Below are 286,250 nucleotides of genomic sequence, written 5' to 3' on the forward strand. Positions count from 1 at the left end.
GTGTTTAGGAAATTCTTATGTATGAGTGTACACTATGTTGCTTCAACATTTGTCTTATGACATAAGCTTGGGAAATGTCTAATGATATTATTGTTACTGCTACCATTAAGTATGAGTAATTTGTTCCATCTTGATTGCCGTTTTTTTTTACTCTAAATAAGTCTTAATGTTTACTCTAAATAAGTCTTATTGTTGTTTTTCTTTCTGCTTCGTGTTTTGTTTATGATGTATTTAATAACACGTGTCTTACTTCAATGTTTACGCTAACAATGCATAACAAGGTATACAAACGTGTGTTATATAACTAGGTATATGTGCATTACATAATCATGTCATAGACTTAATCCTATTTAACGTCGTGAGTCCGTAATGCGTTGTTCATCAAGCAGTTAATAGCAAAAATAGTCTTAAAGTTTTTAAATATTTCAACAAAATAATTTTGCCAAATCTTTTTAAAAATGCATTAAAAAAATTAGACGCTAAAACTATACAGGCAGCACTTGAAGCGATTTAACACACAATTATTTCATTAAGGATCACCATTTTTTGGAATTATCATATTTATTTCAATCATACATTATCATATTTATTTCAATCATACATTATCATATTTACTTCAATCATACATTATACAACGTCAATGTAAAATAAATCAAACAACATTAGCGATTCAAACAAACGTTTCGCCGTGTACTCACACTTTGTTGCCACTTAGGTTTTCTTCTGTTCAACATATTTATTTACATATTTATTTACATATTAGCCTATATCTTTATGTTTGTCGCAAATTCTTAGCCGTATAACAAAAGATTTTATATCCGTAAGTTATTTAGCGAAAACTCGTGCCGCAAAACAAACATGTTCCTTGTCGCATTGTCCAGCAAAAATAAAAAAATGGATAATGCTTGGGGCTCAAAGATTCTATTTAATTTAAGACGAAATGCAAACATGATGCTTGTAATTATATATTTATTGCATATATTTGCAAGTGTATTTAATAAATATGTAATTATTATTTATTTGCAAATATATATAAGAAATATGTATTTATTACTTAATTATTTGTAAATAATATTGAGTAATAATCCAAGGCAAACATTTGCTTCAGGTTTTTAATTGACTTCAAAATTGTCACATTTTATTCAAATTTTATATCTTTTATCATACAATTCTACTGGCAATTACCGTCATCCATCTGGTGCCTCAAAATTCTAATCACACTACACTATTTCGCATTTATTTAGTTATAACAGTCATAAATCATCGTCCATCATTATCCATTTATCATCATTTAAAATCTTTCGCCTATAATTCATAATCATTCGTCATAATAATTACATACTTATATATAATTTATCATGCTCACAATAATCCTTTATTATACATCAATGATTGTTCAACAATTAGAAGCTGCAACTAAAGTAAATACAGAAAATAGTAAGATGGTAAATACAGAAAATAATGAGATTGTACATACAAAAAATAACAAGGTGGTACATACAAAAAATAGTAAGATAGCAATATTTAGTTAATTTTTTTTTTTTTTTTAGTTAGATGTCAAATAAAATAAATAATCTTAATAGTTTTGAACCAAAATCATTTCCGTGTGAATTATTTTACTAAGGGCAACTTAAATTCACTCATATAGCCTACTGGCATTGTGTAATACGGTAAGATACCCATCATTCTGAATTTCATTGAAGTTAGAAAAAAGCGTATAAATGAAGTACCAGATATTAACAATACAACTTAACGATCATGAAACACTGAGGAGTATTTTGAAAGTCGTTTTCTTGATTGTTCAATGGAGCGTGCATTTAGGTCAGCAGAATAGTAAATCCACAAGTTTGTTAACAAAGTGAGTTTTAATATCTTTAACAAGTTTTCTATGACAAAATAAAAAAAAAAAATCTTTTGAATTCTTCAAATTCATAGATTTTACTTTTTTAGCAATTCAATTAGTCATTTGTTTTTAACAACGACGATTTTTTCTTGGACAAATAAAAAGGAAAATAAATAAATAAGTTTATTGTAAAAGAACACGAGGAGACACACCTGTAGTTTTCCTAAAGAGCTTAGGCTCTGTTTACTTTCTCTCTCTCTTTTTGTTTTGTTTTTATTATTTAGAAATTAAAATGTTTTATGCGTAGAATCCTTTCTTGAAAAAGTTATTTTTAGGAAAAACATTAAGCTACGTTTTTGTAAAAATGTCTCCCGCTAAAACCATACCTGGTTATTTCCAGAACAAAATTTTTTGAGTACCTTTAAACTGAAACGGTTCATGACGTTTATAATTTAAACGCAAAATAAATATAACATATATGGGAAGTGATAACAATAAAGTCAGTTACACCTGCTTTGAGCAAACGCTTCAATTTTAAAGCATTGATTGGTCGCACAAATGGGATATATGCTAAAATCAACATTTAACGGGATTCCATTTACTTCAATCTGTAGTTAGAATGAAAGAAAGATTATTTTGTGAATATTATTTTTAATTTGTGACAATAATTAAAATAAGACTTTAATGTTCAGTTGTTAACACTTTCATGGTGGTAAAAATATATTTAAAATAAGTTTATTTCCGAAATTGCAGATTTTTTTCTCCATTATCAGAATATTTATTTATTCAACGCAACTGATAATTTAACATTTCTTAATATGAATATTTATCTTTTTAACGTTTTACATGAACAGCCATCAAAACAGTAAAACTTTCAACTGATTTATCAATATCGCATCATAATGCCGTATTATGGATGAACCAAGTTTTTGTATAGCTTTAATATTTATGTTGGGTTGTTGGAATACTTCACTACACGGTAAGTGTAACATTTATTCAAATTACTATAGTCATCAGTATTTTTATCATTTTTGCTACTACTACTACTACTACTGTTATTTTTATTATTATTATTATTATTATTATTATTATTATTATTATTATTATTATTATTATTATTATTATTATTATTATTATTATTATTATTATTATTATTATTATTATTATTATTATTATTATTATTATTATTATTATTATTATCATTATTATTATTGCTATCATTATTATTATTATTATTATTATTATTATTATTATTATTATTATTATTATTATTATTATTATTACTATTGCAATTATTATTATCAATATTGCTATTATTATTATTATTGCTAATATTATTATTAATATTGCTATTATTATTTTTATTCTTGCTATTATTATTAATATTGCTATTATTATTTTTATTCTTGCTATTATTGTTAATATTGCTATTATTATTTTTATTCTTGCTATTATTATTATTATTCTTAATATTATTATTATTATTATTATTATTATTATTATTATTATTATTATTATTATTTTATTTTTATTGTTATTATTATTATATTTATTATTATTACTTTTATTATTGTTTTTATTATTACTATTATATTATTATTAATATTTTCCTTATTATTATAATTATTAGTGTTAATCGAGTATCTTTATTTAACTATTACTAGGAACATATAACAAATTAATGGGCGAGCCGGGCAGCCCAAAATAATTTCATGTCAAGTGTCTTTCATAACAAAACTACATTATTTCTGATGCGGAGCGCAACAATCTGTAATGATTCCACCATTGCTTAGGCGCATACTGTTACGTCACTGTTTAAGCACAGATGTAACAGGTGATCCACATTTACACGCGCACCACTTGAAGCCTAAATTCATTTTAACGGGATATTTATGTATTATAAATCGAAGAGCTCAGTGAATTTTTTTTTTTAAGTTTATTGTTTATTTTGGAACTCTCAGAACTAATATTGATGAGTGACCTGTGCATACCTCAACAGCTTTGTTATGGACTGTTTTTGAAAAAATCGTAGATTTAACTTGTTCGGAATATTGTATTGCTCAAATACATTGTTGTTTGTATAAGGAAATGGTGGATCGGCAAAATATTTGATGATTCAAAATTTAGACAAGTAAAACTGAAACAAGGTAAAAGTAGAAGCAGAATGTGATCGGTTTGTTTTAAATCTTTATAGACCATGAATGAATGCAGAGTGACAGCGACATGCTTAGTTACCCTAATTAATCACTTACAGCATTGTTAGGAAAAATCTGGAAATAGCTTTTCGTTTTTTTCGGAGGCGGCAGGTAAGTTGAACATGATTACGCTTATCATTATCTTTGTCATAAAGAAATCTAAAAAAAATAAGGTTTTGTTACTTTTAATTAGCATTAAATTCTTCAGGTGATTGATCGGTTTCTGAAATAATACGCATTCTATATATGGGCGTGCACTACCTGAATTTTTGAGGATGCTTTGTTGTCTATTGTGGAGCAACAAGCAACAAAAGAATGATTTTTAAAAAAAATACAGTTATCTGATTTTAGTTACATTTTCACTGATATTTTAATGAGTATGAAAACTTTTCAAGTTCCCTTTTAAATATTTAGGAACTTAACAAATAGTAAACATTATTGGAGCGTGTTATGATTCAAAGTTATCTCAGAAATCACGTGCATAACTGGTCGGCAAATACGGAAACAGCTTTTTATTTTTTTCCGAATAATGTCACAACAGATTTACGTAAATTCCAAAAAGTTTACAAACTGATAAAAACATTCAATAGACAAATTTAACGATGCCGTGATCACGGTAGGATAGCTAAGTCGAAGATAGCAAATAAAGATGTGGTCGAGTTGGAGGTGGCAAGATAAATATGCCGTCAAGTCGGAAGTGGCAAGGTAGTTGTCACATGGATAACATTATCATGCCACAAACCAAGCTAAAAAGTTTTACTTTTTTAAGATATTTTAAATAAACTGTCAACGTAAAAAACCAGTCACCAGTTACCTATGAACGTAGGTGATGGTCAGGTAGCAAGAACTCGGACTATTTTATTTGTAAGTATTTATGCTTAAAGGAGATGCAGTGCGCGTACCATTTTCATGCTAAAGAATACTACACCTAACTTTTATTTTGAAACTGGCTTATATTGCTCATAAATATAGTTCAATACCCGCTGCGGTTGCTAACTCTTGCCTTAACTATCGATAATTTAGTAAGTTTATGCTCAAAGTATTAAATAAATAAAAACATATATATATATATATATATATATATATATATATATATATATATATATATATATATATATATATATATATATATATATTAATACAAAAATTGGATACAATTATTGTTGTTAAAATCATCGTTTACGCTATTGTTAATAATATTTCTATTATTATTATCAATATTTCTATTATTATTATTATTGCTGTTGTTGTTATTGCTGTTGCTGTTGTTATACCATAACCCTTTTTTGATTGTTCAGGAAAACAGCATATTTATTACACAAGTAGAGAAGGTGCTGATGAATGCAAACAAGATGGAATTATCCCATACTGGGGATTGATGAAAAAGTTGATGTGCACCGACGCACACGCAGGAAAAAAATGTGAAAACGATAAATTTTGCGATGTTAATGAAGAATGCCTTTGCGATAACTTGTGCGAAGAACAAAGATGTAAAAAAAAAGGTAGGTTTATATCACTAAGTAAGTAAGAACTTCAATGTAACGAAGCCTAAAGAAAAATTTAAAAAAAACTTTAAATAGAAAGCTGTAAGAGAAAGTTGAGAGAAAGCTACATTTTTCAAGTTTGGCTTCATCAAAAGAATATTTTTACCAGGGGGTTATTATATTAAGATTTTACAGTAATAATAACTACTACGGAACAACAACAAAAATCCTGAGTAATATTATCTATAGGTTTTCATCCATTATTCTTCGCTCAGTTCGGATAGAGAACCTTAAACATTAATTTCAGTTGATTCGAAAATTTGCTTACGCGGATTAAATACATTTTAGAAAAATACTAATTGAAAGCCTTTCTTGAAAAAAGATCAAAACACATTGCAGTTATAATCTTTTGATGTTAATTTTATCATTTTTAATTGCGTTTGTTGACAGTTTTTTTTCGGCTGCTCATTTTATTCTGCTCCTTATAAATCTTAACAAAATTAAGTAAGTTTTGTCTTTACTGAGGACATCGAGGGGAATAAAGCAGGAATAGCAAGTGTGAATTTTAATCGATGTCGGTTAACTGACACTTTAATTGCAGATGAGTTAGCAATTAAACCCTAAGAAAGTTGGTCATTTCGCGAGAGTTCAATTGACAACTGGAATAAACGCGACAGACCTTGCCTTGAAAGTGTCTTTAAAGAACTTTTAAAAGTTGTTTGAAAAAAAAAAAAGTCATTTCGTATTTAAAAAATTTTAAGACTATAAATTAATAAAACTTGACCAAGTTTTATTAAAATTATAAGTCTCGATATAATCATCTGTGAACGGTAATGAAAATTGGTTCGTTATATTGCTTTTTTTTTTTTTTTTTTAAAATAGAAAGCTTTCTTCGAGATAATCGTTTATCGAGGTTCGTTGTATCAAAAGTTCAGCTTCATAGTATTCTTAGTAATTTACAATATCTATCTCATTTTTTAAACTTTAGTTAAAAATAGAGAAAGATTACTTAATCTTATCTAATCTGAGTAAGAATTACTTGGTTTACTTTACAGGCCAAAAATAAAAACGAAATCAATCTAAGTAAAGCGAGTTGCAAATGTAAATTCGAAAAACCTATGCATTTGTCTGTGATTTAGTGTTTCAACCGTTACATGTTTTAAATCTATCAAATTTTTGTTCTTGAAAAAAGATTAACGGTTAGCTTAAACACATCACTTAAGACTTAACCACAGTTATTATTAAAACTCGTAAAAAAAAATTCAGTCAATGAAAATTCCAATCATTATTGACTTCAAAATTTTAGTTGGATTTTCTTAGATTTTACTTAGAAAAAGCTACTTCGGAAGTAATTATCTCTTCCTCTTTTATAAATATTTCATTTAGTTTAATCTCAAAGCCAAAGATTAATACTCTTTATAGAACAACGGATCAACGGTTATAATTTAAAAATCACGCTAGGTCGAGAATTTAGGTTTCATAAACTGTTTATAGAGGTACAAATATATTATCTCGTATCGTACTCCATTTTTTTCTCCTCATAAATTTGTGAAAACAATTTAGAGGAAAAAGTTTTGGGTTTTCAAAATTTTGAATAGAAAATCATGCTGTGAACAAAATAAAAAAGTTCGCGTGCAGTTTTTAAAAATACGCGAACTAATGATTAATTAGACTAATGCGATCCTAAAATAGGCTTAAATTTTGCGAAAGAATTTAAGCTACTCGGCATATTATCTTCGGCACTGACGTTGGAAAATGCGTTTAAAATCATGGAAGTTAACTCGAAATACAACTTGCTTGATAGGGGGATGTTAAGAAAAAGATTTTTTTTCATACTTAAACCATAGACTATCTTTCTTTATATTAAATTTTAAAACAAAATAATAAAAATTCATCAGAATAAAACGGAAACAATTTAAATGAATTAACTTAAATAAGCAAATAAATACTATTAATACATATAAACATTTTATTCTTCTTGTGATCAAAACCCCCTGAATTTTGTTATCAAGTATATAAGCATGAATGTACAAGTACTGACACTAATGTCAATTTACGTTTACAATGGAAGTTCGTGTCGCGTTTTTGATTCTTTTTAAACTTGTATGTAAGTAGATTGTCATTTACGGCATCTTGGTATTATTATTATATCTTTTTTAATCTATCTTATCGTAATATACATTTAAATTTAGCAAAAAGCAATATTTTTTATTTCCAACGATTATTCGGGGATAATTATTGATAAATATACAACTATACGAATAAAATTGGCATTAAGTCCTGTATAATGATTTAAAACCATTATACTGCGTTTCGGGATATTCTTTATAATTGGTCTATCTGCAAACTGAAACTAAAATGCTGTTTTCATGAAACTTAGTTGACTCAGCTGAAATTCCGAAACTACATAGGATTTATTCTGTAAAGTTTAGGCTGTTAAGAATTTCTTCTAATACCGCTGTCGCGCGGATTTAAAAACACTTTCTCCATTAAATCATTTTCAATAAAAAGAACAATTCGTATAATTTAGGAATAAGAATTGTTAGGAAAAGGAATTATTCCAGAAATTAAAAATTTTAAAAAAAGAAGAAACGAATAACGCTATCAAAGGAGTAAATACATCAAGATAATGAAATTTTTTATTTACCATTTTATGTATCGTTTGTATGATTAAGGATAATTTAACAGAGATTATGTCAAAATAAAATGATATAAAATCTAAATGTTATTTACTTTAATTTTGAATTACTTAAATGCGGAAGATGTTGATTTAATTTAAACAGTTTTATTACACAGATGTATTTATAAAACAGGTGCTGGTAAGATGCTGAAGATATTTATGCAAAATAGTTTAGTAGAATTTTTAAAGTTAAAGATGATTAAGATATATTTAGCAGTAAAAAATGTAGTTACAATTTATGTAATTAAAAATTTAATATGACTTGAGGCTTTCTATTCATATTTTTATATAGCTTAAAGTTTATCTTACTGATACTTAATTGACCTTGCCTAAGAAAATATGAAAATAGATGAGTAAGAAGGTTTATTTGCCAACAGTAATTAGTACTTGTATACTATTAGTAAAATTTATAAGTAGTTAAAAAGTAGCTTGTGAAGTTTTATTACAATATCAGTGAAAATCTAATTAAAATTAATAAAGCCAATTTGATTTTTAAAAGAATTTACTTAGTTTTAAAGTCCTTCTTTTGTTGTTTTTTTTTAGTGGTAAGTACACAATGTAACAAATGTCTAAATGGTGCAACATGCTTCAACCAAACATGCATGTAAGTTTTAACATTCAAGAGTTTCTGTATATTGTATCTGGCCCCATAAAAATAAACTATTCATAGTTTAAAGGCATACCTTAGCAACTAGTTGATGTAAGTAAGTTAGTTGATATATGCATGTTCTAACATGTTCTTGAATATGTTCTCTTAAGCATCTTTCTATGGTTATTATTATTATTATTGTTATTATTATTATTGTTGTTATTATTGTTATTATTATTACAATTATTGTTGTTATCATTATAACTATTACTCTTGCTATCATTATTGTTGTAATACCAAATACAATTCCAAATACATTACCAAGTATCATACCTTTAACCAACCCAAGTTTAGAATAGTCATAGTCAATAATAAAAAGCTTCAGCTGTTTAGGAACACAACAGCCTATTGTAGCAGAAAAACTTTACAAAACATCTTAATATGATAATGTTTTTACATAGATGTGATCAAGGTTGGGAGGGAGATAGTTGTGAAATTGCCACCAATCTTTGTAAGATCTGCTCTAATGGAGGAACTTGTTCATTTGCAAACAAAACTTCAAAATGTTATTGTGTTCAGGGATGGACTGGTACTTATTTTTGAAATAATACCAATATTGTAGTATGTAGAATAAAAATATAAAAATTTCTTGGATAAAATTATTTGTATTTTTATTCATTTTAATATTTGGCTGTCTCTCTCTACATGTTTTTTTTTTTTTTTTTTTTTTTTTTAAATAAGGAATGTGTTTGTAAAAAACTAGTACTAGAAGCCCCAAAATTTTAAGAAACTATTAGTACTAAGTTACTTTCTAATAAGAAACTTATTTCATCAAGAGTTTGAGGAATATTTTCTAATTTGTGTTCTGTTCAGGGACAAATCTGATGGTTATATTACATTGAATGATATTGATGGAATTCAAATAGTTTTAGTTGACTAACTTTAAAACATTTTATCTTACTTGTTAACATAATTTCAAATTGCATTTTATTTACTTTATCTGTCTTTTGTAAATTTGAAATTTAAGAAACTCTTAAGAAACTTTTAGTACTAAAGTTGTAAAAAAGTACCCTTAAAATAAGAAACTTTCAAGTACAAGACCATTTGTTTGTTTTCTTATAAATTTCATACATACATACATACATACATACATACATACATACATACATACATACATACATACATACATACATGTTTTTTTACACCACACACACACACTATATATATATATATATATATGTATATATATATATATATATATATATATATATATATATATATATATATATATATATATATATATATATATATATATATATATATATATATATATATATATATATATATATATATATATATATATATGGTTTGTGTAAATCTTTAAAGGTGATGATTGTACTATTAATGAGGATGATTGCTATCCCAATCCTTGTGTTCATGGAATTTGTGAAGATCAAGTAGGGCGCTACTCTTGCCACTGTTTTACTAATTTTACAGGTATTTCAAAATCATAGTTTTATTTAGATAAATTGTGAACCAAAATTTTACGCTTGTTAAGTTTGCTGATAAAAAGTTTTTTTTATTTCTTCTAGGAGATAACTGTGAGTTCAAGACTTGTAATATAAGTTGTGAATTAAAAAATGCAAATTGCACTAATAACCAATGTGCTTGTAAATCTGGCTTTCATGGTGAAAATTGTGAGGTAAAGTCCCCTTTAACTCTTCTTATACTTATGATATTCATTTGAAATGAAATTTTATTATTCTTTCTTATTGACCTCTTTAAAAAAATGAAGTATTACAATATCTTTCTGACAAATTTTTAATTTGAAAGTTATCAGTTTTAAGTTAGTTATTTTAAAATCTTATTTTAAAAGTATTTTACATAAATGTTTATTTGTTTCATGACTTTTTTTTTAACCTCATGTTCTTGTGTCATAAATTAATGAACTTTTATACAAAATTAATGTGAAAGATACTAATTTATTTTATTTTTTAAAAAAACAGTTTATAACAAGTGTAATCAAGATCTTTATGACGCCTGTAAAAAGCTTAATTTAACAGACATAATGAGGTGCACACAGTCCTGAAAAGATATTCAATCAAACTAAATTTCTTTATGGTTTAGGACATTGATGAATGTCTGAACTTTCCTTGTGGCTCGCATGGAACCTGCAACAATACAGTTGGTAGTTTTGTGTGCAATTGCCACTCTTCTTATATTGGTTAGCATAATTTTTGTTAAAAGTGCATTAACACTTAATGTTAATAATGTGAATAAATCTACTATGCCTTTCTCTCTTTCCCTCACAAAATTTATTTCACTTTTGAACTTACATTTCATTGGAATCATACATATTGCACTTATCTTGCTTTTATTTGTAATACTTTTTGCTCATGAAAGATGCTTTTAATCTTAAGAAATGTGCAATCAAAAATTTCTAATCAAAATATTGATTAATGTTTAAAAATGATAAAAATTTTTAAAAATTTTTAACAAATCTTTGTTTCACTTAAGTTTCTATTGACTTTTAACATTTAACAAAATTATTTTATGAAGTAAAGATGTTTTATGTCTTTTTTTTATCTTTTTCTTTTGAATGAAATAAAAACAAATGAATTTAGTTGTTCTTTTATCTAGATTAAGTTTTACTTTTTTCTTGCATAGGTGTCTTATGTGATAAAAAAATATATTGCACAAACACTAGCTGTGGTAACCATGGTACTTGTCAGGAAGAAAAACTAGGGTTCAGCTGTAAATGTGACAATGGTAAGAATTTGGGTAATGGTAAAAAATTACGATTGTTTGTGGGTTTTAAACTTTTAATACCTTTGGAAGCAAATTTTTTAAAAAATGTTTGTATTAGGTGTTTAACAAAAAGTTAAAAATAACTTTTGTGTTGTTTTAATATTGGTTTCTTTTTATTACTAGCATGAAAAAATGTAAAATGTTTTTTTTATATATATCAATGTGTAAAAAAAAAAAAGTTTTTTTTATTATTACTAGTTTTACTTCAATATTCAAGATGTCAGCCTAAAAAGCAGAAAAATTCACCTGTAAATTAGAAAAATGGATTTTTAAAAGCTTGATGCACAAACATGTTCTAAAAGTGCAATGGTTATTAAAAGTATGTTTTCTACATATAAATGACTGAAATTTTTGAGAAATATAAAAAGTGTTTCACTAATCAGTGAGTTTATGTTTGATGTTTAAAACCTCAGAAACTGTCCACTATGTTTAAGAATTTAAAATTAAATCATTTATCAGAAAAATTCCTTAAAATGTTTAGTTATTAGACAAAATTTAAATACTGTTGTATATATGGCAACAAAGGATTTTTTTTGACAGCTTTTATCTTTCTGTTAGTAATTTAAAAAAGGTGATATAAGTTAAACACTCTCTAAATTTAACACATCTGTATCAAATTAAATCTATCAATTTTCTGATAAAAATTAGTTATGATTCAGATGTATACTTTCTTTTAGTAATCATTACGAATGATAAGTTCTACAAATTTTTTGTTTCATATTTTGTTTATATATTATATAATGACATGTTAAATATAGAAGTATGATTCTTTTCTTGATTTTTAAAGGTTTCTTTAAATTCTTTCAATGACCTGATTTTTCCACTTACCTTAAGTCCCCACTATTCTGCTAAAATTACTAAAATAGTAAAAATTTCAGTTTTAATTTTCCTTGAAGTGTCAGTACGTTTGAAGCCCTGATTTAAAGTTCTAAAGGCAGTAAACTTGTAATAAGAATATGAAGAATGCAAACAGAATTTCACTTTTATGGCTTTTTACATAGAAAGTGTAGATTTTTCTTTGTTCATTTACTGTCTAATTTATGTGATTTGCTGAACTCTATAACAGCAATTTGTGTTAGTAAATTTTGAGATATTTAAATTTATCTTTGTAGAAAAATGGAAGTTGAAATTATTTCAAGTAATTTGGTTAACATGCTTAGTAATTAGATTGTAACTCTTGGTATTGTGACTGATATTAAAAATCTCACTCAAAAAAATCCCCCCAAAAAATTTTTTTTTTTCTTTTTTTTTTTTTTTTTTTAGAGTTTTTGCCTTTAAAATCAAACTTTAAAAAGTTTTTTTTTTTTAGGTTTAAACCAATAATACAAAAATATGGATTCTTTGAAAAAAAATTAAGTTTATAGTCTTTCAATTCATTCATTTTTATGAAATATTATGTATTACTTTCCAGCCCCCACATCTTCACCATATTGGCCTCATCTGTGAAAATGGCAAACACATCTTTTTCAAACATTATTTTTATCTCCATACTTGCTCTAGAATCAACGATGTTGTGCAAAAAACATAATGAATTTGGTAGATAACCAGTATGATTTTTTTTCTCAAGTTCCTTACAAATCTCAATTCAGAGATCTTTGTACACATCATCCAGCACCTCTTCTCTTAATTTCTTATTATTTGGTGGATCATATCCAGACCACAGATGTGAGCAAAGTCTTTGAAACTCCAGCCTCTCAACTGTGCTGAATGTTTGGTTTGAGCTGAAGTAAAAGCAAGCAACCTGTTTATCTAAAAATTCCTTCCGATATGTAGACCCTCTGACAACAGAATTGTTCAGATTAGAAGATTTCAGCTTACTTGCTTGAGTTGGGATGGAAATTGGATTTACAGAAACCAACACATTTGATATATCTGAAGCATTAAAAGCAACACTATTACTGGCCGTTGAGATTCCAATATTATACTTTGGTTAACATATTTTATCCTTCCTTGTCTTGCATTTTTCTAGATACGCATAAACATAGCCTATTTGTTACTGATCTTCAGTTTACAATGATTACACTTAACTGTGTTTTTATTATCCTTTAACATCCTCCCACTAACATCCTCTTTTTCTCCCACTGCCAAATGAGATTCTTTTCTTTACTTATGCTTTAAAGTTTTAGAATGTTTAAATTGCTGAAAAGGAACATCAGTCTCTAAAAGTTCAGTTTTTATCTAAATATAAAATCTAAAAATAAAAAACCTAAAAAAATCATTTTTAGTCTCATCATGGTTTAAGTTAGGAATAGAAATATTGCAATTTAAAAAAAACAACCAAATAAACCCAATAAAATGCAAAGAAACCCACTGGGCTAGGTTTTTTCCAACCCTGCTTAATATTGGTGTTTCTGGGGTCAGTTTATGTTTGATTTTAGTTATTAGATATTATGTTTGATATTAGCAAAAGTATATAGTCTGCCTAAGTATTAATTACATTTATTGACTTATATTTATTGACTTAATTTAGGGTACACTGGTGCACGCTGTGAAATAGTGAGTATGTTTTAAAATAGGTTTTCTTCTGTTATCTCAGTAGCTTTTTACATTGAGGCTTTTTATTTAAAAATTTTTTTTTTTTCTTTCAGCAAATTGATTTGTGCAATTCAAATCTATGCAATAACAAGGGGTGTTTTAATGATATAAAAAAAATTTGTCAGTGTGATTATGGCTGGAAAGGTATTGTTTTACTTATTAAAAAGTTTGTTTTCAAGTAACAGGTGATGCCTAAGTTAGTGGACAATATAGAAAAATTAACACCTTATTTATAAATAAAGAAAAAAACTATTGATTTTTTTCTTAAATAAAATATTTATTTTTGAATGAAAATCAATTATTTCTATTCTATTAACTCCATCATCTACAATAGATCTCAATATCATCCTTGTGCATTTCATTTACGACTGTAAAAGCTTCACATCAATTTCTTTTAGTTTTAATTTGATGCGATCAATCAAGACTTACTCCGCTGAAGCTTACCAACCTCTCTTGTAATCCTTTTGTATTAAATGTCCCCAAAAGTTTTAAGTTGGTCATGCTTGAGGCACAAATGGTGGGTTGAATTCCTTACCAATGTAATTGACATAATTGTCCATCCAATTTAGAGAATCTTTAGAGTAATGGGAACTTGCTAAATCTGGCTAAAATAAATAGTTTAAGTTGCCATGATATTTTTGTATGAATGGAAAAATTTGTTTCTTTAAACATTCATATACATAGATATTGGTTGATAGTATTGGTTGCCACAGTCTTGGATGTATGAAACAATTGCTCAGACCACAGTCAGATATAGCTATTTACGTAAATAATTTTTTTGGAAGTTTATCTTTTCCAACAAAGCAAACACTTTCTGGGCATGTCTCTTTGATGTTTGTGCAGTAACCAGAATTTCAAGGCATGTTATCACTTGGAAAACAAATTCTTTAATCATTGATGACCAAAAGTGATTTCATATTATAGAGCAGTATCAAAGTGTTTAATTTGCTAGAATAATTAAATGAAAATTTGTCTGATAATGTATGCATTACCCATTAATATTGGATGATAAGAATTATTGTAAAATTGTGCAAAATACATTATGCTATTTATATATTTCTTTAGTGATTTGATTGTATGATTGTTTAGCCACAATATTATTATTGATTGATGATGTCATTAAAATAATTGATAAGCTTTTTAAAAAAAGCTTTTTGTTTTTAGGTCAATTCTGTGAAGTTCCAAGAACTGATAACTGTTTTTCTAATCCATGCATCCATGGAAGCTGTTTTGACACAAATGATGATTTTTTTTGTAAATGTAAACCAGGGTTCACAAATAGGCTGTGCTCAGAACCCATAGATATGTGTCCTTTAGGGTTTGTTTATTTTTCTTTTTTTTTTATAAACTTCTCTAGCAACTTAGAAAATTATATTTTTAATCTAACAACTTTGAAAATTATATTTTTAGGTATTGTTTAAACAATGGAACTTGTGCACACAAGTTTAACCAGTTGTCGTGTGATTGTCTCCCACAATTTTCGGGTGATCGTTGCCAATTTTTAAAAGACTTCTGTGCCTCAAATCCTTGTACTTTGAATTCAAAATGCATTAATGAATTTAATAGCTATAAATGTGTATGCAATGCAGGGTTCTATGGAAAAAACTGTCAGCAGTCAATTAACTGGTGCACTCCTTCAAATAATCCTTGTAAAAACAAAGGAAAATGTCAATTAACTTCGGATGGTTTATACTCATGCACCTGTTCATGTAAGAAAATAATTCATTTTTTTGTAGATTATATTCTATAGTTAGCAAAATTTCAGTTATATAGCAAAAAAACTCTCTAGATTTAATGTAATATTTTAATGAAATATTTTGTGTCATTTAAAAACACAAAACAATTATTAGGATCAAGCACTTTTGTAGTATAAGTTTTTATTTTTTTAGCAAACTGGACAGGTAACACTTGTGCATACAGTAAGTCAGATTCATGTACCATTGGTAGATGCAATGATGGAAACTGTAAAAATAACCAATTTGGTGGTTATCACTGTACTTGTCCTGCAAATTATTCTGGCTCTCATTGCCAAAATCCTGTACCATTTTGCAGTCAGGTAACTTGTAAAAACAATGGGGTATGTGTTGATGGGAAGTGTTTATGCATTCCTGGATTTGAAGGTATGTAAAAGATGTTATTTATGATTAGACTTCTTCAAATTTGTTCATGTCATTTGTTTAATGAAATTTAAAAATGTGGGGGTATTTTTTTAATAAATTGCCATATTATTCAGGAACTTTATGTGAAATTGACATAAATGAATGTGCAAAATCTCCTTGCAATAATGGCAATTGCACAGATGCTGTTAATGGTTTTATTTGTTCATGTAATGTTGGATACACTGGTTTATATTGTGAAACTCATATCCCCAATTGTTTCAAAGGTGCATGTTTTAATAATGGTGATTGTCATGACTCTAACACAGGATTCTCTTGCAACTGTACTCCAGGTAATTTTTCTCCATTCTAATGAATAGTACAATCTGGCCTAAACGTGCTGGATTTTGAATAAAAATTAAAGATGGACATCAGATATCAGTCATAAAAACATGAATGTTTGTTGACATACAAATTCTGATAAAAATGTTTATTGAGTTGTAAGTGCAACTAAGGTTTATAATGAGTGTCATGCAAGCTAAGCTTGCGAGACCACTACAAATAAAAAATGTTAAATTTGGCCTTTTTGAAGAAAGAATTAAATATTTTTATAAATTTTCAAAATAAAGATTAGATAATCTTTACTTTGAAAATAAAGTTTATTTTTTAGGTTAAAGTTTAAAATTAATATTAATAGTAGAGAAAAAAACAGTTTTCTTAGAAAGTTAACTTGTATAAATATTTGTCATAATATTTATCTTTTAAGTCATATTCAATCATATCTTTGTTTCATTCATATCTGTAAATAGTTTAAGCAATTCTTCTTGCATAACTTTTAGTTGTTTAACAGGTTTTCAAGGAAGTCGATGCCAAAAACGAATTTGTCCAACTTGTGGGAAAAAGGCATGTGCAAGTGATACTTGCGTAAATGGCAAGTGTTTAGATTTAAAGAATGATCATGAATGCATTTGTGATGGTAGGTTATTTTTATTATTTGAAAACTCTACTTTGAGTTTATACTTTATTACAATGGTTATTGCATTTAATATAATGATTATTATATTTAGTTTAATGGTTGCTATGTTTGTTATGTTCAAAATAAGGATTATTATATTTTCTTTAAAATGTTTTTGTTTTTTTTTATTAAAGTAGTGTTGTTAACAGTTTGACATTAGTTGCCTTTAGAAACTTCAAATTCATATTTAGAAAACTTCATTGGTGAAAATTGTTCATTTGGAATTGGGTTTAATTCAACCCAATGCCCATATGAAGAATGTCAAGCCACATTTAATGGTGGCTTATGCAATCCAAAGTGTGATAATCCGCAATGCAATTGGGATGGAACTGACTGCACATTAGGTGTTAATCCTTGGACTCAATGTGAAAGCAAAAAAAAACAGTGTTGGCGTTATTTTGGAGATGGTATTTGTGATGTTGATTGTAATAACATGAATTGTTTGTTTGATGGGTATGACTGTCAGATAAAATCTGATAAATGCCCTGTAGTTTGTGCTGCGAAGTTTGGTAATGGTTACTGTGACAATGACTGCAACACTGTTAACTGTGGCTATGACAATAAAGAGTGTAGCAAAAATATACCAGCAAAACATGTAAGTCGGAAGTTATTTTTAGCTTATTCTTTTTTAAACAATTTTTTGATTTCTTTAAGTTTAGTTTAATTTCTGTACAATGAAAAAGTTTTTTTCAAAAAAAAATTTGTAAATTCATTTCTCATCTTGAATTACATTTAAAATTAAATATTTGCCTTTTATATTAAACATATTAAGTATATGCATTTTAAGTTGCATATGTGTGTATTTATTAGTGGTTGCACATTAAGTATTTTTTGCAGCTTGGACAAAATACTCCAGCTTTCTCTGTAACTGGATTAGTTGTGTAAGAGCTGTTCATTTCTTAGTTAAAAAATCTAACTCATTATGCTTATATACATATTTCTTTAACCACCAAAACTGGCTATCATCAAAAACAGTAAAAGGCATGAGTCATGATATTTTTGCCAAATGTTTCCATGTATTAAATAACAAAAAAAAGAAAAATTTGTGTTTGCTGCTTAAATAAAGGATTTATTAAAAAGGAAAATCCAGCAGGTCAATTTAGACTTTCCCAGAAAAGTGAACAATTTCAGGATATAGCTGTGATGGAAAAATCTTTTTAAAAGAATTATTGGCTGATAACTGCTGGTTATTGAAGAGAGAGTCCTGAAGAAGTTTATTAAAGAGAATCTATGGTTAAGAAATTTTAGAAATGTGTTTATTAGATTAATGCAATAAAAAGAATTTTTTTTTAAAAGAAAAAAAAAGGAGAGAATAGAAAAATTTAAAATAAAGGATCCAAAATAATGACATTTGAACAGCATATTTATACTTAGACAAGAGAAAATAGGGAGAAGTAAGGAGTTTTTTGCAAAAACTTCCATTAGATTTTTTTTTTTATTATTTTTTTTTAGAGGGAATGCTACATAAACTATGTATTTTTTTATGATTTTTAATTAGACCCCAGGTTTTTTGGTAATCACACTACGTACTGGGCTTAACGAGTTTGAGTTGAACAAATATCAGTTTATACGCAATTTGAGCATCATGCTTAACACTATTTTAACAATTGAACAGGTTGAAGCTCCCAATAGAATTAAACGATCTTCAACTGATAATCTGTAAGTAGAGCTAAGTCATCTTCATCTAATATTCTGTTAGAGTATGTTGTTTTCTTTTGCTCAATAAAAACATTTTTTTTTATCATTTTTTGGTGCCATTTTTAATCTGTTTTTTTTTTTTAATGTTTACACCCCTTTTCCCACATGCTAATAATAAATATTTTAACCTAAAAAAAATTCCTGATATTTTCTAAGTAAGAGAAGGCAAGTTCAAATTAAAATGGCATAAACAAGTAAGTGTTTGAAAAAATCATGATTAACTCTTAATTAAAAAAATTAAAAATAAAAATTATATTTTGCTACAAGTTATGCTTTAACAAATGAAAGATAAGGTTTTAAGTAGAAGCTGCTATTTTCAAAATATCTCACGGATGCCTTACACTAGTTGCTGCAATCTTAAATATTGAAGCTGGATTATAAAAATGCTTATTTTCTTTTTAAGTCTTACTAAAGTAACTCTTAAGATGGACAACTCACTCTGTACTGAACTGTGCTTTGACTCACCTAAAATTGTAAGTTTGAAAATAAAAGTGTGTCTTTAAACTTTTTAATAATTTTTTAAAAATTTTTTTTCAAAACAAGGTTAATGTACAAAAAATTTAGAAATATCGTTTTAGGCTGCAAGTTACTTGGGAGCACGTGCCCAAAAACAGACTCTGAATTTGAAATTTTCTGTCTATTCTGTTTCTGGTAAGTTAAGATTACATAGGTTATATTATTATATTGTATAATAGTAAGCAAGATTTCATAAACTGATTTTATTTTCTGTTTCACTTTAAATATTTACTTTAATGTGAGATATAATTATTTTTCTAGATACCAGCAAACCAAAACTTCCCACCGTTACTCACAACATTTTGATTGTTTTGTCAGTTAGCGTGGCACTAGTTGTAGTAGTAGTTGGTGCTAAAAAGATGCGCTTTCGATTATGGAAGTTTTCCCAAGACCGACCAATCTTTAGTACAAGAGGCGAAGCAGAGGGGGGAGAAGAGTTGGCGTAAGGTCTTTGTTTTTGCAACAATAATATTTTACTTTTTCAATCTTAATTTTAATGATAAAAAAATTTTATTTACAGATTGTCTCCTTCTTTATCAGCATGTGAAATGGATAGCTTTAGCGCAGCTAAAAAGTGAGAACAAAAGTTAAAGAGTTTTTAAAGACTTTTGGACTGTTTTATTTTTGTTAAGTTATTTGCAGAAAGTGTCAATCTTTAACTTGATGTTTGTCTTTATTCAGACTTAAATCAAGTGATCAGGCTGAAACAGAAGTTTTCATAGACACCAGGCGACATGTAAGAGTGTATGCAATTGAATGCCTACTGTTTTATAAATTACATTTGAATAGAAAGTGTATTATACATAAAAAATCTTCAAATTATACATTGTAAGCAAAAAGTAGTTAAAAATATCAAAAGTTCTTAGCTGAAGAAATGCATGTGTTGCTTTGTTTTTACCAAATTGTTTTATTTTCATTTTAGTTTGTTTATGAATCTATATAATTTTGCAGAGAAATCCTTGAAGCTTTTTTACTTTACACTGTAGATCAATCAAAATGAGCTTTTGCATCAAGCAATCATATTAAGCAAGATAGATGATGTTTTAGCTCTGCTTGATCGTGGAGTCGATGCAAATGGTGTGGACAACTTTGGTGTCTCACCTTTACAGAAATGTGTACTGAGAAACAATTCTGAAGCTTTCCGTTTGTTATTGAGGAGGAGTAATATTGATCACCAGTGTCATCTTGGCAAAACTGCTTTAATGATGGCATGTTACTATAAAGGTATTTAATACCTTTTTGTTTGGAATTATTTACATATAAATCATTTAAATCTAATAAAAATTGTATTTTTATTCATATCTTATATTACTATATTTTTATTTCATTACTGACCTTCTTACACAAAACTGCTGTGTTTTCTAAAAATTAAGTACTTACAACTACAACTTTTGAAAATTAAAAATACCATCATAAAGTCATTCACTTGTGTCATTTTTTGTTAAGAAATAGAAAATAGAATTAGTTTTTGCAAAGGCATTAAATATTGCTTTATGTTTGCTATGCAGTAACATGCTCGTTGGCACTCTCTGACTTAGAACTCAAGTTATACAACATAATTTGTTTCTAATGTGTTTCTTCAAGATTCCTATTGATACTATGTTTTCATTATTTGTAAAGTTTTAGTTGTAATTTTAAAAAGTTGTTTTGTGATCCTAAAGTAAGAACACAAAGATTAGAAATTCACAAATTATGAATTACTTTTGGGAATGGATATATAATTATGAACTAGTTGAAGTTTACTCCTATGCGAATAATAAACACTTTCTTATGAGTTCTTAACATATTCAAGCGTGTTGAATTAAGCTGTACATTAGCATCACTGAAACCTTAACTAAAAATTATAAATTTTTTTTTTATCAATTGCATCTGCTTAAATCAAACTTAAGCATCTTAGTATTTTTGTTCAATGAGTCTTAAATCTAACATTTGATTTTTCATCATGTGACCAATTTTTTCAAATATTAACCAATCATTTTGAAACCATGGCAGCTATGCTCTCCCCAGATTCCTCTTGTTTCACTTTTTTTTTTTTTTTTTTACACATTTTGTCCATTTTTAATGCTTCACATGAGCAATCATGACACAGTAGACCCAGCATAATTTTCACATTTATTTGATGTAACAGGCTGGATTCTTAATAGACAGACATTCAATTCAATTAAATTCCAAAGCATCAGAAGTTTTCTCAGTTATCATCAGTTTTTTTGAAGTATTTAAAAACAACTTCTTATATTATTATAGGAAGTTGTTTTTATAAATACTTCAGAAAAGCTGAATTTTCATACTTTTCACACCTGCAGTCATCAGAAACATTACCTTGCAGAAAACCTCTCAGTTTTATTATCTCAAACTTAATACTAGGTAGTCTTTTAATTGTGCATCTTTCACACACACCTTGTTTGTAAAAAGCAATTACTTCAGCATTAAGTAATGCCACCACTGATTAATTAAATTTGCCTCTAGTTAGAAAAACGATTGAAATTATCTAACTTGAAAACGCTTGGGGAAAAAAATTCTGTTGCAAAAGCTAAAAATGTTTGGCCTGATTCTTCACTGTTGAAAGTGAAAGTATAACATGTTAAAAACAGTCAACAAATAAAAAGAAGAAATGTCTTCATTTTTTGTAAATAAAAGAAAAGTCTAAGAATGAGTATGTCCCTATAAAAAACAATTGGATTTGAATAAAATCTAATTTTTTTTGCACAACTGATTAATTTAACTTTAATAATTAATTTTACTTTTCTCTCTTCTTTCTCTCTCATTTGAAATGTTTAGAAAATGTTTCATTTTTGATAAGTTGATTGTTTGAAGGTTTTTCTTTCCTCCTTTGATAATTTTTCATTATGTTTTGCCCTTTTCCTAAAGAAGTTTTTGCTTTCCTCTCCTATTTCAGCCATTAGTATTATTTATTATCATTCACTGTTATTATTATTATTATTATTACTATTATTATTATTATTATTATTATTATTATTATTATTATTATTATTATTATTATTATTATTATTATTATTATTATTATTATTATTATTATTATTATATAATTATTTATTATAGTAAAAAGAAATATAAAAATCCCCCAAAAAACTTTTTTGTGTGTTTTAATTTATGACTCCAGTGGCTTGACTTTAACAATTGTTTAGAAAAAGGTATATTCGCCATATACAGAAGATAAAATTTGGTTATAGAAATAACAACAATTTTGGATGCGGAAGGACTTTTTTGTTATTGCTCGTAAATTCTAGTTTATCAATCTATTTTTCTTTACAACTGTTTGTAATGTTACTTCATTTACAGTGAGAGGAGAAAATGGTCATTTTAAAACATGTCTGTTTAGGGCTGTAACTTTTTGTATTGAAAAGAAAGAACAAAGGATTTTCTACTAAAATCTAAATATCTCTTGCTAAAATAGACTTTTTTCAGATATAAGAAACAAAATCAAAGTATTAATTAGGTACTAAAACAGATAAAACTTTATTCTTGAGAATTATTTACCCTTTAACAGTAGTTTGTATCTGCGTTACCACCATATATCCTTTTGTGATTTTTTTATAACGTTACAGTCTGGAAAATGTTAGTTTTTCGAATCAGTCAGATATTTCTCTGGACATTATCAACTTCTTTTTTTGCATAATTGATATGTTTTATATTTGTTGTTCTGGATGACTACTTTTCAATTAAGCTCACATATTTTTATCTTAAAAGTTTAAAAAACATCACTAAGTTTCAAATCAGTTTCTTTTTTATCAACGCTCAACTAGCAATTTTTGTAAAAATGTATAAACTATGTTTTGTACGCTCTAAGGTCTGTGGCAATTGCTTCCTTTTGTAATAGGGTCATGCGATACTTTGTTTTGTGCCAGTTTGGAGTTGCCTCCATTTACCTTAAGTTTTACCCATAAACAAAGAAGCAAATATTACGAGCTGATGTAAAATAAAAATCTTCACGTTCAATAATTTAGAGCATACTTCCTTTCGCCTAAACGCGCCTGATTGTAATGACAGTATTTAATTGATATTTACATTGGTTAAATAAGAGTTATTGTAATTAAAAGTGATTGTTCATTTAAAGTTTAAAGGATATTTAGTTTATTTTAAACGAACTTTTTTCTTTTTTTACTTAAGATTGTTGTATGTTGGAGGAATTGCTCGCTGTCGGTGCTCGTGTAACTCTTACAGATATGAATGGTTACACAGCATTGCATCACGCTGCATTGGCAGCCAACAGCAGCGCAATACATATTTTGCATAAAAATAATGCAAAAGTTGATGTGCAAGATTCACTGGTATGATTACAACTAAAGAGATTTTTAAGACTACGTTTTTCTTTGTTTATGCATGTTACTATTTTACAAAAAACTTTTTTAAGGGTCAAACACCTCTCTATCTTGCTTCGGCATCATTATCAATAGATGCGGTAGGTGCTCTCCTCGCGCATTATGCAAACAGAAATCTCGCCGATAATATGGATAAAACTCCTCTTATGATAGCAAAAGAAGTAAGAAATGTTTGTTTTTAAAAAATTTTTTGATATCGATTTTGTGTTAGATAAGTTGACTTTGCGGTTTATTTAGGCCAAACATCCGCAGTTAATTAGGATGCTTTCTGATTGGGATGGTTCGCCACAATCGCCGATTTCTCCTAACAACATTCCTAAATTGGTCAGTAACGGATCGAAAAAAAGAAAGAGGAAAGATTCATGGGGCAGAGGCTTAAACAACGAAATTTGTCCTTTAACTTCAATATCATATTCAAATCCTCCTGATTTCCATTACGTTGACCCATCTATGAGTAATCACTTTACCAACCAAATTTATCCACGAACTGAAGTGACAGATGATACAATCAATCCTTTTCCTACCCCTCCCTCTAATACTATTTATTCTCCGTCATATAATGATGTCTGTTCTCCGAACTTTGGGAGAAATATATATGAGCTACCATCTCCACCAGAGTCATGGTCAACATCCTTCTCCTCTCCTTAGTATTATTTACAATAGGGATACTTTTAACCTCTTTATAGTATGGTTTATAGTTTTGTATAAAATTTCTACTTATTTAAAGCGCTTGTACCTTTTCTTAGTTCTTCGTAAGAACAGTTTCAACTGTTAGTCTAATATAGTTTTCAAGATCCACTCACGTTCCCTTATAACAAGTTGCGTTAGTATATTTGGTCTTTTAACAATAGGTCCAATCCTTTCGATGATATTTTTAAACAATGATCTTATTTTTATGAAAAAAGTGTTTTGAATATTTTATTTAATAGATTTTTTATAGCATGTAAATAGAGTTAATGGAAAATAAATTTACCTGAAGTTTGTGGTCTCTGTTTTCCCTTAATGAATCCATCTTTTAATAATATATGTTAGTGATAAATTGTAGATGTAGAATAATAGAAACACAACCGACCAAACGTGCTGACATGCCAATTAATCTTATGGTAAATTGGGATGTCAGCACGTTTGGTCGGTTGAATTATGATAAATCTGAACATAAACAACTACTTGATCTTTAATACTTTTTTTTTTTTCGTATGTGATGGTCCAAGACATGGTAAAAAAAGATATTTAGCTTTATTTTTTATTATATTTTTATAAATTATTTACGTATACAATGGGTGCTGATAAGTTCGTGATATTGCACAGTGAATCGTTTTGCATAAGCAAGGTGGAAAAACTCACTAATTGGTAATATTTTCCCAACAAAAAATCCCTCGTTGGTAACAACTTGAGGTATTACTTATAATAAATATTCTAAAGCGATGAGTCATAAATGGTTAAAGTCACGTAATTATCTAGCTGTAATTATGCAACTATGAAAAAGTTTTAGTTGCAACCTTATAGTGGTTTCAATACCATTTAACAAAATTTTAAGAAATAAATCTGTGATGGATTTCATTTTAGAGGGTAAGCACTTTTAAATTTACTTGATCGTTTTATTCATGTTAAAATATATTTTTAAAAAATTACAGTAGATATAAAATGAGCGAATTATTTCAAATCGTTTTTTTACCATAAAAACCATTTATTGAGCAAACCATAAAAGTGATAAAAATAACTATCCATAAAAAGTATATTTTATCATTTTTCTAACCGTTTTTTTAACCAGTTTCATATCACCAGTTTTAACCATAAAAAAGCTCCTAGTTTTTTTTAAATGAAAACTCAATTTTTCAAAAAATCTTTCCAAAATCATTATTTTTTTTTTTATTGCATCATCTTTCTACGTGAGTTTTGTAAAAACTTTAATATTGATTAGTTGAAGAAATCTGGATATTCAATATAATTGCTTTACCTTTCTTTAAGATTTTTTCTGTCCTGTAAATCTCTTATTCTGTTTTAAGCAACTCTTCATCGTAGAATGTTCATTCATTATTATAAGCTTTAATCTTATATGTAACTGAAGTTGTATTTTGTACCGCAGGAATTGTAAATACTTCTTCTTTACAATTAAGCAGAAAATGTCAACTGAGAATTTTGTTTAGAAAAATCGTTTATTATTTAAAATGCTGTTGGGGCAGTTTTGAATTAAATGAATGTGGTGTTGTGAATATTTCTTTGTGATCAACTGACTAAGGAAGATCGATTTAACACCTTTTTCATACCTTGTTTATATATATATTCTTATTAAGAAAACAGTGTTGTTTATGTTAAATCTGATATAATTGGCAATTATCTGCAACTAAAAATTAGATAATAATTACCAACTTCATACCATATATTAATTACTGCAATAATACTAGACGTCATCGCGTGGTTAAATAAACGTTTATGACTGCGGCACCTTTGAATTATTGTTTAAACTTCACTATCTATACTATCTAATCTTGTAATCACTCTTTTTATATAAGAGTGATTATAAGATAGTATAGAAAAAATAACTGATTTTTATTATTAGAAACTTAAATTTAATGAAATTTAAAAATAAATCATATTTTTATATTTTAATTACTAGTTATATCCATTTATCAGAGAAAACTCAAAGCTGCCTTAGGTGTGTTCAAAGCTGTCCCTGGTGCAATCAAAGCTATCCCAGGTGCGTTCAAAGCTGCCTCAGGTTGGAGCAGTTTTTTATAACTATAGAAGCGTTGTATTTTTTATATTCGTCACGGCGAAATTCCCTTTTTATGTATACAAGAAGAAAAAATATTTTGTTAAACAAGGAAAAAGTACTTTTTTAAAAGAAAATCAAACAAATTTTAAACCAGATCCTTTTTTTGACCAATTGACTTTATTTTGTCTAAAGACTTTATTCAACCCAGAGCCTTTGTTCAATGTGCGTACTAGTTTTTCAATATTTATTACTTTTGTTTTCATTCCACTGTCACATTTTAATGTATCAGTACATTAATGTCTGTTAAACCAATTTTTAATTCTAAAACCTTTTTGCATTTTTATACACAGGAAAAAATTTTAAATCATTTCATTTAATCATTTATTAAAAACAGCTCCTTGAAAATTAAACATATCAAGTTCACATCCAAACTTTCTATTGGTTAATTTACAAGTTTAATCTGTAATGACGAACATGCGTGTGGTTTTTTCTAAGCTATTTTATATAATTTCTTAAATTCTTTTATTAACATGTCATGGATTACGTAATCTAAATACATATGATTTATACTTTTTGTTTCTTGTGGAAATAGACAAATAAAATTTGAGTTCTCTCTTATTGTTTGGCATGGAAGCTTGAAATAATTCCGTGAAAGATAAATACACTCTGCATTATTGTCCACCACAAGTGTATTAAGTATATTTACCGTGCCTTTCTAGTAACACATTGTTAAATATAGCTTGTCCAGAAAATTTACGAGGGCAAATTTTTTATGATATTGATCAAGTTTATTGATGATATAATTATAAAAACAAAACAAAAAAAATTTAACTTTCTTTCAAGTAACCTTTAGTAAGCTGCAATAGAAGTTTGTAAATTTATAAAAACGATACAAAAGCAAGATATAACTACTAAATTGGCTTTTTAAAAACTGGCCATTAAGTTTAAACAAACTTAATTTATTCAAAAAACTTTATAAAAAAATGATAAACTAATATTTAATAAGTAGCCTCCTCTTGCTTTTATGTATAATTATGCATAATTGGATGCAAAGAGGCTTGCAATTCTGCCCAAATATTTAATAAATGTTGTTTAAGATTTTCAACTAAAGCTATCTTTTATTTGGCAAGTTTTCCGTTAATCCAAGCTCCATACATGCTCAATAGGATTTAAATCAGACAACCGAGCGCACCAAGGATTAACTTTGTAGCTTTTCTCATTGAACCAGTCTTGAATTGAATTCGCAAATATCCAACTTTTGTTTCTTCCATAAAACAGTGTTGCCGTTTTAAACGCTTTTTTAGAGTATCTTTGAAGCTGTATTTATTCTTCTGGTATATATATTGCTTAGGTCTTGACTTTTTTGAGAAATACATTCCCATATTCCATTCCACCTCCTTGTAACCCTGGTATGACACAGTGAGATGAATTCTTCTCATGTTTAGCATGCACCTTTCTTTTTTTTTTGCAATTTAAAAACTCAAAATTAGTCTAGTAACAAAAATTTCCTAAGACCATTCTTCAACAGACCAGTTGATCATTTCTCGGCATTATTTGGATTGTTTTATACGGTCTTTACAGCCAAAAGTGGCGATATACAATCCAATTTTTAATGGCGATATACAATCCTATGCCTTTGTTGGGTAACACTTTTATAATTGTTTCTTTAAGGAAGCATTAAATTTGCTGGTTAAATTACAAATGCTTATCCTAGGATTAGATCGAATCCTGCAAAAAAATGACATTTTTGTCTCTTTCAGTGAGCTTTGAAGGCCTCTCAGAATCTTTGGAAAATCTTTGACAATCTCAGTTTCTTTAAATTTTTTAAATCTACTTCGAACTCAGCCCTCTGAAACACCGAAAAAAATTTTATGCCAAAATTAGATTGGTTTCTCTGTTTATCAAACCGAGAATTCGCCATTTAACGCTCTCAGGGATACTTTTCTTGCCTAGTTAAAATTTTACCAGATTAGATTATGAATTGATTATTCAAAAACTATATGATACCTCGTGAAAATTGTTTTGATTGGGTATTATCTAATTATAAAACAACATCTCATTTTTAGAGGAAACGGAAGTCGGATAAGACTAAATAAATCAAAAATAACGCAATTCGTTTAAACTTAATGGGCATTTATTTCTAGGTAAAAAATCAAAAATTAATTGTTGAGTTATCCATAGAAAAGAGGGAAGTGTCGCACATGCACAAAAATGGTGCTTACAAATAGAGGAACTCTTACTCTAGTTAATAAAAAAAAAGGTTTTAAAAGAATCTTTTGCTTTGACAACTTTATCATAAAAAAAATAAACCGAATCATAAAAAATAAGTCCTTGTATAAACTTTCTGGACACACTGTAGATTAAATTTTTATTTTCTGATGACAAGTCACAAGGATCTGTAACGTCTTCTCCTGATTCAAAAAAGCTGCCTTCAATGCCCCATTTCTCTTTATTGCCATGAAAAGTATTTATATGAAAATCATTAAAAAATTGAATATATAAAATGAATTATCAAAATGTAAAGACGGTTAAATTTTTACATTAGGACAAAACTCTATCTAATATTGAATTGATAAAAGCAGCTCAAGATTTAAGAATACTAAATTTTAGACGAGTATTACGTTAGCAAAAAAGCCCAGAAAAAATGAGTGTGGACTTTTTAATTTAGACTCTAGAAATAGAAGTGTTACACACTGGGTAGCTTGGTATAAAAAAGATGACAAATAGTTTTACTTCGATAGCTATGGTTTACAACCTCCTAACGAGTTGAAAGACTGGGTTCACCAATATACTACAACACTGAGCAAGTTCAACGTGTTGATCAAGTATTGTGGTCGTTTGTCTATACATAGTTTACAAAAATTAAGTAAAATTTGGCATTCAAAAAATTACAATCAAAATGCTTTAAAAAAATATCAATACTATAATTTAAAAATAAATCTTGCATAAATAAAAATGCGAGTTCACATATTTAGGAGAGGTAATGATTTAACTCATGTTAAACATGATGTAATCTTTAGCAACATTCGCACTCATAAACAAAAAGACTTGCAAGCTGTTGATGAACGTAAAGTTATGAGTAAAAGAACATTTGATTAGAGAAAATAAAACATAAACCTGTTATAAACCTGTCATAAACCGGTTATAACAGGATATGACAAAGTTTTATGCAAGATTTAACAAATGCTAAAAATATACAAGGTGACATTCACAAAATAAAAAAAAAAAAGAGAACAGATCGATGGGTATCCTACGTTAACTTCCGGTAGAATATTAAGAATGGATTACACAGTCGATGAAAAAAAATGCAAAAAGAGTTGCTCAACTCATAGTTATTGTTGAAATATACCATGTGACTGATAAAAAGGTTAATATTTTTGACAACTCACGTCATCTTAACGAAGGCGATGTTATAACCATTAGACTACTTGGGACGCCAGAAATAGAAATTGTAAATCCACTATAACTTTTTGATAATAAAAAAGTGACTTTTATCAATTTCGGGAGCAGTCCGGTCGCATCAAATTTAAAAGAAATTGGCGTATCATTGTCATAAATAAAACATAAATATGGTGATACTATGAGTGCAGAGTTTGACATGAATAATAATAAAATAATAAACTTATATGATCCTCGTAGTGCGCGAGATGCAGCTACTAGAAATTTTGATGATATAAATTTCTTTTAAAAATTCTGGTAGCACAATGACTGGTATGTTAGATATGGGAGCTAATAAAATAAGAAGCGCAATAGATTCAACTATTAATCAAGAATGTTACGAAGGACTATGCTGATACGAGCAAATCGTTTTTGAAAAAACTGGTGGAACAATAGGTAATGAAATAAATATGGGTTGATGATAATTTCATTAAAACTTTAATCGCTCAAGCAACTGAAACGTACAAAAACGAATGCAAAAATATTTATAATAAAGAGGCGCCATTTCAAACTAAAAAGATCCAAAGATCAAGATATACAATGAAGATGGCAGATGCGATACATTTAAATGCGACACATTGTTTTCATTAAATAAGATATCACATTTTAATGCTGAATATTGTTGGATGCTAATACTAATTAGCTTGCAACCCTACAACACGTACATCTCAACTTACCATGCTCATATATACTACCTCCCCCACATTTTACACATAGTTATCTCAATTTACCGTGCTTAACTACGCCTGCGCCTACGCCTATGCCTGCGCCTGCCCCTACCCCTGTGCTTTTATATTCTTTTGCAATGATTGCGTGCTATACTGTTAACACAAATCTTTATGTATTCAAAACCCTCATCACAATCGCCCTACATTTTGTATTCTTTCCATGCACACAGTTGTTTTTCTTTCTATTACCTACATTATACTCTCTAAAAACCATACATGTCTTCAATTCATTACCATCATATATTCCGCTTACATCGAGTGAAAATCTATTTTTTATCTACGAGAAAAGCAGTGTTAATAATTTTTCAAAATTTTCATTAAACGATTTTGGAAAGTTTTTGGAAAAATTGAGTTTTTATTAAAAGAGATCTAGAAGTTTTTTTAGGTTAATAAGGGTTGGAGACTGGTTAAATCATTGATAGAAAAGTGATAAAAATATTTTTTACGGATAAAAATTTTTTAACATTTTTATGGTTGCCTTCATGAATGCCATAAAAAGGTAAAAAATGGTATGAGTTCTCATTTGATATCTACGTACTTCGTTAAAGTTGTAAAATCTTTTTTCGATTTTAATTTTTCAACATATTCTGGTTTTTGGATCACGTATCCAAGATAATTTTTTAATCTTTTATATTGAAGACCTTTAACTGTATGATGGTATATAATTTATCATCACATCAATCCACATTTTTTTTGTCTTTTTCTTTTTTTTTTTCTTTTTTTTTCAGATTGTTTGTGTTCTTCTTCAAAAATGGAGCTGTGTTTGAGGAATGGTGGAAACATAAGCAAGAAGAACAAAGCTCTCTCATATTGGATTTTATTATGCAAACGTTTTGTGTTACAGATAAATTCGAGATTCAAAGAGGTCTTTGGAGTCAAAAACATGAAGTGGTCTGCGGTCATGTGATAATGGAAAGTTTTTTTAATGAAAATAGAAGTTGGTCAGAGGATGCAGATATAGAATTTAAAACAAGTATGTATCAGCCCTTCTCTTTTTTGTTACTTAGAGGGAGCCAGGCTCAAGAGCGTGTCTAAGGGTGAAAAAAAAAGAACTTCAAAGACTCACTATTTGAAACCAAAAAGCGTATGCCTTCGTGAAATTGCAATATGATACTGTGTTGATCATAGCTGCTGAAGTAGGAAATCATTTGTTGGGTCACAGAAACCCAGCTTCTTTAATTGCAAAAAGTTTGGAATAATCAGAAAAAATAAAACCAAGTGACGTTATTTGTGGTCGCAAGAGTTGTGATGAGACATTATTACTCAACTGCTTGCGACCACAATTTTATTACATCTACAAATGTACAAGTCATTCTTGATTCTCATTAGATGCAAAAAGGCATTAAAGCAAGACATTAGGCGTTGTGAATAAAAACGAGCAATTGCTTTTGCTATGTGTTTTTGGAGCAATTACTTTACGCAAAGTGGAATAATTGCTCCGAAAACAAAAAAATTTCTTAAAAATGTTCCCTTTCCTACATCACTCACATTATTTACCAAATGGGGATGCGATGGAAACTCTTGTCACAGCACTTATAAACAGATATTTACAAACTCTAATGTTACTATTGAGTTTCTGTTTGCATGTTCATTTGTTCCATTAGGATTGAGTGACAATCAATTTACTGTTAAACACGATCCAATACTCTCCATGATGGGTGGAAAAGTATACAATGGTTTAACTGATACACCTCACCAATTAAAGTGTTATACTTGGTGCGTCTTCCAAAATGATGTATATTAAATTAAAAGAGTTAGTTGTTAAAAAAGAAAAACTACAACTTTGGCTTATTTCTTTGCTTTTTTGGATTAGTTTTTATGAGTGCTTGTTACACATTAGGCCGGGTGAATAAAATCGAGCAATTGCTTTTACTCAGTTATTGGTCAGCTTTACGTGAACAAAAACTTCAACAACTTTTCTTAAGTTTTCATTCACATAAAATTGAGCAATTACTGAGTAAATTGCTTACCTTTACGTGAATAAAAATATGAGGAAAACTGCTGAAGTTTTTATTCACGTAAAGCTGTTCAGTTACTGAGTAAAAGCAATTGCTCATTTTTATTCACCCGGCCTAATAGCTATCATTTGGATATAAAAAGTTGGCAAGTTAGAAGTGATGAAGATAAATCAAGTGTACAACAACATTTAAAAGAGATAAAGTTCATGAAGATCTGGTTTGAAAAGGTTTTGAAGAGACGAGGAAAACTGATCAGTGTCAAAACCAGACCAGTGAGGAGGTAAAGAGTTAGGGTGCTTCTTGACTTCATGAATGATTATAACATCCCTATTTTCTATTCTGATGAGAGGACGTTAACTATTCAGCCAGAACCATACAGATATAATTACAAGGTTATCTGTAAATGAAGAGAAGTAAAACCAGTTGAGATCAAAATCATTGTCATGAGACAGCATCCTGTAACAAACATGGTTTGGGGACAGAATTTGCTAACAAATTTCCAAAATACAAGCATCACATTTTTCAAAGACAATTTGATCTCCCGGGCCAAGGAAAAGTTTCAAGGCTGTTTATTGATCTTTCAGCGGGATTCAGCGCCTGTCACAAGGCTAGCCAAACTATCAATTTCTAGAAAAATTAAATTCCTTGTGTTTTAGATTCTGAAATGTAGCCCTCGCCATGGGCCTTGCCAAATGAGGCCTGAAATTTGATCATCGCCAGATCTGAATTGTTTGGACTTGAATGTTTGAAGTCATTCAAGCAAAAACCTATCCAAATGTAGGAGTCCTGAAGTCCAAAAATAGGGATTATCTGGTCACAACTTGATTAAACCAGTTGCAACGATTTTATCGTGCGCGGTCGACTTGAAGTTAGATATTGAATTGGTTTATTATGTTCTAAATTTTTAGTCCCATATTTTTGTGTATTTTTTGAGATAGTAATTTTTTTTAAATGTATAAAATTTAATGATAAAATTATAATATAACCCACATTATCATTAGATAAATGGTACATCTAATGATAATATGGGTCTCAGAGGGTTAATTTCATTAAAATTTGGCAAATGCTGACAATAAAACATCTGCAGAGCTATCGGAATTTAAAAGGAAATTGCTGGAACGAGCATGTGATTCTAGATCATCCACTTGTAATTTTTGTCAAAAAAGAATTATTTATTACCAAACAAGATACAAATCACTTCGTATATGACAAATCTGGATTTGACAACGTGGTGTGACTCAACAAAAAGTCTTTTCTTACATTAGAACTTCTTAAAGCATAGAGCTATTCGACGCTTGCCTCAAAGAAAATGAAAAAAGTAAATCAAGCCAATATATAGCATACTATTAATTCTTCTCTTTCAGAAAATTTATAGTTTTATATTGCCAGAAGCATTGGCTAATAATTATTTGAGCTAAAACAGAAGGTACAAATATGCATTTTTCCTGTTTGTTTTTTTTTAAACCGTCAAAAGTTCAATAAGACCTGTGAAAAATCAATAAATTGTGATGAGCACCATAATCAGCTTTTTGGCTTCGCTTATCATTGGTATTTAGGATAAAAAAGTGCCCATTTTCACAAGAAACCAAAAAATCAAAACATTAGCGAATCAATTTTGTCACTTAGGTCACGCTGTTACAAATATGGTACCAATAATTCTTTTTCTAATGCAACTTGCAAAACTTAAGAATCCAAATTTTCAGAGCAGTAAGAACTCCATGTACGTCTAAAACAAGATTCACAGGTTTTAAAAAAATTTCGTTATTTTTAGCTTGTTTTCATGTCACTCTGTGACGTCATAACGCAAGATCTTTTTAATAACAATCCAAAATTACAGAACTAGATCCACAAGTAAAGTTTTATCAGCTCTGAGGACGGGTATTATAATAATGGCAGATTTTCTTTTTGTTTTTCTGCATTTACAAGATTCACTTTGCATTTCTCAAGACTAAGGTATGTTTTATATGGGCAACATTTGGAGGATGAATGCCCAGCTATCCTTGAGGCTCTCCTTTTGGGGTGCATAGAACCTCTATAAGGGATATTTGTAACTCTACTGAGGCCTAGATGAGTAGCAAACCTGGTGTCTCTCCATGACATACAATATATTACGTATTAAACATGAGATGCAACAAGTGTGCTAGCTAATGTGTGCAACAGGTGTGCTAGCTAATGGTTGACGTATTTTTGTAGTATCATATTAACTTTTAAAGGTCTTGTTTATTTTTTGAATTTTTGTTAATCTTTTGTAGTTTAAGGTTAAGCATGCGACTTACTCATGCTGAACGTCAAAAGAAATTTCGCAAAAGGCAGTTGGAAAAACTTGGCGAAGAAGCAGTTAAAGAAAAAGAATCAAAGTGTCATTTGTCTATGAATGTTTGTGAAGCTTATGCACTTTTTAGATAAGAACATCCAAAAGTATCAGTGGGGAAATCAAATCATTTGTACTTGTCAACAACACCAAAATTTGATACTAATTCTTATATCAGATTTTGTAGCGCTGCATAAATTTGATTCTGTTTTTCAATTGTATTTACATGAATTTCCGGTGGGCATTATATGTGATGGTGCAAATGACGTTTGTTGGAACAACATGTGTAATAAATGCAAATTTTGTTTTAAATTTATGTTTTAAAAGAAACTGATAAGAATAAATGCTGTACTTGGTATCAATGGGAGAAAGTTGTTGATGGTAATGGAAAAGAATATCTTAAAAAGGTTGAAATAAAAGGAAGAGTTGATAACCTTTACAGCACTCTTTCAAAATCTCTTTTTTTTACCACTGTTCTTTGTATTTCAAGAACAACGGTATTATTAATTTAGACTAGAAGTGTTTAAAAAGATTTATTATTATAACATTTAATAATGCCTAATAGTTCAATATGTAATTTTCTATTAGTTAAAGTTGACTTTAAAATAATCATTTCAGCTTTTTTATGCATTGTTTTATTAAACAGAAACAGTCAAAATCAAACCATGATCATAAAGTGGTCCAGACGCCACAGTTCTTCAAATGGGTTTTGCTAAAAACTTTTCAACTTTGTGGAAAGATGAAGTGCATTCAGTACATAAGCACAAGAAACAAGTTGCTGTGTTCACTGCTGCATTATGGTATCAAGATTCATGTTCATCAGCTGTCATTTTTTCGGAAGATTTAAACCATTCTAAGGAATCAATTGTTTCATTTGTTCATAAGTTAACAACTAACCTTGCTGAAGCAAGTGTGAAAATGCTACAAGTTTGGATAGATGGTCCAAATGATCAATTTAAAAATCGATTTATTGCATTAGCAATGCCCTGGTTGGAGGAGCAGCATGGGTTAAAATTATGCTGGAACTTTTTGCTGCTTCTCACGGAAAAGGATCATTAAAAGAATAGGAACGCAAAAATTAATTCAGAGAACGGTTTTAATAACTGATGCTTTAACGTTTTATAAAGCTGTTAAAAACGAGACTCTGGTCAATATCTATTTTGTTTCAATTAAAGATATTAATAATACAATAAGTAATTTTGAAACTGATGACTTATTTAAAAAAAGCACCAAAGAAACCAGGTATATTTTCTGCAAATACAAAACAATAATGGTACAACAGAGATGTAATGCTACTTGAGTGCATTCGAGAAATTAGAAAACCATAGGATAATTCTTGTCACGCCGTGACTTTTTGGATTTTCTTACAGGAATGAAAGGTAAAACACCAACACAGTTTTTGTGCCTGTTTTTTTTTCAGTACCTATTATGAGCCTACTGAATACCAAAAAATTAGCTTTTTATTTGATATTAAGATAAAGTACCTTGCTCTTAAATTTGGTTTTTAAAAACAAATGTAGCTCCAACCTACTTTTTAAGTTTACTTTCCTCTCAAATCCGAAAGACTTTTTATCGACAATTTGCAAAACCTTCCTCAGCAATTTGTTTCAATGAAAGAGTTATATTAGTTATAGGGTCTGACTCCCTTTCACTGCTTATTGAAACTGGTTGTACAGACCATACCAGCGTATGGTCTGGAACTTATGCTTGGCTTACCTTACTTAAGCAAAATAGGTCAAATAGGCGGTTAATACCACGCGAGTTTAAACTTGATATTTTGCCTCTTAAAAATCTACTTTTTGTATGCATGATATATATATATATATATATATATATATATATATATATATATATATATATATATATATATATATATATATATATATATATATATATATATATATATATATATATATATATATATATATATATATATATATATATATATATAGATAGATAGATAGATAGATAGATGCATATATACATACATACATACATACATACATACATACATACATACATACATACATACATACATACATACATACATGCATACATACATACATACATACATACATACTACATACATACATACATACTATATCTATGTATATCTATATATATATGTATGTGTGTGTGTGTGTGTGTGTATATATATATATATATATATATATATATATATATATATATATATATATATATATATATATATATATATATATATATATATATATATATATACACTCACACACACATACATATGTATATAGATTAGAAAAAAGTTTTATGTTTTTTACTCCTGCTCTTTATCGCAAGTTTAAAAAGTCTTCTTTCAGTATGAAGGTTCAGTTAGGGGTCTTTTCTGTTGCTGCTCTTTTTGCTATTTTTGTTATCTTTCAATCTGTCAAGCAAACAGATGCTGAATTATCTCAGAAAAAAAAAGGTCCTCGTGTAACAAATAAGGTAATAATCTTTATTTTATGTAAAATATTTAAACTTAATATAGCCTTAAAAAAAAAGCTAGCAAAATAATTTCTATTAAAGAAACAATTTGGATTACAGAACTTGATAGTTGCATTTAGCAAGTAAACAATCATTCTTCCTCTATCACTTTCTTACAGTTTTTTTTTACAAGTTAATTTAACTAATCTTTATTATTGCTATTTTTATTTTAATAACAAGATTTTTTGACTTTTTATGTGTGTTCTTTTTAAAAAAGGTTGTTTAATTTCAAGATATTTATTGCCAGAATAGTATTAAGAAGATGTAATAACTAAATATTGTGTCCTGATTGTCTAAAATTTGTTATGCATTAGTTACTTTTTCTGTTTCAAAAAAAAAAAAACATTTCACACATGATGGGATGCTGTATTTCCTCAAATGTCCATTAGCCAAGCTGAGGATGATGTCCACTAGCCGAGCTGAGTTTTAAACAAGTTCTTAAATATTTTTGAGCATTTACAAAACATATTGTGCAACTTGTACTCATTTGAATAATAAAAGCCAAAGATGGTATAAATCATGTTTTTGAAGTTAGTTATGCAAATGTGGGAATATACACACTTTGCTCTCAGTCATACTCTCCTCTTTCTCAATATGATTATTCTCACCCAGGGAGGAGGAGCATGCAGCTAAGCTAAGTTTAAAAAGACTGGAAGTGTTTAAAAAGATTTATTATTATAACATTTAATAATGCCTAATACTTCAATACGTAATTTTCTGTTAGTTAAAGTTGACTTTAAAACAATCATTACAGCTTGGAAAAAAATTTTCCTGGTTTTTCATAAATCATATATCAACTTTTTTGAAAAACACTAATTTTTTTGACTAATTGATCCAAAAGATAATTCTCTGAAATTAAAAAACAAAATTTAAAATGCAATTAATGTATATTTTAAAATTTTAAACAAGTTCTAAAATTCACACTTATCGTCAGGAAAAACAGAAAATACATCTGTTGTACATCTTTTAATGCACATAACCAATATATTGATAAATCAAAGCAAAAACAATAAACTTCAACAAAGCACTATAAGTTGTATAATACAGTATAATAGTTGTAGAAAAACTAACGAAGTTAACAAACCTTAGCATACTTTTATTCTAACAGATTATTCCTTTCATCAAGAGCTTTGATGCTGGATTTTACCCATGATTTAAATACTTTGGTGTTTGACTTCAATATTTTGCATTAGGTTTTTATGTTGCATTAAGTGTTAAGCAATTAAATTTTAATCATTAAATGAATATTGAACCTGAAAAAATTTATCTTAAAAAATCCTTTCAAAGCTTGGGTTTTGATGCAATCCCAAAAATCATGTTTGCTGCAGCATCCAAAAATAACTTAAATGTATGTTAGGTTATTAATGCTTAGCATCCAAAATATTCAAAACAAATTTAGATGTATGCTTTTAAGACTTTATGTGTAAAGTTTAAACGGTATAAAATGCAGTAAAATACTGCTGTACTAAAAAATCATAAAAATAAATAAAAAAAAACATTTAAAAGTTATGATTTTATAACAAATGTGTGCTTTATTTGGTTGAAAAATATTTTAAAACTAGTTGATTTTTTCCTTGTGTGTTAATGTGTTAAGGTTACTATTGTCTACTTATAATTTTGGGCCCTCTGAAATCTTGAAAATTGGATAAAAAATAAACATGTGGATATTTATGGTATAAATTATAATAAATATACAAAGTTTTAATTGAAATAGTAAGACATTTTTAAAATTCAATAACTTTCTTCCCTGAGCTTCTAAATTAAGATTCCTCAGACTTTGAAAAAGATGACTTTGAAAGATGGCTTTGTCTGATCTTTCCCTGACAAGTTTAAAAACCCCTTCACTGCATGTTTTTATTTCTTCAGGTTTTTTTTGACATAGAAGTTGGTGGCAAGAAACTTGGTAGAATCGTAATAGGACTATTCGGAAAAACTGTTCCTAAAACTGTTGCTAATTTTGTTGAACTGTCAAAAAGACCAGTAAGTTTTGAAGATTTTAAAATATCAGCTCTTAAGAAACTTTTTAACGTAGTTTGTTTAAATAGTATCTGTTTATGTAATGCCTTAACCTCTTCTGTCCTTTTAGAAAGGAGAGGGATATAAAGGTAGCAAGTTTCATAGAGTTATCAAGGAGTTTATGATTCAAGGTGACTTCTTTTTATTACTTTTATTCTTTCTCAACTTGCACAACTTGAGTTTATCAACATAAAATATTTTAAGACTGGTTTGAAAGGATCTAAATGATACAGTTGAAGCTAAATTTATTAATTTGATGTTAAATTTCTTACAATTATGTTTTGAATAGATGAATTTTTAACAAAAAAATTACATTTGAAAATAATTATGAGCTAAAAAAAGTTAGTGTTAATGCTATATATTGATGTATATAATTGATGTTATATAGTGCTATATATATTGATGTATATGTTAATGTATATATTGATGTATATAATTATTAGGTGGAGATTTCACTAATGGAGATGGCACAGGAGGTCTGTTATGTCAGGTTTTCGTTGGAATTTCATTCTTGATATTTCTTATGTGTTTTTTACTGAGAAATTTCATTGGTAGTTAGAAAGGTTTTTATAACATTTTTTTAAACCTCTTATTTTAAAAGATTTTTTTTTTCTCTCTCAGGAAAAAGCATCTATGGTGGGAAATTTAAAGATGAAAACTTTAAATTGAAGCATGCTGGTCCTGGTTACTTGTCAATGGCAAATGCTGGTAAAGATACTAATGGGTCACAATTTTTCATTTGCACTATAAAGACAACTTGGCTCGATGGAAAACATGTTGTATTTGGAAAAGTACTTGAAGGAATGGTATGAAAAATATTAAATTAATTTATATTAATGAAAAGCCATTTTCGATTTCTTTTATCAAGTTGATGTTGATCATTTTTTAACATTGTTACAGGATGTTGTCACTGCTATCGAACATACGGCTGTAGATGGAAGCACACCTAAGCAAGATGTAGTTATAGCAGATTGTGGTGAAATAGAATTGAAAGAATCGTTCAATATTGACAAAGAATAAACCTTTTAGTGTTTTGGAGTGAACTTTAATAATATAATTGATATTTCCTTTTTAGTTTTTTTTTTGTTTTGTTCAAATTGTTAAACTTTTATTAAAATTTTATGTGAGCATTTAATCGTCTGGTGTCCACCTATGTCAGGCTTACCGCTGATTCTAGTTGGTCTTAAGGTTAAATTTTCTGATTCAAAAAAGTTTTTCTTTCGTTTTTCTAAAAAGTCTTAAAACAATTATCACATTCAAAAAAAAAAGGTAACAAAGAAGTAATTAGAGATGAAGAACAACTAAACGCTTTCTCTGCGTTGTGATGAAGCGATTCTTAATGTTCACTGAACATGTGATCAATAAAAGATCGTTACATTCAAAAACTTTTCAGTCGATTAATTTTTTTTTTTTTTTTTCAGTTTTGTAGTAAGTCTATTCATAACTACAACTAATCGAATATACACACTACAATTAGTAAAGTATACTTAATTCAATTAAAGGAACCTCCTTTAATTGAATTAAGTATACTTTACTGTCACTTACCATATAAAACTGTTGCGCAACGGTCGGTATCTTGGTTATTTTAATCGCAATTACTCGTTTATCGTGATGACGTTTATTTAACATAAAAAGCACGCTGGAAATTAATTGCTGATCTAAAGTTTAATCTTATGTTCGGTACGCTTCTTAGAGATGTTATCAAATATTTTGTCTAAAACTCCATTTGCTTTAGACGAGAATGTTGACTTACTGAGTTGAGCTTCATCAGGAGTCTTAATAATACTTAAAAATAACGTCATAATACTTAAATTACGCTGTTTCTTTTTATTAAAAAGTGTAAAAAAAATTTTAAGCCTGTATTCAAAAAATTACCTGTATTTCATCTCATCCAGTCTTGACCCTTTTACCACACCCACAAAAAAGACAATGTGATCTCAATATATAATTGGATAGTGTATACGGTAAATTTTTTGAAGCCAGTTTTGGCCTCTCAAGATGGTGGCGGAATTAAGGAACTGTTAAATAAAAAATAAGAAATTGATAATGAAGTTTTATATCTTAAGTTCGAACATTAATAAATACATAAGTTTCAAAAAAAATCAATTTTTTTTTAACATAACATTTCTTTCTAAGAAATGACGGAATATTACATATTTAACAACAAGCTGTTGTAAGAATGTTTTTTGTTTAACAAAAGTTATTCTTTCGATAATTTGTTGGATACTAACTTTTCTGTTTTTTGTTTTTTAGAATATGATACAATAAAATAAAAACTCTTTGTAAAACGAAGTATAAATTTTAATTCTAGTTTGTTTAAATTTAGTCTGTGTATTAGAGTGAAGAAAAAGTATTTTTATAAGTTGACGATTGTAAACCAACTTGACAACATAGTCAAATTGGTTGGCAATTGTCATTTTAAACCAAAGAAACAGTTATTAGGTCTAAAATTTTTAATTGCTAATCAACTTGTACCCTTTAGTTCCTAACACCCGATCCTGTGTGCTAGAAGGCTGCACAACTGCTTGTAGGCTGCTGAATTTCTCTTTAAGATAAAATATTTTGGTAACTTGGCATCGTGAGATTAAATTTTTGTATAACTGCAGCCAAAATATATAACAGTAAGCATAACAGTACAGTGTGTAATAAAGGTAAAAAAAAGTGTAGCAGATGAGATTCAAATATTCAAAAATTTATTAAACAATACACCATGAAAAAATTTTCTAAGGTCTTTTTACGTGCATTTATATTTTAAACTAACCTTTAAGGAAAAGTTTTTAGCATTTAAACATATGAATTTATGTATCATACATTTGTTAAACAAATTCTCTTATTAACTTTTTGTTAAAAGTCGTTTTGTATGAGAAATTTTAAAAAATTGACTTAATTATTGAGAGGTCGAATATTACAAAGAATAATATATAAATAAAGTAATATATAGTATAAAAAAATTTATATTCTATATTTAATATTCTTATTAAATAATAGTTAATTACATTCATATATTAACAAATGCTAGATGGAACTCCTGAGTCTTGTGTACTCACATCACTCAGCTAATTGTTAATGTAGCATGTACATATTTGGTATCTTGCTACAAAAATAGAAAATATGAAGTTTATCAAAACTGTAGGTAGACACCATAGTTATGTTACTGCATCGGGTAACTAAGAACTAAAAGGTACATAAACGTTACTTTTAATTGTAAATTGTACTTAAAAAGTATATTCAATAATCTGAAGCTAGAATTTATAAATATATAAATAAATAATTTCTTGAATTGTCTAATCTTTTAAAAAATCATTTTATTTCGTTCATTTTCTTAAAAACCTATTTCATAGTCTAGCTTTCTGTAAAGTCTTATAAAATGTTTATTGGTCACCGCTAAGAGCGCTGATCGCCGCCACCTTGAGAGACCATTTTTATGTTATAACTTTTTTTTTGTGTGAAAAAAACAATAGAATACGCACTGATCTCAAAATATAAGTTATATTTTGAAATCAGTGAGAACATGGTATTCAGTTATACATTTTAGATCAGTAATGTGAAGGCTGATCAATAAAGTAATTGGCATAAGTTACGGTGAAACGTGTTATAAAAGTTGCCTCGAAGAAACCCATTGTTAAATTTTGTTGGCAACGTATGAAAAAATTGACAACCTACTTATGCAAGATCTGATTATAGAAGTCAAATCATAAATCTTAAAGGTCCGGTGTTGTTTTACAAAATATGGCATATTTAACCTTGCCTTTAAGGTACATTGGTGTATATGCGGTATATTGATATATATATTAACACTACAGAGGTAATTTGTCATAACTCAAAAGCATTCAAAAACATTCAAAAACTCATGCTCAGACAAATCATGTTATTTTTCAAACCTCAAAAACCAAAGCTTGCATGATTTGACGGTCTACTGCCTGAATTAAACGCTTAAAAATAAAATTTTCATACAAAATAACAAATGATAGTTAGTTGCTTACATTTATTGCGAGAATACATTTAGTTCCGATTATTCAAGAGTTAAGAATTAATCATGATAATGCACTTGAGGTACTTCTTCTTGAATTTCGTAGATTGGAGAGTCTAGACTATGGAAGTATTGATGAACCTGAAATGATAAAACTCAAGAAAACTCATTTAAGAGCCTTCTCAAGAAATAGCAGAAAGAAATAACAGTTAACAGAAAAGACGTTGCTGCAGATCCAGGTAGAAAGAACAAGGACTCGGAAGATCTAAGTGAGAGAAGTAACAGATCTAAGGATGTGATAAATCAATTGAATTCAAACCAATTTAAAAAGTAGTTTACTCGCTTAAATATTAAATACTATCTTGTTTAAGGTTACCAAGTCGGTTGAACATCCTACAAAAGCATTGGAATTAGCTTCAATAAGGAAAAACTCTGGAGATCCTACTAAGAAAGATTTTTTTTTTGTCATAAAAAATGCTACAAATTCTGGCAAAGTTAAAAGCCTGGAGGTAAATTTTCCAATAAAAATGAAGATTGAAGATGCCGTAAGCTTTAATTTCAGTGCGATCTTTCCGATGAACAGTATCAGAAATTCATCGATAATACAGAATGCAGATATTTATCCTTTACTTCATAAAGTTAAGATTGAAAGACAGAAATGTTATCCTGAGGGTGTAGTTCCGGCAGAAATATCTGCTTCAACTCCTCTACAGAGTATATTTAACCATACTCTGACAAGTATACTAACTTTTACTGAACGCCAAGACTCTATGAGAGTATTTGTTGAGAGTAGGGGAAAGTTTAAAGGTATACTTCACTTTAAATGGGGTTTTGATGGTTTCTCCAAAGTGTGCATAAATAAAAATACACTGGTACAAATAATGGCAAGGTTTAAGTTAACGAGCAAAGTCTTTTTTAGACAGCTATTATTCCTCTTAAATTAACCATTATGAAGAAAACAATATGGTTGAACAAGAAGCCCCATATTACACATTATTGTAGACCCTTACATCTCCAATATCAAAAGGAAACGAAGGAGTTTATTAGAAATGAGGATGAACATCTTAAAACTGAAATGAACTGAATATGTGGTATAGATTTTATACGTGGTATTGTATAATGTTTGGGAATCGATTGTGTTTTGTATTGCAGGGTGTTGTTTGTTTAAGATAAGTTGGAATTGCTCTGCTTCCTATGTTTTTGAAAATCTAACATAACTACCATCAACGTATCTTTAAATCAAGAGAAGCATTTGATGTAATTGCTATTTTAAAAGCATTTTGTACGTAGAATTGTAGAAAAGATTCCGTCAGTATGACCACGAGCGAAAGACCTTTAGAATCGGAATTCTTCAAATCATCTCTTTATTCCATAAGAAATAATAACGATGTAAACAAAACTCTATGAGCTGTCTATTTTCTGGATTAGTAAACTTGGTCGAAAACTTATCTAGGAATCATCTTTATTTAATTGATTAAAAAAAAAAATGAAACTAGATTTTCAAACGTGTTTTGTTATTCTTTAAGACAATTTGTATTGTCTTCACTTAGTTGGTAAATATTCCATAGTTATCCTTGTCGATAGTTGATGCTGCTATTCTCCTGGAATAGAAATTTTCAGGTATGTAAGCTTTACTTAGACCATACATACGAGGTGGGGTCACTTGGATACATTCTATCGTTAAGTTGCGAGAGGTTTTAATTTAAATTGCATAACTAGAAGTAGAATCTTCATTCAGAACTCTTGTTGGACCAACTTGTTGGACCAACTTGTTGGACCAACTTGTTGGACCAACTTGTTGGACCAACTTGTTGGACCAACTTGTTGGACCAACTTGTTGGACCAACTTGTTGGACCAACTTGTTGGACCAACTTGTTGGACCAACTTGTTGGACCAACTTGTTGGACCAACTTGTTGGACCAACTTGTTGGACCAACTTGTTGGACCAACTTGTTGGACCAACTTGTTGGACCAACTTGTTGGACCAACTTGTTGGACCAACTTGTTGGACCAACTTGTTGGACCAACTTGTTGGACCAACTTGTTGGACCAACTTGTTGGACCAACTTGTTGGACCAACTTGTTGGACCAACTTGTTGGACCAACTTGTTGGACCAACTTGTTGGACCAACTTGTTGGACCAACTTGTTGGACCAACTTGTTGGACCAACTTGTTGGACCAACTTGTTGGACCAACTTGTTGGACCAACTTGTTGGACCAACTTGTTGGACCAACTTGTTGGACCAACTTGTTGGACCAACTTGTTGGACCAACTTGTTGGACCAACTTGTTGGACCAACTTGTTGGACCAACTTGTTGGACCAACTTGTTGGACCAACTTGTTGGACCAACTTGTTGGACCAACTTGTTGGACCAACTTGTTGGACCAACTTGTTGGACCAACTTGTTGGACCAACTTGTTGGACCAACTTGTTGGACCAACTTGTTGGACCAACTTGTTGGACCAACTTGTTGGACCAACTTGTTGGACTAACTTGTTGGACCAACTTGTTGGACCAACTTGTTGGACCAACTTGTTGGACCAACTTGTTTGCGAATTTTTTCTAAAGCTTTATCGTATTCTATTCTAAAATAAATTACCTTTATCAAACAGAAATATGTCGACAAATTTGTCTTCCTTTAATTCTTCAAATTCTTTTCTTTGTTCTCTCGTTAAATTTTGGCTTAATTTAATATTTATTTACATATTTATATTAATTTTTTTGCCCATTTTAAGTTCTTTTAAACATTTTTTCTCAAATCCTGCGCATTTTCTATCTTGTTGTTATATTCTAGCTTTAAATCAAAAGACTGCTGTAGCTATAATACCCATATAAGGGATATATCTCAAAGAAGGTACAACTCAGTGGGCACCAAGATGTCTATTAGACATCTCAATAGCGTCTCAGACTGGTATCTAAATGCCATCTAAAAGACATCTCGATGTTAACACCTTTTAGACGTCTAAATTCACATGTCTTTGAGACATCTCATACCAATCATCTGTAAGACATCCGGATATTAGATGTCTTCGAGAAACCTCAAATTAGTAATCTTAAAGACGGCTACTACGTTAACACCTTTTAGACGTCTGAATTCAGATTTATTTAAGGGATCTCAAAATAGTCATCAGTGAGATCACTACCAATCAGATGTTTTCGAGACACCTCATACCAGAAATTTTGAAGGTAGCAAATGTGCTGTGAAAAAATATTAAAATATTTGGACTAAAATAGTGTTATGCAAAATAAATATCAGATGAGTACTTTACATCGTAAGGATAAAAAGTATAATACTTCAAAAACATGTAGTACACATTGTGTTAGAAGGAATAATTAAAAACAAAATAAAACTTAGATATTTACTTCAATATATTATTGTTTTAGTTCAGCATTCTTGTGTGCTGGAGCACTTCTTAGTATGTCCTGATTTTCGTATCCGCAAATTTTATTTTTCTACTTGTTCCTTTACCAAGGCCCCTGCATGTTCAAATTAGCCATTACCTAATTGCTCATAACACTTTTCATGATGTTTTTGATGCAGCCTTTCCAGTCGCATCCACCTACTTGGCGAATTTGCGTCAGCGAAAAACAATTGGTTTTCTCTAAAACTTCACCTTTTTTTTTCTTTTTTTCTTTTTTTTCTTTGTAATAGAAGACCTACTCATGTATTATGGTTCAATTGAATTGGGCTTAAAACAGGGAAAGCCTAAAACTTATGTTTACACCATAAACCACCTAAACATTCCTTTGCCGTTTTTTTTTTTTTTTGTGGCATTATTTTAACAGTAATTTTATCTTTCCCTGCGTAAAACCCAGTTAAATGGAGTTTAATACATAAATAAATAGAATTTTTACATGTACTCTTAGGTGCCTAATTAACGGGAGAAGACGCTTATTAATTTTTTTTTTCCAACTCCCCGGAGTTTATTAGGCAACTTATAGCATCCATGTATCTATTAAAGAGTTTTTTTTAACATCTGAAATTTTAGGTCCACCAATGTGCAATCCGGTTTCTGAAAATCGTTTCGCTGCTGTGCAATTGGGTTGTTCGCATTTCTTACCATTTTTTTGATTGATTTCATAGATAATAGTCTCTAAAAAAGCTTATTTGAATTACGAAATATACAAATAAAAATGTGCTGATCAAGCAAATGTAGATAGTATTTTTTGAGTATGACATTTTAAAACCAATAGGCCAGTGTACAATAAGAATGACCTAAACACAGTTGCTTTCCAACGATCTAAATTAGCTAATGTACTGAGCTCTATTAATTTATAGTTAATTGCTTGAATTTGTGCACTTGACAACCGACAAATACGTGGACCTTGTTTCAGAAATGTCAATAAAATTTTTACAGCGCCAAGCATAACGAGGTGCATAGAATCCAAATTAAATTGACGTTATTATGAGAATTAATGGAGAGCAACCAATGTGATGAACACCTGATGTGATGTGATGTAAATCGGTTAAAGCCTGCTGTTGTTCAAAGATCTCTTAAATTTATACAAATAAAAACAACTCCATGTTGAACATATGTGCTAACAATTTTACACCGTCCACAAGAATTGTAGCCTGTGTGGTTTACGATGCACTTCAGGAATGAACGAGCAGGTGCATCGCAAACAAAGTTCTTCAAAGAAAGAGAAAAACGTTTTTTATTTGTAATGACTGTTCCAGCTAAATTTTGAAATTCTGCAATGAATTCACTTAGAAATTCATGCACAAAGAGATTTTAAAACGTCATGACAACCAAAATATCATAACATCGGCCAAAACTTAATTCCAGTGGATTTAAAGAGTGGTAAACCATCTACATTTTTGTGTAAATTAATGCTATCGTTATTATCAAAATACTATGGATTTTCTAGCTTATACTTTTCAATACCCTCTTGTATAACAAAATGTATAAAGATACCTCAACATTTTTCTATTTCATGGGTTGTTTTAGGAGTTTTTAGCGAAGTTCTTGACTCTTTAGGCAATGATGGGTGCCCATTCTTTTTTAATATTTTTAGCAAACCATTTATAAATACACGAAAGCAGTTATTTCCACCGATGAGTCGATTTAATTCCAATTGAAAAGCATGTGTATCTGGAATGTCACCATCAGAAGTATGTGATGAAGACGACACAGCTTCTTCATGTCCAAAGTCATTGAAAGAAAAACTGTTTAAAACTGTAACTGCTTTGACATAAATCATTTTCTTGCAGAGGAATGATTCGCCTCAATTTCAATTTTTTCAGTAGAATAATCTGCCTCAACTTCAACATTGTCACTCTCAATATTGTGACCTTTTTTTCTGTTACGATATTTTCTCATATAAGTTCTCATGTAAAGTGTCGTATAGTCTTTCCGCCTTGGCATAATTATTTTTCTAAATATTATATATTCTTGAAAAAGTGAGTTATATTGTTATTACACATGGACATTAGCATTAGAAAACCTTTTTTAATTAATGATAAATTTTTTTTTACTAAACATTTTTAAACTAATTTAATAATAGTAATATGCATAAAAATACAGTTTTAGTTTATAAATCCTTTGTGAATATTAAAAGTTGTTAAGATTTAAATCTTTATATATATTATTATTATTATTATTATTATTATTATTATTATTATTATTATTATTATTATTATTATTATTATTATTATTATTATTATTGTTATTACTATTATTATTATTGTTATTATTATTATTATTAATATTGTTGTTATTATTATTATTATTATTATTATTATTATTATTATTATTATTATTATTATTATTATTATTATTATTATTATTATTATTATTATTATTATTATTATTATTATTATTATTATTATTATTATTATTATTATTATTATTATTATTATTATTATTATTATTATTATTATTATTATTATTATTATTATTATTATTATTATTATTATTATTATTATTATTATTATTATTATTATTATTATTATTATTATTATTATTATTATTATTATTATTATTATTGTTATTACTATTATTATTATTGTTATTATTATTATTATTAATATTGTTGTTATTATTATTATTATTATTATTATTATTATTATTATTATTATTATTATTATTATTATTATTATTATTATTATTATTATTATTATTATTATTATTATTATTATTATTATACAAACTAAATAATTAGTTTGGTTTACATAACATTATTTAAAGTTTCACGCAATAGCGATCATCAGATGTTATCTAACATCCGATGTATATATAAAAATACTAACTTAAGTATTTTTTTATATATATTATATATATATAAAAAAATACTTACGTTATTTTTTTTTTTTTTTTTTTTAATTATTTAAAACATTTAAGCCATGGTGGAAAAAAAAATTCTAATAAAAAGTACTTTCTTGAATAATTTTTGAAAATGATGTGAAGGTTTCTTCTTTTACGTCAATGTCTCTTGTTTAATATCCTCTAATCATATTTTTCCTCCATACTCTTTTCTATGTAAAAGATGTTACAAATATATGTAAAGCAAAACATATCTGATAATGAAAGACAAACAACAGGGTTTTTAAAGAAGATTAATCAGTAAGCTTTCTTTAGGAAAAAGGTTTTTATAGTTGAATTGCGCGGAAGAAATTTCATAAAGCAGACATTTATTTTATATAGTGTCTCAGATGTCTTAAGATATCTGAGACACTAAATAGACATCTCATAAACGTCTTGGTGCCCACTGGGAAAGCGTGGATAAAGATTTAGAAGATCGTTTTGGTTTTTTGGAATCTCGGTACTGCGTAGATTTAAAACAGCGTTCTTTGTGCACGTGGTTAACTTGCAGCTTTTATTGTTGTGGTAAAATTTTTGAATTATCTTTCTTTTAACTTTTGAAACATTAGGCCGGGTGAATAAAAATGAGCAATTGCTTTTACTCAGTAATTGGTCAGCTTTACGTGAAAAAAAACTTCAACAACTTTTCTTAAGTTTTTATTCACGTAAAATTGAGTAATTACTGAGTAAATTGCTTACCTTTACGTGAATAAAAATATGAGGAAAACTGCTGAAGTTTTTATTCACGTAAAGCTGACCAATAACTGAGTAAAAGCAATTGCTCATTTTTATTCACCCGGCCTATTATTTCGCGAGCTTTTTCAGTGACTTGTTCAACTTTTTTGTAGTCTGTTTCAGCAAGAGGAAGTTTAAGATTTTGTTGGACGTTTTTAATTTCATTTCATACACGCTTTTTAGCATCGTTTTTTATACAAACAGGGCTGTTGATACGTAATGATTTTGGAATAAGTTTGTATTTTTCACATTTCTTGCAAAAATATTTTCTGGTTTTTAGATTTAGCTACTGACTGCTTTAACAACTGTAGCTATCATTTATGATATTTTATTTAATATTATTTTCATGCTTAACAAAACAAAACAAAACAAAAAAAAGAATTAAAGTAAAATAGTTACGAAACAAATAATTACTTGAGCAAAGAACTTTTAATCAAACTTTAAAAAAATTTAAAAAATTAGTTTAATATCTTTTTCATCGTAAATGCAATATTTCCTCAAAAAGCGTATTTCTACGAATTTCACGTTTTGTGACAGTATCAAGCTTTAGAAAATAAATTGCGACGCACCATTTGTATAAAACTTGTCTGATATAAGTGACTTAAAACTTACCAGATTCTGCTAGTTATGCCGTCTCAGTTATCTGTCAAAATTATCATGCTCTAGTTTACAACTAGTAGAGCATTTTAGAGTTTAAATCACTACTAGATAATAATTTTTACTCACTCCTATTTTCTAAGCAATTTACTTAAAAAATTTTTTTCACTGTTCATACATGAAAGTTTTTCAAAAAAAATTTGAATTAAAAGGTTTAAAACTAGTAAGAAATGTGACCCTCGCGAACATTGATGAACGATTATACGCCTTCAAATTGGAAAATTAACCACATTAACAAAACGAAAACAATTGTAATTATTAAATGCCAGAAATTCTTTTCAAGAATTGCGTTGTGGAGATTTCATTCAAGAATCGCATAGTTAAAGTTTTCAAGCAATTATATCAAGCTGGATGTGGCTTCTCCGCAGATTTTTCTGCTTTTATAATGAATAAAAGTTTTATTTAAAAATAGAAAACCTTGTGATTCTGAGGTTATTTTAAAAAAGGTTTAGTTAATTTATTTTGCCAGGCGTTGTTAAAATTCAGTCAAAGATATAAAAAAATGTTCAATATAATTTTGTGCAGGATCGGCAATCTCAGCTTGATTGATCATTTTAAAGAAAAATTTTGAAACCAATTGTATCAAAAGTTTTAAGTTTATTGCTCGTTTCCAGACATACTGTTTCTTATCGCTTTAATTGATTTGCTCTTTGAATATCATCTCCTTGATAAAGAAAAAAGCCTATAAAAAAAAGTGACGTGACGTTAGATCTGTCAGCTGCTTTCATACTTTCAGCAGAAAAGCCGATTATACTAAGAAATTTAATAACTGATATTAGGCCTCGATATGAACTTCTGCGTAGCAAGCAAATAACCTTTCGTAGTAGTTTCGATGAAACAAAATTAGATTTCGTTAGAGCTAATCACTCAATGATGTAAGGATGTATAACCTAAATAGTTATGTGAAAAAATATCTTCAAATATTAAGAAACATCCTTACCATTCATTTTATAATTTTGCCGCTCAAGAAATGTTTAGAATAATTGAATAATATTTAGTTTGGAGTTTATGTAATTGGTATTGGTTAAATAAAGATAGATTGAAAACTTTGTTGTTTTTTTTTTTTCAACTAAAAAGTACACCCAGATTAAGAGAATTGAAGATGATGTTGGTCTGATAGATATTTCATCACCTCCAGATCAATATTATTTTACAGCAAGATACATTAGTGCTATTTATCAGGAAAGTATGAATTTTATTAAAAGCACACAGAAGTGCAACAAATAAATCAAAGTTGATGAGTGGTAAAAATGTGATCAAGCAAGAAAAGTAAATAAATGTGATATTGCAGAATAGATCTTGATGTGAATCTATCACATCATATTCAAATTACATTGTACAATAGATGAGAGTTGTGTATAACTAATGCAATAAGGTGTATATATTTATTTGTGACATGCATAAATATATTGCCTAAAATATAGATGTATAAAAATGAAATTTGTATAGTTTTTTCTTTTAGTTATTATTTTATAAATAAAGTACAAAAAAAATCTTTCTTTGTATGTATGGGTCAAGACATTTCTAAAGAGATTTGTGCAAAAATACCCCAGCGAATAAAAGATGACCTGAGATATGTTCAAGTTGAATTAAAACGTGATATATCACATTTTTCTAGAGAAGCTGTTGCAGTTAAAGATGTTGCATTGATAAGCTATCCTGAAGTTAGAGGTATATATATTACATATAGTACAACTAGTAGTCATGTACATTTACATTTATGTAAAAATTTATTTTAGTTTTAATATTTTGATATGATAAACAGGAAGTTTATCATATTAAAATATTAAATAAGTAGGTTTTATGTCCTTATTCTGTCATTATTTTATAAGATGTACTCAGTCAAGCTTAAGTTAATATAATATTATTTTTAGTTATGAAAATCAAAAACTAATAATTACAATTTTATTTCTAATTATGAAAATAAAAAACTAATACTTATTTTAGAAATGATTGCCACTCTGAATTCAATGTAAGTAGAATTATTCACTGAAAATTTTTAATGATTTGAGCTGCATTTTGTTAACATTTTTTTTTTAGCTGTTTGAAAATGTTTAATTTTGAATCAATATCCATTGTCAGTTGACTTCTTTTAGTTTGAGAAACTGTTGCATTGATGGTAATGAAAGGGTTTTGTTTGGATTGCGATCAAATGAAGGGAATCTTCTTTGGAAAGCTTTTTTGAAAATATATTGTTTTAAGGTATTTTTTTATTTCTAAGATTTAAAAACTAATCTTAATGAGCTATCACTTATCAATGGCTTCATATATTTTTAATAATATTAATTATTAAAAACCAAATTGCTTCTGCAATATGCAACTGATATAATAATATAAATAAGAAAGATTAGAAAATTTTATTGATTAAAAAATTCATGCAGGTCAATGTTGAAGATGAGACAGTGAAAGTTGCACGTATTTTGAATTTGCATCAGTTCTGGAAACTCCGTGCTTCTTTACTTTGTGAAATACAACTAAAATGCAGCTTACTATGTGATGGTTTTGAAATTGTAAATCACTCTGATGTGGAGGACGAGGAGCCAGTTAATGTAATATCTCAGCGTGATATAGTAAGCATTTCTACCCAAAGTCAATTTGTTCAAAATAATATGAATTTACTAAATAAGCAATAAGAGAGAAAAAGAGGGTGTGGATTTATATAACAGTTCAGACTATGCTTATTAAGGTTTAATTTAACTTTTTTAAATTAAAATCTCTTTTTAGTTTTTATTTCATTTAGGTTTTTTTATTTATTCATTTATTTAAAATATCATGTATCTGTCACACCTTAATGAGCTTGGAAAGCAGTTTATTGTGAATTGATAAAAAATTAATTTAAAAGGCATTTAGTTTCTAATCATTGGAGGCAATTATTTTCTTTAATGAAAAATTTATGGAATGTGAAAAATGTGTTGCAGAGTCAAATATATTTAATATTTTTTATAAGTGTTAGATTGATCTGTGAAACTTTTTTTTTGTAATGTAGCTAGTAGTTTATAGTTCCAAAAATCTTTTATGAAGGAATTTATTTTTTTCTTTAAATTGTTTATCAGGCTGATTTTTAAACAACAATAATAACAGTCTGATTTATTTTAACATTAGGTTGATTTTCCAGAAAATTTTACAGTTTCTGCTGTTTTGAAAAGGTATTTTTGGGGTTCATTATTGTTAATGTTTTTCGTATTTTAAAAACAGGGTTTTGCATTACATTTATTGAATATTTCCTTTTAAAATATTTCAGAGACTTTTTAGGAAAATATAATTGAGGTTATCATTTACTGATCTATTTTTCAGAGTATCTGATGTTAGTGCAAATACTGATGAATGCCAAATTTGCATGGACAACAAGGTGGAAGTTTCCCTTAAGTGTGCACACAGCTTTTGTGCCAAATGTATTAGTAAATGGTAAAATATAATTTAATATTTTTAATATCTTTTAAAAGTGTTGGTCCTGAGTAAAATATATATTTTAGCATATTAATCAATCCAAGTCATAATGGAAACATAGATGTTTTTTTATGGATAATATATTTGCAACATCATTACCTTTTTTTTTTTTTCTTTTTTTTTTTTTTTTCTTTTTTTTTTTTCTATTTTTTTAGAACAATTTTTTAAAAAAAGGAAAATCTTTTTATGTAATAGTTAATGAAGTTTTAGTGATAGTTACTGGAAAAAAAAACAACTTTAAAGCAATTCCTAGCATAAATTTCGATCATTGGAATGCTACAATCAGAAAGTTAATTATTTTAAATGAAACCTTTTTAACAATAGCAAAACTTCAGGAGGAAATAAAATAAGCTCACAAATTATTTGTTGTTGTTTAGAAAGTTTCCAATGCACATATCTTTTAAAAGTATTTTAAAAATGCTTAAAGTTAAAGTTTACAGCGTTACTACAAATCGTTCCTTTAGTTTATCTATCAAGTGTTGTTTGGTTTATGTTCAGTCTTCTTAAATTTTATCAACATTCTTATTAAATGGCTGGATTTCCATTTTTTTGAATCTTTTTTCTAAATCTTGATCTCAGATTTTGGTTTTCTTCAAAATCTTTTATACATTTTTTTTTTTTAATGTTTTTTTTTTTTTTTTTAATAAGCTCTATAATTTTTTTAAAGGAATCAAGGTGCACAGTCTTGCCCCACATGCAGAGAGCTCATTTTTAGTGCTGATGAGTTCTGGGAATTTATTGATATTCCAAGTACCAATGAGATGAATAAAAATTTGGTTGCTTTGGCAACCGGATCCTGACATGATGGTAGAATCTATATATTTAACAAATGTTGAAAAGAAATTTAGTTTTAATAAAATTATTTAAAATAAAATTTTTTATAAAATTTTGGTTGTATACTTTTAGTAAAGGGTTCTTCTTTTTTTCCTTCTCTTGTTACTTTGTTATCTTGCTTCGCAAGAGAAAAAAAATTTCATTCGATTTTAAAATTTAAGATTTTTAGAGCATATTGACAAGAATAGGGTAATAAATAACCTATCGCTATTAAGGAGGCTGCTTTTATGTGTATATATATATATATATCAATTGCTTAAATATCTTGTTTGTAAATATTTTTTAAAAAGTTTCTTAAAAATGTGTTTATATTGAAAAGAAAAATCTCAAAGGAAAATTGTGTTTATCAGTTGACTTGTTTACTCCGTAGCAATTTTTATCAGTAACGTTGACTTTTTTACTCCGTAGCATTTCTTCTATCTGTTTGTTTTTTTAGTGCAATTTAATGGTAATGCTTTATTTAAAAAGATTTCTATCGAGTTTGCACTTGTTTTAATTGTCACGAGACCCTCACTCGTGGAACACCCCCATACTTAAGGTAAGGTGGGGGACATTTGCTTTTTCCTGGATTTCCAGAGTTTGTGTAGAAAATGTGGCGAGGAAGGTACTTGTTACAAATTTTTCACTGGAAAATTTCCATTGGTGGAAAACATCGAAAAATGAAGAAAATAAAATTGTTCCAAAATATTTCTTTTATAAATACGGTCGGTTAAACAATCGATGAAAATTTTAGAAATAGGTTTTGGATAGAAAGAAACTCGTTGGTTTGTAAAAAATGCAAATACTTTACATAAAATCGAAGTGCAAAAGAAATTTTACTTTTATATTAGCTTTTACTTAAACGGGGAAGAATTTTCATTTTTCATTTATGCATGAATACACTTTTTTCTAAATTTCTTTATTAATTTAGTTGTGGTTTTTCTGAAAGCAGTTTAATTTACAAATATTGCAACTAAGTTGACAGAAACCTCCATCCCTGTTAGGATAAATTTTCTTTGGTGTGTTTTTTTTTTTTTTTTTTTTTGCGTGTGTGTGCGGTTTTACGATCAATATTTTATCTTATAAAGTTGTTTTTTTAATGTTCCTGGTTCCATAACACACAGTGGCTTAAAACAATAAAATGGCAATAAACCCCGTCAGCTTTTTTGTGTAAATAAAATGCCCTTTTTTATAATATTAAATTACAATAATTTTTTACTTAAAAAGTAAAAACATTTTTTTCATAAAACTTATTTTCTACATTTTAAAGTTAAGAGGAGTTAAAAAAGTTAGTTATTTTCAAAGTCATTTGAAAAACAAGAGATTTTTACTTAATGAAAATGGAGACTCAAACCTAAAAGTCTGTATTTAATTTTCAGATGATCTTTCCACTCAATATATTTCAAATACATTTTAAAAAAAGAAAAGAAAATCTGATTTTTTTTTTCTAATTAAAAAATTTTTTAAAATAAAATAAAATATATACATATTTTTTTGGTTTAAATACCAGCTAAAAAAAATATTCCACCGAATTCCAAGAGGGTACGTTTTTTTTTCATTTAGTAAACATTTTTCCTTGTAGAGCAAATAGGGACTGGTGAGTTGTAGAGAGTTATTGAAGAAATACAAATGTCAATGAATCCATAAAAACCTTGTTTTCCGCCATTTTTTACCACCATTTTATTATATTAAAATAAGCATCTGCGCCTTGTTATTTTTTGATTCGAGATGAGACGAGACGATGATATACGGGACACAATTTATAAATTTCGAAAGAAAATTTATTGTCCTGGTTTATAACTTAAATTTGAGTATTTTACTTGTATATATTGTTTTAATATATCAAATATAGTTTTAAGAAAGATAATTTTATCATTACATGCACCTTAGAAGTTTTTTAAAATGTTTATTGTCAACTTTGAATTATGATTTACTACTCAATAAGTACATCATTTAAAATAGCTTTTCTTAACAACTTTAGTATTTCATGTAATATACAAGTTTCATAAATGACGATTATTGAAGAATTTACTTCACGAAATGAAAAAACCTGAAGAACTTAGCGAAGAAAACTTAAAGTAAAGGTTACTTTAACTATATTTATTTCAAAGGTGAAGAAAAAACTAACACAATGTGGTAGAATTTATGATACACTAATAGAAAAATAATATGAGTTGCTTCAAGTAGATTTTCTGACCAATTAAAGTAGCCATATTGGTTATTAAAAGTTATTAAAATGATTGCAATGTAGATTAATGCAATAAACATAAAAAATCCGAAATTAAGTTTTGTTTCTACGTATCAACATCCTTTAAAAACCATTGTTTTACAAACATCAAAATGTTCAATTTTTTGACATTTTAACATTTTATCTAAAATTATTATTTACGGTTATAATCAAACCTAACGCGTGCATGAAGGTTTTTGCGCGCAATGTACGCATCAAAGGTGCACGTAGTAAACATTTTTATTGACGAATTTGAATTCTTTGACCTAAAAAATTATTATTTCAACATATAATATGTTTATTTACGAAGTTTATCAAATTTCGTTGAGTTTTTATCGTTTTTGATCAACTGAGTCACTGTGCATCGGTGTCAGAAAAAACAAAATCCCAGACGCGCTCCCTTCTTCTTAAAGGTGTTTAAAAGCAGATCTGGTATCCAATTGCAGCATAATACCTTCAGTATCTGAGGACACTTAGTAAAAACGTGAGAATCTCAGAAAAATCTTAATTCTATGTTTAAGGCGTTGAATTTTAAAGACAATAAATGGTGGTCGTGTGTAGACTTAAAAATAATCGCAATCTTCAAGGAGGTTGAATAAAGTTTCATTGTTTTTATGTCTTTTTAGGAGATTTTAGAGCTAAGGACCAACATGTTGTTGTAAATACGTGTCCTCCCTGCGAATGATAAAATATTATGAATAATGAAACATATAGATACTGTTTTTTTGTAGTTTTCAAATTTTTTTGTCAAAAATAAATTTGTGATTCCTTTTTTCAAAAATTTAATTATGCAGCCTTTTTTCTTTTTTTTTTCTTTTTTTTTTAATAAAAAGAATGCTGCCTGAACATTTGTTTATTTATTAAGCCATTATTATTGGGCCAACGTTATTACTCCAGGTTGGCCCAACAGCTTATTCGATAGATAATCTTGGTTTCACTAACCCAAGAGGAATAAAGGTTTATTTTGCCACACATCTGTTCATCAGTGCAAAAAAAATATTAGATTCGTTAGTGTAGATTAATTTAATTGGATGTAGCCAATAATATTTGGCGTTTCAGAAAACATGCAAAGCGATAAGAACAACTCAAAGAAATATTTACAAAATAGACAAATGAATATTAATGAAAATTACGAATGAAAATTACGAAATAAGAAGCAACATTATTTAGCGCATTGTTCACTTGGAATAGTTTGTTATATTTTTCTACTTTTTTAAATAAATACTCAATTTTTTCGGCCTTTAATTAAACTCAAATAAATGTTGGTTATCAAACATTTAAATTATTCTTGTTTATTGTTTCCAATTTCAAACGACATCGTTTTTGGCGTAATGTTAATCTATTTGTTGATTAAAACTTAATGGTTCAACTATTAATGCCGTATCAAAACCTTATAAAAAACGTTTGAGCGCATTTTGATGCTGCTTCATAACTTTTACATAAAGTTTTCTGTTTACAATTTTTGGTTTTATTTATGCTTTATATTTATGCTTGCATTAAATTTAACATCAAACACCTTAATACTTAACGTTTTAAATTCTGCAAATTGCCGCAAGGCATTATGGTGAGCAAATTGATATTAAATTTGGAAAAATGACATTAACATTAAAATAACACAGAAGATAACATATATCCAATCACTTAAGTATTTGACTCAAGATTTGATTAAAAAAAAAGACAATTAAATCTTTATTTATTAGTAATTCGAAAACATTCAAAAATAATTAAAACTTTTAAGAAGTTTGTTCGTACTTTGTCATTAGTAAATACTAAATGAAGCGTAATCAATCTTTACCTTGGTGTATAAATTTAACTAATGTATAAGATATTTCGGTAATAAATATATATAACATATCCCGATAACAAAGATATATAAGAATCCCCGATAAAAATAAGATAATGAATATAAAAAAATATATAAGAACCCCCGATAAAAATAAGATAATAAATATAAAAAGATATATAAGAACCCCCGATAATAAATTTCCCGATTAAAACTCATCAAATACAACGTTCGTTTTGGAAAACTCAATAAGAATATTCTTTTAGTCAAAATAAAAACGTTTATAAGTTTAAAAATTTTCAAAATAATTAACAAAAAAATTGTACGCTGTATTATTTACAAATTAATTCAGTGCAACTAAGTATAAAAATCAGATCAAAATTGCCCTAACCCTATTTAGCTGATCCATGGCCTACTTTATACACGGCCGGATATGTTGCATAAATAGGCCGAAAATTAGAAGGCCAGTTTTTCATTGTTTTTTTTGGCAAGAACGTCGTGTTGATCAAGTTTCCAAATTAGTTGTGAGAAATATGGTAAATAAATGCGCTGTGGTTAATTGTCGAACTGGCTATAAATTTAAAAAAAGTGAACCTAGTTCTCTTTATCCAAGTAAAGCTGTTTTTAGTTTTCCCAAAGATACTAATTTAGAAGAAAAATGGATTAAATTTGTAAACAGAAAAGATTGGAAACCAAGCAAACATTCAGTTATTTGCATGGATCATTTTGAAGAAAAATATTTAAAATATGGAAAACGAGTTACTTTAAAACACGAGTTAAAACCTGTTCCATCTATTTATTCTGAAGAAACTTGTATTCCATCTTCTGTAATGCCTAAAGTTTTTAACTTTCGTAAACCACCAACTAAACGAGATTCTACTATCCCAGATGAAATTCATACATTTCAAGAAATGGATAAAATAAAAAACATTGATATGCTTCATGAATCTAACTCTCCAAATGGATTTAGTTTTCAAAGATATGAAAGTTTTGTTTTATATTATCGTTTGTTTTTTGTAGACTCCACTCCTTTTATTGAATCAATAAGTGTTGATAACAATTTGCATGTAAAACTGCATTATAAAAGTTGTCCACTTCCACTTCCTCATTGGTTTAGAACTATCAACAATTGTAAACTCACAAGTTTATCTATTTTAGATAATTTGGTGTCTTATATGCACAACCTTGTTGAAGGAAATTCCTATTATTTAGTTAATGAACTTTCAAAACTAACCTTTTTTAAATATAAAGGTTGACCTCCATATTCTTCAAAAGTGTTACGTTTTGCACTAATGCAAAGATATTCATCATCTCAGGCTTATTCGCATCTTCTGGAACAACTTCCTTTACCGTCAAAGTCACTATTAAAGAAGTTAGTATCAGGTGGAATTGATTCAATAAAATCATTAAAGTTATTGTTAAATGAGGACAAAATAAGCAATGATTGTGTTATTCTTTTTGATGAAATGTATCTGCAGCAATCTTGTGAATACCACAGTGGTAGATTAACTGGACAAGATAAAGAGGGTAATCTCTACAAAGGAGTAATTGTCTTTATGATTGTTGGCCTCAAGAAATCAATACCTTATGTAATTAAAGCCATCCCAGAGACTAATATCACTGGAGATTTCATTAAAAATGAAATAGAGGAAAGTTTAAATACATTAAGATCTGCAGGTTTTAACATTCGAGTATTGATTGCAGACAACCATCCAACAAATGTCTCAGCTTATTCAAAATTGCTTAGCATTTATGGGTCTGATAAGCCAGAAGAAAATTTCTTTATCACTTATAATGATCATAAAGTTTATCTGATGTATGATATTGTTCATTTGCTTAAAAACTTAAGAAATAATTTGATTAGTACTAAAAAGTTTATTTTCCCACCATTTCAGGTCACTGATTACAGTTTTAATATGAAAGTGTCTGCAGGGGATATCTCTTGGGCTTTGCTTCATATAGTACATGAAAAAGACAAAACTCTTTCAGCAAACTTAAGAAAGGCATATAAATTAGGGGAAAAGACTCTATATCCAGGTAACAATAAACAAGATGTCAACTTGGCATTAAATATATTCCATGAAACAACTTCAGCTGCAATTCAAAATTATTTTCCTAATGAATACTCAGCATCAAAATTTTTAAAACTCTTTAATTTATGGTGGGTAGTATCCAACTCAAAAATGAAATACTCTAATAATGTTAAAGGAAATGCAGCTGTTATGGGGGATGGTAAGCCACAATTTTTACGTGCACTTGCTCACTGGGTTCAAGAGTGGCAAAATTTACAGTACAGTTCCACTGAAAGATATTGTCTCACAACTCAGACTTCTAATGCACTAGTAATAACATTGCAAAGTACTTCTAGTCTAATTGAAGATCTTCTATTTGAAGGATATAATTATGTTCTAACCTCACGTTTCCAAAGTGATCCATTAGAGCGACATTTTTCAAAGTATCGTCAAATGAGTGGTGGCAGGTTTCTAGTTGGATTACGTGAAGTAACTACTTCTGAGAAAATTTTGCAAATGAGATCGTTATTAAAAGAGAACTTTGACTTTTGGAAACTGGATTTAAAACCTTTTCATTCAGATGTGAATCTGAATTCAATTTCAGAACTTTTTAATAATGAAATTCAGGAAAGTGAGTTAGATGAAGACAGTAAAGAGGTTACAATTTTTATTGCTGGATATATATGCAGAAAGTTACTTAAAAAATTGAAATGTGAATTGTGTACTTTATTGCTAAAAAGTGATGTCGTTGACATAGATACAGAAAATATTGACCTAGTATCCAGAGGAGGTCTCTTAACTCCCTCAAAGTTAATTGCAAGTCATGTTATTAGTTGCTTTGCTATGCTTGATGCAGTGAAACAAAGTCTACTTACATTGGAAACTCTTGAGATCAGAAAAGTTAGCGAAAATATTTTATATGAGTATAATTTGAACCAAAAATTTCTTTGTGATAGTCATTTTGAGTGGGGACTTTCTCTTGTTAATAGAACAGTAATAAATATTTTTTATAATAATGAACAAAATATTGTAAGTGGGAGTAAACACAAAGATACTGTATTATCTTTCAAAAGGAGACAAAGAGAAAAGAGAAAATAAGAAATGTAGTGAATATATATATATATATATATATATATATATATATATATATATATATATATATATATATATATTTATACAAATAAATTGTTTTAACTACAAATTTGTTTATAAATTCAATATCGTTAATATCTCAACTCCAAATGCTATTTTATAAATGCATCTGTTATATTTTAAATGTTAAAAATTATATATTTGAAATGAACTGTAAAATATAGTTTTTACTTAATATTTGATAATTTAATTTCTAATAAAATATTTAACACAGATGAATTAACCTAAAAAATTTTGAATAAGGAATACTTAATAAACTTTAAACTTAGGAAACGTTAAGCATTACTTTTAAAACTATTTTACATTTTAAAACACAAAAACTTAAAATACTGAAAAACTGGCCTTCTAATTTTCGGCCTATTTATGCAACATATCCGGCCGTGTATAAAGTAGGCCATGGCTGATCACTTCTGAATCTTTGCCATTTTGCTATGTTTGATAAATGTCAACACTTGAAGACACTAGAAATAAGACTATTTAGCCGGAAACTATTTTACCGTACGAAAAAACATTAAAGTGGTGGAGAAATGCACAATATGCTGCCTCATACTAAGAGGAATAATGATCCCCATATTGAATTGAAAACGAAGATTAGAAGATTTTTTTTCTGACCGTCAACTTTTTTTCGGTTTGTTTACTTTGTGTTTGAATTTCTGTTTACCACCAGTTGAGTTTTTGTGCTGTCGGTAAAGACCTATTGTTCTGGTTTTCTTAAAGTCGTCATCAAGCATGTTTGTTTTTCGCTGTTGTATTATGTTTTGAATAAAAATTTTGAAACGTGAAACGTCCAAAAGTTCGCACAGTATGACATAGCCAAAACTGCGTGTGTACTACAAGAGAAAATAACTTCTAAACAAAAGAAAAACTTTTGTACGCTGGGTTTTTCTGTTGCAATAAAACAATAAGATCTGCATTCTTATGAGTTGCTCTCGTTCTGATAAGTTAGCGGGAAACGCAGACGAAGTTCGATTCCAATTAAACGAACGTGGAGACGTGGAAAAACACCCCAAAGATGCATCAGATGAAGGTAAATTAGTCATATTTTCGTTGTACGGTTGTTTCAGCCCTTATATCTCTTTATTTAGTTCTTTAATTTTTAAAAAGTTTATCTAATTTAAAATGTTTTTGGTCTTCAAAAGAAAATTGAAAATGTTTTAGCTTGTTACAAAATGTATTCAAAATTCATATATAAGATTCACATCATTAAGATTCATGTCTTTAAGTATTTTATTAGAACTCAAGAACAGCAAAAGCAAAAAGGCCGTTCACACAACTTCATTATGTCAGCCTAATGTTGATAGTGAAAGAAATTCTACAATTGGAGTCGAGTTTTGCACATCTACTTCGAACTTAACAACAGATTCGGAAAATCGTATTACATCACAAAAAACATGTGACACCGAAAGGTTGTCTAATGATGACAAGGGTAAAAATGTTACAAGTTCTCTCCAATCGATGTGTCAAGCATCAAGTAATCTTTTGCAAGAAGAAGAAATTGATTATACCTCAAAACTCCAAAATAAGCGCGAAAATAAACCATTACCAACAGGCATATTTACTACCATCGCTACGTCACGTGATATAGACGCCTTCGCTTTGAAGAGGAATGTATGTGCTGAGAAAATAGAAGACAAAAAATCGAACGCGTTTGAGGAAAGTTTGAGCAGAGACCAACTTGTTACCGGTGTTATGCCAGTTTCAGAAATTGCTAATTTCAAAGAACAAGAAGCAATACAAGAGAATGGGTTTTCTATTGACTATTTCCTTGAGAGGACTCAGGAAAGTAATTTAAGACAAAATGAAGTACCAAAAACATATTTTTTACAAGAATTTCAGTCAACTAATTTTAACGGAGAAAATACTTATTCTTTTGATGAACGACGCTCCAATACGAGTGTTGTCAATATGTGCGATCAAACAAGCATGGTTGTGAATGAAAGCGAGGCATATTCTGAAAAAAATTCATCTGATAAGAGTAGAGAAAAGGTTGCAAAAAACAATGAAATTCCTGGACTTCCTCAATCTATAACGTGGAATCTACCAAGTGATGGTTTTTTGAACTCTCATGCTATTATTAGTCCACATTTTTTACGAGCACCCTTGTTTTTTTCTCCGAGTCATTTATACCCGTTTGTTCCTCTTCCAGCACCTTTACTCTCACCACAGATTGTCCCATTACCACCTGCTGTTACATTTGCTGGGAGTCAGGCTTCTTATATTTCTGAGCTAAGCCAAATTGATTACTTTAGACGTCGACCACCCCCTTGCTTTTGGATTATAAATCGATCCACCTGTTCCAAACCTGAAATAGAGGAAGTCTGTAACAGGCAATTTGAGACTATTTCTGAAATAGTTTATCACATAAGCGATATGCATTTAAACAGCTTGAACAATTCGACAGGTAATTCAAACGAGCAGTACTATTATTGTTTCTGGAAGGATTGCTTACGCAGCATGAAACCTTTTAGAGCTCGATATAAACTTGTGAATCACATTCGCGTGCATACAGGAGAAAGGCCTTTTCTTTGCCATTTTCCGTCTTGCGGAAAAAGATTTGCTCGATCAGAGAATCTGAAAATTCATAAACGCGTTCACTCAGGAGAACGCCCTTTCATATGCGAGTACTCAAGCTGTTCTCGTCGATTTACGAACTCAAGCGATCGTAAGAAACATATGCATACACATACAACGGAAAAAGAACTTGACTCCATTACTCGACCTGAAAAGTTATCGAAGCAATTAACCAAACATTCTCGCAAACGTTTAAATTCTGACGAGGATATCACCCCCCATATTTATGTGAAAAACGAGACATTAAAACAAGAAAAACCAGAAAACCTTTTACGAGAAAACTATCAAATGATGAATTCTCCGTCATGTGTAAATACCATGTTATCTATTAAATCACACGCCATCATACAAGATCTGGAAAACTCCGTAAACCATCATTTACATCAAGTGGGAGAAAAAGCACTGATAAATTGATAACAAGAATCTTAAATAAGTAGGGTTGGAATCTCACACAAGTTGATGGTTAGAAAATGAGATAGAGATAATTAGATAATATAAACCCGTTTAAATCCGTTTTTAATTGTACATTAGGATTATTAAAATGATAGAACAAAAAAAAAAACCTTTAACACAATAAAAACTAAGTTTGGACAATAGACATGATAAACAGACAGGTAATTAATAACTATAAATACGGAATTAAAAACGGCGTAAAACTTGAGGCATTTTTCGGCAATTGAACTTATAGCGTTATGTTTTAACTCATGGATTTATACACTTGTTTTGAATTAAAAATTTTTTTAGCACTAACCGTCACGGTGATCATCGTCATCTTGATAAGTAAAAACATTAAAATTAGTTATAGCTAAAAATTTTAGAGTAGATCCAAATCAACTCAGCTAATTCCAAATCATCTCAACGAGTATTTTAACCATACCTATTTTAATTTGTTGAAAATTTCTATAGTTGAAGAACTCAACGAAAAAGTTATCCTGGGCACTCATTACAAGATAATAAACTTTTGAACAGCCCTTTTAAGGCCGCTTTAAACGGTAATGAAAAAAATTAAATCATTTGATCCGTAGATCAAGTTATCCAAAATGGAATTCTCATCGTTTTCACGGGGAGTTATTCATTGTTCAAAGCCTTTAAATTAAGAAGCTGTAAGGTTATTTGTAAAACATATTCTAAGAAAATATTTACACTGCTAAAAGCAGAAAAGCAAAAATGAAAGAGAGCTTTAAAACTTTTTTTTCCTAGAGTATCATTAGTAGTTACTATTTTTCAAAAATACGATGTTGTCTATTCTTTAGGGAATACGATGATGTTATATATTCTTTAGGGAATATTCAACTTGTAGTAATAGCACTTTTCCACACGTTCACTTATAATTGAAATCTAAATATCTGTAAGTGACTTAGCAGAGAATTAGTCACTTATACCCACCAATGCATGTTTAGCAATCCCAATAAAAGACTTTGATTTAACAGCAAAAAGATTTTACAGCTTTAACGTTCATGTTTTGAATAACATCTAAAGTAACTTTTAAATATTCTTTTGTTTAAAATAAAAAATTTGAAATTTTTAAAAAGTATTTCCCAAATTGATTCTTATTTCATTTGATAAATGAATCCATGTAAAAGCGATATTACTAAAAGTCAAACAACCTCAGCTTAATTTTAAACTAACAGTTTTAGACGAAATATTTTTAAAAAAATGAATATCTTGAAAACCACTTTGAATTGGATGTCCAAATTTCAACGGAAAACTTTTTCGTTTAGTTTATAAATTGTTACAATTTTCAACAAAATCAAAGAAATAGAAACAGCTGACATTGAGTTGACATTAACAGCTGATACTGAGTTGAATTACCTTATAGTTAGTTTTATAAATCCAATCCCCCTCCCCTCAATGTTACTGCAATATACAAATTGTATATTCTCTGTTAAAATATTGATAATAATTTTTTTTATGGAAAAAACTTTCGTCCAATCTCCCAACCAACCAAATTTAGTAGAATAGGGAATGAAAAGAGTCTTAACTTAAATGCTGGGCTATTCAGTTTCTAAACAAACTTCCTAAAAACAAATCATAATATAAAAATTCTTTCTCTTTTTTTTGAAATGCTCTTCGGATTTACAAACATTTGCATCTATGCTTGATTAAACACAGTTAAAAAATAAGAGCGTTTTATACAATACATGACATTAAATTACCGAATAAAATTCATATTTGCGATAGAATTTCTAAACACTGCACTGGAGACCAGGGGCGGATTAAAATACAAAAAAATCCACACCCAAATTTTGTATCATTTCATACGTGATTTATGTTATAGTATCATTAGAGAACTTGGATTTTAACGGGCGAAAAAATGAAAACCGTGAATCCTTAGGTGAATTTATAATTACATATTACCTGTAATAAATATACAATAACTAATATAATTGCAATATCACTTATACAATTCTATTCTTAATATCGCATTTTCCAAACCGACAGAATGCTGTTGTAGTTAAACTAGAACTAAGAGCTCCGCGCATGAATAAGATGCAATCTAATATGCGTGAACAAGATACTATCTGATCCGCGTGAATATGGTACTTTGAACTCTGCCGATAAGTTACAAATTGTGTCTATCCAGGTTAAAAAAAACGAGAAAACAATTGTTAGCAGAAGATATAAAGACGTTTAACAAAATAAATTGACATCATTTTGAACACATGTCAATGTATCAAAACTCAATTCTTAACAAAAAGGTTTTACACAATTCTTTGAGTACTGTCATTCAAAGATGGTGTTAATTCAGATGAGTAGTGAAGTTGCAGGAGAAATAGCAACTATATGTCTCACTCTGCCTATGCTTTCTCCTGCTTACACAAGATGTGCACATCTTCAGGTTGCTTGAAACAAACAAATTCAAGTAGGGCCTTTATCTGAGGAAGCTCAGGAGAGCCACAGCAAATCCGTTAAAAACTTCAGTGAGTTTTTACCAAGAAAATTTCCAGAAAGATAGCAAATGAAGTTGTAATGCAACATCTTACAGCTATCTGATTCGTATATAAGCTCCCATATGAAAGATCTTATGCTGCGCGAAGAGATTATAGCTTTTTTACTGATAAAAAATCTCGGCAATTGTTTGGTGCAGATGGCCCACTCTTAACACCCTAGTACGTTAGGGTGTTATAAGGTATTTCTATCTGGATAAAACTGCTAAAGAATTACTCAAAATGATATCCAGACCCTGTCATACTTTTTATGTGTTAGTAAATTAGGCTGGTACAGCGTATACCTGTCTAATTATAACAATATCTAAAAAAATAACAGTAAAAAAACTATTTAAAAAAAAAAATGTTTCAAGAGTTGCCTAGAGCATTTCCAGAAAACTTTTAAGTAAGTTTTAAAAAAGAACGAGATATGAGCTTTTGTTTAAATTTACCAATTTCAAACTGTTCACTGATTTGTGTTTCAGCCAGAGGGTTAAAGGGACAAGTTCTCCCTCTTTCTGAAAAGTATAATTCTTTTTAATTAGTTAATCAATCGTAAATATTAGTTACCAGGCTTAATATCATAAGTAATAATTAATAACTATAATTGCAATAGCTATAATTGTAATTATATATTAATTATGTAAGCAATAGTTAATAATATTTTAATTGTGACGTCAATTTTACAACTTTTATTAAGTAAAAATCTTTTTGTTTTTTTGTTTGCTATTCAGACAAGAAATGTAAAAAATATTTGTTTCTTCAGTTTAAAAAATAAAACATAAATATTTATTATACTAAAGCTCCTATAATTCGTCTATTTTGATAAGAATAATAAAAAGTTCTCAGCTCCAGAGGTGCGCATGCTGCGACTTTTTTCCTATTAGAAGCTTTTGTTTCAAATTCTTGATATGTATTGAGAAATTTTTATTTTGGAACAAATGCTTAAAGATTTTTTTTAGTTCTTAGTTGGGAATTAAAAAAATCTTTAAGCATTTTTATCAATCTTTAAATTGTTTTCTTTTTCCTCACAAATTCATTTTTTACTACACCTTTCGTTGTGAGAACCGAGCATAACTTAATACGAATATAATTGATCCTCTTAAATTTTATGGTTGTAACAGATGAATACCTATCACTGAAATTTTATACGCTTGTGGTCAAACCTGCTTTCGTTTTGAAAACGTGCGCTAAACGTTTGAAACAGCAAAAAATTTAAGAGTTTGCTAATATAATACATGAATATAATGAATGAGTTTTTGATGAGAAGAAAATAAAAATTTGATTGCGTTATTTAATCTTCCCGACAAAATATTTTATTTACTGATCAATTGAAACGACTTCTCGTTTCTTTTATTTAAAGTTGCTTTTTTTTTTTTTTTTGCAAAATGAGGCAGACATACTTCAAAATGAGGCAGACATACTTCAAAATAAGGCAGACATATACTTCAACGTTATGAAAAGGCAAAAAGATTGTTGTTGAACAAGTTCCTCCCAGTTGCGGATTGGAAGTAAAACACGCAAATGTCATAATAAAATAATTTCAGACAATTCATTTTATTTTACCATTAAAAAAAATTACAACATGACCGCACAAAGTGATAAATTCCTTATAAGAAAGAATTCATAAAACATGGGATTTAGTTTAACAATTCATGGGTACCCTTTGGATTTTTTGAGAGGTGCTATTCCTATATGAGAAGATATAAATAAGTAATAAATAACAAGATACGTTTCATCCTAAATTATATAACTTGTCATCAAAAAAGTGCTTTTCAATAGATGGCAGGGGTCTTGCACACAACTGCACAAAAGTTTCCTTGCGAATGTTTTAAAATAAAATAAGAAATGGCAAGTCGATGGGTTCTGTGTCTGCGGAGAAGTTTGCAAGCAAAAGAGGAAAAAAGGATTACCGGATGAAACCAATTTGGTGTAACCAGCTAATTGTATTAGGAGGCATTACTTTTCCAGCTTTTGTAGGTAGAATTTGGTATAAAAGATTACAACCGTTTTTTAAGGCATTCAAAATTAACAATTTTAGAAGTTATAATCACTCAGATCCTTCTTCAAAATTTTTGCTGACTCTTTAAAGAAGGACCATGTTTAATTAAAGATTTTGTGCATGTCATAAAAATGCGTATGTACAAAATTTTTTATTATCTAGTTTTAGCATAAAGAGCACTAACTTCAAATCAGGTAGCAACCAATCAAATTGCTGAAAAAATTTCGATTCCAGGTTTGATGAAATAGCCAAAGTACTTAAAAGCGACTTTATAAAAAGCATGGGTTGAAAGTATTACATTGAATGAAAAATGTGAAGGATAGACTTGTTGTACATTGTAAAACTTTTAGGGTCTCTGTGATCAAGTTTTTGAAACCAAAAGCACTCATGATGGTTGTATTTTAAAACTGAGAAATCACGGCGGTGGAAATTAAAACTAAGTCTTGGAATGATTGAAGTTGCCCCATATTTACCGCCATCAAAAGTTCTTGTTAACAGCCTTATGGCTAAAGATTATGGAGTAGTGCGTTTTTTTCTAGTTATCAGTTCAAAAATCTTTTTAATTAGCTGCACTTCACAATTTTTCTTTTTTTTCACGAATTTTGACGCAAGTTATTTTTTCAGTCTCCAGACACATTTTCAGTCTTAAGACACATTTTCCAGACACAGACACATTTTTGGGCATTTAGATGCACATGGTATGAGGCTGAGTTAGAACTTGTTAATTATAAATATTTGAAACCTTTGGGTCAGTTCAATCAAATTTGAAAAAGTTAGAAGCTGAAGAAAGAAACCCTAAAAAATCAGCGCCTTTTAAAATATATATTTTCATTATCAAATGCTCTGATCAAACTTTGATCCAAGATGCCCTCCCACCTACGAGTTGCACCTACTTCTTAGAGTTCACGTACATAGCAGCCATATCACGGTGGGTATTTTAGTGGAAACGAGAGTAGAAAGCTACTAAAAAGCTGGTATTCTTGAAGAATGTAGAATCATTCATTCTTCCTTTTTGTCCGTGTTATTGACTCGAACCTAAATTTTTTGTTGCGAACCAAAACTTCCTTTTAAAAATTTCAGTAAGCTTACGCTATGTTTTTTGACTTTTTCTGACTTTTTTCTGACTTTTTCTGACTTTTTCTGACTTTTTCTGACTTTTTCTGACTTTTTCTGACTTTTTCTATTTTCTTTCCTTTTTTTTTTTTGATTCCTAATATTTTTATATCAAGAACAGACATCATGCGACCTCTTAGGTCTTCTCTCTGGGCCATGAGGAAATCTTTATCTTCTTGTAGCGACATAATTCCTAATTTTTCATATTAAAAAGTTAAAAATTGAGTGTAAACTCCTCTCCTTCTTTGATTTGCTCAGCTTGATTTTCTCAACTCCTCAAAACAATTTTTCATACTCCACAATTCCATCAAACTGTTTTTTATTTTTTTTAAGTTAAATGTAACGTAAAAAAATCAATTTTTAAACTTTTTTACTAATTATAATTTGTAATCTTTGAATTTAGAAACCTAAGTACTTCTTTTTCTATTTTCTCCTACAAAAACAAACTTTTAATCATCGTCGAATTATTATCTAATATAAATCTTTCGATGTTTTTTTTAGTTGCTAAGAAGATAACAACCAACTAATTTTCCAATATCGGCTCAGCCAAATGCTCCTTCTTTAACATAAAGATGTTTACTTTTTTTGTTTATTCAGGTTCTTAATATTAACGTCACTTACGTTTACAGCCCACACTTCGTTTGGTGGGAAAAAATACCCTCTGAAAAAGAACTTCATGAAAGAAAAAGCTACTGGGTCGAGTTAACTAGTCATGGAAACGAAGTTTTTATATCTTGAGAAATTACACCGGTGTGTTTACATCATAATCGCAGTTTACTTAAAACATTAAATTTCAAATAGATTACTTTCTTATGTTTTTCCTACACCTTTTGTCCTGTCAATTTAGCCTAAAGGCATAATAACTTAATGTTCAATGCTTGGTCTAGTTGAGAAAAAGGGCAAACTTGATGTTAATTGATCAAAAGTAAAGCTCCAAGATGGAAGATCCGTTTTTCGTTGTTAAAGAGTAAGTTTTTTAAATATTCTTTTCGCAAAAGTTTTAAGTAATTATGTAATGACTTACCCAATTATAGATCTTAACTATTTCATTACTTGTTATTAATTCAGTTTTATCAAGTGTCTATTAAATAAATGTACCAGAAAATATTGTAAAAAAAAAAAAAACATACAAAATTTAAAATTGATTTCCATTCTATCACCACTTTCAGTTAGTTTGACCATTTTTTATAAAAGGTTGTGTAAAATTGCTAATGATGGCCAGTTTTTTCACATTTAAAGTTTTTTTTTTTTTTTTTTGAAATTTTAAGATCTTAAAGTTAAGATTGAAAGAAATTGCTCAAAAAAAAAAAAAAGAGAAGAAAAAAAGAAAGCAAATCACCAAAGTTGCTGATAGAAGGTATAAAATATGTCTCCAGGATCAGCAACAGAGAAGTATCAAGTAGATAATTATTTTATGAAACTTGCATTAGAAACAAAAAAAACTGCTAGAATGGAATCTAGTATCATTCAGGATCTAGATGGTCAAACTAATAAATACAGAGTGCAAGAACGCTATTATATTTCACCAAGTAAGCCAATGCAATGTTATGTTATTATGAACATACAAAAACTTTAACAAAAATTGTGAAAAATCTGTTTCTACTAATACGGTTAAAACTATTTTACTTAGGAAAAACATTGATATTTATGCAAGTGTTAGAAAACCAATGATGGTAGCTCTAGTGACCATATCGGCTCATAATATTAAGGTGGTGTAAGGAGAGATTTGCCTGGCTTATAAAAAAGGGAAAGCAAGTGACTTTCAGTGATGAAAGTAACTTTGAATTAAAAAACAGGAAAATCAAAGTTCTTGTTAAATTGTATAAATCTGGAAAGTATCCACTTTGTTACATCAGTTGCAAAGTGGTCTTTGTAAAGTGGTGGAGTGTTGGTATTTGAGGCTATTTTAGTTTTAATATCTATACAGGTCAAACCAATGCACCTATATAGAAATGCTAGAGAATTGCATGGTTCCATCAGCAGACATGTTGGTTGATAAAAATGAACGGTGGCAGTTTCAACAAGATATGGGTGCTGCCAACATAGCATCCATAGGCAAAGCTTAGATTGAAAGAAAATGAAGAAAATTTAAAGCCCTGGCCAACTTGAACACCAAATTTAGATCCAGTTGCATTTATTTTTGTTTGAATGGACAAAGAGTTAAACTCTGAATAAATTCATAAATAGCCTAAAAAAGAACTAGACACTGTTTGGAGAAGAGTTGCAACCCAAATTAGCAACAATCTAGTTAAATTGATGCAAAAGAGATGGCTAGCTTGCAGAAAAGTACATTGGGGATATTTTAAATACTAGTTCTGATATTTATTTTTGTTTTGCCATTTTCAATATAACATTTTTTATAAGTTTTTTCAATATTGCGTCTGAATTTATTTAAAGATAAACTTTTAGTTTTTAATATGACACCCCGTTGCAAGATTTGTTTAAAATGAGTTTTTCTAAATAACTAAAGATAAGAATATGTTTTTTATCTTATATTTTATGGTGTTTTAAATAAGCTCTTAAAAAATTATGAAAAAACAGGAAACTATAAATCTGTGTAGTAAGAGACTTAATATGTTTAATATGATTGTTTCCTATAAAATATATAGTAGCAAGAATTTTAATTACAAAAGGTGCTGTTGATTGTGTTTGACATTTAACTGTTATTATTTTAATTTAATTATCTGAAATTTCATGATTTTTTAAATGTTGTGATGCTGTTCTATTTCTGTTGTAGTTGCTAAGAAATATGGTTGTATATACATTTAAGATTATTAATCAACTCTAGAAATAACAAGATTATAGTAGACAATAAAATACAAATCCAAAAAACATAAATGTTAATGGAATACAATTAGCTTTAAGTACTGTATTGGTTTAACAAACTAAAAATGGAGGACCCATTCAATAGTGTGAAAGGGTAAGTGAATTAAATTTGATTTTTTGAGATAAAAGAAATAATATAGGAAGTATTCATATAAAAATGAACAGACTATTATGCTATAATACTATAAATTACAACACATTGTATAGTATACTTTTATTATATATGATTTTATTTTTAACAAATAACCCAAATAATTTTTTCTTTGAACAGAGAAGTTGAGAAAGCTCTTGCCACAGTAAATCAGCTGTATGTTCGATGGAAAGAATTACAGGAAAGTTCAAACACAATGAACAAAGAAGAACACACATGGACAGCAACGGAAATAAAAAATAACATCCGCAGTATAGAATGGGATCTCGAAGACCTCACTGAAACAATTTCAATTGTTGAGTCAAATCCTTCTAAATTTAATCTTTCGTTGATAGATATTGAACAAAGACAAGATTTTATAAATAAAACAAGAAACAACATCAAAACAATAAAGGAGGTCATTAATCCACAAGTCAAAGGAAAGTTAGAGAAAGGATCAAGGAATGTGAGTCATAGTTTCTGTTATAATTGGATTTACAAACAAATAAAATAATGTAAACTGTATTAAGGTATGTTAATGCTTTCTGTTTCGGTTTATTTTATTTAGGCATTGCTCACAAAAAACACTTCAGATAATAAGTATGCTCGATTAGATAACGAAATTGTAGAATCAAATCAAAGATTCATTGATGACCAGTTTCAGCAGCAACAAGTATGTTTTTATTTGTAAAAATATTTCGTGTTTAATATATTGGGAATCGTATTTTTAATAGGCATATTTAATAAAAACAACTAATCATGCTCTTAACAAACATAATTAATAACAATACAGTTTGTAAATCCTCTATTGTAGCTGTTGTTTACACAACAAGATAGCCAACTTGAACATGTTGGGAAGAGTGTTGGAGTATTAAAAAGCATGGGTAAGCAGATTGGGAACGAACTTGAAGAACAAGCCATGTGAGATTTTTTTTTGGTCTGTTTTTAAACAAAGAGAGTGATTATAAAAGGTTGTAGAAAATTTAAAAAAAAAAAAGAAGTTTTTATAAATCAGAGGAAAACCCTTGAGTACAGGTGTTTTTTTGTTTTTTTGTTTGTCTCCTTTTTGTTTATCATAAACTTTATTTGCTTTGTTTTTATTTCTAAAGTAATTATTCATCTGGTTATCGCTTCTATATTTTATAATCACACCACAAATCTTGACATTTAATAAAAAGCTTTTTAAAAATGTTTTTAACAATTCTTTTAGAATTATTGATGAATTGAACCACGAAGTTGATCAAACTGATTCAAAGTTACAAACAGTTCTTGTACGAGTAGAAAAAATGCTAAAGTTAGCAGATGGTAGGTTGCGATATTTCGGTAACGTTGATTTATTTGAAATGTATGTTAAAGGTTTAATAACTTTTAAAAATTTCTTTACACCACCAGACAAAAAGCAGACCTACGTTTTGATCGCTTTACTTCTGATGTGTCTAGTTGTCGTCATACTTTTTGTTGCCATTTGATCGCATAAGTACCGCTGATGTTACTAAACCTATGCAATTGCCGCAAAGTCCGCACATAAATTATCTTAACCTTTACATATTTATCTGACTGGACAACACCTTTAAGTCACCTGATAACGTTAGAAGAAAACAAAGGAAAAATGGAGAGCTTCAAATAGCTTTTTAATTGTTGGTCGCCATGTGATTGCGTGTTGCTTCTCCATTAAATATCACAATTGTATATAAATAAATGTCGTGTATGAAATAAAATCTATATTGTTTTTTTAAAATTCTATCTGAAATATTTTTCAAAAGTTTCACCTTTCTTCTAATAAAGCGCCTGTGATAAATTTTGTGCGTCCCCAAATTAACATATAACTTAACAATATTCGATGGTCTATACATCTTGATTTAATTTTACCTTTTGCAGTATTCAAAACAATTTCGCCACGATAAGTTTTGAAAAAGAGAGTTGTATCTATCATAGTATCCTTTTAAATTGGACCGCTGCTCACGAACAGCAGCTGAAAGGAACGTCACTAGTTACGTGTGTTTATAACTTGGTTTCGTTTCCGGGGATCTACTGAGAGAACAACGGATTTCCACAGTTATACACGAAAAGAACAAAGAGACGAAAAAAAAAAAAGATTTACAATCTGTAATCATCAGCCTTTTTTTTTTTTTTCATTTCTAAAATATAGCAACACCTAAAATTGAAGTATCTCAGAAAAATACTAGAATTTTTAACGAACTTCAATTTTTAACATTAAAAACAAAGCTGAGCAAAACAGGTGGATAAAATGGGCTAGAGTATTATACATTTTTACTAAAAAATATTTCGAAATGCCTGTTTTCTATTTCATCTAATTGCTAATTTTGAAAATATTCCGCGTCGCTGTTCGCTTTTTAAGTTTCCTTTATTTAGAAACAGATTCTTTTCCGCAGTTCACTTAAGAATTTAACTTATTTGTTACGCTTGAGCTGAGCATTTTAGGTTTCCGTGAGCTCGGCTTTCGAACCTATTCGAACATATTTGAAAAACCGTGTAACCTTACCCTTTAGTAAACTCTAAACGATTTGGCTCTACCAAGAGTTTAGTATAAATATTTCAAATATATAAAATGAAAATATAGGAACATAAATATTTCAAATATATAAAATGAAAATATAGGAACTTTTAAGAAATGTTTTAAGAGATAATTTTTTTTTTCTTCAAAAAATCAAATCTAAAAATAAAATAAAAAATGTGCTCTTAATCTTACCGCTATTTTCTTTCCTCCGGGATGCGTTCAATACAATTTATAAATCATTTAGCAAAAGAAACGTGACAAACAACATTGTGTTAACCACTGTAATTATAACATCTGCTTTTTCCTTTTCTATCGTTCTTATCTATTTTTTCAGGAGACCTTTTTTGTAAAGGAAAAATTAAAAACAATACAAGTTCATAAACACGTGAACCTTTTAAATTTAAACTCAATTTCCTGTAAAGTAACAGTTGATTGAACCGGGGTAAAAGAGTAACAAATAAGAGCCTTAAACTTGGTGTTGTGAGATTGCCAACCCCTGCTTCATAAGAAATTGCACTTTATTTGTTCAAGCACAAAATGTTACTGAAAAAAAATAAACAAATCATTTTTATACCAAATCCATATTGTAACAGGTTTTTTTTTACACCAAATGTTTTCACTCTTTAACAATATAACAATTACTAGTATCTGAAAAAGATGGTGACAACTATGGCGATAGTCTATCCGTAACTTTTAAAACACTTTATTTAAAAGACAAAAAATGGAAATAAGTTCTGCGAATGTGTGAACTTCGAGGCAAAAATTATGCAAAATTTAAGAAACGATACTCATGGCTAGCCTCAAGACCTCAAACGAGTGGAAAATGAAAAAGTTAACAGCTTAGCTAAAAAAAGCATAAAAAAAAATCTGTAACAATCAAAATAAAAAAATATTGACATAAGAAAGCGAAAAGCACTGAAATGATTTCGATAGAACTGCTTTTAAAAATATGATGCGATGATTACTAGTGGATTTTACACTCATTTGAAGTTAGAAAACATTTTTTAGAGTATACGTTATTATAACCACAAAATTCATGGAGTAAAAATTTTGTGTTCCAAAAAAAAACCTGTGAAAAGAAAAAAACTGCTAACATGTAATGGAAAAATATTTATGACCTTGATCTTGCTTTCTCGCTTCAGTACGAACCAATCGAAATAGGTCCTGGAACCTATTTTGCTATAAAACGGAAAACTGTTCACCGGAGAATAAGTTTTCCGTTTTACAGCAAAACAGAACAAATATCCTAAGGTTTTTTTTCTTTTCTTTTTTTTCTTTACTGAAAAGTAAGATTCTTGAAACTGTGTACCTGTATTGGATTGTAAATGTGAAAAATGCAGCTAAAAAGATCATTAGCATAATTTTAAGTTATTCCACTATCAAGCAACATGCTCTAATATTATAAATGTATAGAATAATGGATTCCTATCGCTGAGTTATAAAAACTGAGGATGCTAGCAACATACTTGTGTATAAAGAACTGTAAAGAACCAGATTATCATTTAATTATCTTGGCTTTTGCCGAGACTGGAGCCAAACTTTCCATATCAATAAAAAATGTATATAACTTAAAAGAGTGTGAACACAAAGATTTGCTAACGAAAAGTAAATTTCTTCTATACCTACTAAAGATTTATTGGATTTGACTGAAAAGACCTCAGTAAATTTTCATTCCATTCCCTGTAATAAATACTCGTAAACTCAACTCTGATTGATTCAGTTTCTTTCAAGGGATTGAATACAGCATTAAAAATTATTGATGAGTCGGCAAATAAAGGAGTACCTACTTGTACCCTAATATTTTTAAAAATTGAAAAACGCGGTTAGAAAGCTAAAAAATACAGTGATTCACATCCCTATAAACCAACTGAAGGGAAGTTAAATTTATGACAAGCATAACAGAAAATCCTCTGAGGTGACGATCCAGAACAAAAAATTGTAAATGAGCACAGAGAAGATTTGTTGGCTACAATTGTTTTGAATGACAAGAAAACCGTAAAAATGATAAAACTGAAATATCTCTAACAAAGGGAAATACACCAAGTGCGAGATAAATGCGTTTAATGCTTCATTCTGTTAATGTTCCTTGCAGACTGCATAACACAACTCATCTGACATATCTGGACCATAAACAAATTATCAAGTTCTCCTTTTTTAAAAAAAATCAATTTAAAACAATTGTGTTCCACGTAATCAATTGATCGCTAGTATTCGAGATACACGATACAGCTTATTTTAAAGGTATTAAAATGCATTTACAACAAACTTTCTTCTGTTTCAAAATATTTATGGTGCTACAAATATTTAACGCTTTTCTAAAAATATATAATGAATATTTCTTATTGTCTAATAATAACTTTTATAAAATTAAATGCTCCCATTAAATCAACAAATGCAAATTTTTCGCGTCATTTTATGCAAGAAAATCGATTGTCTTAAAAATGCAATTACGAAAACTTTTACACTAAGCTACAAAAATCTATTTTTATATGTCGTTTTTAGTTTATAAAACAAAAGCCAAAATTACAGCTTTAAATAAATGCTATCTTACATGAAGAAACCAGCCAATAGCTATAAATATAAATGCTATCTACATGAAGAAACCAACCAACAGCTATTAATATTAATATAAATGCACGTTGACATTCAAATACTATTGCACTATTACAAGTAATAAAAACGCGTCACGCTGGATTTACCCAAAATATTTTAATGCAAATTTATCTATTAGAAACAAGACGAGCGCAAGAAAACAATCATAAAAAAATGGTGAGCATTTTTGGAAAAATATCACTCTTAAGTAGAACGTTTTTTAATTGTCTGTACATTAAACGGGAGTAATAATTAAAAAGCTGTCGGGTGTTGCTTAGCAACTGTGTAAACTGGTCGGAGTAAAAACTCGTGTGCGGTTAAGTTTGTCAGCGTAAGTGGAAATAAATGATTTGAAAAACAAATTTAATAAACATACGTAAAGCAAATATTTATTTACGTGCGGACAAACCTAAAATTAATAGGCGTAAATTGCTAGTTATATTTTAGTGCAATGTCGATGGTTCGTTGAATTGTTGGATGTCATTCAATGTTATTTAAGTATAATACGTAACCCGCTAACTATGTGTATATGGAATTCCTAGAAATCAATTCCGTCAACAATTATTAAACTTTAAGCATGGTTTTGGTACCGGTTGGTTTAACAGTAGGAATTTGCAAATATGGCGGTTATTTATTAACGACAAGTTAAGAGTCACCATCAGTAAAATGTAATGTCAACTCTGTTTCTAAATCCCCGGTTTGCACTAACCGTGTTTTGAACACAGATGATATATCCCCAGCATATTTAGGGCGAAAATTAAACAGGCTATTTTCAAATGAAATTAAATAATAACAATATAATAAATTTTAAAGGGATAAAAGTCAAGGGCAGATAAATTACAAAGATAAGAATGCAACTTAAGCTGAGCGTCAAGTTAAAAGCCGCTAAACCTGTCAGATTTTTTCCTCGATCATTTTTCTTAGTTTAAATAAAAAATTCTTAGTTTAGGCAACTTAAAACATGACTTAAAGTTGCTTCTTACAAACAGTGGAAACGTCACTAACCATTTTCTTGCACTTGTCACACAACTTATCAGCAAAACTTTATAGACACAAAAATTTGTTTTACTCGTAGTTAAGCGTGGTGTATAAATCTTTAGGCGCATCAGCGAACAACTAAACTTAGTTCCCATTCTCAAGAAAACAATAACTGCACAAATCGGGTTATCCTTTAAGTACTCTTCCATAAAATAGCAGTTCGGTCGGCAGACGAAGATAGAAATGCGTCATCCTTGGGATGCCAACGACATTGAATAACTTTGTCTGAGTGTTTACCGACAACATAATGCCGCGGCACAGTCATTTCGTTATATGATGAAGTCAAATGCGTAAGAGAAATATTGGCATCATATGACGAGGTTAGTAAATGTTTGCTGTTTAATGAAAAACGAACACTTCTACAGTCGGTTTGATGAAGACGAAAATTCTGAAGTGTACGACCAGCGGATATATCATATAATAGAATACTGCCATCTTCTTGACCTAAATATAATATTTTTGCTGTCTTTAATAACTATTGTTATAAACATAAACAAAGCATTGGGAAATCATCGGATTTTCCTTCGTTATTTAATGTAATAATGTAAAAATTACCTGAAGCCATATAATTGTCAGATCCGTTCAAAGCAACTGACGCTGGAACACTGTCCCCAACCATGACCACGTCAATACATCGCTGTGAACGTAAATCCCAAAGTCGAAGCGTGTTATCTGAACCTCCCGAAGCAATAACGTCACCGTCACCAGCATAAACCGTCATAACGTTGCCAGAATGGCCGCTCAATATTCCTGTGACTTGCTGCGTTAACACGTCAGTAATATTGATGTTACCGTCTCCTAGTGTCAAAAGCGTTTTCGTTACATCTCAACAAACCTTTGCCGTCATATATTTGCACACAAAGTTTAACTACTGTTACCTGCTCCTCCTGATATTAGTAGCCCCGCTCTATTGGGAACAAACGCCAACTCTCGAACTGTTCCATTGTGTATGTTCAGCTCAATGTCATCACCTGATTGCATACAATTGTAGCTATCAAACTGAAATAGCTTTATACTTTTATCATTAGAACCAGTAGCGAGAATTTTGCCGTCAGGACTCCATGCCATACAGTATATAGAGCCACGATGGTATTTTTGTCTTTTTAGTAAAACTTGTGTTGGGGGACATGCACTGAAAGAAAAGAAAAATAACTCTGTAAGAATGAAAAATTCCTTCTGAATTTTGTGGAGTTAATAAAACGCGAAATAGCGATAGTGCACATATTGACAGTAAATAGTTTTCAATTGTCAAAATCCATTCGAATGAACAGGGTACCTTTTTGAACCAGTTTCGTTCAAGTTAACCATTTTACAAATGCGCAGTATTTTAGAATTAGCTCCGACAGCGTAAAATGTGCCGTCTGGATGAAAACTAACTGAGCGAACGGCTTGGCTGTCTTCAAGAATCGAAGCTGCCCAATACTTTTTTACGTCATCTTCCAGATAGCGACCGTTATAATCCCGCTGGTTATCCACTTGATACCGATTACTCTCGTGATGATGTCTACTGGTATCATCTTGCTGCCTCTGCCGAGAATCCTTTTGGTCATTGCTGTAAATGTCGGCAGGCGTGTGTTGTTTCTTTATGTCTAAAAAGATACGAAATCCAAAACAAAAGCCACCAAAGTATTTCTTACTCCTCTTTGAAAGGAAACTCTGTCTAATTATTTATTGAAGAAACGAAAACAACGATAAGAAAAGAATTTTTAGTTAAAAAAAGAAACGAACGATTGCCAATCAAATTTTGTAGTTCACAACACCTCCTTTAAGTTTAGGCATAGCAATACTGATCAAAGCAACACGCACCTTCTTTATTAGGTTTTATAAGTTCGATTAAATGCACCGCGCTACCATCTTTTGTTTTGATTTTCGGTCCAGCTCCTTTCAACTTCAAAGAAGTCGCTTGGGGAATTCGCTCTTTCATCGGTGCTTCGTCGGCTAAATTGAAAGTTTATAATTCTTTTTTAAACCTTAAAATATTGAATTATTTTACATTTCAAATGATAAACAAACTAATCAAAACGCGAAATGAAAATTTTTTAAAACTAAAGTGATAAAAACACTTTTAATAACAATTAGGCCCATTGCTTAAATTATTAAATTAATCATATAAATACTTTTACAAATTTTTAAATGATAAAAGATATCAACACAGAAAAAACTTACGTATACTTTGAGTGTCTGACTGCGATATTGAACTCAAGTGATTAGCAGAAATAGGGCGCCTTACTCCGTTTATTACCGGACCTAAAACAACTCCGTCGATTCCTGGATTATTTTCTTTACCCTGATGAAAAAAAAAAAAAAAAAAAAAATGTTGTAACAAAAGAAATATTTTCAAGGTAATTAAATTAAAAAGCGTCGCAAAACAGGATTGGAAGAAAAATATCAACTAATTACCATCACGAACGCATATCAATTTAACAAGCTAACTACCTAACTAACTAAATTAAAAACAATTAAACAAAAAATAAGGATTGGAAAGTGCACGCACGAGGTTAGAAACATTCTCAACCGTACGTTTGTGCTGCCTTCTGAAAAGAAACAGCCAAAACAACTTTGTTCCACAATATTACAGCCGCCAAAGTTATTCAAACAAAGAGATACGAAACGCTTATCACTTATAACGATAAAAACTCAATGTTAAAAACGCACTAACTATTCAACCTTAACATGACATCGCGTTCGCTCAACAAGCGCGAATATTGAAAGTTCACTGAACATAGTTATCTAGGGATAATTCAATTACCTTAGTTTTTAGATTTGCTGCTGCTCCGTATCGAATCATAATGCGTGCGAAAAGTGAAAGTACAAAAATGACCAAGCGTAAGATAGGGATGCCTAAAAGTGCATCTAGTGAACGTGGAGTATGAAGCTGAATCAAACGGATTGGAGCATAGCTAACTTAAGATTTACTTTAAAACGTTCGTGTAAATGTTCAAGAAAGCGTGCATTCTGTTTAGAAACAGTAAGCGACGCAATCGATAGAGCGTAAAATCAATCAAAACTTTTTAAACATATTTAAAAGCAATCAACCGTACCAACTTAAATTTATCTCTTACTTTGAGAGGATAAAAAAAATTTTTTATGTCATTTGAAATATTAGGTTGTTTACGAAACCAACTTCTGCATAAAAAACGTGTTTTGAAAATTCAGATAAAATATATAAACCTAATAAATACCTCATCCTCTTTCTCAAAAACGAGTCTTCCTTCAAAACTATCATTTTCTGTTTTTTCTTTTACTGGGGAAATTAATAACGGTGGGGGCGTTTCAGCATCTGATTTGCGTTTAGATTTCGGAGTACTAAATGAAAAATGAAATGTTCAAGTTTATGCAGTAAGATTGAAAAACTTATTTCTCATACTATAAAAAATAAAAAATTTATAACAAGCAAATAAAATTCTTTTAATATTATGAATTAGTACATTACAGACATTTTGGATTGTTTTCTACCTATTAACATTATTTTTTAAGCTGAACTGATTTTGTAATAAATCATTGAATCAGATCTTTAATACTGATAAATTACTAATCACAAATAGGATCTACCTAATGTTGTTACTGTAGTACTGTATTGTAAAATAAAGATTGCTACTGTTCCCCAAATATTTATTTTTTCAATTTTTGATATATTAAGAAAATTCAGTTCTTAACACACAGAAACCAGTCAAACTTTATCCATTATGAATGGGCTACACATTTATTATTTTTGATTTACACAAATAGTGCAAGATGTTGATATTACATAGGTTGCGTGCAATTCTAAACTGTTTTTGGCATATTTGTAATTAAAAAAAACTTTATTGCTTCCTTGAATTTATTTAAAAATAAATATGGTAAAACAAAATATGCATAAAAATTCTAATGGAAAAAAATAAAGTATAATAGCAAGGTTAGTAATAAATACAAATTTTAGACTTAATAATTTCTCTATGGTCTTTACAATTGAATAAACACTTACAAAGATGAACGAGATAACAATAAACTCTTGTATAATAAGCGAGACATTCACAGTAAAAAATAATATGCACATAAAAGTTGGTCTCAATTTTTGAATAATTTATAACTCAAGGCTAAGCGTGTCCAATCAAACAAATTTTGACCTACAACTTTTAGTTTTCAAAAATCAGTATCAGCCTTCCTTTGTTTCTAGATCTAAAAGGTGCTATATATCTAAAAGATACCACATGTTAAATTTTTTCTAGAAACTTTAATATGTAGTATTTTTAATGTTTTTAACTTTAAATGTTTTAACAGCTTTGGTGAATATACAGTAGATTTAAAAAAATAGGCACATTAAGATCTGTTTATTAATTCTTTTTTCAAGACAAAAAAATAACCATATTTAATGAAAACATAATTTTTTTTGGATGAGAGGAAAAACATTTTTCTACAACTAATATTTTTAACAAGTTCACTCGTTTATTACTTTTTAATTATATTTAGTTGATAATTGCATATAAAAAATCATAATGAAAAAAATATTGCAAAGAAGCAGCACAAAATTTTTGATTTCTACTTTCTTCTCAAACCAAATACTATTTGTAAATTTTTTATTAGCTAATACAAGCTTTATTGTTTCCTATGTAAGGGTGAATAAAATATTTGTTTATCACAATAGGTGGTATACAACATTCAGGATTTGAAAGATCAAAGAACTAAAGAGCATGAGAACAGAACAAGATTAAGCTATTGTGAACCAAAGCCTTCAATGAAAACTGTGAAAAAATTATTGCTTCAAATACAGTTAGAAATATTTTTTTTAATAGGAAAAACATTGGTGTTTATGTAGACATGAGAAAAACATGATGCTGAATCTCTCATTACCCAAATCTTGTGAGTAAAAGATTTGGGTAATGAGAGAATTGGTTGGTTTATAGAAAAGAGGAAACAAGTGATTTTCAGTGATGAAAGTAACTTTGAAGTAATAAACAAGAAAAGCAAAGCTCTTGTTAAAAGATTTAAATCTGAAAAGTATAGCAGTCACTTTCTAATACTGTGATTGTAAAGTGGTGGAGTGTTGTTATTTGAAGCTGCTTTAGTTTTAATACACTAGGGTTGTATAATATCTATACAGGCCAAACCAATGCACCTACATAAAAATGCTAGAGAACCGCATGGTTCCATCAGCAGACATTTTGATTGATAAAAATGAATGGTGACAATCTCAACATGATATGGCTGCTGCCCACATAGCATGCACAGCAAAGCTTAGATTGGAAGAAAATGAACAAAACTTAAAGCCCTAGCCAGCTTGATCACATGATTTAAATCCAGCTAAATTTATTGAACAATAAAATAGTTTAAAAAATAATTTTATGTTTAAATATGATGGAAGAGTTATTTAAGAAGTTTTTTTGAAAGTGAATTTCTTAAATTTTTTACCTATCTTTACTTTTTTTTCCTAAAAAACTGTATATTAACAGAGTTATGCTTAAAATTACTATGCAACATGGCAACTTTACACAGCGGGATGACTTTATTTTCACAAATAACTTATTTTTATTATTTAACCTTCTAAACATCTATGAAAACTGTTACTAAACATTATTCAATGATATTAACATCAAATCTTGAGTGATTATTAGATTTTTGCCAGTTTTAATGTGAGCCACTTATTACCTTTGGCTTCTGTTGCCAAAAAAGTTTAGCTGAAAATCCTTTAAATCAATCACAGACTAACTATTTATGTACCTTAAACACTCATAATGTATAAACAATTATTTATATGCATATTAACTAATTAAAACACATCAAATTTCAATAAATTATAAAAACTTACTAAAGTTGGGCTGAATTTACACATAAAGTAATCTAGTTTAGTTTTACAAAACAAGTGGCAGCACTTGATCGCATTTTTACTCAAACTTTCAATTTTGAATGTGGGAAAATTTAAAGCAAGGTTATTAAACTAAAAGTAAATATAAAATTACGCTGAATGAAAGATATTTCAATTTCAATTCATTATTTGATCCATGTAATGACTACATTTTGCATTTGCAATTTGAAAAATATCAATAATTTAGCCAGAATATTATGAAATTACAAGAAGTAATTGAGATCTTGTAACTACAAAAATTATGATGAGAACCCGCTAGAGGATGTTTTAAAATAGGTAAACCCCAAGAAACTAAGTACTCGAAAGGCTGGTGTCAAGTATGGCATTCCATTTAAGACAATAGCAAACCATGTCAACAACCAAAACACAAAAAAACCTGGCAGTCAAACAACTCTGAGAGAAGAGGCCGAAAGGGAAGTTCGTGAAGTAATAAAAGTGGTGCAGATTGGGGCTATCCCATGGAGCTGTTGGAGATTCATCTGATTTGTCATTCGTCTGATTTGTCATCAGCTTATGGAAAAGTTTTGGTTGAATCAGTTGATAGCTACTTCGATTACATGGAGGGCTCAATGGAAGGTTTTCCGGCTCCTAACAAAGTGAAACCAGTGTTCCAAATGATCCAGGTAAGTTTCAATGTCATAATCATCTCTTTTAAAGTCTCTGAAACTAATCAATCTATTCTTCTAATTGAAGGAAACAACAAAGTTGTGGCACACAAAATATGATGCTAAATATGCTAACCATTTAATGGATACATCCAAATCAAGCACATCTGTGATGATTAGTGGCACAGTTAGTGGAGTTCTTTTACCCACATATGTAATTTACAAACTGGGAGGATTGTTTAGTAGTTGAATGGAGCGTGGGCTTCAAGAAGCACTGTACAACAGCAGCAAATCCAACTGGTTTGACATGACTTAGTTTAACAACTGATTTTTTAAAGTTGCTTTGAGATAATTTAAAACATTACTACCACACGAGCCGAAAGTATTAGTAGAAGATAATTTAGTATTGCATTTATCCCCGGCTGTCATCAAAGCCTGCATCAACAACAATATTTTATTTGTATTTCTTCCTCCCAATTTTACTCACCTTTGTCAGCCACTAGACGCCACTTGGTTCAACTCATTTAATGAAGAATGGAGATTGAATTTGAAAAAGTAGAAAAACAATGAAGATTGATTTTGAAAAAGTAGAAAAAAACACACCATGGAGTTTTTCCAGAGTCTTTATTCCCCAAGCTCCTTAAGAATGCAATAGATAATTTAGGCCAGAAGAAGATTAGTCAGAATCTGATTGCGAGTTTCAGAGCCACTGGGATTCACCCTCTGAACAGAAATGAAGTTATTAAAAAGCTACCAGCCATGATGGCAGAGAAACAAGAAAACTTTATAATTTGAAATTCTTTTATATCAAAAGGTTCTAATTGTTTTCAGAATTTTCTGCTTAGAAATTGAAAAGTGTATTTTCACTAGTGCAGACAGGTTGAAAATATGTAAATTTGTGCACTGAAATTATGGAATGAACAATAGAGAAAAGATTCAGATAAAAAAATTATGATACAAAATTTGTTAAGTTTTTAATTCTTAAGTTTAACTCTTAACTGTCCATGGGATCCATATGGATACGATCACTTTATATCAAATAAAAACAAATATCTACTTTGCCATTGACTGTTTTGATGTTGTTATGCAAAGTACCATAAATTATATTCAGTATTACTTTTCCAACAGCTGCTGCATTATTGTTTACAATAACATCATCATCAGATATTCTTGTAAGTCTAAGTGATGGTATCCATATGGATCCCGTGGACAATCAAAGGTTGGCAATTTAGGGATCATGGTATAAAATTTTTATTATATACTAAGGAGATAAACCTTGTGTTTAAATGTCCAGAACCATCTGGAAGATTAACAGAATAACCTCCTTTCCCTATCAAGTGATGTGCCATATTTGCTTTGTTAAGAAGTGGTGTAACAGGTTCACCTTGATTTTGATCTTTTGCTTTGGATTGAGGAACACTTATCTCATTCAAATTAAGGGGTTTAGGATACTTAACAGATTTTGGATTTGGAGTTGAAGCAGCATATGATGTATTGTATAAACTCTCTGAAGAAAATGGTTGTTCAAGAAGAGAAGGGTCTAACTTCATATTTGGCTTTGTGTAAGTACTGTTACTTAAGAAGATTTCTTCTTGCTGAGGATCACCTTGATTCGTCATTAAACCTATAAAAATCACACTTAATACAATGCACTTATACAAACATACACACATATATAGATATATATGCATGTACATACATACATACATACATACATACATACATACATACATACATACATACATACATACATACATACATACATACATACATACATACATACATACTTACATACATACATACATACATACATACATACATACATACATACATACATACATACATACATACATACATACATACATACATACATACATACATACATACATAAATAGATAAAATACATACATTTATACATACATAATTTTAGATGGATAAGTGCCAATACATAAAGTAATAGTTTAGAGTCAGTATAACAAGTATTGTAGTCATTCTGCCATGTGTGGGTAATGATGTGATAGTAATGTCATTGTGTTTAAATTGTGCATCAGTGCACATTTAAATTGTGCATCAGTGTACATAGCAATAATATATAAAAATACATAAATCTATAAACAAAAATATACAATAAAATTTGAATATATTTAAATATTCTGTTAACTAGTTGTTAAAAGAAATATATTTCTTTTAATAACTAATTAATAAAATTAAATAATTATACACAATCATAACAAATAATTGACAATGTAACATTAAATATTTCATGGGTTTTGTTTGAAGACCTATAGTAGTTAAATTTGTTACATTTTAAAGCCTTAAGCGTCTTTAATAATGATACTCACTTCTAGTTTATTCAAATTTAGAAAATATATTATAGATAATTATAAAATATATAATAGATTTGATTTTAAAAAAATTGCTGTAAATCAAGTACTGTATAAAAATTTTAAATTCAAAAATATTTTTAAAAATTTAACCCGTAAGATTGAGTATGAGTATGATTAGACTCTGTAGTTGTAAGATTGTGCTGATCATAATGCATACTACATGAAACTTATATTAGGAAATCAATAACATCAGTGGCTTTAAATTTTTTTTATTTGAGATTTTTAAGAGAAATTGATTCACAGTATGCAAAAGCTATCTTCAAAATAGCAAAAAAAAATTTAATTCTTCAAAACATAAATGTTATAGAGAGTAAACAAATTTTGATGCAGTACTGCAAAATTGTGTAGGTTTTATCATGATTTCTGAAATAGTGAGTTGATTTTATAATGATACTTAATAGCATATTTTATGCAATATAAGACTAAAGTGGACTTTTATGTTGAAAAAAGCATATATTGTAAGTATTGGCAGAGACATCTACCAATTTTAAGAACCATTTCCAAATTTTACTTAATTAAAATTTTTAATGCAAAACAAAAATATGCACATAAGCATACACACACAGATAAACCTTAAAACCACACATATTATATGTACCTGTTTCTTCATTAGTTAATACTTTCTGCATTTGAATCCTTCTTTCTTCATATGTTTGTAATTTTCTTAAAACTTCTGCTCTCCTTTGTTGCTCATCCTCTAACTGTTTAGGAGTTTTACTTTCAAAGAAATCTAACCTTACAACGCTGTCACTATCCGAAGAAACAACAAAAGGTTTTAAAATCTGTTCAGGTTTTGTCATAGGCACAGAATATTTAACATCTTGTGAACTTTTAACTTGATCAGGGGTTATATTTTTGGATAAAACTTCATTGTTGCTTAATTCTTCGCTATGAGTTTTTTTTTGTTGTAAAGAATAAACTTTAGAATCATATGTGTCACTCTTTTGTAATAATATTGTTTTTTCACTTTGGTTCTCAAATTGATCAGAACTTAAATATACAAGATTCTTAGAGTTCACAGAACTATTTAGAGATTCATTTACTCTATTATTATTATTTAGTGCATTTATGTCACGACTAAAATCTGCAGCCTTTTTATTCAAATGCAAAATTTCGCTTTTATGATTATTTGAATCAAAACTTTGTGAAAGTTTTTCATTGACTGAGTTTGTGTGAGCATATTTTGGTAAATCAACACTATGTGTAATCAAACTTTTCTTTGACAATTTAGCAAGGCAAATATCTATTTCACTCTGCTCAAAAGGTGTCTGAAATATTTCATATGGCAAACAACGAATCCAAGACAACAGTGTGGAGGGATACTCATCGCATACACTTTTTAGGACATTGGTCTTTATAGTAGGTCCATATTGCAGATCTGAAAGATTACCAGTTGCTACAGATTGACAAAAATCAATGCATGACTCATAAAACAAACCTTTTACAACAAGTTGTAGTAATCTATCCTTTGAAGCAACTTTTTTTACATTCACTTTTTTTTTAACTAATGGCATAAAAACACTTAAACACTCCAATAAGTCATCAAAACATTTTATCCGAGAAATATCAAGACTCCAGTACTTGAATTCTTCTTCAGTACTAAGATCAGGTACAGTAAGTAACCAACATAGATTACTATATTCTTCTTTGCTTGTACAATAAGGCTTAAGCTCCCCTAGTGTTTTCATAACTTCCTCAACCATTGCATTGTTTTGTTTGCTAACAACATGAGATTTCATATAAATAAGTTCAACAAACTTTTGGCGCAAAAGAATATAGTTAAAGCGACCTTGGTTAAAAGCCTTGTTTGTCGAAAAAGAATTTCCAAATTCAATCACCTCATCATAGTCTCCATCCAATACAAGTTCACGCAAAAACAAAACTTCATCAGAAAAATCACTGTTTATTACACAACTCTCTTTTTCAAGTGTTCTCATTGAAACATGGTAGTGTCTTGAAGACAAGAATTCCAGTATGATCTTTAAAATGTCTTCTTCTGAAATTGTCAGTTGAGCTATACTTTCCATATTTGCTTTAAACTTTTCAAAAGTGAGTCTGATAACATGCTCTGAAGTTCAAATAGAAAATAACTTGTTTTTAGTAAAGCCTTGAACTTTTTTTGACTTAAGCTAAAAGTTTTTAAAACTATTATATATAGAATACCTTTAAAGCAATAACTACGGCTAGAATTATTTTGGTCATATGCTGTTAGTTTTACTTAATAAACAACGCATTTGAAGTTTTTTGATACTAGCTAAAAATAATTTACACATAACACCAGTAACAAAATTTAAAAGTTAACTTGTTTATAAAAAGATGTGTAAGAAAATTTTAAAGCGATTTTAAAGCGGGTACTTTGTTTACGTCTGGTTTCCATTTTAAATTCCTGACCAACTTGACATATTTTAAAATACGGCCCGATTCGATATTCCACAACAAGTTATTTTAAGGTAAAACGTACATGTGCTGAAAATAATGCTCCCAAAAACCTATACTTTACATAAAAATCAATTATACTGCTTATTCAGTCAGCCTTTTTCTAATCGTTATTTCTCTGAAACGCACTTACAGGTTGTTTATCTATTTGATTCGATATAATTCCAATTGCGCGCGTTGTAACACGAATTAGTGAGTTATTATTTTGTTGTTTAAAATTTTTGGCGTAAACCGATAACATTTTCAATTGAAATTTTTGGTGTAAAAAGAGTTACCGAAGAGATTTTGGAGTATAAAAAACAAGCGATCCTTTTCAACTACCACCATGAAGTTTTAGTTTTTTTAACACAATTTTAATTATTTTCAGTGATGACAAGCGACTTTGAGCGAAAGATGTCACTCAAAGTGAAAAATCTGAATATTTAAAGCTTTGAAAGCCAACTTTAAGTAAAGTTGAGTAAGGAATTTTTTTTTTTTTTTTTGACAGAAAATCGATGTAATGTGATTGGAACGAATGCAGTGTTTAAGTGTCTTCGCATCTTTGAACTTAATTTTTGTTTGAATATCAGCATATTGATCAACGAGATGATTACAATTTCTCGCCGCGTTTTTGATGAACACATAAAGTAAAAGGTGTGGTTTAATATATTTTTATGGGTTAAAAATTCTCAAACGTAATAAGATAAATAGAGGAATTTCAAGAAATATTTTTACAGTCAATTGCGTAAGTGAACGGCCATTTTGGTTCAATAGAAGACTAAAACAAAAGCCAGGAAAGCTGCATCTTAAATAACATCATAAGCTTTACTTTTATTGCATTAAGTTTGTATTTAAATATTTACCTGATTTTTCTAAATCCTGAAGTGATCGTCGGTCTTTTTATCTGCTTCTGCAACCTCCAGAGACCTCTCATCAATATTTTCTTTTCCATCTCGATTATCTTTCTCTAGATGTTTGCGTCAAAACACCACAATCAATCAAACACTCAGAAAAAAAAACTCGACACAGCAAATATTTTACTTTGGTCGCAACCGTAAATGAAGCTCAACAAATCAACTTAGGAAATAAATGTATTTAAAAACACAAAGTAGAACAATTCTCTCAAAGTCATAAGCCTAAACTTTAAGTAAGTTTCAACAAAAAGATGTGAAAAACACAGGGATTCTCACCAGAAGCAGTTCTCCAAGTTCCTGACAGAAAATTTAACACATAAAATAGTTTGAGAAGACTTTTTCCGAACACACAATCGGAATGCGGAGGATAGTGTCTCTACCAGCTATGTACTCAAGAAATATTCTGTTCAATGAACAGTATAAGAAATGTTAAATAAATATTGTTTGTCTATAATGATAAATTTACTCATTTTAATAAATGTGGGGCTCTTATTTTATTAGGAAAAGTATGTTCCACATTCTTGTATTTTTAATGGGTTCGTGTGTCTTTAGGAACAGGTTTATAGCTTTTAGTTTTAATAACGTCATAAAAGCTAAAAATTATCATTGAAAAAAAGCTCGGGTTAAATACAAATTTAAGCGGAAGTCCGATGTCGATAATGAACTTTAACTAAAACCTATTTTGAAATTTTAATACCACAACGTAATAATGACATTACAGTAAATGTGTAAAAACTTGAATAGTCCTTGAATCCATTAAATCGTTAAAATAAAGAACCGGACTCTTTTAGTATGCATTTCTTCAAACACTCGATATTCATTTTTTCGCAAAACGTGATACAATTTTCGTTTGATTCTCTGGCAGTTTTAGCGTTGTCATTGTAATCTTTATATCCACGTGACTTTGTAAATGAAAGCAATGAGCTGCGCAGAAAACTCCCCTATAAAAAGAATAGAAGCTGATAATGAAGCAGAAAGAAATCAAACAAAGATTTCATTTTGTAGCTAACCTGTAAGTTGCAGCTGTTTTTGGATTTTAGGTATTTTAAATATTAGGTATATTAAATATAAAGTTATATTTCAATGAAATAAATTCTTATGGCAATATTTTCATTACTATTATCTAAAAAAGATTTGTTGTTGTTGTTTGCTTGCTTTTTCGTGAAAAATTAAAATTAATTCGTGAAGAATCAAAACTTTGAAAATAAAAGTAAACATTATCCGTCCATAACATCAACTCATCGTTACATAAACCAATCAGTTTACAGTGCTACCATTGGCTGGGAAGGGGGGGGGGGTGATCATAACAGTCCTCTAAATAAATAACAATGATTTTTTGGTCATTTTATGCTTTCAAGAAAGCAAAACAGTGATACGTTAAAGTTCAAGATTTTTTATTGTTTATTATGGTTATTATTGTAGTTATTATTTAATTGTTAAGATAATTATCGAAATTATTTCAGTCCAATAAAAAACTGCCTTTGTCGCCCTCCATAGATTTTGTACCGCAGCGCCCATTAATACTAAATTTGTTGATAAAACTCATCATCACACTTTTTAAAGATTATATACCTCGATTTCTTCATCACGTTTTCCATTTCGTCCACAACAAAAACTTTGAACAATCGGCACCAATAGAATACCGGCAACAAGAGTAAGCAAGAAGCATTTCATTTTAACGAAAATATAACATACCAATATGCAAATAAACAATACATTAATTTTTCTTAAAGTTGGTTTTATAGTTTTGAAAATCAAATAGTGAAGTTTAAGGTAAATAAAATAAATGATAAAACGTTAATAACAAAATAAACAAAACGGTTTCAACAATTCATAAAAATTCCATTTGGAAATAAAAGTGAGATTTCATTTGCAAAATTTTTTAATTTGTTTGTTGAACTAATTTCTGCTCAAGCTGAAAATGTTAAAGCATATTGAAAGATTCAAAAATTTTTCTGCAAATACTTCTTTGTAAATAGTATTTTTATTTCTTGTAAAATTATGTTTACATCTGTAGGTGGAATATTGAGAATGAGAGGAGAAAAAATGTAACTCCCTCACCTATCCTGCTCCCTTACTATCGTGCTCCCTTATCGCAACATTTTGCATGTTAATACTTCTAGCTTATCGCGAATTTCACTAAGGGCCTGCGTATCGTTTCATTTCCATATCGTTATCATACCAATATGATATCGGAAAAAAAAAGTGTCATCGGAATGATTACGACTTAATATCATTCTAAAAACTTCAACCGGTATTGTAGTTAGTTTAAATCTCGGTATATACCGGAACTCTCGTCATTCCGATAATCTTTTCTTTCCGATGTCATATCGGAATGATAACGATATGGAAATGAAACGATACGCAGACCCTTAAATTTCACTCCTGGATTGGGGAAAGGCACTCCTCCCACTGGATTTCCAAAGAATTTTTTTTTACCTCAGTCTTACTTCTACTAATAAAAAAACTTCCCCACAAAATAATTTTTACATGAATATTTTTTACGTTAAGTAATTTTTATTTTTCTATTTTTCTTAAGGGTTATTATAAGTTCATCTGCAGGTATTTTAAAGGTAAGGGGGAGTTAAAAATTACTTGCTCTAATATGTGGACGCCTATCCTTTCACGTCACAAAAAAATGCATTATATATTTAACAAGTATGCTCGGCTAATACTAATTAATTATCAAAGGATGTTTTTGTTTTGGCCCCTCCTGTCAATTTTCCTGCAGGCGCCTATAATGTCTTGTGTGCTTAAGACATTTCCTCGTACGTAATAAGTCAAATATTACTAGGACTTTCATCAAAAACCTTTTTATTCCAAAGTTTTGTATGTTACATTTAGTTTGCATCTTCATATTTTTTGTAATGATTCACCTTAAAAGAGTCCAATTAAATTTTTAAACAGAAGATCTGACTTTGTTTCTTTCGCATCTCTTGTAACACTCATCCTCATCTACATCCCAAAACACGGAACTCTCTGATCTGATGAACTCTGAGATCTCTGGATCTTTTACTGATTCTTCGGTCGTCATTAGATCCCAAGCTTTTCTTACAAAGCGCCTCTAAATACGAAAGCGTTGTGTCGTGCAGATTATCGATCTATGAAATGAAAAAATCAAGATCGTTATATAAAACAAGCAACAACCCTCTTTTTAAATATTAAATATAAAAACCACAATTTACTAATTTAAGCTTTAAAGTTTTATCACTATATCTTTTTCTTCAAATTTTTGTCTAGAAGAATGCATAAATCATTAAAAGTCCAACTTTTTTTTTTTTTTTTTTTTTGTAGTTTTTATAAAACGATTGTGAAACGTGAGTATTTGTAAATAACTTAATTGTCAAAATGCCCATAAACGCATTTTATATTATGAGCGACTTCATGTTAAATTAAAATGAGATGAGAAAACAAATAGAAGAATAACGAATCGTGAATCTGCATATCATGGCGAATAGAAAAGACTACAACTTAGATAAATTGCATAAAGTGTATTTAGTTCCCATGCACCGATATTTAATCTTTATACTTTCGTTTCTTTATCATGTTCTCCAATTCTTCATCACCGGTTTTTTTTTTAACAACTAGCATGAAGAGAATTTTGACAAAACATGTACCCCCCACCCCTCTTCCTCAGCCCCCCTGCCTTCCAGCAAGTAAAGTCGACATTTCGTTAACAAAGTCCTTTTAATTTTAAGAGGAGGACCAGAAAAAACGCCATTTTGTTGTTAAATTTTTTCAAATGGCTTGTGGAGGCCTTTTTTACATGTAGTTTTTACTTTCACTAGTAAAGAAAGTAATGTAATTCAAAGCAAAAGAAAAATAAAATAAAAAAACAAAACAAAAAACTTATTTTCTAATTATTTTAATTGTGTACAAAAAAAAAACAACCAAAAAATCATTTAATATTTAGATATTATTATATTTTATAAATATATGTTTTTAGTATACTCGGATATATACTAAAAATATAAATTATTCAATTAATTTCTTAAAGTGACTTACATCAGTTTTTTGATCTCTTCCGTGAGCTCGTCCTCCAGAAAAACATTCGATTGTTGGAACCAGGATGATACAAGCAACTAGAAGATGCAACAAGAAACTCATTTTCTTTTTATATATATATATTTTTATTGACCACTACTCTCGTTTAATATATTTTGATCAAAGCAAGATGACGATAGATTATAAACTTTTTCAAAACAAACAGACCAATTAAAATAAAAATTTAACTAATCACTAAATAAACAAAACGGTGTGTTAAATTTCTTTGGAAAACTTACCGAGAAATGATTGGTTTATTTCACCTGCCGAACTGAAGCAACTTTCGGTTTCGTTTAATTAGTTCTAGTGTTATTCTTCAATTTTTGCGTTTTCGCTAAACCTGTGCTTCTATTTCACGACTATTGATCCGCCGTTTTCGCAACTGATATTGCCATTCACCGATGTGAAATTGTGTGTTTGTTCAAAGATTTGCACTTTATTTGATTACAGAATGTAAAGCGTTTAATTGCTTTGAACACGTTTTGGCTTTTGAACCTGTCGTACCTTTGAACACGTTTAAAAATCAGGTGTTTCTTATCTTGGCTAGTGAATTACAATCTCTTACATCTCGCATAAAAATTTATTTTTGATTAATTAACAAGAAATATCTGTTTTAAACTTTTTAATAAAAGTTGATAAGAGGTTAATGATACATGTACGTTGTTCTTTTGACCATAATTTTATGAATGGGAAAACAAAAAATTATATAGTCTAAGAATGTTCAAATTATTTGTTGCTACGTTTTTTTCTTGATAGATTATTATACATTTAAAAAAATTTCATTTTCCCTCATTAATAAGATCTCGTTTTTACCCTGTTTTTTCAACCAGGTTTTAAGTAGTCATGTGAGATATCACTAAGGGTTCATGGAAATTATCTCAAAAAATCTAAAACATTGAAACTTAATACCTCGTGTCAAGGTGTCATGGTAACCTCCACCCATCTGTGGTGTTACTTTTGTTCCTCCTACAACCGCACCTCACTTTTCTTTTAAGCTTGAGTTCTTAAAGATGTTAGTAACTTAACGTTACTAATCGCTTTTTTTTTACTTATAAAATGTTTAATTTACACACACACCCCAACCCTACCGGTATTTACTACCTCAGAACAACTTAAATTGGCTCATAATCCTCTCCTCTCAGGGGGAGGGTTATGAGTAAATTTTAAATTGTTTTATACATTAATAAAATTCTTGCCAAGAGGGGGAGAGTTAACTAACAACAGAGCTTAAACAGGCAGGTAATGAAGTTCACCAAATTAAAAGTACATAATGAAATAAGTTTATTATTCTATAATATAAGATGTTAATTTATTATCAAATGAGATGACGCTTTCTAGATGATACAACAGCAGTACTTGATGGTGGAAGACATCTTTTCATTAAATATCATAAGAGTTTCAATTATACATCGTAAGTGTCTTTTCCAGTAAAATTATTGATATTGTCCCCTAATCTATTTAGGTATTTATTTTTTTATTCTAGACCATTATCTTTAACAGCTTCGGCTATATAAAACTGTGAGTCTTTACTCCCATTCCACAAGACATGAAATTTCTAAAAGCAATATTTGTGTTTTCAAAGCCTTTTTTCTTTTAATTTAAAAAGTTCGTAATTTAAAATCGATTCTTTCTAATAACAGGATTTCTTTGGAGCTTCAAAGCTTGTTTCACACATTAGATTAAAAATAATACTTTTTAAAATGCACTTCGTTTGACACGTTCTTTACAATTGGATTTTACATTTAAAAACACTTCTGTTTCAGGTATATTGCTTAAAATGCGTGATTTTCACAAATAACTTTTAGTAACAGCCATTCATATAAAGTCTATTGGTGAAACAATAAATGATGTTAATGGTTAAGCCTCAGAATTTAATAACTTAACATTAAAATTATTGTTCAAAGCGTGTGACTTTGTCCCTGCCAATTTTCTGTCATAACATCTGCAGCCAGGAAGTCAATTTTAGTAAAAATGTTTTCATAAAAGGGAACAAAACCTGATCATCTAAAGTTGTTGATGATTTTGCTTGGGACAAAAGCACGAGAATAATTGACCAATTATTAGACAATTAGTTTATGCAGCACTTTGTTATTACATCTTTTGTGAAAATCTAACTTGTTAGTTTGTTAATTTGGACCGAACTGTTTTATCTAAAAATCCGAGCTCACTTTTTCAAGAAACAGGAATTTCTGTTTTATAAGTTGCTGTTCCTTATAATCAATTTTTGATAAATGAAATTAATAAATTATACGCACAGAATCTCAAGATTTAGAAATAATCCAATCTACTCATCAGACATAGTATTGCTCTCCAAACTCTTTAGGAAACATCTCAAATAAATTTTTCTCGGTTCTTGGATTTCAGTAATGGTCTTTTTTGCTATTTCTTAGATATATCAAATGCGCTAAAAATATAAGTTTTAATGAAACTGTGGTAGATATTTAGAAAATTACATTGAAAATTAATAATTGACTATTATAAATAATCCTAAAATAATTACAAATAATCAGATATAAATCACATATATTACATATAAATAAAATACATAATATAATAAATTTGCATATAATAAATTTACATATAATAAATCACATATATTACCATATAAATTATTTGTAATGTTTTGGGATCATTTATTATAATTTTTAGATCATTTACAATATTTTGAGATTTTGTATAACATTACGTACTGCATGCCATCTTGAACTTTCTTAATAATGGCATAAAAAATCGTAAAATCAATCAACGGCATGTCAGACTAATCAGTCAATCGGCAAATAGCCCTAATCTAAATCAATGTGACAGATGGATGTTTAAAGATTTGAAGAAGTCTTTCCGACAACACAATTTTACGTGTGCAGAAGAAATTAAGGAGGCCACGCTGCAGTGGTTCAGGCCACTATCAGCTGATCGGTTTGAAATAGAACTAAAACGTTTGTATGACTATTGTAAAGATGTCATAAGGTATTATGGAGACAACGTTACATGGAAATAACACGTAGTTCTTAAGCATTCTGTTTCATTCTGATTCAAATCTAAAAGTGGGGGCCCTAAGTGGTAAAAGTAACTGGGCCTTAAAATCAAATTAAATAAAAAGTAAAAAGATAATCCTGAATTAAAGAGAATATATGGGTGTTAAAGATTTGTTATCATATATTTAAAAACTTCAAAAAACTGTAAAAAAAAAAAAAAAATTATTCTCCTTGTTTTTACAACACAAGTTAAACGAGGTTTATGTAAAAAGATTTCATCTAAATATTGGTTTTTTTAAAATATATCAAAAGTTAGTTCAGCTATTAAAATTATTGAATAAATTGATAAAAAAAAAAAAAAAATCTTGATAAACTAGCTTAGTTACATCTCGTTTGATTTATGGTGGAAAACTAGCATTAGAGAGTTCAAGTAAAGAGAAATAAATAAAATAAAAATTTTTGAGAGGTGAATAAAATAAAAATTTTTTAAACTTTGCTTTAGCTTTTGCAAGTTCATCTTTTACTGTATCTCTATTAGTTTGATAAAAAAATATCTTTCTCTACATATAAAATCGTCACAAGGCACAATTAAGTACATTTTTAAATAATTTAAGCTTTTTTAGAAAAATTTTTTTTCTTTTCTTTTTTTCTTATTTTTCAAAACTTATGTTTTTAAAATTGAATTGAATTAAAATGTTCAGTAAATAAAAATTATTACTCGTAATTAAAAGAACTAAACAGTATTTATAAATATATCGTTTGTTTGTAAAGATAAGTAAAAAATATGGATTATTTGTAACAAATATGGAGTATTTTATGGCTTCTGATGCTGATAATCCGATACCAATAGTATTGGAGCTAAATCACCAAATGGAGGAAGAAACTCCTGGATATGTAGTGGAAGACCCTACTAATTCATCTTTTTCTTCTCCTATCATTTGTACCAGCAATGAAAAGTAAATATAAAATACTTAAGTACAAAGATTTCATTACAATACGTCTTGTGCTCAAATAATTTTAAAGAAATCATTATTCTTACATTCTAAATAAGTTCTTGAAATCTTTTTTATTATCATTACCTTTTATTTATTTTTACATCAACTGTTTTTATGCATTGTTTTTTTATAATACTCTAAACTACAGTTTTAATAACATTAATTTTTCTCTTTTTATATTTAAGCAGTTTGATAAATAGTTTCCAATAAAATAAATTTATTGTTAAAAATTTGAAAATTGAAAATTGAAAATTGAACTGCTATAACTTCACAGCCCACTGTTCATTGAATGACAAAACTTATTTTGAACTTTGGAATGAATCTATGGCTGGTAGAGGTGCAAATGAATTTGCAAGCTGTCTGTATAAACTATTACAGTTAATTATTCAAGACTGTTCTAATACATCAATTAATCAAATTATTTTGTGGTCTAACTCTTGTGTTTCCCAGAATAAGAACTCAAAATGAAAGCGGAATACCACTCATTGAACAGAAGTATAGTGAACCTGGTCATATTTCAGTACTGAATATTTGAGATTTACAGCCCTCCTACCTAATTCAAGTTACTGTCATCTATTTAAAAAACTTCTGGAATAAAATTGAAAGTCATACAAATATACAAATGTATAAACTTAAAGTTCTGAAAGAATTTCCCCCATTAAAAAATGATTCAACACGTTTTTTGCTCTCAGATAAAAAAATTAATGACCTTGAGTCAAAGGTAAAATACTTTGTTAGTGATGATCTTGAATTACTCTTTTTAAGTCACAAAGCCTGAACAATTAAATATATCACTTCGTAAAATGTTTTAATAAACATTGTATATATTTATTTCTTTATTATAAAAAAAAGGTACAAAAATGGAAATGGTTGTTTTTATATTTAAGGTTTAACTTATTTATATCATTTTTCACAGACAAATTAAAAGATATGTGTGATAAATTCGTTATTTTATTTTTAATTATTCAAAAATAAATAATATTGATAAAAACTGCTTAATGTAAAAAAAGAAAAAATTGTGAATATTTAGTTATTTAAAATTGAGTAAGTAAAAATTGAGTAAGTAAAACATCATACTCAATTTAATAATAAGTATATTTGTATAAGAAGCTTATTAATTTTTATATAAGAAGCTTGAAGATTAAAAACTGTATATTTCTGAATATAATGCTGATAAGTAAGTTACCGGGAATGAATTAAAGAAAAAAAATGCGAAGGACAGTCAAACTAAAATTATATTAATGCTATAAGTCATTGTTAGTTACAACATAAGTAAATTTAACCCTAATTCATCTACTATCAAATTAATTGCATCTATGACAATTTTATTCCGACAAAATGTTCTAATTTCGAAATACATTTGTCATATTTGAAAAATCGCGCTCAAAGTCACAGGGGAATTTTTTTTTTTTTGTTTCTTTTTTAACAATTTGAACAAAAACTTATATTGATTTTAGTCAACTTTGTTAAATTTCAACATGTAATTAAATTTACATAAAGAGATTTTATACTTTAAACTCTGAATGCAAATTTCTCAATTTAAACCAATGATATATTATATATACTAGATGTCTAACTTGCGGGATTTTATTAGACGAAAAGTGAAGCCGCTTTTTTGTTTAGAAATTGAATCCGCCATTTGTAATAAGGGCAAAAGCTATATCCGACGTGCGAAATAAAAGTTAAAAATGCATGTTTTTGCCCGAATTAGAAATGGCTTCCACGGCTTCACTTTTCGGATCGAAGTTAGACCCCCCCCCCCCCCCCCCGTATAAAAAAAAAAAATCTTATTAAGCACATTCGTGGTGAACTTTCAATATTTATTTACAATTTAACCTTTCTTGCTTTTACAATAGCGAAGGATTTAATCATATCTTCTAAGTCCAATTCTTTTGCAACTACTTGTTCTATTGATAACATTGCCAGATCATCCATTCTATCCTGTGTCATCACAGGATCAATTTTGGCAAGCAGTTCCACTACTTTCAAAAAGCAACCATTATTGTCATCATAAAGTTTATCAGAAGTCCCTCGCAAAGCTATATTTTGGGACCCATGAAATTTTATAATGGAAAAGAGTCGCTCTAAGGTATGCCGCCAGTGTTTTGTAGTTTCGTCCACTTGTCTCTGCTGAACTGCATCAATTGTAGATGATCCTTTGAACCTTTTAATAAGATCATGCCAGGTCATGTAACAATTCAAATGATCTAAACTTGTCTCGTGAGTATTCAATCAGTTATTTAAGTTTTTCCATTTTGATACGCCTTCACCAGAAACCTCAGTAATCTTTTTAGAAAAGAGCTTGCAACAGAAGCAAAAGGCAGCGTCTTTTGTTTTATAAACTAGCCACTCATCTTTATACTTTTCCCCATTTGGTAGCTTCCGAAAATAATGACTTGTATTAAATATTTGTTTTCTTCCTTCTTGACTAGTGAAAGGAAAGTCAAAATCCATTATTTGAATTGGACCAATTTTGACCAGTAATTCTGTCGATGACACAGTATTTTTAGGCCAGCTTCCAACATCCAAGTAATTATCGGAGATTTCTGGTTCAACTGGGCATGTTGTAGACTCAATGACGGCGTCCATTCGGTTGCTTGCTTCAGAATGATTACAGTTGAGATCATTTTGGCTAGTTGATGGCTCACACTGTAAACAAATTTTTAAATATTACTCAAATTTTTAATGATATTCTAGTCAAATTTAACATATGATGAATTGTTAAATGTTTGATTTTCTTACATGAATGTTTTGAATACTTTTGGAATTAGTAGATGGTACTGACACAACTTCTGAGCCAGGTTTTAAATACTTCTCCAAACTTCCCTTATACTTTGACAGGGAAACATCTTTTTCTTGTTTTCTTTTTAGGTTTTGAGCTCCTAATAATTTTTTCTTTCCAAACATGATGGTTGTTTTTATATCCTCTTTTGAAACATTTTTTTGTTCACTTAAATTTGCAAAGAGTAAAAAATGTAACATGCATTGAATTGAGTTAGCTTCATGAGCAAAAACTTTTTCAATGTGGATTAAATCCATAGTACTGTATAAACTGGTTTTTTAGAGTTCCCACAATTTTATTTATTTTATGGAAACTTTTCTTTAAAAAAAATTTTTATAAAACTGAAATCTTAATCTAAAAACTATTTTATTTTTAATTTATGTTTATTTTTAATTTTTGTTTTTGAATTTTCTATTTTTTTGGCGCCCCCTTTGAAGCGGCGCTTGTGGCCAAGTGGTGCTTTGCCACGCTGTTGAGCCGACCCTGGTAACAACATAAATTACAATTAATATTTGGTGTAGGTTTGGCTAATAAAACGAAATAGAGAAGATTCAATGGTTTATTATATAAAGCTCGGGCCTACCAACTGACTAAATAACAATCATATTTAAAAATTTTTCCTAGCTTTAGTTTTCGCAAAAGTATCAATGACTTCGTTTAAATCCAGGCTTGATGCGGTTTTGTTTTCAATTGCTATTAGCGATAAATGTCGAAGTCGAGTTTGGCTCATCTTATTTCTTAAATAATTTTTAATTTGCGAAATGACCTTTCAGCTGTTGCAGAAGTGACAGGAATTGTTAAGTATTTTAAAATTGCTGTAAATACTTCCGTTAGGTCGTATTCTAGCACTCTATATTTGCTCAGTATTTCCTTAAAAAATTGGTGAACAGTCCATGCTTGAGTTAGTTGAGGTAAAACTAGATGGTAAATATTAATAAATTGAAGTGAAAAACTAGGCCCTAATATATCTGAACATTTTCTTTGGAATTCATCACACTTTTGTAATAAAGTTGCTTTATCAACATGTAATAAAAATATTGGTGTTAGAAAATCGAATATATGACAGACTGCACTAATACCAATAAAACGTGTATCTAATTGAGATATTACTGTGTCCAGTGGCGTATCTAGGGTAGGGCAGGCAGGGCACGTGCCATGGGCGCCAGACTAAAAGGGGCGCAAAAGAGGCTTGGTTGCTATACAATAAGCAAGAATTACATAAAATATCATATAAAAATCAAAATATAAAAATTACATAAAATATCATATAAAAATATTATATAAAATAAAATTTGTGTCATCATTTGTTAAAAAGTTGTAATTAAGCACTTTATGTGGGGGAAGAAGGGCGCGAGATCGGTGTTTGCCCCAGGCGCTATTTACCCTAGGTACGCCACTGACTGTGTCTAGTACATTATTGAAAATCTCAATTTTAAATATTTTTTCTCGGTTTGGAAATCGGTGATCAGCAGCTAATTCATCAAAATGTTTTTTAACTTTTCTTTGCCTTTTTTCTTGAAATGGGTATCAATACCATACTTTCTCGCAGTTTCACTGGCTTTGCACTTGAATAGTTCGAAATAATTTCTATAAATTTGCAACTTTGCTTTAGTCTGTGCTAAAACTTTACTCGCCTCGCCCAAATTGATGTCGCATTTTTGTAAAGTTTTGGATGCATAATAGATGCCGTTCAATACGCTGTGCATGAATTCGCAAGGGAACACGAACTCGAAGATTAGCATTTTTGTTTTAATTATCTCCGCTTCACTACGCTCATCTTTATTAGGACTCTTTAGAACTATTTCTGATAATCCTTTGATGATATCAAAACAACGAAGTTTTGTTGCAGATATCGTATTGACCCTACTGGACCATCTAGTCAGATTTAGTTTGTTTTTTTTCAGAAAGAATTTAGGGGAATTCCCTAGACATAACTTTTGAATTTCTCTCAACTGAATTGTCATGATTAAAGTGGTGTTGCAAGTTGCAACCTGTCATATTTATTTTGAAAACGGAAGAAATCTCCAAAAGTTCAGTTCGATCGAGATTTCTGGTAAGGAATCGAGGGCCCCCTAAGCTTGAGGGCCCCGGAGCACTGCCCCTTTTAGCTCCTAGGTTGCTACGCTGCTGATTATGATATCTTGTGTACTTTTTACTCTATCAAACCAAATAAAAAATATTACTAGCACTTTCATCAAAAACCCCTTTTTAAAAAAAAGTTTTATACGTTACAACTAGTTTAGAATATTTATACATTTATAATGTGTGTGTGTGTGTATATATATATATATATATATATATATATATATATATATATATATATATATATATATATATATATATATATATATATATATATATATATATATATATATATAGAATTTAATTTCACAAAATAAATTATAGTTTCACAAAATATTTCGAATTCTAATTTTACAAAATAAATAGAATGAAAAGAAGCATATTATTTTAAAAACTCGTATATTTTTTGTTTTTAAGATTTTTTGGAAGTGAGAAATAACACAATATATATATATATATATATATATATATATATATATATATATATATAAAAAGTTTTATTTCTCGCTTCCAAAAAATCTTAAAAACAAAAAATATACGAGTTTTTAAAATAATATGCTTCTTTTCATTCTATTTATTTTGTAAAATTAGAATTCGAATTCTTCAAGTAAATTTTTACAATCGAATTTCAATCGAAATAAAAGTTCGAGTTTTTTCAATCGACGTTAACATTTCAATCGATCGTTAACTTTTTTCTTGTTAATTTTCTTTTTAAAACTTTAACAGTTGTAAAGATCAGTGTTGTAAAAAATTTAAAATACAAATACAAAATACTTTAAAAGTATTTAAATTACGTATTTAAAATACTAGTATTTTAACTGCTTTCCAACACTGGTAAAGATTGCAAGACTTAATTTCTCATTAATGCTGCATTTTAAAATTTTGGCTTTGGAGACAAATTGTTGTTGTTTTTTGTAGGCGTATATTTTTATTTTTAATTTTAGTTTGTAATTTGTAAATAACAAATACTTGTTAAATTAAAACTTTTAATAAATATTACAATTACGATAATTACAAAATATTATTATTCAAATATTAATATTGTTAAAAATACGTTATTATTCGTAAACTTTAATTTGTATTATTTATTTACAAATTCTGTATAAATAGATAATAACAGAGCTACGGTCTAATTTCTGAAATACATAATATGAGTTCTCGGCATAAACCAGGATACGATTACCGAAAAGAGCGACAAAAAAAGAGATGAAGAAAATTCTAGAGGTATGAGAACAATAGAAAGTTTGGGGTTTAGAATTTCTTCAAAAACACTGAACAATCACTATTGCGATAATGGAAACATCAATGCAAAGAACATCCAGTATTTTTTTAAAATATTTCCCATCTTTGTGAGCTTCTACTAAATATATTGTATAATTTTTGTATAGTGCCAAAAAATCTTACAACTTGAATACAAAATTCTGCTGCATGAACACCACATAAATTTATTTTACCACTCCAATATCGATGTTGATACAGTCTGTATACAAAGAAAGTGCCGAAATATCAGATTGCATTTCGAGTGCTGAAGTTCCAACAATTATTTTTTTCCGTTTCATTTCTTGCGCTTAACGGGTCTGCACACAATGTTGAATACAGGCTGGTCTGCAAGAATTGAAAGTGTTAAACCATTTGCTGAAAAAATAATGAAATTAAAATAGCAATAGACTCTGTTTTGGAATTTAACTTAATGTCGGAAACTCGACCAAATCTTAACGGAATAAAAAAAGTATATGGAATCTTTTGAATGCTTAGTAGTGGTAAAAATATGGCACAAAGTTCTTGCAGCTATAAATTACAGAAGTACTGTTTTACAAGCCCTAAATACAACAATTGATGTGGAAATAACCAACTTGTCAAGTCTTCTTGTTGAATTAAATACAATAAGAGATAGTTGGGATACTATTTCAAATGAATGTAGATTGTTGGGCACACATCTTTATAGATAAACGCAGAGTTTTCTCGAAAAAAAATATACCAAAAGGAAAAAAAACAGCACAGGAGTTAAAGCGATGAAAATTAATGACTATGAAAACTAATTTTGAAAAAGTTATTGAAAGGCTCGCAAAGGTCTATTTATGAAACAGTGTTTAACATTTTTTTTCACACTTTAACTTTTAGCTTTAGCTTTTAAAAGATTTAAATAGTTTTGACTTTTAAAAGATTTAATCAATTTTCATTTTTAATTTTCAATGGCCAGAGCTCGCTTCTAACGGTCCTGGGTATATGATTGATCATAATGAGGGCCGTTAAGAAAACTTACCCAGAGCCCGAAGTTTCTCTCGGCGGCTATGTATGTATGTGTGTGTGTGTGTGTATATATATACATATATATATATATATATATATATATATATATATATATATATATATATATATATATATATATATATATATATATATATATATATATATATACACACACACACACACATATATTCGCATTTCTTATAACACTCATCCTCATCTATATTCCAAAACGAGGAGCAGATTTTTCTATTATCATAAGATCTCGGGTTTCCATTACAGAGCTTCTCCAATTTTGAAAGCGTTGAAAATAAAGAAACACGATCGTTATCATATAAACGCGCAAGTAACAGCAAGGGAACAACAAACGTTCTTCTTAACGACAATTTATCACTCTATGCTCAAAAGTTTCATTACTAAATCTTTTTCTTTAAATTATTATCTAAAAGTATGCATAAATTATGTAATCGTTCGACAATTTTTTTTTTTTTTGGTTCTTACAAATCGCGAATCTAAGAGTCATCGAGAAATACACGATTATAAGTCGCATTTATCAAACTTAAGCGAATCGCTGACGATCTTAACTGCGTACGATTTATTCATAATAAATGTATATAAACCCATAAATGTGACGAATTAATATTTACAATAATTCCTAAAATTAATAGTTGTTATTGCCGACTTTTTCTTGCTTTAATAAATTTTATTTGCTTTGAATTGTAATTTTTCATCAACTCCATACTTCCAAATTTTTTTAAACTAAAGCACAAGCACGAATATTGTTCCGTTGCGTGTACACAAGCACTAATGTTTACATGAGCACACGTGCACAAATGTATGTGCACGAATGTATAAAAAAAAAAGTATTTATTTACTTATTAAAGTGACATTCCGTGGTGTGACCTAACAAAGCCCAATGCTTTAAAAAAGTCCTAATTTAATAAATGACAAATTTCATATATAAGATATACATTTGTGGAAAATAATTTAGTTATTTCAACTAACTAAATATATTGTTAAAATAACTAAGTTATTTTTCACAAATGTTTATTTTATATATATGAAATTTGTCATTTATTAAATTAGAACTTTCTTAAAGCATAGGGCTTTGTTAGGTCTCACCTCGGTACCTCTATCTCTTCATCACTTCCGGTACCTTGTCTTACACCAAAACTTTCGATTGTTGGAAGCAGGAGGATACAAACAACAAGAAGATGCAACAAGAGACTCATTTTCTTTTTTTTTTCTTCTTTTTTTTTGTTGACCAGTATTATTGTTTAATAATTTTTGATTAACGTAAGATTATGATGGATTATATACTTTTTCAAAGCAAACAGACCAATTAAAAGAAGTGTTCAACTAATTGCTGAATAAACAAAACGGTGTTTTAGAGCTCTTTGGAAAGCCTACCGATAAATAATAGGTGCGTTTCACCTGCCGTAACGTTGCTAATTTAGCTCTCGTTTGAATGGCTCAATTACAGTTCTTTTATTTATGTGTCTTTGTTCATAAATCAATTTTATTTGTTCAAAGAAGCAAACTTTCTTTATTTGAATATAAAATGTTTTTTTTTTTTCTTTTTTGCTTTCCACATTTGTTTTATTAAAACTTTACAGTTTTTACAAGTATGTTGTATTTTTGACTGGGTTTAAAATCCAATCTGTTCTTGCCTAGGCTAGTTAACCTATTTTTTATCTTTCATACCTTGCTTAAAAGTTGCAGTTTTGAATTTTGCCTAATTCGACCATGAAATATCTCTTTAAAACTTTTAAATTAAAAATGAAAAGTGAACCATAGTACAACATGTGTGTTGTACCTTTGACTAAGGGTTATGGTTCTTGGACTACAATGTTAGGAATAGGAAAGTAAAGCATTATGTGGCTTAAGAATATTCAAGCTATTTGCTTTTATGTCTTTTTCTTGTTCAATTATTATATATTTATAAAACAAGATCTCCCCGCCCCTCTGATAAGCACTCTGATCACTTATTAACGTAAAGTGGCCTTCTCTCTAACAATAACGTAAATGCCTCTTTCTCACGAACGCAAAATGACCCCCTCTCCCCTCACCTGAGTATTACTTTTACTTTTCCTACAAACTCACTTTCCTACCAAATTGAAGAATAAAGATGTCACATTAAAAAAAAAAATGAAGTTATATTGTTCTTGGAATGACTTTATATAGGGCTCAGAACTATGACCAGTGAAACTATCGAAGCTTAAAGCATTGTAAGTACTGAGATGTAGAAGTTTTTTAAAAAAGTTGACTGAAAAAGCACTGCAAGTTCTTAATATGAGACTATTTACAAACAAAAAATCATTTAAGTCCATGAATCACATCTTTTTTTTCCCCATGACTTGATAAACTAATCACCATTCATTAATCAAGTAGATCAGTATCAAAATAGATAACTTGTAACCACTAAACCCCAAAAAAAAGCTAGTAAAAGCCGTTTAAAAAGACATAGAGGATTAATTACAAAGCAGAAAAAGATTGATTTTCTAAAACGATAAGTTTTAAAAATATAGTGACAAAAAAACTTGATTTTGTCAGCAACTTTAATTCAAGGTACAACAAGTTACAACAAAGTACAACAAGGTACAACAAGGTACAACAAATCCAAAATTACAACAAGTTTCCCTAATATTTTCTACATGACTTTTTACTGAGTTTGTGAAAAAAATGGCATTAATGATTTATCTTTGTTGTTATAATCTTGAGTTAAATTTCACTTCCGGATTTTAGATTCCAAAGTACTCTTCAATTCATTTACAGCTTTTTTTTCGCCAATTTAAATGCAGCGTTCTTTTTGACTAAAAACGCTTTTGCAACATGTAACCCATCCCACCCAATATTATCTCGTGTCCTCCTTTATCTACAAATTATTCATCACCAAACTTTCTTTGATCGAAAAGGTTTTGATTAACTTTGAGAATGTGAAATTATAAACAGGCTTCCAAAAAACTGTAAGAGCAAAAGAAGATAGTAAAAAGAAGTAGTAAAAAGAATCCGAAGAAGAAAAGAATTTAATTAAACTTCGTTTTGCGTTTTCATGGAAAAAAAAAAAAATAGTAATAATAAAAATATCTGAGAATAATTATCAAAATAAAAATAAAATTTTGGTTCATATAGAAAAAAAAAGGATATAGTGCATTTTGAAGAAAATATAGTGCAGAAAACTGACAAACTTTGACGAGTTAAAGATAAAGATATATCATTCTTCATGATTAAATCTGCGCCCTGCTTGTACTCACCTCCTTAATTTTCTTTTTTTTTTTAATTCAGTTTTTTCTCTCCAAATAGAAAACTTTTCAACGGAAATGATTTTATTCCAGGAAAATATTTTCCGTGAATTATTCGTATTAATTGTAAATACCTCTAGAAAGTGCATGCACTTTCTAGAATGCATGCATCAAAGGGAAAATTACCGCTTAGAGAGAACAAAAGACTTCTCTGGTTGCCTGTGTGCCGACGTATATGCTTTTACATGTCATACTCCGGCTTTTTATGAGCATACTGCTTAATCATGTAATATATTTTCTACTTTGCTCCCTCGTGCGTCTATGATGTTTACATAAGGCGTCTACTCGTGTATTGTTTAAGTCCGTAAAAAAATCAAATAATACTAACATTTTCATCAAGAACCTTTTTATTTCCAAAATTGTTATACGTTAAATTTAGTTTACATCTTTATACTTTTAGAGTAACTTAAATACTGTCCAATTATATCTTTAAACAGAAGATCTGTCTTTATTTCTTTCGCATTTCTTGTAACACTCATCCTCATCTATATTCCGAAACAAGGAGCAGATTTTTCTATGTTCATAAGATCTCGGGTTTCCATTACAGAGTTTTTCCAATTTTGAAAGTGTTGTGTCGTAAAGTTTATCGATCTACAAAAATAAAGAAATCATGTAAACAAGCAAGTAACAACAAGGGAACAACAAAAGTTCTTCTTAACAACAATTTATTATTTGATGCTTAAAAGTTTCATAGCTATATCTTTTTCTCCAATTTTTTGTCTAAAAGTATGCTTAGTTTGTGTAATAGTCCGATTTATTTCTTTTGTCATTTTCAAAACTCGATCACAATTATGCGAATCATGAAGAAGACACATCATTACATTTTAGAAAAATCGCATAAAGCGCATTTTGTTAAAACTAAGCCATTCAGTTGCCGATCTCAATCGTCGATCATTATTCCTGTTAAAAACTTTTTTATTAGCTTTAGTGTGACGATTTAAAATTTATATAATAACTTACTAGGTTTTTGTTCATAACAGTAATTTTTAACCAACTTCATTTTTGTATGTTAAAATTTTTTCCGTTGCGTGGACACATGAATATTTTACCTTGCCATAAATTTCAATGTTTACCAGGGCACTAATTTATAATCTGGGCACATACACTAATTTTTAATCTTAATATCTCCGTTACCTCATCCTACCATTCAATTTCGTACCCATCAAAATTTTTAACAGCTGTTATAAATTGAAAATTGAATTTCTTTTTAGCGAAAAGATCTCTGTTAAAAACAATGATCGTTTTACTTGCTTGTGAACAAGTGTATCACATATTATTTTGCTTTCGGCTTTGCAGAGAACACTGTCTTTTATTGATAATTTGACAGTTTTTCCAAATGACTAATAATGGCTTTTTCATATGCAGTTTCTACTTTCACAAGAAAACCCCCCTTGAACTTTAATGAAAGCAATGTTCTTCAAATAAAAAAGGTGAAGTAAAAAAAAAGAAGTAATAAAAGAAAAAAACTTGTTCAGTGATTATTTTATTTATGTACAAAAAAGAAAATACCGAAAAATCAAATAAATTCAGATTTAAAAATATATTTTGTTATTTGATAAAAATATCAATTAATCGATCCATTTGTTAATGCAACGTACCTCTATTTCTTGATCTCTTCCGGTACCTCGTCCTGCACCAAAACTTTCGATTGTTGGAAGCAGGAGGATACAAACTACAAGAAGATGCAACAAGAAACTCATTTTCATTTTTTTTTTTTTCTTTTTTTTTTGTTGACCAGTATTATTTTTTAATAATTTTTGACCAACGTAAGATTATGATGGATTATATACTTTTTCAAAGCAAACAGACCAATTAAAAGTAGTATTCAACTAATTGCTGAATAAACAAAACGGTGTGTTAGAGTTCTTTGGAAAGCCTACCGATAAAATAATAGGTGCATTTCACCTGCCGAAATGAAGCAAATTTCGCTCTCCTTTGAATAGTTCTAGTGTTATTCTTCCATTTAAAAATCTTGTCCTTCTATTGCACAACTTTTGATCTACCGTTTTCGCAATAGATAATGCTATTCACTGATGTAATTTTGTTTGTTCAAAGATTGACACTTTGCTCTATCTAATTGTCGGATATGAAGTTTTGCTTTGATTGCATACATGTTTTGTTAAATTCCTGCCGCTTTTAAAAGTATATCTTTTATATTACCGGATTTACATTACCGATTTTACATTACCGGTTTTGTGAAAAAAAAACGTCATTATGATGTCATATACTTTTTATATTTTCCGTTTTCTATATTTTCTTTCATTCTAATAATAAAACTTTAATAATAGTTTTTTAATGTAAAATACCATTTTTTAAGGTAAATTTTTTTTTTTGAAGCAAAATTTTATTTTTTGAGGTAAAATTTTATTTTTTAAGGTAAAATTTTATTTTTTAAGGTAAAATTTTATTTTTTAAGGTAAAATTTTATTTTTTAAGGTAAAATTTTATTTTTAAGGTAAAATATTATACTGTATTTTACTGTTAGTATGAGGAGGGTTGTTAAAGGTGTAATCTTTACTCAACAGCATCAACCAGTATTGTCTGCAGTATTTAGATGTATTGATTTGTTCAATCTTCTCATAGGAGAACAAATTATTGTGCCTACTGTCATGTTAACTTAATTCAAACCTTAATTTTTAGTCCAAATCTTTCCAACTTAGAGCATGTTCTGAAACTTTATACTAATGTATCTTTAACAATTTAGAAGCTTTATTTTCTTCATCTTCGTTTTTTTCGTCTCCGTTTCCTCATATTCGTGTCGCTTCTCATAATTTACAGGGACATTTTATGAGAGCTTTTATGTAATTCTCTCAAGTTCTACAGGAAAACAAAAAAGAGTAAAGAATAGAAGAAGAGCAGAAAAATCTTTATTACTTTTGCATTTTCTACATTTTTCTATATGAAGAAATATTTCAAATTTTAAGTAGCTTTTTGATAACGCAATAACTTAGTGTCAATATATATATATTTTTCTTTAGTTTTATTACTTGTATATTTTTTTAACTGCAAAATGTAAAAAAATCTGCGTGACAGATTTTCGGAAACACTATTTCAAAGCAGAAAACGTTTTGGCCGTAATGCTTGTAACATTCTCATGTCAAAAAATTCTCATGTCAAGTTTCAAAAACTTTTTTTTTTCAATAATGATTCGAGTAACTAATTATCAATTGACACGCTACATTTTTACATTAAAAACTCAGCATATTTCGTGCACAATTTTTTATGCACGCTTTGTTGTCTTTTTCGCAACTTTCAGAGCATTTGTCGACAATTACCCGGCGAAAGTTTGAATTCTCATCTAGGATTCTATTACCACGCAATTGTAGGTATGGTAGTGTCGCATCAAATATTTTAGAGATCTGTAAAAAGAAGCGAAAGTTTTTTGCATTTAACGAGTTTTTTTAAAAGTAATACAAGCCTAATGAAGCACGAAGTTGTTTGGTTACCGTCAGGTTAGTACTTAATGCGGTTTTGCAAATGTCTCTTGTAAAATTGTGTTTTGAAAAAAAATGAAAACAAACGATTCGTTTAAAAATTCTTTCAACTGCAATTAAGTTTTTAATGGGAAAAGCAAAGTTTTGTTTTTATTATAAAACGACATAAATTTTCAAAGGCTTAACCTCTATTTCACCATTTTGTTTTTTGAAACGCCTTCCAAGACCAAAATTTTCGATAGATTTCACCAACAAGATGGCGGCAACAATGACCAAGATTTTCATTTCTTTTCCTCAGAGAAAACCGGGAACTATCAGCTTTTAAGACAGTTTGTAGTAGTTTATATATTGGTTGAATGATTGAATTTAATTGGATCAATTCAGTTGGTTAAATTTAATTGGTTTTCAACCAATTAAATATAAAATTAGCCCCCATAGTAAAAAAAACAAAACGGTCTGCTTAAAGGTTTATAAGAAAAGCTGCGGGGAAAGAAGCGTTGTTACACCTGCCATTAAAAGGATCAATAGTTTTTTATTATCCCCCGTTAATTTCATGTCTCCTCTCAAATCTAAACATTGATTTACTGTTCTCTAAAGCCAATAGTTTGGTCATTCAAGCAACGTGTGTTTTGGGTCTTGCACAAGGAATGAAGCTTTTTAATAGTTTTCAAAATTTTATGCCAGTTTTCAGTTTCTTAGTTTGTTAGTTTATGATAACTTTATTCTTCGTCTTTGATTTTGACGCTCCATTTTGTTGTCTATTCCTTCAGAAACACTTCCACACGCACTAATTAACCCACCCACATAACACTTCATTATACCACATAATGTCTGCCCCCGCAAAATGCGTCCGCAAAATTCCCATCATTCACACCACTGTTATTTTGAAAATTTTAACTTGGAAAAATTTCCAAAGATTCTTAAACAGAAAGTTTAGATTTCTGTGCCAGCTCTCAGACAGAAATCGTTTATTAAAGTTTTATGTTGACTAATTTTTTAAAAATAGTTTGAGTTCTTTACGGAAATCTTTATGATCATTTGCTCGCGATCTTCAAATGGATTGCTTTATTACTGAACAATACTGAACAAAAATAAGTTCAGGGGGGATGCTTATTAAAGTCGAAGCTTCATGTAAAACACCTATTAAAATGGGGACTATTAAAATCCATATTATAATGCATATTAAAAATATCGACGGGGAGGGAAAATATCTTTGAACAAATTTTTCATGAGGTGTCATAGATGACACCTCATCTTTTTCATCTCTTTTTGTTCATCTCTCGCGGAAGATTAAAAAATCACTATTTTACATTCAAATAGATCTAAACAAATAATAAACAAATATACGAAGATTCGCTATAAATAGGAATTTGAGTTTAGATAAATATTTAGTTGCTTGTATTGGACGAATATTTTCAAACTAATAAAAATAAAGAAACATCAAAATAAAGAAAATCTTTTTTTCTTTCTTTCTTTCTTTTTTTTTTTTTAAAGTACGTTGCTTTACCTGAGATGAAAAATACATGTTTAGATCTTACAGCGGATGCAAGAGATGTTTTTGTCTAATTTTTTTAAGATTTCTTTTTTTTGCTCCGCCTATTTTTGTTTGAAAAATCTGCTGCTCCACCTGCTTAATTGTTCTTAAACATTCTGATGCTGAGAGTTATCAATTCTATTTTTTGTTACTTTTGTTGTTAAATATACCCCCTCAGTTTCTCAAACTAGACGTTATTGTTATTGGATTTTTGTTTATAGAAATAAATTTCAATTCTGAGCTTAATATTATCTCAAGGGACTTAAAACAATAGGTATAACAAATAGAAGAATTAAAAAATCTGAAATAATTTTCAAAAGAAGGCGTAAACAATTAAATATCCAAGCTTTCTTTTTCTGTCTCTGGAATGAAAAGAATGAGGTTTATTTTCTTAAATAAGAATGAGGTTTGTTTTCTATACTTTTAAGAAGGTTAAACTTTTTTTTTAAGAATATTTTTTGATTTTTCTAAGAAAATTTAAGTTACCCAAAAAACATGCAGAAAGGTTCAACTTTTTACATACACAACTTTTGTGTATGTAAAAAGTTGAACCTTACTCTGACCGAATAAAAAAATGTTTCTTATATGAAAATTTTTTTATTCGGTCAGAGTAAATTCAGGGGCTGATCCAGGAATTAAGAAGGTTGTTTGACTGAGACAGGAGTATTAATAAAAGCATAGCCGGTTTGGGACCTCACGAAATCTAACCGGTGGAAACCGCTTATAACATAATTTTTACGTTAAAAACGTGTGCCATGTTTCACAGTATTATAACAATCTGAACCTACCGAATGATAGTCTAGAATAAAACAAATGCTACCGAAGGATAGTCTAGAATGAAACAAATAACTCAAACCAGTGGAGAATTTTATGGAAATAAAAAAGAAAAAGATTCTGTTCATACTCAGAATAATCTAAAAAATGCAGGACAATCTTTGATGTGAATAACAAAGCTATTTATCATAGAAATATTAGAATTAAGATATTAGATTTAATTTTTAGAAGAATTTTCCCCAACTCAAAAATATACCCAAATCTGTTAATAATTATAATAAACATGCTAACTCTTAATAATTATAATAAACATGCTAAAAAGACTAATGAAGTTAAAAAAGATTTTGCCCATTATTATAATTGTAACAACAAAGTAATAAGCTTGAAAAGTACTTCTACGGTAACCGAATAATAATGAAAATTTACAGAACCAATTAGGAAAGTATCCGTAAATTAAACTTTGCGTACTTTCCAATTTGACATTTAAATCGACTTTTATGACTGCTTGAAAGTGCCACATTTAAATATGGATAACTTTGAAAGTCTAATCTTTATGAAACTTTAAAACCGCAAAACTTTTGATCTTTTGAACCACATAAAGTTTTAGCGTCGAACTTCAAGGGTTTTTATTCTGGCAATTTAAAACGCCGGAAATTTAAAGAACCCAACTATTTCAAGTTACTGCTTTTGCCTTATTCTTATAGAAAGTGGTTCTCAAACGCAATTTACGGCACAATTTTGACGGTGTAAATTTGTTATTTTAGCAAACGAAGCTATTTTAGCGTAACTATGACAAAAGTTACCGGTTTGAATACTTTTGTCATATTTGCTGCTAAACTGTTTTTATTAGCATTCCTGATAGGTATTTCTCGTTTTAAAGAATAAAGACTATCTTCCTCAAATGAGACACCTGCTGCTATAAATTCGAAAATTTTAAGATGCGACTTAAAAATATGAAATACTAAACAGAGCAAAATATATCTCAACAAGTTTGCAACAAACTCATTTTAACTTATTTCAACTCGAATAGTTTTTACAGAAATATAAGCAAAATAAAATTATTATGGCACTGACTGATATTAATTCGCACGATTCAATGATGCCAAAAGATTTTACTTTTTGCCATATTAAAATACAATTGAAGTAAAATTGCCTTGATTTGAACGAGATACTTTAAAGGCTTGAAATGAACACGTCACGAAACTGGTTTCCCTGCACTTTTAAAAAAGGCCTTTCAACAAAGTTACAAACTTTAAAGTAGGAAATCTTACGGAGGCTGCAGCAGCCTATAGATGCGCCTCATGTAGATAATTTCCATGGAATATTCGTTTAAAACTTCTTATCAAAGGGATATTAATATTTTTTGTGTGGGTTGTAAAGTAAAATTTCAAAAATGTTGCAAATAACAATACAACAAATATAAGATTCGTTTCAGTTTCTTCAGCCTGTATCGGACCCTTGTCGAAAAAATTTTAAAGAAGTTTTAAGTAGAATTCTCAATTTGAATGATTTATTTATTATCCATTGGAAAGATAGATAACTAACTAAAAATTACATTTAAGATTAAGACTTCACAATTTATAATTATATTTCCACAGGACGAATCGTGCTTCTCCAAACTCCGATCATAGTCCATTCAATTAGACCGCGATGAAGTGAAACAGATTTTTATAGATTAGAACTCCGCACCTGAGGATCAACGAGGATACACCTGATGAGGACTAACTCACGTGCATAAGAGCCGTTCAAATATATTTAACATCACTCATGCTTTAAACCGGCGAAAACCTTTGCATTAATACATTAAGCAATATACTGAAACAACGCATCACAGCAAATACCAGGAAAATCCACCATTCTAGGCTATACTCGAGCCCGTAATACCCATATTATGGACCACTAACTACTTTGGACGCTGATGTCGCTTTTGCTCTTGAAGAAGCTGCTCCAACGGAGAAAGCGCACCTTGACCCATCGCAAAGTTGGAACTCCAAATACTCTTTAAAATAAAAAAAAGCGTAAATAACGAATTGTTTTTATTCAATTCAATAAAATTATTATTTAAAAAATTTTAGTTATGAAAATTTTATTAAATAAAAAAAAAAAAAAAATTTAATACGTCAACCTGATATTTTGTTTTATGTTAAAATTTTTTGTAAAATTCAAGCTAAAACATTTAGTACCCGGCTGTTTGAAGTACCAGGGATACTAGCAGCACTAACCCAGTGACTGTCTCCAGAAACTGATGATGCTCCTGATGTAACTTGATGGCTATTTTTTACAGGAGAAGGCAGCGGATTCAAACTGATACCTGGGGGTGCTCTCACAGCAGTCTGGCCAATTACACCAAAATTAGGACTTGATGAGCCAGCTGATTGATTAACAAATGAGTTTGGATGCATGTGACTATTTATAAAACCAGGTGGTACTTGTTGATTATACGAGTACTGAGAACTTACGATGGATCTCGGCATTGAAGAGACATTTTGTTGCTGTTGCTGAACAAATGAAAGTGAATGTTGATTAATGGGACTCATAGGAGATTGGACTACAGAGCTGGGAACAGATGAACTAAGATGAAGGGATTTTAACTGAGTAGGTAACTGATCAGAATGATCTTGAGTGTATAGAGAAGAGTGTCTAGCAAGAGGTTGAGTTTGTGGGAAAAGTTGTTGAGGTGATGATGCGGGTTGGTGTTGATGATCCGTAGATCTTCCAACTGGTAGCTGTGCTGAACTCATGAAATTTTGACCAGAAACAGGAAACAAACTACTTAAAGGTATTAAAGGAGATGTTTCTTTCGGATCTATAGAAAGAATAAAATTTACAAGATATCAATAAATAAATATATTAAACCAAATGTTGATAATCAGTATTCTATTAGAAGGTTAGTTCTTACGCTCTCCAGGAGATGCATTCTGTAAATTCGCACTCCACATAGTGTCAAATAGTGAATATGAGTTAACTGGACCTCGTACAGAAGACAAATCCCGAATGCCACATTCTTCCGAATCAGTTCGGAATAAAGACCTAAGTAAAAGTTTTAAAATAGAATATTTAAACTTTAACAACAGTAAATGCTTTTCTGTTAAATATCGAAAGTACCTGTTTTCAGAGAAGGGCGACTTGCTTCGTGAATCGTTATTCCTTCGCTAAATTAATATATATATATAAATTTAAATATGAACATAAATATACAGTGGTGATCATAGAATTAGCACATCCCAGAATATTTTCTTTTAACTGCATTTTATAGCATGTTTCTACATTTTAATTTGATAATAAGCTGCAACTTGCGTTACGTTTGGACGTAAATATGACGACAATGAAAACTTTTGTCAAACTTTGTTGTGTGGATGTGCTCAATGAAATAGCATATGCTAATGGAGAATTCCATTTATTAATAAAAACTGGAGTTTTTTAAATTCTTTAGTAAATTCTGAAACAAGGCATTGTAAATATTATTTGTAATGTACTTTAAATTTTCTTGTAGTAATTAAACATGGGGGCGAAACAAAAATTGCTCTGTTGAAAAAAGAAAAATAATTTTAAAGATCTTATCAAAAGGATTTAATATTTCTCAAGTTCCGTGTCAACTAGGATATTCGAGAAAATTGGTTCAAAACTGTCGTAAACATTGATGATAAAATTCGAAAGCAACCGCCAAGAAAAACTTCAACCAATCAGATCGCCAAATTATTAGGATGTCTAAAAAAGATCTTTTTTTAACTTCTTTTGAAATAAAAACTAAAATTGAATGGAATGATGAATGGAATGATGAATCCAAGTTTAATCGCTTCCTGCCTGATGGAAAATTATACATTAGACGCCTTATGAAGCAAGAAAACAACCAATTAAGTACAGTAAATAAGCATGGTGGGGGCAATATTAAGGTTTGGGGAGCTATATCCTGGCATGGTATCAGTCCATTAAACAAATTTGATGGAAACTTGGATCAATACAAATATAAAAGATGTATTACAAAACGTATTTAGAGCAATGTACTGATGATATCCTACCTGTTACTTGGATTTTAATCCACGACAGTGACCCAAAGCATATTGCGAGATCTGTAAAATCTTGACTTTAGGAAAATAAAATTAATATTCTTGAATGGCCATCCTATAGTCCTGATTTGATTCCGATTGAGAACTTATGGAAAGATATCAGGGTGGCTTTACAAGATAAAGAAAGGATTAACTTTAATGGGGGAAAATTCAAAAAGCCTGGAATGCCACTATTGTCAAAGGCTTCCTAACAGTATACCATCAAGATCTGCTGAAGTAATAAAGAATAAGGGCTACTCAACAGAATATTACTGTTAGCTTTAACATTTTGAGTTAATAGATTAACTATTTTTTTATTTGGTGAGCTGTTTCTATGATCACAACTTTTCATAATATTTTGTAAACTTCCCAATAATTAAAGTCATACTTCTGTTAAAAATATTTTTTTTTTCTTATGATTTAAAGCTAATAAATGGAAATTAATATTAGTTTTTTAAATTTCCCTAATAAAGAAAGAAATTATGTTAACTTTAGTGAAGAAAACATTAAGTGTGCTATTTCTGTGATCACCAATGTCTTTTTGTTCTCTATAGGAGATACCATATAGCAAAAACAGTGCAACAAATTAGATTCTTGGGACCAATGTCTGCAAATTTAAATCTTGTTAAGACTTTTCTGTGTATAATTTATTTTCTAAAACAATACAGAATAATATTTATAATACAAGGTAAGAATCATGAATTTTATTTCTTGCTTATATCATATTTTAAAGTGAATGCTTCTGTTAAAGCTATGGCAAGCTGACTAACTTCAGATGGAAAATGAGCAATTGAAACTTTCACATAAATAATGCACTCCAGTGATTCCAAATCTGTTGTTTATTTTTTGAAAATTTGTCAACACATTTTAATTCTTTTGAATTTTGTAAACAGAAAAGTTTGTTAAGCTTTCTCTATCATTTAAAATCACTTTTCTTAAAATTTGAATGAAAAGCAAATACTACATCAGTAATATTCCAACTACTAGACAATGTGTGACTGAGATTTGGTATGTTGGACAGCCAGAACCATGAAGAAATTAGTTCAAGAAAGTCTTATAGCAACTGTTGAAGAATTACTGCAAATGTGGAACACCTAAGCTGTTGAGTGGGAGGCTCTGACTACAGAGAATTCATTAAACTCTGTTAATTCTGGGGATTTCTACTGGTCAGAAAAAATATTATTTAAAAAAACCTCATTCTTAGTATGGAAAGATGGATAGCCAAAATTATCTATTGCTTAAAAATTTATCTTTAAACGAACTTCCTAAGAAAATAAAAACTTTGCTGAATTCTGACTGTTTGCATGCTTTGTGTACATAAAGGCATAGATTCCTTGTCCAAACACAACTGATGAACCTGTTAACAACTTGTATCTATGTCGACAAATCAAGCAATATTCAAGTTTGAGCAAGGGTGTTTCTGAAATGGCAACAAAAATATATTAGGGTCATCTATGGTTAAAACATACAATCCTTGAAAAATATTTGAAACCAAAGGACATCCTAATAACTCGTCTTATAATTATCAGCCTTTGATAACAAGATAACCAGTATTTTCTTTTACTTTTTTCAATCAAAAGTTAATTGCTTAAACTTTGAGCAATCATTCAAACAGCTCTTTTTTTGCCATAGTTCTCATATTCAAGTTGTAACTTATTACATTTTATCTCAAATATTTGACTACATTTTAATCTCAAATATTTTCCTGATTTGATCTAAATAAATCAAACTTTCAAGTAGTTTGATTGCAAAGATATTTTGCACACTTAATTACTATGGTAAAAGGCACAAAAAACACTATTCATTGATATATATATATATATAGAATATAAATACCTGATGCATGGCAGGAAGAGCATCGAACAGTCCTTTGACTGCCATATCAAAAGCATCTGAATTTACAGTAACCTTGTCTTCAAGTGGACACTGGAATAAAAAGTGTAAAGCTGTTTTTAACAATGTATTAAGAAGTGAAAAAAAATCTTTCTTCTTTTAGTGAACTATCTAAAGTTTTTAGACATCGAACTACTTTAAGCAAAAGAAATCTCCATAAAACAATCATACCTGAGCTAGACAGATGAAATCACCAGTGTTTTCGTCTTTTGAAATATACCTTTAGTAAAGTATACATGTATTGCATAAAATAACTGAAAAACAATTAAGTTGAGAAAACCAGAAAAATTAAAAAATTTACCTGGAAGGAAGATGCTGTTGTATTAACCATTCCAAAAACTGTAGGATTCTGGTAACACGAACTGAATAATGCTCTTCAATGCTGACTTTATTCAGTTGAACTTTAAAATCATAACGCCTAAATAAGTTCAGATTTTGAAAAATTTACAAATAAAAAACCTATACTTGCATTTTTGTAATTCAAAGTATTTCTTTTATCACATAAATTCAAAGATTTTTACTTGTGCACTTTTCTTAGGCTGAGAATACCAAAAAGCTGCCAATCTTCCATCAGAGGCATAGCTAGAAACACATATAAGATAGAAATAACGAACAGCCTATCTGATCAAAAAGTATGCGTGTGTGTGTGTGTGTGTGTGTGTGTGTGTGTGTGTGTGTGTGTGTGTGTGTGTGTGTGTGTGTGTGTGTGTGTGTGTGTGTGTGTGTATATATATATATATATATATATATATATATATGAATGAATAAAGTTCAAAAAATAGATATTTTACAAGATTTTTCTTTTTCTGGATACATCTCTTGAAGTTGATTTCCAAGTCGCGTTAGACTACGGAATAATCTGAACAAAAAAATTACTCGCTATAAAATTGAGTCAGCTTAAAGAGAAGATAAAACAGCTCTATAACACAAAATATCAGAGCTAAATTTTTAAAATCATTTTTTTTAAATATAAAAAATGCAACAAAGAGTTGAACATCTTACTCAGGATTTTCTTGAAACTGCTTTTCTTCAAATAAGTTCACGCTGTTACAAATTATCCAGTCACAAAGAACTTTCACTCCTGGTAAAAATTTCATTTGCTCATAAGATAAATCTTGTGCACTAAGCATGTCAACAGACGATGTAACCAGTATTTGTAAGATTCCAATACTCAATGAAAGTATAAGATGCCATACATCTGACTCATCATCTGATATGCTCTCAATTGTGCGGTCATTATGAAGTTTATTTTTTGAAAGAATGAAAATACAGATACCAGCAATAAGGACTACTTGTACTTCAGATAAGTCATGAACCACTTCCTGCAAAGGTTTGAGTTATATATTATGGGCTGTATATAGCTATTACATTTTATATAAAGAAACATTGTTATATACAGAAATAACCAAAAATTTTGAGATTAAAAAAATACAAAGTCATTTGAATTATTGGTTTGATCTACTAAATGGTAATTACAAAATGATCCTCATTTTCTTTATATGAAATTCATTATTTTCTTCTACTTTTGATCATTAGGGTGGATACTGGGACAGGTTATTGTACTATCCCAACCCCACTTATCAAATTACACCCCCATTCTCACCCTGTTACTGCAAAGGTAGTCCCCATCCCCACCTCATTCCTGTCATTTTTTTAGAACTCCCCTTAATGTTTCTGCATGCAAATATTTCAGAGATTTGTATTTCAACGTAATAACTAAATTATAAAGTGTCACTTTATGGTAGAAAATAAAACAACCAACGAATGCTATGCGTACATGTAATAGTGATTTTTATGATTTTGATTATTTGATAGTTGATCATTTACCTGATTAAAACTATCTTTAGTAAGAGGTGAAAAAAAATGAAATAAAAAATGCAACAAAGAATACTTTTTGTTTATTCCTTATTGATGGACAAACAACAAATGCGAAGAAAAATATATGGTTTCTGTAGAAGGTATGTAACTAATCCTTTGTTTGCCTATACACATTGTCACCTCTAACAAAAGTGTTTTAATGCTTTTTTTAATTTAAAAGAACAGCTTAAATGAAAATCATGTATATAAAAATCATTTTCAATAAACTGTTTCAGCTTGATTTTAAGAAAATACAGTCACTTTCTTTGTGAAGCATAGATTTTATTAACTTCACTTTCACTTGCACTACTAGATACAAAGGTGGGTGATTGGCCAGGAAAGTACTTAGTAGCAGTGCCAAAATATTATTTGTTCTGCTTCAAAATTTTGTAAAATTTATTAACCGCAATTTTAACATTTTTTGCAGTTTTTCTTTTTCTTCTTTTACTCTGGTGGTTAGAGTTCTTATGTATGGTTCATATAAAAACTTGTAGTGAACAGTTTCTGCAATATATGAAGTATTTGTAGATTCACATATTAGCAGCAACAGCTAATCTTTTAACAATCTTTTTCAGATATTTATAGATTTCTGCTAATAATTATAACAATTAATGTACATTTAAACAAGACCAGATAATGTTTTTTTTGTTTACAGGGCATGTGGTTTCTTCAGCAAGACATTTAGAACACATGGACTAAATAAGATGATCAATCTGTTTTTGTGAGATATTTTCCCATTCCTCTATAAAAACAACTTTGAGCTCTTGAAGTGATGCTGGCACAAGCAAAGCAGCAATACATTTACCCAAAGCTTCCCATGCATGCTCTATTGGATTTCATTTGTCATCTTCTTTCTCAAACCACTATTCTACACCACATTTTAGTGATTATTGTTATCCATAAAGATAAATTTGGGGCCTATTGTAGCAAAATACCTACAAAAAAATAGGTTTTAAAATTTCATCACAAAACCTTTGTTGAGGAACCATATCTGATAAAATAGATAGCAGTATGGCCATCAATATTTATTCCATTAACTCCCACCTTGATATTGGGATCTTTCAAGAACTAAGTCTTGTGCTAATCATACACCATATCAATAAACATTCATTTTCTAGTTGCAGACTAAATCTGGATTCATTGCTAAAAAGTACACAGCCCCAATTCTCATTGCTCCAATTTCCGTGTTCTTGTGCATAAACTCTTTGTGCTCCTCTCTGATTTGCAGTATGAGGAACATAAATCATTAGTCTTCAAACATTTGAACCCATTTCATCAAGGCATTCTTTTACTGTAGATCAGTACTAGACTTTCTGTCCTTAGTGCAAGTTCTTTTCTAAGTTAAGTTGTGTTATATCTTTCATCAGTTCTGGAAATTACAGACAATTATCAATTACCTCTAGCAGTTGTTGATGATGGGCAACATTGGCCTTTATCCTGTCTCCAGAAAGAGATTTAAAATATGCAAAGTGTTTTGAGCAGTGTATATGAAAACTAATGATATTTTATGGGAACATTATCAAATGTAATTACATACTGAATATCTCTTGTACACATTTCTACCATGGTTTGATTGAGTTCAGTTTTATCTGTGATAAAATTTTTTCCCTATTTAATGTTTAGTAAAAAATCCAGACATATTTGTAAAACTTTTAGTCTTATCAACTTAATGTTTAATACATGCTTTCATGTGAGTTTTTATACTACTAGTGTCATCATGAGGTTTCCACTTTAAAAAACCATTACATTTTATAGATTTAACATATGAAACAAAGACAACATCAACTTTATGTTTAATACATGCTTTCATGTAAGCTTTTAAACCACTAATGTCATCATGAGATTTCCACTTTAAAAAAGCGTTGCATTTTGTAAATTTAACAGATGGAACAGACAGAAACTACTTCCCATATTTACTAAACAAGATACCTTTAAGTCTTGCAAAACTTTTTCTCTTAAAACTGATAACTTTGCTGCATCTAGGATTACAATAAAACAAAAATGCGCAATTCAAAAATAGTGAAGACCATCCTGATAGATTTCTTATGTTACACAACAGAAAAAGGAGTGCAGTTAAAAAAGCATTTAAGTTTTTAACAATAAAAAAGTTAAAAAAAAAAAATGTGTGAAATGTGTGAAATACAATGAATTATTTGCTGATGATGATGACATTTTAAATGAAAACTGAAGGTCAGTTTTTTTACAAGCTGATTCAATATTTAAACATCAAAGCATTTTTCATGTTCTGTGGAATTTTTTTTTCCTCTCTGTTGAAATTCAAGAGAAGAATGCAAGTACATAAAATTGATAAAAAGTAACCTTGTTGCAAATGAATACAACCAATGAGCTGTAAGAATAAATCTGAAAACTCGTTAACTGTCATTCCAATTGATTTACCTAAGATACTATAACAAAAAGTTCTTTAAAAGTTTTAAAAATAAAACTTGTTATGCAGAAATCAATAAACTTAATATTTAATATTTAACCTATGATTAGGCTTGCTACAAATTTGACTGAATGTCTTCAACAAATTAGAGGAAGCTGCAGGAAAAGGATTAGGTACTGAAATGCTGAAAAAAATTAATAAAAAAAAAAATTACAAAAATAAACTAATATAAAAAACATATATCATTTCTTTTAATTCAGAAAAGAAAAAAAAAATTCAGATTTAAAAAGCACACTTCACTTAATAAACATTTGAATACAAAATAAAAAGAGATGATATAACAAATCATGTACTAAACAGTTACTTTTAATTTTTACTTTTACTGTTATCAATTTAAAGCAACAAACCTTTTTAAGTAGTAAAATACAACAAGGAGGGAGTTGTTTCTAGCACTTGCCAAGATTGCCAATTGGTTATATGGCTGACCTGTAACAAATTATACTACTTTTTTAAGCTGAAAAGCCTTTCCAGCATGCAAGCCCTACATGAAATTACTGAAACTCTGCACAGCATTTTAAAAAGTCATTAGGTTTTTAAAACACAAATATATTTTTTCAAATACATACCATTCCCAGGCAAAATCTTTGCAGCCAATTCATAAAAAGCATTTGCATGTTGAAGATCGTTACGGTAACGAGCTGTAGTAAAAGATTTCATAAAAGAATAAGCAAATACTTTTACAAAAATTTGTTTAAGATAGGTATAAGTATAACATAAGATATAACAGTAGGCAAGAGCTAAAACTCCTTTTAGTATTAATTCTTTTAAACATGTTTACTTTATAAGAATTCAAAATATATCTTATAAAAATATATTTAACTTTTAAGATTTTTTAATACAATTTTTGAAATACTTGTTCTTGAATATAAATTTGAGTACTACTTTTAAATTCATATTACAAAAAAAAAAAATTAGGCTCAATTGTGATCTAATTAGATGTTAAAACAATTGATTAGTCATTAAGAATGAAGTGTTTTAATCACATTACTCTTAAAGGTGAAACAAAAGTGATTTTTTGTTGTTAAAAGCATGTTTAGTTAACATGCAAAATTTAGCAAAATGCAAAAGAAATTTTTCCAAAGGGCACTCTTTGCCAAAAATCTTTAAACTTTCAAACTCAATAACATTTGTTATAAAATTTAATTTAAAAAAGAAAACCAAACCCAGATCTCCAAGATGAACCAAGCAATCCTGACAAATATACAGACATGAGTTCATCTTTGGCTTTGTTCCCTGATATAACTTCTTATTGGCTATAAATAATTGGAATATTAAACTGCTAAATATTAAATCAAAAGAATTAAAAATGTGAATAGGTCATACAATCATGATTAAAAACATTTTACAATGCACACAAAAGCCTTTCTTTAAATATAACTTAAAACAATGTATAATATTCTACATTCTGTACCAAATCCTTTAAAATTATACAAGATCATTTATGTAAAATCCACAGGATCAATACATAATATTTAACACAAAATTTTATGAATTTTCTCTGATTTAAGTAAAAATTGTTATATTTTTCTTTGATCAGACTTATCAGTGTCTAACCACTAATTATTCAAATAAGCTTTTTATTACTGTTAAGTATTTTAACTTGAATGTAAAATATACCTTTAAACATGAAAATATGTATGTATATGTATATGTACGTACGTACGTATGTATGTAAATATATATATATATATATATATATATATATATATATATATATATATATATATATATATATATATATATATATATATATATATATATATATATATCACTATGCTTCAGAGTAACCACCAGGTTTTATTTTTCCCTACATCAAATTTTAATTTATATATATTCAATTATATATATGCAAAGATATTAATGTAAATGCTTCTGAATTGAATCAAGAAAAAAATGATGTGCTTTAAGGATGAACTTAAAATGTTATGGAGTTGTTACTTCAGGAATAGTTCACCTTTGTTGGAAAATTCAAACTGTAAAAAATTTAGTCGATGCAGCTTAAGGTTTGGGATCAGCAAGTGCAGAATTTGTTCCTTCAAGTATCTTAAAAACCAAAATGAAATAGGAAAATATTTTAGAGGTGAAAAATTTACAACTGCTACACTGGGAAACTAGTAGCTGGGAAAAATTAGTCTTTAAAAGCTGAATTGTTTCTCTTAATTACAGTAAGTATACTGAAGTAGGAAAACTGAAATCAAAGATGGCTGATTATAAAAATGTAATTAACCAAAGAGTATTTTATCTTGAGGAGAAAATTTAGTTTCAGTACCTGAGCTGCATAGAATGATTATATTCCAGTACCTGAGTTATATAGTTACCATTCTTAGAAAACTATTTTTAAAACAGTGGCCAGGTTTTGAACAATGGTTATGGATTTGATGGCAACAATGCCAACAGATGCTTAGATAAGATAGACATCCTTGCTCTGATCAAGGAAAACTTGAGTTATTTCCAATAATTGAATGTTTAAGAAAGTTTCAGGCGATTAAGCAATTTACCTTTGATGTAAAAATAAATGCCAATAATTAGATAGTAGTTATGGAATTCAAGACATTTTATGCCAATTTGATAGAATATGTGAATAACTACTATGAAAATGTTTCTTTAAATATTCCCGGGAAAGTTCATATTGCAGTGAACCATATTACACCATTCTTAAAAAGTACCAATACTGATAATGGACCTTAAATTTACTCAGAACAAGCTGGCTATTCATCATGAATTCAAAAAAAACATGGATTAGGTATGAGAGACAACAAAACTACTTAGAATATGTTAAAAGGTTGAAGTTGGTGAATTTGTAGCATTAAATAACAAAGCCAATGTTTGTCATTGGAATTAGTATACTGTTGACCAAGCGCATAATTGTACTATGAATTATTGTCCGTTTTGAGTAAATTTTATATTTAGGAAAATATTTTAAAAACAAAAAAGCTTGTTAATTTTTAGTATAACATCTCATTATTTGTGCATTATAAGGTGCAGCCTTATAAATGCATACCACTTTTAACAGATTTTTTGTATAGGAAGACACATAATACAGAGTAAAATTAGTTAAAGACATATACATTAATTATCTTAAAAATATATGAAATATCTTAATTTCAACATAGCTAACCAAGTACTCCCCCACTTATTTTCATTCAAAACTTAAATGTTTCTTTTTTCATTTAATTTTTTTCTATTGAGGTACTTTATACCCTTAGTTTATTTAACTAAAACATCATTTCTTGAAAATTAATAAAAATAGATGTGGTTTTAAACCTGGTGGTTGTTCACGGCAATATATATATATATATATATATATATATATATATATATATATATATATATATATATATATATATATATATATATATATATATATATATATATATATATATATATATATATTGTTGTGGAGTGGAATAATAATTCTTGATTTTAACATAGACAGTTTAAAAAATTTTCCAAATTTTTCCCACATCATAAAATATTTTTAAGAGATATCTTGATCATTCCAGGTTTCTCTGACTTTTCCAGACCCAGTATGAACCCTGATATTTATACAACAGATTTTACCATTCAAAATTCCAAGTTGACTAGCCTTCCCATGATAAGGTAAATCCAAATCATAGCGATCACAAAATTCTTGCAATAACTAAAACAAAAATAAGTAAAAAAAATTAGAACTAAATTTTATAACTTAAGACAAAGCAATTTTGTCTTTAGTATCAAAACTTTGATATAAAGATACTTTATTGATGTTCTAAGTTCTGTAACAAGCTTTTTACAATTTTTTTAAAAAAAACTTTTTCTGCTTTTAACTCAAGTTTAATTTTGTGTTTTGACCAAATATAAACATTTTAAAACTTGATCAAAAACATAAGTTACTATATTAGTTTTACAATCAAACAAAATTGTTTTTTTTTTTTATGTAGTTAACAAGATCAATGAGAAAATAGGGGTAGTTAATTATTTTATAAAGCTTTTTATAAAATTGCTGGCTTTACTTTGCTAAAATTCTAATTTTTAATTAAAAGCTAGTTAGAGTGCTTAAACAATTGCTAAACCAAAGTATGCAGTGAGAATAGCTTGGGATTTTTCACCACACACTTTGGTTTATCTTAACACAAAAAGACAAAACTATAACCACAAATAGATAACTAAAAATCTAAAAAAATGACATACTTGAAAATAAAAACCACTGGATGCATCAATGAATAACGAAAGTTTAGCCTGTAATTCATTCTTCTCGCTGTTCTAATATATGATAACATAATATTTTATATGTAACACAATCAATCATTATAGACATAAATCACATAAATCATCACATAAATCATCATCATCATCATCATCATCATCATCATCATCATCATCATCATCATCATCATCATCATCATCATCATCATCATCATCATCATCATCATCATCATCATCATCATCATCATCATCATCATCACAAAATCTGTTAAACTTTGATCTTTTGCTCTTTGATAGGTTGTATATGTAAGTAAGTTTAAATACTAACAAACTAAAGAAACAAATGATACCAGTTTCTTTTCTTTTGTTTTTTGCCTTAAAATATCAATGTGCCCTTTAAAAGCATGATTCCATCTAAAATATAAATTCCATATTTGTTTTCAATCTGCAGAAGTATATATATATATATATATATATATATATATTTAAAAAAATCTAAGTACTTTTCACAATGTCAGAAACTAACTCTCAATAAATGATTTTTCATAAAAGCAAAAAGAAAAAAACACATACAATTCAAGTTCAACTTTATTATCAAGAGCAAACTGAATATCCATCAAAAGAAGATTTTTATAAATCGTTTCCAATCTGAGATAGAAAAAAAGAAAAAATTATTACATGCAATATGTAATATTACAGCATTAAACTAACAACCAGCATTACAAAAGTAATTTTGATATTCACACATATTTAATAAGTATTTAGAAGTATGACTCAAAACTCTCCAGAAGTATATATATCTTTTAAATTTATTAAAATAAAAACACCTTGTAAGTGTACTATGTATAGCAATGGAGGGAGGTAGTCTTTACATTATTGCATACCATTTACCTATTAACTTCTAAACTACTATACAATTACTAATAAACCACACAAGTTTACACTTAGCTAAATGAAATGCCAAATCAAAACAGCAGCCATTTTTTAAAGCTATTTTTTTATATTGACACAAAACATCTTCTGAAAAAAAACCCATACTTTTTTTAAAATACAGCAGCCTGTGATATATTAACCAAATTAATAATACATCTTTACTATGTATGAGTATTATCTATATGTATAATATAAAAAATATACTGTCATTCTATATTAAAGTTATAAGCTGTCATATTACATTAAATTTATTAGTCCTACATTGAAGTTGGAGTTCCAAAGCAACCAATAATTCTACGTATTCATTTGGTTGCAAATATAAATTACAGCTGTTACTCACATGTATTTCTAGCTATTTGGATTAGATTAGAACACTATTTTAAAGATTTTGTACAAAATACATAAAGGAAAATCTATGTACCATGAAAATAATTTCTAGCCAGCCAAAAACATGTTAACATAGGACATACAAGTAAAGATGATTTCCTTTCAATTGGAAAAAATGAATATGCAAAAGACAAATTTGAAACAGACCTTTAACTAAATACTACAACTAGACCCAAAAATCCCACAAAACTAGAGAGTCTGATTTAGAAGTATTTAACAAAACAAAACTTGAATTTCTTTAAAATAAAGCTGAGTAAATTAGGTATGGCAACACAGATAATCTTTTTTTTTTTTTTTTTTAACAATCTAGATTTAACTCTTCTTTTTTTATATATACATTTGTATAATAGATTGATTTGCATTAACTCATTTAATTCTAAAGAGTTTTTTTCTCCTAGTAAAAACTTAGCTACATACTTTATATTGGTATTTTCTTGGCTTTAGTTAGAGCTAAGTAAACACTAATATAAAGATTTACATTCATACAATAGAAAAATGTCTTTTTTTCCCTTTTTTATACTTATTAATGCTTATTACATCATCTGAAGTTATAAAAAGATAATTAGTAGCTTTTCTTTAAAAAGTTGTTTTTATTAATACTTCCTAATATTATTTTTAGGTGCACAAACTTAAGCTCCCATTGCATGTCTAAAAATTTATATAAAAAAAGAGTTCAATCCTTAATTGATTTATGAAACTAAAACCAGATAAAACAAACCTTTGCCGAGAAACAAATTCATCTGATAAAATATTTGTAGCTTCATTTGATTTTCCTAAAAAAAATTATCCATAAAAAAATTATTAACTTTATAAAGGTTTCATTTAAAAATGTGTGTGTCTATATATACATATACATATACATATATATATATATATATATATATATATATATATATATATATATATATATATATATATATATATATATATATATATATATATATATATATATATATATATACAAACATTTCTCAATATGTTTGACAGGCAGCACTCAAACATTAAAGTTCTTTATAGTTCAATACTGAAAATATATCAAATTGAACCTAACCTACAAATTTAACCTAAATATGAGCACAAGATAATATTTGTATTTATGTAGAAAACATATGTACAAAAATTTACCAAGAATGGCAGCTTTCAATGCTTCACATTGTCTAAAAAAAAATAAATATTATTTTTAACTTTAATTTACAAAAAAATATCAATCTTGTAAATAAATAGTTGAATTAGTCTCCTAAAATTATTTATGTATGCATCAAAAGTGTATTTACAAAATATTATTTCCCTGTTTCTAAAGCAGGACTTTTAATTCAAAAAATCATAGGTATAGTTAGTTTTTAGAATATTTTTCATATAAATTTAATAACTAGATACCTAGACATTTTAGGCATTAAACTCATTTATATTGCCTATACATGGACTACCCGCGAAACAACTAGAATTTTTAAATAAATAATCTAGTTTGATATATTTCAAACTAAAGCTAATAAGAAACTAGATTTTATATTATCTAAAAAATCTTTTAAGAATAATACATAAATACCAGGTATACTATTACCTTAATAACTGGGAACAACTTGAAGCAGTTGTGGAAGCGGAGACCATCTTGTATTTATTTTTCGCAGTAAACAAATTCGAGAAATAAATGACATAAATACGTTTCTCGTCAAAATGCGTTAAAAGCCACGCATTTAAAAACTGAAAACCAGCAGAAAAAGTTATTATTGCCGTATTTAAACTATATAATTTCTAGAGATGATGGTGTAGGACATGTAAGTAAAGCGAATTTTTTAAATCTACAAATAAAATGACAGTTTCAAATGTCACATTAATATAAAAACAGAATCAACCTTAATTGTAACAGTTTTAATTAAGCTTTAAAGTTTTTTTATTGACATTATTTTGTTTCTTTGTTATAAAACTTCATTATGGGAAAAGTGTAGAAGTAAGATCTGATGCACATAATCGTAGCAATGGGGAACGGGGCAAAACTTTGGGTGAAGGGAGGGCTCCCTAACCTTTAAAGATTAAAAATTAACGTAATCTTTTGAGATAATAACGACGTTCATTATTTACATAATTAGAATAATAAAAATAGATAAAAAAAATAAATATTATCATTGATTTACATTTTGACTCTCTCCTGCAACCAAAAGTATGGTAATGCCTCTACTAATGTATAATTATTAAAAGATTGTAAAGATGTACTATCAAACTATCATAAGTATAAAATGTTATTTCTCGTCAAATTCCGATTCTATAAGAATACTATGACAACAAAAACTCCGACCGTGGCCTGTTTATTCACTGAACCTCGAAAGTCTGTGCGAACGATTTAAAGATCTCAACTTATATTACTCGTGATAGCTGCATACAAAAGTTAGGAGTATGGAGGGTTTTTACTTTATTTTTTTGACCATGTAAAATATTTTATGTCAAAGTTATGGAGTTTGTGCGAATGACGCGATGAGCAAATGCGACTTTTCTCTTTGCTTACCTCTTTTTCCTTTTTGCTTTTTGATTAGCGAAGTGAAGAAACTTGCAATTAAAAATTCTTAATTGTTGCAATCAGTTGATCATAGTAACTTAACAATGACAAGACAGATCGACTTTTATGACGATATTAAGAATAAGCAAATCACATAATAGATGATCACATGATAGATTGAGCGATATCATTTAGAGCCTCTTAAATCAAATGGAACAGGTTATAGGAAAAGAGAGAAAAAATACTGGAAAAATGCTTCGTTTTTTGCAAAAGTCATGCATCTTTCATTTCAATGACGAGTTTTTTCTTTTGCAAAAAAGAAAAAAGAAAGATTAAAAACCGCTAAAAGTTTTCGGTGAATAAAGGAACACGTAAAAATAAAAATGCTATACGAAAATTCTGTTCATATTTTAAAATAATTTTTTGGGTTGATAAAAACATATCTGCAATCAATATAATCGAAGAAATAAAACACGTTTTATTTTAAAGAGGTCAGTCTCAATAACCCAGACGTTCAGCGGCATATAACAAACAGAAAATATTCATTTACTAAATTAATGTTTAAAATTATGGAATATATTACATCATTATGATTATCAATAAGTTTTAAAAAATTAGTTCTGCGTTCTTTCTTGCACATTCTACCATGCATTCGTCATCGTCATCGTCGCCATTGCAATTTTTTTTACAGTATTCGAGTAATTCTCTAGGGAGCTTGTCGCTATCAAGCGAGTCAAGGTTATAATTAAAACCTCGTAAATTTAAGTATGAACGTTTCCAATCAAGAATTTTGTCTTTCTATAAGAAACACAAATAAGTATAAAAAGCGTTGATAAGGATTCCTCAGTAAGACCCTGCTTCTGGACAAACTCATAAAATAAACGAATAGAAAAAAATAAAAGATTTCGCTTAATTTTCTGCCGAAAAATTCAATGAAGTCACATACAACTAGAATATTTTGTTGCCATTTTGACAGCAATTCCCGAAAATGTACTAAAAAAAGAGTACAAAATATAACTATACCTGGACTACTTCTTCTCGCCTTCCGACATTATTAACCATTCCTCCAGCGAAGCCCTCGAGTGAACGGGCTAAAAGAACGCTAGCAACGAAAAGATTGACGAAGTAATTCATTTTTTTATAGCACAAGCTTTGGAAAAGATTGCAGTAAATTTGGAAAGGATCCACCAAATATATATTCGCTTTAAAACAAACAAGCAAATAAAAGACAATTTGAAAAAACACTATATAGCATTATAAAAACGTTTTATAAATAGAGCAATCTGTTGAACAGATATAAAAAAAAAAAAAAAAAAAACATCATTTCATGGAGTAATTATTGATTACACCTGTTAAAGTATAAAAAATTTTCGAACAAATGTATTTTAAATCTAACATTTTGTTCACTGTCTGCCGTTTTGCCCATCTGGTTCTGAATATTTTCATCCGATTCTTCTTTTTATAGGAAAAAGGCTTCTTGAAAGAACGGTTTCATAGTTACTTTGAATTCTATTTATAAAGACGCCTCGATTTAATTTAATATTTCCTAATTGTATGCGGATAATTGGATTTTTATCGCAATGGTTTTTTTTGTAATATGTTCTCAAGCGGGTTTTGTGTTGCTGATGATATTACATTTTTAGTAGATGTGTAACATATTTCTAGATGAAAGATTGCTCGGAAAAATTTTCAATTTTTATCTATAATATTATTTACGTTTTATTAAATATACGCCCTTTTTTCTATTTCAAAATTTGTAAACAAACACCCACTGTTATCAAATGCCATTTATTTTATAAATACAATATGGAAGTTTATTTTGGGTATGGAAGTTCCTTTTTTCGTTAAGTAAATATTTCAAGATCAGTTTCAAAAAAGTAAATTTTGAAGCTACCTTCGCTGTATATGGTAAGTTATGAGTAAGCGAAGATACAAACAAAAGGAAGATGAAAATCTAAGTATCAGATTTAAGTACTTTGCGAGTCTTTAGAATTCGATCAATTTAGCAAATGTATTTTAGCTAAAATTACAAACTGCATATTTATTCCTCGTTTTATAAGATTCTTAGAAAAAATTAGTTTCTTAAAAGCAAGTAACGCAAGAATCTGAGCATAAAATATTTCACCAAAAAAAATTGTTTTAAAAAACTTCAGCAAATAGAATAAAAGATTTATAAAAATAATTTATAGGAATTAATTATAGAATAATATGTAAATATGGCTGCCGAAGCCAGCTGGGTGTTTTGCTTAAAATAATGGCTAATAGAAACACTTTGGTGTCGTCTTCCTGAATATTTTTGATGAAACTATGTTGTCCAATTGAAGACGAAATAGTCTCAATATAAAAAAGCTTCTAAATGACTTTTTTTTTTAATTTTTTAGATTTTTAGATTTAGGAGTAATGATGTAGCTAGGGTTTTTGTTTTTCATTTAAATAAATAAAACGTCACCTGGTTTTATTTTCATGTCTTTTAATTTTTTGCTTCATTTGATCCTGTTTTTCATTACAAACCTTTTTCTAACCCACTTTCGATTCCATAAACTAATTACCTCTTCATAAATTAAAGCATGACTAGTTCTTAAAAATCTTTTCTGATTTTTCCATTTCTTGTTTAATTGCAGCTTTTAAGCTAGTCACACTGTGTTTAATAGCGCGGGCGGACTATCAAATTATGAATTGACTTTTATCTCATTTTATAACAGGCTATAAAAATCTGCTCCATAAAGGTCTTTAGGGGATTTGTTTCCTCCCAAAAGATCTTAGAGTTCATAAAACACCAAAGAGGTAAATCCAAGAAGAACTGAAAATTAAAAAAAACAAATAAAAGATACTGGAGTGGGCTGGACGTTAATTTCAGCATCGTAAATTAATTTAATTTGTTTCAACATTGTGGTTAGGGTTGAGTGAGTTCAACCTTTTTTTTTTTAATATTCAGGCCTAAAGTTTGGTATAGGACGGGTTGTAACTGCAGATGTTAGTTGACTCAAAGTCTGGTTATGACCTCAACCCTGACAACATAAATTTAAATGATTAGAGATAACTTAGCCCGAACCCCTGTGTTTATGCATATCAAAGGTCATCGTTGAAGTTTAACGTCATATTTTGATTGTGTGAACTTTGAAAGAGAATATCTAAAGCCTTTTTTTAAATAATATTTGTTAACAATATTCAATATTATTGCAAGTACTGAGTTCCATTTCAAATTTACAAAAGCGTGACGTATTAATGAGATTAACATTATTTTTGTAAAGGTTCGGAAAAAAATTAGTTATAAACTATCATTAACCGTCGTTAACCACTGTTAACTGCAATTAACTTTTATTATTGTCCGTCGTTAATTGTTGTCGTTATTATTTGTCAATAACTTTAACTATTGTTAACTGTTAACAATAGTTAAAGATAATTGAAACATTGTTAAACAAAAGAAAACAATAGTTCTTCATTACTAGAGTTAATCTGACAATATGTTTGCAGCTGCTTTTATTAGCAATTTATTAGAAAGACATGCTTATTTCCTACAACGTTGCAATTTAGATGTTATAAACTACAAAGAAATGATAAATGATAAAGAAGAAATGATAAACGACAAAGAAGAAATGATAAATGACAAGACAAAGATGAGATGAACTAAAGAAATTAGAAAAATGAAGTTAAAGATAAAGGGGAACTACTTTTTTTTTTCTCTAAAAATTTTCTCAAAATTTATATTTTGATGATCACAGCAGTTTTCAATAATTCATACGAGAATTAACATTCTTTCATATTGAGATATAAAATCCAACTGCGCACGAGCAGCGTACTCTACTATCAGAGAGTACTTGCCCCTTTTGAGAAGAGCAAGAAACGGCCTAACATGTTACCGTTTTTTAAAAAAAAATGAATATGTAACAAGTTTTCAAAAAAACCTTTGTAAATCTTTTAAGTGTCCAATTTAAAAAAAAATCTAAAAACTTGCAAAACTTCAAATACAAAGTCAGACAATTGTTATTTGAGATTATTGTACCAATGTAAAAAACTGCGTAAAGAATCACAGCGCCATATTGAATTAGTTCAAAATTAAATTTGAATTAATTAAATTATTACTTTTTTTTTGAAGTTCCCTTTAAATAAAAACTAATATACAGAGAAATCTTCAATTACCACTAAGAAACTCCTCAACATATGTACTTTTATTTGAATATCAATAAATGAAATGAGCGTCGATAAAGGGGGGGGGGGGGCGTTCATAAAACATTTTTAGTTTCTTTTTTGGATGATAAAGCTAAAAATTAAATAGAAAAATGGTTGTTTTCAAAAAAGAAATATTATTTCTAAACTTCATACTCATGAAACTACTTTTGTTTATGGGAAAACTAATATTCCGCATATAAAAACCTTACTAAAACAAATTATGTGTAACCTTAGGTAATTTTAACCAATTAGGTAACAAATGTTAAAAATCAAAGGTAAAGACCTGAAGTATCGAGTTATTCGATAGTATTAAAGTAGCAAAGCGATATATTTCACGTGATGTGATGAAGGAAGATTTGAACTGTACTAAAGACATTATTTTAACTATCGATTTAACTATAGATTTAAGTAAAGATTGCAGTTTGATATCGTTTCTTAATAGAGAGTGTCTATTTACTAGTTTTAAAAAGGCGTTTGTTTGCTTTCGGCTAAATAAGAAATATGGTCAATCATTTGAACCTACCTTGAACAGATTTTGATGATCAACCGAATATTGCAAAAATGTATAAAAAATTAAAACTTTAAATAAACAACGAGAATTTGGCAAAAGAGAATTTTCGAGCAATCGATTGAAAGTTAAGTCGAGATTGCTTTTCATAAGCTAAATCGATCGATATATTCAGGTCGCAATTCTTTTAAGTAATCTGATTCTTTCATTAGACAATCAGAATTCAAAAAATTTCATTCTTTGATATTGCCCCCTTTCGCATTAGATAAAACAAAAGTACAAAAAAATAATAATAATGATAAATAATAATAATAATAAATGTTGACGGTGAATACAGAGAAAAAATTGGTTGGAATTTTTATTGATCCTTTACAGGTGTGACTTGTAATTGCTTCATCAAACGGCTTTTATTTGAATCTGCTCAACAGATTGCTCTGTTTATTTAGTTACGTGTTTTTTAAGTATTTTTTATTAGCATATTTATTTTAAAGCAAATATATATTTGGTAAATCCCTTCCAATATCACTGGATTACAACTTGTCTTCAGAAATTAAAAATGAGCTGTTTTGTAATTTTTTTAGTTGCTGGTTGCTTTTTTGTTCATTCATTGGAAGGATTTGGTGGAGGAATGGTACCAAACATCGGTAGGCGCAAAGAGATGACTCCGAATGATCAGGTACCCAGTCTTTCTACATAGATAAGATAAAGGAGTTCTTGAATCCTATAGAATTTCCTAAATATCCAATTTACTATTGATTAACAGTTTTTGACTCACTTTTATTTGCTTTTTCTTTAATATTAAATATTCTTCTTTTTCTTTTTTTCGTTTTAATCAATTTGAAGTAAACAATGAGTTGAGATGATGATTTTTTCGTATTTTTTATGAAAGATTTTATATATGGAGAATGCATAATATATTTTCATAGAATGAAAAATTGATTGATTGGAATCGTTTACACTTAAACTTACGCGGTAATAGTAATCACGGGTTAATCAATAGAAACCAGTCACGTAGAAAGTTATTTGAACACTGCGCACAATATTACAAAATCGATGATGACGATTGCATCAAGGAATGTGGACGAAGAAACGCCGGGTTGTCCATTTAAAAAACACTGCTTTTACTGTAAAATGATTATAATTTTAAATTTTTTTTCACGTGCCTTTTTTATTGTTTCTTCCCACCTCACAAAAATCTAGAATCTATTTATTTTTGCTTACAAATAAAAAATAACGTAGAGAATGCAGAGAAGCAAAGGTGATGCATTTCAGATTCTGAATTTAAAATTATAAAAGTGGAGTTGATTGGAAGTTAGACAGGGGAATGATTGGTGATCAAAAAACGGTGTACGGGAGAGAAGAATTAAAAGTTCCTCAAGGATTCCCGATCCCGCATTTTTTTTTAAGGGGGATTTATTCTACCCAACTTTAATGTTTTTTTTTGTCTCCAAATGTTATGTTTTTGTGTCTTAATAAAAATTTACACCAGCTTTAAGCTATTATTTATCTACAATCTTATAACTAAGTGCTCTTGCGTTTACATACTACATAAAATTCCTTCGTGTTATTAAATCAGATTACAATGGAATTATAAAATTAACTAAACTTGCTTCAAGAATGTTTTATAATATGGATTCACAAAAAGAAGTATTTGTTAATTACCAAACATCACAATGACACTAACACATGAGAAGAGAAGAGATCTCGGATATTTTATTCATAAATTAATTAGTTACATCTAATATTTTGTATCTTTAAAAGTTGCATATTGATGGCTAACAGGCACAATATTTTAAATTATTCATGTTTTGTAGGAGAGTAAAAAATATTTTTCTTTTTCAGTTTTTGTTTGTAGTGATCTGCGGTTTATGAGCTTGTGACAGGTGGACGAAGAATCAAATTTTACATTCTTCTGCAAACTTAACACATAAACTTATTGTGGGTTACAAATTATTGAGTGCTAACCATTGATATGTGTGTGTGTGTGTGTGTGTGTTTGTGTGTGTTTGTGTGTGGGGGTTTGTGTGTGTGGGTATGTGTAGAAACCAGTTGAATTTTACTAAAGTTTTAGTAAAATTCAACTGGTTTCTATCGGCAAAAACGCCACGAACTTTTTCCCAGATTTGTTATATACAATTACTTTTTTCCCAGACCTCATATACACATACTTATATACGAACTTTATATTTTTTTATCAGTTAAGGTTGCGTTTTCCATAAAAAATCAAAATCGATTTAAGATATTGATTTTGATTTTTTATTTCTGATAGAAAAAACACTAATTTATTGGAAACATAAAAAAGATTTTTTTTTTAAGTTGATAAGCAAAAAAAAAAATGCAAAAAAAAAAAAAAAAAAATTTAGATTATAATTAAGCACCAAAAAAAACTGCATATATTTATAGACGAACGTCAAATCAGTGTTTGAAGTAGCCACTTTGGCAACATAACAGGCTTTTTGGCATCGATTTCACCCCACTCCAATTTTCTACCGTCCAATGAAGTCCTTCTTACACCCTTTTCGCCTTCTGTGACTTTGAGCAAATGCTTTCTATCTGCTTTATATGAACTGATTTTTTTTTTTTTTTTTTTTTTTAAATCTAAAATCCTTCTAACTGTTTCCTTACTAATATTAATTCTTTTAAACTTGCTATTAAACTCAAGAGAAAGTTTACTGTTGCTCATTGTAGGGTTTTTCCATACCTCTCAAAACATCAAGCGCTTTTCTTATCTCAAGTTTCGTCTACCAACTTTGACCATACCAATGATTTTTCATCGAAGCGCTTCAGATAGGCATTTTCTGGCCATTATTTCTGTAAAAATTACCAAGCTAGTATCAACTGGAATAACTTTCAAAGCAAACTATCATTTTAGACAGTTTTTTGGATTTAGGCTCTATTAAAGTAAAGTTTAGCAGATTAAAATTTCAGAAATCAATTTTTAGTGGTTTCTCAGGAATTTTTATTCTCCGTGTCCGTCTATAAATGTATACAAGATTATTAGGTCTCATACTAATTAACACTTTTGTTGAAATCCAAATATTTTTATTTAACAAAAAATTAAAAAACAAACTTATATATATATGTATGCATATATATATAAATTTTACTCTTTTACTTTATTTTTTTAAGTGATAAAAAAAACTCTTTTTAAATCAATTAAAATTATTCATTTATTTTTGTGTGTATATATATATATATATATATATACCCGAACTAATTGTTATGTAAATTTGTTTATAAGAGAAGATAAAAGTATATAAGTAAACACAATAATAACAAAATCGTTGATATAAAAATGTTTGCGTGCGTCTTTAGTTTCAGAATTGACAATGTCATCTTCATTATCTTCATTCAATAAGCAACAAAAAACTAGTATGAATGTATCTTCTGATGAGATTCAATTATCTGAGAGAGGTAATATGATAAAATATCATGTAAAAATAACCTTTACACCTGTATAGATATTAAGTATTCATGGTCTATAACAACTAATGTTCAAGAAATTAAGAAAATGTAAAAACATAGATTAGGTAACAAAGATTTCAGAGCACATTTTTAGGCTGTACTTCTGATTTACTGATCTAGTAAATGTTTTTATACATATAAGGATGCTAGTTAATGAAAAAATGTAACAGTGTAAAAAGAAAATAATACAAAAAGAGAGGCTCAAATATTACACTTCATCTCTTGAGATTATTTGTAAGATGCAACAACTTGTTTAAAAAGTTGTTGCTTTGTTTTATAAAAAATAGTTTTTTCTAGAAACATCAGACTTTGGAGTGTGTGCTTGGTTGTTAACAATATTATCTTTCCTTATTGTTTTAATCACTTTTCCACTTTCGCTTCTTTTCTGTCTCAAGGTATGCATTTGATTGGAACAATATTTTTTATGATTTGAGAACTTTTTGTATATGTCAAAAGTTCCTAATCTTTTAAATGTTGTAAAAATAGTTATTGTTAAATTCAGATAGTGCAAGAGTACGAAAGAGCTGTTATTTTTCGAGTTGGTCGCTTACTTAGAGGTGGGGCTAAAGGCCCAGGAATTTTCTTTATTCTCCCATGCATTGATAGCTACACTAAGATTGACTTGCGAGTTGTTTCTTTTGATGTGCCTCCACAGGAAATCTTGACAAGGGACAGTGTAACCGTAGCTGTAGATGCTGTAATCTATTTTCGTATTTCCAATCCAATTGCATCAGTTTGTAATGTTGAGGATGCTAGTCGCTCAACAAAGTTGCTTGCTCAAACCACACTTCGCAATGAGCTGGGCACAAAAAATCTAAGTGAAGTGCTGATGGAGAGGGAGACGATCAGCAAGAACTTACAACATATTCTTGATCATGCAACTGACCCATGGGGTGTGAAAGTAGAACGAGTAGAGATTAAAGATGCTCGTCTGCCACAGATGTTGCAGAGAGCGATGGCTGCAGAGGCAGAAGCGTCTAGGGAAGCACGTGCCAAAGTAAGCATTGATTGTGTTCTTACTTTATCTTCTTGTTGTAAAAAGATAATCTTTTTATTAAGATGTTCTTTTTACAAAAAGGAAAAAAAAAAATCTGTATGTGATAGTTTTTGTAAAAAGCTTACTATTATTCAAATAGCGTCTTCAAAAATATTTAAACATTTTTTGTTTATGACAAGACATCAAATATTTTTTTGTTACGTTACGATACGATATTGGGTTGTGCGTATCGTTTGCTTCTATATATAACGATAATATCGTTTCCAAAAAAATACTTACAATAAAGTTTCAAAAAAGGTTTTTTTACTTTTTCCGACCAAAAAAACAATTTTTTTAAAGCATGTAATAACTAATTATTGAAAAATGCACCATTTAATTTAAAAAAGAAATAAACAAAACTTTAAATGAAACTTTGATTCTTTAATTTACTCAAGATTGAAGACTTAAGATGAAGCAAAAAACAGAAACTATTTTTCACTTGATAAATTATTGACTTGACATGTTAAACATGTTGAAGGTTGTGTTTGTGATTTCTGAAGATGCTGAGGAACAAGGCACACAAGATCATTTTTAAGCAGCCTGAGCAAGGTGAAGAAACTTGCATTCATTTACTCTCTAAAAATCCAGCATGTCCACACTAACAACCCGTGGGATTTTTTGAAAAATTTCCTACTCAGTGACAATGTCCGACTTTAAAGGTGGAGCCGGACCAGAATAGGCAGTCATGGGTATATGAGCTTCTTCCATTTCAACATTTTAGAAAGGAGCATTTGATCTCATGTGTTGCTGTCTGCCAACTTGCAAATTGCAAAACAATACTTGCATTTTGCAATAACAACTCGCTCTCCATCAGGTGTATTACTGACTTCTTTTTTAAAGTGATTTCAAATTTCTATCCTTGGCATCCTTCAAATTGTTGTTCAATAACAATTTTAACACTAACTTAAACTGAAACTTTCTTCAAAAAAAAAAATTTTTCATAGCTTCATTATGTAAGTCTAAGTACATTAAAGAAGATTCAAAAACTTGCGGTATCCCAGAAAGTTTTTAAAAACGTTTTAAATACAATTAATAGCGACATTTCAACTTGACAATAATTTAACTACATAAAAATTTACTATGAGTTTAAAAAATGGTCTTACTTGAATTTTAATTGAATCAACCACAATTATAATAATTATAAAAAAAAGCTATTTCCTTTTTAACAACTGAATAATTTGTTTGAGTGTTTTTGTTTTTAATTTAAAAAATAAACAAATAGTTTGAATTGTCCTCCTTACCGGCTAAGCCGTTTTTAACAACTTAATCTTAAAAATGGTGTTAAAAAATAGGCGATTTTTAATTTTTATTAATATTTTAATCAATAGATTAAGAAAATGTTTTGGAAAATGCGTAAAAATGTCTTTAACTTAACATTTAGTTACATCTAGTGGAGAGGCGGGTTACTTAAGAATAATATTTATTTATATAATATTTGCCCCGGACACTTAAGAATAATAGAGATATTACCCATATGCAAACGGAAAATAAAGTGAAAAAAAACATTTTAATGAAAGTTGTTATTTATTGAATTAAAAGCAAATAAGCAATAATAGGTTATTTAACAAAAGCACAAAACTTGAAATAAAATAGATAAGAAAATCAACAATTTTGAAAATTTGAGGGTAGCCCCGGACACAATCTCTATTCATAATTTCAATTCCCTTTTTTTTTACTAATGGGTACATATTTCATTAGTAATTTAAATTACATAATGCCACATCCCTGTGATTATTATCTGTGGTACGGATAATTTTAACACATTTTTGTGTGCCTAACCCCTCAGGATTATGGGATTATTTTCAGGTTCAGGGTTGCGGGACGGTAAAAGTCATGAATATGCGAAACATTAAGTTTAATCTTTGTCAAACGTAACGTAATCTGTGTCCAAAATTTTAAGAATGTTTTTGACAGTTTTTGACTTTATTTCTTTTTTTTTCAAAAAATTTCCACTTAGTTCTCTGCAATATAAGGTTGGCATATTATTTGGGGATGCATCCAATAATTATTGTAAATTAAACTTGATCTCAAATTAAGAAAAAGTTAAAGGTACAAATAAAAATTAGATGCAGCAATAAGTAAATAAAAAATGATGGTACGTAGTTCTTCTGATGGTACTAAGCAATATTTCGCACTCCTAACCGATTGCTTTGGTGCATTGGGATAGATATTTTGCATGTGCTACAGCTTTATTAAACGAATGTTTTTGTGGTACTTAAGATTAAGTAACTTTCTTTTGTTTCCGCTACACGTTAAGTGTCCGGGGTTACCTGCAGTCCGGGCTAGCCGCCTCTTCCCTAATACAAAATATCGTAAAATATCGAAACTCATTATCGAAACAAATATCGATTAGTTTCAATATTTTAATAGCGATACGCAGACGCTTAAAAAATATCGTTATACATTTTTTTTACAATATTACGATATTTAAATCAATATTATCGCTAATAACGATACGATTCAACAAAAGATGTCACTAATATCAAAACCCACACAATATCTTATCGATTTCATATCGAAACGTATCGAATCATAACGAAACTGATTATCGAAACAAATATCGGTTAGTTTCGATATTTCCATAACAATACGTAGGCGCTTAAAAAAGAGCATCTTTCTGTTAAAATGATAAATTAACTTCCTTACTTATCTGCAACTATAAGGGTACCATAACGCAGCGGAAAAGAACGCAATGTTTTGGAAATATAATCATAAGTTTCGATTGAGAAATGGTTGGAATGTTATTGTTGGATTTTGGAAAGGTATTCCTTTAACTAAGCAACTACAATGAAATAAAAAAATTTAAATACTTGAATCATTCTGTGGACAGGGGGCTAATTACTATAATTGAGCATTTTATGCCATTTAGTAATTTTAGATGATGTTTGAATTAGAAAAATATTTGAATTGTTGAAAAAGTAATTTATCTTTATTGATTTGTTAGGCGTGTAAAAAAAAGCAAAATTTAAAATACTTGTGAATTAGTAATCTAGTACACAAAAATTATCTGCTGTTGAATTATTGTTAATATATAGTAAATACTTTTAGAAAGGTATTAAAAAGGGGAAATGTTTATCCTTCATGCATCTGTAAAAAATAAAAACCTAAAAATATTTGAAGCTAAAAAGTTAAAAAGCTCTACTCATCAAGTTCTCTCTTTGATTTTGAAGTTTTTTTTTAGCGCTCTAATGTTGGGATTGTGTGAAATATTTTAGGTTATTGCTGCTGAAGGTGAGATGAATGCGGCTCGTGCTTTGAAAGAAGCATCCGATGTAATAAGCGAGTCACCAAGCGCACTTCAGTTGCGTTATTTACAGACACTTCAAACAATATCTGCAGAGAAAAACTCTACAATTATTTTTCCTCTGCCCATCGATTTTTTAGGTGCTTTCACCAAAAATCATTAAATTGGCAGCTTCTATTTAATATTTGGATTTTAATGTTCTTTTAATGACTTTTTTTTTTATATCATTTATAGTCTTTGTTCTCTTTTTCTCTTGTAACTTTTTTCTTTATTTAAACTACAATAAATAACTTTCTAGAATAGAAATAGTAAAATACTCTTGGACTGGTGTCCAGAGTAAAGTTAAAGACGCACGTAGATGTAAAGCTTTTTTTATTTGATAAATATGCACCAGATTGTTACAAGACTTCTACGTTCAAATTATAAGACCGCTCAATACATATAAATAAGCGTCAGCGCTTAGGCTTTGGTTTCGAACGATGGCTTTTCAAATCAGATCCTCAGCAACATTATGTTTATCCCTGGCTTGGGTTAACCGAGTTTTAATCTTCTATATATTGGTGTAGCCAGTATCAGTTGTGAATCGATTTCACTTCAGAATGTGAATCGATTTCACTTCAGAATGTGAATCGATTTCACTTCAGAATGTGAATCGATTTCACTTCAGAATGTGAATCGATTTCACTTCAGAATGTGAATCGATTTCACTTCAGAATGTGAATCGATTTCACTTCAGAATGTGAATCGATTTCACTTCAGAATGTGAATCGATTTCACTTCAGAATGTGAATCGATTTCACTTCAGAATGTGAATCGATTTCACTTCAGAATGTGAATCGATTTCACTTCAGAATGTGAATCGATTTCACTTCAGAATGTGAATCGATTTCACTTCAGAATTTAGTTGATTTTTGAATAAAACTCTAAGCAGTGAAAATGATATTAAACCAGATAGTCATAGAGGTCGCCCGAATTTTTATGCACGTCAATAAATTTAATTCGTAGTAGCTACATTTTAATTAAAATATAGCTACTACGAATTTTTAATAAAAAGGCAAAAAAATATGAAAATCATTCAAATTTTTTCTTTTCGCCATGGTTAACTTAAAATATTCGGCCTTACGTCCTTCGCATTTTAAAAAAAAAATAGAAGGCCATTTACACGCTTTTATTTACATTTACAAAAACATCTCAATGATATTTATAATTGGGTTTAATATTTCTTGTTTATTTATAATTGGTGTTGTTTATTACACAATATAAATGACAACAGAAACAATATTTCTTTCTTTCTCCTGATCATCATAATAGTAATAATACAACAATCATAATAGTAAATACAACAGCATATTATAAAGAATAAAACTGTAAATATCATTTATATAAATATTTTCAGCAGGTCAGATTTCCCAAAATGAATTTTTTTTTTTAGAATATTTTTTTTTTTTTTTTTTTTTTAAAAAGAAAAAAAAAAGCTATATAGTCTTTATAAATTTAGCCAGTAATAATTTTTTAATTATGGTTGAAGTATATGTTGCATATAGTGTGATGAATAAGCTTCCTGTTTCACGGCAGTATTGAAAGTGGAGCTGCTTTTTCGTTTTGCAGTTTTGAGTAATTGATATCAAAAACACATTAAATTTATGCAAAATTTACGAGATTCATCATACAATATCACTTTCTCAAGTTATCTTCAGTTTTATTCTAATTTTATTCATAAACTCGAATTTTTGAAATTGTGTCCATAATTCATTTAAAACTTTATTGAAGAAAAATGTGTGGGTCTTTTTTTCTCTCTCTCTAAAATATGTAGAATGCAAGGCTGAATAATTCATATAAGACATGTTTCCGCTTAGCGATACATGATGCAGAGCTGGTATAGAACTTGGCTTACTTGAATACATGACCGAACAACTTAGGCTTTAAAGACCGTTTTTAAAAGATCTATAACTTTATACAAAAAGATTCTGCAATTTAGAAGAAAATACTTCTTTTTTATGAGCTGATAACTAGTTCAACTGAAATTAGGGTCAAAAAAAAAAAAAACGTCACATCATTAGTTTTTAAACCCGATTTTTTTATTATTTACCTTGATACATTTTTTTTTTAAATTTACACATTCGTAGAGATTTTCTCTTCTGAGATGGCAACTTTATCTAATAAGTGTAAATCTACATAAAATTAAAATTGAGTTTCTTAATTCCGAATAAAGATGGGTGACATTGCTTTTTCTAGAATTGATCTATTTATAGTGATCTGTGGTAAAAGAGGACAAAAATGTTGCATTGAATTATGCAAAATCCATTTTGAGTTTTTGTTGGTTAGGCGATATTGCCAGTTAACCATCGATATTCGTACGTAATAAAACCATTTATATTTTTAATTTCCCTTTGGAGACTCATTTGATTCAAGAGGATCTCTTTTTATGTTCAAACTTTTGATTTAACGTAAAATTTACTAATCCAAGTGCCTAATTCGAATGACCAGTTGTCATGTCCTAACAAAATTGGAAATTTTGATGAAATACTTTTTGAAGTAGTCCCCCAAATGTGGGAGAACTTAAATTTTTAACTACTGAGCAGGCAGTCACTTTCTGCTCATAACTGAGATAACTCTTAAGCGAAATCTTAAGCCTAAAAGATTGAGCAGCCCCCAAGAAGCCTGCTGAGGTTACTGAGGGCGTCAGGTTTCAAATTCAGAAAAATATTGATGCTTGGGTGTTGACAAAAAGTCACCAACTTTGGTGTCAAATTGAGCAGGTGTCTTTTGAGAAGCATTAGGCAAGAAAATAAAACGAAAAACACAAGTTCTCCTTTCTTGTACTTAACCGCAAAAAAAGTTGAGAAAGCATCAAAAAATTATTCAATAATGGAAAAGCATTCTGCCACATTAATCATTTTTCATTCGACTAAGTAACTCATTAGTCTGCAAACAATGGAGGAATACAAAAGCTTATCTTAACCATCCATCTAAAAACCAGTAAAAAGTGACTTCATATAATACATAAATACCTTAACTATCCCTCCCCTAAATACAGGCAACAACATTTTGGGGAAACTTTAGTTAAAACATTTGAGACAAAAAAGCAAGCAGACCCCTTTATAATTATGCTAACAATAACAGAATAGTTTTAGATTTTATTTCGTTGAATATCAGACTTTATAATCCCAATTTTGTTCGTCGCCAGTGACGTCTTTTAGCATTATATCTAGATAACAAAATGTAACTCCATATAAATATAAACATACTACTTTAGAGTTTTATTTTTGAAAAATAAAAAAAGTCCCTACCTTATGGTGTTACCAGTTTTCATTCTAACCCACTGTGGAACTGCTCTGTTTTGATTCATTTTTTTAGCGAGCCTCCGCTTGATTATGAATGTTTTGTGTGAACTCTATAAGAGATAAAAAGTATGCTAAAAATCTAAACTTGATAATTAAAACTTTAATGAGCATGCACTATCCATAGTAATTTTAAAATATTTAACAGATTATTGATTAGATTACCAATAGCTGAAATTTAATTTTTATTCTGGGTACATTTTTCTTTCCTTACATAACTTTTGACCTCAATTTTCTTATTGAGAAAATTTAAAAAAAATTTAAAAAAATGCTTTTGCAAAATACTAAAACATTTTTAATAACTGATGAAAATAGGGTTGAAGCAAATATTTCTATTCTGCATAATTTGAGTTATTGCGCTCAAGGTGAAAATGTCACTAGAGTTGCGCTGCAATCCTAACAAAGCTAAATACTAAAAGATTACATAGCACAGAGCTTGTGTCAACACTGTTTACCAATTTAGCTTAAACAAAAATTGAGAAAATAACTTTTCAACTTGAACAAGCTTAATTCTTACTATAAAACCAAATCTGGTTTTTGAATTTTGTTACATTTTGTCATTAAACAGTTGCTAGTCAATATATATTAACATCTTTAAGTTTCTATTGGTTAACTCCTAAAACTCTTAAAATAACCTCAAAATCATTTGCCTAGCTTTAAATTTTGTATAACTAGTTAGCAGAAAGACTGAAATAACAAAAGAAGAGCTGCCAACTAGTTTTAATATAATGGAAGATTTTAAAAATTTACAAATCTTTACAAACACCAAAGTATTCTTAGAATCTTAGTCTAATAACCAAAATAGTTAGCATATTTATATAGAGTGGCAGACATGCCATGTTGAAGCCAATAAACTGTTAATACTTAGATTTTCAGTTAAACTTTAAGACCTAATTGAGAGATGTTGACTTACCTATTTTGAAATAATCTGTATAAACTGATCATAGGCAATTAAAATAACGAAATGTATTAAGTATAATCATCCTTATACATTTTTTGTCTACTTTGCTTAAAAAAAGTAAAAAACAAACTTCTAATTTTCATTTGAACATATCAACTGAGCATATAACTAAAATTAAGAATTTAAGAGAGTAACTTTCACAACTGCCTGGAGTTGGGAAAATAGTGAGATGCGAGTTGATTATGCCATAAATATCAAATAATTATATTATTTGTTTCTGACTTTACAAATTGAATTTTTATAGTTTTCTTTTAAAGCCAAAGAGAATGTATGAAAGCTTAAACAGGCTGTGTAGTAGTCAAGAAAAAGAACTTAATGCTTCGTTTATCAAATAATCGCAAGATCATACATGATGAAAATGAAAGGTTATTGACTATAGATTAAAAAAGCACATTGAAATGCCTACATTGATTCAGTCATGAACTACAATTTTAACAAACTTAATCGACTAAGTTTATATTTTTTTAAGGATTTATTAGAAGAATCTGAAAATATCATTTTAATAAGTTACATTAGACAGATTTAGACAATCTAAAATTTTAAAATTCAGACAGAGAAACATGGAAAATTATATATTTCAGTGCAAGGTAATTATCATAGTTGGTATTTTGAAACAGTCAGCTTACCATTTTCCACAATTTCCCGACTCAGGGACAACAGAGCGTAAAGAAATGGCTCATAAGTTCAAATTATCTTGTTTAGATATGCTGCCTCGATTCCACCGAAAATACCCCTCAGCTTTTAGCGTACGGGAGAACCCCCTCCTCTTATTTTTCTTCCCTTTATAAAATTGCACGAATAAAAAAGCGAATGTAAAATTGTCATAGGCTTTTTGTGTTTTGTAAATCAGAAAATTATAATAAAAATCACAATTATTCATAAATTGTACAAACGCTGCCATTTCAGCTTCTCAAATAATCGTGTAATAAATAAACTTTCAAAATGTCTTAACGAAAGCATGGTTTATGTGCAGAAGGCGACAATTGCAAAATTAGTTCTTTCAATCGTGATAATGATTTTGAGTTGATGAATGTGTGATAAGAGCAGAGTTCCTTAACCAACATTGATTAAACATAGGGGAAAAAATGCACTTGCAAATGGATCAAAGAATCTTTTTGGCTGTTAAAATTAATTTATGAAACCCCATTCCAACCTTAGTTTACGATTACCTAAACCAACGACTACGACTACGAGTCTATACAGGTAAGATGGTATTAATTTTTCATTTACTAACAGAGCTTGTTGATAAAAATGATATTTCAGCTGATTCGATCTACAACATCGATGAGACTGGAATAAACACATTCAAGAAACAGATGGAAGTCATAGTACCGAATGGTAAACACCAGATAGGAAGTATTGAAAATGAAAAAAAAAAACCACTGAATTGTTTTTTCACTTTTAATACTTCTTGCCGGGTAATTCACCACTGAAACATTTCTAAAGGCGTCTTTGAGTTGTGTTTACAGAGTTTAGTTGACAGCCAAGACAGCTTTTATACAAATTGATTTGTAATTTTGATTTCATACAAAAATGCTGTTTAGCATGCAGTTGTGTTGCATTACCTTTCAACACCAAACCACAAAGTAATTAATATATATCAGATACATAAAGTTTAAAAGGAAAAACAAACAAAAAAAAAAATTTAAGGAAATAAAAAGATGGTGAGAAAAAAAACAGCTTAAGAAACGACTTTTTAATGGATTATAGAGCAAGTTACGTTTTAATAATAATGGTATTGAAGCTTATAATAACTGGGTTCCTAAATTGTACCTCGATAATCTGACACACCGTAAACGATTTTTATAGGCAAATCAGTCATTTCGAAGTTTTTTTAGGATTATCCCGTAATCTACTTTGAGAAATTTCGCGGCAAGTATTTTAGCGGAATTTATTTTCACGATTAAGATCCTATTTTGCAAAAATAAATTCTGCGCAAGTAGAAAGTATGAGCGTGAAAATAAGTTCTGCGAAAATAGCTTTAATCTTCATTAATTTCTAATCCCTCGCACTGTGCCTTCTGCAAGTCAAACGTGCAATAAAGAAACCAACTAAAACTTCTTCCCTTAAATTGTTGTTCACAGTACAACGACTTAACCAGTTCTTAGATATTTATCATTTGGTTTAATATAGTGGCAGGCAACTAAGGGGTTTCTTCTTTAAAAGACGATGTAAGTGCATTTTTTAATGAAAGGTTTAACATAGTTATCACCACAATTTATTCCAGTGCTAAGTTATTTAATAATGCCAAAGCATATATTAAGTTGGCTGCTCATACTTTTCAAGGCTTTATGTATGAAGATCAAGAAGCTAAAAGGGTCCAACTTTCTGAATGGGCCACTGCATGTTAAACGAACCAAATTTTTATGTCCCACATGGACTACCTTAGACTTTGATGAAACCTGTTGGGGTATTATATTCCTTAGGTAAGAAAACCCTGAAAACCTAATCTCAATATTTTATGTGGTCCTTGAAATGGCTGTATAAAAAGGGCCATTTTAATGAAATCTACCTCCTCGAGTAAAAACTGTTTTTCCCTTTCCTTTTAAACTTTGTGGATATTTTTAGAAGAGTAAAAAACATAAAAACTGACTTTTAACATATTTTTATTATAGCAGACTAAACTTGAAATTTTCCTCATTAAACTGTAGATTTTTTAAAATTAAATTTTAAAATGCTACAACTCAAATTGAATGATGAACTAATCATGCTAGATCGACATTTTGAATAAGTTTAGCTGCTAAGAGCTCTAAAATCAAAAGTTAAAATCATTCTCTTAGATTTAAAAAAGTTGTGTCTTTGATTCAAATGGTTCGCTAACTATAATCGCATCGATTTTTTACTTAATTAAAATGGTCCACTACCTATAATTGCACCAATTTTATACTTGAAATTTTTTGTACACATCAACCGAAGTGTGTTTTTATCAGAAAATGAAAAAAATTAGTGTAGCCTCATTCATAGCCCCTTCAAATTTCTCAGGTTTTAAAAAAATAGAGAAAAAGTACTATGTGCAAATTTTTGAAACTATTGAAAATGTCAATTCAAAAAAGATACACCCAGACCAGTAAGTTGACCAGGAAATTAAAATTAATTAAAAATGAGGCGCCTATTATTTTTATGATATTATCACTAACATACTTTCTTGTAAAACATTTATTATAAATAATATTAAATTATCAATAATAAGATTGATAATATTTTATTTTCAGAGAAAGGAAAAGATCTTATGCTATCTGAGTTCCTAACTCTCGATGCTATTCTTCTTAAAGTTATATTAATCAATAGACCATTGCAAAAAAAATTACATGATGCACCCCTTCTATCTTGTTTCTTTTGGTAAAATATGAATGTATACAAAATTTTAGATCACTTGATGATGTTTTGACCCGCTTCCCAGCCCAAATAACTGATTTACTTAAGGAATCTTTATCTTTCCACACTAAAATTACGAAAAAATATTTGTAATGCGGTACGGTTTAATAAAAAGTGAAGATTAAGTACATAGTAACTGAAAGGTACAGTTACATAATGTAAATAATAATAAAAGTTCGCAAAACTATAAAATTGCATTGTAAATTGCATTTAAGTCAATTAATCTAAAGCTAAATAAAAACCAGGCAGTGGAAATCTTGTTAAGTGGTGGTGAACAGGATAACCACTCAGTTATTTGGGTTGGGAGGAGATTAAAACACCATCAAATGATCTAAAATTTTGTACACATTCTATTTTTGCCAAAACAAACAAGATAGGAGGGGTGCATCATGCAATTTATAAAAAAAAGATTTTTTGCAATGGTCTATTGATCAAAGAGTTATTAGAAATAAAAATCTATCATGATCAATAAAAATCTATGGATGATTTGGTTTAGAAGACAAGATTGGAGTTAGTTAAACTCTGGCGATTTGAAGTTGTTGAACAATAGCAAAAAGCAAACTTAGACTCTTCATCTTCTGTAATTTTTACAGTCCATTGAAAAAAAGATCAAAAAGTGGTATGATGTACATGTGATGTATATGTGATGTATATGTGATGTACAAGACGTTTGCAGAAAAAGATTAACCAAGAAGGATGAAATTGACAACAAAGAAAAGTCTAAGCTTCGATTGTTTGATATAACTAACTGCAAATGACTCATTCTTTTTTGTTATGAACCAAATTGTCTGGGATGTGAAGCAAAAGTTTACATCAACTTTACATGTGAAAAATTAGTAAAGATTCCCTTGATGGTTTAGAATTTATTCAAGCGCAAAGAATAAAAGAAGGGGAGAAAGCTCAAACTGTAATAGGACCAAAAGATTATAAAGAGATTACAAGGAAGCGAAAGTCAATGAAACAAGTCACTAAATATTTAGTGATGTTTTCATGTTCAAAAGCGATAGTGACAAAACTTAACATTATTTTTGTTTAAGAACGTCTATATGATTATGTATATGAACGTCTACATGATTGATATTATCAATGATTTAAAATCTACTGCTCGCGTTAAAATTTGATACTCAACTTTAATGAGGCTTTGTGATCGTACCAGGATTTCGATCATTTTAAAGACATAAAAAATACAAATAAACCGTTAAACAGAAGAATCCGAACCAACCCAGCTTAGACAATGGTCCAACATCTTTGGGTAAGTAAAAAGCTGTGGAGGAAGCTGGGGCACGGTTTTTACCTAGGACAAAAAGATTTATGCTCATTGAAAAGCTAAAGACCTGCAGACATCAATTATTCTCTTCTCGGATTTCTACCTTCTGAAGTAAAAACGAGTGCTTAAGACAAAAATGAAAGAGTTTTGAAGCATTCCTTCGGTTCAAGCCAATTATCTTAAACCTGATAATTATTTTTGGAGCTTCGTGTTACAAAGCAAATATTACCCAGCATATGCTTGCTGATTACCTAAAATTCTGGCCCAAAAATATCTAGCCACCTAACTCTCTTGAGCTTAATCCTTTAGACTTCAGCATCTAAACTAAATTTCAAACACAACCCGGTAAAAAACAGAACACTAAGGCTGGTTAACTCATAAGCTCAATATATATATATATTAGTGTTGCTACAATTTTGAAATTATTCTGTAGACTAAATCGACTAATGTACCTTTCAAAGTCGATCAAAATTGACTAATACATTTTTAGAATCGACTAAGTCGATTTAGTCGAAATATTTGAACAAAATTTTATCATAATCATATACTTTAATGTTGCTTGACAATTTATTGTTTAGATGCTATGAAACAAATAAAGCTCTAAGAGAGTAAACAAAAAAATCCACGTGGTATGTAATACTGTTATAATGACACGTGCTGCTGTTATATCAAGAGCATTTTCTTTGTTCAATTTTGTTTCATCTCATCTATTAGATGAATTAAAATTGAATAAACAAACAAAATAAAACGGAGGTTACTATCAAAAAGTAAAGAAAAAAAAAATACAGATGGGCATTTTATATCATTTTTCACAACAACTGAAGCAAAAAATTAACAGAAAATTTAATTAGTAAAAAATGGTAGCGTAGATAGGTGGGTGCAAAACTTTTTTTGGGGTTGCAGATTTATAAAACATTTTCGCATCCTTACTGAGTACCATAACACATTACTTGACATTTTTGTTTAAAAAGCATCAACTGGTTACTATAATGAGAAAAAGGAATTATTAATGAAGTGGTGATACATACAGTAAGCTAAGAGTTAAATCTATGTGATAAAGCAAGTTAGGTTCAATGTTCAGATATTTTGGCTGAATTAAAAAAACCGCTATGAATGATATTTTTACGCATGGCTCAATAATTATAAATAATTTATCTTTACAAGATAAACTACTTATAAACATATCTCTTTACTCATTGGTCAGTATCATAACAATATTAAAGATTGATAAAATTAAATCAAGTAAAAAAATTGAAATAAGGATATTAAGATGATAACCCGACTAAATCGACTTTTAATCGATTAGAAGGAGATCCATAGTCGATAAAATCGACTACTCGACTTTTCGAATAGTTCGACTAAAGCTTGACTAGTCGACTTTTAGTTGATTTACTCGAAGTCGATAACAACACTAACATATATATATATATATATATATATATATATATATATATATATATATATATATATATATATATATATATATATATATATATATATGTATATATATATATATATATATATATTTACAGCATTACCAGCCTAAATAATGATAGTTTGTAATACTATTTATTTTAGCATCATTAAATATTTATTGATAATTTAATAAAAGACATAAAAAAATATAATAATAGTAATAATAATAATAATAATAATAATAATAATAATAATAATAATAATAGTAATAATAATAATAATAATAATAATAATAATAATAATAATAATAATAATAATAATAATAATAATGATAATAATAATAATAATAATAATAATAATAATAATAATAATAATAATAATAATAATAATAATGATAATAATAATAATAATAATAATAATAATAATAATAATAATAATAATAATAATAATAATAATAATAATAATAATAATAATAATGATAATAATAATAATAATAATAATAATAATAATAATAATAATGATAATAATAATAATAATAATAATAATAATAATAATAATAATTGAAGAAACATTTAATAAGTAAGTGCTTGAAATACGTTCTTAATTGGCACACATATACCTGATAGTATCATGGGAATAATCAACTTAAAAAAAAAAAGTAGTGATTTTAATTAGCTTGTTTTTTACCGTTTTAAAACTCTGTTAAGTCATTCCATGGTATGGGGTGACTTAACACTGTTGTTTTATATCTAAAATTAGTAAGATATAAACACAAGATTTTTTGAAAATAAACAGAAGCACACTAAACTTTCCATATAAATTAATTTGAAAAGCCTTCTAACTATGCAATAGCCAAATGTTATTAGTCAATAACATTTGGCTATTACGTAGTTAGAAAAATATGTTTTCAGCATGAGAATCATAAAGAAATTTTACAACATGTAAACATTTCCCTTTTAAAGACTTTCGAAATCGTTTGCTAATGATCTCTAATTTTCTACTAAATATTAACGACTCATAAACCAATGATGGAAAAAAATTCAAAAAAATTTCTATGAAAACACCATATAACGTTTCTGCGAAAATCTCCTCACTGTGTAAAGTCATTCGAATTTATGGTACTAACATAATAATAATAGCATAAATACAGAAAAATTTTATAATAAACAAGATATTTTATATTATTAATATGCTTAATATTTTTTTTTTCAAAATCAATTTATGATATCATAAAATATAGAAGAATTCGTTATTGCAAATTTTTCACCAGCATATACAAATTGTTCAGTGTTAGAAAATGCCAACAGTTGTTAACGTCGACACAAACTTTTACAGTACCGAAGCAATTTTATAGAGAAAATTTTTCTTTAAATGGTGCTCCATATTTCATTACTGAGCGTAGTTAAAAGATTTTAACTTTTTTTCCGGATCTAAAACGAGAAAGTTCCCCTGCACTTTTGACCAAAGACTAAAGGCAAAATCTATCATTAGGTGATGATTCAAATGAAAAGTTCAGACCAAAGTAAATTACGTAGCAAATACTGACATTAATCAATCAAATCAAGTGTTTTTGCATGTCACATAAACTGAGTATTTTTCTTCCACAAAAATTTAAGCATGAAACAATTATTTCAACTTCAATTTATACACAGGATATTTAGAGTAAATGTAAAAAAACTATTTAAGAAAATATTTAAAGATAAATTAAGAAACATTAGTTATAAAAACAAAAAACCTAGAAAATGGACATTTATAGTTTCTTTGCTATATATTATTAAAGTTCACCCCACTTTGCCCAAAGTGTGGATGGAGAGGCACCAACATCAGATTTTTTAAAAAGAGAGCCATTTTATTACAACATTTGAGAAGGGCTGACTTCTATTGTTTATAACTATATTTATTTTTACTGTAAAAAAGACAAAAAATTACTTTTTCTTAAAAAAAAACCTTCATTAAAAAAAAAGAGGTTTTTTCTTCCGACATCTTCCTCATCTAGAAACTCATACATAATTTAACGAACCTATACGGTGTTATCTTCGTAAATTTGTTAGGAGAAATTCGGTTTTTGCAAAAAATTTTCCAACTTTATTTTATCAAAAAAAATAAAAAAAATAAAAATATTGTATAAATGATCCTTTGTTTTAAATCACAACTTAAGTCTTAGAATTTTTTTAACTGATGAGAAAAGTTATAATCTAAAACTGACATCACTTTGTGCTTCGATCATTTATAACAAAATAAATAGAACGTGTACCCACTTTTACAGTATATTATATATCAACCATTTTACAAATAAATTTGTCAAAAATCACTTTTCAAAAGACCAGTAATACTTTTACAAGATTGTGGTAAAATATGTGCTTGCCTGTTTGTCCACTGTAAGAACAACACCAATATAATGCTTAAGTAAAAATTAATTTAAATCTGAATAAAAAGAATAAAATTAAATAATTATTATATTAAGAAAAGAAAAGAAATCTTTTATAATTCCAGCACAAATAATATCACTAATAAACAAAATAAAAAGAGAAAAAAGAAAACAAAAACTACAGTACAAAGACAAAATATAAAAGATAACATTATAACAAAATGTCTTTAAAAAGAACATTAAAATCCAAATATTAAATAGAAGCTGCCAATTTAATGATTTTTGGTGAAAGCACCTAAAAAATCGATGGGCAGAGGAAAAATAATTGTAGAGTTTTTCTCTGCAGATATTGTTTGAAGTGTCTGTAAATAACGTAACTGAAGTGCGCTTGGTGACTCGCTTATTACATCGGATGCTTCTTTCAAAGCACGAGCCGCATTCATCTCACCTTCAGCAGCAATAACCTAAAATAATTCATACAATCCCACATCATTTACATCAAAACATCTCTTCACATTTAACAATTTTTTGTAAAAAAATTTATAACATCCTTAAATGAGAAACCAGAATAATATAATAAAGAAGTAAAGCACCTTTTGCATTTCAAATCATGAACTAAAAATGTTTTAATATTTTTGAAGATATTACTTGAGTAGTAGTAAACTTTTTACAAAAACTATCACATAGAGATTTTTTTTTCCTTTTCGTAAAAAGAACATCTTAACAAAAAGATTTTTACAACAATCTTTTTACAACAAGAAGATAAAGTAAGAACACAATGAATTCTTACTTTGGCACGTGCTTCCCTAGACGCTTCTGCCTCTGCAGCCATTGCTCTCTGCAACATCTGTGGCAGACGAACATCTTTAATCTCTACTCGTTCTACTTTCACACCCCATGGGTCAGTTGCATGATCAAGAGTATGTTGTAAGTTCTTACTAATGGTCTCCCTCTCCATCAGCACTTCACTTAGATTTTTTGTGCCCAGCTCGTTGCGAAGTGTGGTTTGAGCAAGCAACTTTGTTGAGCGACTAGCATCCTCAACATTACAAACAGATGCGATTGGATTGGAAACACGAAAGTAGATTACAGCATCTACAGCTACGGTTACACTGTCCCTTGTCAAGATTTCCTGCGGAGGCACATCAAAAGAAATGACTCGCAGGTCAATCTTAGTGTAGCTATCAATGCATGGGAGAATAAAGAAAATTCCTGGGCCTTTAGCCCCACCTTTAAGTAAACGACCAACTCGAAAAATAACAGCTCTTTCATACTCTTGCACTATCTGAATTTAACAATAACTATTTTTACAACATTTAAAAGATTAGGAACTTTTGACATATACAAAAAGTTCTCAAATCATAAAAAATATTGCTCCAATCAAATGCATACCTTGAGACAGAAAAGAAGCGAAAATGGTAAAGTGATTAAAACAATAAGGAAAGATAATATTGTTAACAACCAAGCACACACTCCAAAGTCTGATGTTTCTAGAGAAAGACTGCTTTTTATAAACAACATTGTTGCATCTTACAAATAATCTCTCAAGAGATAAGTGTAATACTTAAACAACATTGTTGCATCTTACAAATAATCTCTCAAGAGATGAGTGAAATACTTGAGCTTCTCTTCTTGTATTATTTTCTTTTTACAATGTTGCACTTTTTCATTAACTAGCATCCTTACATGTATAAAAACATTTACTAGATCAGTATATCAGAACTACAGCCTAAAACTGTGCTCTGAAATCTTTGTTACCTAATCTATGTTTTTACATTTTCTCAATTTCTTGAACATTAGTTATTATAGGTCATGAATATTTAGATCTATATAGGTGTAAAGGTTATTTTTATATGATATTTTGTCAATTTACCTCTCCCAGATAATTGAAACTTACCAGACTCAGAAGATATATTCATATTAGAATATTCTTGCTTATTGGATGAAGATGCCATTGTTTATTCTGAAACTAAAGACAAGTAAAAATATTGTTACACCAACAATCTTTTTTTTTTTAATTATATTTACTTATATGATTTTAACTTCTTTAATTTTTAAAAATTGTTTCCTTTAAAATTGTTTCCTTTCTTAATTACTCTATTGGCTGTACTATTTGTACTAATGTTTAACAGTCAATACCTCGTGAATAGCAAAAAAAAATTTAATGAGTTAAGCATGCAGAAGTATGTAAAATTAGTTTCTTCATTTACCTCCCAAAACCTCATAAGCCACAGATCGCTATAAATGGGTAAAATCGCGTTTTTTTGGTCTAATCTAAAATATTGTCAAAGTGGGATCATATATTGCCTGTTAACCACCAATATGCAATTTTCACTCACATAGCACTAAACCTAACTTATTTATGATCAAATAATGAGAAATCCATTCTGTTCTCAAGTGCCAACTACACGAATTGGAATTTCACCATTACGCAATGGTAACAATTGATTTCAAAATATAACTGGATAGCGAAAAAACATATTAAGATAGCGAAATACGGCAAATTTTTTGAAGCCACTTTTGGCTTCAAAAAATTTGCCGTGTTTCGCTCTCAAGATGGCGGCGGAATTAACGAACGGTTAAATGAAAATTCAAGAAACTAGTAATGAAGTTTTAAAAAAATCTTTCCCAAATTTTCATTTAAACTAAGTATAAATTTTAATTCTAGCTTGTTTAAATTTAGTATGTCTATTAGTTTTGAAGAAAAAGTACTTGTATAAGTTGACAATTACTAACCAGCTTGACAATGTTGTAAAGTTGGTTAGCGATTGTCATTTTAGACCGAAGAAACATAGTTATTACTAATAATAACAACTTATTAGGTTTAAAATTTTTGATTGCTAACCAACTTGCAATTTTTGGCAGCTGCTAATATAGTAATTTATTAATTGCTTGTGCAAAAATCTCTAAACTCAAATAATTAGCATTTGTTATATAATTTATGTACCTTCTAGTTTTTAACTACCCAAACCTGTGCGCTAGAAGGCTGCACAACTGCATGTTGGGCTGCTGAGTTTCTTTTTAAGATTAAATATTTTGGCAACTTGACAACGTGATATTTAATTTCTGTATAACTGGGGCCATAATATATAACAGTAAGTATAACAATATAGTATATAATATAAGTAAAAAATTTTAATTGATGATTTAAATATTTCTATATTCCAAAATTTATTAAACAATACGTTAGAAATTTTACTGTAGGGTGTTTTTACTATATACTTATTATAATTATTGATGTTTAAAGTTATAAATTTATATTTATCATGCATTTTTTGATAACATACATAATGTTGTTTGAATAATAAATCAGGAAAATTGACTCATTTATTAAGAGCTGGAATATTACAAAGAATAATATATAAATAAAATATTATATTGTTTAAAGAGATTTTGTATTTAATATTCTTATTAAATAATTTATCCATTAATTACCTTCATGTATTAAAATAATCCTAGAAGGAACACCCCCCCCCCCACCCCCCCACCTTGAGTTGTGTGTACTCACAGCACTCAGCTAATAGTTCATGAAGCATGTACATATTTAGTATCTTGCTTCAAAAATAGAAAATAGAAAATTTATCAAAATTTTAGATGAACACAATTGCCTCTTACCATGCAGTTATATTTTTAACCTTCTAGCACCCTGCATTGGGTAACTAAGAACTAAAAGGTGCATAAATTACATTTAATGTTACTTTTAATCGTAAATTGCACTTAAAATGTTTATCGAATATTTTGAACTTTAATATTTAAATAAAAAATTTCTTTAATTGTCTAATTTTCTTTCAATTTTTTCAAAAATTTATTTCATAGTTTAGTTTTTCTTTCATAGATAACTCTGTTTAATTATTTTCTTTTGCATTTCTGTAAAGTCGCATAAATGTACATCGGTCACCGCTAAGATTGCCGCCATCTTGAGAGGTCAATTTTGTTTTCAATTTCTTTTGAAAAAAAAAATAGAACACACTATCCAGTTATATTTTGCGATCAGTCTTTGTAACCCAAAGAAAAACTTTTTTTTTATCAAAACAACAGATTTTTTTACTATGGCAGCAGAAGTTTATTCGGAATGTCAGGTGACTTTCTGAAACTATAAATTTTCAAACACAAAGTTATAAAAGTTAGTAGATATATTATTCTACATTGTGGAGGAATTAGGAATTTAAATTATAGCTCACTAAAATTCTCATCATGGGTAAGATCAAATAGAGGAGGCTAAAGGCGGTCATAACCGGGGTCGTACCTACAGCCCTCTAAACGGTTCGGCCTAGGCGTGCTTCGAAGGGAAAAAGGAGAGTTTTTAAAAAACATTTTACCTTAAGTTATTTGATAAATGTATGATCTCTATGAACTTATAAAATTTAAGATCTGTGTGCCTTTTTACATTAAATCAGTCAAACTTATGACTTTATTGTTTTATAGTATGGGGTCTAAATAACACTGTATGGATGAGAAAGGGTGGGGAGGAGTACCTGTAGTCTGGTACGGCACCTTGATATTTTAAGTGCTAAAAACGGTATAAATAATAACATTACTGTATAATTTTAATATTTTTTTATGTTAAAGCAGTTTATAGCAGATTATTAATATTAATATGTTTTTTGATTTAAAATATGTTTAAACTTAAAAAAATTGTGTACACTTGGTCAGATCACCCTGTAAAAATTGATATTTTTAAAAACTTTAAATATAAAAATACCAGTTTAAAAAGTTTAAAGTTAAAAAAAAATTATTATAAATTTTAAACAATATTTTAAAATAACTTTTAAAATCCATAATAAATTTTGAAACTACTTTTTTATTTGAATGTGAAATGTTTGGTAATAATCATATTTATACCAGAGTAAAAACCAGGTTTAAATTGGGTCCCTTGAAAAAAAGCTTTTTTTATGCAGAGTTATCAGACCAATTGTTGACAAACTTTTATTTAAGAACTTCGCAAAAATAAGTAATCACGATGAACATGAGAGGATAAACATGGGTTGCTTTCCAAAACACTTCAAATGGCAAAATCCATTGGATTTAAACCTGGTGAAGAGGGAGGCCACAAATGTTTTCCTCAGAATTCTGGCATATTACCTTTGCACCAATCCTGAACAATGTTTGCGGTATGAGATGCGGCTAATTGTTGTTGGAGAGTGAAGCCAGCCTCTATAAACGTCCTATCGATCCAAGACATCAATTGCTCCATCAAGAAGTTCAAGTCAACATGTTGGTTTGTTTTTAGTCACTCTTCAATAAAGATAAAGGAGTGTTTTTTCATCTGTTGAGGTTACACCTGCCCAAACCATTACAAAAGCTGGTTTTTAGCGCTGATAAGTTATTCATATCACTAAGTGTTCTTCATTTCGCTGTGCGTTAATCCGGTCGTTCTGATTGTTGTGTATTGCTTGCACTGTAAATTAATTCTAATCTATCTATAGGACTAGAGGCTGCGTGCCATTCTTAAGTTTTTGTTCAAAAGAAGCTTCGCTCTACTCAATCGTTTTGCTTTGGTGGTTTGTGACAGCGTTGAGTTTGCGCTTTTTGAATACTGTAAATTTTTTGATCAACTTGTAATATGATTTGCATCGTACCATACATAGCTGACATTTCGCGAGGTTAGAATTATTTTGTTCTATCTCCAAGTTTAAACGTTGGGAGAAAGTTTTTGATTTTTTCTAAAAGTAAAAATTGTTTAAATCTTTAGCTTTAATTTTTAAAGAAATAATAGCTTATACTTTAAATAATTTATGTTCAAGCAAATTATTTAGAAAAAAATTTATAAAATAATGCGTATTTTAAAAGTTATTATTACTAACTAAAGTTATTAAATCATTTTCTCCCAACTTTTAAAATGGGAGATAGAACAAAATAATTCTAACCTCGCGATTTGCTGGTGAAGCCAATTTTCTTGTACTTCTCTTCAGATTTCTCCTGATTTTTTCTCTAGTGTTCCTGATTTGCAGGATGTTCTGGTTTTTCAATTCGGGTAGGCTCTTACATTTGGGAAGAGCAGATCTAGTTTCTCTAAGACGTTATAAGACTTTATAGACACCAGATCGGCAAACACGAGGCTTCAAAATCTTAAAAATCTCACTAGGCTTTTTTCCAGTTGGAAAACAAGAGCTCAGCTCAGCTCAGCTCAGCTCAGCTCAGCTCAGCTCAGCTCAGCTCAGCTCAGCTCAGCTCAGCTCAGCTCAGCTCAGCTCAGCTCAGCTCAGCTCAGCTCAGCTCAGCTCAGCTCAGCTCAGCTCAGCTCAGCTCAGCTCAGCTCAGCTCAGCTCAGCTCAGCTCAAGCTCAGCTCGAGCTCGAGCTGCAGCTCGAGCTCGAGCTCGAGCTGCAGCTCGAGCTCGAGCTGCAGCTCGAGCTGCAGCTGCAGCTCGAGCTCGAGCTGCAGCTCGAGCTCGAGCTCGAGCTGCAGCTGCAGCTGCAGCTGCAGCTGCAGCTCGAGCTCGAGCTCGAGCTGCAGCTGCAGCTGCAGCTGCAGCTGCAGCTGCAGCTCGAGCTCAGCTCAGCTCAAAACTTTCGAATTTATTCTTCCCATAGTGAACTGCTTTTTATAAATTAGATCTGAAAAATTATTAAACAAGAGTATGAAGTTTTATTTAAACACAAAATTGCAGATAAAAACTCTATTAGAGTTAACTAAACAACTTTTTAAAAATGTCCATACTTAGACTGGTCACCCTGTAAAAATTGATAATTTTACAAGCTTTAAATATAAAAATACCTTCGCTCCAAACTCAATAACTGCTGATAGCATTCTTTACGATCTGGACGCTCCTCCTAAACTACACCCACGTCGGTTTAAACTTTGCATGAATGATTTCTCCGCATGTTCAGCAAAGTTGTCCGATCCTCATTTACGGTGTTCTATTTATGACCGTGTATGGCACGGTAAAATTTGAGTTTTTTAAATTCTATTACTTTTTTTAATCCGTATTTTAAAGCAACCTCTTGTGCTAAAACAAAAGAACTTCTTAAATTTGCTGTTTTATGTTATTTTTTATAGAGGCAAAACACTGAACAATTGGAGGGTTAAGCTTATTCAGGTACGTGTGTACACAGCTGTGTACATAAAATAGTAGTTTAGTTAGTAAAGTTAATATTGATAATGATTTTATTTAAGCTTAAATAGAAAGTAACAATTTTAGGTGTAATAGCGCTGCAAAGACTGAATAATGAAACGTAAGTAAAAAGAAAATTAGTACCACTGTTCAAGTTACTGTGGGAAAATAATAAATTTTACATTTGAAAATATTTAGGTTAGTTCGTTAAAATAACGTATCTGCAGTTTGTTATCTATTTATCTATTATAGCCTTTTTTTAAATTTGGTTTTATTGAAAATTAAAAGGTAGTTTAAATGTTAATGTAATGAAATGGACAAAGTAAACAAATTTTTTTGTAAACAGAATATGGACAAATAATTATCAAATTAAAACAAAAAACCCATTTATTCAAGAGTTATCATGTGGTTCTTCTTGATGACCAGAAATGCTTGTAAATGTAAAAATGGTGAAATAAGAGGCCGAAAAAAAAAGAACGTGCTGCTGTTTCTGATCCTTTTGTAACTTCCCATCATACTAAGGAAGATTTAAAGTGAAGTGATTTTCTCGAAAAGTTCACTGGGATCAAGTAAAAAGTAAACTAGTCGCCAGAAACCGAAGGAAACTAAAAAAGTTTTAAAAAAAACCACGTGGTAGTAAAAACTTCTTTTTGCAAAAAAACTGAAGATTAACTTGCTTTCAAATGCCGTAATATTTTGTGATCTGCTGAAAGCAAAATTATTTTATTTGGGTCGATTGGACGGTTACGTAGTGTTTCTTACAGTATTCAGTGCCAATTGGTGAGTAATCTAACTGTTTCTACAAACTACTATTTACTATAAAAGCTGTTAAACTTAGTAGGTCCGAAAATGAATATTTGGACTTGCTTTTCTTACTGTAGCGTAGGATCTCTTTGTAAGATTTGTGGAATCACGGATCAAAAATTTAACTCGAAATATTACAAAACACCATGTTGTCCTATGCGGAGGAAGTAATGTTGCTAAGATAAGTTTAAATGCAGGACAATGACCCTAAACATGCCAGTTTCAAAGTGAAAAATTGGTTCGTGGAGAAGAGAATTGAAGTTATGGTATAGCCTTGACAGTCGCTTGATCTCACTCCAATTGAAAACATTTGGGGAGATGTAAACGAAGCGGTTTATAGCTAAAAACCAAAAAGTTAAGGAATGTTGTCCAGAATGATTGCTAGAATAGAACATTGTCAAGGCTTTAATAAAGAACGGAAAATATGCAACATTTTATAAATCTACGGGACTTGTTCGGATCATAAATAAACAATGCAATCAGTAGTTTTCTTAATAAGTAATAATGCTATATACAAAGCTAGACATATAATGTCAACACACACACACAGATATATATATATATATATATATATATATATATATATATATATATATATATATATATATATATATATATATATATATATATATATATATATATATATATATATATATATATATATATATATATATATATATATATATATATATATATATATATAATATACTATAATATAATATAATATAATATAATATATATATATTATATTATATTATATTATATTATATTATATTATATTATATTATATTATATTATATTATATTATATTATATTATATTATATTATATTATATTATATTATATTATATTATATTATATTATATTACATTATATACTATGCCAAGTTATAAGGCAGTTTATACATTATGAATAAAAAATGGAACCGGATAATTTTTTTAGCAATCTGCTTTGATCAAATTTAACACGGTCGAAGGTCATTACAAATTTTTTAAATAATAAACTTAAAGGACTCTTTTAGGATTTTCGTCTACTGGGAATCATTTAGACTAAGTCTCTTTTTCAAAAACACTTTAACTGTGCAAAAAAATGAGAGCAGGGAGGGGGTACAACTAACTAAATTAAGCACAAAAAAAAGATGGTGCAGGCTTTGTGCAGAGATTTTTGACGAGACGTTTTTCGATTTACCCCAGAGGTTCTTACACACTCGTGCACGCGTAGTCACATCAGCAGTTATATATTCTTGTTATGCAACTTTAAAGGAAAATTTGAAATGAACTTCCATAAAGTTTTTTCTTTTTTTTTTCCATGAAATTTTTCATTCTTATTTTTTCGTGTAAAATTAAAAGAACTTTTTTTAAACACAAAAGAAAAAAAATTGTTTAAACTTATGTTTTCATAAAATTTTTATTTTGTTTTCATCGTTTTTTAATTTAAATTTATTATGAAAGACAAGATATTTTATTTTAAACTCCATATGTCCACTTATAATTACAATGCTTTAATCAAATATTTAAAGTTTTAAAATTTTAAAATGTATGTTTAAAATATACCTACGGTTATAACAAATCCGAAAATTGTTGCTATTTTTTGTCGTAATTTGACAATGGAAACCATCCCCAGAAAAGTTCTCAATCGTAAAGCTACTCTATGTTACACTAGAATTCTTTATAGACTGAACATATTCCATCAATAATTTTCAATTTAGAAAAATACCTCGTTTCTAAAATGAAATTACTGATCTCTTTGTATTTCTTTCCATCTCAAATGACGTAAAATATCAAGAGTTTTCTTTCCTTTCTTTTCTCATGACGTCTTTTACGCGAGTATTAAAAAATGGCCCATTGTGTTCATCACAGCTAAATGTGCTCACTTGAATTGTGATCTTCATTAAGATTTGCGGAGTTAAGAGGAAAAATGTTGACTTTACAACGGCTATCGAATTAATTTTTACATCTATTTTTTGAGAGCGTGTAAAAGATTGACTATCTTTGTTGGGGGAACTTTGAAATAATTTGAGAGCAGGGGTAAGGATGCAGGAATGTGGGAATTTTCTAAAGACTAAGTTTTTTGAAAAACGTTGAAAATTTTTTATTGAACTTTGCGAAGAAGTTTTATAAACGGTTTCAAAGAACCAGATAATTTGTGGTTACCGCACAAATGAGTTCGGTTTGCAATAAACGATTCAAAAATTGGAAACAAAAGCTGCGGATCCAGAGAATTATGGCTTTTTTTCTTTCCTTTTGAAAAAAATTACGCGCACGTGGAAATAAGAAAAGGAAAGAAAAATCAATATTGGGTTATTTATTCTTTTTTGTGTAAAACATTCTCTTTTTGTTAATGAAATGATTAAGATGATAAATTATAGATGAAATGTTAACAAAGGAAATTTTGTAAAACGTTTTTTTCATTCTTGATATTATATGAGAATAACTTAAGCTGTGTGTTACAACGTCGGGATAAAAAACCTAAAATGTGCGATAAGGTAATTAGTGACGAAATTCCTTTAAACGAGTGCTGTTCAACTGATAGCGCTCCTCTTCATTATAACACAAAAGATAATATCCAACATGATGCTTTCGGGTCGTTCACTGACGTGGGTACCGATATATATGTTAAGGTGAGACTGCTTGTTCCACAAAGATATTTTCTAGAGACCTTTTTTGTTTGGTTTGTCAGTTACAAAAGCGTTGTTACCTGAATACAGCAGTACTAATATAATAGTCGTAACATTAGTAATTGTTGTTGTTGGTGATGCTGTTGCTGTTGTTGTTGTTGTTGTTGTTGTTGTTGTAATCTCAGATATTTTTGTTGTTGTTTTCATTTTTTCTTGAATTTGCTTTACAGGTTAAAAAAATTCCCGGAATAAGCATGGGATTGACTATTTTAAACGAGCAGCATGTTTATCCAAGCTGGCCTATCATTTTAAATATCGACATAAAGTCTCCTGCTGCAGCAGCTCAACCCCCTTTAGTTATAGGAGACCGGATAAAAGAAATAGATGGAATACCAACTCATCATTTACTTCACTCCGAAGTTATTGCTCTATTTCATAAGGCTTCTGATGAGATGACAATGACAGTTCGTCGAGTTTTAAAAACTAACGATAAATCATTTCAGTGGTATAGGTTTCCTTTTTCGTGTGTTAACCAACGTTGTGAGAAAGTTGTTCTAAAAAATCCACGGTATTGTCAAACAGTACTAAACGATGGTGATACTTCGTTTCTCGATCGACATTTCACCACTTTCAAAGGAGTGTCATGTAAAGAAATCAACAAAACAAACGCAGTCAATTCATTCGCTAAGTACCAATCTTTTTCTATGTATTCTATTTATAACTCTTTTCTTACAGAAGAAGAAAAGAAACTCAAAGGCGTAGACACACTGTGTACACACAAAAATTTTTCTTACGACCGCTTATATCATCGCAATTTGAACTGCTTCTCCGATCAAAGAGGAAAATTTATAGCAGACGAAATATATGATCGCTTTGTGACAGAAAAGAGCACTAATCAAGACTTCGAAGGAAGCTTATCTTCGGGATCTGTATCTTCTTTGCGATCGGTACCTGGAGAAGAAGTTTCAGAAGTAAGTGGAACCAAGAAGGATTTAATATAATCTTCTAAATAAATTGTTCATATCAAAATTAATCCATAACAATTTGACTTTATACAAATTTAAACCAATCCTTAAGCTAAACTTCTAATTATGTAGTTCTCCTAATTCTATTTTGGTTTTTAAGTAATTCAGTAGATCTCAATTATTCAAACAAAAAAGTCCAGGTTCGAATAACCGGGAAGTGAGAATGTAAGCCATTAAAACACCCGCAAGGTCGAGTAAAATATTTTGATATAACTAATTTGTTGATTGTTTAATGAGATTACGTTTTTTTTTTAAATAACTTTTGTTCATTACGAGAGGAAACACTAAGCAAATGTTCTCACGCATGATTACATTTTTTACTTTCATACTTAGAAGTACAAACAACTCAAGAAAAAAAGCGTGCCTTCATTTCCTACGTATGATATAGGAGTTAAGGAAGATCGAAAAAGTCGAAAAAACGTTCCTTTACTTTCAAATAATATGAGGAATTACATATGGCGTAGAAAAAGCAAAGAAGAGGACAGTATTTCAAATGGAAAAACAACACTTCATTACGATTCGGGAAATAATACATTTCTTCACACTATTTGGGTTGCCGATATAAAATCTTTGGGAATAAAGTTTGGGGGAGGGAGCATATCCCCGTATGGAAATACTAACATATCAGTGACGGAGTTGGTAAGTAATAGGGAGGAAGCCTGCATTTTCAAAGAAAACGATCAGATAATAGAAGTAAATGGAGTCGAAACTTGTGGCATGAATACAAAAGATATCAAAAAGTTAATAAAAAGTTTAGAAGGTAGCTTTATTGAGTTTAAAATATTTAGACCAGTGTAAATATTTAGACCTGTGTAAATAACCTGTACTTCGATTCAGACATGCGTGTTTAACTTGCAATAAACATATGAAAACGAGAAAGACACGCCTTTTCATTTTAGCAATTTTTCATAATATCTACAACACCCAATAACAGGATAACATTGCTACGTGGAAACTATATATTGTACATAAATCCACTTTGTCTAGTTAAAAAAATCTTAATATGAAAAATGTTAAAAAAATACTGCGACTAAATAACAATTTAAAAACCGACAGTAAAAAAGAAAGAAAATAAAGATTTTGCTTGGAGAATACTTTATTTAAAAAAACGAAGAGAACTAATCATAAATAAAATGAACATCGAAAATAAGAGTTACTCGTGATAGTATTTTACAAAATCCAAGCTGCAAATTTGAGAAGGAAAAAGAAACAAAGAAAAAACGCGATTTTATTTCCTTAAATAAATTTAAAATAAAAAACACATCGATAAGTTTGTAGTTATCAAGTTGTTAGTGAAGATGCTAAAATTGTAAGGTTTTGAAATTTTTTCACTCTCCGTTCATAAAGCGTTAATTAAACAAATGATAACGTGAGGCTCATCGTTTTATATTGGTAGCTATTTTAATCTCTTGAATATCAATATAGTACAGTTGTAAAATATTGCAAAAAAATTCTTCACATCATACTAATTATCAACATTATAACACAAATTGTTTAAGCAAAAAAGAAATATCTACAAATTTACATCATGCAGCTTTAAATGATGAAACGACAAATAACAGAATATTTGAAATAAAACGTAAGAAAACACTGCAACAATAAGGTAACAATAAAATACAAGATTTTTCTTCTGAGATTTAAAATTTCAAAACGCTAGTGCTAGGTGTTAGAATTTTTAACCTGAAGCAGGTTTTAATGAGATTGTTTACACTTGGACATAAGCTGATATTTTATAATCCGATGCAGGGAAGCTATTGAAGCATTTCAATACAGGTTAATGACGCAAGTGACATAAAGTTTTTTCCCATGTTATCTTGAGTACTTTTCTTCAGGTGCAACCAACCAAAAACTAATTTCTTTTTGTTTTCTATGTGCTTCCTAGATTTGGTTTTGAAATCAGTTCTCTTTTAATTGATTCAATGCGCAGGTTTTCTCCGTTTACTTCGTTACGCGCGTTACGCATAGCAATAAACTTGGCAACTTCGACTTCTGTTACAATCATTTCCATTCGCTTTATTTTTTCGAGACGATCTTCCGCATCCAGAAGAATGGCCTCATCAGTTTTTAGCTTATTTTGAGCATGCTTTAAAGCGGTATCATCGTCAATATCTGATTTTTTAGCGATTTCTGATTTCTTGGTCTCGCGTTTTATCTTCTTTAAAACCTCGTTATCTTTTTCAATGGTGTCTTTCGAGAGTTCGACGTCTTTAACTGCTGCAGTTTTTACAAAATCAACCATTTTTGCTATAGAACCCGGATCAAAACCTATTGCAGATTCAATATGCGTTAAAGCTTCACTTGCTTTTATAGTATCCTGCAACTTTTGATTTGCTTTTGCTAAGTTTTGATACTCGCGTTTTACTAAACGAGTGAAAGCAAACAAAAAATGAAAAACATGGAACGGAAAAAAGAATTGAAATTTTTGCAGCAAACAAACTGCAAACAAAACTCACGTTAAAAAAGCTTTAATCAAACTAATGATAAAAAAACCCGAAACTTACGCAATGGGCTGTTTTGTTCGGCCGTTTTCATAGCTACGAGATTTCCAGAGCCATTCGAAGCCGGAATATCTCGCATTCTATCGAGGCCGTCGCCCGCATATCTTGCCATGTTTACTGCTCCCCACTGAGGTGGAACGTTTCCAAACATTGGCGGCGGCGGTGGTGGCGGCGGCGGTGGTGGTGGTGGAGGTGGCGGAGGTGATGTAGTTGGACCTGTGATAACCATTGTTTCGTCAGGAGGTGATAGATTTAGAACTTCGCCGTTTGAGATTCGCGGTTGTTGCTGTGCGTAACTACTAACAATGCTTGCACCAGGTCTTGATTCGCCGAGTGATTTTTCGGGGAATAATGTACTTTGGAGATCATTTAGCTTATTACTTACAAAACCTGCTGCCGCAATATTGGGATTTGATGTAAGATATGGCTGGTTAACGGTTAGTGCTGCATTACTTAGATCAGAAATTCCAGTTTGCTGTGCAAACTGTTGTTTATATTGAGGTGATTGAATTGCGTTAACGATTGGAGTTTTGATCTGCGCTTGATACTGGTTAAATTCAGAAACTGGAAAAAATGATTGGGCACGGTTATGTGGTTCAATAGGTCTCTGAACAGATGCGTATAACGGACGAGCTTCTTGCCTAACAAATGGTATTGGGGGATGAGAAAGAGATTGTGGCCATCTATTAGGAATAGAGTGAGCTTGTTGAAGTGGTACATCGTATGGTAAATGTTGATCTGCTCCGCTTAAACCCTGATGTTGAAGCCATGTCGGTGGTGGAGAATAAGTAGTACCAGGAAACCACATTGCACCCCAGTCATCATCATGATTGTTATTGTTTTGAGACTTATTTTCTTTTTGTGTATCAACGTGATCCGCATTTCCAACCAGTTCGTTTGGCCGGGTGGACGTATCACGAGACTCCGCAGCCGCATGAATCTCTGGAGCAATTACCGCTGGAGCGTATTTTTGATATCCTAGCTGATTACCTGTAATGGAGCCATAAATTTGAGTATTGGGTTGCTGAAGTAGTTGCGGATAAGAGTTGAGTTGTGTTATTGGTTTAAAAAAGCTTTGGTAAGAAACTTGAGGCTTAAAGTCGATTTGGTGCTGTTGCTGTAGCTGTTGTTGAGGAAAATATTGAAGAGATGAAGGTTTTGGCAGCCGTTCTGCATTAGGAAAATTTAAATTAACAACAGGGGCATGAAACTGGTATTCTTCAGCATTCTTCGCTTGTATATATTTAGATAAGTATTCTGTTAGAGATGGTTGTACAGGTAAAGTAACAGGTCTATTTTCCGTATGCCTTTGTTCACCCTTCTGATGGTTGTCCTGGAATGGTCGAAGGTTATAACTAGAAGGAATGTTAGATGGAATAAAAGGTACTGCTCCAATAGGTTGTGGATAGAGCTGATTTTGAGGTTGAGATAATTGTACCGCTGGAGTTGGCGCGTAAAACTGTGGTCTTTGATTGTAAAATGAATCAACATGCATAAAAGTATTTTGATTCTGTGCAACTGGTTTAAGAGGCAATGCTGATTTTGCTGCTGCTGCTGCTTTAGCAACCTCAAGGTTGTGTTTTGCTCTTTCTTTTGCCAAATATTTAGCTACTTCCAACCCTGTTGCCATTAACTCAATATCTTTAAGCTGTTTAAGCTCAGTATTTATTTCTTCTATCTTACTCCTGTCCTCTTCTAACTGTCGTTTTACAGTCAACGATATTTCAGACTTTTTGCTCACTGTTTCTGCAGTGCTGCTCATTTCTATATGCTCGCGAATATCAGCATCCAGTTTAGCTTTTTGTTCTTGCAGTTCAGCAATATGCTGATGAGTGTCACTAACTAAGTGCTCAGGATCGATTCCTACCTTTATTTCAAGCGCTGTGAGTTGATCTGCTGCACGCTCTGCATTTTTTAATTTAAGTTCTGCCTCCGCAACTGTATCTGGTAATTCTACAAAAATACACCGTATAATTTTAAATATAACGGTAGTGATATCTTTTTTACCTATATCTTGATAGGTAAGTAAACGAAGATTTAGTTCTACCATTATTCGGTTATCCCTTTATGTGCAATACATTGCGATTTATTGTATATGACAAACGTAAATAGAAAAGATTTTTTCATCAATCGCCAATGAACACAACATTGGTTGCAGAATTGCAGCTGTTTGTAAACAAAAACCCTATTATAGACTGATTTGCCTTTTATTAAATTGGGGTGTCTAGCTTAGTGATAAAAATCTTTCGTTGGACCAAAGAAAATATTACTGGACTTTGGTGGACTGAACATGTAAAGAAAAAAAAAAACTAAATCGAATAATTGGCTTACTTAAAGGTTTTTCTAACTCCAAGTAAAAACAGCATGGTATCCTTTCTTATATAAAAAAAAAAAATTAGTCACGTGCAAAGACTGATTGAATAATGAATTTGTAATTCTTCGAAAGTATTTACCAGTACAAGTCACATCCGTTCTTTTTTGGATTTTCCCTTTTTTTTCGTTTGATGATAACTGAATTGATGATTTTTTTTTTTTAATAAATATTCTCATAAATATTCTTAGTATTCTCACTGTGCAAAATAAACTTAAATTAATTTAACTAAATGTACTTATTGTGCTGACACAGGGTTTTTATTCTTTTAAATAGCTGAATGTTCATGTAAGCTATTTAAAAAAAATTCAAAAACAAATATAGCACTACAATTAATGAAAGCATCTGTGTGTGCATAAAGAGTAAGGATCAACAAAAGCGTCAAAAGGAAGCGCGAAGAGGAATCATCCAGTGAAAGGACAAAGAGGAAGCATAAACTTCTTTCAAATAAAAGCAAAAAGTACAATTTAGTTTTTTCAAAACATCGTAGTTTTGATTGGAAAGAACTTTATGCTTTTTTTGGAGGTAAAAAAAAGAAAACCTTTTTTTTTTTTTTTTTAATTTATCTTAATAATAATTTACATTTTTATTTGAAAGAAAATTATGCTGTCATCAAATCATCCACAACATATACTAAAAATAAAAAAAAATCGTGAATGAAGCAAATGTGTAATGTAACAAATTTATAAAAAATAGAAGTAACAAAGTCAAAACTGCAAATAAAAAAGTGTACTGAAAAATGAATGTTTTTCTTTCTAAATGTTTTTAAAAATAAATCCTTTTTAAATTTTCCCTAAAAATCTAAAGACCTACCGTTGTTTGCTTCGCGTGTATCCATTAAATGAACCGCTTCTTCCTCTTCAAAAGGTATATCTCGAGGAACCATCTGTCTGTCAATCATTTCCTCGGCGTTTATTAACATGAGATCAACTTCTGCGTCTTCTCTGGTCTCTCTTTTACTTATGTGTTTAACTTTCTCGTTGTGAGGCGTCATCACGTCATCGCTGTTTCTTTCTTTTTCCATTAAATTGTTCGGTTCCGCTATTTCTTCCAAATTAAGGGAAAATGCATTGGCAGTATCTTGTAGTAAAGATTTTAAGTCTGAGTAAAAATGCACACCCTCTCTTCCTGGAACTCCTTCACTATCCATAGCCAGCCACTCTTGCTTCATTCTTTCTTCTTCGTCCGTTAAATGAGCTTCCTTATAATCTGAGATAGTATCTTCTGCAGAAAGCCATTTTTCTTTCATCTTTTCCTCCTGACCGGTTAAATGCACTCCTTCTTTGTCCGTTATTAAATCTTCTTCCATCGAAAGCCATGAGCGCATCAACTCCTTTTGTTCGTCAGTAAGTTCTTCTCCTTTTTCACCTGGAATATTGTTATTTGCTATGTCCAGCCACGCTTTTTTTATTGCCTCGTCACCATTTATCAAGTAAGCGCTTTCTGCATTTGGAATGTCGTTTCCGTCCGAAGTGGAAATCCATGAACGCTTCATGGCTTCTTCTTCATCTGTTAAACTTTGCTTTTCACCATATTCAGCATTTTCTGTATCGCGTTTCTTTATCGCTCCAACTAAACTTTCTTTTTTGTGCGATTCTACTTCAGTTGAATTACTTTTATTTTTGTTTCTGACTTTTTGTTTCATTCTTTTGCTTTTAATCTTTTTGTGTTTTTTTTTGTCATTTTTTCTTCCTAGTTTCGTCACACCGGTTTGGTTACTTGTCGGCGGTTTACCTTTATGCGGGATGACAGGGAACGGGATAGCGAAAGGCATTGGCAAGCCACTTTGGTTACCGCTCATTGGTCCTTTTCGCCCTCCATTGTGAACTTTATCACTGGAAACTGACTTTACCTTTTCTTTTGATTTCACTGAAAGAAGAGAAACATTAATAGATATTTACATCTTCATCATTAATAAAAAACAATTTACATAACCAATTATTGAGAATTACAAAAATGAAGGCTTTCAATACCCATGAGTTTATTACCTTCTGAAGTTGAATGATTTCCTGCTTCATTAAGATCGATTCCGTGAAGCGAATGCAAAACAACAATGACAAGAACCACGCGGAATGAATAATCTAAGTTTCGAGTCATCTAATGCGACCTGTAAAATTCCAAAGTAATACAACTTGTGATTAAAGGTTACAACTCAAAAAATAATTCTAAAATAACTTAAATTAGCTGCTGTTTTCTACAACCTAAAGGGTATCGCTGGAAAAACTCCAAAGAAGATGCACAACGTTTTTTAAGATAATAACAGATGATCATGTCCGCAAACCTTGGTTCTTCTTTGAAATAAGATTTCTTATAAATATGTCAATAACTAAACTCAATTAGACTTAATGACGCAAATTGACTTAGGATGCAGTTCTCTGAATCATTTAACTGCTGCGTTATTTAACTCGTCAACCGTTAAAGAAGCACACCGTACCTTTTATGAAAACGGGAACGAACTCCCTATAATTGCCAGTATATAACATAAAGAAATCTCATACATTGAACTTGACGCTAAATTTCATAAATTTTCCTTAAAAAACTGTTTCATTAAATTCTTCTACCTTTGAGCATAACTTTTTTGGCGTTAAACTGCTGGCCTACCAGAATCGAAATTGAATTGTTTGCGAACTGCTCAAGCGTGAGCGTTAGCTTCCAACTGGTGAGTTTTTCATAGGCGTTACCAAGAAACGCTTTAAAAACTTTCATTTTAAATGATCTTAATTGTTTAGATACCAAAATTATTTTTACGAGATATGCAGGGGGGAAGCAAAGGGGGATCAGCTATTCAATCCACTGACTCATCCCAACCGCTTAAGAGCGCAAAAAGAAAGAGAGAAAAAAAAAGTGAAAAACTTTAGTTTAAGCAATACTTCAAAACAACTTTCTTTTTCAATTGCTTTTAAGGTTGCTGCGTATTGCTTAGGATTTTCACAACAAAGAACAAGAGACAGCTGCTGTTACATCTGAAGCGCGATTAAGTATAAACAAAACATTGTGTTGTATAAAAACAAACTGACCGCTTAGTGATTTTGGGCGGCATTTCTTTATTTGATTGCCAGTTGTAAAATAACTCCTTTAAAAAAAACAACATTCTAAATGCAAAAGATTTTATTTAAAAGTATTCGTCACTCTTAAAATTTATACTTTATCGCGCCCACTATCGCGGGGTTAAAATCATGCTACAGTATCTCTTAACCGCTCTCGTTATTTTGAGGCGACACGGAAAACATGATAAACAAAAATTCTCTCTTTATAATTCGACTGATTGAATTGCGATAAATTAAAATCATTAAATAAATTTTTATAAACGCTTTTCGAAGGTGGATGGCTTTCAGTAGTGGTAAACTTTACTGTTTACATTACAAAATGTGAACTGATACAAATGAATTATGAACTGTTTTCTGGTGTTCAAATAAATTTCAAATTCTCAATTCAAATACTTTGAAAGGGGCAAACCCTCTTAAAAAAATGTAGAGATAACCGTAAGATATACATTAATCATAAGTTATACGACACAGTAAATATTGCAAAATAATGACTCACAATAATGATGCTCGAGATGTGAAAATGATAATGATGGCTATAAAAAGCGATCATAATAAATATATACTAATTGACAATAAAGATTGAGATGCTAACGGTTATTATAATTGTTACTAAATATCAACAATTATATAAAACCCTTTATTAAAAGAATGCTTAAATCATTTTAAACTAATACTTCTTCCCCCAAAGAAAGCTAGAATCAATTGCGTACAGATGAGAAAAGAATTTTTGACATATCTATCTGTACGAGTTTGTGCAAGAAGAGATTGATTACAATTAATAAAAGATAATATGTATCGCGATATATGCAATTAATAAGAGACAAGAGATTTGAAATATTTTACAACAGTAATATAATAACTTTTAGTCATTCTCCTAATTTTTTTAACTTTTTTAAAATATTTTTCATTAAATTAGTACTATATACAAAAGTTCACCTACATTATCACCTACATCACAAGCCATAGTAAAAGAATGCTTATGCATGCAAACCATCTGCATTGAACACTTTAATGTAATAAACAGCCAGTTTCTAAATGGCGCTGTAATCGGCCAAGATTTGCTCAGTAACAGCAAAACTGTCAATGAAGTCGTTCTCTGTAAGTCCGTACTTTTCATACTGATGCACGAATGCTCCAGCGTTAAACATTCGCCAAGCTTTTTCTATGCAGTCGTTAAGCGGTCGGTTGAAAGATTGGCTGTTACTGACTAAAGCGGCGCTTTTTTCATAATTGTTAAAAACGCGACTTTGGGTCCATTCGTTATAAGCAAATTTATAGGGTAGAGCTGTTGAATACCTAGAGAATTTAACTCAAAATGTGACGAAAATAAAAGTACAGAGAAAGAATATTCAAAACAAAAGAATATTCTTTTGAACATATAGAGAGACTTAAAAACTATTTTGTGGAAACATAAATCAAATCTTTATAAGAATATTATAACTCACAAATTTTCTTTTTGGAAAGAACTCGTATCTGCAGTATGCAAGTCCCTCCCCCTGAGTATTAGTAGATTAGATATAGATTTATTGAAACTATTCTGTGCAAGACGATCGCCATTTTCATTTCGCACATTAGAACTTCCGAAAGAATGCTCGGTAGTTTTAACGTCCCAATTGACGCCTAAAACGAAAAAAGCGATAAAAGTTTAACAAGACGGTAAAAGTTTTATGAAAATTTTATGCGAATTTGAGAACCTAATTTTTTAAAATACTTACTGTAGTCACAGGGAGAATTGGATATCAACATTTGTCGCAACCTTTTAAGTAAGGCTGGCCAATGATACGTAGTATAATCCATAGCTTTATCACTTACTAATGGGGTGTTTTTCACGCATACCAACTTATACGAAGGGTATAAGCACAGAGCTTGATCTAAACCTTGTAGTATGCTCACATTATGATTTGTTGATTTATCAGACGGCTGAAGTATACTCGCCAAATTGTGTGAAATCACACTGTTAATTACTTCAAATGAAACGTTCTTTATATCAAGTAGTGCAGTACATGTCTGATGCAAAAACTCATTTTGCTGTCCGATAATTATGTCTGAGGACTGCTGCAAGTGAGAGAGTGTTAACACAGCGTTATAGTTTTGAAGTATGACTTCACCAGATGAAAATGGCCAAACAACGTGGTTTGCAATTACTGATTCTGGAAATTCATCTTTTAAAGTGTTTGATAGGCGGGCACCAAGACCTGAGCCTGTACCTCCTGCTAAACTCATTAAAAGAAGAAATCCATCAAAACGATCACACTTCTCCACTTCTTGACGGCATATTTCAATAATAGATTCGCAAGCTGCACCACCATTTCTATGATAGCCTAATGCCCAGTTATTACCAGAACCTTGCTGCTGAAAGTACTCACTGGTAGACGAATAGCTCCATAAACCTACATGAAAAAGTTTCAAAATTCCATAGCAAAACAAGAAGCAATCAAAAGAAAAAAATTACATTAAAAAGTTGTTACAAAAAAAACAAAGTCATTTTCTTTTCTAACTTTTTTAACTTACAAATCACTTTGCAGTGAAGTTAGATTTAAACTAAAAATCAAAAAATATTCTTTGTACTATAAGACCATAAAACTTCGCTTAAGCCAATACATAACTCTTTAATTTTAAACAGTTATTTTTAGAATGAAAATTTTTAATATTAATTAAATTTTACAATCAAAGTTGTTAATGTTAATTAAATAGACCTAAAAGAACAATTCCACAAAGAAAAGCAGCAACAAATGATTTTTTATCTTTGACTAGAGTTTTTATTTACGAGCAAAGTGTCACTCAGTCATTTACGTTAAGCATTGAATACTATCATAACATGCAGTTAGTGAAACTTTGAAACCCTATTACAAAAAAAAAATAGAAAAAAAAATTTGTGATAGTAATAATAAGCTGGTTATTAGTTGTACACAGCAAGTATCAAAATAAAAGAGTACCAAAGTAAAATAAAAAACGAATTTGAAGAAAAACATTTTTTAAGAGCACAAATGTAATAAAAAAACAACATGCTTTCTATTTCTGTCTTAAGTTAAGTTAACTCATATTTATGGTTCTAAAACATAATATTAGTTAACATTTTTAAAGTAAATAAAAGAAACGAGTACCAGATTTTTTTGCAACATTTTTTGCTTTTTGGATAACTTTTGGTTCCATGTCAACAAGAACTGCCTTAGCTTCATGAGAATTGTTTTTTAAGGGTGTGAAGAATGTTTCCATTGTTTCTTCACTATAAAGTGTATTCTCCTTCGAACAAGGGGACGTAAACTGAGGTGGTTGATAGGCATCTTTATGGAGAAACGAAAACAAGTTTGCTCCCACCTGATTACCACATTGTCCAAGTTGAATTGTAACTACAGACATTCAAGAATATCGCATTGATGTCTAATTCACATTGATGTCTGATTCGAATTGATGTCTAATTCACATTGATGTCAAGAAACTTAATAAACAAAAGAAATATTAAATAGAAAGATAAATTCAATAATAAATATCTTGAATCTATGAAGCATCATCTTTTGGAATTAGGTTTATTGAGATCAATTTTATCATACAAATATGATTTAAGAAATACTTATCTTTTTTGCTCACTACCACAAAAAATAAAAAGTAAACTTTGATTGTATTTATTCCACGGTTAAAAAATTCTGAAAGCATTAAAACATAATTATTAAATCCTTCTCTCCATAAACCAATTATCTCTACTATCACCTATTGTCTCCCAAAAACCATACCTAGTGTGTGCTCTTAGAAAGACTTTATATTGATTAAGACACCTATATATTTTTCAATAATAAGGTTGAAAAAAAAACCCTCTATAAACTCTTTAAATACTAAAACTATTGACATCAATCTTTAACATAAAATAAAGTAATAAACCTATTAGTAATTTCTATTACAATAATTTAATAAATAAGTAAAAATAAAGAATACAAACGAATAAAAATGGTCTATGATGAAATAATTCTATAAATACTGAAAGAAAAAGAATACAGCTACATTAACAACAATTTTTGGAGATATCTTTCAGAAAGATTAAGTGAAGTAAAATGTTCAAACAGATGTTTCAAATGAGTTCACAAAGTAAAAAGTTTGTTTCCAATATTAAAAAATAAACATCTTAAGTAAAAAGGAACATGATATAAAATATTAATAGAGACAAAATCATTCCACTAAATGGTAATTTTTTAAGTTTTTATTATTTTTCTCTAATAAACTCTTAAATAATAAAATATAATTATGAATAAATAAATACAATAATTTAATTTAAAGGTTTGAATCTACATTATATAAATCAGGGAATTTTAATGAATTGCTTGCTTCTAATACTGACAATTTATAATCATTTGGTGAACTATTTTCACATACTGACAACTTACAGTCTTGCAAATACGATTTCCATGAAACATTTGTCTCTGGTTCAGACAATATATCATTACTTCTACAAGCTAATACTGGATTATTTGAATAATTTGAGTTAGTAGAGTTATTCTGGTAAGATTCAAAAGTTAGGGACTCTTCTGTGATTGGGATTTTCAATTCTTCAGGCTTTGAGTTTTTAAATGTTTCACAGTTAGAAAGATTTGCTGCAGCTGAAAAAACTAAACCCTGGTCTTCATCATCATCGTCATCATCATCATCATCATCTTCACTATCAGAATTATCATTGAAAAATTGATCCTTTGATTTATCCAAATTCTCTTCAGATATATCTGGTAAAGCACCCATATTTGGCTTCTTACTTCGCCCTTTTTTGTGCTTTTTATGAGATTTGTGGTGATGGCTATGTTTACGATGACGGGCTGTAGCAGCCATGTGTGCCAGTGAATTTCGTTTGCTAAATATTGATAATTACAAATTTAAAAAATTACCCAGAAACCACTTAACTGTTCAAAAAATTGAACTTGTATATAAATCATATAAATAGCGCACATTTTGAGATATCTGTCTGTGTGATCACATTCATCAACCTCACCCAGAGCATCCAAAGAATACTTTTGGGTTGAATAAACAGATCTTTTACGCTAAATGAAGAACAATGTTGTATATGTACTCATCATTTTTAAACAGCCAAACAATAAGTTTATTAGCATCACCAAAGTTTTAGATTTTTAGATAACTTACTTTTGGAACTAAACCAGCAACCATGTGAGGTTTCAGTAACTCAGAATCTGGTATACCTTGATATCTGTCTGCTAAGAAACATTTTTATACTAAAAGTTTGATAGCAAAAAATAAAAAGTAATGAGTAAATGTCCTGAAAGTTAAAGAAAGACTGTAAACTTACGCATAGCCATGATCTTTAAATCTAATATTCCAATATCATCATGTGAATTTGAGTCACATTGAGCTCTATTTGAAAAAATCAAGAACACCAACCTGATGCAGTTTACTTAAAAACTATAAATTACAAAAACCTTTTAAACATGTATATTACTGTTTAAAAATATATATATATATATTGCTAAGACAATAATTTTATCCGTACTTCATTGCTAGTTCAAGTGCATAAGATGCATTTCGTTTAACTTCATTTAATTTAAGTCCATCATTTTCTCTAAAAACCAAAGCATTTTGTACAATTTAATCAAGAAAACACAAAAAATGTTAGAAAAGTCACAAATATTGCGCTGAAAACATAACTACAACATTTTTCTTTGTTCGGAGGAAAAAGAACCTTCAAGAAAATAAGTGGGAAAAAATCATGATGTGACAACAAATCAATATCAAATTAAAACTTTACCTTTCAAAAATCATTGACGGGTTGTTGGCATATTCAAGTGCATGTCTGCAACAAATGAGTAAAATTTATTTACACAACACTCAGATAAAGGTTTAATAATTATTTTAATGCTAAATGTTAGATTTATAGTTAAGATGAAACAAAATACCTGCAGTGTTAAGAAAAACCTGAATTTATATTGAGTTAAACTTTAGACTACTATAACTATATATATAAACTAACTATATATATATATATATAAACTAAAATCCTACTTAAAAGCAAGCCTTCTTTCTGTTAAGAATATTTGTTCATCTAGTGCAAGGTCAGGATCCCTTTCTAACCATCTTCGAAGATATTTGCGATTGAAGTCTTCAAACAAGTCCTAAAAAAATATTTAAATCGTTAAATTTTACTGTGAAGATGAAATTTTTAACAGATTGTACACAATAAAAAATAATAATAAATTTTCCATTGTTTTAGCTGCAATATTTTACAAAATAAAAATTTTCAAAAATATTTCTCTACCCTCCAGTAGCCATGACCATGCATTCCTATTACTTCTTCAAATCCAGTTACCACATATCCAATCATCTTAAGCACAAAAACAATGAAAGAATACCACACAAACAAATGTAAGAAACAAAAGCTAAGGTTAGCTTTGTTAGTTCATTTTTAATCATATAAGTTAAATTATGCCTTAAAAGATTTTTATATGCAAACATAATTTGAGTTAAAAAAAGATACAATATGAAATACCTTGTCATTAACAGTTTCAAGCATAGATTTTTCAAAGCTTGAAGCTTTTTTTACACCAAGAAATTCCACTAAAGGTTTAATTGTTGTACCCTATCAAAGCAAACATATTTCAAAGTTTTTTTTAAGATCAAATTATTAATAAACAACTAATGCAAAACTAAAAGCACATAATAAATTAGACTATTAAATATACTATTGTATGGTTTAACATATACCATGTAATTTGAACAAAAAAGATTATGACTTAAATCAAAAAAAGAGTAACAAATTTTACCTAAAAAGTCTTATAAAGTTAGTCACAAAAAAATACCTGTAAGAAAACTGTAAATACAACAACGCTCATTGTTGTTGTAACAAGAACTTGCTTTAACTGCTTTGTTTCCTCAGTTTCCTCTATAAGAACTGCTAAACAAAATGCTACAGCCCCACGTAAACCTCCATAGCTCTAAACAAAAAACCTTCAAAAACATTTTTTAAAAGACACTATCTCTTTGTTTAAATATTTTTTTCTAGCAACATACCATGATGAACTGCTCGACAACTTTCACTTTATTGAGTCGACCACATCTGTTTGCAAATGCAGTTAACGAAGTAACTCCTAAATGTTTTATATGGAGTAGAAAAACACAAAATTAAAATAGCATAAAAGTTAATTTAGTAAATTAATTTTAAACAATCATACCTATAATTCTGTATATGGTAATGAAAAGAAGAGTAAAACCGATAAACTTCATATTGAAATTATGTTTATACAAAACTAACTCGACACCAAACAGCATGAAAATAATGGCTTCTGTTGAAGAACTAAAAGTAAATGCAAATTATCCTAAAAAATAGAAAAGGTTATTCGGATATAAATCTATATTATTTTTCTACTAAACAATAAGCAAAATTTTTTTTTATCAAATAAAACTTTCATTTATAGTATGTGCATTTTTGGAGATTAACAAATATTTAATATTTAAAAAAAAGCTACTATTACTACTTCTATGGTTACCTACTATACTTCTAACAACTTACATGATGCTACTATTATTACTATATTTTCTACTGGAATAAAACAAGTTTTCAAGAGAATAATATTTCTTTTTTATTTTGAAAATTTTATAGATAATATTTTGAAATTACTCTATTAGAATTAGAAACAAAAGTGATTTACCAACTGCTGATTTTGCATGAACTGTGAGACAATTTTAAAAAATTTAATAGTAAATTTATTTCCTTATGTCATAAAAATTACACATGATAAAGTTGAATGGAAAAACTTATGAATGATTTATAAAAAACCAAACTTTTAGTTTTATGGATACAAAAAATTCAATACAAAATCTGTAAAATATAAAATAGCCACTAAAAAAGAAGTAAATACCTGAGCAGTTTCAAAAAGTATTTTATAGTGGTGTGAGACTTCCTTGATACATTTGATTCAACATATGGCTTCATAATTAAACCACAGAACAGAATACTAAAAGAAAAAGTAGCAAAATGAAAGGAAAAAGTTTAAAAATAAACATAAATAAAAATATGAAGTGTGAAAAAATTGTATAAAGTAAGGCACAAACAATTATGTACCTCATTATTCCAGAGAAGTGAAACATTTCTGCTGTCAAGTACGACAGATATGCCATAAGAAAGACAAAAACTGGTTCGATAACTAAATATGAAGGTGCATGAAACTAAATTCTTGTAAATCATACTTACAAAAATTGAACTATTAACAAAAGATTAGATTACCTCTAACATGTTCTGTAAACCTTGTCATTAAACTAGTAACCAGTGCAAAAATTACTCCAACCAGAGTACCTCCCAAAGAGACAACAAAAAAAGAACCAAATGCAAGTCCAATCTGTAAAAAAATTGCATTTTTTTGTATACTCACATGCAGTTTCTTTTCTCAGAAGAAAGGAAACTGCATGAGTAAGCAAAAATAAAAGTAAAAATTTTTTTATGATTACACACACTTCATGCCATAAACTCTTGCCATTTTATATGTATAAAGAGATCTATTTTAATAAACTTCAAAAAATTCAACTTATTTTAAAAAACTGATACAGAAATTTGTACTTTATTTATGACATAAAAAATCGTGCATTATTTTAAATAGCTAATTGTTTTAAAATGTCATTGTAATAGTGTTATTCAAAATTTACACAAGTCTGTTATCAAAATAATTAGTTTTAATTGAAATGTTATCAAATCAAGATAAAAAACGAGAAAAATTTTGCATTTTCTTGCTGAAAATCTTGGTGTATCAAACAAAAAGTTTGTAAAGAGTTGGAGATTGCTTTGAGAATAGTATAGAGTGTTATGAAATGATTTAAGGGCACTAATACAATCAAAAGGAAATCAGGAGGTGGAAGAAAAAAAAGGTTTAGTTCAATGAGGTCTTGTCAAAAAAGTCAAAGATGCCTTAAACAGAGATCCAGAGATCTCAATTCGAACTTTAGCAAACAAATTTAAGACAAGTGTATCCACTATACAAAGAGTGAAGAGAAATTGTGGCTATAAATCTTTTAAAAGAAAAAAGTTCCTTGTCGTGAACAAAAGCAAGAAAATCTTGCAACTCATTGTTCAAAGCTGCACTATAAAAGATTATGTGCTAAAAAATCTTGTTTGATTATTGATGATGGAACTTATTGTGCTGCATATTTTCAATCTCTTCCAGAACACCAATATTATTCAGCAATTAATTTCAAGAAACTGAATTCCAAATATAAATGCATTGGAATGCAAAAAAGCCCTAAAAAAGTTTTAGTTTAGCAACCAATTAGTGAATATGGTGAGAGAAGTTCTTGTTTTATGACTATGGGAAATACTAAAACTGAAATATACATCAAAGAATGCCTCAAGAAGAGTCTTTTGTTGTTATTAGGATCTCATATGGGTAATCTGTTATATTGGTCCAATTTAACATCATGTGACTACTCTGGAACAACTTTAAACTGGCTTAGAAAACATAAAGTAGATTTCGTTGAAAAACACTTCAATCCACCAAATGTCACAAACTATGTCCTATTGAAAGATATTGGGTGTAATTCAGCACATGTCTTACTTTTTCTGGTACATGTCTTATTTGTTACTAACAAAAAAAAACCAAACAAACTTAATTTAATCAATCAATTATAATTTAGGAGCAAATATTTGGGGATGGAGAAAAATTGAAAGTAAAATAATTTAAATATTCAATGGTTTGGTGTATTGAGGTGATACAATGTATTTGAAAGAACTAAAATAACCTGTTCCGCATTAACTTTGCCTTTAGATAGACTCTCAAATGTTCTATACAACACCACAGATGCAGCATCTTAAAATTAAAACATAATAAAAAAATCAATAAATATGAAAAGATTATTTAATTATAAAAGGCAACATTACTAGAGAAAAATTTAAGCAATTAGCTTAAATTGGTATTTTATTTAAAAGGAAAATTTCCCCTTGATATAAATTACCAGGAAGCATACATAATGCCAGATAATCCCACCTTTTGCCCCATTTGTTAACCTTTGAGTAACAGACATATTTCCATATCCCATCAAACTTCAATTAAAAATACCTTGCCCAAAAATGAAATCAATAACCTGATGCAAACATCAGAGAAACATTTTTTAACAGAACTATTGATATCTCATTGTCAGTTACTAAAATATCTGGTAAAAAAACATTGCTTGTTACAGTTTTCTGATCTAACATCAGAATAAAAGCAATTGGTAAAACAATGTCATGAATTTCTATCAAAATTTTAAAAACCTGGCCATTGGGAAAGTAACCAGACACAACATGATAAGTTGTACCCACATAAATGACCTTTGCACTTTAAAACGAAGCAAAAGGTTTGTTAGCAAATCAATAGTAAATATAAAAAATAGTCAATTAATCATATCCAATTTGAATTGTTTTTTAAATAACAAAATTTTTTTTTTTATTGAAGCTATGAAATACAAAAGTTAGATGCAAAAATGAGTTCAAAATACTCTTCTCAATGAATGTTATTGAAAAAGGTTTTTTTAATAGATTAAACACTAACAACAGTTGAGCTTCCAGGATTTACATGATAAAAACCAAGTTGTGTGTTGGTTGTTATAATGAAAATCATGGAATCATTTGGTACCTAAGAGAAAAAAGCATTGCGTGTCTGGTATTTAAGTTAAATTAGCAACTACTTTGAGGCTAAATGAAATAAGATCTTTTTTAATCGATTTAACATAAGAATGAAGTAGAGCTAAAATAATGACATTTTTTCTGTGCACAAAATTGGTGTTGTAAATTGTCATGAATTATACTTATGACAACTTTTAATCAATTAAAGTTTGTCATAAATACAATTTGTAAGAATTTACAACACTCCATTTTAAACTTATTACAATTTCTTTTTTTTCTAGAGTAATCCCAGAAGTGTTATTCTAAAATCCAAACAAAAGTAACAAATAAACGAAAGATGTTTTAAAAAAAATATTGTACTAACCATTTAGCACAGATTCCCCAAAGACAAGCATGTATAATAATTCATGCACATGGACTTCCTCAAAAACAGCAAGAACCTGTTAAAAAATACTCTAGTTTAATTTGAAACAAAAGAATTTTGAATTTAAAATAATTGTTCATTTTTTTAATCTCATTTTTCAATCACTTCAAAAAGAACTATGCGTTATATTAGCAGATAGGCAGATTGTACAAAGATGTTAACAAATAAGGAGGATTAATGATCAGGGAACATCTGTTTAGATTAACTCACTGCCACAGGATCTACAGCAGCAATAAGAGAACCAAACAAACAGCCATGAAGCAATGACAATTTAACTTCACATATACTTGCAACAGCATACAAAGAAACACCTAAAATGCATTTCATATAGCAAAAACAAAAAACTTAAATGGAAATAATTTTAAAATTTTTTTAGCATAACATACATAAAGTTATTTAAAGATTTAAGTTTACAGTCATAAATTACCTGTTGCAAAAGCATTAAAGATGGTACCCTAAAAAAGAAAAAAGTTACTTAAAAAAAAAACTAAAGCTGACACTGAAGACTTTTCAAGAAAGCAAAGAGTGGTTAACAAAATTAAACTTACCAGAACAGCATAAAGCAATATTGTGCCAATATTTAAGTAAAACATGGTTGACGGCATAAAATATCCTGCATCAAGAATAATCCTATACACAAGAATATATCTTAAATATGCTTTAAATGCCTGAAATTCCTTTCAACTGCTGTTTACGCACTTAACTTCATATAATATTATTTAAAACCAAAAAACCAATTTAATTTTCCAAATAGTAATAAATGGAATATTAAAAAAATTTGTCCAGAGGATTTTACTTTCATTTTCTTTACAAAATGTTTAGTTAAAGCATTCAGGTGACTCAGAAGAAAGGAAACTGCATGTGAGTAAGCAAAAACAAGAAACTAAAATTTGTTACTTACGGGGGCAGCAAATAAAAGAAGAAAAGATCAGAAGTTAAGTAAACCGCGTCATCACCCGATCCGATGGCTCTAGAAAAATTTAAAACATTGCTTTTTTAAACACTTCTGACTTCTAATAAATAAAATTCAAATGATATTACTGGAGTTTTTAGAAAACAATCTTCTGAAAATGCATTAAACATTTAATATTGGTTGTTAACTTAACTATTGATTTCAACAAAGAATTATTTTAATCCTAATAGTAATAAGACTCAGAGTTGTTTTTGTCTGGAAGAATATATAGTATTTTAAAACATCCATATATTTTCAAAGTTACTGAACTATGATTTATTTATTTTAAACAAACAATTTATGAGGCATTCTATACAATAATTACTAGATTTCTATATCAGCTATCTAATTTTACTGTTATTTCCTTCAGATTTTTATACTCACAAACTATTATGAAGAACATGCAAACAGTTGATAATGAACTCTAAGATATTACAAAATCTGAAGGAAATATTACTAAAAATGAAAAAAAGCAGACGAAAAACCCAGTTATATATAAATACAGTACTGGTCATAAGTTTAGAGCCACCTGTTTTTTTCATCATTTTGCGGCATAAGTATGGTGAGGTTAACATTATAAGCATAACAATGCATATAGTAATTTAACAAGGTAGGAATCTATTGATATTTTTATGAATAATTGTGTATTAAACCAAATATAAATATTGATTTTCATGAGTTCTTTAATATTATAGCCAATTTTTGAACACTTTAACATACTTTGGTAACTTTATGATGTATTGGTATCAATGTTTTGGTTAATTCAGTTGTTATTTATGCTACTTTTTGGAATGTGTACACTAGTTAGATAATGTATTTAATGTTATTTTCATTTTTATTTTAGAGTTTAAATGAAAATATTTTCTGAAATGTGCAAAGCTAAAAGCCTTGATTCAACTGTTCGGGCCCAGGTGGTGGCTCTGAAGGAAATTAGTGGCTTAAATGATATAGCCAAAAAATTGAAAAAAAGTCGCCATGCTGTACAAAATACATATAAGAAACATTTGGAATCAAATACATTCATGGACAAACCCAGATGTGGCCGTCCTAGAATGTCAACTTTATGTCAAGATAGAACCTTAAAATGCCTGGCCCTAACAAATCGTTGCCTTTCTTCCAAAATTTTGTCTTGACAGTGGCATGATGTTGGTGGACCTTTAATATCTCCAAAATCTGTTCATTGTCGTTTGAATAAACAAGGTTTGAATGGTCGTGTTGCTATTAGAAAGCCTTTTATCTCCAAAATTAATCAGCAGAAGCGCCTCAAATTTGCACACAAATTTTTGCATTTTAGTGTTACTGATTGGCAAACGGTGTTGTGGTCTGATAAGTCCAAATTTAATTTAGCTGGTAATGATTCTCGACGTATTTTCGTTTGGCGTCGTCAAAATGAATCATATAAACTGGAATGTTTGCAGGGAACTGTAAAGCATGGTGGTGGTAGCATCATGGTGTGGGGTTGTATGTCATCTTTTGGGCCGGCCCAGTTGCATCAGGTGGAAGGAATCATGAATGGTGCCATGTATAGAGATATTTTGCGATAGCATTTGCTACCTTCAGCAACAGCATTGTTTCCTGCAACTTTTCCATGGATCTTTTTTAAGCAAGACAATGATCCTAAGCACACGTCCAAAGTGGCTAAAGATTTTCTAGCTGCTAATGGTGTTCAAGTCTTGCACTAGCCACCCCAGTCACCGGATTTGAACCCCATAGGGAATTTGTGGGATGAAATTGATCGCTGCTGTCCAGGCAAATGTGCTAGTAATAAACATGAACTTTATTTCTGCCGCTTGGACTAGTATTACTGCTGTTGATTGCAAGAAGCTTGTTGACACTATGCCAGCCCGGTTGGCTGAAGTAATTAAAAATAAAGGTGGACCTACTCATTATTAACATTTTAATACTCATTTTGGTACTAAAATGTTATAACAATATATTTTGCATGTTTCAGTACTATATTATTTTGCTGCACTGGGGTTATGGCTTTATAATCTGCAAAAAACTAAAAAAAATGGGGTGGCTCTAAACTTATGACCAGTACTGTATATATGTAAATTTATACTTTGATATGTATCTATATTTTAAAACCTTCATAAAAATCATGAGATTTTCTTGTTCAGCCTTTTTTTTAATAAAGAAATTTGCCTAAACCTCTTTATTACAGCCATATTAAATACAGTTAAAAGATATAACTTTCTTCTTAACTGACTTAAAGAAGAAACTTACTTCAGAGTGTAACCAATTGGTATACCTAACAAGATCAACAGGCTAAAAAAGGAATAAGATGTATAGTTAGATAAAGATAATAAATTTTTAAAATTTTTTAAGCCTACAAACAATTTATTGCTATATAAAATTTTACTGCACCTTTTAAGTTTTTACTTTAATTATTTTTACTAAAACTAATCAATTCTTGATGTATGTATGTATGTATGTATGTATGTATGTATGTATGTATGTATGTATGTATGTATGTATGTATGTATGTATGTATGTATGTATGTATGTATGTATGTATGTATGTATGTATGTATGTATGTATGTATGTATGTATGTATAAAATATAATATATATATAAACTTATTTTACTTTTACTCATATGCATGCATGAAAAAAAACTTACCAAGACTCTGGAACATGAGTTGATAGCCATGCGGAATGATGGAAACCTAAGAATGTCTACAGTATTAATAGTTATTTAACCATTTACTGACTAATTTTTCCATTAAATAGCTATAAAAATATTAAAATTGTTTTGTTTTAAAAAGCACACCAATTGTTGCTGCATAATATTAGTTATATTTATAAGATATATGTTAAGTTGATAAAAGACTTTCATATTTAAAAAAACTTACAAACTTTAGCAACACTGGCCAAGAGCACCCAAATACAAATTGTGAAAGGTTTTCGTAGATGACAAAATTCAAATTTGAAGATTACAATACCAGTAGAGGCAGTTTCATTGGAGCTTTTTTCTGTTGAGCAGTTAGCAGAACAAGCCAATGGTAAAAACATCAACATCAAAAGAACACATTTGAGCATTATTATTTTCTGTTATATAAAAAAGATATATGGAAAAAAAGTAGTAATATGATTCAGTATATATTCACATATATATTGTCACAATTTATTGGTACTGTTGTCATGTTCGGCTCTATATTAGTTTGTAAGAAATGTGGAAATTTAATAAATGCATTACAAATTTCATTACTTAAAGCATAAAGTATATATATTATAAATGTTATGCAGTAGGAAAACATTTCTATGCTTATAAAGTGTTCGTGCTTTAAAAAAAAAGTCCGTTTATGAATTTTTTTTTTTTTTTTTCCCTCAATTTTTTCGCTTGCAAAATATGTAAAAAATGAAAACAAAATGCTTTGCATGTTATTATTCTCGCTTGGCCAGCGTTAGGCAATCTTGAGCTATCGTAACAAATAAAGTCACGGCTTACGGTTAATGATGTCAAGGTAACCAATTGCCTATTACAAACCTAATATAATATATGCATTCTATTTTCGTAATTAATAAGTAATTTTCGGTAAGATTCGAGAAGTTTTATCGTCGTTTAGCCAAATTATCGTTTACATTTGTTCAAATATTTAAAATCGGTGAACTCGTTTTAGGATAAAAAGTGAGCGTTCCGCATGGTTGATTGGTTTTATTACTTTTCCGTTGACCAAAACGATTTTCAATGACCAAACTCTGAACACTTGTTTAGATTAAGAAAATAATTTTAAAAATGTTAAAGTGCTGACAGTTTTAAAAACAAGCAAAAATGAAGTTCTTCGAAAAATTACAAACCTGACAAGCCTACCGCAGCGAAAGAAATAACAAAAGCATAAAAAATTCTCTTTTTTTTTTTTTAAGTTTTTAAAATTTTCTTACATAAAGTATAAAAAATTAAAACGTAGTTTATCGTTTTAAAAAGTAACAACGTAAGATAACAAACTTTTATAATTTCTTCCACTAATCAGTGATTAAAGGAGGCGAGTTTTATATAGATCGATTATTTTGTTAAAATATGAATTTTAGTTCAAATAAACTATTTCTTTAAATAAAAATCAAATATGACAAATAAACAAAAACAAAATTCATAAGGTTGTTATACATTATATCTCTATTATAACATCAAAGCGCAATAAACTGACAACGAAAATTCTACCCAAGTTCTATTTTTCAACTTTGCCACACAAATAATCAGTTACGAAACATGGTACAAGAAAGCAATCGCAAAAACTCAATATGCCACTTTATATAAACAAGCACACATTATTTTTTTCGAATCATTAAAAATTTATTATGCTTCCAAAATGAGACGCTTCACGTGTAAAAACCGCTATATCCGTAAAGGAAACTGATTTCTCACTTTATAAAATATTTCTTTTACGGATTTAAAACCTATAATTACTTAGTTGAACCCTCCCACAGAGGAAGCCCTTAGCTACAAAACACCTTGCAAAGTATCGCTTTTAATCTGTTGAAATGTCTAATCACGGGTAAAAATAAATCACGCTTTTTTAAACCTGAGCTTTTTTAAACTTAATTATTAAGCAGTATCCAATTCTTGCAGATAAAAATATCGCCAAATGTTCGAATGCCCAATGCATGGCAACCTTTCTTGCCTTATTCATACCTCTATTGATTATTTTAAGAATAATTATCATTGCTCTCCTGCACAGATGCATTTAAAAACTTACATCCAATACGTCCAGTTTTTAAAGGATAGGAAAAAGAAATTGTTAATGAAGTTCTATGGTTGCCAAGCGACAACAAAAGCAATTGTTTAAAAGTAGCAGTTTAATGTTGTTTATAAGTAAAAAGGGCGGTCAAAGTTTTTGAAAAAACCAACAAGTTAGGTTAGTTGAAAATAAAGAACTTGGTTTAAGAGCGAATACTTCCTCATAAAAGGTTTCTAGAGATAGTTATGCAAAAATTGTAAATGAATTGAAAATTAAGATTAAAAAAAACTTTTTTTAAAAAAAATAGTTAAGGATGGTGTTACTTTGTGTTCATCTTTAGTGATAAATATCTTATAATTTAAAGACAAGTTTCGACTTTCTTTCAAAAATCTTAACTTCGACGCGGAACTCTTCTTAAAAGCTGTAGAGATGCGTTTCCTTAACAGCTAAGCAAAACACAAGAGTACAACCGCGTAGGTGTACGAGTGGACAAGAGTATAACTATACAAGTGTAAGAATGGACAGGAGTAAAACTGTTTGCGTAACGACTTGAAAAGTATACGTATAAGTGTATGAGTTGTTGTAGTTGATCCAGTAGTTGATTTTGTGAAGCGACCCGAATATTTAAATGAAGAGATTGTATCAGCTAAGTTAAGCTGTAAAATTCGGCGGCTTTTCAAAAAAAATTTCCTTTGCTACAAATATAATGGATATTATAAGATAATTTCGCAGAAAGCTTTTATATATATTACTGCTTTGCTGCATCATGAAGAATGTGAGTTCAGCGCAAGCAAATTTTCTTTATACGAAATATTTTATAACAACAACAAGAAAAAACAGCTATTCTTCTAATCCAAATTAAAGTTCATTAAAACTTCATTTACTTTGAAAAAGCTGCAGTTGTTAATATTTGAAGAATATATTTTTTATATTTTACTAAAAAGAGTTTTCGTTACCAATGTACCTAATTACAACATAATTGTTTTCCTCATACTACAATTTGGTTACCAATGCACCAAGTTATAGCATAATAGTTTTTCCTCGTATTATCATTTTTGTCAAAACATAACGGTTCCTATTTAACTATTGCACAAAGCATTTCAATCGTGCTTTAAAAATCATCACTGAACTTATGTTAACCAAACTTATGTTAACCAAACTTATTTTTTGAAAACTGAAATATGTAGAATATATTTAGCCATTCATGTAGTCCGAAAAATGATACTGGGGAACATGAGTGCTGAAAAAATCATCAGTTACATTGAGAAGCTTGATTTCAGTAGTTTTTCTTAAAATTTGAAAATATATTATAATACCAAAAAAAAGTTAATTTATTTTACTAAATTTTGTACTCTTTCATCAATGTAGTTTCTAAGCATCGACGTTTGGTTTTTCGGTTTTTAACGAATAATAACAATTAATAACGAGTAATAACCAACTTTTATCTTTTAAGACAAATCGAATTTCAAGAATTAAAAAAGCACATTTTCCTAATATATTTAGATTCATATCGAGGCATCTAGATTTGAGAGGCCCAGGTCAAGAGCAATCATACTGACTATTTGTAAATATCGTTTTAAAAAATTGCACTTTATAGTTAAAATCAAAAATACTGACTTTTTTTAATCTTTGCTTCAGTTGATTAGAATTTCAGTAATCAAAATTTAGGATGCTGCAAGGAAAATCTAAAATGAACAAACGGAAAGATAAAACTCAAGCATATGAAGAGTTACTTAACACCAGATAATTTTAACATAACAAAGTTAGAAATAAATTAAATATCTAAGTGAACGTGAATTAAATGGACGAAATATTGACAACAATGCATCGTATTGGTCACCTCAGCATATCAGTTTTAAAAAGCTATAAATCTAAAAAATGATCATAATGTTTTATTTAAGTTTTTAATCTGCAAAATCTTATTTTTTTTAGCACAAAGAAATTCTGTGCAATAAAAAAAAAAAAAGCGTTTGATGAAAAGCTATGATGTCATCATGCAAGTTTTTATAAATTATATACGTTTAGTTCTGAGTTTTCTGTTCATTTGAACATCATCGCTTTAACGTTTGAAAGACTTTTGTGAGAATGAGGGGGTAGAAAACTTGTAAAGACGAGATCACCAAGAAATTTTTGACGTTCGGACGTTATCGTCGGACGTCAGATTTCAGTTTCCTAAAGGAATTTCCTCCGTCTGACTTCTTATCAAAACTCTCCGGCGTTTTATATCATTTATTGAAAAATATTTTAATTAGTTAAGGTTGAAACTCAAATTTTACCAACTATTTGACAGCACTAAGTTTATATGATAAAAATCTTAATTAAAATATTTAATATCTTGAATTTGTTTTGATTAAATTATTTGCTATGCAATCAAATCTCTACATTTTGTCCATCTTATATCACACAGTCTTAACGATAATATTTTATCGGGTGAATAAATACTCGCATAACTACTTTTCATTTTCTCATATATTCATTTAAAAATGAAGAAGCCCATTTTACTATATCATTAAAGTTTAATCCGCTGAGTCATCTATGAGTGAAGGTGTTTTCAAAAGTGCGAGATATCCATCTCATCACACAAACACAGTTGTTATTGAGATCCCTTTCTGACAAAGTTACATAATTTTGACATTCTTTAATTCTAAATTTTTAACATTAAACTTTAACCTACAAAAAAAATGAAAGAAAAGAGAAAGAAAACCACAAAACTGTGGTCTTCTAAAGTGCTTTCGAAACGCTAGTTTTTTGAGTTAAACAATTTCAATTGATGAGTTTAACACTCAGTAGGGGAATGAAATCTGTTAATGTTTTTGTTTAGCCAATCGGATCGTGTTTTGATTTTAGTTAAAACAAAAAATTGATAAGTTAATTACTTAGGTTTGTTTCAGAAACATATACGTTGTCAGATTATCATGACATACTCTCCTAAAACTGATTCAAGTTTTTTTTTTAATGGTTTTAGAAAATAAATGCTGGGCATAAATTCCAAACAGGGCGATAACGCAATTTTATAGTTCGTTCATAACTTTGAAAACTATTATAGTGAAATTAAACTACTTAACCCTAACTGAAGGAGCCTTTGGAAAATATTAAGGTGTAAATACACTTAGAAAATTTAGTTCCCTAAAACCATGAAAAAACTTCTTATGAATATGCTATTTACAGCTCATTATTTGTACCTGTGGAACTTTGTCCTAATCTTCTGGAATTTTTTTAAAAAATTGTTTGAAGAAAAAAAGGACATTTTAAAAAGAGTATTAAAAAATGGAGTTAAAATCACGAAGCCCGAGAGGTGGAAAGATTGCTAAATGCAACCAATTAGTAATTGTGATTTTTCAGCTCGAAGAAAGTATTTGGAGCAAAGGTCAATAATAAAATAAACATTCACTTCATAGCTTAAATGAATTAAGCTTGGTATTTTTAGCATGGTTAAAGAATTACTAAGTAATATAGAGTTTGTATATTTTATTAACTTCAAAGCTGTTTACTTTTCTATGACTGCAAAGACAGCAACCTAATTTTTTTGGGTTTGTTTTGTTCTGAATTATTTTAAATATTTTGCAAATCCCAGCGTGATTTTAAAATAGTGATTGTTTTTGAATTATTTTTTTTAAGCCGACAAAGGAAATCTTGTTTCAAGTGTTTGTCTGCACGGAAGACTAAAAGACGCTCAGTTTTATTTTCACTAGAAATTCCAATACTTAAATTGTATTTTCATGCTAGTTAGTACACAGGTTTGTAATTATCAACGCGCTTAAAGAACTGTTTATGTGCGTTATTAGAATAGAAGTTTGTTTAAAAAATGTGACCTAAGAATATATATAATTTAAATTTTAAAAGACTTTTGACCAACGTTCGAATTCCTTTCGTCTTTTATGGGTTCCCTTCTGATATCTTGACAAATTATTGTTACCTTTGAGAAACGCCGAGATTTTGTCTCATTTTTAAAACGCACAAAAGCTTGAACATCTTTAATAGGCGGAAAATATTTTCTCTTTAGATTACTTGTTTTAGAAATATTGTCCTTGGAAACTTAAGATTTGTTTGGTGGAATAAAGGGTTCGGAGACTATTTATTTGAAGTGAATGCTAGTTCAATTAAAGTTACACAAAAATCTAAAACATAAATCATACATAAAATCATACATAAAATATACATAAAACATAAGTCCATTTGTTAAACAATGAAAAGTTTGTTAAAGTAACTAGAAGAAACGCATCGCTTCATTTTAAAGGAGCCTAAAGCTTAAATATGAAAATGGATGATCCTACAAACTAAAACCGGACTTGTTTAAGTAAAAAACAAAAAGAAATCCGAGATGATTAAGTGATTTCCTGAAAACGAAACATCACATTAAAAAAACAACTTTAGGTGAATTTTGACGTTTTCATCAAACTTTTTAGCATATCTCGCGTTTTTTTATGCACCTTCGTTATCGGCAACGACTGAAAGTCTTCAACTTCTCTGATTTGACTACTCATCATGTTTTTCTTTTCCAAATGTTTTTTTGATTTTTCGACCTGAAACAAAGATAAATAGAAAGTGTTTTAAACAGTTGAAAACCTGTACAATATAAATGATGTAAACGATATTGTTATTGCACATTATCGAGGGGCGTTCTTTTTGAATCTTTCATCATTCTAAAGTAAATTTACTGCAAGACTTTTATAAACATAAAAAATACTTTAAATAGCTAAGTATTTTTAACATGACACCTTTAAAACTTATATGTATAAAAGATAAAATATATGAAAAAAAGATTTAAACTATTAAAATGTTTAACATATTTAATTAAATCTTTTTTTTTTTTTTTTTATGAATATTTAATTATCAACTTATAAAATCTTACTTTATAATGTATAAAAAAAACTTAACACAAAATAAAAAAAACTGGTAAATGAAAACTATTACTAGTAAAATAGAATTATTAAAATAAATTTTACCTGCTCTTTAAAAATCTCTAATTTTTTGTTGCTTATTTTTGAATCATCTTCGATACGCATTAAAGTATTTAATGCTTCAACCATTTTTCTTCCAGTTTCAACAAGAACAGACTGTGAGGAGGACGCTTTTGTATTACGATTTTTTTTAACACGCTGTAGAGAAGAAAGAGCATTTAAATCCAATAATTTATCAAATCAAGAATACATCGAAGCAAAATATTAGGTTAACAATCCCAAGCCTAAGTTAGAAAAATACCGATGATAAACATCTGACGCAAAAGAGGATGTACATGAAAATTTTTTAATCATTAAAAGATTCAGCATTATTAGTGAAAAAGTCAGATAGGATGATAAAAGCATTTTCAAAACATTTTTAAACACAAAAATTTACAAAACCAAGTTTGATTTAAGTATTAGCTGAAGAAAACTTACGAGGTTTTTCAGCTTATGACCTCTTAAATTAAGGCAGGGTTCAGTAAGATAGGATTATGAGAAATTTATGAAACTGAATGAAACTGTGTAAAATTTATTTTTGAAAGTTTTACACAAAAGTTTTAAATTTACATTTGAAATTGCACTTTAATGGTGAATTTAATTTGAATGTTAAGCTCAAAGTAACTTCACGTTTTTTACAAAAATCAATAAAAACATTTATTATAGAATCATTTACAAATAGATACAATGAGAAAACTATATATATATATATATATATATATATATATATATATATATATATATATATATATATATATATATATATATATATATATATATATATATATATATATATATATGCACGCATGCGTACATATATCCATTAAGGCATATAAACTCACCATAGGAGCGCAGTATTTATTAATATAAATTTCGAAATTTTCCTCCAGTTTTGGTACAAGCCAATCATAGGTGTCAAACTCCATCGCTGACTTTAAAGAAACTGTTGCAGAAGACCTGTCATTAACTCTTCCAAATGCTTCAGACAATAATGCAATATATAGGTTTAAGCTGATGATGCTAACAAGAATGAAATAGGCACTGACAGCAAGTCGTGCATACAATTTGTTAACACCTGAGAGGGTATCATAGTCATAATTACCAACAAACAATAGAAGAAAAAGTTGGTAAAGCAGGTCATTAAAGTAATTGTACTCGCCACCTAAATGAAAATGGAACTATTAACATATAACTAGAGACTTTAGATAAGAAAAATAAATTTGACCAAATATATTGCACAGGGATTCTGTAGTGGATCATCAAGTACTCTGGATTATTTTGAATACTAACTTTCACAAAATCTTGTTTATTGCCATTTTGTTTTAGAACATTTTAAAATTGTTTTATTTGTTTATAACTGACATTTAAACTAATTTGTTTAAAAAAACTTATTTCACTTAAAATTTTTGAAACAAATGTTGCAAATACAGGCCTTGTGCACGAGTAGTAAGAACAGCTTCACTCAGAAAAAATATTGTATATGTTTTCCTGTAAAACTCTTTCAAGACAGATTTCATCAAAGTGGTGCTCTTAATGCCAGATATTTTGATTAGGATGTTAGCTGATGCAGATAAATTTACATGTTATTAGTGAAAAATACTTGATAAAAAGATTTTTTATGATTTCAATTAAGTAGTTTAAAAACAAAATTAATGAAAATTGATCTTGAATAAAATTTATAACAAAAAGCAGTCAGTGGCTTTTTTTTTGTTTGTAAAAACAATTTATTAATTTACTCATGCCCATTTAAAAGATCTTATGTTAGGAGCAGCTGATTTTAAAAATATGCGCTAGAGAACAAGAAGGTAAAAAAAGTTATGATTACTTCTTGGTGGAACTTATTATTTCCTAAGATGAACTGTTTCTTAAAACTGATGAATTATGATAACCACACTTTAAAAAGTTAGAAAAAGAACAAAATTTTCTATGCTTATTGTGATATACTTAAACATTTAGTTGTATCCTCTTTGGAGGGTCATCTTAGCCTGGTTGTTAATGTAAAGCTTTTACCATGGTTCATTTGGACTTAGTGTTCACTGTTGAATCAAAAAATGTCAAAGCCAAAAGTTCTTCACTGATATACCACAGATGGCCAACAAATTTTGGCTGCTTTGGAAATGGCAGGATTTTCTTTCTGATAGTAAACTAGACTTTTCAGTAAATTTAGATCATTATTAGGTGCAGATGCAGCAAGAGGAGCTGTGAACCATGCCTTTATATAGACACACACAACAAAAATACAGGTTGAACACAATCCTAGCTCCTCACATTTAATTAACTTAAACTGCTCTCTTAACATCCAAATCTTGAATGTGCACAACACTTTTACCATCCACCTGGCATGGTGCATGGCCTCAGGAGCCATAAACTTAACTCCATGAGCAGGTGTGCCACAATTTCAGAAATTTGCAACAATTATGTTTAAGCTGGTTGTTTTCAAGCTGCTGCATGGCAAATGATATAACATCATCCTTGTCATTCTGTATTGATCTAGAAACTTCTTCATTGTATATTCCAGTTTTGTAGTTTGATTGAACTACACACTTCCAGAACTGTTGATAGCATTTAAAGATGGCAATATCTGGACCAGAGGTCACAACTAACATGTTTTCATTAAACACACTAACCGAGATTAGTTCAAATATGTGAAGATAACATGCAAAATGAAGTAGGTCTTTTTCCAGCTTCTGTTCTAGCAAAACACAGGCACCGTTTCTGTGACTTGTGTTACTTGCCATTGTATCGAAGCACATGGCATTTACATGGTCTACTTCTCCTCCTTCCTCTAGCAATTTAGCAACAATGGATGCTTGTGCTTCTCTAGTGCCAGCAGAATGTAGCTTAGGAGCTCTAAGAACTTAGCTAACTCTAACACCAGATAACATGATGGGTAGAAGGTCAACCAAACCTTTACCTATCAGATCAGGAAGTAGTTTATTATCCTAGTGCACAACCAGTGTGTATATTTCTTTTAACTTCTTGGCAGCTTTTTCTCAATACTCTTCTTGCTCTCTGTGGATTGAAGCCACAATGGCCTTTTTCTCTTTGAGCATGAAGAAAGTCTTTATCCTCTTGAATTTTGTTTATGTTTAAGGCATCCACATGTGCAATTTCTAACAAATTATCAAGTCATCAACAAACTTTGTCTAACTGTTTTGCTGAGTTTCAGTCTTTTTGTTAGCATTTTTCTTCAGCTTCCATTTTTCATGACATTTTTGCAATTTTGATTTAACAAAAACAATAGTAAAAACATCTGCAGGCTGTACAAAGAAAATTATGAGATTTTGTGACAAATAAGTATTCATTGTCTGCTAATAGTAAAAACTATGAACTTCATTGAACTACCCCTAAATATTGCCTAAATGAGCTCATATCTGCCCAGAATTCTCTCATTCTCTCTCTCTCTCTATATCTATATATCTATATATCTATATATCTATATCTATATCTATATCTATATCTATATCTATATATATATGTATATATATATATATATATATATATATATATATATATATATATATATATATATATATATATATACATATATATATATATATGTATATATATATATATACATATATATATATTATTTATATATATATACATATATATATATATATGTATATATATATATATATATATATATATATGTATATATACATTTATATATATATATACATATATATATATATATATATGTATATATATATATAAACCCTTAAAATCAAGTATTAACTGTGTAAGAAATAAATATAGATGTAATATGTATTTTATTAACAATAAATGGCAAAAGATACTTTCTAAATTATAGTGAAGCACTAAACATGATCATTTTAATCATTAAGATTCTAATTTTGGCATTTTATACACATATTTTACATTTTGAACAACAGCTGACCAAGGAACCTATTAAATCAATAAAGTATTAGATTACCAAACATTGAGTGTATTATAAAGGTAAACTATAAAATAAAGACATAATTTGACAGGGTTAATGAACTATATATACAATTGGAATATCCTAGACTTTAGAGACAACGCAAGGTAAAAATAAACTTAATAACCAAATCAATTATGTCTAAAATTTTGTTAATCTTGTTTACTGTCATTTTCTATTATTACACATAACTAATCTGAAGAACAATTTTAATTATAAAGTAGTTTCTTACCACTCCTTCCAAAAATAACCCAAAACATTACAGCAAATGGTATGTAGAACTCAATATACAAAAAACCAAATCGGGCAGAAGCTATTGCACACTCTCCAAGCATGTCAATGAATGGACCTAGCCATTGCAAGGTACTCAATGCTCTATTCAATCGCAACCAAGTTATTATAATAAATATTGCTGAGAAATACATTCTCATATTAAAGGCAGTACTATTTTCTGGCTCACAATACCAATATATGGTAAAGATCATTTGAACAGTTGCCATGAGTAAACAAAAAGCTTCAATCAAATTCCACCCTTTAGAAAAAAACTTAGATGATCGACGGCCTAAAATTTCAATATTGTTCTTAAGTGATATAACCTCTAAGGGCCATGCAGGATGACAAAATGGAGCATCTAATTCAAGATCAAATAACTTTGATTTTTTGTATTTCTGATTCCATTTTAGTGACACACTGTATTCCAAATAAAACTGAAAAATAAATAATACAACTTATAATTCCTAAAAAGTAAACAACAAATAAAATAATAAACTATATCTCTTAAATAATTTTTTAGAACTATAAAACAAGTTAATATAAAAAAAAAAAAAGGTAACTTAAAACAAATTAAAAAGTTAAATCTTGCTAAATTTAAATAATAAACAAATTTAAACTTTTAATAAAATATCATGTATAACTAACCTTTGCCATAAAAAGAAAAGTGAGTAATTGAGCGAAAGCAGAAATTGTAATAATTGCTTTTGAACTTAATTCCGAAGCATCTGAATAATCTCGTGGCAATGGAATAGAAGCACTAAATGTCCACAAGATAGTAAAAAGCAAATAGCAAATTATATTCAGGTACACATAAATTTTAGAAAACTTCCATTTTACTTCCAAAAATTGTAATGTTACAGGGTGAGTTATCAAGGACAGATCTTGTTGATCTATTAAAATCTAAATTAAAAAAAAACTTTCAAAAGCATATTCATGATTAGAAAAAAAAAGATTCTTTGAACTTTTGAGTGACATACTTCATTGCTATAAAATATTTTAAGTTCAATCCAAAAAAAAGAACTCACTTGTATAAATGTAGGAGGATCATAGTTAAGCCCTCGATCAGTATTTAAATTTCTCCAACGTCGCTTTCCTAAACAGCTAATATAATAATACTGCACTAACCCATCTTTTGTGACAAATTGATCTAATGCTTGTCTTCCAATATATGATGGCAATTTTTCAACAATTAAATCTATTGTGGAGGAGCCAGTTGTGCAATATGAAGCAACAGGAAGATCTAGATCCAATAAATGCAAGCACATGTTCTCAAGTCCTAAAAAGAAATAAATAATAATCCTCTGCTTTATATTGTCTAATAATAAAAAAAAAAGTAAAATAACGTGTCATAGTAATTTTAATTAGTAAAGTCAACCAGCTCAACTTTGTCAAAAATGTTAAATAAAGTAAACAAATCTTTACAAAACTAAATAAACAAAAAATTGCAAAAATTTTGGTAAAATTTGCAACTGATAAAACTTGAAATTAGAAAATCAATACCCCTTTCTGCTGCAAGATAAAAAGGACATCTGTTTCTATCATCCTTTTCTAAAGGATTTGCACCATTTTTTACCAGTATGTTAAAAGCATCCACAGATCCAGACTTAGCTGCAAAATGTATTGGCATTTGGCCTTCTCCTTTGATACTTTTATGAAATATATTGGCTATAATGGATTTCAAAAAAATAAATATAATAAACATAACAATAATTAACAAAAAATTATCAGTACCAGAAAATATTTCATAAGTAATTACAGATTGTGGCAGAGATTTGCAGAACAATTTTTAAAAAGGTTACCTAAATTAAGATATGATTTTGTGTGATTTATTGAGGCCTAATAATGTAGTTTTGACCAAAAAGTGAACAAAAATAGTATTGATTTAAAAAGTTTGAAAATGTAAGCAAAAAGAGCTAATGTGTTAAATTTGGTCTACACAAGTTTACCTACAAGAGAAATGATCAGAATATCTGGAGCGTCTAAAAATACAACTTATAAGGAAAAAAAAAACATGATTGTATTGAAAGAGCTCAGATGGCCCAAAAAGAGCCCAACTTCTGTGAACAAAAAAGTTGACAAGAAGTTCACAAAAGAATTTACCAGTAGTATCCTTTAGAAAATTGTTCATCAAGCAACTGTAGTTATAGTTTCTTGGTTAGCAATATGAATAACAACATTTCAGAATTAAACCAGTTGATAAAAAAATTATTTTTATAATATTTCAGAATTAATGTACAATTTGTCTGTCTAAAAAAAAGGATTACATTTTCTGTAACTGTCATAGATACATTGATTAAATTTACACATAGAAGAAACAGTTATAGAAGTGTAAACAAAATAAAAATGAACTTTGACAAGTAAACATTAGAATGTTCTCCAAAAATACTGCTTTTTTATTATTACTATTTCTTTTTTGAATGTTTTATAAAAAACCATCTATAAAAAGCTGTAAATTTTCATCCTTTAAAAGTTGTTAACTAATCTGATTTTTTATGGAATTTAGGAGAATTCAATAAGTTTTTCTCAAGAGTATTTGTTATGAAAACGCATACTCAGTCAAATAATTCTATTTAAGTTTCGTTAACTCCAGATTATTTTAAAAAATGTGTTTTGGAAAAAAACAAAAAAAGGCCCTTACTGCAATAAATACTTAAAACTTAACAATGCTTTAGCCTTTTTTGTAACATGAAAAATGACTATAATATAACTACCTCCATTGCGAATAAGCCATTCCACCATCTTATGATGATTTGAACTTGCAGCAACAAACAATGGTGTACGACCCCAGTTATCAGGAATGTCAATGTTAGCTCCTTTACTTTTTAAATAAACTGCTACATCAGTATTCCATTCACGCGCTACATCATGCATTAAAGATTGCCCATATTTATCCACAACATTTACATCTAAAAAAATTTTATTTCAATTATAGAATCAAAATAGCGGACACAAAAAAAGTCTTAAAATTAAATTTTTTTTAATCTGTCAATTATTTTGAATGTTGTAGATTGATTCAAATTTTTGGAAAATTATTTCTTCAGCTGATAATATTTTCTTTTAATCTACAAATTATTTTGAACGTCATAGATTCACAGGCATAAAGAAACAGTGTGGGCTACTGCCCAATTTGATGTTGCAATCAGTAAATAGTGCTGTAAAGCAGAAAAACATTAGAAATGGATAAACTGTCATAGAAAACAAACAAACAAAAAAAAAAAAAAAGAATGTCATTTGTGAAAAATAACAATGTTGTAAATGAAAAAACTTGATAAGAATAAAATACCACTAAAAAACTATTCATAGTTTCACATTGCTGCATTTTTTTTTTTTTTTTGAAGAGCACAATTGATTTTTTTCCATTTACTGAATTATTCATATTTTCGGTACTCTAGCATTATTTACTTTTTCAAAAAGCAAAATAATTGAAAACTTCATGCTTTCAGTTTTATAATAATTTTTTTTAACTTTATGCAGCACTATTACAGCCACCTGCAGAAACACCTGATACTGACAACTAGAAGTTATAGTAAAAATCGACTGATAGCTTTTAAGACAAATTTAATTACAGAAATAAGGAGTTACTCTTTGGACATTTTTCTGAAGTTAAATATTTTACTTATCAATTCAGTGTTTTAATTTTTTTTATTCCTATGAGTGTACAACATTTTTATATACAATTTTTGTTAATTATAATTTTGTTTTTTTAGAAGGAAATTTTAAGTTGTCAAATAATTCAACAGATAAAGATAAATTATTGCACAGCTTATCTATTACATTGTTAATTTATTAGTAAAAAAAAATAATGCACTTGGAATTGCACATGACCAATTCCAAATACATTTTTGTATTTATATTCTCCAGATGATAAATAATCATATATGAAGTATAAAATAGTAATTGTCTCATTTGCAACTGCATATTAGTTAGGTGAAATGATCTATGCTGTATAAGTTAAATTAGCTTTGTGCTGTATAAAATAAATTAGCTTTGTGACTGGACTGTATTTAGTTTAATAAACAATACTTTCTTATCAATAGTAGAATTGATCTCAATTCTTTCTGATTATATTAGATTATGTATATCAAAAATTACTTCTAAATGCTTTGTTAAGTTAAAAAAAAACTGATTTCAAATAAAAATTGATACACATGATTGTTTTATAAATTTGTTAACAACTTGTATGTTATATATATAATATATATTTAAATTTGATAATACAGCTATATAAGTTAAAGTACTGCCTTATAAGTTAACAAAACTCAAAGGGGATCTCATTGCACACATCTCAGCCTAGCACTCAGTCATGCAAAACATCTAAATAAACCCAAGTGAGTGTTGAGACTGATAGTTTGTAACAAATTGCTTAGAATGTCTTTTTGCAGCTAAAAACTTTGACTACTTTTGACAAATTTTATTTGCTAATCCCCCTTAAAAGTACACCACAAGTTGTCAAGTCCCAACAGTGGTCACTTTTTCTGGATTTTGCGCAAAAACTTATTTACTTTTTAAAAACAACGCAAATTTATTTAAACTTGAACAAAATAATTAAATAACATAAATTTAAAATTAAAAAAAAATAAACAATTTTGCTGTAGTTCATAATTGATGAACTTTTTGAATGAAATTGTTCTCCAAACAGTTTTGATAGTTCCTTAAAGAGAGCAATTATTTCTGGAGAATTTCTCTATTGGCAACATTTCGCACCCTAATTTTTTGGTTGCCAGCTGTGCACCATTTACTTTCATAAATTTTTCCAAAATAGTTTTAAATTTGAATTTTTCAATAAAAGCACAATTTTGCTCAAGATTTTTAAATCTATCTTATAAAGTTTAAGTAGTTTTTCATCTCTGAAAAAAATATGAATGTATTTATAACAAAATTTGACTAACAAATTTGACTGTTTTCATGATGTAAATTTTATTTTATATTTTGTTTTTAATATTTCAGCTATTATTCAAAGCCTTGAGAGAAATAAACAGACCCCATTTTAACATATGGTTCTAAATTTGACAAAATATTGTAATTTAATGCTGCTTTTGAAGTATTTAATTAAACTTTTTTTGAAAAATGTTGACAATTTAATTTAACTATGTTTTCAAGTATCACAGATGTTTGGTTTTAATTTAGTTTTAAACATCTGGCAATTATGCTTTGTGCATGCCATTGTTGCCAAATATTTTAGTACTTGATTTAAAACCTTTTTAGAATTGTCCTTACTGGAAATTATTAAAACATTTTCAGATTTTGCATATTTGCTATAATGATGGCAAGATTTACTTCACTTTGAATTTCCCAATCTAATTTTATAATTGATCAAAATAGCACAGAAATGTTGTAATTTAGTTAAGTTTCATTTTTGTTGTTATTATTTTATTATTTTAAACATTTTTAAAATAATTAGAGATACATGAAGAATAATTTTATTCTATGATTTTTTCTAGGTTTGCACTTTAGAGGTTTTCTGACCACTGTGTTCTTTCCTCTATAACAAATTTTCCTTTTAAAAATGCTTAGTTGACATTAAAGTTGGATTTTATTATTCAAAAAGAGTATGTGTAAAACCAATATATTGAAGGTCTTTTAAGCATGGTATTTTGGGTAAAAGCAATTTAAAAGTTTACTTAACAATGAATGTCGTTGTGTATTGGAAATGATAACAACAATATGTTCTTTAAGTGCAGTTACAGGATTAATTTAGGCACAAATGAGGCAGGGTTTGAGGAATGAAGGTACATGCTAGTAAATGCAATAAATCATTGTGTTGATTATAACTAAAAAATATCTTTAAATATTTTAGGCACACTATTTCTACCAAATTTTGACTAGCATCCAGAGGCTATAGCTTCAGTTCATAAATATAACTATGGGATTAAGCTATCAATACATAATATGTATATTTTATATACCATCAATATAAAACTATACAAATTTAAAAATATAGTATGATTTTATTACCTTGCAACTTTTTAATCAAATCACTTGACATTTTTGTACTTCTAATGAAAGCATCTTTTTTCAAGAGCTGCTAATACTTAAAGAGCAATGTCACAAACAGTTTTCAGTAAAACAGATTGACCTTCTTCAATTCATGGACAACCCCTGCTTATTTGGAGACAAAGAATCTTTTAGCTGCTAAAATTGAATCAGATACCTCTTTTAGGGCTTGCCTTCAATTTCCTTCAGAATTTACAACTTTTCATCATTGAAATTTCTTTTTTTTTTTTTTCTCAAGAGATTCTTCTAGTTCAATTTTCCTCTTCTTTTTTTCCATAAGCTAAATTTCTTGGGTAAATGTTAACTGTTCACATTTTCTTTCCTTCATCAAACCAACCAAATCTCTATGTATCAAAGTAATTTATAGTTTCAATAAGTTTTTTTTTCTCAATGTACAGCTTGTAAACTTAAATATTCAGTACTTTATGTGGTAACTTAAAATTTTTTGGCTGCTAAATCATCTGTGATAAGCTTTTAATTGAATGGAGCATTCAGATAATTGTAGATAAGACTGAAGCTGATGACTAATAGTTACTTAAACCCCCTTTGGCTTTTGTTGCCTTGGAAAAATATTTGTTTCTTTCCATATAGAACTTAATCATTTGTTGACATCTTTGCTTTGACTTTGCAAGACCATTTACTTTGATAAATCAAATAATTTTTTGAACAAATTCTCTCTGTCCATTTTATATAGATTTGTTAATTAAAAAATAGATTAACTTTTTTTTAGATGTAGTCTAGGCAGCATTATATAAAATAATAATGAACAACAAACATAAAATTTTTAATAACTCAAGTTAAAGTATATCAAAGAATTAAAAATGATTTACAATTCTAAATTCTATTTTAAGTTTTTTTTTTTTTATGTTTCAATTTTTTGAAAACATACAACTGCTACTCATTCTTATACTTTTACATGTGAAGCTTTTAGTCTTAAGTTCACCTCAACTCTTGCTATGTACCAGCATTCATTTTTGTTTTTTACAGTTAGAGCAAGGTCTCTATTGTGAACTTTGTCTTGAAGGATAAAATTATTTTCAACTGAACAATAATTTACAAATGATTTCTTAATTTAAAAGTTGTTGTTAAAATTCTCATAACAAATTATCACAAAAAAGCTCCTTACCCCCCCCCCCCCTCCCTTGACACGTGAGGAAATATAAGGACAATTTTTCTTAGTATTTCATTTTTATTTTACATTTTTTATGTTAAAAAGTTATATAACAATTTTTGTGAATTCTTTTGTGTAAATGCTTTTTCATTTTTTTTTTTCTTTGGACTCTTATTTGAGGTCTTTCTTTTATTGTAGCAATTATTAAGTTTTTTAGCCCATAATTGTCCTTTTATTAGTTGATTTTATTAAGGAAGTATCTTTTGCACCTCAAACTTAATACTAATTTTAGGATGAATTAGAGGAACAGCAAAAGGAAAGAGTTAGGAAAATAAGAAATGCAAACAAAAAACAAGCAGTAATTAAGTAATAGTAGATTTATGTTTGAGTACATTTATATCTCTTTTTTTTTTTTACACTAAATATATACTTTTAAATAATATACATATTACATATATTATTTTAGTTATATATATACTGGAATATACATCTACAAAGTTAGAGAAAATAACACAACCTGAAAGAGTTTAACTTTGCTGTAAAAATATTAATTATTCAATTATTGTATAAAGATCAAGCACAGCCACCATTACCTTTTTCCAAACATTTAGTGACCTTTTAAGAATCCTTATTCAAACCTTCCATAGTTATTTTTTTGTTTTTTAAGTTCCCGATTTCTTGTTTTTTAATGATTTTATATTTTCTAACTATTCGCACAGGGCTATTTTTAATGTATTTAAATATTTCAGATAACTAAGTAAGATTTTTTATTCAATAAGTAAAAACTGTTGTTTTTAGATAACATTGTTTTTTTAAAAAGATTCAACAAACTTAGTGAGACGTTACTATAAACATATAATCAACTACAATTCTTGAAAATGTTAACTTAAAATTAAAATTAATTGAAAATGTTACTTATGAAAACTCTATTCCTCAAGTTAACATTATCACCCAATACTTAGCTTGTTAGATTAAAAAAAAAAAGTAGTTATGTTACTTTAAAGGTTTAAAAAACAGATTAAAAAACTGATAATCTATACTTTCAGCTTATCAACTTAATTTATAAACCTTCCTTAATAAGAAAAATTATTACCTCCTTGTTTAAGTACATGATCTACAAACTTGTAATCAAAATAAGCTTCCTCTTCCTCTCTTAAACAAAGATGTATAAAGTAATTGATTAAAGCTGTGTTGGCATCATCTGAGGACTTATATTCTATATCATATTGACCCAATTTAACTTCATCAAAAAATGACGATGAAACTTTAGAAATATCACTGTTTTTTCCTTCATATTCTGAAAAAATAAAGCCAATTAGCAGTAGTAAGTGAAATAAATAAAACTTTTACCATTAAAAAACTAATCAACATATATACAGCTATGTTAAATAAAATTTTAAATTTGAAAATTTTTTCCGCAGGGAAAAAAAGAAGATTTATTATACTTTATTTTACCAAGTAAAAAGAACGTGCTTTACATATTGCTATTAAATAAATTTCCTTCTGAAGCTTTTTCCAAGCACTGTTTAAGGATGATTTTACCTTTTAAATGCTAGAAAAAAATCCTGAGACATTGGAAAATAAACACTATAATTGGATCGTAGAGTAGCTAAAATAACAAATATTCAGCCATGTATTACCTTCAGAAAAATCAAATATGACTTGTAAATACCGGTAAGTATTACTACAGTCTTGATTTTCTGTCTACAATCGATAGTCTACCTTCATACCATAAATATCATTTTGTTTACAAGATTTTGTAAACACTCTGAGCATCTTCATTCACATATACATATTCATCTGTTTAGGTTTGAGTCCAATGTTGTAAGGACATTTTTCTGAAACTGGTTCAATCTGAATTAGAGATTTGTAAAGATGACCCTTTAATTTGTGTTCTGTATTTCTTGATGGAGAAAATGGTTGGATTCAAAAACCAACCAGGAGCACTTCACAAAGCAAGATATCTTGGATGGCAAAACTAATTTTTTTTTATTAAACTGTCTGTTAGAGGAACAGATTCATAATCTCTGACACAGCAATATTAAAAAAGAAGGAAATTCTGACAACCTTGCTAAGCTGACATATAGTGTCTGGTGAATGTTGTACAGTTCAAAAACAGATGCTCAGTGAAACAACCTGGATGTTACTTTGCTCTCTGCTGATGTATACAGATGGACATCATTATGTCTCAACATCATTTTTGCAAGATTTCAATTACAAATACACTAACTAATTTATAGTATGCAGCTAGACTCATATTTTCTAAGCTAGGATGTTGCAGAATGGCGTTATTCAGCTCTCTCTCAAGTCTTGATGGGAAATTTTTAAGGATTAAATGTTGTGAACAAAAGCCCTTAACCAGGGGCAAACTCCTATTTCCTAGCAATTGCAAAGAGTAAAGAACATTATCAGAATGTCTTGCAAGTTAAGTAACAGCATTGAACAACTGATAGAGACTCTTTTATAAAATGATGCATATATACCTTTTAGTGTTTTTATATATTCTACTCTGTAGTTAATTGTCATGCAGTATAATTGCAAAATAAGTACAGATTGTCTAAAATTCTACATAATGTAATTTTAAAGTTATGATTTTTTTTAACATGGTCAATATTCTAATGTACCATCGAAAATTAAATAGATTGGTGGACCACATAATTGATGTCCAATTTTATTGAAGCTTTGTTTGGTATGGTTTTTTACAAAATGAAAGGAAAAAAAAAAAAAAAAAAAAAAGGGGGGGGGGGGTAAGGTGCATGCACGCTACTATGGGCCGGAGTTAAAAATACAGTGTTTAAAGATGTTAACCCTACCTTTTTAATAGATTGAAGTATTTTTTCTTATCTTCTATAAAATTTATACAGTTTATTTGTACTACATTCATTTCTTTAATGTACTGCCATTTTTTAACACAATATGATGAATACATTTATTTCCTTTAGTTATCAAAAAGAAGATTATAGTCATGATAGTTGCTAGTATTGTTACTAGATATCACTATATGTTGGGTACTTGTAAAAAAAATTTATTTTAAAATGCAGTTTTATTAACATAGTAATTCTCATTATTCTAACAGTATACAAATTATATCTGTACGATATAAGTACTTAAAACGTTGATGCTAAATTCTGTTATTTTTTTACAAGGAAATTTTCAAGAGTTTTATTGTGTAGAGTAAAAAAATTATTTATCTCAAAATAAGACTTAGACTGAATGAACATAACTAAAACAGTTTTGAAAAGAAAGAAAAAAGAAAAATACAATTAATTGATTATACTATCTTATATAATTAAATGTATTTAGATATATCAACGAACGAATTAAATTTTTTTAAATCTATTTGTTTAAAGCAGTTAAGGAAGCGTTTTTATTGAAAATGGTTAAATTAGGCGTCGGTGTTTCTTCATTAAAAACGGTTAAACATGAATCAAGTACTGACTTCTATATTAGTCATTTGAAAAGATCAAATTTGAAATAAATTTTAAATAAATTTTAAATAAATTGACTTTATATATATAAAGACACAGTGTTATAGGATTTCATAAAAAAATTTGACAACTCACATATCTTCGATCACTTTGTTTCAACTCTTTATTACATTGCGCAATAGTGAATATTCAATTATTCATATTTAAAAATCCTGAGCACTTAACTATTTTTTATTACAAATTTATGTAGCTACTTAATACAAATTTGTAACACCAAAATCCTTTGCTGCTTTTAATGCATAAAAAGTGTTATTTTGATTGTTGACAATCTGAATAATTTTTAAAGAGTGATATTGAAGTTTTAAAAAAATTATTAATTTTTTAGTAATTTTTTTGATTTGATTTTAATTTAAAAATGTTCAAGCAAACATTTTATCACTGTATGTCGACAAGTAAGATGAAACTCAAATAACCTTGTAAAAAACAATCAAAATGTAAAATCAAATCAAAACCAGAGCCCGAACCGAGCCAAAATCTTAGCTGAGAGCAAGCAAATAACCCTTTCGAAAATATTTACGGCGTAATCGATTAATCGAACAGAGCTGTTCAAAAATTTTTGTTATCGTAGAATCAATAGAGCTTTTTTAATCAGTTTGGAATAAATTCAGTTAATCGATAACTAACGCCATATTAATCTTAAATATTTTAACGTCGACTATTAAACTCTTTAAACGAAATTCTAATTCGAAGTTTATTCTGTAAAATCAATTAATTGAGAAGTGTTGCGAAAGTAAACTTGAAGTAAACTAAAACTTGATTTTAACAAGTTAAACCACCTTTTGTCCCATAGTGCACCGGTATTGCAGAACTTTTTATTTGCGAAAAACTTTTTTAGAAAAACTTTTTGTTTGAAATACAATTTAAGAATAAGAGAGCAATTTTATAGAACTTTTAAGTCATAAATAATTTTTAAGAATTTTTTTTTTAATTTCAACTAATTTAATCAGCTTTAGAATATACTTAATTTAAAGGCAATGGTATATATAAAACACATATAGTAAAGATAAGTATAAGATGTTAGTGATATTTGCTGGATTTATATTACTCTGCAATCAAATATCTAAAGTTTATTACAATGTTAATTAAAAACGTTTAAAATTATTCAACTTAATTTAATTTTGAATGGGTGGGAGTAAAAGCTATTAAAATTAAATCAGATTAACCGGATGTTGTTACATTTACAAGTACATTAAAAGCCTGTTATTTTGAACTCACAAGGGACCAAAGATTTTACTTGAAATAACGAAGGTTCGAAATAATTGAAAGTTTACATAAAACATTTAAGTTGGGTAAAAAAAACAAGTAAAAAATGTTTTTAAAGACTTAAAATTATGTATTCTAAAACTTTTCACTATTACAATGCAGGACACTCTAATGGTATTTCTTCTAAAGCATCGCAAGCAATGATTAACCCTTCATCTTAGTCGCTAATGTTTTTGCTGTCAAAAATTCTTCAAAAGTTTTAGAATTTGTAAGTGGTGGTTTTAACCTGTTATTCTGGTCATCTTGCGAATCATATTCTTATGATATTTTGCTTTCAGTGGTTTTTTGATGCCTTGATCCAAAGGCTGCGCTGTTGATGTGGTATTTAGGCGTAAAAAAAGATAAATAATAGATAAAAATATTTTCATAATTTTAAATTTCAGATACCAGGGTGTGCGGGGCAATTATTTTAACTAATGCCGCACTTCTTAAATCAGATGCAAATTTTCGATCTAGTTCTCGCAAACTGCAGGGACTTTCCTTTACACATGTAAAAAAAAAGGATTTTCCATATTAATGAACAAATTCGTAGAATTTCAAAAAGAAAAATGAAAATAAAAAGAGCGCTTCTTCTGATTTTTATACTAGTTAAGAGTTTGTAAACCGTATACCAAATTGAATTCTCTTCGAATTTGTCGGCGATGTCTGTAGATTTTAAATTATTATTTGAAACCTTCACTCGTTTATAATTTTATTGACAATAGACAAGTGTTGTTGTAGACGGATTTAAATTTTCTCCTGATGACGTAACAGTATTACCACTTGGGACCATTTTATAAAAAATTTGAGAGCAAATAGTCCGACCGTATTAACCGCAGCGGAAAAATGTGCTACGGGCGCAATGACACCAGCGGTTTAATAAAAATAATTTTCCCGACCGTACAACTCTTTTCACTGTAACTTTTTCCGACTGTAAAGTTTAAATTTCCTTTGATATCTTTGACTAAACAAACAAAGATTCTGAAATTAAAAAAACCTTAAAAATTTTTTGTCTACATTTTAAATTATTTGTATCAAAATGGTGAACAGAAAGATGCATAAACCTGAGGCCAAAAAAATCAGATTGCTCATTTGCTTATATAAAATAATAAAGCTCATTTGCTTATATATATATAAATATATATACATATATATATATCAACAAATATATATATGTATATAGTTGTTGTTTTTTTCTTCTTTTAGGAATAACTTCTTCAGCAAAGATTTCTATATCCAGATCAGAATCTGAACTGTCAATGTCATTTTCTGTATCAAAACTGCCTTGATTATATTATAATACTATTTACTATTATTATATTATATTATAATATATTATTATTATTGTTATTATTTTTACTATTATTATTATTATTATTATTATTATTATTATTATTATTATTATTATTATTATTATTATTATTATTATTATTATTATTATATTATTATTATTAATATTATTATTATTAATATTATTGTTATTATTTTTACTATTGTAAACAATACAAAAAAACAAATCCTTCTTTTATTTGAGGCACAAATTTAATATTTAATTTACTGGCTGGTATTACAGATTCGAAGAAAATTCCGATACTTGAAGCGGAAATTTCCTTCGATTAACCCGAAGCATATTAGAAATTACGGTCGTGTTTTCCGCTCAAATTTTTTTTACAGAATTGATTTTTGGCTCCGCTCGTGATAAACGGTCGGAATTAGTTTTGTAAAAGTGACCTTAGCACTTGAAAACGTTCCGCTCGGTGCAGGTCAGTGGAAAATACAGAAACTTTCTAGTGTTAGTTTGGCAAGAACGGGAAGTATGGTTTGATTGCTTTTCCACCATTTTAACGAACTAACGTTACCATTTTTAACAGTTCGCCGCAAATCCAAGAAACCCTCTAGCTCTAATTATAATATCGCAGATGATACCAAACGCTAACGAAGTATATCCCTTTTCAATTGTCAATTGTGTGTTGCATAGTTTGCATTTTGCTACCATGTTGGCATCATTTGATTAACTTTTTCTGTGTAAATGTGAATCGAAAAAGGAGATAAATTTTTAGACATATTTCACAGGCTTTAAAACTAAATGGCTTCTTTAACAACAAAAATCCCTTTGTGAAAATTATCTGAAAAAGACTTCTCCTAAGGTGTATTGATTTTTGTTAAATTTGGAATATCATTATATAAATAGATAATCTAAAAGAACATTTATTTAAAATGTATTTGCTCATAACTTAATCATTCTAACACACACACACACACACACACACACACACACACACACACACACACACACACACACACACACACACACACACACACACAAACACACACACACACACAAACACACACACACACAATTATTCATAGATATGTACAGTAAAAATAGTGTAACAATCTATTTTGATTGGTTGATTATCAGTTTTCAAAGATTTATCGAGTTTGACAAATAGTTTTATCCACGGTGTTCAAAAGAATTTAAGAATCCACAAAGTTTAAAAGCATGTTGAAGGGGGATACTACAACTTCACCACGTTTTGGTAAAGTTGTAGTGTCCTCTAGTTGGAGGAACACTACAGCTTTACCACGTTTTTCCTTTATAAGTTTGTAACAACATTGTTTTTCTGCATGTCCTAATCAATGAGTCGATCTCGAAAAAGTACACTTAAAGATGCAGTATGTAAATCATAATTGGAATATATATTTGCATCATATGATATACTTAAAAAAAAACGAGTTTAAAAAGTTCATTTTAATCTTATTTTATGAAAAACTTTAGGCTTACCTTGTAACATAGCAATTTTTAATAACTTTGGGCTTTTCGTTTCGACGTTATCAGTCGGTGAACTTCGCTTTTTTGAAGTTTCTTTAGCCGATTTTTCTCGGTACGGGTTATAATGAAGCTCATCGTTTATAGTTTTTTTTTGGTTTAGCTTATCTAGCTCGTTTTCGATTTGCAGAATTTCTTTAATGAAATTCTGTTCGCTATTTTCAGAGATTTTATCTTCCTGCAATTTATCATACGCAGGGTTGTTGTAAAACATTTTTAAAACAGAATTTAAAACCTTACTTGTCCGCCATTTAACTAAACCATGTTACAAACTTTGCAAATCTTTAAAATATATAAATCCAATATAGCTAATCGCTTGCTTCAATCTCTTTACCTGAACAATCAAATAAAACATTTTTTTGAGCTTTGTTACGTTTTATTAGAGTATTTAATTCGAGCTCGAAGCTTTAAATGACGTTTGACTCATTTTAATACTTAAAAGCTATTACTTTATGATTTTACACAATATTTAATTGTAAGTAAATAATAGATTAATATGGCTGCATGCTTTATTTTTTAACAAAAAAAAAACTGGTTCATAAAAAAAAAAGCCCTTTAGCTATGGCTTTCATCCACTACTAGCATTAATACTTTTACTGAAGTTTTCGTTAATCAGATGATGATACTTTAAGAGAATGTCTTTTTGTGAAGTGAAAATAACTTGGCAAGTTTGCAAGCCCAACACTTAAGGTGTCCAAATTTTTATTTATCTCAAGCTCAAACATGATGAAATGTATCATGAAAATGCGAAAATTGACACAACAACAGACTTAAAAAACCCCACATAAGGTGCTAAATTTGATGAATTCAATCATCTGTAAGCAATTGAAAAAATCAGACAAAAGGCGTTTGAAACACAACAACCTTTGAGACAATTATACCTAAGTATAAATAGACACGTTCAAAAAATGATACAGACTTTTCCTAAATGTGAATAAATACTTTAATAGGAGTACGAAGAAGCCCAATCGTCCACGTTTCAAACTTATTGTAAACTCAAATTCAAAACGGTGAAGGAATAAAAGAGAACCAAGATAAAAACGTCTTCCGCAACAAAAAATATGAAGAGGGTTTTCTTCTATATCTAAAAATGCTAAACGACTTAGTTAAAAACGACTAAAGAAGTTGAGTTATTTTTGAACTAGTGAGCAAAAATTGGGTACTGTTGCTGAAAATCAGACAACAGTTAAATTAGCTAACTGCTGGATATTAATCCTGTTGTATTAAAACCACTTTGTTTAGCTAACCGGTCGGTGATAGCATCATCCAGCATTTGAACAGTTATGTAGAAAGACATTTCTACAGAACTTATTATAGAAGAAATAGTTTTAGTAGGTTTTTAGAAGAAATAAATTTAATAAGTTTTTAGGAATTCGACAAGAAATTGTCTTTCCTCACCTCCTACTGAATTTTTTGAACATGTCTAAGTTTGTTGAAATTTTAAACTAACGCCTGAAAACTATGAGGTTATACAATCAATTACGACATTTCGTATAGTGGCGAGCATGAGGTGCTTTTCTTTGGGTGTAATTACATCCGAAGAAAAACACCTGAAGAAAACAATCGCAGCTTAAATCTTTTTACTTTCAGACTGCAATAATTGATCTTTTATTTTCTTAATTTTTTTTTTTGTCTCAAGTTTAAACCAATATAGGATAAAAGTTGTCTAGACTTAAGCCCACTGTGCAACAACCAAATTACTCGATAAACAAATTAAATTTTCTATAGAGAAATTATTAAAGCGTTAGATTTTTTAACATGCTTTTTTTTAGCACTCGAGCAACTCAAGAGGGATTATAGATTAATTCCATTAGACGTTTCGTTTATGACAAAAGATGTTTTGTTAAACGAGAGAGCTTTAAACTGGCCATTTAAATTCATTAGAAACTGAAACGGCCTAACAAACACGGTTGATAAACCTTTCTATTTCGCTGTCTGATTTCTTTCTAACAAATTATGCTTAATTCTTAACATTTTTTCAAAAGCAAACTGTAATTTTTTTTATGTTATTTTTAATACGAAAAATATTAGCAAAACTTCATTACACAGATGCTATCTTAATTATTAAATGGATGTTGCTGGGTTTTTGTTTTTTTTTATAAAAAAAACTTTTGAGGGTCGCCATTTTATTCAAAGATATGAAACAAATGAGTAAAAAAGAAAAAACGAGCTTATTGATTAATCATCGTTTAGTAGAATCTTCGAAATTTCAACTTCACCTTGTTATTTATGTAAGAGGAATTATTGAAAGCCATTCTAACTTTGATTTATTGGATTATTAAATAATACTCAATTTCAGTGTAACTTGATAAATTTATCAATTGTTGTTGTATTTAATTTAAATTAAATTTTTGAGGTTTTTAATTAAAACGTCGTAAAAAAATGATCGAATTGGATCTTCGTTTGGCACGCAAAAGAAAATTTCTTTTTACAACAGGCTTTATCAAATAATTTCATGATACGTGAACAACGAAACGCCTTAATAGCGTTATTTGAGTAGCATGAACGTGTGAAACATCGAACACTTATTGCTGCTTGCATTCTTGTGGTTTATCCTGGAAGTAAAAACAGTTCGCAAGTTAACAGTTTACAAAATAAAACCAAATTTGTTTGTTCATATTAAAATAAAAAAATTTAATCTAGACAGGAAAGAAAACTTGAACATGATATGGCGAAAAGATTGTCCGTTCAAGTTAAGCACCGTCGTTCGGTTTTTCCGGTTATTAACGATTAATAACGAGTAAAGTACTTCTATACTTGTCATTTGAAAAAAATCAAATTTAAATAATTCATTAATTCATATAGTTAGAACACAAAACTATAAAATTCCGAAAAAAAAAAAAAAATTGCGGTACCTCGCATACCTAATTTTGTCTCAATCTTTCAAGACATTGCATAGAATGGCTATGAAAACTTATTTTTACAAATTTTAAATAAAAAATAACGCCGATGCTTTGTTTAGTATTGTAATGCGACGATTATTCTGTCTAGTTAATCTAAATAAAGATAATAAGATTAAACCTACCCCTGCAGCAGGTTTAAAGTCGGGATCATTTTCATCGTCGTCGTCTTCATCGTCATCGTTTTCATTCTCATCGTCACCCTAAAAAGAGTTTTAAGCGTTTAATAAACACACTATATTTAATTGATAATATCAAAACATATCATCAGTTATTTATTGACAACAAGTCAGCAGAAACAATATCATACTAACCTCTTCGTCCTCAAACTAAAAAATAAAAAGTACCATAACGTGAAAAACTTGAATTTTTTAAAACTTTTAAAAAGATTTTAATAGCTGACAATTTTTTTTTTTAAAAAATTTTAAAACAATTTATCAATACTTCATCATCACTATCTTCTTCTATAGCTTCTCCAGTAAAATACAAAACAGCCTACAAGAATTTAAAAATGAAATACAAGAAATTTAAAATAAATATAAAAACCTAATAAAACATAAATTAACAATTTAAATCAAACAATTCACCAATAATCAAAATAAACCTTATCCTGGATATTTGGTGTTAATCACTCTACATCTGGAAAAAAAATTTAACTTACTTTAGGAATCAACCTTTCTCTGAAAAAATGACCAATTTCAAAATCAGCAGCAAGGATAGCTTCAGTTTCTTCATCCTAAAACAAAAAAATAAACAAATAAAGAATATAAACAATATTACAATCTAGTAATAATTTTTTGAAAAAGTTTTTACCAGCTCATCTTCCTCTTCTTCAGGTACTAAAAACATAGAAAAAATCAATATATACCTTTAAAGCTGCTCAGACCATTATTAATATCTATATTATATCAGAGTTGATGTAATATAAATATTAATAATTTTTTAAAATAATTACTTTTACAATCAATATTAATAGTTCCGAAGATTTAAAAAAAAAAAAAAATCACAATTATACAAAAAGTGTTAAAAGTTGTGGGTGTTATAAACCAATGTCATTGAGCGTTTTTAAGAATTTGGAAATTTAAAGCACAATTTATGTTATTGGAAACTTCCTAGTAGCTTGACCTGTAAATTAACTTAAGATTTGATAACATAGCTTGAATCAAGTATTATCTATCCTGTATTTAATAAATTATATGAAATGTTTCCTTAGATTTAATTGAAGTAATCAATAACACTCAAGCAACTTTTTTTTCAATACAACAGAGCCTTTTGAAAAGTGACAAATTTGAATATCATATTTATTGTAAACAGAGATTTATTTCACCAAGTTATATTAAACTATTTTAATTAAAAATAAATAAACTACCTTCTGGAGGGTCAAAGAAGTTAAAGAATGAATCAGTTTGTACAGTTTTAGTAACAATTCGTGTTTGACCTCGCCCTTAAAAAAATAATCAACCTCAGATAGAAATCAATTGCAAAATAAAATTAAAAAAAAAATGTAAATAAATTTTTTTGTTAAAATGGGGAAAAATTCAATTTCATTGAAACATTAATGAATTACCCTTATGTTTCTGCTTCTTTTTAACCTGCTTTTGAGTAACATTTTTGCCTGGATTCCAGTCAATTTTACAACTATAAAAAAAAAAAAAAAAAAAAAAAATTCAATTATCATAAATATAAGTTAATAATGAATTAAAAGTAAATAATTTAATCATTTTAATAAATTTTAAACACTCAGTTTGATCAGGAAAGTACTACAATACAATCTCTATACATATTTTAACTAATCTTAATTTCAATTCATTAAGTATTGTCCCATAAAAGAAGCTTTTAATAACTGATGAGAACAGAATTTTTCTCTTAAGGTACCACAAAAGCTATAAACTGCCATAAAGTAAACATTACCCTGTAGAAGATACAATATCTGGTCCCTCAAATGAAAATGGATCATCTGCATCAGGCTCTGATTTCATTTTGTATGTTTTTGTTAAAACCTGAGAAAAAAATTATCCTAAATTGAATTTGTTTAAGCTGATTTGTTAAGAATTTAAAATTATTATCAACCTTAAAATATTTACAATAGCACTCATTAAGTATTTATGGATGATTCAAAATTGTGAATATTGACACATATCTTGTATCCTTTATAATGAGGACTTAATGTTCATAGAAAAATAGATCAATTAATTTGGAATAATAGCTGTAAGATCTATTTTTAAATTAATACAAACATTGATTAAAATAACTGAGTAAAAATTCAGGTTACTAACTCTTAAGGATTTTGTGTATACCATGAAGTAAAAAGGGCATAAGCCAAAAATGTCAGTGCATGTTTATTCATGTCAAGCAGCTGAGATTTATACATTTTATATAGCATTTTTTAAATCATGACTTATCAAAAAATTAATTAAATAACTTACATTATTTGTGAAATATTCATTTGGTGAAAAGACAAACTCCAGAACAAAACCCTGAAAAATACATTAAAAATACTTTTCAAATTGTGAGTTAAGTTTCTTAAATGTTGAGACCTTACATCAGTCTAAAACTTTATTTCCACATATTATTATATTGTAATATATCCTTTCACAGTTGATGCAAATTCCTGCATTTTTTTTTTTTTTTTTAATTATAAAAAGGATATGATGAAATAAACAAGCAAAAGAATACTTAACATATAGACAGGTTTTTAACAATATTTAAAGATTTAAGATATACTAGGCATGAACACTTGGCATGACAAATTCAAAAAACTTAACAACTTTTAAATATATACAATAAATATATTCACTTATATATATTACATATATATAATAATCTCCAATATTATTATATATTCCATACCATCCCTGAATCATCAGAGTCATCTTTTTTGCCAGTAAAAATAAGTCTAATATCGATGAGGTGTTTTAAAATAGGTTCATCATGCTCCTACAAAAAAATTTTTTTTCCTGATCAGAAATTACCACACCATAAAGAAAATTTCTAACACATTGAAAAATAATTTGTGGCGAAAAATACAATGGTTTATTAATCAATTGTAAGAGGTGCCATTTAAAAAAAAAAAAAGATGTAAACACAAGTCAGATGAGAACACTCATGATTAAGTGAAACCATGTTTTAATGTTAGCTTAAAAAATTTAAAACACAACACAACTCTGTGGCAATTTTACCATCCTTACAACTATGAGTGAAGTTAACAATTCTAAGAAAAAATCATACAAAAAATAGTTATAGAGCTAAACACTGATTAAGATTTTTCAAACTTAGTATTTATCCATACTTTATGAGCTCCAATACTTGAAGCCTTATTAAGCATAAATGTTTACCTGAATCATTTCACTAAGTATTTCAACATTTTTCATTGCAGTCAACCAAAATTCCGGAATTCCTTTTGTATTTTCATCTACTTTTAGGCTAGATAAAACCTTTTCAGCTAATTTTTCTTCCTCAGATTTTTCTTTTGGATTTTCTGCTACATTCTTCTCCTCTGCTTCTTCAACAACATCTTCTTCACCTGGTTCAACCCATTTAGATTCTTCTTCAGTAGGTTCATATGAAGCATTTACAATGTCCTTTCGTTTTTCATAGAGTGGCTTAAAGAGCTCAGCATACTTCATTTCTAACAAATGAGCTTCTTCATAAAACTTTCCTTCAACTTTTGCAAATTCAACCTGAATGTTTTTTAAAGCATTAATTCTCCGCTTTACACAATTTGGCAAAGTTTCTATATAGCCTGTTCCTTCTCCTACAAGTCCATTGAGTTGAGCTTGGACAGCTGCTAAGAGTTGCGGATTTTTCAATATCTCTTCAGTATTAAAGCCTGAAAAATTTAATTTAAGAGTTTAAATAAAAAAATTAAATACTTAAAAGGCAGTTTAAAGCTTGATAAATACTTTCAACATGAAAAAATGCTGTATTACAAGCTGCATTGTATTAGTAAAAATGTTGTATTACAAGCTGCATTGTATTAGTGTACTATGTATACCTTCTCCAGCATCCTGCCTCGTTTCAGAAGACATACTGTTGATGAATGTATCTAAAAAAAAAAAAAAAAGCTAAAATCAACAAAGATTAATTCGATTACTATCCAAAAATACAAAAGCAACTATGCATATAGCGAATGTGAAGTGAAGCCTATCTACTTTGCATGCGTTTTTCCCTTGAGCTTTTATATAAACTTCTAAAAATCATCAAATTAAATCTTTGAATTTATTTTCCATTTATAGAGTATTTACCTGACACCTGTAGACAAAAGTGGAGTCGATTAGCCTAACCTTCTGTCCAACTTACAGTGTTTTTAAGAGAAAGATGTGATCACGCTTCTGCTTAAGAACGCATGCGTCAATCATTCGCGCTCAGGTCAAAAACATTGCGTCGTATTGTAGACATTACTCCTCATTCTTTAAGTATTAGGATAAAAATAATGATAAAAAAGGGGAGGAAGGAGGTTGAGTTAACGGCGTAATCTTTTATTACTTGAAGTGATCTTTTATATCAATTAATTTTTAAATAATTGGTTAATAAAAATTACGTTATTGTAAACCAATTGGTTACGTTATTTTTCAATAAGGTTATTTTCGGTAGAATTTATAGTTGCTTTGTCAAAGTTTAGGATAGCACATAGGCAAAGGTTTTTCTAAACTTTTAGTCTTTTATGGAGTGAAAAGTCAAAAAATGTATGGCCTGGATTATATAGTCACTAATTTGGGACAGTAGTAAAGATTAAAAAGCGTAAATGTTAAAAGGTTAACATACATTATCATTTTACAAAAATCATTTTGTCAAACTGAATAGATTAAAAATCATCATTCTGACATCTAGAGTCTCAAGTACTAAATCACTGAAAAAAAAAAAAACAACGGTATTTTCTCACTAAAGATGTGCGGGTTTGTAAAAAGATGGTTTTAGTTCATAAAAAACGCGTGTTTACATTTTTAACGGATTTTCGTGAAAATTTGCCAAAAATGTTGATTCTCCAACAAATGCTTTGGTAAACTTTATTATGTAAATTAAATATTCTGAAGTAGGAATTATTGTTTTTAAAAAAGTCAGATTTTAATAGAAATAAAAAGCAAGATCCCTTTTAAAGTAAAAAACCGCTACAGCGTCCCTTTCCACCCGCTGACCCTGTTTTTTCCCGATCTGATTCAGACTATTAAAGTTGATGAAGTTGCAGGACCTAAGTCTAATTTTTTTTAAACCATCATTCAAGAGACTTCCAATTTCATCTGAACCTGAAAGTAATAAATGAGTTGGAGTTATACTTATTAGTTAACAATACGTAATTTAAAAAATTAACAATTAATTAAATAATTTTTTTGTGTTTTTGTTTCCTCGAACGATGTTTGCAACAAATCTGAAAATTACTAAAAATTAAGTACGAATCTTTTAACCAATTACTTCTTTACTCTGAAAAAACAGTTCCATAAGCAATTTGATAAAATTCTAACAATTCGATATTAAACTAAAAAGCAGTTTCATTTTTGGGAATAACCTTCAGTGTAAGCCATTCTTACACCATAAAACCTTTGAAATCAAAGTTTATTCTACAATAAGTTTCTTCATTACGAATGTCTTACTTCATAGAAAATAATTCTAAATAAAGTTTACTTTTTTTTAGAGAAATATTTATTTAAAAGATTTTCAGTTCTTTTCTGACAATTTCACAATCTGTCTGTTCAAGAAATTACAACATTTTAGAGAACTATCTTTTAAAAGTACCACCAGGGCATTTCATATTCGTTGCTTGGAAATCAGCATCTACATGCTGACAGATGGAGAAACCATTTTGGATGTAATATTCTCTTAGAGTTTCTACAACAACATCTATTTGCCCTATATTATATGAGGAATTTGCTATACAAAAGGATGTTGTGCTTCAAGTTCAATTGGAACCAACACCCTGCTGCTATTAAAAACATCTGCCATCTTTTTAGTTTTTTACGATGCTTTCTTTAATTTCGCATCTTTATCTTTTTTAGCTTGTAACGTATCAACTACTTTTCTTATTGAGCTTTTGTTTTTCAAATTGATTTTAAGCAGAATGCAGAAAATAAAATGGTAAAGGGTCTATTTTTTCGGAGAATATTGTATGGTTTATATGTATGTAGAACATAGTATGGTTCTGCGCAAGGGTATGAGATCTGTTTGCTTTTTGCGATTGGCGCCACTACACTATCACTGACATCAAATCCCATACCAGTCCCAGATAAATTTGTCAAATCCGCGTTATTTCTTTCAACAGATGTTTAATTGAACTTTAGAAAACTTTATTTTGCTGAGATTTCGTCAACCGTGAGATTAGTACTTATTATACTTTTAGTTAACTAAGCAACTGCAAATATGAGTATGACAATATCTACGAGATTAAACGATAGCACTGATGAGTGCATATATATATATATATATATATATATATATATATATATATATATATATATATATATATATATATATATATATATATATATATATATATATATATATATATATATATATATATATATATATATATATATATATATATATATATATATATATATATCCTCTACCTCATAAAATTGTTGATATGAATTTTTTTTTTCTCTGAGCCCAAAATTTTTGGAATGTTTTTTTTTTAATTCTGCTCTGATATTTCCGCTTTCACGGTTTTATATACGAATATAAAACCGTGAAAGCCCTAATATCAGAATATAAAATAATATGTATTTCTTTAGCTTTTATGTATACACAAGTAAAAATAAATAAATAAGATTTACATATTCATAAAGAAAAACTTATAAAGGATAAGAATAAAGTTAACTGCAACTATTTAAGTACAAATGGTGGAATGATAATATGTTAATCTGCTAAATATCTTAATCTCTCTCCTTTTCTTTTTAACTTATAAATTTCAATGAAAGTTTATGATCAATGCCTGTTTTACAAAATTTACTTTTTCTTTAATTTAGTAGTTGGTTTTCCTGTAATAGTATTTTGATTCTGCATTTCTATATTTTCAGATTTTAATAGTTTGGATAGTAAAAAAAAAGGAAACAATATACATTCATATATATATATATGTAAAATGCTTATATATATTTATATAAATGTATTAATTTGTTGTATTTGACAATGTGATGGAATTTTTGTTTGATGTTAATATAGTATTACCAAACTCAATTACTGTAATTTCAAGTTCAGATGTTACTGACTCCAGCAGTTCGCATTTCTTACCAAATAATAATAGGTATATTGTATTTGTTTTTTTAAGATAAATTTTTGATATCATTTAGTGAGCATCAAATGTGTTTTTAATGTATCATAGGAAATTTTTTTTCCAAAAAATCATTTATTTTTAAGGTTTTGAATAAATTTTTATGCTTTAAAAAGTAAATCAATTAGTTATATCAATTAAATATACAATAAACATATCATTTTGTGGGCTAAAAATAATATAAAACTTAACCTGATTTGCAGTATTTAAATTTATTTTAAACTAAAATAACTATTATGCCTTTTGTGATCAAAGCATAAAAGAAATTGTGATGAAACTTAGCAATAATATATGTGACTGTTTCATGTGGTGTTCAATAGTTTTAATAGAAATTTATTTTGTTATTCATCCTTGACTGATTCACTTAATGTTTTAATGCAATTTTACAGCAAATCTCTCTAAGGCAACTTTAAGGCTATTCCCTTCAATGCAAATTTAAGGCAAATCCTTTCTCTGCAGTGTCATCTACCAAATTAATACATGAGACAAATCAAAATAGACTTTTTTTTAAAAAAAAAATTGATATGTTAATCAAAAAAAGCCAATGCAGCATTGGTTAACAATAGATACCAAAAAATATCTCTTATTCCTTTAAATTTATCATCTTCCTACTTTAACATTGTCTTTTGCTTTCTACCTGGCATGATGAAGGACACCTGAAGGTTTAAATCTAAAATCATTTCCTTGTTTCTTAAGAGCTACTCTTGACCCCATGTTACTATATTGTAGAGTAACTGGTTTCTTGGTTTTCCTTTTTTCAGGCTTTAGTATTATTGCATCTTTTGTATGTTTGCTTTAATACTTTCATTTGTCATTATAGGTAGGTTTACCATTTCATATCCGAATATTTTGCAGTGGCAGAGTGTCTCCTTCATCTTTTTGCAATGATACATAAGTATTAATAGCATCTATTCTTTGGAGGAAAGCTGCAACTTTTGAAGTAATCAAATTTGATTTCTAGTATTCATGACATTAAGTAAAAAAAAAAAAATGATTTTAATAAATTGGTAGAAAAACTTTACCTGAAAAGATTTTTATTTTTAATGATTAGTACTTATTTCAGAATAAGTAAATAAAACATACTTACACAGTTGAATGGTAAACTAATTTTATTATTTAAGAAATAATTGTGGTCATATATAGGCTTAAAAAAATCAGTAATTTTAACAAAACAATTATTGGTTTGTTGAAATATAATGCTTTTGTATGATAAAAGCGAATGAGAGAATCAAAGTAAAACAAAGCTTAAACTTTTTGAAAAAAATATATTTGGTTTAAGTCACTCACACTCTAGATTGTACTATTTCCAGTTTCTAACCATGAGGCTTTCAGCAATTTAGTTATACATTTTTATATAATACATTTTTATGTAATAGCTAGGTAATAAATTTCTTTTTTGATATAAATGTTCCATTTTATGTATTATTTGATTTAGTTATAAATTTTTTTTTTAACTTTTTGTTTACTTTATACATACATACATTTGATGATATACTAATAAGACCTTTGATAAAAATAAATCCGTAAGTTGTTATATGACATAACTTAAAGGGATTATAACCCCCTTAAGACTCAAGGCAATATAACCCCCTGAACGCATTGGATTGGCGGATGAAATTAATCGGCTTATGATAGAGTATAAGAGCAGTGCACTAATCCATTCAGTTCAGAACCGTGTTCGACACCACTCTGCCCTGCGGAAGCCCTGCCGGATTCGAAGAAAACAAAATGGCGGATGATTCAATGACTGAAGAAGATGTCATGAAGGCTTTAGATTTTTGCTATGTTAAAGGCGGCTGTGATAAAAATAATGTAGTCGTTGTGGAAGAGACGGCCATTTTGTTTTCTTCAAATCCGGCAGGGCTTCCGCAGGGCAGAGTGGTGTCGAACACGGTTCTGAACTGAATGGATTAGTGCACTGCTCTTATACTCTATCATAAGCCGATTAATTTCATCCGCCAATCCAATGCGTTCAGGGGGTTATATTGCCTTAAGTCTTAAGGGGGTTATAATCCCTTTAAGTTATGTCATATAACAACTTACGAATTTATTTTTATCAAAGGTCTTATTAGTATATCATCATACATTTATATTTTTTATATTTATCAGACAAAACCAATATTATGAGCATTTGGGAAAGATAATTGATGAAATGGGTATTGCATCTGGAAAAGTGAGTGAGATTGATCTAAGTGCTGAAATTAAACTACTCTTTATTCTCCATATTGTATTGTATACTACATTGTAATTTTTGAAAAGCATAAATAATAATGAAATTTATTTCAGTTTGAATTGACATTTACTACGCAGTATATTATAGAGATTAGGCAAGCATGATTTAAAACATGTGGAATCTTTACTACGATGCTAAGTTTATCAAGTGAATTAATCACGAATTGTAAAATTTAATATAAATCACCCAAAATGGCAGATTTTGTGACAGACTATATAAACAAACAATGAAGAAACGGTACTAGACCAAAACATAAATATAAATGAGCAAATTATAATGCGGTACCTTAAGCACCCATTTAAAAAAGTAGCGTGATGTAGTCTAATATATTTTCAAATAGATTTAACATGAACTGGACCTCCTATTTTCTCAAAAGCCTGAGAATAATAATATTTATATCTTAAAATTGAAATAATACTTTATATATTTTAAAATTAAACAAAGTTGAGTTAAATATTTACATTGAATATGAAAGTATTAATTAATATCTTTGAGCTTTTGTCTTCCTTTTATGTATATCTTCAAGAATATCTTGATACAGCATCCAATAAAGGTCTGCTATCATCCTCTTGTTCCAAAAGCTTTGTTATCAGGTTTCTATTGTTTGGATATCCTAGTGAAAATGATCTCCTTGCTTGTTGCTAACTGTTCCAAGATTTTCTGGAAAAAAGTTAATATGAAAATGCAGGAAATGAAGTTTAAAGGACATTCCACATCCAAGATCATTAATAAGTTTCTTGACTCCATCAATGAACAAAGGGGACTTATTTTTTACCAGAAATAATTGTTTATTCTGGTGGTAGTGTTAATAATGTAACCCTTTTGTTTCTGATTCCCATTCTAATGGCATTTCTTGCAGTCTTTGGCAACTTTCGACAGATTTAAAACCTGATAACCAGATTTTTTCTTCTCAGTTTGTTAATTCAAAATCTTCATTATTAAAGCTAGGTTTTCTCTCTAACTTTATCTGTGATGTTAAATCCATGGAAGTAGTGACACTTTTGGTCTTTTTTGAAACTGTAAGTCTAGTTGTTTTGATATTTATTGAAGTGGGTCTCTGTGAAGCTACTTCAAATTAATTATTTTTCTCTCCTCCGTTTGGTCTGTAATGAAAAGCTCATCATCCAATTTGTGAGAAAGAAGTTCATGAAGTTACAATATTGTTTTAAAAACAAAAACAATATTGTAACTTGCAAATATTCACAAAAGCTTATGTGCAGTGCACAAGAGCTTTTGTAAATATTTAGTAGGTATAAGTTATATAAAACTTATGCAATAAGAACTAAAAATACCTTTTATTATATTCATATGTAAAAACAAGCATATTATTGATACAAAGAATACAAGTATTTAGAAAGTTTTTAACTATCCTGCCTTGTGCAACATATTTGAAAATGTAGATGTTTAGAGGAAATAATTAAAAATTTAAAGTTTCAAACATCTGGTAGAGGGTGATAATACAAAAAGGTTATTGTTTCCTTTTTTGCATTTTATTTTTGGGCATATATAACCATTTAAAAAAATCATTACATATTGCATTTTAGTTTTACATATTAATATTTAGTTTTGCCAAAAAATAGAAAAGTCATAGTGAATTATTTCTGGAGTTTGCTCAAAGAACAATACCAACTGATGTCCAACAAGATAGCAAAATTCAGAAATATGGTAAAAATTTGGGTTACAGAAGGTTACAGAATATTGTGAAAAAGGTTACAGAAGATTCTGAAAAAAGCTCTAAAAAAAAAACAAAAACATTTTAGCATTCAGACCACCTTCTTGGAGTAGAGAAAAAGCTGCATAATTCTTTTGGGTTTCATCTGATTTGGAAAGCATGAAAACTGAAAGTAACAAATGATGTTTTAACTATGCCAGCTGCTAAATCTGGTAAAGTTTTATCAGATGAGGTTTTAGACATGTTTAGTGACTTTTATCACGATGATGATTAAAGAGTTAAGTTTGTAACTTAACTCTTTATCATACAACCAAAAGCTCAAGCTAATCTAAATATCCTTCCAATTTTCTGTATACAATTTTAAATATGCCTTATTACACTGTATTAAGATTTAAAAGTAGAAGCTTTGTTAATCTCAGTTAATGATTACAGGATTAGTGATTAGCAATGGTAATTTTCACAAAATAGATAATTTCGTTATCACAGTTACAACTAATAATAAAATAAAGATAGAATGTCTTCTATAAACAATACATGTTTCAATTTCAAAACAGTGTTTTTTAAACTAAACATGTCTTAAAAGCAAATAGGAAGTTCTTTCTAGCCAGAGCAAACAGATTGGTTAAAGCATTATAACTGTCACACTACAAAAATTGTTTTAAAAAGGACTAGCCAAAATTCTAATTTAGATTATTTATTTTTATCTTTTTTTTTGTGCTAGGCACAGAAACTTCATGTGGCTGTTACAAGCTTTCTTAAGTTCAAATGTTCTGATCAGCATTTATATTTAATGAAAGACGGCAGCAGGTATATAAATATATATTAATTACTTTAAAAAAATGAAAGATGAAATTCTGTATGTTCTTGCTTATAGATTAATTTGTTGAACTTGAGTTTTACTGCAACTTTTTAGAAATAAATATTGTAAGGGAAGTTGGCAAGAACTGCTAGTTTTTTCAGTTGCATAGGATATCTCCCCTATCCTAGTTCTCCCAACCATTCCCTAGCTAGTTAAAAAGTTGACTGCTAGTTGTATGTTGTTGCGTGACATAATTTAAGTTTTTATTAGACTCCATAATTTTGTGACATTTTAGTGTTGCTGGTTTATTAAAAGTTGGTGTCAAGCAGCTTTTTCTTTGTGTAAGTTTTTTTTCTTTTATTCAATTTTTAAGCCATAAAAAAAGTCTTACTTCAACTTTTTTGTTTATTCTTTTTAAAAGAATATTCTTCTTTATTCAAAACCTTCATACTTGATGGAGTTCCCTTATAATATTCTAAAAATTGCAGTATGCAAAAAATTGAAAAGGAACAGATCAAATATTTTTGAATGCTTCAATAGTTGCTTTGATTACTACACTTCAAATATCTAGACAAATTATCTCCACAAATACTTTACATTAATATTTGGAGTAAAAAATCAGCTTAACACACCTTCAATATATGGTTCAAAAAATGATGCAAGTATAGTTTTAAAACCTTTTAATTTTAGGATGAAAGAGATGTGCTGCACGAATGCCGTCCACTTTGTGTTTTAGACTTTTACATTCACGAGACAAAACAGCGCAGTGGTTATGGCAAGAAATTATTTCAACAAATGCTAGAGGTATGCAACATTTAATTGTATAATATATGTACAGAATTATACACTGAAGTTTTATGCAAAATATCAATATATTGTATTCATTGTTTGCTTATATCAAATAAAAATCTTTTAAATTGAATGTGTTTTGTTTAATGGAATTAAAGCAGACCTTACCATGATTAGTGTTAAGAAAATAAGAGTTGGGTTATGTTTTAAAATAACAACCTCTCTTAATCTTGTTATCTGAGAATTCTTTTTAAACTTTCCTTTTACTTAAATTGAATTTTTATTGAATTACAAGTTTAACAATCCTGTTTGTGCTCTTCTTATGTTTGGGTTAAATTCCTTATTTTACGTGTTTTACATAGTAATAAGAACGCTATCTTTAGAATGAGAAAGTATCAGTGCATCAACTTGCAATTGATCGACCTTCACAAAAAATGCTTGCCTTTCTTGCAAAGCACTTTGGACTAAAAAATCCTATTAATCAGGTTAAATATTCTTCTATTACAAAAAAATTTCTTATCTTTTTTGATGATTTATGTCTTTTGGTTTTATTTTGTCTTTTTTTATTGTAGCATTTTATGATTTTTTTTTAATTTGAAAATATTTAAAAAAAAAAAAAAAGTCTGCGCGATGTAAAAATAATACAATTTAGAAAACTTGAAAAATTCACCTTTATGAAAATTGTGTTAAATTTATAACCAGCGTACTTAAGTTTTACCACTTCCTTTAAATTTTCTTTTTTTGTTTTACTTATTTTCTTGCCCCACATTTTTTCACTGAATCTTAATTTTTGCATTAATCTATTTTGTATTAATTTCCTACCCTAACCTTTTACGCTACATACTTTAAAATCTTTTTTTTTCTCGTTTTTTTTTTTTTATGTAAATGTCAGAATTTATCTTTTTCGTTTAGATAAACAAATTTGTTGTCTTTAGAGATTTCTTTCTAGATCTTGCAGGTTCATTTTTAGTTGTAAATGTGTATTTATGTGAATAGTATGTATATATCCAAATTTTTAGCAAAAAATAACTTTTTAGCCAACTTTAATTTAAAGCCTGAAAATTCAGTTTTCAAAGTTTTTTGCTGATTTCTCGTGTTCTCTGTTATTTTTTCTTTTTTGTTCTTTTCAGCTTTATAATACTTTTAAACATTTTCTTCGTTGTTTAATTTTTCCAAACTTTTTTTATCTATCAGTCAAGAAAGAATCAGACAAAAACAGAAGAAAAAGTGCTCCCCCGCTGGGAAATTATGGTACTCCAAAAGGTATTTAGCTGCAAATAATTATGATAATGAGTGTCAATTTAGTTTAAACAGTAAATAAGCAAATTTTTTAATCCAAGCAATAATTTTTATGTATTTTTAGCGGTTAAAAGCTTTACTTAAATAAAGTTTTATGTTTAGAAACACACCGCCAAGCTACAACGTCTTCATTCTTTCATGGTTCTAATTCACTGAACTCAGATGTTAATGCCAAGAAGTTTTGGTATCAAAATACCGAATCTGTTGTTCTTAAAAAGAATGATTTTATTCCAAACAAAAGTTATATGAATAAAGACACATTCCAGCAAAGGTGAGTTTAAATTATGTTGTATTAGAAGAAATAGTGCAGCCTATGCAATTAAACATTCTTCCACAAAAATGTTTTCACTGAAGAATATCTGTATTTATTTATTTGTTAACTACCAATATTCCATTTATCTGTCTGTTTTGACTGGATATCGGTTTATGAAATCCTGTATTACTATAGGAAATTTTTATATAGGACATATAGTCGTCATTCTTTCGGAGAGAAAGACTCAGTTGGACTTACAAAACCGAGACAAATGTTGAGCGAAAGCAGTTCTCTTCTGGAATCTAGAGTTAAGTCACATGACCTTCATGATGCTCATTCCCCTTCTGTCGGTGTGACGCCAGTAGATAGTCCTGGGACCAACCAAACGAAGAAAAACGAGTAAACTTTCTAAACTTCTTGTTCTACTTGAAAACGGGAAAAGCTCGTGTTGATCTTCCTCTGTTGTCTTCACTTATTGCCATTCTTTTTTTTTTCTCAGAGTATTTTTTCATAATCCGTTTAAAAGTCTTTGTTGTTATTGCATGATAACAGTCAAAATGTCTGTTATATATTTTGGTACTTCTTTTTAGATATGTGAATGCAGATGGGAATTACAGTATCAGTGCTATATTGAGTAACAACAAAATCAGTCAAAATGAGTTTGGTACAAGCTGGAATGTTCTTGGTGTTCCGTCCAAGAATTACGCGTATAAATCTCAGTTTAAGTGATTCTCAATGCTTGTTATCATCCACTCGTTTTATTGGCACTTTTTCTGTGCTACTTAAGCAATTCTCGTGTGAACTAATGCTTTCTCACCTTCAAAGCAAAGTGCTACTTAAGTGGTTCTCGTGTGAATGCTTTCTCACTGAAGATTTCTTTCTCACTTTCAAGGCACATGTTTGTGGTGTTTGGGATTATTGAGAATAATTGTTTTTATTTAAATCTTTTTACTGCCTGATATTTTGCATATTTATGAATTATTTTACAAGTTTTTAAATGACATTCCAAAATTTCGATATTGTAACTGGATTAAAAACGGTTTGTACAAAAGCAATAATTTGTTTTTGTTTTTTAACAATTTTCTAGTTTAAAAAGACAATTTAGGTCTGCTGTCTGAGATTAGGAGATTAGGAGATTAGTATTACTAACGTCTACTTGGCATTTCTAATGACCCTTTTGTTCGAGGGTGAGTCCCATATTATTTGGGTTTGCTTCTGCCTAACGAAAGTATAGTTAGTCATCATGCGTTATAGCTTACTGTCTGCCTTTGGAGTTATACTTACTCCGGCCAGAAATTAATCTAAGGACTGTAGTCCCAGAGTTGGCCTTTTCTTCCTTTTATTCCACTTTTAGGAAGCTTGCAAAGACTGTAGCACATAGTTTAAAGAGTATAAATATGATTATATCAAATTATTAAGAGTATGAATATGCATCATATCTAGTCATACCACATGTATAAAGCTATAACTGTAAAGGTTGCGTTGAAAATGTTTTTTTACCAGGCTCTGCTATTACACACGCTTGTCAGCTAGCCTGCAATCTCTATATGTTAATACGTAGAAACATTAACCGTACAAAGCAAATCTTTTTGTTTTATGTGGTTAAAATGTAGAAACATATTAGCACATAGAGATTTAGAGGTTAATATTTTTTACATATTAACCGTATAGAAACAAATTCGTTTCAAAAGATAAACATAGAAACGACAATTTAACTCTATTATTCATTTTTGGATAACGACAACCTTTTTTTCTTTTTGAATTTTAAAATTAATAGTAGCACGTTAATTTCTCGATTAAAAAGCAAGAGTCACAAAATTGTGTGAAATTTGACGAGTACAATTCTTTACAGAGATATTTAATTCCAAAATTAAAAGTAATTATACGTGACTACGAAATTTCGGAGAAAAATCACAATATACTTTTGGAGCTCGTTCAAATAAATTTTTTTTTTTTTTTTTTTTAAATAATTCAAAGTGACACTAAAAAATGTCTTCCAATGATCTCTACATGTTTCTTTAAATGATATGAATGTTAAGGTGCGCTCTCCGTAAAAGACCAATTTAAAGACAGACGCTGATGGTATAAAAAATAGCAAATATTTCTAATATTTCAAAAACGTATTTTAATGAAATTTTTTAATTTATTCAGGATAAAAAAAATTTGAAATTAAGCATCTATAATGGAAAATGGAATTGACAAAAATGGTCTGTTGTGAGTGTTATGCATGAAATTTAAGAGGCTCAAGACAGAAGCACACAGTAGATGAGTGTTTTAAATTTATGGAAACAAGATTCCATCTTCCATTAGAAGTATTTAACAAACTTCCAACAGAACAAACATCAACTAACATTTTTCAGCTTGCGGGATATATTGAAACCAATAAACATAAAAGAATCTGAGCGAAGTAAATGGTTTAGGTAGAAACAGAATTTGACATCATGTAGATAAGGTGAAAAAACTTATTAAAAAAGGGGTTAGGTTATACTTTATGCCTTGTTAAGTAAATACCGAATCAAGACCACTAACTTCAACGAATATTGTACTGATACTGCTAAATTACTGGTAGAATATGGTTATTTTTATGTGTCTACACTAGTTCATAAGTTGGTGCGGCCATATAATACCAATCATGGTGCCAAATTCATTGCAAATATGATCGTTCCTATTAAATAACTATCAAAGAAAACTCAGAAGGCTCAGAATAAGTACTTGAAGCAGTATCGAAAAATTTATACCAGAAAAACATCAAGACAAGACTCAAATAGGATTCACTTAAGTCTGCTTCTTTCGTCTTCAGAACCCTTTATTTCTTCCCTTCGATAATCATCAGCGGTGATCAGAAATAAACTTAGAGATGAAGCTGCTTTATAAGTAGAGGTTGCTTGCTACTTAGAAGACGATTCGGAAGATCCGGAGAAAGTGTAAACACAAGAAAAGGAATTGAATTTTTTCATAGAACAAAATTTTTTTTCACATAAAAAATATAAAGAGAGGTATGAAGCATTTAATTGCATACAGGTCCCTGAATCAAAAGATTACGAAGCCGTATTAATGCGTTAAAATTAAGATTACGAAAAAAAAGATTACGAAGCCGTATTAATGCGTTAAAATTAAGATTACGAAAAAAAAGATTACGAAGCCGTATTAATGTGTTAAAATTAAGATTACGAAAAAAAAGATTACGAAGCCGTATCAATGTGTTAAAATTAAGATTACGAAAAAAAAGATTACGAAGCCGTATCAATGCGTTAAAATTAAGATTACGAAAAAAAAGATTACGAAGCCGTATTAATGTGTTAAAATTAAGATTACGAAAAAAAAGATTACGAAGCCGTATTAATGCGTTAAAATTAAGCGTGACATTAAAAGATATCGAGCATTTGCATTTGTTTTTTTTATCTTTTCATGATTGTCCCTTAAGGTTACACCACTTTTTCAAATACCGTATGAAAAAAGTATAAAATTACAATGTTTACTGTAATATAATTAATATTCATATTAAAGTTAAAAAAAAAAAAAAATTGCATTTACATTTTTAAAAAAAGTTGCGCTTTATGTGAAACCCATGCTTCATTTTAGAAAACTTGTAATTTTTTAATCTAAATTTCAAAAATTAAACGCTTTAGAGCAACCAATAGCTAATCTCTCCTCCCAGTCAGACGACCCAGGTGATCAAAAAATCTTTTAAAAAGTTTCTACCTCCTCAAGTAACCATTTACATTTTTTCAAATCGTACTTTTAAAACATTCGTTACAAAATATACAAACGTGATATGATTTTACTCATACATTCAACTTTTATAAAGATTTTAACTTTTAAGATACAATTTTTGCAAACGTGAGAGAAATTCTAATACAATATCAAATCTCGTAGTTAAAATAATTCTAACGATAAAAATACGTAACACAAAAGTTCATTAAAGTGGTGTAAAAAAACCTTGTTTTCTCAAAACTAGAGTTGTTTAATCCAACTTCTGTCTGGACTTTCTCCCAGAAGAAGTTTTCGTGCAACAAGCTTTAAATCTACAATGCGAGCGACATTTTCTTGATACTTAGCATAGACAGGATATTTTGTTGACGATATGTCTTCAGTCAAATCGGTTGATTTCAAAAACAGGAAAATTAATAATAAACAGCCAACCACAGAGAAATTGAACAAACCTCCAACTTCGATTAGACTGAATGATCTGAAATCAATAGTAAACATGTAAAACATCACCCAAATCGCTTGCTCGCAAGTGAAATTCGGGTGACGTGAATATGAAAACAAACCAGACGTTTTAAAACCTAACTCGTAATGCTCATCAGAACCAGTTAACTTCTCGCCATTCCGTATTCTACGAAATTTTTCGACTTGAAACTGGCGTTGCTGTCTATCTGAAGCTGCTTCAAGAAATATTAAAACTACCAAGACAGTAGCTATTAAATAATCAGCTGGACTGAGTGTTCTTTTTTCTTTTAATCGGTATCTTGACATTATATCTCCGAGAACAACACCTCCGGATATCAAAAACAACAGAGTTAGTTGGTAGATAGTAATGAAGAATAGGTTAAAAATAGAAAATAGTATTCTACTACTGGCCAACAGAGGCATTTTTCTAACGTAAAACCAACGATAGTCTTCTTTACCCTCCCAAAATCTAGGAAAACTGTAGCCTCCTTTCAAATAAAACTGATGCGTGAGTCGCAATCCCCATACTGTAACTAGCAGACTTATTAGAAAGGGTTTTAAATGATAGTTACCATTTTGAATCAGTGACAATTGTAAATAGTTTTTTTCATTTGAATTACTGTAAAAAGCAAGAAACCAAGAGAACAGTATGGGAGCAATTGGCCAAACTTTATCTACTTGACTATAGTTTCCAGTCAATTCGCTTGCAATAAAGCAGTAAGCAGCCATGGGAATGTACACATAAAGAAGAACAGCTCTAAGTGCTGGAATAGTTATATTATCGCTTTTAAAAATATCTTTGGTTAAGTCAGGAATCCAAATATAGACACCAATAAAATAGAATAATAAAACTCCAATTAACAAAAAAACCACACTCACAAGCAAATTATTTGGTAGCTTTTCAACTTTTTTAGATACCATTTTATAGATATAAACTAAATGAAAATTAGATATATTTTATCCAAAAGTTGCAAATTTAAATAACAAAAATTCAAATAAACAAATTTAAAAATATATCAACATACCAACATGTAATCAACAACAAAAATGAAATAGTATGAACACATACACACACATACATACAAAATAAAAACCAATTATATTGACTAAAAGCAAAAATCATAGTATGAAAAAAGTTTTTTTTTTTTTTTTAAGACAACAGAATTTGTATTAAATAAAAGAACTATAGCATGTGCTATAGGATTTTATAAAGCAATATAAAGCAACCAAATGAATTTCATTTTGCTCAGTTAACTTTTTCATGAAAAATGTTGTATTTTAAATTAAATTTTATTTTCACCAAGTAATGTTAAGCTGACTCAGTAATCATCAGTGTATCAATGGCTTTTTGAAACATAGCAGAGTTAATTACATCACCATGATTGTAAAATGGATTCGAAACCATTGCAACATAAGCTGAATGTACCTTTCTAAACATCATTCGAATGTCATTATCTCGAAGCGTTGCATTTCCAGAATCAACCACAATTACAAATTTAATTTTTGTGTTTGTTACGTAGCCATAGACCTTGTAGTCTTCAGTTGGATATAATAGGCCCAGATATAATTCTCGAGGATCCTGTGAAGATTTTGTAAGTGAAGTGGTTTTCTCTTCAATAACATCTAAACACGTGTGAATTATATAATGAAATTTTAAATCAGTATCAGGATGACTTGTGTGAACATATAATGGTTCATTGTCCCTTCCAACTACAGCTACACTAACCGCCATAGTTCTATTATTTATGCAATGACTATTATGATTCTGCAAACAAATTGAGTATTATAAATTCTTACATAAATTTTCATAAATAACTGCAATTGTTTCAAAGTTAAATAAATATGAATCTATTTTCAAAATTACATTCAATGAAAGACCATATATCTAGCGTAAATATGCATGAAACCTACCCATTAAACTTTATGGTAGTAAAGCATGACAAAGCTAGAAAGAGTTTTGTAGTTATATTTAAATATCATTTTTTACATAACTGATATTACATTTATATTTTATTTATAACTGATATTGTTCCATTTTGACACATCCATTGAAAAACTTTCACTTAGTAATAATGGAAATAAAATAAAAATAGGTAGTTGAGTGTTACAAGGTAACTACACATGCAAATTAAACTAAACAGTCCATAATCACATTAATTTTTTTAAAAAATGATCAATTATAAATAAGAGAAGCTTTATGCATGCTTTTTATTTGAAACTGTTGACATCCGCAATATACCAATCAGGCAAAAATTTTTCTGATCCTTCTTTACAAACTTCTAATGAGATAAAATTAAAAGGCTCATTAAATTCTACCATGTATACAATATCAGGGTTATCAATTACAACAACTCTTTTTAACCAGTTTAAAATTGCATCAAGAAAATTTAAAGCAATATTTGCATCCCACTTTTTGGTGTATTGCTTGCAGATCCCAGGTATTGAGGTAGTGCTATAATTGGTAAGTCCTCTAACAATACCATGATCATCACGCATACCTACAACTATTCTTGGGATACCTACCAGAAAACTCTGGGCCCAATACTTCAAAAGTTTGTATCTTACAAAATTTTCTTGTTGTCGATAGTTCTCCATTATTCTAGTTGTCTTAAGTTCTACATAATTTGAAGGTGGTTTTGATTTATCTCCCTTAATACAGCAATCAACTTCAGCTCCACAAACAATCGAGTTTCCATTTAAACGTGTTCTCACAACAGAACAAAATTCTTCATTAGTGTTAACAACAATATTCGTACTCTTTGATTCTAGAAACATAAAATAATAAAGTAATATTGCACCCATCAATAAATACAAAACAAGTACAACTGTGTGTGGGGTCAGAGAATTGTAGTTAATAACTTAGAGATGAAAACATAAAATATTCATTAACTTACAAGCACAAAGAAGAAACAAATTAGGTGGCACCAAGTAATTTGGAAAAATTAGTTACCTTTATTTATTTCAGTTAAGTAATCTTCAAACTTGTGTCCCCAGTAACACATTTCATGATGCTTAGGAGACTGCTCAACACGATCTCTTTTTGCTTTCTCTGTTTCAACTTCACTTATGTATATAGTGCCCTTGAACCTTGTTGCAGCCATTTTCCATGGTTCACGATTTTCATAAGGAGTGCATAACATTTTTGTTAAATGACCTCTCCAGGTCACAAAGTCAGTGTGTAAACTAAAAAGCAAACTTAACTAAACGAACAAGCATATGCTTTATTACATTTTATATTATGTTTAATATGTTTCCAGCCTTATACCATCCATACAACTCAGATAAAGCATTGAATTACCTATTGTTTTCTGCAACTTGTTCTTTTTCATGACTTAGGCTAAACTTTTTCTTGTTGATTAAAACCCATGTCAACAAATGGTTTAGTCGTTCTTTAAGATCTTCATCTTTTAAAATGCAAGTATCATAGCCTTGTTTCAAATCAAAATTTAGATTATTCTCTGTTTTAGGAGGCTTGTAATATCTTAACTGCTCTGCATTGTTATGGTAACAGCGATTACCGTCTATTGAAAAGTGACCCCATTCAATCGGTTGTCTATAGAAAGGTGAGCCACCTGAGAACTGATTAATAGGAGTAACATTTAACATTTCGGAAAAGTGTCCCATTCTTTTACCCTTTTCATTATCATTTTTAACTATAATTTTGTTATTCCAATTAGAGTTTCGCTGCATCTCTACTACAATTATAAAATGTCGACAATTTAGAAAAAAGTAAATGGTATTTGAGGATGCAAATGCATTAGGAATTGAAATACTCAAAACAAAAAATTGATTTTATACGATGCACGGTGGAACAGAAATCAACCAAAAAGTAACAAAACTAAAAATATAAACATGTTATACAAGAAGTAAGGGACTTCGGATAATTTAAATTTTATGTAAAGCGTTACATTAAAACGCCTAATAAATCTATTAAGCGCGAGTGTACGTGTGAGCTCACGCATAAATGATCTTTAACTAGCTGAAAATTTGACACAACAAAGCAGCTATTTCAATATATCACATGTCATGGCTTACTTTATAACGTAGATTGATTTTTTAATAGAAAAAGTTGTTTTTAGAAATGAAAAGCTGATCTATTTCAATTGGGTCATTACAGTAAAGATTTAACTTTACATTTCTATTACAAAAGAAAAAAATTAACTGGCCTGTCTTTTAGCTTCACATTTACCCACTTAACGTTTTTATGTTTCGTTAAAAAGTTAACGCATTTAAACGTGTTGTAGTAAAAACAGAAAAATGATTTTTTACTTTAAAATAAACTTTTAACATGCACAAAAAATAAGCTTTAAAAAGATTGTTAGCGTCATGGAATTGAGTCCATTTTGTACAATTAATTCAACTGTCTGCCTTTTTTTGCTGTTAATTTGATATTTTCTTAAAGGACCCTTAGATTTCTTTGCACGATAAGTCAAGAAATTATTTTCTATAAGGCGCGAGGCAAATTTAACTCCCCAATTTTGATGCAAATAAAAATATCAGTTTCTGAAACTTTTCGAGAAAAAGAAAATTTTTTTCTTATTTACTGGAAGAATTTTTGGTTTTTGATTGAATGTACAAGAAATTTATTTTGGTACGACTTTGATCTTTCATTAGTTAGCAGTTTACGCGTTTCTTCATTCCACTCGTGCACTTTGTGAAAGTTCAACTGGAAATATTTTTGCAGTTTGAAAGGCTGTTGTTAAAGAATTTGAACGGGGGACATGTTTTTAGCAACTCGATCCCAGAGTTTTCTATGCCAAATTTTATTCGCTTTGGTGAGCCAACATTAACTTTATTAAAAATTTACTCGCACAAAATGGAACTTTGAAAAGAATTACTTTTTTAGAGTTGCTTCATAGAATGGAACTTAGAAAAGGTTGACTGTTACCTTTCACTCCGTTACGCTAAGAGAGTGAAAGATAAGGAATTTTTTTCTTTCTTTCTTTGATATCTTTAGAGTCTAACACCTTAATCCCAGTAGGCACAGAGACGTGACAAAAACGTGAATTTCACGTTAATTTGGCACGTGACATTTAGGTGACTTTTTGGTCCCCATGAAATGACCAATTCACGTGATTTATGGACGTGTTTTTCACGTTACTTTTGGCACGTAATCTTTAAGTGATTTTTCGGTCCCCATGAACTGTTCAAAAGACGTGCTTTTTACGTTAATTTTGGCACGTAATATTTAAGCAATAATTGTGCTTTATAATTACGAAATGTTTGGATTCGTGTAAAGAAAAAAAACACATCGTCGAGGAAACATCTAATACGTATTAAATTACATGATTTTATTAGTCAGTATATAAGTTCTTGACATAAATATTTTGAATTTGTAATAAAAGCTGCACTTTTGTTAAAATATCCTCCTTATTTCCAATATGTACAAAGTCATAGATCTGCAACTTACGAAGAGCAACGCTTCAATCCACTAAGAGCACACTTCAAACTTAATCTAACGAATCAGTCGATTTAATCTCCCGTAAAAGCACGCTTCAAACATAATCTAACGAATCAGTCGATATTTTCTCCTATAAGAGCACGCATCAAACTTTATCTAATGAATCAGATTTAGCTAAAAAGAAACGAATAAAATCTTAAATAATATGATTATTTAATAATTATCTTAAATCAAAAACTTTTAAAACAAATCTTACTTAGTGAGTCGCCAACTTTTGGCAACAAGATTTTCTTGTTTTCTTTTATCTAAATCATTAAATAATTTTAAGAAAACAATACTACATACAATGTAAAAAAATAAAAAAAGTCATTTGCGTTCTAATTTTATACTCTGATTGCTAAAAAAATATTGTTAATATATATATGTATGTATGTATGTATATATATATATATATATATATATATATATATATATATATATATATATATATATATATATATATATATATAAAATATCTATCTATAGATATATCTATATCTATATATAAAGTTAATAACTGATGCACATGATTAGAAAAAGACCTATACTCACCTTATGTGATAACATCTGATTAAATAATTTGTTTTCGTTGTTTTCTATCTTCTTATATTTGCATCTGTTTCTGCATTAACTTGTTCATACATTAACTCTCTAGATGCAAAGGTGACAGCCCATGAAGATGCTTTAAATGAGTAATCTACAAAGTTTTGAACAACATTAAATGTCATTTTAAGAATGTACACAGAAAAATTAAAACAATTTATAAAAACGTAATAGTTACCACATAACCACACAAGATTATTGTGTGGATTTTATATCATGTTTTTCTTTACCCATGGTGAGATTTTCACCTTGAGGCTCCTTTTGCTGTGGAAACATTCACCACGGCTAAGGAGCCTCATCTACCCCTAGTTATATATAATATATTAAGTATAAAATTAAAAGTATGTATAATGAAGTGTTGTCAAATTAGGTCACCAATAAATACCGAGTGCTGAAAATTCGACTCGGGACCAAGTTGCATTCTCCGACGAGATGTGAACTAATTTAAATTCTTGCTACAGGGTGCTTTAGTGTTTCCGCATTGTCACAAAGTTCAAACTCTAAATCAGGTATTGCAATTGACCAAAGTTGAGCGTAACTTGGTTTAAATACTGGGAGGTAATAGACATTAAAAGATAAATAAAATGGAATTTGAAATAATAATAAAATAAAAAACAGATATTCAATGTGCTCACTATGCAAAAGATAAATAAAAATATTTTCCTAGTTTAAAAAAACATGCATACATACATATATATACTCTTTCTTCATCAACTTTAAATTTTCCTAAAAGTTTAATTATTATTTTTTTAACTTGAAAGACCGCTGCCCCTAATAAAACCGCCAGTTAAAGTATGTACACTCCTTGCCTGTTCTCTCTAATCAGCCTCTGTATACATACTCTGCTGCATTTATTCTAAACCCTACACCAACACACACCATCAGTGATTTATGTACACTCCCTGCACAGGGTTGGCATTAAAAAACCCACCCAAAAAAACCCACCCAAAAATCACAGAAAAAAACCAAGCAAAGAGAATCCTTTAAATAAAATATTATTTTAAAAAAACCCAAAAAAACCCAGTTAAAAAAACCCAAAAAAACCTGGGTTTTTTTGGGTTTTTTTAAAATAATATTTTATTTAAAGGATTCTCTTTGCTTGGTTTTTTTCTGTGATTTATTTATTTCAGAAAACATTTAAACATAATTATGACTAATTAAAAGGTAATTATTATTGAAAAGAGGATATGGATATGATCAGAATATAGGATTTAATAAGAATCAAAATTTTTAAAAGACATGATTTTTTTGAAATATTTCTGAAAAAATAGTTTTAGTATTTTTTACAATATGCTTTCAGTGATCTCAGTGGCTTTCATCAACCATATCAAAGTCAGGCCTGTGTTCTATCTTACAAATTACTCAAGAAACTTTTATTCAAACAGTATTATTATTTGTGTAACATTAAGTATATTTAACTTGCATATTTCGATGCAATGTGTATTTTTCAGAAAAAATTCTTTATAAGAATGCCATTCGGAAGTGGAAGGAAGAAAGGATGGGAGTGGAAGGAGGTCAGTGAGATAGAAGGGGACAAAAATAGTGTTCAGTGTGACCATTGTTCAGAGAAGATTAGTGGAAAAATTGAAAGAGTTCGTATTCATTTGGAGAAGTGTAAAGAGAGAAAGAAGGACACTGATGAACAAGAACCAAGACCTGGAAGCTCAATGAGCAATATTAGCCTCAGCTGGGATAAAGAAAGAACTGGAAACCAAAGACACGTTGGTAATTTGTCAAGTAATCAGAATGACCCAATAATTGCTCACTCATTTTATGATGGAAAAAAGAGTTATCTGTACAATACAGTTGACTTAGGATCAGAAAAAAAAACTGCAGAATACTGCTTCAAACTCATCAATGAAGCTATAGTTAGCATAAAAAATGATTATAATAAGTTTGTATTTGCTGTCTGCACTGACAATGAAGCTAAGATGAAGAAAATGAAAGAGCTGATCAAACAAGAGTATCCTGATATGTTAACATATGGCTGTAATGCACACTATATGAATTTGCTACAGAAAGACATTTGCAATTCTTTTTCAACAATTCTAAAACAGGTTGTGGAAGTTCATAAATATTTTAGAAATGTGCATATGGCCCATGGTTTGTTAAAGGAAAAAGGTGGATGTATGCCTCAGCTGCCAAATGAAACATGCTGGAACTCTCAAGTTGCCTGCATTGAGACATACCAGAAAAATTATAACTTCTACGTGAGATCTATGCAGAGAAGATGGAAGATTTTCCAGCCAATATTGGAAGAATAATTGAGAATATAGCCATCAAACGTGAGGCAAGTCGTCTTCTTAGTGAAATGAAAAAATTGGGGATTGCCTTAGACAAGATGCAGAGTGATTCTTGTCATCTCTCTGACGCAATTCATATCTGGTATTCATTGATAAAGGATGAAGAGCTATCAATATACTATAATGCAATAAAGAAGATTTTAAGATGCTGTACAACCCTTTCATATTTTGGCCTATATAACTGACCTTGCTATGTAGATGATTACAAAAGCTTCATTGATAATGATAATTAAAACATTGCAGAACAATGGTTAGAGGACAGGAACCCTGATTTCTTGGGTTTACTATACAAGTTTAACTTGAAGGACAGGGAGGTGTTCCCCAAGCAAATGTTCTCAGAATCACTGAAGGTTATCTCTCCATCAGATAAATAAGTATTAACCTTTTTTAACAAATAAAACACGAGATCAAGATCTCATATATTACAAAAAGATAAAGTATTTGATAATAATATATACATATATCAATAATAAATAACATAACACATTTATTTATTGATATTATCTTGGATAAATTCTTTAACCTTGTTGATAAAAACCAAATAAAGGAAGAAAAACTATTTTTAGTTTTTATCTAAACGACTCTTGAGCAATTATGTATGCAGAAGTTCTACAGATATTATTATTGCTCAAGAATCAAGGATAAGTTCTGCTAGAACTTATAATTTGTCCATGTAGCTTACTTAATTTGATATTAAATTTGTTATAACATAACTTATTTTGTGTTAAATTAAGTAAGCAAAAATGGACAAACTCGCCAGTCTAAAATATTACATCATAAAGTAGAAAAAAAGTATACCTTGTATTTGAGTTTAATCTTATTTGTTTGGCAAATAGGGACGCTTGGTACTTTATTTAACTTAATTTGATATAATTTTGATGGTAGATATTACAACTTAAAATATATTGAACTTTTTAGTTCTGTTATAAATCTATTGCGTTATAAGATATTATACAGACCAATTTTTTTTTTTTAATTATAATAAAACTACAATAAAAATTAACTATATTAACATAACAGTAAAATAATTATAACTAATAAAATGAATACAAAAACTATACTATAAAAAAATATTTAATATAATAAAAAATTGGTATTTTACATTTCTTAACACAGGGTTTTATTGAGAATAAAAAAAGTTCCGAAAGACGCGATATTTTGGTACGTAACTTTCACGTAACTTTCACGTAAAAAAGTAACCTGGGGCCAATGCTATAAACATAAAAAACGAAGTTTTTTCCGTAAAACACGAAGTTTTTACCGTAAAAAGCGAAGAAAAAAAAAGTCCATTGCTATAAACATTCAAAAAATTCCGTTTTTAAGATAAAAACTTCGTTTTTAAATCCAATGCTATAAACGAACAAGGGAATCGCCTTTTCAGATAAAAAATGCGTTTTTTCGAAAAAAAACTTCAGGTAGATTTTTGATCTCAATTTTAGATATTTTCTTCGTGATTTTTGGCGGCCATTGCTGGAACAACGTTAGCGCTTCAAAATCATTGAACATTCTTTGTTTGTGTTTTTATGTTAATATTTTATAGACGAAACTGAAAAGGATTTTGGTAACTCCATAATAAAGCAATTACTTAAAATCTGCATTTAATCGATTATTCAGTTCCTTGTTGTGCTTCGTTAACAATGCATGCATGAATTTAACATTCCATGCTTATTTATGTAGGTTTTCGATAGTTATTTTGGTTAAACAAATTTTTCATAGTGTTTGACTAAAGAAAAGTATAAATAGTCGACCAATATGCCATATAATACACAAATACACAACAAAATAAAATATGCCATAATACACAAATACACAAATAAACAACAAAATAAAATGCTGTCTAAAGAACTTAAAATGTTACTAGCAATAAAGATCAGAGAAAACAAAGAGGTTCTTCTTGGGAAGCTTAGTATGTTTTAATTAGCAAACTATTTAAATAAAAGTATGTATAATTACATGTATGTATGTATATATATATATATATATATATATATATATATATATATATATATATATATATATATATATATTTACAAATGTTATAGTATAAGTATGTAATATATAGTATATATTAACATAATATAAGTATGTAATCAATCAATCATACTTTTCTAAATAAAGATTTTACATTCAAGTTTACACACAAATAGTTATAAACTAATGTGAAGTAAACTACTAATAGTGCTAATGATATATAACAAGGGTAATAATAATGGCAATTTAATCATTATATTCAAAAACAGTAGCAACAGCAGAGATATATTACAATATATAAAATTAACAATGATAAAATGATGTAATGTATAGTATATATCAATTTTATATATATGTAATATATATATATATATATATATATATATATATATATATATATATATATATATATATATATATATATATATATATATATATATATATATATATACTTTCAATAGTTTTATTAACTTAATACACTAACATTGAAAATAGCTTCTCCTACACTGTGTATAATACGATAAATTGTGTTGGTAGAGATTCCATGACAGTCTCTGAGAACATGAAAAAAAACATTTGTGCCAATAAAATGAAGAAATACCATTATCTGGAAACGTACTGAAATGCTTTTATTTCGCTTAGTATAATGTTGCAAATAATCTTTAAGCTCATTTTCTGCAACTTCGAAATCTAAGTCTTCATCCGAAAAAATTAAATCCATGTTCCTATTTTAACTTTACACAGTTTTTTCAAACACCAAATACTAGATTGTAAAAATATTTATAAAAATAGAATAGACAGCACAGCCTACTTAATAACTAATAAAGTTTATTAAGTAGGCCTACTAAATAAAAATTAAAATAAAAATTGCTATCAATGTCGTATTACGGATATAAAAAGTCCGTGAATTTTAGTGACGTATACGTTTTATGCTTTATAGCAATGGCCGAAAAAAATACAAATAGCGATAAATTCTTCGAGATTACGAACTTTTTTTCGTACGTGAAAAATTGCGTTTTTACGAAAGATTTTTTTTCTCGAAAAAAACTTCGAATTGTTTATAGCATTGGCCCCTGGGGCCAATGCTATAAACATAAAAACGAAGTTTTTTCCGTAAAACACGAAGTTTTTACCGTAAAAAGCGAAGAAAAAAAAAGTCCATTGCTATAAACATTCTAAAAACTCCGTTTTTAAGATAAAAACTTCGCTATTAAATCCAATGCTATAAACGAACCAGGGAATCGCCTTTTCAGATAAAAAATGCGTTTTTTCGAAAAAAAACTTCAGATAGATTTTTGATCTCAATTTTAGATATTTTCTTCGTGATTTTTGGCGGCCATTGTTGGAACAACGTTAGCGCTTCAAAATCATTGAACATTCTTTGTTTGTGTTTTTATGCAGATATTTTATAGATAAAGCTTAAAAGGATTTTGGTAACTTCATAATAAACTAATTACTTAAAAACTGCATTTAATCGATTATTCAGTTCCTTGTTGTGCTTCGTTAACAATGCATGCATGAATTTAAAATTCCATACTTATTTATGAAGGTTTTCGATAGTAATTCTGGTTAAACAAATTTTTCATAGTGTTTGACTAAAGAAAAGTATAAATAGTCGATAAATATGCCATATAATACACAAATACACAACAAAATAATACACAAATACACAACAAAATAAAATGCTGTCTAAAGAACTTAAAATGTTACTAGCAATATTAATCAGAGAAAACAAAGAGGTTCTTCTTGGGAAGCTTAGTATGTTTTAATTAGCAAACTATTTAAATAAAAATATGTATTGCTACATTATATTTTATATATATGTTTATATATGTATATATATATATATATATATATATATATATATATGTATATATATATATATATATATATATATATATATATATATATATATATATATATATATATATATATATATATATATATATATATATATATATATATATATTTAAATATATATATATTTAAATATATATTTACAAATGTTATAGTATAAGTATGTAATATATAGTATATATTAACATAATATAAGTATGTAATCAATCAATTATATTTCTAAATAAAGATTTTACATTCAAGTTTATATACAAATAGTTATAAACTAATGTAAAGTAAACTACTAACAGTGCTAATGATATATAACAAGGGTAATAGTAATGGCAATTTAATCATTCTATTCAAAAACAGCAGAGATATATTACAGTGTATAAAATTAACAATGATAACATGATGTAATGTATAGTATATATCAATTTTATATATATATATTAGACATGTCCAAAAAACAACTTTTTTAAAAAATGTCTGAGCACAGCTGCTAAATGTGTTCTATGTAATAAATTAATACTAAATTTAAAAAATTTTTGAATAAAAAAAATTTTTAGGGGTCGCTCAAGACCCTTAAACATCAGACGAGTCCCTAATATTTTGAAAAAAAAAGTTTTTTAAAACCATATCATGTTGGGTCTCAAAAGAAGTGAAATTTTATAAAAATTTCAAAAATAATAAAAAAAGTTTATAAAAAACACAAATTAAAAAGTTTATTAAAAAAAACTTTAAAAATATGCACTTTTTTATTTTTTGTTAAAAAACGATAGTTTTTAATTCATAAAATTTGAACTGGTAATTTTTATATAAAATAGTTAATATTTTTGAAATTTTTATAAAATTTCACTTCTTTTGAGACCCAACATAATATGGTTTTAAAAAACTTTTTTTTTCAAAATATTAGGGACTTGTCTGATGTTTAAGGGTCTTGAGCAACCCCTAAAAATTTTTTTTATTCAAAAATTTTTTAAATTTAGTATTAATTTATTACAAAGAACACATTTAGCGGCTGTGCTCAGACATTTTTAAAAAAAGTTGTTTTTTGGACATGTCTAATATATATATGTAAATATATATATACTTCCAATAGTTTTATTAACTTAATACACTAACATTGAAAATAGCTTCTCCTACACTGTACAATACTATAAATTGTGTTGGTAAAGATTCCATGACAGTCTCTGAGAACATGAAAAAAAACATTTGTGCCAATAAAATGAAGAAATACCATTATCTGGAAACGTACTGAAATGCTTTTATTTCGCTTAGTGTAATGTTGCAAATCATCTTTAAGCCTAGTTTCTAAAAAATCTAATACAGCTCTTGAGACTCGATACTGCACTCGAAAAACGTTGTCATAAACATCTTCGTTAAAAAAGCGACCATTAAACTAAAATGATATTGAAAAACAAAACAAAAATATAATTTCTGCGCCTATTTAGTATGATTTCTGATTTTGTTCGATAAAAAATCATTAAAAATATATATATATAAATAGTAATTTTAAGTAATGTTTTAAACACCAACCTCTCGAGGCAATCGGTGGCGAAGCTCATTTTCTGCAACTTCGAAATCTAAGTCTTCATCCGAAAAAATTAAATTCATGTTTCTACTTTAATTTTACACAGATTTTTTAAACACCAAATACTAGAATTTAAAAATATTCATAAAAATAGAATAGACAGCACAGGATACTTAATGACTAATTAAATTTATTAAGTAGGCCTAATAAATAAAAGTTACAATAAAAATTACTATTATATTACTACTATATATTACGGATAAAAAAAGTTCGTGAATTTTAGTGACGTTTACGTTTTATGCTTTATAGCAATGGCCGAAAAAAGTACAAACAGCGATAAATTCTTCGAGATTACGAACTTTTTTTCGTACGTGAAAAATTGCGTTTTTACGAAAGATTTTTTTTCTCGAAAAAAACTTCGAATTGTTTATAGCATTGGCCCCTGGACGAAGTCACCTAAAATACACGTAATTAAGACGTGAATAAAACGTTGCGTGCCTACTGGGATCGTTACCCTGGGATTACTGCCTTAATGGAAAAAAAAAAACTGTGGTAATAAGGGCAAACGTTGTTACTATCGCCACGAACAAATAGTTTACCGCGATTATGCGTTAGTTCGTAGTTTATCACGATAAACCGTTTGCTAGCGATATTAGTAAAAACTTTTGACATGAAAACTGTGAGACCATTTTAGTAGATAACTCGATCTTAATGTTTCTATAAAAGTTTGACATCAGCACATTAAGAATTTTTACTGTATTTTGTGAAACTTTGCGGAGCTTGACATTAATGATGCCGAAATTGTTTCAAAATATTTTCTTTTGAGAATTTTAATAAATAATAAAAATATTTACCGGACATTGCCATTTGGACTATATTGACAACCGACTAGTGCATAATTTTGATTGGTTACTAAGTGGAGAACGTAAAATGTTTTAACAGCTAAAAAAAAAAAAACCTAAAAGAAAAACTTAAAAACCAAGTTTTCTTTATTCGATTTTCTAATAATCCATAAAAAGAAAATTTTTTTTGAGTAAAGATCAATGCTTTTTTACAAATCGGAAACTTTTCGGATTAAAAAGTAGACCAGAAAAATCAACCAGAAAAAAGTAAACGAGAAATATTGTCTACAGTTTTGTTACTCTTCTTTTTGATTTCTGTTTTTCAGCTGCAAACCCATGACCTCACGCTTCACATCAGCGGATCACGTTCTGTGACATTCAGTATCGTCGCAGGCCATCATCAATTCAAAGTCTGTTAAATTAAATGTTTGGGCTTACTATCTTTTTTTTTACTTTGCATCATCTTCTTTTAATAATTAAGATAAAAAAAAGTAGAAAAAAATCCCGTTTTAATATGGTTAAGATATATATATAAAAAAATCGTTCTGTGATTTTGGTAACTTAATGGCCAACTAATGTATCGAAAAATAACTGCATCAGACGATTCTTTTTATGGTGGGTTTAAAATTTCTTCGCTCTCATTGTCAATATAAATATGAAGAAACCATGAAACCATGCATTTTTTTGCTAAAACGATTTTCAGTGAGACAAGATGACCATACCTTCTGGATTTTCCGAAAAAGGCCTAATTTTATATTTTTGCCCAAATATCACGGGTAGGGGGGGGGGGGGAATATGAAGTAATGGTGATATGCCTCTCTTTAAATATAGCTTGATTGCTAAACAAAATTCGAATTAAAAATAGTAATCTATCATAAAATATAAATTTCAAAACTTGTATAAACAAAAAAATATACAAATAGAACATTTGAGCGCAATAAACGCAGCAATAATACTTTACTTGTTGAGACAGAGACGCAACTACAACAACAACAACAACAAAAACAACAACAAAAAAATAGCTAATTTAAATTTGAAATCCTAGATTCATCTTTTAGCCATTAAGATAGTGTACCGTTGTTATTTTAAAAAAAAAACTGCAATCGTCGACTTTAACTTCAAAATAAATGCGAATAAGCTTGGTGTATCAATAAGTATCTTCAACGTGAAGTCTAAAAGATTTGATAATCTCAAATGTCTAATCTATATTGGGACCGTTGTCCCAATGTAGATTAGACATTTGAGAGAGTTTTTCTTGCGCACTGCTTTATCATGGTTTGATACTTAAAATCAACTCATTTGCTCAGCACTTACGATTTGCCAGGATTGTTATTTATGTTATAAAGGAACTAAAGTTTCTTTCATGTAGTCAAGTGCAAAAAAATGTTAAAAGTGTTCAGAGTTGTTCTCTCAATTTTTTTTTTTTTTTAACGGTAGCAGCTTTATTAGCAAATCCTTCTAACAAATTTTAAACACCACACTCTGGTCTTCTTTCAGCCAGAGTATAATCCAATATCTGTCATTTGTATTTGTCAATTTTCACTCTTATTTTTTACTTTTCCCGATTTAATATTATTTTCCCTTTACTTTTTATAGTTCCATTACCAGAATGGCGGTGTTTGCACATTATATGCACAATCCCATTTACGTCATTATTCCTGCCATTATTCTGATTTTTTCATAATTTTTTTTTTAGGAAAAGCGAACTTTTTCGCACAAGTTTGCTTTTCCCTCAAAAATCTTTTCTGATCGTTATTTATTTAAATAAAAACTATTTATTATTCATTAAACTATTCTTTAAGAATGATAACAATAAAAACATCAGCAAAATCATCGTCAGTAATAAACTATTAAAAACAAAACATCCTCAATAATATATATATATATAAAATAATAATAATAATATACAGCTGACGTTTAGTTTTCATATCTAAAATTCATTACAAAGCGGAAAATTTCAGCATTTACGTTCTTAATTAACTTACATAACGATTGTTTAAAAAAAAATCCGATTTTATTTATCACCTTCATAAATTTGGAGACTAACGATACATGAAACATCTTGTTCAACGAAGCGGCACTAAAAATAAATGCAAAAAGGAAAATGCAGGGCTTTTCCATTTCTAAAGGTAATTATGCAAGGTGTTGCTCTTCATCAAGTCTCTTTTGTAAATAAATTTAGAAAATTAAAATTCAACGTCGTTTTTAATACAATCCATAAGAGTCCAAAACCTTCCTTTGATGCTTTTCCATCGACGTTTTTGTGGAACTAAATAAACGTGGCTGTTCTCCAGATTGTTTGCCCAACGCACTTTTTTGTTAAACGGATCAATTTTGAAACCATCTGTAGGTACTAAAGCAGTCAAGCTCTCCTCGAGCGATTCGTGAACTATGTTGCTTTGCTCGCTCAACTCTGAACTCATGCTTGATACTTGCGTTTCCTTGATAGAAGATGTAGGCTCTTTCTCATCTGTTATACTTTCCTTTCCGAGAGGCATTTCTAGTTTTAAACTCACAATTCTCAGTCATTGTTTGCGCGTCATTGGGTTCTTATATTTTTTGGTTTAAAGACAACTCACCGTTTGCTTACTATTCATAAAATTTTAATAGACCTATTCAAATTTTCACATTGCTAACCTTATTTAAAAATCATTTAGCAAAATAACACGGGCTAATGTTCTTGCTTTTTTATTTGATGTTTTATCAATAATGGTCGTTATTCAGTGCTATTATATTATGTGAATAGTATTTATTTCGTGTTTTTTATGACGTTTTTGAGCATTTATTATATATTAGTCATAGTCTTTAATAGTATAGAATTTACTAACAGTTATTTTCTATTATATACATAGAATGAACTTGATAAACTTTTATTATTATTATTACTATTATTATTATTTTTATTATTATTATTATCATCATTGTTATTATTATTATTATTATTATTATTATTATTATTATTATTATTGTTATTATTATTATTATTATTATTATTATTATTATTATTATTATTATTATTATTATTATTATTATTATTATTATTATTATTATTATTATTATTATTATTATTATTATTATTATTATTATTATTATTATTATTATTACTATTGCTGCAGTTGTTGTTGTCTGGTTAAATTTGAACCTTTTGTTTATCCTGACCTATTTGTAACAAATGCAACAAATTTATAAATACAACGAAATAAATTACTTAAACGTATTTTTCTGATTTTTCGACTTCCGGATGTCAACTGTGGTACTGGAAACAAAAGCTTTACGTTCTTCTAGTTATATTTTTAGTTATATGGTATGGTCATTTAATTTTATATTATTTTTCAAAAGACTTTTGTAAAAACATTTTTACTGAAAATGACTACTTTTTTAATGAAATTGTAGTTGAGTTTTTCTGCTTGAAATTCGAATACCTCAAGGCTTCTTTTGACTCTATTGGTATTAATATTATTGGTGACATATTTTCCTTCAGACTTTCATTTCTAACACTTTCCGTTCGTTCGGTAATTTAAATTTTATTGAATTTGTATAAATTTCCGTTCTGAATGTTCCCGCACTCCAAACAGGTTTCTGTTCAATTTACGTCACAAATAATCGTCACGAATACAACTGAATAGATTTTTAGCGCAAAGAATATACAATAGAACCAAAAGCCGTTTATGGTTAAAAGAATGTTAGAAAGTCCTGTTTAACTCACAGTAGCCCACATGGGGAGACAAAACCTCTAAAATGAAGTTTTGTTTGCGATATTCAGACTTTAATAAGTAAATCTAAACATAATCGACATGTAGAAAAAAAAAAAAAAAAAAAAAATCATCGTCGATCTTGGAAGTTAAAAAAAAAAAGTAAACGTTCTATTTTTTTTTTTTTTTTAATTTTTATAAAGTTTTAATATTTTAAAATAACTTGTTTATAGTTATTTAATTAGTCATTTAATGTATTTTTTAGAACATTTACTAAAAAAAACTACCTGTTTAAAAAATTAAATGTGACGATGTTTAATCTCATGAAAAAGATAACAAAAAGGGTATTTTTTTTTGAAGGGTTCATTAACTTCATTTACTTTTATTTTGCATCAGAGTCGAACAAAGATTTTAATTCTTTTGAAAAAAAGTTTGTTACAGCAGTTGATGATTTTAAATTTAACAAGGAAAAGAAATATATATATTTTACAAGAGGATGCTATAAGTAACCCTAATGATAGAGATAATACGAAAGATATTCACGAAAGTTTAAACGATTGCAGAATTTTCAAATCTAATCTTCGGTTTTTCTTGAATAAAAATTTAACGGAAATAGATATCAAAATAAATATTTTTCCAATTTGGTAAATAGGTTATTTGTTAATAGAATAAAAAAAAAGTAGGTTTTGACTCATTACCGTTTACTCAGGAATTTCATTAAAAGGTAGGTGATACAAATTAAGAGGATTCACAAAAGTTTAAACGATTTTATTTAGGATCAATTATTTGCTAATTAATTAATAAATCCGCTGCGAATTTTTTTTCGCAGCGAATTTATCAATTAATTAGCAAATAATTGAGCAGTTTTTCAATCAAAAAATTCATCACAACATCATCATGCAGCTTTTAATTCATTAAAAATCAACTTAAAATATTGTGAATTTCAAATTAATTTCAATTGCGTGCAAATGGGTCGAAAATCAGTTTCTAGTGACATCAAATGGCAAGTTATTGGTATGGCGCGGACAAAAAATCACACAAACGTTCAAATAGGCAAAATACTTAACATTTCTGAATATTGCATTAGAAAAACCATCAAAACCTGGGAACTTACCAAGGACGTCTCCGACATGCCGCGTACTGGGAGACCATCCAAACTCAGCAACCGTGACAAAAATGGTATATTCAGAATGAGCAGAGAAAACCCCAGACTCAGCTACAAAAAGCTAGCACAAATCTTCAATGAGTCAAAAAACAATCCAAAAGTTAGCAGAGAGCTTGTGAGACGAACATTGTCGGACAAAGTTATTGGAACGTACATAGCTGTTAAAAAACCTATTCTTTCAATCACGGATAAACGTAAACGATGAGTGTGGTCCAAAGAAAGGCTGGACTGGTCTGTAGAACAGTGGGCAAAAGTTATTTGGAGTGATGAAGCTAACTTTCCAGTTGTAAACCGCAAGGGAAGAATCTATGTCAAAAGATTTGCAACTGAGAAATATTCAGACAGGTTTTTGCAACATTGTCGACAAGGCGGTGGAGGTTCGGTTGGCATCTGGGGATGTTTTTCTCACAAAGGTATAGGCTTCTGTGAGCTGTATGAAGGCCGAATTAATCAATACACCTACAAGAACACATTGGAAACGTATTAAGTTTCATCAATCAGACACTTGTATGGCAAAAGCAAGCAATTCATCTTTCAACAAGACGGAGCTTCAGCTTATACAGCACACTCAATCAAAGAATATTTTTTGAAAAAAAAGTTCAATGTGATGCCCTGGTGCCCTAGATCACCAGATCTCAACCCAATCGAAAATATTTGGTCTTGGATCGATAATCAACTGACATACCATGAAATTCAATCAAATCAGCATTTAAAGCAACTTCTGAATGAGTACTGGCTGAACGTACCTCGCGTGATGTGCTTGAAATTAGTTGAATCAATGCATAAACGAGTTTATCTTTGCTATAAAAACAAAGGAGGATACTTCAAATATTAATTTGGCTTTTTTTTTCATTTTTTGTTCGAATGTTGCAATTCGTTTAAACTTTTGTGCTTCTTATTTTTCCTATAAGATTTTTTGTAATAGCTTTTTTCTAACTAAATATTAAATTTTTTATAACATATTCATATTCATTTTAAAGCTAATTACTTTTTCTTTAATAAATAAAAAAAATCAAGTCGATATCATTTTACAGTTTTTCTTTATTAAACAAAAACCAAACATACTTGATAAAAATTCTGCAATCGTTTAAACTTTCGTGAATAGCTGTACAATAATAGAAAAGTGCCCATAAAAGCGGAAGAAGTGAAACCTTACAAATATCAAAATTCTCTTTAAACATTGTTTCTAGTACTTAAGTTCCACATTTGAAAAAAAAAATCCCAACCCAGTATTTGTTAAAGCTACTTTTAAAAAAATGTTTATATATTTTAATGTATTAATAGTTAATTTGTTAATTTAACACAAAAACAATAAACTATAGAAATAATAGTTTTTATCTTTAATAAATTGATGTTTAGACATCAAAATTAATGAAAAAAATATCTTTTTCTTCAAAATTTATGGATATAAGTATTGTTTTGAGCAGCTGGGGAGGTTGGCTGTAGTTTATTAGTTGGCTGCAGGGATAAGTTGACACACTGCGTTTAACTTTAGAATTTTCCACCAGAAGTTTCCAAAATTCACATGGAACCTTCCCACTTAACTAATTCATCTTTTAGTGTAGTATCAGGGTCATATGCGCATGCGCATGGAAGTTAAAGAGACTTGTGTTTTCTTACTAATTTTGTAACTTTGTTAACTATATTACTTTTTCAATTTTAAAAAGCAATAGCATTAGCTACAAGTAAACTCGAATAGATGTTGGTACTCTATGGTTCACTCTAACCAGTCACATTTTATGTTTCTCAATATTTCTCGTTTTTGGGGATTTATGAGCCATTTTGTGAGCAAAAAGCTTTAGGGGTTAGTTGGCACAATGATCGCGGGGCTAGTTGGCAACATGTACCAACTTACAACTTTTTGCATCAGCCGTAAATTCACTTAAATTATATAACACTACAGATCTGCAGACACGAAAAAATTATAAAAGAAAAGTAGAGAGGCCTTTAAATTCTAAAAATGTTACAAAAAATGCTGTTGATGCTTTTTTTATAGAAGAAAAGTCTATTCGATCGACTTAAAGGCAATTAAACTTAATGTCAAAAAATATTGTTGGATAAAAATTACCAAGAGTTTTCATAAAAAAGATGCGCTTGAAATACATGCTTAATGTTACTAAACTTGTCTCTTTTTATATGGTGTGCTAACTTACCCTAAGAGTATAGGCAACTTAGTAGTTCTAAATATATAAAAGCTCTCACTGAAAAACTCCATCTCAAGAAAAGTGTATTGCAAGTGAGTTTTAAAAGTTCTTCGTCGATTTTTAACTTGCAATTTTTTTAAAATCGCAAACAATTACGTATAGCAAAATTTGCATGTATTTGTTGATAGAACCTATTAAGACGAAATGACTAGTCGTTAACAGCTTTTAATCTTTTAGATTCAATTCATAAAAAGGCCTAATTATTAGAAAATGCAAAACGGTTTTATTGTATTTGAAGGTGAAAGAAAGAAAATAAGAAAGAAAGTTTCCACAAACCACTTTTTTCCTACTTTTCTGCCATGATAGTGCACAGTGGGCCAGAATTCACTTTTACTGGACAAAATTCATAACTAATTTAATATTAGGGCTATATTGACTAAAATTAGGATGAGTAATAATATGATGTCTGCGCTTCTTATGAAGGTGTTATTTTTGTAATTCGTTGCTATGGATACCTAATTTTGGGTAGCAAAAACATTTAAGTTTTTTTTTAAGATATTTTTACAAGTGCTATGTTCACCAAATTTTACATAAGTACCAATATGAGGTCACGCTTTTTAAAAAAGTAAAAATATTTTTTATTTAGTTGCTATGGATACCTAATTTTGCTTAGCGACAGCTAAATTTTATTAGTTGTATATGTTTTATTTGTGCTAAGTACACTATTTAGCACGTGTTTTATTATAAAATCCTCCCTTTGATCCTCGCTCGCAGAAAGCAAATCTTTTTTCAGTTTAATATGTGTTATTACACGTGTCATATTAACTTGTGTTATTACACGTGCTATTACTCGTTGCTAGATAAACTTGGTTTCCTGTAAAATAATTATATTCTAGCTTAGTTAATTAGTTTTTCTAATTAGCAGATTTTACAAGCGTCTACATTACTTTTCAAATTTGTATGGGTGTTATTGTACCCATGCATTCACAATCACCGAAAATCTTTGACAATGTATGCTACAAGTAGTACAAGCTTAGTAAGTGGTAGGTCTACATATTTAAAAATACAAAATAATTATGTATAACATAATTCAGGCGAAATTACAAAATAAAAGAATGGCTTTCTTTTAAGAGTTGCACAACACCATCTGGAAAATTTTCTTTTTTAGGGTGCTTAGGTGATCGTAAAGCACTGATTACTGGATCGGATGAGCACATAAAGCGCCGTAAAAGGTCTTCGTTTGTCTTTAAACGCGAACACTTCCTTGAAAAAAATTCACGGAATTTTTTAAAGTCTTTATTTCGTGCTTCTAAGGCCTCTTCACTCATCATCCCAATTGGCAACACCATCTCATCAACAACCTGCCACCCATGTATCAAGATTTTGTGCAAGCTCTGTGGCATATTGTACCAGGGATAAAGTTTTATAAAAAGCTGTGCTGTTTCTAAGCAATAGTCTTTTAATTTATTGGCATCAATCATAAAACCAGATGACAAAGTACAAAGCACAACATATATCCTTTTAATTAAATGCACATCAACATTAATAATTGCTGCTGTTTGTTCAGCATTTCTGAAGAAGCGTCGGGCAGTATTGCCATTATTTGATGATCCAGAACCACCAGACCTGGGGATATCAATCACCAGCCCAACTTCATTTCTGAACCGAGATTGAATTAAATTCTTTTTAGCTTTAACTTTTTCTTTGTCTGCATCTGACCTTGATGCCCATTTCTTCACTTCAGCTTTGTAGCCGACTTTTAACAAACACTCCATGCTACGAATCCATGCATGAAGTGTTGACAAACCATACTTCAATCCGGTTGGAGTTAATGGCAAATTGCAAACAATATTAAGTTGGTTCATTTGAGTTGGTATTGAACCACAAACTGAGCAGCACTGACTTGAATTAGTAACTGTAGATAATGCAGTGGCTACTTTTCCATCTATCATAGTAACATCAACTTTGTGAAGAACAGTTAAGTTTTCATACTTAGGCACAGCAGTTGTAGTTAGGTTTCCAATAGCATTTTCAAGAAATTGATGCTCTGCATTCATTACATCAGTTGTCTCCTTTACAAACCTAAACCGCACAATTCGGCAGTACAATGTTGATGACGGATGTGGATTTCTCCAAACAATCTTCTCCACTTCACCAGAGAATCCTGTCAATTCAAGTGGTACAAAGCAGGTAAGAAACAAACTTGCTTCTTGGACAAAGCTTCTGTTTTCCAGCTCATCAGTAACTTGTGTATAAATGTTTTGCCCAGTTGACCCATCAAAACCTACCTTTGAGCGCAGAACTAGCCTATCAAAAACAAACGAATTGATAACATCATGTTGTACTTCCAACAGCCGCAGAACAGTATGATCTACCAATGCTTGGAAATTGATGCCTGCAGAGTAATCTGTTGCTGTCCATGATTCACGACTAGGCAAACACCTCTCTTTTGCTTCACGTACATCATTGTATGGTGGATATAAATTACTTTTTTTGCTTTTCGCATTGTTTCTTAAGCGCTGATACTGAGATTTGCTCATCTCATTATCTAACAAAAGAGCCAACGCTTCTTCAGATGTATTATCAGAATGATCTAGTTCAGCATCTTTGTTATTAGCCAACTTTATTGCTATCTGAGCATCTTTTCTTCTACCTTCTTTCCACAGGTGTGTGCCACTAGCAAACAACAGCTCACAAGAATTTGAAGCTGACAAAGTTGCAACTTTTCTTTTCTTTGTTTTTGAAGACGAATCTTCAAATGGTAATGTAGGTCTGCCGAGTTGTTTATTTTTACTCTCCTTCATTAATGTGGTATTAAAATCATTTTCAAGCCAAGCTGAATTCTTCCTAATAAACTTTGCATCGGTTCGTTTACTTCGAGTCCATCTTTTACCATATTCAGAAATAAATAAATGAAATTGACTCTCAAACTTTTTGCCTTGAAACTTCAAATCATGTTCTTTAATAAAGTTGTATACAAGTATACTGTCTTCTTTTTTATGTATTGACAGACTGTTGAGTCTGATAAACTGGTGAATTTCGTTTCTTGTGACACTCATTAAGCCTAAATAAAAACAGCAGTTCAACATCTAAAATGAGTAACCCCAACCAAACCAATTAAAATAGATTATTAAATCCATTTGGTTTGACAAGCGCTAAATTAACAAGAACTAAATTTGAATTACGATATATATATATATATATATATATATATATATATATATATATATATATATATATATATATATATATATATATATATATATATATATACATATATATATATATATATTATTGTTCAGTACTACGATTAGCATGAGTAAGATCGTATTATATGTTTTCCGCGTTTTTTAAAATTTTGTGCAAATAAAAATTTTTGAGCGCAATTACAGATTTTTTGTTAGGAAAAAGATGTTCAAATGTGAAAGAAAACCAAGGTGGCACCTAGTGGCAGCCATATTTATGAAATTATTAAAGGAAACATATAGAAGCTTCAAAATATCTAAGTATAAAAGCAAGATGTAGCAATAAAAAAAAATACTTTGTCAAATAAAAACAAAAGTCATACAATAAAATATAAAATAATAAGCTTGTTTAAAGTAGCTGCAAATTTGTTAATTACATACCAATTTGAGTAAAACAACTTTTAAAATCCAGATAATATATAGAGTTATAATATAATATTTTAAAAAGCGCAATATTTTATGTAAATGTTATTTATTTCCATCGATTTTTTAAACAACATTTTTCTCTTTATAATTTTTTTTTTCTAATTTACATTTGCGTCTACTTCAACCACATCATTTGTATATCCATTAAAGTTTTAAGTGTATATAAACAGTTTTAAACTGTTTTATAATATCTATATAATTGATTAAAACCATTATGACATTAAAATTCTGACTTTGGTTTTTATACTTTTGTCCAGTCACTGGCCCACTGTGTAGTGGTCTCATGATCAGTAGCTGTCATTGGAGCTACCTGGTTTCTTTCATGTAGCTGCCTGATTTCTTTTTGATATTAAACATGGCGTTGGAGGAGATTATCCTCGAGGATGTTTTGATTCTGTTTTGAATTCAGAATAACTTTAAGAGATGAACAATTTTCAATTTTAAAAATCTACATACAAAAGTTAGAAACAATCGCTTTGGATAAAATTTTCACCTGATTCTTCAAAATTTTACGTGCTTGTATACGCAAAAAAGTTGCTTATAACAATTTTGATGACGAAATTCTTTACATAACGATTAAAGTTCATTGAAAATCAAAAATCTGATCAAAGAAAATTGATACTATTGTGTCGAAAAAACATTCAACGAAATGTGAAAAGGGTTTTAATTTAATCCATTTATGTATGTACTAAACTTAAACACAGCTGGGTATTTTCTAGCATCAGGTTTTGAGCTCTACGTGGTCACATAAACAACTTACTCAGCAGGTGGATAAAATTTCGCTGTTCTAGGAGTTTGACAACTTGAAGATCATCCTCAAGATAAAATCGTGGTTTTGATTATTTTAACGCAGCAAATGTACTTAAAATACATAATAAAATAACCTTTTATCATTTTATCTACAAATTGTAATTAGGAAGTAGTTTTTTATACCAGTTTTTAGTTTTTTTATTTCTTTTAGCCATTTAACATATGGAAAAAGATTACTACTTGCATGTGCTTTTACGTGGTACAAGTTGTTTTCCAATCAATATTCGCATCTGATTTTTATCTTAAATGCTTCGTACAGCCATTTGAGTAATTTTTGAATCATAATGGTTATGTGCATCATATTCTGTCATTTAGAATGCAAAACTTACAAAACGCATGCTTTAGGCTTGGTTCTGCAGTTTATACTTCCTATTAACTTTCGATACCCACAAAAAGCAATACTTGCTAAATCAAAACTATTCACAAGGTTGCAACCGCGAATTGCGTCATAATCAAATAAAGATTTTTTAAATAAAAATCTTTACATCAAAATAGACTAAATGCATCACTAAATACGGTGACTACCTATAATTACATAAAAAAAAAAGAGTCTTATTTGAGCAATTACGAACATTAACGCAATGGTGTATAAAGCAGTGATATTTAAGTTCTAAATATAATTTCAATTTCCATTTTTACTTAGTTCTTGTAGCATTGATCTAATTTCTAATTTTACTTGTTTTTAATCAGTTCTGATGAAATAAATTTCAGTTCAGTTCTAATGATTTCAATATTTTTACTTCTTATTTCAGTTACTAATTCAGTTTATATTTTACTTCTATCAAATTTTACAGCAATTAGTAGTCTTAACGACACAAATTTTTTTGAAAAAGTTTATAGTTAACGTAATGGCAAGCACGTGACCAGTTTTGTGGTCCAATGATACATTCTGTAATCATTCCAAATATAATCGTTATGGTCTAACATGTGCGCCAATTTTAAAGCAAGTATGTAAAATTTGTAAATTAATTTTCAAAAAAAAAAAAAAAACTATCGTATTAAAATTTTTTTAATATTCAATAATTTTCGTTCGGTAATAATTCTTAATTCTATTCCTATTTTCGTTTTTTGATGCTTACATTCAATTCTATTTCAGTTTTCGTTCTTCAGATAATTCCTAATATTAGTTTTTATTCACATTAACGAAATCAATTTTTTTACTTCTTATGTTACTTCACGTTAATGAAAATATCACTGGTATGAAGTGGTTTTTATTACATCCTTTTGTTTCAATAACAAAACGGAACGAAAAAAAAATTTTTTTTGAGAATTTTTTTATGAGAATTTTTTTTTGTTTTTAAAATTTTTTGTTGTTACGGAGGGATCAGAACAGCTAACTTAGTGTTGGTCAGTAAAATGTGCAGCAAATTTTTACTGTAAAACTGAAGTGTGGTAGCTTAAAAATACTTAAATTTCTTAGCATCATGTTTAAGAACGCGCCAAAATGGTATAAACTTGTAAATTATGAAACTAAGTCTGATAAACTCTGGTCTTTCATTTAGTTACATTCAGTTTTACTTTTCATCTTAGATATCAAAATTTAATTTTAATCTGGCAATTAGAGAGCAGACGTAATTTTTTTTTGGAAAAAATTTCAATATCTTGTGCAGTGATAAAGTCAAGCTTTATCTTAGAAGGTTTATCAGCAACTAATACTTATGCAAAGATGACAAATGTTAAAGCAATATCAGATTTTTCATTTATGGACTATAGAATTTGAACTTAGTTGTTCAAGCATTAAAGATGATCAGTGTGCGTCTAGAAACTATAACATAACGAGACAGCCTCCCTTTAGAGGCCCGATGCTGGCCCAGTTGCACTAGCGACGGAGGGGCGATGCCGACAATTGATGATGGCCTTATATCAAAACGCCCAATGGGCCAGCATCGCTAGCCAGCACTGGCCCGGAATCATTTTCCAGCATTAGTCCATGATCGTAAGTCAGTACTGACACGTTACTTTTAACCAATATACATATCCTAGCACGCAAATATTAGCCATTTTTGAAGAAAACGTGATATCGCACAAAAAGTAAGCAGAAAATAAATATTTTTTAAAGCTTTGAGCATATTAATTTTGTTAATAATAACATAAGTAAACATTGTACAGGTTTCAACAAACTAAATTATAACAAGTGAAGCAAGGGTGAAACAACAAACCCATCATCAACTTGTACAAGACATAGTTGAGAATTCTGTCATCTAAAATTGCAATGTGTTCAACTTTATCTAAATGTGATACTAAAAATATTCCTAACAAACTTGAATCACACAGGTTTTTTAATTCAAAAATTTTTCAAAAGACACAGAATCAAAATGATATTTTGCTGCTTATAAACAAAGGCAAACCATCGGTATTTAACGGCACATAAAGAATTGAAAAATTTGCAATTTTATCATAAATGTGATTTAATATATTTGTTAAATTGCCAAACCAAAATAAAAATAATCACCACCTGTTTGATGCGCAATTATAAAATTCCGTTTTTAAAATAGTTCTCACATGTTTTTGGCAAACTTTTGGATGAAACAGACAGAGAATACGCAGTAAAGATGACAAAGCAGTCAAATTAAAGTAAAACTGAACAGCCCAAACAGCCAATCAGGTAGTCAAATTGGAAGAGAATGTTTGATATTTATTACTACTAAGATTTTAAATATGGTTAAGTTCAGTTTCAACATTAACATTGTTATCAGAAAATATATTAACTAAGCTCCAAAAACTGAATCATTGTTATCTACAATGTTTTCACTTACAGCAGGAAAACATTTATAGATATGTATGAGAGGGTAACAGTTATCTCATCAAATGAGTTCTTTGGATTAACTATTTCACAGTTGATATCTTCTTTAAATATTTGTTGCAAGCATTTTAAAACAACACTCTCTCTCTCTCTCTCTCTCTCTCTCTCTCTCTCTATATATATATATATATATATATATATATATATATATATATATATATATATATATATATATATATATATATATATATATATATATATATATATATATATATATGATTAATATAAAAAAATTGTATATTTAAAAACTTATTTATCTTATAGTTATTCTATTAAAAACTTTTTATCTTCTAACCTTTAAGTAGACTTTTCTTTTTACCATTTCTGTTTTATTGTTAAATCAACATCTTGCATGAATGTTATTCAAACTTTTTAATGTAAAAACATAGGGTAAGGTTGCCAATATTGTACCCCCTAAGACAAAATTTAAAAATGTAGGCAATCTACTGAGTAGAAACCTGGATTTTCAATTGGATTTCATAATTTAGGGACTGTTTGTTGTAAACATGTTCAAAAAGCACAAAATTTAAAAAGCGTTAAGTCTCGAAGAATCAAACTAAAAAAATAGCGCTAAGAGTACAATTAAGGAAACTAGATCCTAAATTGTACCATTGCTATCCAATATTGTACCACTTTCTTGATTTCAATTACTTTACAGCTTTGCACATATTTTATGATTTTAGATTTAAGGGATTTAAAGAACTGATTAAAACGAATGGTTTTTATAAAATCAGCAATTGGAAATATTTTACCAATGCGTAAGCTAAGATTAAAATAGTGGAGGAAGGTAGATATTAAAGATAGTTATACTAAATAATGTAAAACAATATATACTATATCTGTTTTAAAAACAACCACACTAAATATTGTAAAATAAAATACATAAAAACATTATTTTTGGCAAAAGTTTCAGATATATTGTGTCTGTTTTTGATTAACACCTGCACAGTCAACATGACACCAGCCTTGACATATTGGTAAAACTGAACTAGAGAGTGCGTCTTTTTAAGGACTGCTTGTCAATACAAGAGTAATACTGAAATTTTTGTTTTTTTGTTTAAGTGGTGAAGTTCGTTTTGTAAGTATGGATATTTCTCTAATTGGAATCTCAAAAGGAATTTGTTAAACTTTACACGCATTTTTAGCGGTCAAAATGGTTGCGTCGGTACAATTAAGGATATGCCTTGAGGTACAATTTACGCAACTAATCTGACATTCAGTTAGTTAAAAAATTTGACAACTAAAAATAAGATATTTTAAATTCTAGGTATTTATTTTGAATTTAGATAAATTATGCTTTAACATAAATACACTGAACAAATCATATCTTCTGCTTTTTTTAGTGAAATACGCTTAGCCATAAAAACCTAAAATAAGAAATCTCCAATAACAAACCAACAAGAGCTTACTCTGGCCTTAATACAGTTGGATGACAAAAAAAAACAGTTGACTACTTAATTTCATTCAGCAAAGATAAAAAATAAATTAAAAAATTTCTTGTGGGTTGTAAAAATAACGAGTTATGTTAAAAGTACAATATAGGCATCGGTACAATATTAGCAACCTTACCCTAGCTAACATTTATACAAAATTACTGTTACGATGTGTGGTAACATAAGTGAAATTTACATTATTTACATCATACGACATCCAAACTTTTTACAGTAGTATCTACTACTGAAAGAGTTTGGATTAGCAAATGTAATTCTAATTACAACATATTTGTTAATGTTTTTACAAAAACATCAATATTTTGTTGTAATAGCAAACGTACGCTTGCTGCTATCATTTTAATACGTATTGTAGTAATAGCACAATAAAAAACAACAGCAAAAGCAAGAAATTTGCGAAATATCTTGTAAATGGAGATGTAATCTTATAAACCTTTTGTTTCACTTCTATAATATCATCATGGATAATTCCCAAAACATTCAAAATAATGGCTATTATCGCAAAACGACATTCGGCCAAAACTCTGTAGCCGCCACAATCGGGCCAGTGTTGGCCCAATAACAAATGCTATCTCAATGGCATACGACTACTCGCCAGATGCTTACCAGACTCGTACCAGGACTGGCCCGTTACTTATATAGTCAACACAGCGTGCAATAATTCTCCAGAATTCTGGCCCGGTGTCGTGTGCTGTCTGGGCATTGTTTTTAAAAATCAGAGTGTGGTTGCAAGTGCAAATAGCTAATACCAAAGGCATTTCAAGATGAACGAGTAAGGCCGTATTTTATTTTTTTTTAAATTACTATTTGGAAAAATCCGAATAGAAAACAAATTATTTTTGTAGCAATTAACTAACTTCAACAAGAAGAAAAAACCGAAGTTATGTGTCGTTTCATAACTACAAATGTGTCCAGGGTCTATTCCCATGATTACAAATTGAAACAGGAACATCTAAAAAGGACTGAAGCTGGATATCCAGCTCCGAACCAAATAAAGAGAAAACGATCGACAAAAAAAGATTATGGCGCATTTATTATCTCTACTTTTCTTGTATATTTTTTGAGGTTCAAAATAAGAATTTTGTAGAATGAATATAAAATAACTTGCAGTATTATATGAGGAAATTTATTTAAAAATAGCCTACGCGGCCACTTGAATTACCATCAAGAAAAAGTTTAAAAAAAGGTAACACTTTTTTCATATGTCATAGAAAATATTTTATCACTGTTTAGTAATTTTCTATCGAGAAAAAAATTACTCAAAAAAGCATCCTCGTGATGCTCCGAACAAAGAGTTACAATTTTAAAGTAACATTTTTTCTAATTTATCCAAATTTATTTCTTTTATTTAAGTTTATATTATGGTTTTATCTTTTAATTATCAAGATAAGTAAAGACTTTTCATAAAACAACGACAAAAAAAGTGTGACTATGAAACTTCTCTATTTGTGTCTTTAATTAAATCTAGCAACACATTTGAGAAATGACTCAAAAACTAAGATTAAGCTACTATACAAAAGTATCTGATGTAACTCCATTTCAAAGTATTAATTTTCAACATTGAAACTTGGTAATTGAAGAATATTAGATCAACAGAAGATTTGATTTTCTCGTGTGTTTGCTTGTGATCTACCAAGATTGGATAGTTAACTGAAAAAAAATCCGTTGATGAGTAACTTTTTTTAAGGCTTCCACTTAGAGATTTTTTAGTTTATCAAATGACCTTTCAGATGCGAAGAAACAGGCTGAAGAAACTACAGGTGCGTTAACACATGTTTAAACTTTGGACTAAATGTTTAAAACTATTTGTCTTTAACTATTTTTTTTTGAAGCTGTAATTTATTTATTAATACCACAAATATTCGAGAGGTGAGATCATTACGATCTTTAATCGTGACAATCAAATCTATTTTTTTTTTCAAGCTCAGCCGAGTTTTTCTTGAAATTTGCTCACGCCCTCATTTCGAACATTTATATCTCTCAACACACGCACATCATATTTAATAAGGGTAAAGTTTAATGCTGTTTCGTCAACTGTTTTGTTAGATTTTCACTGCTTAACGTATTGGTTTATGAAGTTAACACAACTTGTAAAAAAGAAACATTTTTTTTTCAGAAATGGTAAGTGGGGAAATTTCAGCCAAAGAAATTTTCTGCTCAACCTAAAGCTTCTCGTGTGCTTGTTTTGCTTCGGGCTACAAATATTAAAATGTGACGACTAAAATATTAATTTTATGCCGCGTAATACGAGTATCCAATTCAGCGCGAGAGACAGGCGACGATGATCTTTTGTTATAAACATAGTTTGCTTTTACAAAAATTATATATTCAAACCCACTTCAATAAAACACCGCTTACGTTAACAACAAAAAATATTTTAATATTTTCGTCACTTATTTAAATTTCAAACAGAAATAAAAATCATGGAATAAGTTTGAATAACTTCTATGTAAAACACAAATGCAATAAATACAAACTATTTAAAAAATCTTGGTTGTTTGCTAACGCCTATTCTCTTTAACAAGCCAGTATTAAAACCACGATTGTAATAGTGATCCGTTCTCTTTGCAGGTGTGTAGTGACGCGAAAAGCACTAGCCAATTAAATGCCTTTAAATAAAATACAGATTAAAAACACTTCTTTTTTTTTTTTGTTTAGATTTATCTCTCTTAATTGTTTACTATCTGTATCTTTTATGCATATTTTCTAAACAGCTGAAATCATTTAGATTCATGGCCATAGAAACTGAGAGGACAGGGGGGGGGGGATTTCTCTCCTATGATTTTCAGCATTCTCCGTGAGACGTTTTTCTTTTTTGATCATATAGCAATTTTTGTAATAAATAATGCATTTAATGCTAAAAAAAATACAAATCAATTTGAATTTTGAGATATATGGGTTTGGACATCACATGCTCCTTAAAAATCTCTTCCGGTTTGATGTTTTAAGAACAAATGTAACCACATCCTAGGTGTCATCACGTCTTTAAGATCGATTTTTTATTTGTTTCTCCCCTCCTATCAATAAAACCTTCTGATTTCCTAAGGTTTTTTTCTGATACTTAAATTGCCACTAATGTCCCATAATTCATTTATAAATGCTTTTCTGGTGCTTTAAGTTGAACTTAAGCGTTTTTGAAACTTTGTTTCAAAAGTTTTCATTTTTTTAAATTTTAGTCATCTATAGAAATTCAGTTTGTTAAGGAAATTTTTGTGTCGGATAACTTTTCCATTTTAAAAGGAGATTTGAAAAACGTACAATTCGCCCCATGAATAAATGATGTTGTTTTTTGTTATTAAATATGTTGATTACCACATAAAACATTTATTGGAAAGATTTTTGTTTTTTGAGTTTGTAAAAACAAATCCATTGATATACTTTAATGTAGTGGTGACCATGTACAACGAAAGAACGCTTTTAACAATAATTTTTTTATGTATGCGATTTTATGGCGTTTTTATGGGACAAAACGCTTTAAACGGCAGTGCTCAAATATCTAGAGGTGTGTCAGTTGTTGTTTTTAAGGGGTTTTTGTAAAAAAAAAGAAGATGCTTTTCAAACTATCATAATATCGTATGTGAAAGGTTCTAAAATTTTTCTTTTTGTTGTCTAAACGCGCGTATTTTTGAATGAAGCAGAAGTCTTTTTTGGCAGTTAACGCACGTGATCACTTGATAAACAGAGTATCGGAAACAGAGAATAAACGCGTATATTTTTGTCGTATGCGAGTTTATTTTTTCGATATCCTGTTGTTTTTTTTTGTTTTTTTATCAAAATGGCCACTGAAGAGTTAGCCACATGGAAAGATTTAAAACCTAAGCAGCAGTAAAATAAGAACCGCCCAAATGTTTGAGCAAACCTATAGAAATAGATATTATGATAGGAACTTTGGATTTGTACTTCCTAAGTATATCGACTCAAACAAATTTAGTAGATTGAAAAAGTTAAAGGCTGATGAAGTTCTTCATTTTTATAAAGATTTAAAAAATTTTAAGTAGTAATAAAATAATTTTGAGGAAACTCATCAGTTGGACGTTAACATTCAAAACATGTTAAAAAAAAAAAAACAATTCTTAAAAAACATTTTAATATTGGAAAAAATATTTTAAAATTGCATGTACGGCAACTATTCAATTTTTATGTCTATTTGCTCCAAAAATCCATTTTGAAACACAACAGCGGTATGTTGTCCCAAAAGACCTATTTACCACGATTTTGACAATCAAAACAAAGCCTTTCAGGAACAGAGGTTTTCACAATAATAATAAAAAAGATCCAAGAGAAAAGCTTTTTCTTTATCATTTCAGATTGTAACGGCTGGAAACTATACAGAAAATCGTGTTACAAATTTTATCCTTCTGCGGAATACTTTGATTCAGCTCAAGCGACCTGTTATGATAACAACGCTCATCTTGTCTCCATATTGGACCAGTACGAAAATAATTTTGTATTAGACTTAGTTTCATCAAAAACCAGCCGAAGTGCCACGTGGATAGGATTACGAAACTTCTCATCTTTCTTTGAATGGATTGATAAACAGAATACCACTTTCACTAACTTAACAATTAATGGCGAAGGGAAGTGCGCAATGATTGATGCAAATAAAATGTGGAAAAGTACATTGTGCAATGATAAATTGCCGTTTGTGTGCAAACGAGGTAATTTTGCACGTTATTAAATTTGAAATTGCCTCGACTTTAGTACTTACGGTATTTTTCTTTATCTTTCTTTGTAAGAAATTCGAGCAGATGCTTTGACTGGTTGCAAGTGAAAATGTCGTAAAACATTTTGCTTGGTATCAAACTTCTTTGGTACTGAAAAATTAATCAATCTCCCTATTAGTAATTATAAAATTTTTCACGGAAGTTTAGAAACTCATTAACAACTTTTAAGCATTTTCATTAATGTCATCCTTTGTTTTTATCTCACAAATTTCAAATTTGAGAAACACGCTTTAAATAGTCACGATAAATAATAGATCTAACAAAAAGCGATAACATTTGTAATAGTTGTTTGTTACGTCTTAAGCGAGTAGGCTAATACATTTTTCAGTTAGTGTTATTAGCAATCCTGCTAGCAATTAGTCACCTTTTTAGGATTAATTACTAACCACTCTGCTATCGACATTTCATCGAACAAATAATACTTTTACCAGTTAATATCAGTAAATAATGCTACTAGTCAGGGAGAGAGGCAGAACTGAATTAAGGCAGGAGCTTCAGACCTTAAAAAATGTGTATAACATAACCAATAGTAAATGGATTTATTACTAACTTAGGCATACATGTATTAAAAAGTACTAGCATAGCTTCTGCTTTATGTTATACGCTCTATGATCATATTTGATTTATAAATCCTATGAAATTTACTACGAGCCCCGTAGGTGCAAGATAACTTTTGGCTAGTTTAGGCTCATAAATACAAATCGACTAATAATTACGTCACTGTAGAACTAATTAACTTATGTTTGACTTAGCATGTTATATTATTATTATTTTGTTATCATTTAGTATTCTTTCTTTTTTTCTTTCAGGAAGTCGCGAATTGAAATCTGACAATTTCGACTTTGCAGTTATAATATCTCTTGTATGCGTTACCGCGATGGTGATCTTTATTTTGTATGCATTTTGTAAAATTAACCGACCAATTTGGTTTTACCAAATGTACGCAAAGTTTCGGCAGTTGCTATGCTGCATGTTTGTGTAGATTGTTCGCTCGTATTTTTCAAGAAGTTTGTCGCATTTTCCTGGTTTTGTAAAATGTGTAAAAACTTTTCAAGTATTTGCAAAAAAACAATCAAGTTAAATCTTAGCTTCTGTTTACTCATAGAAGAAAATTTTCTACTGTTTTTTGTAGATAAACGTATGTAAAAAAAACTACACTAACTAAAGGTTTTTTTTTTGACCCAAATACTGTTTTTGTAAAGAGTACATAGTCATTTGTTATGTTAATAAACTTTTAAAAACCATATTTTTTTGGTTTCAGCATTAAAATGTTCAATTTTTTAAATAAATATCGGTGATTTAAAAACTACGAGCAAGTTTTTAATGTTAGTTGGTGCTCGTTTTTAATTTTAGACGTTTTTACTTTTTTTTATTATCAAATTTTAGTTTATATTTTAGTTTAGAATGTTAATTTCCGAACCTCGAGAGGCCATTAAAGAATTTCCTAGTCAAAAGTAAGCACCGGCGTTTCCGCAGGTAAAAGTGCGCAAAAATGTGTTTATCTGAAATCCTTTACGCATACTTGCACAATTTTACCATCATTTTTGGGTAAACTTTAATTGTATTAGGCTTTCTTCTATTTTGACCAATCGTTCATTGGATTGAAAAAAAATCGCTGACTATTTTTTGAGTAATTTTACACTGCAAAAGCATAGCAAAAATGCACAAATTAAAATATTTTACACTGCAAATGCACACAAAAAATTCTCTATCATTACGCTATTCATTTACTATTTGCAAAACTTCTCTTATATGATTTACCAATTACGTCTATAAAAAACAACATTTGAAAATTTAAAATCAAACTTTAAATCTGCAATTCCGGTTTAAGATTAGTCGATAGCAATCTTGAAAACGAACTTCAAATCTAAAGTATGAATTTAAACTTGAAAAAATGAAAGGTTTTTCATTTTTTCAAGTTTCAACAGAGAGCTTTTTAACAACTGAATGAAGCATTTATGCCAAGACAAAATGATAACTCAGCTGAAAACTGTACTTTAGGTAAAAATTATAGAAAGCTTGAAATCTACCTTGAAATTTTGTTGTTTAATTTCATTTATATGATACATTTTTTAATTTTATTGATATGACACATTTTGATATGATCATTAAACCATGCTGAACAACTTGTAGTTGATCCGCAACCTTTAAAAAATGGTTATTTTAACAGCCACATATCAAAAACATGTTTCGCATCAAAACCTTCATTCTGTAATTGAAATGTTAAGTCTCCAGAAGTGTTTTTTTTTAAAAATCTTTATTTTATAAACAAAATACTAAAATAAAAAGGAAATATAATAATTAGAAAACAAAAATTTTTGGCTTTATATCAACTTTAATAATCCCAGATAAAACAGCAAAGATTAAAAAAAAAAAAAAAAAAAAAAAGAAAAGAGAGAATGAAAACGTTATTAAAAAAATACGGATTTTTGAAAAAAAAAAAAAGAAATATATACACACAAACAATATCTCAAAAAAATTACTGCTAAAGTTTGAATAGTTCTGGTTATTAGTTAACATTTTTTTTTAAACCATGGTGACGCATAAAATATATTTTGCTGTTTTTTAATTTTAAAATATGACCTTTTCACATTAAATACCTGCATTATAGTTTTATACATTATAAGCTTTTTATAACACGTGAAGCTTATATCTAGATTGAATTCTACAGTGCACACTTTGTCTTTCCGTAAGGTTACCGTCTTGTTTTGATTAAAGTAAAACTTTAAAACGCACTGAGTGTAGCAACTGTATCAATCGCCCTTTTTTGTTAATTAAAAGAAAGAATAAAACAAGGTTTTTATAGAAAGTGAGATAAGAAGTTATGAACAAAACTAGTAAAGGATGTGATACTGGGTAGTAAAGGATGTGATACATTGTAGAAGGAGTTAAATACAACAAAATCCACTTTTTTTAATACAATATATAAGTAAATTACAACTTTACTTAAATAAAAATATATATCAGTTAATAATTATTTATAAAATTTCCAAATGAACATTTGTCAAAAAAAGAAAAACGTTCATTATATATATATATATATATATATATATATATATATATATATATATATATATATATATATATATATATATATATATATATATATATATATATATATTTATATATATATGATGTATTTATATATATTTATAGTTATTTAAAAACTTAACATAAAACTTAAAAATAGTAAGCTTTAAATAAAATTGAACAAAATTATTAAAAAAAAAAAAAGAAAAGAAAATAACAAGTAGCACTCTTAGCTCAAATAGTGCGTAGTCATAATCTTTTCATTTTAAACAGAAAACTTTTTTAAACATCAATAGTGTAAACTTTGAAAAATTCCATGTTATGCAAACTATAAATAGAATGAACAAACATCAAATGATTAACTTCTTAAAACCAAAAAGCCTTTAAGTTTGATTTTTTTTACTCATTCTTATTCTGATATTTGTTTTGTTTACAGCAGACATTGCCAAGAACAGCTGAGCAACATAATATGATGACATTATTAATACTCGAGATTTAGGAACAGGAGTTACAAACTTGTCAACTCCAATGATGAAGTCAGAAAGCATAAAGAAAGCAGCACCAAGTACTCCACAAAGACTTGTCCATGACCATATATTACCAAGAATATCAATAGTTGCAAATGCACGCCAACCCATTGAACAAATCAACCAAACATAAATACAAACACAGGGTAGTAACAAACCTTGTAGACGAGGATAAAATAAATAAAGTGTAACCAAAACCATTCCAAAAAATGGTATGCCTTTCAACCAACGATAAGAAGAAAACCCAAATGCACTTATATAAGCTATGTGTGCAATAGCAAAAGCTCCCATAGCTTCAAGGAAATGTGTTTCCCCCCATATTAAGAGGGCATCTCCAAAACAGGAAAACACAAGACCAATAAATATTCTTTGCCTATAAAAATGCTCCTTCTGAAAACTAAGTCCTTGACTAATAACAAAACCCATTAAACAACATATTGGAAGACATTTTAAAACTGCTGCAAGTATAGAAGGAGTTTCAGCAGGCATCCATGCTACAAAATAAATTATCACTGTTTTGAAGAATGGAACAAGACGAGGTCCAACATGTGTAAACTAAAAAAAAAAAAAATTTGAATTATTTGTATTATGAAGAATATAAAATTAGCATCATTTTGCTTATTAATAAGAATATATATGTATTGTTTTAGTTTCGTTCAAATCACACATCTTGAAACTGAAAGCGATTTAATAAAATATAACTCCAATTGTTTACAAATTAGATGTAATTGAAACTTAAAAGCTTTATGTAACTACATATATTTATTATTAGAATGTCTTAACTATCAAGTATACCTAGATATTATCAACATATCAACATACCACATCTAAAGGATGAAAGCGAGCGACCTCTTTTCTACACATTCCAAAACTCTTTAACAAATGACCATAACTATTTGGCTGAAAACTTAAGAACAGAATGTGGAATAAAATATATTGTCAGACTTAGATCATGTGATTTGTTAACTGATTATGGAATGATTTAAGCCTGATTATGGAACGGTTTTTCTTTGCCTCGCTTTAACCAAACCCCTCATCTCAATACATGACCGCAAGTATAAGTCAATCGAGCTTCTTTGTTTTTCTGGGAAGTGATTTTGTTGTCGGTATTATGACGGTACCGGTATTATGACGAAACAAAAATTTTTAAGAATTTTCGGAATTTATAATAATCAACAAATGCAATTTTTTTATTTTTTTTTACCATAAACAAGATAAGTATAAGGAAGAGTTTAAAAGATGATGTAATTCAATGGTGAAGGTAAATTAGAGGTCGTGTTTCAAATCGACGTTTAAAATACTTTAAAAATCAAGTGAGCTAAAAAGTTGAAATAATAGCGGGTGTGATGGAGGTAAGGTATGCCTTTTTAAAGCTCGGTACTATCGGAACGAAACGAAATTAAACTTCTGAGCGTCATCTCGGACCTTTCTGACTTTTTTAATATTGAACTTTCGGAACTTTTTTTCGAAATATTTAACCAATGATATATATTAACTAGATATTTAACTCGCGCTTCCGCAGTGAAGCAAATTTTTTGCCAGCCCGGACTTGTTTTGCTAGCCTGAAATGACGCAATAACAAATCAAAGTAAAGCAAATATGTTTTTTTGTCTGTTTAAATAAAACGGCTACCGGCGTTAAAACTTTAAAAACTTGTTTCACTTTTTCTTTCGGAATTTTTGTGAAGTTAGACACCTAGTTAATATATATCATTGTATTTAACTTTTCTATTTTATGTGAACCACAAAAACAACATCAGCGACTTCGCCACTCACTTTATATAAAAGCATAAAATAATAATTAGGTTGTGAAAAATTATCATACAATAAATCTTCGGATGTTGTCCTTTTCTAATTACAAACTAAGTTTAACCTTTCAAAACATTTGAGTTTTTACTTGTGAAAAAAGACCTTCCCTAGAGTGCAATGATACAGAACGCAACGTAACAAATTATCATCTGCAAGTTGGAACCTTAAAGGTTTTTTAGAGTTTGCCAATCATACGTAAAACAATTGTATTTGATCATTTTTATGGAGATCTCAAGTAATTTGATCCGGATTTTTGTCATTCGATCATCATTAAGTTTTCCATTTGTAACATTAAGATTTATTTTTAAAAAAGAAGTGTTTCTTGTCCTAAATATTCTGATTAAAAATTTCTTAAATTCTCAAGTCTACCCACGCAACTTTAATAAACTGTGTTTTATTATTATCATTATTATTATTATCATTATTATTATTATTATTATTATTATTATTATTATTATTATTATTATTATTATTATTATTATTATTATTATTGTTATTATTATTATTATTATTATTATTATTATTATTATAATTATATTTATTATTATTATTATTGCTATTGTTATTAGAAATGGATAAATTACGATTGTAAAAAAAATTTCTTCACGAAATGAAAAAAAAACTCAAGAAATTAGGAATAATAAAAACTTAGTTAAAGTAAAGGTTACTTTAGCTATATTTGATTCAAAGGTAAAGAAAAAACTAAAACAATGTTGTAGAAATTATAATAAATTTATAGAAAAAGAATGCGAATTGCTTTACGCAAATCTTATGACCAATTAAAGTAGCCGTATTGGTTCTGGAAGGCTGCATAATATGCCATTAATATCAAGCAGTTTGATTTATACTGCACTGAAACAGCTGAAATTGTAGTAAGCTTATACAAACTGTTACTGCGTAGTACTTCCATACACATAAACTAACTTTGCCAATTAAGGTATTTTCGGAAGATTCATTGGAGAGTTTGAATAAACAGATAAGAACTTCTAGACTTCGACAAACCGTAAAAATAAGCAAGTTAAATAATATGATGAATCAAAGACTACCTATTCGTAAGGCTTGATCAAAAATTATCAAGCATTTCTCTAGAAAATATTAGAATTATCAAGCAAAACCATTACAGGTGAAGTTATAAAAATGATTGTAATGTAAATAAATGAAATAAACGTAAAAAGTCTGAAATACAGTTTTATTTCTATGTATCAACATGTTATTAATCCATATCAAGTTGAGTAATGTATCAAAATATTATGTTTCGGCTTAAAAATTTAAAAATTTTAAAGTTATTTTTTACGCGTGCAACAAAACCTAACACGCGCATGAACCCGTACGCGCAAGGTGCGCGTAGTAAACACTTTTATTAAAAAGTTTGAATTCTTTGACCCAAAAACTATTATATTATCATAAAATATGTTTATTTGCGATACTTATTAAATTTTGTTAAGTTATTATCGTTTTTTGATCATCCTGAATTACTTTGGGACGGCAATTATCTGTTATTCGAAAAAATTATCATGAAGCCAGGGCATTAAAAAACTTTCACGAAACGTACGGGAAATCGAGAAAGTTTTAAAACTAAGACTACCATAACAACAAATCAGAGTAACTAATTTTTTGAAGCTTTTCTATTTTTCAATAATAATAAACTTTATTTTTAGAGGTTTACAAAAAAAAGGAATTTCTACTAGTTAAATTAGTTATTAAAAAAAAAAAACAAAACAGAAAGGAAGAAAAAAACGCTGAAACTTGGTGGAAAAAATTACATATGAAAGAAAAAAAGTAATCATATCTACATAAGTACACCGTAGTTACAAACCTTACCAGATATCAACCTAAAAACTATAATAGAATAGAAAAGACCTGAATACTTCTTCTTAAATTAAAAAGTTTACTGGTAAAAAATTGATTTTTTAAAAAGTAGTTCTGTTTTTAAAGGATATACTGCAATAAAGAAACATTGGCTGTGACAATGTGAATAATGATTTTACACTATTTAGGTAGTCATTATGCAAGAAGAAGATGCTCGTTTTTTAAAAAGGTTAGTACTTAGTTTAGGCGAAAATTAATAAATGTACCTCATTCTATTGCTAATTTTAAGAAATAGACACATAATATACACAAATATACATTTACATCTCTCATAAAACTTCAACATATTTATCCATGTATATGTAGGTAAAAAAGTATCGTTACAGACACAATTCATATAATAATTTTTTAAGGAAGGTGAAAGGTGGCACAATAGATGTTCATCCAAGTGAAAATGCTATTGTTGTTAACTATGAACTTGAAGCTGTGATACTTGGTGAGCTAGGTGATCCTATGATGGGAGAACGGAAAGATTGTCAAAAAGTGTAAGATTTTTCTAGTTAATTGTATGTTGTTATTTTAAAAATTAGTTTCTCAAATAAAAGTTATACACTATGTTCTTTATATATATATATTTAATTGTAAGGATGAATAAAATAGCAATAAGTGACAATACATGTCCTTTATTTTCATATTTAGAATTCGCCTTAAGTCTCTAGATGGCTCTACAAATATCCAAATTTTAGCAAAAGAAATTGTAGACAAATGTAAATTGATTCATCCATCTCGTTTACCAGAGGTTGAACAACTTCTTTATTATTTACAGCAGCGTAAAAGTGTTGGAGGAGTGGGCAAAAAAAATAGTGTGTATTTTTAACAGATTGTTTATTACTATTTTTATAACACATTTCTCCATTTTTGTTTTCATTAGTTGGTAAGTTTATACTTTTTCCTTAATCTTGTTTTTTTATTTATTTTTTATTTAGCCAAAAAGAAAAAAGAGGTTGATCCTTTTGACAGTAATGAGTTTGATGAATCTGCAAATTTAAACAGCATTGAAGAATATATGGAATTTCTTTATGATGATACAGTTTCAAAAATTAAAGGAACTGGTTTAATACTACAAGTTGCTAGAAACCCTGATAATTTAAGTGAACTGGCTGATAATGGTAATGCTGCTGTTTTTTTAATGATATTTGTTTTATACAGAGGACAGGTTTATTGTTAAATAACCAATTTAATTGGTTCTTGTTTATTGGCATTTTCTTAGTTACAATCTTAAATCATTGTAATTTTAAACTCCTGTACATCATGTGTTTAATACAATTACTTTGTTAACAAGTTGTATATTTGATACAACTACTCTCTTAACAAGTTGTCTGCAGTTCTGTTAATTTTCCTATAAGCATTAATTATAAGTTGAGATCATTTTAACAAAAAACAAGTTTCTCTCAAATATTAACCTGCATTGGAAAAATATTAGCAATTATTGAGTAACAAATCTTTATGAGACTGTTTAACCTTTAAAAAAGTTGTTCTAAATTAACTTAAATATTAAAATTTTGTTATTTAAAATTAAATTTAATCACAAATCTCTTAATATACATATATACATACATACATACATACATGCATACATATATACATACATACATACATACATACATACATACATACATACATACATACATACATACATACATACATACATACATACATACATACATACATACATACATACATACATACTTACATACATACATACATACATACATACATACATACATACATACATACATACATACATACATACATACATACATACATACATACATACATACATACATACATACATACATACATACATACATACATACATACATACATATAATGATAAATTGTAAAGAAAGTTATATTTGTGTTAAAGAGTTTTTTTCTTTTTAATGAAAATCTAACTAACCTAAGCAATTTAGATGAGCTAGTTTTATATGTAAAAGGCAATTTGATTTGATTTAGAAATGCTTTTAAGTGCATTAGCACGAATTTTGCGAGAAGAATGGAAAAGTAGCACTGAGCTAACTACTAATATTATCTACACATTTTTCTGCTTTTCAAGTTTCACTGATTTTCATGGTGTAATTCTGCATCATAAAATTGGTGCTTTGTGTCTGCAAATAATGGAGCAAGAAATAAGAAAACATGACTTATGGATTGATGAACTTTCTAAGAAACAAAGTATTGCTGCAAATGATGCTGATTTAAAAAAAGATTATGATAGAAGTTTTAAAAAGTTCCAAAATCTTGTTACTAAACAGGAACACCTACTACGTGTCAGTGTCTATTTCTTACTCAATTTAGCTGAGGATACTAAAGTTGAGATTAAAATTAAAAACAAAAATATTATTGGGATTCTTGTGAAGTTGTTATCAAGAAGTAATGATGAGTTGTTGGTTCTTGTTGTGTCATTTTTAAAGAAATTGAGCATCTTTAAAGAGAATATTATTGAAATTTCAAAAACAGACATCATGGACAAAATTGCCTTGCTCATTCCAAATAAAAATGAAGATCTTTTAAATCTTTTACTACGGCTGCTTCTCAACTTAAGTTTTGATACAGAGCTTCGTGAAAAAGCTGTCAAGAGTGGATTAGTACCTAAGTTAGTAGATCTTGTGAAGACTCCAAAGCACTCACTAGTAGTTGTTTGTTTGATGTATCATATAAGTATTGATGATCGTTACAAGTCATACTTCAGTTACACTGATTGTATTCCTATTGTACGAAATTAATAGTTTGTTATTAAATTTATAGTTTAAACTTATAATTTATGCTTTTATATT

General features: G+C 28.9%; 26 protein-coding genes, 8 long non-coding RNA genes and 1 other non-coding gene across 67 annotated transcripts in view; 14 read left to right on the top strand and 21 right to left on the bottom strand.

Moving 5' to 3' along the window:
- Positions 1-85: 85 nt before the first annotated feature.
- LOC145181980 (neurogenic locus notch homolog protein 1-like) lies at positions 86-24,780 on the top strand. 6 transcript variants are annotated; one of them, XR_016446996.1, is made up of 28 exons: positions 1,479-1,509; positions 1,649-1,858; positions 2,698-2,822; positions 5,337-5,540; positions 8,746-8,806; positions 9,253-9,380; positions 10,178-10,288; positions 10,384-10,493; positions 10,919-11,015; positions 11,459-11,560; positions 14,070-14,095; positions 14,188-14,278; positions 15,299-15,452; positions 15,545-15,843; positions 16,024-16,254; positions 16,368-16,583; positions 17,081-17,206; positions 17,437-17,840; positions 18,744-18,904; positions 19,347-19,416; positions 19,508-19,594; positions 19,721-19,901; positions 19,980-20,033; positions 20,141-20,195; positions 20,446-20,683; positions 23,588-23,748; positions 23,832-23,960; positions 24,037-24,149. XR_016446996.1 is itself a non-coding variant. In XM_090072145.1 (28 exons), the coding sequence occupies exons 3-28, from the start codon at positions 2,756-2,758 to the stop codon at positions 24,445-24,447; spliced, it is 3,960 nt and encodes a 1,319-aa protein (XP_089928271.1). In that variant the 5' UTR covers positions 1,479-1,509; positions 1,649-1,858; positions 2,698-2,755; the 3' UTR covers positions 24,448-24,780. The 6 variants fall into 6 exon arrangements, 4 of the variants coding, with proteins under 4 accessions (XP_089928272.1, XP_089928271.1, XP_089928273.1 ...); XM_090072145.1 differs by having other exon boundaries at positions 19,522-19,594; positions 24,037-24,780; XM_090072146.1 differs by lacking the exons at positions 1,479-1,509; positions 1,649-1,858 and adding an exon at positions 86-109 and having other exon boundaries at positions 19,522-19,594; positions 24,037-24,780.
- A 12,399-nt stretch (positions 24,781-37,179) lies between these two features.
- On the top strand, positions 37,180-40,542 carry LOC145181993 (peptidyl-prolyl cis-trans isomerase 5-like). Its single transcript, XM_090072160.1, has 6 exons — positions 37,180-37,413; positions 39,319-39,432; positions 39,539-39,599; positions 39,912-39,944; positions 40,090-40,274; positions 40,369-40,542. Exons 1-6 carry the CDS (start codon positions 37,237-37,239, stop codon positions 40,486-40,488), a joined length of 690 nt encoding a protein of 229 aa, XP_089928286.1. The 5' UTR covers positions 37,180-37,236; the 3' UTR covers positions 40,489-40,542.
- An 11,449-nt stretch (positions 40,543-51,991) lies between these two features.
- Positions 51,992-55,790, top strand: LOC145181991 (RING finger protein 141-like). Of its 4 annotated transcripts, none has more exons than XM_090072157.1 (8): positions 51,992-52,011; positions 52,755-52,807; positions 53,084-53,108; positions 53,233-53,338; positions 53,518-53,706; positions 54,239-54,282; positions 54,431-54,541; positions 55,251-55,788. In XM_090072157.1, the coding sequence occupies exons 1-8, from the start codon at positions 52,007-52,009 to the stop codon at positions 55,381-55,383; spliced, it is 666 nt and encodes a 221-aa protein (XP_089928283.1). In that variant the 5' UTR covers positions 51,992-52,006; the 3' UTR covers positions 55,384-55,788. The 4 variants fall into 4 exon arrangements, with proteins under 4 accessions (XP_089928283.1, XP_089928282.1, XP_089928284.1 ...); XM_090072156.1 differs by lacking the exon at positions 51,992-52,011 and adding an exon at positions 52,023-52,405 and having other exon boundaries at positions 55,251-55,790; XM_090072158.1 differs by lacking the exon at positions 51,992-52,011 and adding an exon at positions 52,382-52,511 and having other exon boundaries at positions 55,251-55,783.
- A 4,041-nt stretch (positions 55,791-59,831) lies between these two features.
- On the top strand, positions 59,832-62,520 carry LOC149879176 (uncharacterized). The gene has a single exon (XM_090072159.1). The coding sequence runs from the start codon at positions 59,940-59,942 to the stop codon at positions 60,660-60,662; it is 723 nt and encodes a 240-aa protein (XP_089928285.1). The 5' UTR covers positions 59,832-59,939; the 3' UTR covers positions 60,663-62,520.
- Positions 60,699-62,516, top strand: LOC149879177 (uncharacterized). The gene is made up of 2 exons (XM_090071293.1): positions 60,699-61,222; positions 61,271-62,516. Exons 1-2 carry the CDS (start codon positions 60,699-60,701, stop codon positions 62,514-62,516), a joined length of 1,770 nt encoding a protein of 589 aa, XP_089927419.1.
- An 845-nt stretch (positions 62,521-63,365) lies between the features above and the next one.
- LOC145181984 (uncharacterized) lies at positions 63,366-65,703 on the top strand. Its single transcript, XM_080057205.2, has 2 exons — positions 63,366-63,597; positions 63,805-65,703. Exons 1-2 carry the CDS (start codon positions 63,489-63,491, stop codon positions 65,553-65,555), a joined length of 1,860 nt encoding a protein of 619 aa, XP_079913331.2. The 5' UTR covers positions 63,366-63,488; the 3' UTR covers positions 65,556-65,703.
- Positions 65,704-69,607: 3,904 nt separating this feature from the next.
- On the top strand, positions 69,608-75,877 carry LOC145181528 (syntaxin-6-like). 2 transcript variants are annotated; one of them, XM_090071207.1, is made up of 7 exons: positions 69,608-70,044; positions 70,233-72,150; positions 74,281-74,605; positions 74,708-74,812; positions 74,954-75,060; positions 75,350-75,444; positions 75,532-75,877. In XM_090071207.1, the coding sequence occupies exons 2-7, from the start codon at positions 72,122-72,124 to the stop codon at positions 75,606-75,608; spliced, it is 738 nt and encodes a 245-aa protein (XP_089927333.1). In that variant the 5' UTR covers positions 69,608-70,044; positions 70,233-72,121; the 3' UTR covers positions 75,609-75,877. The 2 variants fall into 2 exon arrangements, with proteins under 2 accessions (XP_089927333.1, XP_089927332.1); XM_090071206.1 differs by lacking the exon at positions 69,608-70,044 and adding an exon at positions 73,972-74,103 and having other exon boundaries at positions 72,018-72,150.
- Positions 75,878-78,911: 3,034 nt separating this feature from the next.
- LOC145181981 (WD repeat-containing protein 47-like) lies at positions 78,912-91,513 on the bottom strand. The gene is made up of 10 exons (XM_090071208.1): positions 91,285-91,513; positions 89,720-91,189; positions 88,010-88,358; positions 83,470-83,593; positions 82,454-82,574; positions 82,094-82,225; positions 81,564-81,876; positions 81,166-81,419; positions 80,843-81,085; positions 78,912-80,731 (listed from the first exon to the last, which is right to left on the bottom strand). Exons 2-10 carry the CDS (start codon positions 91,146-91,148, stop codon positions 80,421-80,423), a joined length of 3,276 nt encoding a protein of 1,091 aa, XP_089927334.1. The 5' UTR covers positions 91,149-91,189; positions 91,285-91,513; the 3' UTR covers positions 78,912-80,420.
- On the top strand, positions 83,504-85,754 carry LOC149879178 (uncharacterized). The gene is made up of 2 exons (XR_016446787.1): positions 83,504-83,626; positions 84,912-85,754. It is a non-coding gene; the product is annotated as an uncharacterized LOC149879178 (long non-coding RNA).
- Positions 91,514-93,126: 1,613 nt separating the features above from the next.
- On the bottom strand, positions 93,127-94,212 carry LOC149879179 (uncharacterized). Its single transcript, XR_016446786.1, has 2 exons — positions 94,023-94,212; positions 93,127-93,391 (listed from the first exon to the last, which is right to left on the bottom strand). It is a non-coding gene; the product is annotated as an uncharacterized LOC149879179 (long non-coding RNA).
- A 908-nt stretch (positions 94,213-95,120) lies between these two features.
- Positions 95,121-97,128, bottom strand: LOC149879180 (uncharacterized). Of its 3 annotated transcripts, XR_016447096.1 has the most exons (3): positions 96,734-97,128; positions 96,456-96,532; positions 95,210-95,551 (listed from the first exon to the last, which is right to left on the bottom strand). It is a non-coding gene; the product is annotated as an uncharacterized LOC149879180 (long non-coding RNA). The 3 variants fall into 3 exon arrangements; XR_016447094.1 differs by lacking the exon at positions 96,734-97,128 and having other exon boundaries at positions 95,121-95,514; positions 96,456-96,650; XR_016447095.1 differs by lacking the exon at positions 96,734-97,128 and having other exon boundaries at positions 95,229-95,551; positions 96,456-96,626.
- A 9,503-nt stretch (positions 97,129-106,631) lies between these two features.
- On the bottom strand, positions 106,632-108,848 carry LOC149879181 (uncharacterized). 2 transcript variants are annotated; one of them, XR_016446871.1, is made up of 2 exons: positions 108,703-108,848; positions 106,632-106,960 (listed from the first exon to the last, which is right to left on the bottom strand). It is a non-coding gene; the product is annotated as an uncharacterized LOC149879181 (long non-coding RNA). The 2 variants fall into 2 exon arrangements; XR_016446870.1 differs by having other exon boundaries at positions 108,695-108,848.
- A 2,355-nt stretch (positions 108,849-111,203) lies between these two features.
- Positions 111,204-112,642, bottom strand: LOC149879182 (uncharacterized). The gene is made up of 2 exons (XR_016447088.1): positions 112,473-112,642; positions 111,204-111,465 (listed from the first exon to the last, which is right to left on the bottom strand). It is a non-coding gene; the product is annotated as an uncharacterized LOC149879182 (long non-coding RNA).
- A 5,474-nt stretch (positions 112,643-118,116) lies between these two features.
- Positions 118,117-134,041, bottom strand: LOC145180852 (nonsense-mediated mRNA decay factor SMG7-like). Its single transcript, XM_090071361.1, has 23 exons — positions 133,925-134,041; positions 133,489-133,520; positions 133,082-133,136; positions 131,617-131,691; positions 131,394-131,457; positions 131,029-131,100; positions 130,420-130,498; positions 128,022-128,111; positions 127,425-127,496; positions 127,206-127,284; positions 126,899-126,982; positions 126,732-126,817; positions 126,342-126,391; positions 123,558-123,877; positions 123,347-123,414; positions 123,077-123,137; positions 122,857-122,973; positions 122,727-122,775; positions 122,499-122,588; positions 119,722-119,768; positions 119,516-119,646; positions 118,800-119,422; positions 118,117-118,615 (listed from the first exon to the last, which is right to left on the bottom strand). The coding sequence occupies exons 1-23, from the start codon at positions 133,969-133,971 to the stop codon at positions 118,520-118,522; spliced, it is 2,487 nt and encodes an 828-aa protein (XP_089927487.1). The 5' UTR covers positions 133,972-134,041; the 3' UTR covers positions 118,117-118,519.
- Positions 134,042-135,262: 1,221 nt separating this feature from the next.
- LOC145180853 (uncharacterized) lies at positions 135,263-137,513 on the bottom strand. Its single transcript, XM_090071081.1, has 3 exons — positions 137,304-137,513; positions 135,878-136,056; positions 135,263-135,652 (listed from the first exon to the last, which is right to left on the bottom strand). The coding sequence occupies exons 1-3, from the start codon at positions 137,317-137,319 to the stop codon at positions 135,461-135,463; spliced, it is 387 nt and encodes a 128-aa protein (XP_089927207.1). The 5' UTR covers positions 137,320-137,513; the 3' UTR covers positions 135,263-135,460.
- A 2,410-nt stretch (positions 137,514-139,923) lies between these two features.
- LOC149879183 (uncharacterized) lies at positions 139,924-140,688 on the top strand. The gene is made up of 2 exons (XM_090072174.1): positions 139,924-140,208; positions 140,459-140,688. Exons 1-2 carry the CDS (start codon positions 140,089-140,091, stop codon positions 140,639-140,641), a joined length of 303 nt encoding a protein of 100 aa, XP_089928300.1. The 5' UTR covers positions 139,924-140,088; the 3' UTR covers positions 140,642-140,688.
- A 504-nt stretch (positions 140,689-141,192) lies between these two features.
- On the top strand, positions 141,193-147,681 carry LOC149879184 (mechanosensory protein 2-like). 3 transcript variants are annotated; one of them, XM_090072170.1, is made up of 5 exons: positions 141,193-141,314; positions 142,848-142,946; positions 143,295-143,392; positions 143,500-143,994; positions 147,249-147,681. In XM_090072170.1, exons 2-5 carry the CDS (start codon positions 142,862-142,864, stop codon positions 147,438-147,440), a joined length of 870 nt encoding a protein of 289 aa, XP_089928296.1. In that variant the 5' UTR covers positions 141,193-141,314; positions 142,848-142,861; the 3' UTR covers positions 147,441-147,681. The 3 variants fall into 3 exon arrangements, with proteins under 3 accessions (XP_089928296.1, XP_089928299.1, XP_089928297.1); XM_090072173.1 differs by lacking the exon at positions 141,193-141,314 and adding an exon at positions 141,380-141,470; XM_090072171.1 differs by lacking the exon at positions 141,193-141,314 and having other exon boundaries at positions 142,756-142,946.
- A 2,721-nt stretch (positions 147,682-150,402) lies between these two features.
- LOC145181509 (uncharacterized) lies at positions 150,403-152,348 on the bottom strand. Its single transcript, XR_013845841.2, has 3 exons — positions 152,206-152,348; positions 150,568-150,671; positions 150,403-150,485 (listed from the first exon to the last, which is right to left on the bottom strand). It is a non-coding gene; the product is annotated as an uncharacterized LOC145181509 (long non-coding RNA).
- A 7,540-nt stretch (positions 152,349-159,888) lies between these two features.
- On the bottom strand, positions 159,889-162,439 carry LOC145181067 (mechanosensory protein 2-like). The gene is made up of 5 exons (XM_080056056.2): positions 162,216-162,439; positions 161,903-161,974; positions 161,398-161,495; positions 160,796-161,290; positions 159,889-160,469 (listed from the first exon to the last, which is right to left on the bottom strand). The coding sequence occupies exons 2-5, from the start codon at positions 161,958-161,960 to the stop codon at positions 160,278-160,280; spliced, it is 843 nt and encodes a 280-aa protein (XP_079912182.2). The 5' UTR covers positions 161,961-161,974; positions 162,216-162,439; the 3' UTR covers positions 159,889-160,277.
- Positions 162,440-166,326: 3,887 nt separating this feature from the next.
- Positions 166,327-166,449, bottom strand: LOC149879185 (small nucleolar RNA SNORA76). The gene has a single exon (XR_016447473.1). It is a non-coding gene; the product is annotated as a small nucleolar RNA SNORA76 (small nucleolar RNA).
- A 3,737-nt stretch (positions 166,450-170,186) lies between these two features.
- On the top strand, positions 170,187-172,382 carry LOC145181205 (uncharacterized). The gene is made up of 3 exons (XM_080056240.2): positions 170,187-170,481; positions 170,709-171,449; positions 171,837-172,382. Exons 1-3 carry the CDS (start codon positions 170,335-170,337, stop codon positions 172,299-172,301), a joined length of 1,353 nt encoding a protein of 450 aa, XP_079912366.2. The 5' UTR covers positions 170,187-170,334; the 3' UTR covers positions 172,302-172,382.
- A 503-nt stretch (positions 172,383-172,885) lies between these two features.
- On the bottom strand, positions 172,886-178,958 carry LOC145181202 (uncharacterized). Its single transcript, XM_090071087.1, has 5 exons — positions 178,807-178,958; positions 178,361-178,479; positions 177,186-178,241; positions 174,005-175,954; positions 172,886-173,864 (listed from the first exon to the last, which is right to left on the bottom strand). Exons 2-5 carry the CDS (start codon positions 178,467-178,469, stop codon positions 173,371-173,373), a joined length of 3,609 nt encoding a protein of 1,202 aa, XP_089927213.1. The 5' UTR covers positions 178,470-178,479; positions 178,807-178,958; the 3' UTR covers positions 172,886-173,370.
- Positions 178,959-180,297: 1,339 nt separating this feature from the next.
- LOC145181306 (tubulin delta chain-like) lies at positions 180,298-183,209 on the bottom strand. Its single transcript, XM_090071092.1, has 4 exons — positions 182,524-183,209; positions 181,135-181,809; positions 180,865-181,039; positions 180,298-180,715 (listed from the first exon to the last, which is right to left on the bottom strand). Exons 1-4 carry the CDS (start codon positions 182,777-182,779, stop codon positions 180,451-180,453), a joined length of 1,371 nt encoding a protein of 456 aa, XP_089927218.1. The 5' UTR covers positions 182,780-183,209; the 3' UTR covers positions 180,298-180,450.
- A 467-nt stretch (positions 183,210-183,676) lies between these two features.
- Positions 183,677-197,737, bottom strand: LOC145181204 (Na(+)/H(+) exchanger beta-like). 5 transcript variants are annotated; one of them, XM_090071088.1, is made up of 25 exons: positions 197,668-197,737; positions 194,227-194,422; positions 193,995-194,040; positions 193,598-193,639; positions 191,321-191,389; positions 190,968-191,049; positions 190,847-190,874; positions 190,630-190,730; positions 190,360-190,435; positions 189,134-189,201; positions 187,632-187,743; positions 187,470-187,551; positions 187,267-187,362; positions 186,580-186,701; positions 186,419-186,495; positions 186,208-186,342; positions 185,898-185,987; positions 185,667-185,732; positions 185,414-185,523; positions 185,160-185,204; positions 184,905-184,973; positions 184,704-184,768; positions 184,541-184,611; positions 184,349-184,440; positions 183,677-184,253 (listed from the first exon to the last, which is right to left on the bottom strand). In XM_090071088.1, exons 2-25 carry the CDS (start codon positions 194,411-194,413, stop codon positions 183,683-183,685), a joined length of 2,502 nt encoding a protein of 833 aa, XP_089927214.1. In that variant the 5' UTR covers positions 194,414-194,422; positions 197,668-197,737; the 3' UTR covers positions 183,677-183,682. The 5 variants fall into 5 exon arrangements, 4 of the variants coding, with proteins under 4 accessions (XP_089927214.1, XP_089927216.1, XP_089927215.1 ...); XM_090071090.1 differs by lacking the exon at positions 197,668-197,737 and having other exon boundaries at positions 184,541-184,608; positions 194,227-194,444; XM_090071089.1 differs by lacking the exon at positions 197,668-197,737 and having other exon boundaries at positions 194,227-194,444.
- Positions 197,738-200,152: 2,415 nt separating this feature from the next.
- LOC145181203 (uncharacterized) lies at positions 200,153-220,220 on the bottom strand. 7 transcript variants are annotated; one of them, XR_016446886.1, is made up of 10 exons: positions 219,824-220,220; positions 213,402-213,605; positions 207,915-208,109; positions 206,704-206,868; positions 206,229-206,479; positions 205,849-205,960; positions 205,163-205,637; positions 201,833-202,152; positions 200,997-201,149; positions 200,153-200,573 (listed from the first exon to the last, which is right to left on the bottom strand). XR_016446886.1 is itself a non-coding variant. In XM_090071615.1 (10 exons), exons 1-10 carry the CDS (start codon positions 220,080-220,082, stop codon positions 200,421-200,423), a joined length of 2,430 nt encoding a protein of 809 aa, XP_089927741.1. In that variant the 5' UTR covers positions 220,083-220,220; the 3' UTR covers positions 200,153-200,420. The 7 variants fall into 7 exon arrangements, 6 of the variants coding, with proteins under 6 accessions (XP_089927741.1, XP_089927746.1, XP_089927747.1 ...); XM_090071615.1 differs by having other exon boundaries at positions 205,849-206,103; XM_090071620.1 differs by having other exon boundaries at positions 205,849-206,103; positions 213,402-213,460; positions 219,824-219,905.
- A 1,941-nt stretch (positions 220,221-222,161) lies between these two features.
- On the bottom strand, positions 222,162-227,150 carry LOC145180932 (nucleosome assembly protein 1-like 1-A). Its single transcript, XM_080055900.2, has 14 exons — positions 227,013-227,150; positions 226,763-226,813; positions 226,104-226,597; positions 225,619-225,705; positions 225,195-225,245; positions 224,680-224,768; positions 224,336-224,406; positions 224,138-224,212; positions 223,582-223,607; positions 223,430-223,504; positions 223,213-223,263; positions 223,083-223,097; positions 222,894-222,971; positions 222,162-222,423 (listed from the first exon to the last, which is right to left on the bottom strand). The coding sequence occupies exons 2-14, from the start codon at positions 226,794-226,796 to the stop codon at positions 222,394-222,396; spliced, it is 1,176 nt and encodes a 391-aa protein (XP_079912026.2). The 5' UTR covers positions 226,797-226,813; positions 227,013-227,150; the 3' UTR covers positions 222,162-222,393.
- Positions 227,151-229,753: 2,603 nt separating this feature from the next.
- On the top strand, positions 229,754-238,132 carry LOC145181458 (alpha-tubulin N-acetyltransferase-like). Of its 2 annotated transcripts, XM_090071709.1 has the most exons (12): positions 229,867-230,005; positions 230,853-230,972; positions 232,142-232,205; positions 234,659-234,744; positions 235,032-235,077; positions 235,427-235,540; positions 235,909-236,010; positions 236,438-236,483; positions 236,720-236,788; positions 236,927-237,095; positions 237,288-237,476; positions 237,668-238,132. In XM_090071709.1, the coding sequence occupies exons 3-12, from the start codon at positions 232,185-232,187 to the stop codon at positions 237,804-237,806; spliced, it is 981 nt and encodes a 326-aa protein (XP_089927835.1). In that variant the 5' UTR covers positions 229,867-230,005; positions 230,853-230,972; positions 232,142-232,184; the 3' UTR covers positions 237,807-238,132. The 2 variants fall into 2 exon arrangements, with proteins under 2 accessions (XP_089927834.1, XP_089927835.1); XM_090071708.1 differs by lacking the exon at positions 230,853-230,972 and having other exon boundaries at positions 229,754-230,005.
- Positions 238,133-241,031: 2,899 nt separating this feature from the next.
- On the bottom strand, positions 241,032-242,171 carry LOC145181304 (uncharacterized). Its single transcript, XM_080056386.2, has one exon. It carries the CDS (start codon positions 242,169-242,171, stop codon positions 241,032-241,034), a length of 1,140 nt encoding a protein of 379 aa, XP_079912512.2.
- On the bottom strand, positions 242,009-242,982 carry LOC145181025 (trafficking protein particle complex subunit 2-like protein). The gene has a single exon (XM_080056002.2). The coding sequence runs from the start codon at positions 242,980-242,982 to the stop codon at positions 242,560-242,562; it is 423 nt and encodes a 140-aa protein (XP_079912128.2). The 3' UTR covers positions 242,009-242,559.
- Positions 242,983-243,196: 214 nt separating this feature from the next.
- On the bottom strand, positions 243,197-245,227 carry LOC145181024 (decapping and exoribonuclease protein-like). Its single transcript, XM_090071836.1, has 3 exons — positions 244,549-245,227; positions 244,201-244,433; positions 243,197-244,015 (listed from the first exon to the last, which is right to left on the bottom strand). Exons 1-3 carry the CDS (start codon positions 244,938-244,940, stop codon positions 243,459-243,461), a joined length of 1,182 nt encoding a protein of 393 aa, XP_089927962.1. The 5' UTR covers positions 244,941-245,227; the 3' UTR covers positions 243,197-243,458.
- Positions 245,228-246,501: 1,274 nt separating this feature from the next.
- Positions 246,502-250,719, bottom strand: LOC149879186 (uncharacterized). 6 transcript variants are annotated; one of them, XR_016447043.1, is made up of 4 exons: positions 250,395-250,719; positions 247,243-247,844; positions 246,908-246,956; positions 246,502-246,825 (listed from the first exon to the last, which is right to left on the bottom strand). It is a non-coding gene; the product is annotated as an uncharacterized LOC149879186 (long non-coding RNA). The 6 variants fall into 6 exon arrangements; XR_016447040.1 differs by having other exon boundaries at positions 247,243-248,156; positions 250,395-250,715; XR_016447041.1 differs by lacking the exon at positions 250,395-250,719 and adding an exon at positions 247,984-248,339.
- A 24,133-nt stretch (positions 250,720-274,852) lies between these two features.
- LOC145181619 (snaclec 4-like) lies at positions 274,853-277,508 on the top strand. Its single transcript, XM_080056751.2, has 3 exons — positions 274,853-275,017; positions 275,823-276,173; positions 277,049-277,508. Exons 1-3 carry the CDS (start codon positions 274,912-274,914, stop codon positions 277,219-277,221), a joined length of 630 nt encoding a protein of 209 aa, XP_079912877.2. The 5' UTR covers positions 274,853-274,911; the 3' UTR covers positions 277,222-277,508.
- LOC149879187 (uncharacterized) lies at positions 275,512-279,270 on the bottom strand. The gene is made up of 2 exons (XR_016447060.1): positions 278,270-279,270; positions 275,512-278,106 (listed from the first exon to the last, which is right to left on the bottom strand). It is a non-coding gene; the product is annotated as an uncharacterized LOC149879187 (long non-coding RNA).
- Positions 279,271-279,397: 127 nt separating this feature from the next.
- Positions 279,398-280,824, bottom strand: LOC145182006 (lysoplasmalogenase TMEM86A-like). Of its 2 annotated transcripts, none has more exons than XM_090072266.1 (2): positions 280,592-280,811; positions 279,398-280,351 (listed from the first exon to the last, which is right to left on the bottom strand). In XM_090072266.1, the coding sequence occupies exon 2, from the start codon at positions 280,283-280,285 to the stop codon at positions 279,653-279,655; it is 633 nt and encodes a 210-aa protein (XP_089928392.1). In that variant the 5' UTR covers positions 280,286-280,351; positions 280,592-280,811; the 3' UTR covers positions 279,398-279,652. The 2 variants fall into 2 exon arrangements, with proteins under 2 accessions (XP_089928392.1, XP_089928391.1); XM_090072265.1 differs by having other exon boundaries at positions 279,412-280,351; positions 280,619-280,824.
- A 2,345-nt stretch (positions 280,825-283,169) lies between these two features.
- Positions 283,170-286,250, top strand: part of LOC145201566 (kinesin-associated protein 3-like) — a 13,565-nt gene continuing 10,484 nt past the window's right edge. Inside the window, exons 1-6 of one of the 2 annotated variants that reach the window (XM_090071547.1) lie at positions 283,170-283,498; positions 283,602-283,642; positions 283,827-283,958; positions 284,113-284,276; positions 284,400-284,582; positions 285,430-286,187. In XM_090071547.1, the coding sequence (XP_089927673.1) occupies positions 283,611-283,642; positions 283,827-283,958; positions 284,113-284,276; positions 284,400-284,582; positions 285,430-286,187 (1,269 nt within the window). In that variant the 5' untranslated portion in view covers positions 283,170-283,498; positions 283,602-283,610. The remainder of the gene's footprint in view (positions 283,499-283,601; positions 283,643-283,826; positions 283,959-284,112; positions 284,277-284,399; positions 284,583-285,429; positions 286,188-286,250) is intronic. The other variant, XM_090071548.1, reaches the window with a different exon arrangement.

The sequence above is a fragment of the Hydra viridissima genome, unplaced genomic scaffold (assembly GCF_058129835.1).
Source record: "Hydra viridissima isolate aposymbiotic clone 2 unplaced genomic scaffold, HvirCarnegie_v1 scaffold_14, whole genome shotgun sequence".
In the NCBI taxonomy this organism is placed as follows: domain Eukaryota; kingdom Metazoa; phylum Cnidaria; class Hydrozoa; order Anthoathecata; family Hydridae; genus Hydra; species Hydra viridissima.

Coding starts and splice junctions, on each gene's coding strand:
- LOC145181024 (XM_090071836.1), bottom strand. CDS start 244,940: ATGCAGCGAAACTCTAATTGGAATAACAAAATTATAGTTAAAAATGAT. Junction 244,434..244,548: donor CAAGTTGCAGAAAACAATAG/GTAATTCAATGC, acceptor TTTGCTTTTTAG/TTTACACACTGACTTTGTGA. Junction 244,016..244,200: donor CTTAACTGAAATAAATAAAG/GTAACTAATTTT, acceptor TTATGTTTCTAG/AATCAAAGAGTACGAATATT.
- LOC145181619 (XM_080056751.2), top strand. CDS start 274,912: ATGTACAACGAAAGAACGCTTTTAACAATAATTTTTTTATGTATGCGA. Junction 275,018..275,822: donor CAGTGCTCAAATATCTAGAG/GTGTGTCAGTTG, acceptor TTATCATTTCAG/ATTGTAACGGCTGGAAACTA. Junction 276,174..277,048: donor GCCGTTTGTGTGCAAACGAG/GTAATTTTGCAC, acceptor TTTTTCTTTCAG/GAAGTCGCGAATTGAAATCT.
- LOC145181202 (XM_090071087.1), bottom strand. CDS start 178,469: ATGACTCGAAACTTAGATTATTCATTCCGCGTGGTTCTTGTCATTGTT. Junction 178,242..178,360: donor AAATCATTCAACTTCAGAAG/GTAATAAACTCA, acceptor CTCTTCTTTCAG/TGAAATCAAAAGAAAAGGTA. Junction 175,955..177,185: donor TACACGCGAAGCAAACAACG/GTAGGTCTTTAG, acceptor GTATTTTTGTAG/AATTACCAGATACAGTTGCG.
- LOC145181204 (XM_090071088.1), bottom strand. CDS start 194,413: ATGCTCAAATGTGTTCTTTTGATGTTGATGTTTTTACCATTGGCTTGT. Junction 184,974..185,159: donor CCGTCAATGATTTTTGAAAG/GTAAAGTTTTAA, acceptor TTTGGTTTTTAG/AGAAAATGATGGACTTAAAT. Junction 184,769..184,904: donor GCACTTGAACTAGCAATGAA/GTACGGATAAAA, acceptor TTTTTCAAATAG/AGCTCAATGTGACTCAAATT.
- LOC145182006 (XM_090072265.1), bottom strand. CDS start 280,660: ATGTGTAGAAAAGAGGTCGCTCGCTTTCATCCTTTAGATGTG. Junction 280,352..280,618: donor GCTTTCATCCTTTAGATGTG/GTATGTTGATAT, acceptor TTTTTTTTTTAG/TTTACACATGTTGGACCTCG.
- LOC145181306 (XM_090071092.1), bottom strand. CDS start 182,779: ATGTCTGTAGTTACAATTCAACTTGGACAATGTGGTAATCAGGTGGGA. Junction 181,810..182,523: donor AAATGTTGCAAAAAAATCTG/GTACTCGTTTCT, acceptor TTTTTCATGTAG/GTTTATGGAGCTATTCGTCT. Junction 180,716..180,864: donor TCTTTCCAAAAAGAAAATTT/GTGAGTTATAAT, acceptor TAAATTCTCTAG/GTATTCAACAGCTCTACCCT.
- LOC145181025 (XM_080056002.2), bottom strand. CDS start 242,982: ATGGCGGTTAGTGTAGCTGTAGTTGGAAGGGACAATGAACCATTATAT.
- LOC145181993 (XM_090072160.1), top strand. CDS start 37,237: ATGTTTTTTACTCCTGCTCTTTATCGCAAGTTTAAAAAGTCTTCTTTC. Junction 37,414..39,318: donor GTCCTCGTGTAACAAATAAG/GTAATAATCTTT, acceptor TTATTTCTTCAG/GTTTTTTTTGACATAGAAGT. Junction 40,275..40,368: donor GAAAAGTACTTGAAGGAATG/GTATGAAAAATA, acceptor ACATTGTTACAG/GATGTTGTCACTGCTATCGA.
- LOC145180853 (XM_090071081.1), bottom strand. Junction 135,653..135,877: donor GGCGAGAAGAAGTAGTCCAG/GTATAGTTATAT, acceptor TGTTTCTTATAG/AAAGACAAAATTCTTGATTG.
- LOC149879176 (XM_090072159.1), top strand. CDS start 59,940: ATGGTAAATAAATGCGCTGTGGTTAATTGTCGAACTGGCTATAAATTT.
- LOC145181203 (XM_090071615.1), bottom strand. CDS start 220,082: ATGTTTTACAACAACCCTGCGTATGATAAATTGCAGGAAGATAAAATC. Junction 206,480..206,703: donor TTATCTTGCAGCAGAAAGGG/GTATTGATTTTC, acceptor ATTTCTTTTTAG/GACTTGAGAACATGTGCTTG. Junction 201,150..201,832: donor ATAAATACTGCGCTCCTATG/GTGAGTTTATAT, acceptor TCTTCTCTACAG/CGTGTTAAAAAAAATCGTAA.
- LOC145180852 (XM_090071361.1), bottom strand. CDS start 133,971: ATGGTCTCCGCTTCCACAACTGCTTCAAGTTGTTCCCAGTTATTAAG. Junction 123,138..123,346: donor TCCAGAAAAAGAAAAATCTT/GTAAAATATCTA, acceptor ATGTGTTTCTAG/CTATGCCTCTGATGGAAGAT. Junction 119,647..119,721: donor TCGCCCTTCTCTGAAAACAG/GTACTTTCGATA, acceptor ACTTTTACTTAG/GTCTTTATTCCGAACTGATT.
- LOC149879184 (XM_090072170.1), top strand. CDS start 142,862: ATGTCATCTTCATTATCTTCATTCAATAAGCAACAAAAAACTAGTATG. Junction 143,393..143,499: donor CGCTTCTTTTCTGTCTCAAG/GTATGCATTTGA, acceptor TGTTAAATTCAG/ATAGTGCAAGAGTACGAAAG. Junction 143,995..147,248: donor CTAGGGAAGCACGTGCCAAA/GTAAGCATTGAT, acceptor GAAATATTTTAG/GTTATTGCTGCTGAAGGTGA.
- LOC145181304 (XM_080056386.2), bottom strand. CDS start 242,171: ATGGTATCTAAAAAAGTTGAAAAGCTACCAAATAATTTGCTTGTGAGT.
- LOC145181981 (XM_090071208.1), bottom strand. CDS start 91,148: ATGGAAAGTATAGCTCAACTGACAATTTCAGAAGAAGACATTTTAAAG. Junction 88,359..89,719: donor ATTAACTAATGAAGAAACAG/GTACATATAATA, acceptor TGATTTTTATAG/GTTTAATGACGAATCAAGGT. Junction 81,420..81,563: donor AACGAAACTGGTTCAAAAAG/GTACCCTGTTCA, acceptor CTTTTCTTTCAG/TGCATGTCCCCCAACACAAG.
- LOC149879177 (XM_090071293.1), top strand. CDS start 60,699: ATGCAAAGATATTCATCATCTCAGGCTTATTCGCATCTTCTGGAACAA. Junction 61,223..61,270: donor GATCATAAAGTTTATCTGAT/GTATGATATTGT, acceptor TAATTTGATTAG/TACTAAAAAGTTTATTTTCC.
- LOC145180932 (XM_080055900.2), bottom strand. CDS start 226,796: ATGTCTTCTGAAACGAGGCAGGATGCTGGAGAAG. Junction 226,598..226,762: donor GAGGCAGGATGCTGGAGAAG/GTATACATAGTA, acceptor TAAATTTTTCAG/GCTTTAATACTGAAGAGATA. Junction 224,769..225,194: donor ATGAATATTTCACAAATAAT/GTAAGTTATTTA, acceptor TTTTTTTCTCAG/GTTTTAACAAAAACATACAA.
- LOC145181991 (XM_080057217.2), top strand. CDS start 52,561: ATGTATAAAAATGAAATTTGTATAGTTTTTTCTTTTAGTTATTATTTT. Junction 53,339..53,517: donor TGAAAATATATTGTTTTAAG/GTATTTTTTTAT, acceptor AAATTCATGCAG/GTCAATGTTGAAGATGAGAC. Junction 53,707..54,238: donor TAATATCTCAGCGTGATATA/GTAAGCATTTCT, acceptor TTTTAACATTAG/GTTGATTTTCCAGAAAATTT.
- LOC145181528 (XM_090071207.1), top strand. CDS start 72,122: ATGGAAGATCCGTTTTTCGTTGTTAAAGA. Junction 75,061..75,349: donor GAACTTGAAGAACAAGCCAT/GTGAGATTTTTT, acceptor CAATTCTTTTAG/AATTATTGATGAATTGAACC. Junction 75,445..75,531: donor AATGCTAAAGTTAGCAGATG/GTAGGTTGCGAT, acceptor TTACACCACCAG/ACAAAAAGCAGACCTACGTT.
- LOC145181984 (XM_080057205.2), top strand. CDS start 63,489: ATGAGTTGCTCTCGTTCTGATAAGTTAGCGGGAAACGCAGACGAAGTT. Junction 63,598..63,804: donor CAAAGATGCATCAGATGAAG/GTAAATTAGTCA, acceptor GTATTTTATTAG/AACTCAAGAACAGCAAAAGC.
- LOC145181980 (XM_090072146.1), top strand. CDS start 2,756: ATGGATGAACCAAGTTTTTGTATAGCTTTAATATTTATGTTGGGTTGT. Junction 20,684..23,587: donor GATGGCATGTTACTATAAAG/GTATTTAATACC, acceptor TTTTTACTTAAG/ATTGTTGTATGTTGGAGGAA. Junction 23,961..24,036: donor CTCTTATGATAGCAAAAGAA/GTAAGAAATGTT, acceptor CGGTTTATTTAG/GCCAAACATCCGCAGTTAAT.
- LOC145181067 (XM_080056056.2), bottom strand. CDS start 161,960: ATGGCATCTTCATCCAATAAGCAAGAATATTCTAATATGAATATATCT. Junction 161,496..161,902: donor GAATATATCTTCTGAGTCTG/GTAAGTTTCAAT, acceptor GTCTTTCTCTAG/AAACATCAGACTTTGGAGTG. Junction 160,470..160,795: donor CTAGGGAAGCACGTGCCAAA/GTAAGAATTCAT, acceptor GAATTATTTTAG/GTTATTGCTGCTGAAGGTGA.
- LOC149879183 (XM_090072174.1), top strand. CDS start 140,089: ATGAGCTGTTTTGTAATTTTTTTAGTTGCTGGTTGCTTTTTTGTTCAT. Junction 140,209..140,458: donor AGATGACTCCGAATGATCAG/GTACCCAGTCTT, acceptor ATATTTTCATAG/AATGAAAAATTGATTGATTG.
- LOC145181205 (XM_080056240.2), top strand. CDS start 170,335: ATGTGCGATAAGGTAATTAGTGACGAAATTCCTTTAAACGAGTGCTGT. Junction 170,482..170,708: donor GTACCGATATATATGTTAAG/GTGAGACTGCTT, acceptor TTTGCTTTACAG/GTTAAAAAAATTCCCGGAAT. Junction 171,450..171,836: donor CTGGAGAAGAAGTTTCAGAA/GTAAGTGGAACC, acceptor TTTCATACTTAG/AAGTACAAACAACTCAAGAA.
- LOC145181458 (XM_090071708.1), top strand. CDS start 229,896: ATGGAATTTTTGTTTGATGTTAATATAGTATTACCAAACTCAATTACT. Junction 236,484..236,719: donor TTTCTTTCTAGATCTTGCAG/GTTCATTTTTAG, acceptor TTTATCTATCAG/TCAAGAAAGAATCAGACAAA. Junction 237,477..237,667: donor AACCAAACGAAGAAAAACGA/GTAAACTTTCTA, acceptor ACTTCTTTTTAG/ATATGTGAATGCAGATGGGA.